Below are 288358 nucleotides of genomic sequence, written 5' to 3'. Positions count from 1 at the left end.
AAAATGCACAGAAGTCCCAAACATTTCTAGCTGTGATGTTGGTCACAAAATATGTGGGCAACTTAAAAGTTATTTCCTTACATTTCTCAGAAATATGAAGAATGAGTCACAGATGTGATTCTTTTGACGTAAGGCTGCATTAAACTGCATGTATAAACCCAAAATGATGTTTTTATTAATTGTTCTATCCTGTTTATTTAAGACAATGTGCAACTGTGATAGCAAGTTAATGTGAAGAGCCACATGTTAGTGTTGGAAAATAATTGATGATAACGACAAATCCTTTGGGAAATCTTTGTTTCAGACTGATGTAATAAGAGACTTTTCCTTTTCCTTAGCACTTCAGTTTCTGAATTGGGTTTGAGGTTCAAATCCGACTCTAGGACTTCTGGGCAAAGGTTAAAGCACTCACAGGGTTCAAAGTAGTTTGTTAATCAGCTGGCAAAGCTTTCCAAAAATCTACGCCATTCCCCAGGGGAGACTCGAGTGTCAGGGTGTGCCAAACAAACTTCTCCTTTCCTCCTTTTCCGGCTACATTTAGTTTAATTGGTTCATAACCTACATATTTTGTGGTTAATATGATCAGGGTAGATTTCCCTTCTCCAGTTGCCTGTGGAGATGTTAAGGGATGACCAGATCACAGTGAATGCAAGAAGATCAACTGAATATGGCACATGTCCCAGGTGAGGACAGCAAACAATTATACCAGCCCTTTATACTTCGTGCATTTAGTCAAACTGATGGTTTATTTAGCTAGCTTCTCATTTCCACTTGATATTTTGTCATCGCTACAGCAGGGAAAGGAAATTCTAATTAATTATAATTACAGAAATGAAAGCTGAAAAATACTAGACATCACAGATTACAGACATGGGACATAAATGATTGATGATGTGGAACCATCTTGGCGGAAACCTTAATTCACCTGTGTCGGGATGCTGTGTAAGGTACCTGCTGAGAACAAAATGGCCCATGTCTGCTTCCACAAAATGGCCAACAAAAAGGATAGCCCAGAATAACATTAAAACACAAGATGGCCGAAAGAAAATGAATGAGACTAACAGTCTGTCCCACCCTTTAAGTAAAGAAAACAATGGTACCTTTGAACAAACCTACTCCAAAGCCAGTAAAGGGGGCCTTGGGCAATAACTATCTGAGGCACTTATGCTAAGAACATGCCTGAGAAAAACGAGCAAATGTTCTCAGCTTAACTAATGAAAGAATTATTATGCCACTAAATGAATAAACACCAGATGCGAGATATAGTAAACTAAACTCCCTAAATAGCTACCAGAGCAACCTGGTAGCTATTCTGTAGTAAACAGTTATTTCTTAGTTACATTGCAATATTAAACAAGAGTTTCTAGTTAGACATTCTACAACATAAATAGAGATAAATATAACCAAAACGTTTATGCCTATGTGTGAAAGTTAATTAGCTTTAGGGAGTACCATCATTTACCCTGGACAAAATAGATTGTTCAGAGCCATTAATCACTCAGTAATAAGAGTAGAAATAGCTATACCTAATTTTAACTAACTTCAGAAAAGAAATCAATATTACAAATCTTATACCAACTAGTTAAAATTAAATGTTTTTTTGTATTTTTACACACATAATTAGAACAGTGGGAAATATAAGAGGAATAACTGAATTTGATAAAGACAGCACATGAGATACAATAAATAACAGAATTCAAGCTGTCCTTATGAGATAAGACAGCTTGAAACAGAGATAAGGGAGTATGGGCAATGACTTTGGAATGCGGATGAATATGATGCATAAAACAATCCCAAAGATTAATGATTGTAATGGCTGGTCAACACCATGAGGTCATGGGACGCTGAGGCTGGTCAGATGGGTATCTATCACTACTTAAGCACGTTACCGGACTGGATATATGGATGAGGAGGGAAGGACTGTAGTTATGTTATGTGTAATCATTGTAATACAGAAATGTATACGAGTTAGAATGTGTCATGGATCTCCTTTCTGAGGCTGGCCTTGGTGGAATGAACCTTTGGCCTTCTCCCTGCATTAACTGGTTTCTGCATGAATAAACTTCCACTTACCTGGATCCTTCCTGCCTCCTAGGTCTTCATTCCCTATCAGGGAGACCACTCCAACAACCTAGAACATTTGTCTGTTGAGACTCAGTCCAGTTTATGTATGGGTTTTAAACTAGTTTGCACCGTGTGACCTGTGCCTGTATATAGTTAACATTTAAATATTGTATCAATGTACTGCTGTCAGCATATTATCTATATGTAGGGTAAGATGAGAGAAAATAAAGTTTCTCAGTCCATTTTTGTCACTCACTACTTTTTGAATTCATTAATGTATATTTCTGAGTATACAATTAAGCAGTAAACAAAACAATATTTTTCCCAAATTATCAAATATTTCTCATAATATTGCTCTCAGGTCCAAGGCTGAGATACCATTTTTTTAATGCTTATGACTGTTAGGAAACGATTTCACAATAATAATGTTGCTATTGATGATAGCTGGTCCCAAACCAGGGTAAGTTTGCTTTCCTCAAACAGGTACAGTTTAATTGTCCATAATATTGAACAGGAAAGAAAACTTTGACAAGCACAACATCAGAGACTGGGGGATTCTGACCAAGGGACATAAAGAATTCAATCCTAATTTTAAACTCTCACATTCAGACCTTACTTTTCCTTTCCCATCAATTTCCTCCATCATGTTCACAGCTAAATTGTAAACATTTGTTTTTAATATCCTGCACCTACTAGACAGTGTGTGTTATGTGCAGACCCTCACTAGCTGGCTAACATGTGGAGAATCCATCCAGAAATATCTTGATGTGGTAACCACTTCTTATAAGCTCAGCACTTTGATGCATGAACCCTAAGCACTGGAATTCCCTTCACTACCACATTTTATACAATTGAAATATTCCTTAAAATGTACCTCCTTGACCAAGATTTTGATAATGTATCCCATATACCTCTTCATGTGGAGGGGTGGCATACCTTGTCTGATAATGCTCCTGTGAAGTGCCTTGGCACATTTTGTTACATTACAGGTGCAACATACAAATTGTTTGCTATTGTTGCTCAGCCAGCCCATGTGTAGATTTGCTGTCCTTTTTCCCACATTAGAAATGCAGCTGAATATCAAAATTAATCCACTGCTTGTAAAACACTTTGGAATGTTCTAAAGTCATGATGTGTATTGTACAATTCATTTACTCCTTCATCTGAGTGGAGTGAAGATTACTCCAATGAAGGTAATTGCATAGATTAACCTTACTTGCTCATCCAGGGAGGTTATTTGGGTGGAACTGAGGAATAAGAAAGGGATGATCACCTTATTGCGATTGTATTATAGACCCTCTAATAGTCAGAAGGAAACTGAGAAACAAACTTGTAAGGAGATCTCAGCTATCTGTAAGAATAATAGGGGGGTTATAGTAGGGGGTTTTAACTCTCCAAACATCGACTGGAACTGCCATAGTGTTAAAGGTTTAGATGGAAAGGAATGTGTTAAGTGCGTACAAGACAATTTTCTGATTCAGTATGTGGATGTAAGGTGCAAAAACTTGAGCTACTCTTGGGAAATAAGGCAGGGTAGGTGACTGAGGTGTCAGTGGGAGAGCACTTTGGGGCCAGCGACCATAATTCTATCAGATTTAAAATAGTGATGGAAAAGGATAGACCAGATCTAAAAGTTGAAGTTCTAAAGTTGAAGTTCTAAATTGGAGAAAGGCTAATTTTGACGGTATTAGGCAAGAACGTTCGAAAGTTGATTGGTAAAGGGATGGCTGGAAAATGGGAATCCTTCAGAAATGAGATAATGAGAACCCAGAGAAAGAATATTCCTGTCAGGGTGAAAGGAACGGCTGGTAGTTATAGGGAATGCTGGATAACTAAAGAAATTGAAAGTTTGGTTAAGAAAAAGAAGGAAGCATATGTCAGGTATAGACAGGATAGATCGAGTGAATCCTTAGAAGAGTATAAAGGCAGTAGGAGTATACTTAACAGGGAAATCAGGAGGGCAAAACGGGGACATGTGATAGCTTTGGCAAATAGAATTAAGGAGAATCCAAAGGGTTTTTACAAATACATTAAGGACAAAAGGGTAACTAGGGAGAGAATAGTGCCCCTCAAAGAATAGCAAGGCGGCCTTTGTGTGGAGCCACAGAAAATGGGGGATCTACTAAATGAGTATTTTTCATCAGTATTTACTGTGGAAAAGGATATGGAAGATATAGACTGTAGGGAAATAGATGGTGACATCTTGCAAAATGTCCATATTACAGAGGAGGAAGTGCTGGATGTCTTGAAACGGTTAAAGGTGGATAAATCCCCAACACCTGATCAGGTGTACCCGAGACCTCTGTGGGAAGTTAGAGAAGTGATTTCTGGGCCTCTTGCTGAGATATTTGTATCATCGATAGTCACAGGTGAGGTGCCGAAAGACTGGAGGTTGGCAAATGTGATGCCACTGTTTAAGAAGGGCTGGTATGGACAAGCCAGGGAACTATAGACCAGTGAGCCTGACATTGGTGGTGGGCAAGTTGTTGGAGGGAATCCTGAGGGACAGGATGTACATGTATTTGATTAGGGATAGTCAGCATGGCTTTGTGCGTGGGAAATCATGTCTCACAAACTTGATTAAGTTTTTTGAAGAAGTAACAAAGAGGATTGATGAGGACAGAGCGGTTGATGTGATCTATATGGACTTCAGTAAGGTGTTCGACAACGTTCCCCACGGGAGACTATTTAGCAAGGTTAGATCTCATGGAATACAGGGGGAACTATCCATTTGGATACAGAACTGGCTCAAAGTTAGAAGACAAAGGTGGTGTTGGAGGGTTGTTTTTCAGACTGGAGGCCTGTGACCAGTAGAGTGGCACAAGGATTGGTGCTGGGTCCTCTACTTTTTGTCATTTACATAAACGATTTGGATGCAAGCATAAGAGGGACAGTTAGTAAGTTTGCAGATGACACCAAAATTGGGGGTGTAGTGGAGAGGGTTACCTCAGATTACAACAGGATCTGGACCAGATGGACCAATGGGCTGAGAAGTGGCAGATGGAGTTTAATTCAGATAAATGCAAGGTGCTGCATTTTGGAAAAGCAAATCTTAGCAGGACTTATACACTTAATGGTAAGGTCCTAGGGAATGTTGCTGAACAAAGAGACCTTGGAGTGCAGGTTCATAGCTCCTTGAAAGTGGAGTCACAGATAGATAGGATAATGAAGAAGGCGTTTGGTATGCTTTCTTTTATTGGTCAGAATATTTAGTACAGGAGTTGGGAGGTCATGTTGTGGCTGTACAGGACATTGGTTAGGCCACTGTTGGAATATTGCATGCAATTCTGGTCTCCTTCCTATCGGACAGATGTTGTGAAACTTGAAAGGGTTCAGAAAAGATTTACGAGGATGTTGCCAGGGTTGGAGGATCTGAGCTACAGAGAGATGCTGAACAGGCTGGGGCTGTTTTCCCTGGAGCGTTGGAGGCTGAGGGGTGACCTTATAGAGGTTTACAAAATTATGAGAGGCATGGATAGGGTAAATGGGCAAAGTTTTTTTGCTGGGGTCGGGGAGTTCAGAACTAGAGGACATAGGTTTATGGTGAGAGGGAAAGTTATAAAAAAGGGGCAACGTTTTCATGCAGAGGGTGGTACGTGTATGGAATGAGCTGCCAGAGGAAGTGCTGGAGGCTGGTACAATTGCAACATTTAAAAGGCATTTGGATGGGTATATGAATAGGAAGAGCTTGGGCAGATATGGGACGGTTGCTGGCAGGTGGGACTAGATTGGGTTGGGATATCTGGTCGGCGTGGACAGGTTGGACTGAAGAGTTTGTCTCCATGCTGTATGTCTCTATGACTCTGTGGCTCCATATGAAACAACCCAACGTCATCAAAGGATCAATGTAATTTTAATTTTCAATTTCCACCACCATTCCTCGCTGAGTGCAAATTGATTATTTTGTGCTTCATTCGAGGTGCCACACTGTCAGTATGCTGAACTCTGGATTGCATGCCTGCGTTGGTTGATGCCACACATATGCTACAGATATTAGTTTGTGAAGCTGACGCAACTAAAGCAGCAACAACATCGTTTCATGCAGAAAATCTGATTTCCATTCCATCATTCTGGATCACATAAACCCTAGGTTAGAAATTCTGAGGCTTTAGCAAACTGCAGTCCAACTTGTGAGCCATTTGGTCAAGTGTTGGAGACTGAAAGCCTTCCTGGCTGTGGTTCAATCTCCTTTTGGCTCTTTTCTTGGAGGCCGATGGTTCTTTTCGTCTATCCTCACACTGTCATTTTTGGGATGCCATTAGTACAAACCTGGTCTTTCTTAATCCTTTAGTTCCATGTACTCTGGTGTGGCCAGCTGCAACTAATCCTAAGTTTCATGAATCATAAATGGAGGACAGAATTAAATAGAGACAATGGGAGTTTCACCTGCTTGCTGGAATACCCTCAAAATTGGCTCTTTACATGAAAGACCATCACATCAACTACCAATCAGGCAACTTAATAGACAGCAGTGGGCCCTTCTTGAGATCAAACATCCCAGGTGCAGAAGGCCCACTCATTATAGCTGCTAGCCAATCAAAGGCCAGCATTTCTTCATTGCTCAGTGGTGGGGAGACGATGGAGGCTGTTGGTAAAGCACTCACCAAAAGTCCAGGATCACTGAAGGACACAGGTGAACGTGCAAGGGGGATCATGGGGTGAGGAATGCAGACAGTATAGTTTGGCAGCAAAGGCAGAACCACTCAATATTGGATCCCTCAATTAGGCACTTATGAACAAGGACTCAAAGACTCCACAAACAGCAATGAGATGGATGTTCAGATATATCACTTTAATGATATTGTTAAAAAACTAAGCTGACCAAGTGAGCAGAAGAACTTCCCTGTGCTTCTTAGAATATTGCCATGGAACCATTTATCCTGAATGTCAGAGGCAAATATAACCTTGGTTTAATGTCTTGTCAAAAAGACAACAGAACTCTGCACAGATGTATCAGGCTAGAGTTTGTGCTCAAATCTCAGTTGAACACTTAGAGTCATAGAAAAAGTTGCCCCTTAGATCCTTTTTAAATCTTTGTCCTCCTACCTTAAACTTCAAGTTTTGGACTCCCCTACCCTGGGGAAAAAAACCTTAACTGTTCGCTGTATCCATGCTCCTTATGACTTTATAACCTTCAATAAGATTATCCTTCATCTTCCAATGCTGAAGGTAAAATAACCCCAGCCTATTCAGCCTCTCCCTGTAGCTCAAGTTTCACAACACCTTTTTTGTAGCAGGAAGACCAGAAATGAACGCAATATTCCAAAGGTGGCCTAAATGAAGTCCTGTATAGCTACAACATGACGTCCCAGCTCATGACCAACTGATTTAGACAGGACAGTGCCACCAGTGAGCTGGCACTGGTGAGAAATTGGACCTTGATATTCTACATGTTTACTTTTTGGGCTTCTCACAGGCCACATCTCTAGCCTGTCACCAGTGGCAACAGGATGAGATCCTAATTGTCTACCTAAAGACTGCCATTGGAAGAGGGACAGGAATGCTGCCCATGGGCCTTCACCATGCACTTTTGTGAGGAAGAAACAAGGTGATGAGGACCCCACCTGACTCCCTCTTCCACCTGATTAATACCACGCCCTGTGGTCACTCTCACTATACTCATATGTGGGCCTCAAATTGTTGTATTTTTTTTCTTTTTTCTTTTTTCTTTTTTTTTCTTTTTTTCGCCTAACTGCGGTAGTGCTTAATTTTTCCCCCAGCACCCATGTTATGTGTATGCAGGTGTGAGACACAGTGAGAGACACAAAGTGCACAAATCTTTATTTAATTTCCACCACCAGGAAGATAGGAAAACACCCGAGTGGCCAGTGACAAGCAGTGCCCTTCACATCAAAGGGCAATGCTGTGTGATCAAACAGTGAAGGGGAGGGCAGGGACTAAATCAAAATAGCGTTGGAGGAGGAAATGATGCACTCCACTCCCTGCGGCACCCACCTCTCCCTGAACAACTCCAGGGTGTTGGTGGACACCACGTGCTCCTTCTCCAAGGACACCCGGGCTCTAACGTAACTGCGGAAGAGGGGCAGGCAGTCAGCCCTCACGACCCCCTCCACGGCCCGCTGCCTGGACCTGTTTATGGCCAGTTTGGCCCTCAAATTGCTGTATTCGCTCAACAAGTCATTTAATTGAGGTTGATTGCCGCATTTAGACAATTGGGTGGAATTTTCCTCACTATCAGCAGTTGTTTGTTGTAGTGTCATTGAATCAGAGATTTGCAGTTTCAAGTCAGTTACCAAGGATTTGAGTGAAAAATCTGAGGGATAGTTCAAAGCAACACTGAGGCATTGTTGCAAATGTCCTCAATTCCTTTATCACCTTTTTTTCTGATGAAACACTTGTGACACTAAATTCAAACTGTACAACTATGTTCATCTTCAGTCTGAATGGTTTCAAAGGAAAGATCAATACAGGCCTATTTTAGTAAATGATGCAATCTACACAATCTTTTTGGAAATAGACTGAAAGTAATTCTCACTTTCTCTGTAATGGGAGTTGTTGATCACAGTGTTTAACAGAGTTTTGTCAGGATAGATTTTGGCAATGGAAGAAATGTGATCAATGTACTTTTGTACGTGACCATATCATTATTAATGACTCTCTTGTATATTCTTGAGGAGTGTGCGCTCTCTTTCCCATGTCGGGCTGCCTGTGGCAGAAAGCTCTCACGTACCAAACAGGGATTATAAAATGATACTGCAGTCACTTCATGGGTTTTTAATCTGGATCGAAGCTGCACACAATTGCAATGCAATGGAGGGTCCTCAATATGACTAGCAGTGTTTGTGGCTGACTTGGTGCACACTCCCTTTCGACTGACATGCTGCCACATGTTTGCTCATAAAGGAATGTTACTTGTGTGCAACCTGTTTACTCCTTGCTTAACATATTCCTGACCACAGATTGGTCAAGCATCCATTCAGTTTATAACAACATTGCATGCAGACACACTCAAACAAGAGTCAAGGAAGGGTATTTAAAGGCACTCCCAGCAAGAAGTCTTCAAACATATCTTGTGGGACGTGACTGATAGGGCTTCTTTAAAATTCGAGGGCTGTGAACGTCACCAGCTGGGCCAGCATTTATCATCCAGCTCTAATTGTTCAGAGGGCTGTTAAGAAGCAACCACATTGCTGTGGGTCTGGAGTCACATGTTGACCAGACCAGATAAGAATGGCAGATTTTCGTTCCCTGAAGAGGATCAGTACATTAGATGGGTTTTATGGCAATTAATAATTGTCTCAATATTAGACTTCTAATTCCAGATTTTTATTGAGTGCAAATTCCACCATCTCCCATGACAGATTTCAAACCTGGGTCACCCAAAACATTACTTGAGTTTCTAGATTACTAGTCTAGTTATAATACCACAAAGGTCATCACCGCTCCTCTTGTTATTTACAACAGATTAAGATTAGGCTACATGGATCTACAATTTCTCATCCAGTGCCAACTCACTTGTGTTACTCTTGTCTCTAAATCTGAAGGTTATGGCAACAAGGTCCTCTACAGAGATTTGACCAAAACATCTAAGCTGATATATCTATGCAGAGCTGCACTGCCTTTTGAATGAGACATTAAAACAAAGTCCCATTTGTTGGCTGCAAAAGATTCCACAGCACTTTACTAAGAAGCACAGGGAGTTGTATCTGCTCCCACAAACAGCACCATTTAGATATATTATTTTAGAGATACAGGTTGAAGGACTAAGTTATGAACCCATGTGAACCCATATCCACAGAACATTAGCCAGGGTTTTGGATTGCTAGTACAGTGACATAACCACAATGTCAACACGTCCCCATTATGTGTAAAAGAGTGAAATGCAATTGTTGTATGGAAAAAATTAGCTCAAATGGCATTTGCTTATCCACTCTTGATAAACATCCATATGAAAGTAAACAGTTTGTTTTTAAAAAGCAAACCATTTGATTAAGCCTGAATTTTACTCTATTTAAGGCAAGTTTGAAATAAAATGAAAAATGTTTGATAATTTTGGAAATTATAAGCTCTGTTATTATGATTTGACATCAATGTATTCTATCAGGCTAGTATCATCTTCCCTCTGTGGAAGGGACAGTCCCACCAGCATACAGTTAAATCAGGTAAACTGATCACAGTGATTTTGAGCTAGCCGGTTGTTCCTTCAGCTCACATGACAAGCCGTGATGTTTCTTCATGTACATAATTTCAGTAAAACTTTGAACAACCACAAGGTGTCACTTCATCTACAAGAGCTGATCCTGAGAAACAGAAGAGTTCAATTCCCCACTGTGTTTCTCCATTGTGAGGTGCAGACACGTTGAATTAGACGCTATCATTTCTACTTTGAACACTTACTCCAGTCCTTTACTGGATACTTTGATTCAAAGTTGCATGATAGCAACAGTTTCATGCCCTTTCACTGTACACATCTCCCTCAGATCTTTCTGAGTTTCCTAATCAGATTACAATGCTTTCCTGTTCTACACGGTATGACCAAAACTACAATTACACTACTACATTTTTTAGCTCACAGATCATTCCTAGAAGAAATATTTCAGGGCTATCACTTATATAGCACCTTTTGCAATCTTAGAACATTCCACAGTGCTTGTGGCTGTGAAGCAGATTTACCGTTCATATCTCAAAGTCCAGCCAACCCAACACTGTATACAAAAGAGACGAGAATGCAAATGTTATGGAATTTGAGTGCTGCAGAAAAGACACATTTGACAAACCTTTTCTTTTTACATTCACCAGAGCATTTGCAAGAATACCAATATGAAGGGGAACAATACTTTAATACTGAATGAAAAGAGAATGCTGATTGGTTCGCTGGATTAAGGCATTGCCATGGAGACTACATCAATTAGATGATGACCACCAGTTAACTACTAACCTCCATTTAAGGCAAGTTGATTCTGACTGATTATGGCATTGCCCTGAGAAATGGACCAGAGAATGGTTGTTGCCTGCAAACAAGATACTGGTGTCTGGGTGTATGTGTGTATGTCTGCACAAGGAGGGGTGTCATCAAAATGGAGGACAGTTAATGATGTGAAATTGTTGAACTCAATGTTGAATCCAAACGGCTGTAAAGTGCCAAAGTGAAACATTTAGTGTTGTTCCTGCAGCTTGCATTGAGCTTTACTGGAACACTATAGCAGGCCCAGGTCAAAAACGTTAGCATGAGAGCACGATGGTGCATTGAAGTGTCAAGCAACTGGAAGATTGTAATCATTCTTGCAGACAAAATAGCAATGTTCCACAAAGTGATCACTGAGTCTGCATTTGGTCTTATCAGTTTAGAGAAGACCATATCATGAGCAGTGAATACAGTAGACTAGATTGAAAGGAGATCAAGTAAATCATTGCTCCACCAAATAAGAGTGTTTGGATTATGGAATTATAGAGTCATAGAGATGTACAGCACTGAAACAGACCCTTCGGTCCAACTCGTCTATGCCAACCAGATATCCCTACCTAATCTAGTCCCATTTGCCACCACTTGACCCATATCCCTCTAAACCCTTCCTATTCATATACCCATCCTTATGCCTTTTAAATGTTGCAATTATGCCAGCCTCCACCACATCCTCTGACAGCTCATTCCATACATGCACCACCCTCTGCGTGAAAAAGTTGCCCCTTAGGTCCCTTTTATATTTTTCCCCTCTCACCTTAAACCGATGCCCTCGAGTTCTGGACTGCCCCACCCCAGGTCTAAGATAAAACCAAGATAAAACCTTGTCTATTTATCGTATCCATGCCCCTCATGATTTTATAAACCTCTATAACATCACCCCTCAGCCTCCAACCTTCCAGGGAAAACAACCACAGTCTATTCAGCTTCTTCCTTTAGCTCCAACCCTGGCAACATCCTTGTAAATCTTTTCTGAACCCTTTTAAGTTTCACAACATCCTTCTGATAGGAAGGAGACCAGAACTGCAGGCAATATTCCAACAGTGGCTTAACCAATGGTTCTGTATAGCCGCAATATGGCCTCTCAACTCCTGTACTCAGTACTCTGACCAATAAAGGAAAGCATACCAAACATCTTCTTCACGATCCTATCTACCTGTGACTCTACTTTGAAGGAGCTATGGACTACCCTAGTCTCCCCTATTACTTAGTACCAAGTTACATTGCATCAAAACTCCATAAGAGTGTAAAAATTGGGAGCAGGAGTAGGCAATTCAGCTTCAAAAGCCTGCTCTCCCATTTAAAATGAGCATGGCTAATCTCATCTTGGCCTCATCTCCATTTTCCTGCCCACTCCCATAACCCTTTGTTGAAGGAATTCTCTGGACTCAGACCTTGAGCTGACAAACTCTATTACATGATATCATGGGGAGCACACCTTTCCTTAGTACGGTCCGGTGATACTCCAAAGTGCTCCAGATTGCCACAGATTTATATTGTGCAAGAGAAGATGAACCGACAGTTGCTCAATCAGACACAGAACCACAAGATAGTCACTACTTGGCCTACGTGAGCATATACCAGGTTGGCCTTGTCTAAGACTGTACATAACAAGCTTATTATTCTCAGACCTTGAGTCAATACACACTCCAGATACTATCTTCACCCATTGGTAAAGTCTACCTGGGTTATGGTTCGCTTAGCAGATGTCTGCAGATAAGCAATTCAGGAGTTATATGGGAAAAACAGAAGTTTTGTGTTTATTACAGAATGTTCCAGCAGGCAAGGGGTCACCCAGGGCAAGGGGCCAAGCCAGGCGAGAGCAATGTCATGACTGACTAAAATGGCTGCAAATGGGGGGATCCAAGATGGCAGCGATACGGAGAGATTGCGATGCAGAGCTCCGCACCACATCATAAGCGGGACAAAATCCTAACCCACCCTACTCGGACCACTGCGATATCCTGGGACTCTGGAAAGGCTGTGGAGTCCCAGGAAACTGTTAGAGAACCTCAGTTTTCGCCATCCAGGGATACTGAAGAAGGGAGCCAGAAGCTGGCCAGCAGCCCAGCCTCCAGGATCCTTGGACCCGACTTCTACCAGGTCCTGTTGCGAGATGCTGGGGAAGCAAATAGAGGAGAAGCTGGCCCTGATCTCTATCATGCTGCAGAAGCATGAACAGCAGCTGGGAGTCCTACAGAAAAGTACGGTTGAGGTAGAACAGAGTGTCACAGTGGTGGAAAGGTAGGATTCCTCCAAGAATAGGATCCAGGTCCTAGAGATAGAGGTCCGTATTTTGCTTGACCAGGCTGATGACCTCAAAACAGGGGCAGGAGAAAAATGTTCTGATCGTTGGTCTGCTGGAATGTAAGGAAGGTGAGCAACTGATGAAATTTATTGAAGACTGGTTGCTGAAATTCCTTAACTTGGAGTCTGGAATGGGAAGCTTGAAGATTGAGAGGAGTCACCCGATCACGGCGCAGAGACCAGGTCCGGACCAACGTCCTCATCCTATCTTGGTGCGGTTTCATCATAATAGAGATAAGGAGAGAATCGTGGAAGCTTCCTGAATCCAGGTGAAGAATCCAAAGGTTGAAAATGTGTTGCTGGTTAAAGCACAGCAGGTCAGGCAGCATCCAAGGAATAGGATGCTGCCTGACCTGCTGTGCTTTAACCAGCAACACATTTTCAACTGTGATCTCCAGCCTCTGCAGACCTCATTTTTTACCCGAAGAATCCAAAGGCCCTAGTTTATATGGGGTCTAAGATCACCTTCTTCCAGGATTTCTCAGTGGCGATGATCCGGAAAAGAAAATCCTATGACAGCCTCAAGAGAAGAGGGAGCTCAGGATACAGTACTCTCTGAGGTAACCGACGGTGCTTCATATCACATTAGATGGATCTGTACATCTCTTTGATGCGTCAGAAAAGGCAAGAGACTTTGTGGACAAATTAACTTAATCTGAACAATTGAGTATGTACAAGTAGTAGTGTTGTTTGGGTATGTCTCAACTTTTCTTTAAAAAATGAGCAAGTCCGGTTGAGCCTTCTTTTCCTATTTTATTATTGGTAATACTTTGGTCTAAACTATGCTCGGGGGTGGCTGGGATGTTTATTTTCAAGTTCTAAGTTAACTTATACCAAAGGATAGCTGGGATACTTCCCTTTTTTTCCAAAATTTCTTTGTTCACATTGTTATTCCATGGTGTATTTTCTTTCTTTCCTGCTTATATTTGTGGTGAGGCACTAGCTAGGAGGAGGGAAAATGGTTGGATATGGCTAGATGCCTACTTACGGGTAGTTTATGCCCTGTTCAGGTAAGTAACCCTGGCTGCTGTATTGGCATCAGGATGGGAAGTTGGGTTTTGGGATGTATAGATGCCCTCTTTTGGCAGAGGGTGAGTTCCCCAATTCAGCGTCATTGGCACTTTATACGTTGGTTTGTCTTTTAGTTATATATAGTCTTTGATAGCTTCGTAGGTTTGTTAACTGTAGTGGTTTTAGTTTATGTAGGTTTTATTTTCGATGAATCTTGTGACATTAAGGCTTGGCGATTTGTAATTCGAGTTCCTCCTCTCTGGAATCTAAATGCTACTGCAGAAGTTTATGGCTAACGACTTGATTAAGTGGTGTACCTGGAACATCAAGGGGAATCACTCACCAATTCAAAGGAAAAAGGTACTCTTGAATCTTTTAAAGGAAAAGGTGGATATTGCTTTATTACAGGAGACACACTTGGATGATAAGAGCATTTGAAGCTACAGCAGAATGGCTTTGATTGGGTTTACTTTTCATCCTTTCATGCCAGAAGTAGAGGAGTGGCTATATTGGTTTCCCATTTAAATCTCCCATTTAAATTACTGGAGTGTGTTAAAGACACATATGGGAGGTTTGTAATTCTCAAACCCTGATAAATGAGGAAGCATATCATATTTTAAATGTTTATTGCCCTCCTGCACATCCCCTCAAATTTCTAGTCGGTGCGCTCTCTAAGTCTCAAGTCTCGGCATATCATTGTAGGGGGAGATTTTAATTGTCTTATGGACCCCACAGTAGACAGGTTGCCCAAAGGCCCCAAATACCTTCTGTACAAACTAAACAGCTAATGGATCTGTGTGTGGAGTTAGGGTTGGTGGTAGCTACAGGCAGGGATTTAATGTTTTTTCTCCAATCTATACAGATGTCTCACCAGGAGTGATTTTTTTCTGACCACTCCGGACCTGGTGGCATCTTGTACAACTGCTAATATTACCATCTCTGATCACGCTCCGGTGTACCTTTGGTTAAGATTAAGGATGCTGTAGTGGGCCCAAGGCACTGGCAAATGAATCCCTTTATCCTTAAGGATAATAAGTTTGTGGAGTACTTCTCTAAGGAATTTCAGGCACTCCTGGACATTAATTCAGGCTCGATTAGTAACCCATCTGTCCTTTGAGTAACTGCCAAAGCCTATGCCAGGGGGTTAGTTATTTCCTACTCTGCCAGTAGGAAGCAGCTGAAGGGTGAGCAACAGCATCTCCTTGAAACGCACTTGAAGGTTTACCATGACAGGCCCTTGTTGACCAAGCTACAGAGGATTACAGCGCTGCTGTCTGCTGTAATCCTGCTGTCTTCACACTGACAGCAAAGAAGGAGCTTACTTTTGCAAAACAAAAGTGGCATGATCACGGTGACAAACCAGACAAGTACCTGGTGTATCTCACCAGGAAAAGGAGTGCCCCTCAAGCCATTATATTGATTAGGGAAGGGGCTGGGAACCTAACATGTGATTCCAAAAAGAGTTCTGCAGCGTTTCAGAGAGTTTACTCTAAATTATACCAATCTGACGGTTGTGAGGAGGGCGGGCCAAGATGGAGTCCTTTTTCAAGAATCTGGAGCTCACGGATGTGACCCCAAACAAGAGTCTTTTCTCAATGTCCCCTTGTCAGAGCAAGAGGTGCAGAAGGCTGTGAAGCAGCTTCAGAGTGGAAAGGCACCCGGTCCTGATGGACTTCCCAGTGAATTTTAGAAGGAATTTATAAGCATATGCTCAACATGTTCAATGACTCGTACAGTCATGATCATCTCCTGCCATCTCTAACTGAGGCCAATGTTTCGCTTATTCTTAAAACAGGGAAGATCCATAAGACCATAAGACATAGGAGTGGTAGTAAGGCCATTCGGCCCATCGCGCCCACTCCACCATTCAATCATGGCTGTTGGGCATTTCAACTCCACTTACCAGTGTTCTCCCCGTAGCCCTTAATTCCTCGAGACAACAAGAATCTATCAATCTCGGCCTTGAAGACATTTAGCGTCCCGGCCTCCACTGCACCCTGTGGCAATGAATTCCACAGACCCACCACCCTCTGGCTGAAGAAATGTCTCCGCATTTCTGTTCTGAATTTACCCCCTCTAATTCTAAGGCTGTGTCCATGCGTTCTAGTCTGCTCACCTAATGGAAACAATTTCCTAGCATCCACCCTTTCCAAGCCATGTATTATTTTGTACGTCTCTATTAAGTCTCCCCTTAATCTTCTAAACTCCTATGAATATAATCCCAGGATCCTCAGCCATTCCTTATATGTTAGACCAACCATTCCAGGGATCATCCGTGTGAATCTCCGCTGGACACGTTCCAGAGCCAGTATGTCCTTCCTGAGGTGTGGGGACCAAAACTGGACACAGTACTCTAAATGGGGCCTAACCAGAGCTTTACAGAGTCTCAGTAGCACATCTGTGCTTTTATATTCCAACCCTCTTGAGATAAGAGACAACATTGCATTCGCTTTCTTAATCACGGACTCAACCTGCATGTTTACCTTTAGAGAATCCTCGACTAGCACTCCCAGATCCCTTTGTACTTTGGCTTTACTAATTTTCTCACCATTTAGAAAGTAATCTATGCTTTTATTCTTTTTGCCAAAGTGCAAGACCTCGCACTTGCTCACATTAAATTCTTTCAGCCATTTCCTGGACCACTCTCCCAAACTGTCTAGATCCTTCTGCAACCTCCCCACTTCCTCAGTACTACCTGCCTGTCCACCTAACTTCGTATCATCGGCAAACTTCGCTAGAATGCCCCCAGTCCCCTCATCCAAATCATTAATATATAATGCGAATAGCTGTGGCCCCAACACCGAACCCTGCGGGACACTGCTCGTCACCGGCTGCCATTCTGAAAAAGAACCTTTTATCCCAACTCTCTGCCTTCTGTTAGACAGCCAATCTTCAATCCATCCCAGCGGCTCACCTTGAACACCATGAGCCCTCACCTTGCTCAGCAGCCTCCCATGTGGCACTTTATCAAAAGCCTTTTGAAAGTCTAGATAGACCACATCCATTGGGTTTCCCTGGTCTAACCTACTTGTCACCTCTTCAAAGAATTCCAACAGGTTTGTCAGGCATGACCTCCCCTTACTAAATCCATGTTGACTTGTTCTAATCAGACTCTGCTCTTCCAAGAATTTAGAAACCTCATCCTTAATGATGGATTCTAGAATTTTACCAACAACCGAGGTTAAGCTAATTGGCCTATAATTTTCCATCTTTTGTCTTGATCCTTTCTTGAACAAGGGGGTTACAAGAGCCATCTTCCAATCATCCGGGACCTTTCCTGACTCCAGTGACACTTGAAAGATCTCAATCAATGCCTCTGCTATTTCCTCAGCCACCTCTCTCAGAACTCTAGGGTGTATCCCATCGGGGCCAGGAGATTTATCAATTTTAAGACTTTTTAACTTTTCTAGCACTATCTCTTTCATAACGGCAACCATACTCAACTCAGCCCCGTGACTCCCTTTAATTGTTGGGATATTACTCATGTCTTCCACTGTGAAAACTGACGCAAAGTACTTGTTAAGTTCCCCTGCTATTTCCTTATCTCCCATCACTAGGCTTCCTGCATCAGTTTGAAGTGGCCCAATGTCTACTTTTGCCTGTCGTTTGTTTCTTATGTACTGAAAGAAACTTTTACTATCATTTCTAATATTACTGGCTAGCCTACCTTCATATTTGATCCTCTCATTTCTTATTACACTCTTTGTTATCCTCTGTTTGTTTTTGTAGCCTTCCCAATCTTCTGATTTCCCACTGTTCTTAGCCACTTTATAGGATCTCTCTTTTTCTTTAATACATTTCCTGACTTCCTTTGTCAGCCATGGCTGCCTAATCCCTCCCCGGATAATCTTTCTTTTCTTGGGGATGAACCTCTGTACAGTGTCCTCAATTATACCCACAAACTCCTGCCATTTTTGCTCTACCGTCTTCCCGGTTAGCCTCTGCTTCCAGTCTATTTTTGTCAGTTCCTCTCTCATGCCCTCATAATTACCTTTATTTAACTGTAACACCATTACATCCGATTTTGCCTTCTCTCTTTCAAACTCCAGACTGAACTCTACCATATTATGATCGCTACTTCCTAAGGGTTCCCTTACTTTAAGATCTTTTATAGAGTCTGGTTCATTGCAAAGCACTAGGTCCAGAATAGCCTGCTCCCTTGTGGGCTCCATGACAAGCTGTTCCAAAAAGCCATCCTGTAAGCATTCCATGAATTCCCTTTCTTTGGATCCACTAGCAACATTATTTACCCAGCCCACCTGCATATTGAAGTCTCCCATGATCAATGTGACCTTGCCTTTCTGACATGCTTTCTCTATTTCCCAGGGGACGATGCTTCTTATAGGTCCATTTCACTCTTAAATGTTGACTTAAAAATCCTCTCTAAGACTCCTGCGTTAAGGCTGGGAACTGTGTTACCTTCTGTTGTTAAAGAGGACCAGACGCGCTTCATAAAGGGCCACAGATCTTCCAATAATGTTAGGAGACTGTTGAATGTAATTCAAGTATGTCAACAACAGTCAATACAGGGATTGGTGATTTCTCCAGATGCAGACGAGGCATTTGGCCGAGTTGTGTGGCCTTTTTTTTAATACTCTAGAGTGATTTGGCTTGGGCGAAGTCTTTATAAGATGGGTAAAGGTTCTCTACAGTGTCCTTCTAGCTGCAGTCATCACGAATGGGGTACGATCAAGCAATTTTAACATTTTTAGGGGCAGCTGACAGGGCTGTCTCCTTTCACCATTGCCTTTTACGTTGATGATTGAACCATTGGCGGAAGCCATTCTTCGGGATCCAGAAGTGGGATCAAAATTGCATAAGATTTTGTTGTATGTGGATGATGTCCTCATTTTCTTTGCTAAATCCAGCAGTTTTGGTGCCTTGTCTAATGTAATGCATCAACTCGTTTGGCACCTTTTCGGGGTACAAGATTAATTTTGAAAAATCAGAGGCTATGCCTATGGGTGGTCTTACAAAGGTACTAGGACTTGAGGGTGAATCTTGATTCCTATTTAAGTGGTCACGGGGGAGGGGGAGGTGTTTATGTATTTGGGTATATTCTTCACTGCAGTTCTTGATTGCTTGTTTAAAGCTAATTTTGTTAAATTATTTGACAAAATCAAACAAGACCTTCAAAGATGGGAGGCGCTTCGGTCTCATGGTTAGGTCGGATAGTTCTTACTAAGGTGAATATTCTCCCCCATCTGTTGTACCTTCTACGAATGCACCCCCTGACGTTTGATAAGCAAACATTCAGGAGACTGAACGGCTGGCTCAGCTCTTTTATTTGGCATCGTAAGTAGCCTTTATTAAATTAGCTAAACTGCGGTTGCCTCACAGACTGGGGGAGTGGATCTCCCGGACATTAAAAACTATCAACTAAACTCACTTTTATCTTATCTGAGTGATTGGGCTTGTGGGGACCCTCTTTCTATATGGTTAGATATTGAAACTTCTCAGGTGGTGTCCCCTTACTAGCTTACTGTTTTTGGACAAAATGAGGACAGTTAAGCAATATTGTCATAACCCATTAGTTATCAATGCTGTTAAAGCATGGAGGGCAATTCAGCAGAGGGAAGGCAACATTGGCAAAACATCTTTTCTTATTCCTATAGTGGGTATGCTCGGTTTTCTACCAGGGATGATGGATTCAGGATTCAAGCATTGGGCATCTAGGGGTGGGTCTTGTATGGGTGATTTATTTGAGGGAGACGCAATGATGTCCTTCGATCAGTTAGTGTGGAAATACGAGCTATCTAGCAGGGACCTCTTTAGTTTCTTTCAAGTTACGGATTTTATTCAAAAATCGACAACACTTTTGACTGATCCCTACAAATCTGTTATAGAGAGGAGAGTGCTCAGCGCTAACAGTGCAGTTCCTGTCAACATTTTATATCATCAACTGAGGGGTGGCTCCTCAGATGAGTTTGATTGGCTTTGCAGGGTGTAGGAGAGAGAGCTAGGCATTGAGGTCTCCTCAGAAGCATGGTTAGATATTTGGGAAAATGCAAGAAAGATATCAGTTTGCAATAGGATCCAGGCTTTAACAGTTGAAGATTCTCCACAGGGTCCACTTGACTCCAGGTCATTTGTCAAAACTTAAACCAGGAGTATCTTCAACATGCCCCAAGTACAAATTTAGTACTAGCACTCTTACCCATTGTCTCTGGTCCTGTGGCAGGTTTCAACCATACTAGAGCGTTGTGGCAGGTGCAATGGATTTTGGCGCAGAAGAACCCAATCTCTTTCCTTCTTGGCCTGCCCAGTGTATTCCTTGTAGATGTGCATTATAAAAAGCTTTTCAACATCCTCACTTTCTGGACAAGAAGAATATGTTATTAGTTTGGGTGTCCAAAAATCCCCCGGGCCTGTTAGGTTGGTGTAAGATCGTTACGGAGCATGTCCCCTTGGATTTTCTTACAAGAATGGTGCACCACAAAACTGAGAATTTCTCTTAAGACATGTGACCCTTTTTGGAATACCTGGACACAGATTTGTCTAATAAGGGCTTTTATGTAGCTTTATACAGTGGCATGGTGGCTCAGTCGGTAGCACTGCTGCCTCACAGCGCCAGGGACCCGGGTTCGATTCCAGCCTCAGGCGACTGTCTGTGTGGAGTTTGCACATTCTCCCCGTGTCTGCGTGGGTTTCCTCCCACAATCCAAAGATGTGCACTTCAGGTGAAGTGGCCATACTAAATTGCCCATAGTGTTAGGTGCATTAGTCAGGCGTAAATGTGGCGAATGGGTCTGGGTGAATTACTCTTCAGAGGGTTAGTGTGGACTTGTTGGGCTGAAGGTCCTGTTTCCACACTGGAGGGAATCTAATCTTACGAGTCCAATATCCAGAAAGGGGGATCTGCAAATGTGTGAATGAATGCTCTCGATATTCGAGAGCCTAAAATAAGTCTTCTCATTTTAGATTCGAGAGTGTGGTGCTGGAAAAGCACAGCAGGTCAGGCAGCATCCAAGGAGCAGGAAAATCGATGTTCCGGGCATAAGCCCTTCATCAGGAATGGTTGTGCCCGAAACATTGATTCTCCTGTTCCTAGGGTGCTGCCTGACCTGCTGTGCTTTTCCAGTGCCAAACCCTCGACTCTGATCTCCAGCGTCTGCAGTTCACACTTCTTTCTTCTCATTTTAGATTGCCCCACAGGAGGAAACATCTGCTCCAAGTTTACTTTGTCAATCCCCTTTAGGTTTTTATACACGCTTGTCCTTTGTGAGACATAGGTTCAACCTACAAATAAATGCACATTGCTACTTACTAAGAATAACTAAAAAACATATTACCGTATGGAGAACTAAAATGGTGCACTAATTGGCTTTTGACTGGAACAGTCTGAAAGATGGAAATTATCTTTCAGGTAGTAGTTGTCTTCTACAACAGGGTGAACATCAGCAGCTCATGGAATTGTGGTACATCTTCTGCTGGAGGCAGTTCCACAATGTTTGTGATATTATCATTGTGATGGGAAGATGAGCAATCAATATTAAAACACATGTGGAAAGGCCAAAGCTACAAAGCCACCAATCGTTCGCTGTGCAGTAAGTTTTATGTAAGTTGTGAAATCCTTTGTCCCGATTCTGACACTGCTACACAACAGGATGACTATGCTTTGTAGACATTGCACACGAAAAATGCACACTTTACAGAATATACTGACTGCAAACAATTCTGTACTCATAAAAGACACCAAATTGTATAACAGATCAGTCTTAGCTACACATAGCTTATAGAAAGTATTACCTTTAAAACTGTTAAATTTACTCTGTAGGAATTACTACCAAATGTAAAAAAATACAAAGCAGAGGAAACTACGAGCAATCACCCTTTGGACAGAATTGTTTTTCTTTGAAGGCACAGGACCCAGAGTTTGGGTAGTTGTGAAGAAAGGAATAATGTTTAACTTTAAACAAATATTTCAGGCTGTTGACTATTTCAGAATTCAAGGTTATTTTACTTCAATCTTTAAGTTTATAGAATTGACTTGTTCCCATTTTTGTCAAGTGAATACTGCATCCTGATTCAAGCTTATTGTTTACCGGTGGCTAAAATGAAGACTCTAGCCAAGACCCTGAATTCGAAAGTTTGAGACCTACATTCAAAACGAAAAGGACTTATGTGTTTATAGAGGGCTTTTCACAATGTTACAAAGAGCTCTACAGTCAATTAAATACCTTTCAACTGTAGTTACTGTTGTAATGTAGCAGCCAATTTTCACACAGTAACCATCCCCCTCCCCTCTAACAGCACTGTGATAATAATCAGATCATCTATTTTTCTGATGTAACTGGAAGATTAAATATTGGCTAGGACACCAGGATAACTCCATTGTTGTTCTTTAAAATAGTGCTTTGAGATTTATTGCAGCCACTTGAGCAGGTGGGCCAGGGTCCCAGTTTAATACCTTCTCTGAAAGACAACGTCTGATAGTACAGCATGCCCTCAGTATGGGACTGGAATACAAGCCTTGACTTTTGTCCTTAAGCCCTAGAGTTCAACTTGAACACATATGTTTGCAATTAGGAGGAGAATGTGTTTCCAACTGAGCTACAATTAATATCTAAACAGCAGTCTCCAACACTGGAAATCTGACAGATTAATTGCTTATCCCTATCATCCATTCACACAGCAGCTTCAAGTAAATGGGAAACCTGAGAGTTAATGGGAGAATCCCAACACTCTGTAACTTGTAGTTCCTCTGGAAATAAGATGCTGGTTCATCTGCCCCTACTTTCTGCTTCCTTTGCCTCATGGTCCACAGAGTACCACTTCACCAGCACGCCATTCTCAAACAAGGTTCAAATGAAATGTGCTTGCTCTATTCTAAACATCTTTCTAATCAATCAACTGATTTTGGGGTGTCTTTCTCATCTCTTGAGCAGGTAGGACTTGAACTTAGGCTTCCTGGCTCACAGCTAGGAACACTAGCACAGCATCACAAGAACCCTGTGAGTTCTATTCCACCTCAAGTGTGTCAATGTGGGACAGCTGACAGCTGTGAAATCAAGAGCAAATTATTATAGATGCTGGAATCTGTACTGAAAACAAAAAATGCTGGAGATCACAGAGGATCAGGCAGCATCCATGGAGAGAAAGCAAGCTAACATTTCAAGTCTAGATGACCCTTCAACAGAGCTGGTCATTGTGACACAAAATGTTAGCTTGCATTCTCTCCAAGGATGTTGCCTGACCTATCGTGATCTCCAGCATTTTGGTTTTCAGCTTTGAAGTCAGCATGGAGAGGCAGTAATACAATTCCAAACGCTGACAGATCCTCACAGTCACAAACCTTTCTCAACAGAGCAGTTGCCATTGCTCCAAACATTCAGATTTAGATAGGACTTTTTAAATTGCTATGATTTGACAATAGAAAACTTTAGAAACACTGCTATGCTTTAATGAAGCAATTTTTTCACTAAGTCACACTGACATGTGGAAACATATTACCAAAAACAGTTTCTAATGAACAGGGATTATTAATACTGGATTTGAACTTTCATTGTGGATTAATACAGCTGTACCATCCATCAGCTCATCAAAAGAAGACTTTCAGACAGACATATTAGTAATCACTAGTTAATATCCTGCAATGGAATCATGTTTTCCTAGCCATGTGATCAAATGATATATGATTTGTTTAAAACAGTAATTTGACTTTACAAGAAAACTTATTTTAGTTTTATTCCTCTTTAATCACAGTAACAAGAAAAATTGATATAATTCAGGTAAGGTTCCCACCCCCCAATTTTCTCATCCTTGGAGACATTTTGAACTGCTTTGCAGCTTGTTGCATGCTGAGGTGATTGTCACTGTGCCTCACCTGTCAACATGCTATACCCAGGAATATCTTCATGTTCAGAGACCACTGGGAGAAAAGTTAAAGTTCAACTTATGGTCCAGGCTGATGTTGGCTGTTTCAAGCAGCAGGTAGTACACCTCACCCAATCCTCCTGAGTCCAGGAGATATATTCAGACAGAGTTCCTGATCCTGCAGATGATCTGTGAGTGTGTGTTTTTGGGTGTGAAGAGCATCAAGCACAGTTGGAGTGATCAATAGATTCATTGGTTTACTGGGAGGCACTGTTTAGCCACCAGTGGCTATTTGAAAAAGGACTACTGGTGCTTGTGGCAAGTCATTAGCTTGATAAGTAGGCATCAAAACAGTGTTAAATCTATGGAGGGTGCTAGAAATCTGCAACTCTCTGCCTGCAAGGGTGATAGATATAGAAAGCCTCAAAACATTTAAGATGTATTTGGGTGTGCACTTGTGATGCCAAGGCAATTAAGACTATGAGCCAAATACTGGAAAATAGAAATAGAATGGTTAGGTTTTTGAAGGCTTTAAAGGAGCTGGTCTTGGATTGGGGTGGACAGAGTTAAAAATCACACAACGCCAGGTTATAGTCCAACAGGTTTGTTTGGAAGCACTAGCTTTCAAAGCGCTGTTCCTTCATCAGTGGTTGTGGAGTATAAGATCATAGGACACAGAATTTATAGCAAAAGGGTTACAGTGTCATCAAGCTTTAATGATATATTAAACAAATTTAGATTAAGTCTTTCACTTTTTAAAATGGTATATGCTAGTTCCAGTCCTTTAATATATAAATGCCAGAACTCCTTGTAAGTTACATTCTCAAAATAGCTTTAGCTTTTCAAACAATAGGAGCCATCTTAGTTCAGACGATGCCTTAAAGGTATAAGGTTAAAGTCTGTGTCCCAATGTTGAGTGAGACTGGTTCTATTTTGAAAGTGAGACTTACAGAACCTTACATGGATTTATGCAGTTTTTGAGCAAAATAAATTGTAATTCTGCAAATACAAATTCACCCCATAAATTTATATGTATGCGTATTCAAGACAGACAGACTGAGTGTATGCATGTGAGTGTGTGTGTGTGGGTGTGAGTACATGTAAAAGAATGTGTATATGTGTGCGTGTAAGCTTGGTCACATATATGTGCAAATGTGATGGGTATAAGCCTGTGAGAGGGTGCGTGCGTGGGTGTGAGTGAGGGGGGCATGTGTGTGCATATGAGAGAGAACTTGTGTATGAGAGAGGGTCTGCATGTGTGTGTGAGAGAGAGTGTGTGTAGTGCAGTGGGGTCACCTATAGTGTGGCATGAACCCAAGGTCCCGGTTAAGGCCATTCCCATGGGTACTGAACTTGGCTATCCACCTCTGCTCGGCCACTTTGCATTGTTGCTTGTCCTGAAGTCGCCTTGGAGGATGATCACCCAAAGGTCCAAGACCAAATATGCTGGACCGCTGAAGTATTTGACCAGTGCCGATTCAATGTGCCTAAGGGCCTTTTACTTTATGACTCCAGAGTTAAGCATGTTTATCTGATTCTTAATGGTGCTAAAACTAATACACAGATATAAGTTAAGCTATTACATTTTGAAATACAATATCTAGAATTCATAAATATTTATAATAGTGAACAATATTAGAGAGCACAAAAATTAATGAAGAGCTGTTTTGCAAGACTGACTCAATCTCATGTACAGCAATCAAGGTAAAGGCTATTATATCAGTGAGAGACTAAATCAACAATAGTATTATCACTGTAACTATCTAAATAATGATTTAGCACACCATCATCAAATTCCAATTGTTTGCTGTGCTTGGTTTGAATTATATATAAATGATAGAAATTGGATAATTAAGATAATGGATTCATGTTTAAAGAGGAACTGATGGCAAAGCTTGTAATGTGATTTATTTTCATTTATTGTGAAACTGCATGTAAGTTGATTTTAAAAAATGGCTGAAATTATATTAATCATCGTGTTGCCATAATGTGAACCATTATTTCACAATCTGAGCCACAAAGAAATGCATCATTCCAGTCTCCGATGGAGTGTGTGGTCAACTGAAAGGAGATCAACCTGTGGTCAGCCCTTAAACTCTTCAGCTCCTGATGCAACAGGAGTGGATGATTACTTCTCCTGCAGTAGTAAATATAATGAACCTGTCATTATTGTTAGCTATTATTCCACTAAAACTGACAACAATGTTTGCAGTGATGTACAGAACAACATAGAAAGCCAGAAGTTGAGTGTGATTCCAGGCTTCCCCAGAGGGTTTGTGGTTGGGGCAATCCTCAAAGTACAATGAAAGGAAACAAATTTAACTGATGAGAACTTCCATTTTTTTTGTTAGACTTGCTGTGAAAACAGCTGGAAAAAAATTTGCATCTTGTTCAATGAGGTATAACTGGGCTTTTAAGTGGTATAGTAACTTTATAATTACTTCTGAATACCCACAGGAATTTAAGAATAAAAGATTAACTGAAGGTAAGGAAGTGTTGGGTACTTGGTATGAGAGTGATGACAAACCATGGATGTGTTGACTGAAGGTCATTGTCAGAAGTTTATTGTAACAAACTGCAAACATGGCCAAATTCAATGTTTTCAAAGTTGGGAGGAAGAAGTAAGTTGAGGAAAGGATAGGAACCATTGTAAGAATCCACAAGGTAAATAATTGGAATGATCGATGGTGGATAAATGTGAAATGTTGTGCTTTAGAAGGAAAATGGATACAATAAGAACTTTCTTTATGTTCTTTAGTTATTGTATCTCTAAGTTCCAGCAATGAGTGTTAAATGAGGGGAGCGTTTCTCTTTTTGTTAGTTGACAGAATAATTAGCATGTAGGAGGAGGCTATACAGGATACCATTCAGTATTGAGGAAAGGTTCATTTTACCTGGAATCTACTATTAATCACAGCTTGTCTAGTGATACTGACTGTGGTGTAACTCTTTCTCATTATAGAAATATTATTTAATGCATTCCCATCACAACGTCACAATTCACAGGAAAACTGAGAAATTTAGGAGAACACCCAATCTTAACCTGCCATCACTGCTAATGCATCAAGCACTTTTGCTGTTGATGTCAGCAATAGTAATTTTAGTTCTTAGTGGTGATCAACATTTGGAATGATCAATGGAACAGTGAAAGTCAAGTCCTTTTTGACTCTTCAACCAAATGTCTCTCTCAAATTCTTCTATTATTTTAACATTGACATTGACCTGTAAACCTAAGCAGTTTTAAGTCAGAGAGACAGGAATTTAAAACAACAAAATGAGCTTTTGTGAATTAACATCATTCCATGCAGAAAGACTGAGGCTGGAATAACAACGATTCAGACAGACTGCAAGGAAAAAATAGAAAGTAGCAGTAAAAGGAATAGAAAATAGCAGAAGGTAAAAGCAAGACTCTCAACTCGGGCACTGAGAGGAAGAAGCAGAAGATGTTCATTCAGTCCAAGTTTTCATTCCAGTCCATGGTCTGAATAGTGTTTCACCTTGGCCATATCTCAACTACTTGGCTTCCCCAGGAGACTACATTTCCATCAAAGATTATTCCTGAGATAAAATGTCTGACTTCTGTTTTTGCTTTTTCCACTTCATTATGCTAATAGTGTTACTAAGCCAGACAGAACTGTGGTATCTGGTTCCTCTACTTATAGTCATCAGGTGATGGTAAACTACAGAATAAAAGGGGCGCATGATTGTTGAACATCCAACTTATGAACGTCTGACTTTCAAACATAAGAGGTATAATTTTAAAGACCCAATATATGAACATTTCTTGTACTTACAAACAGCTGCTTTACATTCTCCAGAATCGTGTTCTGACTTGCTAACAAATTAATTTGCGAATGGATTCAAGAACAGAACCCATTTTCAACCCAGAAACCGCCTGTACATCTTTCAAGAGGTTATAGTTCGACTATTTTTGGGATGTTCTTGGGATTCTGCATGTTACTGGGTGACTGTATCGCAGAAGTTGTAAATGCACATTGCAAATTGCTAGCATTAGAAATTAAGCTCTGATTTAGTTAATAATTTACAAGTGGCTCGAGAAATGAGTTGCAGTCAATCCATATTTGGTAAGATTGATTAAAAAAAATCAGGTGAGTTGTGTTTCAAATACAACTGCAAATCAAATTATATTACATAAACCTCAGTTGTATTTACTATAAGAAAGATTAAATCATTAGGACTGTCTTTGAGAGGCATGAAGTTACAGAGTTGACTTTGCTTTATTTAGTTGTGAGGCAGCAAGAGTTGGGAAGGGACCATTAGGAACTAATTCCTGTAGGATTGAGCTGTTATGAAGAAGGTTAGGAAAGAAATGCAGTGTTTTGTTTTGTCAAAATTCATTCCAAGCAGCACCATGACTCGGGACTCTGTACTCCATGAACCATCCATGGCGAAGCACTCAAAGTTAAACATCAACTGCAGCTGAAGGACCATCAACCCATTGAAAGTTACTCTTTGGTATGTCCAAAAATTGTTGGCATTCCAGTGCAAAAGAGCTGTCCATGCTCACTGTTGCAAACTGACACATTCTACGGTCTGGGGCTACATGCTGAGGCCTACAGCTTGACTTAGCTGTTCGCAAAGTCTCATTGGGAAAGAGCCATAGTCCAAGACCTTTTTGGCATTTAACGTCGAGAATCTGTCCGCTGTACAAAACTTTATTCTCCAGGGAATATTTGACACAGCATGGATGTTGTAGATATAAACTCTCATTGTAAGAGTATTAAAGCATTACAGAGCTGAAAGCAATTGAAATATGCTGCCCTTACAAAATGTCAAATTTGAACTATGTCATGAACTGTCATCATTTTTATGAATAAAGTGATTTGTGATTTGAATTATTTATTGCCGCATATATCCAGAAAAACACAGTGGCAAGTGTTTTGTCACCACATCCAGTGCCATTTTGAGTCGCAAAAAGAATAAAAAGAAATTACTTAAATAGAGATCATTCTCTATGCAAAGGGTCTTCAAACATAGCTCCAGAGCTTTTGCAAGGTCTCTGTGAGGTGTCCCTGGCCTCAAGGACTCCCTGCTCTGGGTGCAGCAACGACAACCTCACCAAGAGTCCATGTTTCAGACATACTGCAGCCAGGAGTCCCCGCTCTGGGCACTAACTCCTCTGTAGTGATATGCAGACACCACCAGAATCCCTGCCCGAGGCACCATCTCCACTGACGACCAAGCACCACCATAGATGACAACCGGTCAAGTCCAAGAGTCCACGCTCCAGGACTCCCGCAGCCAGGACTCCCCACTCCAGCACGACCACCACTGCAGCCGCAGATCCACCGAATCCCTGCTCTTGGACTACCGCAGTCAGAAATACTCATTCTGGGCATCGCCAATGCTGCAGCTGGTGACATGCCAAGCACCGCTGCAGGTGATGACCCGCTGGGTGAAAAAGGAGAGAAAGAGAGAAGTATGTGGCTAGCCTGGAGTGGGTGGGTTCAGGAGTCTGAAAACTATCCGCTGTGCTGATGCCACCAGCGTTGGTTGAAGTGTTTTTGGTGACAGTTTGAATAAAGTGTATTTTTGCGAAAAAATATTAATCTTTTTGAGTGTTCTTACTTAAAGGATGGGCACTGATGAAAGACTTCCTCCGACTTAGTCATTAAATCAAACCGCTTCAGTACTGACTTGACGCATTAATTCAGCTCCCTTCACACCATCTGTTTCCTCAACTTGTTCCAGCTAACACTTGGAGTCTGATCCTATCTTTAAGTAGGCTTCTGGCAAGCGCAAATTGAGAAAATGTGAGATTCCGGCTGTTTCAGCTCCTATAGCTCATTAACATGTTCATTATTCTGGAACTCCCTACCTCACTAAACCAACCTCCAACCCAAGGAACTGCAGCTGTTCAAGAAGGCAACTCGCCATAGCCTTCTCCAGGGAAATTTGGTTTGGGCAATAGATATGCACATCCCATGATTGAATAAAAACAGAATGAAAAACCTGCCCACCGTTGCCCTTGGTTGTGGCAACATGCATACGGAGAATCAGCCCATGGTGCTGGCTACTGCGAAATGGCTGCATTGGAAAAGTTGGGGAGAATTTGGTCGGAATTGAGTACCATCTCAAATTCCAGTTACAGGCACCAACCTGTGCTCCTCAATACTTGCTTCTGGCTGGAATGTAAAACCTGTGTGTCCTGACAATGACCTGAACTCTCTGCATGTAACAGAGGGAAGAAAATTAAACTGGAGGTAGATGGCATTACCTCAAAGCTTAAGGCTTTCTCTGGATATACTCTCCTCCTAATCCCTGCTCTAAGATTTGGCCTGTTGCATCAAGCAGATCCAAGGCTTGATACACATCCGTAAATGCCATTTGTCTTGCAAGCAGAAAGAAAATCTGAGCCACATCCTTAAAAAGCAAAGCAACATAAAAGTTTATTGCACAAAAGGAGACCTTCAGCTCACTGGGTCCGCGTAAGCCCCAGTATCTCACTGCCTTACTCCCATAGATCTGTATCCTTCTCTGACAAACGTAACCACGTTAAGGTCTCAAATTTGATATTGGTATAATGTGGACTGTCTCTTTGTGACCATAAAGCCTTGTAGTTATAAATAAGTGCATCCTAAGGTGTATTAGGCAAATACTACACCCAGTAGCAAATTAGAGTGTATTTTGTGTTACTACAGGAATAACCCTGTAACCAACAGAAAATGACTATCATTCCTGAAGGAATGTCTGTTGTGACAGAAAGGTAAGTCAACAGTTGGCTGAACTTCATTTGTATGTGAGTGTGTGGGCATGGGAATATGTGTGTGTATGTGGCTGAGACTGCAGTTCATGGAATGACACTGACAGAAATACGCTGGATGCAACAGTTCCCTGTTGTAATAAAATGTAAGAGTGCTGGGAAAACCTAATTTAAGAATACATATTTAATGAATGAAGTACAAATCTAAATTAGATATCAGTGAGAAGAATACGAGATTTATTTGGACTAATCCCTTGTGAAGGATACTAGAAATAAGAATGAGTAATTTTCAAAACGGAGGGAAAAACTCCCGATTCTCTAAAGATGAAACTAAGACAGAAAATGAAGGAAATACACAGCAGGTTTGGAAGTATATGTGGAGACAGAAATATTTAGGCAGTGACAGTCGTTAGAACTGTTCTGCTGTGGAAGTTCCACCATTTTCTGTTTTTATCTAAAATTTCCAGCATCCACATATTTTGCTTTCATAGAAAACAACTAATCAGTCAGCCTCTGAAACAGTGGAGAGTGAGGACTGCAGATCAGAGTCGAGAGTGTGGTGCGGGAAAAGCACAGCAGATCAGGCAGCATCCGAGGAGCAGGAGAATTGACATTTCGGGCATAAGTCATTTATCAGGAATGAGGCTTGTGGGCCAAGGGGGTAGCAAGATAAATGGGAGGGGGTGGGGCTAGGGCAATGTAACTAGAAATGTGATAGGTAGATGAAGGTGAGGGTAATAGTGATAGGTTGGAGAGGAGGGTGGAAAAGATAGGTGGGAAAATGGACAGGTAGAACAGGTCATGAGGGCAGTGCCAAGTTAGAACATTGGATCTGGGATAAGGTGGAGGGGAGGGGAAATTAGGAAACTGTTGAAAGCCCACATTGATCCCCTGTGATTGAAGGGTACCAAGGCGGAAGATGAGGCGTTCCTCCTCCAAGCATCGGGTGGTTGAGGTTTGGCGATGGAGGAGGCCCAACACTTGCATGTCCTTGGCAGAGTGGGAGAGGGAGGTGGGGTTGCTTCGTGTGTGTGTCCCAGAGATGTTCTCTGAAGCGCTCTGCGTGTAGGCGTCCTATCTCTCCAATGTAGAGGAGAGCGCATTGGGTGCAACAGTACAGTAAATGACATGTGTGGAAGTTCAGGTAAATCTATAATGAAGACTCCTTTGGGGCCTTGGATGGGGGTGAGGGGGGAGGTGTGGGCACAGGTTTCAGGCAAGTTACAAGTGTGGGTGCAAACTTTGCTTTGCAACAGATTCTGAACCTAGCTGCTATCTCCTCAGATGCTGACTGGCCTTGGGTGTTTCCGCTAATTTTCTGCATTTGTTTGATGGGAACCTAGCCCATCGGAAATAAACTTGTATGAGACCTTTCCTCATTCCTGACTTTTCTTATGATTTCTTCTTTGAAGCTTTTTTTTAATGTGTGAATAAAACATGTGACATGGTGCAAGCAGTGAGGTGCAATGAATAGATCTCAAAGTTTATACACGATCAATAGGGGCTGCTGTGCCATTGCGTGCAGCAATTCAGAGGAGGTGAGGGGAGAGATTTATGGGACCTTATGTTCTCAGCAAAATGAATTTCAGTGTTTTTATTTCCATTCCCAATTGAAAAAAATCATTAATTAAAATCACAAAGGGATCAACTCCAGACACAGCACTGCATGGTCTTAAGTTGCTATTAAACGAATCATCAAACTGTTAGCATATTGATTTATAACATCATCCAGTGCACAAGTCCTGCATTATGTACTGCAAGGTTAGTTGGTGATCAAAATGAAGGGACTAGAATTTGGACTTGTAGTCACTTATAAGGCAGTGCTAAAGAAGCTGAGGACACTCTGTGTAGAATGCATTATGTCTCGAACTGTTGTCTGATGGACCCTTGCCACAGTTCACCTTAGTTAAAAAGTAATCTGTTGGACTTGCTGCCATTATCATCTTTTCTATTAGAAATCTACAGAGCCGACTTGGTCCAATCAGGTTGAGAAAAACCACTTGGTAGTCTGTAAGAAGAGATGTAATTTATACTATTGGTAACAAGTTACATTATTATAATAGGTACTGTTACTATACCAATGAGAGAAATCTTGACATTGTCTTATTCCTTCAACCTCTTTATTACACTCACCATCCAGACTTGGAAATATATCACCATTCCTTCAGAATTGCTGGATTAAATCCTGGAGCTTCCCCCATAATGATGTTGTGAGTCTACCAACAGCAAATAGACTACAGTAGTTCAAAAAGGCAGATCATCACCACTTTCTTAAGGGCAGCTGGGAATGAGCAATAAATGCTAGTTCAGCCAACAATTACAATATTCCATAAATAAGTGAAAAGTTGCATAGCTGTTCCAGCCACTCAAATCCATAGGACAGTCAGACTGAGTGGGTGGGGGGAGGCGTGGAATGATTAGTATGCTCCTTTCCGACTTACTCTCTATACAACACTAACCATCTCCAACATGGCCACATGGCACCACTCATTTAGGGGATTGCTTATGCAGACGCTTTCTGGTGCTGTCATGGCGTCACTCAGCCCACCAGTTGTTTGATGGACCTCCATGGTCCAATTTCAGAAATGGAGAATTACTTCACAAATGGAGGATTCACTTCTCGCTACAAAAGATCATGCATTCAGGTGCAAGAAGGGCCCAGCACTGGTGTTACTTTTAGGGCCATCCATCTAACATGCAGGTAGGTGTAGATGATTCATCTTAACTTAATGTCAGGAAGTAATGTGGAGTGCTTTTGGAGGTGCTGTGATAAGTTGCTGCAGTCGTCAGTGAGTGTGAGTGAGCTCACACAAGAAGCCAGAGACGTTGTGATCTCTCCACACAAAGGTGTAACTGCTATGGTAGTTGTGAGATAGTACCTCTGAGTCTGTCATATCAAAGGGAGATGAAGCAGAGGCTGCCCTGTGCCACCTTGGTGGTGAACTCTTCCAAAATCCTAAACAGTGGAGAAGGCTGTCTAGATGGCCAACCAAAGCATCTAGGACCTCAGCATGTATCTTCAACAGCATTCCATCCCCATCAGAGTGTTGATAACAAATGGGCTTCAGGAGTGCAACAAACCAGAGGTAAACCATCCACCAAACCCCCCTGGCATAATGAACATATTGCAACTGTGATTCCTGTTTCAAGCTGGTAGGAATGATGTTACTACCAGTGGGCAGGGATTAAGGTTAGCAATGGGAAGAGACCAGGTGCCACAACGGATCCACAACATTGATGGCCGATGAGGAAGTACAGATGGGAAGGAAATGTTTGGGGGCTGTCAAAAAGTCTTCAGTTGGGAGGTAAAGACTTTATTAACAGGGGCAGAGAATACAGCAGCACAGAGACTAACTTGAACTTGCACATGATACTTGTTGAAGCTGGAGTATTGTGTACAGTTCGGGGTGCCACATTATAGGAAAGATTGGGCAGAGTGCAGAACCAATTTACAAGAATGGTTGCAGGAATGAGAAACTTTAGTTCTTGGGATAGAATGAAGAAGTTAGGGCAGTTCTTTTTGCAGAGAAGAAGCCTGAAACGAGATTTGATCAAGGTCTTCAAAATCTTGAGCAAGCTGGATAGAGTAGATAGGGAGAAATTGTTCATGCTCATAAAAGAAGAATGAACAAGGTGGCATATATTTAAAGTAATGTGCAAGTGAAAGAAGGGTGAGGTGAGAGAAAACCTTTCCACACAGCGAGGTGTTAAGAGATGGAATGCACTACCTGGAAATGTAATGGAGGCAAGTTCAATTGAGGGATTAAAGAGGATATTGGATGATTACTTGGAAAGAAATGGTGTGCAGGGATATGAGGGAAAGGCAGGAGATTGGCACTAGCAAATACAATTGGTGCGGCCTGACAGAGCAAATGGCCTTCTTTTGTACCATAACAATTCTGCGATTCCAAACCATTTCAGAGTTTTCTTCCATCAGCCAAATGGTTCTGATAGTTCTCATTTCTGAAAGCTGGAATCAAGCTCTCTGCTGTATTCCAGCGCCCGATAGCTTTTGCAATCCTTTCGCAATGTGTTCCTACTTGAACCCAAGCGAGTCACAGTCACCTGAGCAGTTTGTTCACGACCTTCAGGTATAAAAAAAAATTAACTGACATCCCAGATCACTGGCATCCCTTAGCTTCAGACTATCACCACCGACAGAGCTTTGGGAAAAATAGCAAACTGATTTAATATAATTGCAGCCAGGTTTGATTAACCAGTAAAGTGGGGGTTGATTTGCCTTTTTTTTTCTCTTGCAGTAGTTAAAGGGGTGTAACTTGCAGTCTTTAAAAGAGAAAAGGCCTTAAATGCTGAACATGAAACACTGGACAAAAGTATTACTTCTCTTCTTCATTCATGGCACCCTTAATGCTGAAAATGCCAGAGCCACAGGAGAAGGTAAGGGCACAGAGCCACTTTTCCAGTCACGGTGATTTGGGCAATTGCAAATAGTCATGGAGTAACTGCATTGCAAAGTGAATGCCACATAATTGATTCCCTTTGGTGGAGTGTCTGTGAAACGCAACTAGGAAGTTATCAGTGACCATTACAGTTGCTGCATGCATTTTCTAACTGTGTCTGGTATTAGTGGGGGACACAGATAGTGGTTTGGAGTAGCATGATAGCTGAATAATTCCTTATATTCTTTTGCTCATGCAGACCATTGTTTCTGATAATGGGTCTTGAAAGGCATTTTGCCATAAAATATTTAATGGAGTTCCAGCACAATATAAAGGAGACAGTTGGATTCAGTTATATTTGCAATGTGTGTATGAATGTACTGATTGCGTTGTTTAATGGTGCAGAAACAGAATTAATAGTGAGTAATATATAACCAGAGATTTCATTATTATTTCTCCTATTTTCAGAAAACACTTCTGCCTCAATATAAAAATGTTGTCCATCTATGTTATTTCTTTCCCACTCATCAGGGCTTCTGCAAACATGAATACATTATGTCAAGCGAGTGGGCAAAGATCTGGCAAATGGAGTGTAATGTTGATAATGTTAATCATTTTGGCAGAAAAAAATAAAGAAACATATTAGCTAAATTATGAGAGGCTGCAAAGGTCTGGAATGTACCTGTTGACCTAGTGTATGAACTACAGAAGATTAGTATGCAGATACAGCAAATAATCAGGAAAGCTAATAGAATTCCTGTAACAGGAATTGAATGCATGAGTGGTGAGCTCTTGCTTCAGTTACACAGGGCATAGGTCAGACTGCATTTGTAGTACTTTGTATAGTACTGATCACTGTACCTGTAGTGATTGCAACTAGGTCAGCCAGGTGGACCTCATAGAATATGGGTTCTCTGGGGTTGTAATTGGGTCCAATCAGGGACCCTGGCTGATAGATGTAAACAGGAGTGTCAGAGAATTTGTTCACTCTGAGGAAGCCAGACTAGTGTCAAGTGCTATGTATGTGTAAATAAAGGGTGACTTGGTGACAGGATACCTGACCTCTGTGGAGGTATTTCAGTACCTACAGAAGAATATCAATGCATTGGAAACTATTTTAGAGAAGACTTACTAAACATTACTTTAAATGAGCAGATTACCTTATAAGGAAAGGCTACACAGCCTAAGTCTGTATCCTCTGGAGTTTAGAGTCAAAAAATGTGGCACTGGAAAAACACAGCCAGTCAGGCAGCATCCGAGGAGCAGGAGAGTTGACGTTTCGAGCATAAGCTCTTCATCAGGACTGTTCTCCCTTCGAGTTTAGATGAGTGAGAGGCGATTTAATTGAAATGCGTAAAATCATGAGGCGACTTAAGTGGGTGGGTGTCCGAAAGTTGTTTCCTCTTGTGGAATAATCTATCACTGGAATCATAATTTAAAAATAAGGGATCACCCACGTAAAACAGAGATGAGGAAACTTTTTTTCTAGAGAGTGTCGTGTCTTTGAAATTCTCCTCCTCAAAGGGCAGTGAATGCAGAATTTTTAATTGTTTTTAAGGCAGAGGTAAATAGATTCTAATTACCAAGTGGATAATAGTCATTGGAGATATGCAGGAATGTGGAGTTGAGGTTAAAATTAGATCAGCTGTGATTTTATTGAATTGTTGAGAAGGCTGAGTGGCCTACTCTTGTTACTTGTTTGTATGTTCGTGCAAGACTGTTGCTTTGGGTGGTAAAAGGTAACAATATTTTAAGAAGTTTGAAACATAAATGTAGCATCTTACCTACACCAGCCAGGTAACTGAGTGACCAAGGTCAAAGAATAATAAACTCTCACCATAGAACATAGAACAATACAGCGCAGAACAGGCCCTTCGGCCCTCGATGTTGCGCCGACCTGTGAACTATTCTCAGCTCGTCCCCCTACACTATCCCAAAATTATCCATGTGCTTATCTAAGGATTGTTTAAATCTCCCTAATGTGGCTGAGTTGACTACATTAGCAGGTAGGGCATTCCACGCCCGTACCACTCTGCGTAAAGAACCTGCCTCTGACATCTGTCTTAAATCTATCACCCCTCAATTTGTAGTTATGTCTCCTCGTACAAGCTGACGTCATCATCCTAGGAAAAAGACTTTCACAATCTCCCCTATCTAATCCTCTGATCATCTTGTATGTCTCTATCAAAGCCCCCTTAGCCACTTCTTTCCAATGAGAACAGACCTAAGTCTCTCAGCCTTTCCTCATAAGACCTTCCCTCCAGACCAGGCAACATCCTGGTAAATCTCCTCTGCACCTTTTCCAATGCTTCCACATCCTTCCCAAAATATGGGGATCAGAACTGTACACAATACTCCAAGTGTGGCCCATCAGCATTTTGTACAGTTGCAGCATGATAATGCGGATCCAGAATTCAATCCCTCTATGAATGAAACCTAACACACCGTATGCTTTCTTAACAGCACTATCCTCCTGGGTGGTAACTTTCAGGGATCTATGTAATAGGATTGGATTGGATTCAGGGCTGCAATGGCATTGGCGAGTTTAGAATTTCATTGAAGGATTGGGCACAAGCTGAGCAGCAAGAATTAGTCCTAATACAATGGGTCAGGCTGCCTCTGCTCCAATTTGGGGCAGCCATTTTGTTTTTTTGCAGTTCACTACAAATATTCTCACATGGGTTCTCTTAAAACTGCGGCTGGAAGTTAAAGAGCAAATTTAATCCACAGATCACACATTAGTTGGGTGAGTTCACAGACAGTTTGAATTTCCAATGCAGGGAAGCCATCAATTAATTATTTAAACTATTTACATTATACAGAGGACTAACATCACTTCTAAGGAAGACTGTTCCGAAACAGACTAAGTTGGTTATTTACTCAGTACGGAGATTATCTGTGCAATGTTCTATCATTACATATGTATTATATAGCTAATCTTAGTAAGGACAGCAATAACAACTCCATGAGGAATTTTCACAAACAAGGAGCTGACGATCTTTGATTTAACTGTTATTATTGTTGAGTTACTTTGAGCGTTTCTCTTTGCGAGGCCTAGTGGGTTTTCTTGAGCTCTGGACACAAACTCACCTCATTAACTACCTATCCCACCCCTTTCTGCAGATTCTTGCTGAATTCTCCTGCTCGCTATGTTCAGAAGAACCTAGAATAGACTGGTATTGCCTAGTGCCAGTGTTGTTTTGAAGCACTGGCCTTACACCTGGCAAGCTTTGGCAATGGAAAGTTGCTTCTCACTGTCAATATAATTGCACAGCAGCCACAAAATCGCTGTTTAATTACGAGGCCACATAGTTTACCTGCCCTTAGTCGCATCCCATGTTGACACCCTCTCAAAGTCATTACTCTGAGGGATCTAAGATGGCAGCAATCTGAGAAGATCACACTGCAGAGCTTCGCATCGTAGCAGGAGCAGGACTGTCCTTTAACCCACCCAACCCAGGTCATCAGGATTTCTTGGGTTGTTGGAAAGATTGTGGAGCCCCTAGAAACATTTAAAAATTGACTTACCTGTATTTTCAGCTGTCCAGAAATGCCTGAAAAGGGAGGAGGAGCATCTGAGGCCAGGCCTGCAGCTCAGCCTGCAGCAGCCTCGGAGCCGATTACTCTCCAGGACCTGGTGAACCAGCTCTCGAAATCTCACGAGATGTTGGGGAAACAGGTTGAAGAGAAGCTGGCTCCAGTCTCTCTCATACTGCAGAAGCATGAGCAGCAGCTGGGAGACCTGGAGAAGAGGACGGATGAGGTGGAGCACAGGGTCACAGTGGTGGAAGCTGATGCCAGTTCATTCAAGGAAGAGATCCAAGCCCTGAAGATGCAGGTTCGTAATTTGCATGACCAAGTGGATGATCTTGAAAACAGGGGCAGGAGAAAAAACATTCGGATCATCGGTCTACCTGAGGGGAAGGAAGGTGAACGGCCTGCAGAATTTGTTGAAGACTGGCTTCCGAAATTCCTTTACTTGGAGACTGACATGAGAGGATTGAAGATAGAGAGGGCTCACTGGGTCACAGCATGGAGGTCGGGTCTGGGTCAACATCCTCGTCCTTTCCTGGTGCGGTTCCATCATTCCCGGGATAAGGACAGAGTTATGGAGGCTTCCAGATGCCAGGGGAAGAATTCAAAAGCCCTAATTTACGAGGGGTCTAAGATCATGTTTTTTTCAGGACTTTTCAGTGGCGGTGATCCAGAAACGAAAATCGTATGATGGTGTCAAGAGAAGATTGAAGGAGCTTGATATCCAGCAGTGCTTCGGGTCTCCTTAGATGGATCCATGCATCTCTTTGACACATCAGAGAAGGCAAGAGACTTTGTGGACAAATGTATAAATCTTGTTGCTTGGGTATGCATTTATCATTCTGTTAAAGAAATGGAGGAAATTCGGTTGGAGCTTTGTTTTTCGCCTTTTTTTTCCACTATTGATAATAAGTTGGTTTAAACTATGTCTGGCGGTGGTTAAGATGTACATTTTAAATTTCTAGGTTAGGACATACCAAAGGATGGGTGGGGTATTTATTCCCCTTTGTTTTTATAAAAGAATGTTTTTTTATTCATATTGATATTCTATGGGGTGTTTATTCTTTTTAGCTTGTGCTTGTGATGCGGCTCTAGCTGGGAGAAGTAAAGGTGGTTGAGATGGTTAAATGCCTATTTATGGGCAGTTCTGGATGGGTAGTTGCCCCCTCCAGGCAGGGGGTGAGTTCCCCTACTCAGCGCTATTGGCACTTTATATGTTGGTTTGTTTTCTAGTTTTTGTTGTTTTATATTTTTAATAATTTTGTATGTTTATTAAATGTAGTGGTTTTAGTTTATGTAGTTTTTACATTTGGTGGACCATGCAACACTAAGGCTCAGCAATTTGTGGTTTGGGTTCCTCCTCTCTGGAATTTAAATGTAATTGCAGAAGATTATGGCTAGTGATTTGATTAAATGGTGTACCTGGAATATCAAGGGAAGTCACTCACCAATTAAGAGGAAGAAGGTACTTTTGAGTGCTAGAAAGGAGAAGGTGGATATTGCTTTGTTACAGGAGACACATTGGATGACAAAGAGCATCTGAAATTACAGCAGAATGGCTTTGACCAAGTTTATTTTTCATCATATAATACCAAAAGTGGGGGAGTGGCTATGTTGGTAAGGAAAATCTCTCATTTAAATTGTTAGAATGTGTTAAAGACACATACAGGAGGTTTGTAATTGTTAAAGCCTTGATAAATGGAGATTTTAACTGCCTCATGGACCCCATAGTAGACAGGTTGCCTAAAGGTCCCTCGATAACCTCTGCACAAACTAAACAGTAATTGGGTTTGTGTGGGGAATTAGGGTTGGTGGACATCTGGAGGTGTCTCCACCCTACAGGTAGGGATTTCACGTTTTTCTCCAATCTGCACAGATGTCACACGAGGACTGATTTTTTTCTGACCATTGCGGTAATCCTGGATCTGGTGGCATCCTGTACGATTGGTAATATTGCCATCTCTGATCATGCTCCAGTGTACATCATGATTAAAATTAAATACATTACAGTGGATTCAAGGTACTGGCAAATGGACCCCTTTATTCTCATGGACAGCACGTTTGTGGAGTATTTCTCTAGGGAATTTCGGGCATTCCTAGACATCAACATGGGCTCGGTTGGTAGCTCATCTGTTCTCTGAGAAACTGCCAAAGCTTATGCCAGAGGGTTAGTTATTTCATATTCCACATGTAGGAAGCGGCAGAAGGGTGAGCAGCAACGTCTCCTTGAAGCATGGTTGAAGGCAGCCGAGAAGGCCAATTTTGACAGACCCTCACTGGTCAAACTACAGAGGATTACGGCACTGCAGTCTACACTAAATTCCATGCTCACGCAGACGGCAAAGAAGGAGCTGGCTTTTGCAAAGCAAAGGTTATACGAGCATGGTGACAAGCCAGGCAAATACTTAGCATACCTTGCCAGAAAGAGAAGTGCCCCACAAACCATTACAGCGATTAGGGAAGGGTCTGGGAACCTAACATGTGATTCTAAAAAGATTAATGTGGCATTCCAGAGATTCTACTCTAAGTTACATCAGTCTGAGAATTGTGAGGAGGGGCAGGCCAAAATGGAATCATTGTTTAGAGGTCTGAAGCTCCCAGGTGTGACTCCCGAACAACAGTCCTTTCTCAATGCCCCATTATCAGAGCAAGAAGTACAGGAAGCTGTGAGGCAGCTTCAGAATGGAAAGGCGCCCGGTCCTGATGGACTTCCCAGTGAGTTCTATAAGGAATTTATAAGTATACTGTCAGGTCCGATGCTGAATATGTTTAATGATTCACACAGTCATGTTTGTCTCCCATCTCTGAGAGAGGCCAATATTTCACTTATCCTTAAAAAAGGGAAGGATCCGGAAAACTGTGCTTCATACAGGCCCATCTCGCTCTTAAATGTGGACTTTCAGATCCTCTCTCAGGCTCTTGCATTAAGGCTGGAGACTGTATTATCCTCTATTAATAAAGAGGATCGACGGGCGTCATAAAGGGTCGCAGATCATCCAATAACGTTAGGAGGCTGCTTAAGGAAATTCAAGCATGCCAACAGCAGTCAATACAGGGATTGGTGATTTCTTTAGATGCAGAGAAGGCATTTGACCAGGTTGAGTGGCTGTACCTTTTCTATACTCTAGACCGGTTTGGTCTGGGCGAAGTTTTCATAAGATGGGTAAAGGTTCTGTACAGTGTACCTCTTGCTGTGGTCATTACCAACAGGGTACGATCAAGCAATTTTAATATTTTTAGGAGCAGCCGGCAGGGCTGTCCCCTTTCACCATTACTTTTTACGTTGGTGATTGAACCGTTGGCAGAGGCCATTCATGGGGATCTCAATACATCAGCTCCAGAAGTGGGGTTAAAATTACATAAGCTCTCATTGTATGCAGATGATGTTCTAATTTTCTTGACAAATCCAGCAGTCTCTGTGCCTTGCCTGATACAATGCATTCACGTGTTTGGCGCTTTTTCAGGGTACAAGATTAATTTTGCTAAATCAGAGGTTATGCCTATGGGTGGTCTTACGAAAGAGTTGGCTCTTGAGAGTGACGGTAGATTCCCATTTAGGTGGTCACAGGGGGGTTGTGTGTATTTGGGCATATTCATTACTCCAGATCTGGATTGGTGTTCAAAGCCAATTTTACTCAATTATTTGAAAAAATTAAACAAGATCTCCAAAGGTGGGAGGCACTTCCAGTCTCATGGTTGGGTCGGATAGCACTTATTAAGATGAATATTCTCCCTCATTTGCTATACCCTATACGGATGCTCCCCCTGATTTTCAATAAACAATCACTCAGGAGTCTGAACAGTTGGTTCAGCTCCTTTATCTGGCACCGTAAACGGCCCCTCATTAAATTAGCCAAACTGCAGTTGCCTCACAGAGTGGGGGGAGCAGACCTTCCGGACATTAAAAGTTACCAATTAAGCTCGCTCTTGAGCTACGTAAGCAATTGGGTATGTGGGGACCCTCTTTCAATTTGGCTAGATATCGAAGTCTCCCAGGCAAGGTGCCCCCTTACCAGTTTGCTGTTTTTGGACAACGTGAGGATAGTTGGGGAATATTGCCATAACCTAATAGTCATCAATACTGTTAAAGCATGGAGGGCAATTCGGCAGAGGCAAGGTAATATTGGCAAAACATCTTTGTTTACACCTTTAGTGGGTATGCAGAGTTTTCAACCAGGTATGATAGACTCAGGATTTAAACTTTGGGCAGCTAGGGGTATATCTTGCATGGGTGATTTATTTGAGGGAGATGTAATGATGTCCTTCGATCAGTTAGTACGGAAGTACAAGTTACCTATTAGAGACCTCTTTCGTTTTTTTTCAAGTTAGGGATTTTACTCAAAAAAGACCACACATTTGACTGATCCCTACAAATCTGACATAGAAAGAGCTAAGAGTACACTCTCTGTCAGTACTCCATATCACCAGTTGGGGGCTGCCACCTCAGATGAGTCTAATCGACTCTGCAAGATGTGGGAAAGAGAGTTGAAGTTTCTTCAGGGGCATGGAAGGATATTTGGGAGAATGCAAGGAAGATATCAATTTGCAATAGGACCCATGCTTTACAGTTGAAGATTCTCCACAGGGTCCACATAGCCCCAGACCATTTGTCAAAATTTAAACCAGGAGTATCTTCAGCATGTCCCAAGTGCAAGGTCTGTATGGGTACTCTTACCCATTGTCTTTGGTCTTGTGACAGGCTTCAAACATATTGGAGCGCTGTGGTGGGTGCAATGGAGAGGATTTTAGGTGTAAGGGTGGAGAAAGACCCTATTTCTCTCCTTTGGGCCGACCCATTGTATTTCCTGCAGACTCGCATAAGGAAAAATTTTTCAATATTCTTACATTCTGTGCTAGGTTGGATATCAGAAAATCCCCCAGGCCTGACGTGATGGCGGAAGATTGTTATGGAGCATATTCCCCTGGATTTTCTCACAAATATGGTACACCACAAAACTGAGAATTTTTACAAGACATGGCAACCCTTTTTGAAATACCTGGACACAGATTTATCTGCCACACTAACAAGGGCTTTTATGTAGCCATAACGATTGTGTTTCATGAGTCCAATATCCAGGGAGGAGGAACTGTGAATGTATGAGTGTTTTATTTGGCTGGGCTGAGTTATTACTATTTATTTGTTTGTAGTTAGGTATTTATTTAGTTAGTTAAATAGCTAGTTTAGGTTTTTTTAAAATTTTATACTTCTCTATATATGTTTATATGTTCGTATAGGAGGGTGGGTTGGTAAATTTTTTTATTATTTGGATTTAATTTTGTACTATTTTTGTACTGTTTTGGATTGCATTGTTTTGTATTTGTTGCAATATTTAAAAATCTATTTTTTCTTAATAAAAATATATTATTTAAAAAAAAGTCATTACTCTTTCCCTAATGCCTACTGTAGTCCAGCTTTGTATCATTGTGCAGGAAAGCCTTCAAACAAATCCAAAAGCTGTGTTTTAATTAAAAACTCCAAAAGGCAACAGAAAAAAAAACATACAGGAAGTTGTATTTCTCACCCAAAAAACTAGCTGTTTATTGCATTGTTAACCAGCAAAGTTTTTGTTTTGTTTGTTCATGGGAATGTAGGCATCACTGGCTAGAGTCACTGGAGTCACGTGAAGGTATGGATGACAGAATTCCTTCCTTAAAGGGCATTCGCGAACCAGATGGGTTTTTATAACAACTGATATGGTCCATTGATTGATATGCCAATGTCATTTGACATTAGGCCACTGTTTATTCCAGATTTCATTGAATTCAATTTCACCACCTGCCATGGTGAACTTCAAACCCATGATGTCAGAGCATTGGTCTGGAGTTCTGGATTGCTAGCACAGTGACATTACTATTATGGTACCACCTCCCCAAATGTGCATTGTACAATCTGGGACTGTTGGCTGCCCCCAGCACTCATTGCTTGGTGTCAATCAGGTTTTCTCTGGATTGTAGTGTTTGATGCAGCTGAGTTCTGTTATGCTCAAAGGAAGCTTCCTCCTCCCCATTGTGCTCATCTGCCTCTGCAGAAGATTGCTTCTGCTCTTTCAGTTCCTCGGTACCCATTACATCCCCTTGCTGCCTGGTCCAGTTGTGTAGAACATGGCATGCTAGGATGATGTTGCACACTCATCCAGAGTATACTGCAAGACCCCACCAAGCAATGAAACCATATACTCAGGAGGCCGATTGATTGCCTTGTTCGAAGTATGGACAATATTGTATCTGCACTCAGCCTCAGTAAGGGGGTTGTGCAACAGTGTTATCAGCCAGTGTTGCAGTAGGCAGCCCCTATCCTCTAATAACTGCTTTTCAAGGCCTCTGTCCCCTCAAGTGCAAAAGGAGGATGGACGTTTCCTGAGGATTTCTGAATCATGACAGCTGCTGGGATACTGGGTGCAAACCTCCAAAAAAATGGATCCAGTGATCACTAGCAATTGATGGAATGGAATCCCTTCCTCCTGATGAACTTTACTGAGTTGTTGTGATATAGACCTCTCAGTGTGATACGTGCGCAGTTCATGCACCTTGCACTTGAAGAAAACTGGCAATGCTGCCAAATGCTGAGGGTGCTGCACTAATCTCATCAAGAGGGAGCAATATTAATCAGTGCAAGTTGGCACAGATGGCATCAGTTACTGCCTTCTGCATTTGAGTAAGATGAGTGAGAGATTGCACATAGATGCCCCCTGACGAGGAGCCAGTGCAGCAGTCTCTTTCAAAACTCCTGGCAAAGCATGGCCATTCACTCCCATTTGTCTTGATCCAGCACTTGGCACAGTTCAGTCCAGGTGCCCTGGGACATATGGAGCCTGCACTGACACCATGGCTTACTCATCCAAAATAAATGGTTTTGTGGACAAAAGACTCTGGTCCTCCTGTGTCTCTAGCGCAATCAGAGGGGCCTGCAGCTGCAATCTCTTGAATGGCGGCACAGTGGCTCAGTGGTTAGCACTGCTGCCTCACAGTGCCAGGGACCTTAGTTTGACCCCTGCCTCAGGTGAGTGTCTGTATGGAGATGTACAGTTTAGGTAAATTGGTCATGGAAGTTGCCCATAGTGTTAGGTGCATTAGTCAGGGGTAAATGCACGGGGGTGGGTTACTCTTCAGAGGGTCGGTGTCAATTTGTTGGGCCGAATGGCCTGCCTCTACACTGTAGTGAATCTAATCTAATCTTTACAAATGCTTCTAAGCCAAGTAGCTGCTACGCTGGGACTTGCTGACATATCAGTTCTTCCTTCATCTCTCTCCACTTTCTTCACAAGCCACAGTAACAGCAACACCTTCTTTGGTTGGATCCATCTGTCAATGCAATGAACCTGTATAGGGACATAAGAAAAATGTCACTTTCTCTGAGAGTCAGTGTTCACATACCATTACAGATTTTGACTGTACACGCTCGTCCATACAATGAGACATGGAAGTCTCAACAAGAATGGCTATGGATTAAGTGGTCACAGCACTTTGAGGAAGACTCTTCTTTTGCAGAGTGGCAAGCACATAACAGTACCATGGAACTGCGCCATGTATACTGAACATTTCTACTTCCAGCCCCACATCACCCACTTCTCAGAGAGTACTGAGATTTTGTCACTGACTGTGACCACTCTTTGTGGATGAATGACCATGCTCAAGCCCCAGGACAATGCATGGGCTCTGTCCTTGATAATTAAACCAGCTCACCTTGATTGACTGCAGCTCCCCTTGACTCACCTGTTGTGAAGTTGTGTCGATTGGAAGAAAAGATGTTAGAATTTGATGTTTGTAAAATGATAGGGGGAAGAGTGCACTGTCCCTTTAAAAGAGAGCAATTTTTTTCTATGCTTAGCGATTTGAAAATGAATGCCTAAATAGCTGCTGACAGTGCAGATGCACAGAGTGCACCCGAATTAAAACATTTTGGATCAAACAACCAAGCAGCATTTTTACCAAAACAACAAGTGTTTTCAAATTTAGCCAAACAATTTAAACAAAACACTTAGCTACCAACAGTCTATTAAATTTAAATCAACCTAGAACCAATCTGATTTTAATAAATTAATAGGTTGCCAAGAGTATAAAAGATGAGGGCATTTGGAAAATCGGGGAGAGCCAATTGCCATCTGCCAAGAGATAATGTTTATCTCCGAGAAAGCACCATCTAATTGATAAAGGTACCACCGCATGCTTAACTAATATTCCAGACAGCAGAATTCACAGGGAGAACATTCCTGACACAGGATCTAATGCAAGAATTTGAAGGAGGAGTTGTTTCTGAGAGAAAATCAGTGGGCACATCGCACTCTGGAAGACATATCCTCGCTGTAATTTTGAGAACTTAAATTCTAATGTTCTGTCATATAAGTGGATTTGTATTTATTGAAACAGCATAGTATTAGGATTTTGTTTAATTAGGGAATAGTTAGTAGTTAGACGGGAATTGTTCGATTTGCTAGTAGTTCTGTTAATTTGTTCAGTGTTGGAGTTAGATAAATAAATTGTTACTTGTTCATTTATTTAACCACTCCTTTATAACAGATTGCAGGATGAGAGGTCAGTTATACTGCTTTTCACACTTCTTTTAACAAATTATGAGACAAGACAAGTCTCTCTGGGTGTTTCGGTTTTAGCTATCGGCGGATGGGGGTGGGGTTGACCTCCGTTTCATAACGCTCCCCACAGACTTTCAAACTTGGTCCATGTGGTTGAAGCACATGCAGTGTGTTTGGTACACAGATATCTGGCTCAAGCTGTAGGTGTGAGATTGATGTAACACTGTGCCCACATATTAAGCATGTCAAGCATCTGGACTGCTCATTGTTAAGAAAAAAACATGACAAGCTACCTGGCTTTGTGTCTGTGCTAAACAACAAGTCAATACAGCAGTGCTGAAAGATTCTGGCTGAGGTGCAAATGTGGCAAGATAAGAGAAGGATACCTTGAGCATGCCGATAACCCACATCAATAAGATCTTGCCCAAAAAAAATCAATTTTCATGATTGTTGGATGCAAAATAGGGAAATTGTGTTTAATTATATATTAAACATTGTTTAAAAGAGTACATAATTGTAATATTTGTTTACTTTCTCACCTACTGTGTCAATTGGGCAGCTATGTGTAACATATTTATCACAGTATATGTTACAATATTGCACATTTCTCATGCATAGACATATATCCACATACAAATTTTCGAAATAAAATATGTGGATATTTGGTGTCTGTACAACAAACATCATTAAACATTTCTTGTGTGTATTCATATAACTTATTGCAAAAGATTGAGTGACAGGTTTGCCACAGTACCAGCTGTTATATAAGGCTTGCTGGTGCAAGTTGTTTTCGTACAAGTCCTTCAGTTCTTCATAAAAACTCTAGACCAGACTTCTAGGTTACTTTTAAAGTACATTTGTTGACAGCTTGTAAAAGATGATGAGGCCTCATCTTCTAGCTTCACCTTCTAGCCAACCTTCTAGCAGAGTCCTATCACATTATTGCTGAGGTCATAGATACATCACAGAGGCGCATCTATGCATTCATTGTCTCTATATCTCTCTCCCTCAAAGTACTTCCTTAGTTTGAAACAGTAACACTCAAAAAAAATTTCTTAACTTTATTAGCTGAAATATTTTACTAAAACGGTTCCTTTTCTAATCACGCCAGGACAGTGATTATGCTCTGTTTATGTAACTCAAATGGGCTATGTGAATTTTGTTGACTTGAAGATGTCTCATGAAATTATTTATAACTAAAATTAATACAGACAGAACACAATAATCTCCATACACATTCTTATTCTGGATGCTGTAACACTGAGTGACTGTGGCCTTAGTCTATCTGCATCAGCTCTTAAAGGAACACTGCTCTTAAAGCAATAATCAGCACCCCTTTTCCCCAAGGATAAATATCATACCCCAAAAGTGGAAGCATATGAACATAAGAATCTAAAGTTATACAGAGATGTGTTATAAATAGTGCAAAACAGATGTAAGGGTTGTAACATTAGAAGTACAGAAATCTAAGGGACCATGTCTCATTGAGTAATTAGACAAATCTTCCAGACTTCTTATGATACTACCTTTGGGCGAGAGGATTTCACCCCAATCATTCTTGAAGTGCTGTCAGGGTGCTGACAGTTGTCCTGGTGTTCAATCACACCATCATTATCTGAGTATGTTCTTTGGTGTCCACTGTGTATAATTGAAGGCTTCCCATACCTGTCTTCTGCTTCTCTTTAACACTGCTCTTGCCTCTGCTAATAGGTTGGTTCCTATTGCAGGTTGCATGATCCTGTTGTTCGAAGGTAATTAGGTCATGCAGCATTTTCATCCTTCTATGTTTGTTGAGAATTATGTCCTTCATCTTGCAAAATTTGGATTGATGGTGACTTGGCAAGACCATTTTCGCTTGCCTCCAAAACATGTTCTCTGTTGATGATAGTAACTGCACATTCAAATATGTATCCTGAGGATTAGTGAAGCAACATGAAATTTTGTTACACTGTCCTGTACTTCACGATAAGTGATGTAATGGTGCAAACCATTCATTTAGTGAGATTCTTTAATCTGGAGTAAAGTGCTGAGGATATTGCATAATTGATGCCCCATTTAGCGCACAAGTTGCTGTAGGGTCTGCCTGAATTCTGAGGCTATGGTCTAAAATGATATCTTCTCATGCGCCAAGCAGTCTGAATATTGCAATCAATGTAATATATCCACAACAGATGCATTTGAAGAACACTTCACCTACCCGAAAATTGGAGATTTGAAGAAATAATCAAATAAAGTCATTTCCATTTAGAAATAAATGGGACAATTTCTATCCAGAAATCCATTAGGCAGATGCAGCATGGGTTAATGTTTAACTAATTTACTGCAATTCTTTGAGGAGATTAGGAGTGCGGTGAACAACAGGGAAATGACGGATGTGGTGTATCTCGATTTCCAGAAGCCATTTCACAAGGTGCCATACAAAAGGTTGCTGCATACGATAAAGTTGCATGGTATTATTGATAATGTATTAGCATGGAAAGAAGATTTGTTTAACAGAAAGCAGAGTGAGGATAAATGGGTGCTTTTCTGGTTGGTGATCAATGGCTAGTGGTGTGCTTCAGGGCATCAGTGTTGGAACTGCAATTGTTTACAATTTACATAGATGATTTATAGTTGGGGATTAAGTGTAGTATGTCAAAGTTCGCAGGTGAAACTAATGAGTGGCAGTGTGCAAAGGACACTGAAGGTCTGCAGAGGGATAAAGTTAGGTTAAGTGAGTGGGCAAGTATCTGACAGATGGAGCACAATTGAGGTCATCCATTTTAGTAGGACCAACAGCAAACTGGACTATTATTTATATGGAGAAAAATTGTAGCATTTGCAGAGAGACCTGAGTGTCCTTGTGCATGAATCACAAAAAGATGGTTTGCAGGTGTAGTAGGTAATTAATAAGGCAAATGGAATATTGTCCTTCATTGCTAGAGGGATGGTATTTAAAAATAGGGAGGTTATCCTGTAGCTTTGTAGGGTGCTGGTGAGGCCACACCTGGAGTACTATGTACAGATTTGGTCTCCTTATTTGAGAAAGCATGTAATGACACTGGAGGGGGTGCAGAGGTAGTTCACTAGGTTGATTCTGGAATTGAGAGAGTTGGTTTATGAGGAGATTGATTAGACTAGGATTATACTCATTGGAATGAGGGGGATCTTGTAGAAAGATACAAAATTATGAAGGGAATAGATAAGATAGAAGCAAGGAGGTTGTTTCCACTGGCTGGTGAAACTAGAACTTGGGGGCTTAGCTCAAAATAAGAGGAAACAGATTTAGGACTGAGTTGAGGAACTACTTCACCCAAAAGATTGTGAATCTGTGGAATTCCCCAGGCGGTGAAGCAGTTGAGGCTACCTCATTGAATGTTTTTACAGCTGAGATGCATAGACTTCTGAACAGTAAAGGAATTAAGGGTGATAGTGAGCAGGCAAGTAAGTGGAGATGAGTCAATGAAAAGATCAGCCATTAACCTATTGAGTGATGGAGCAGGCTCGAAGGGCCAGATGCCTTATTCCTGCTCCTATTTTGTATTTTCTTATTTATAATCAATACATCAGTGGTGATTTTAGACCAAGGGATTAATGGAATCTCACAAGGGTTAAAGGTTGTCTCTGTTACTGTGGCATGCCTGGCTCATCCACACTAACTTTCTGATGTCTTCATTGATCATTGTCCAATAAATGATATCACATGACAGTCATCTTGCCCACTTGATTCCCACATGCCCTTGCTATAATTATGACACTTTGTCCTGACAGAGAAATTCAGGCAGAAGTACTGAACTTGATTTCCTTTGAGGATGTCACCTCTCAGGATAATGGTCTCATGTCTCGACAAAAGTGAGGACTGCAGATGCTGGGGATCAGAGTCAAGATTAGAGTGGTGTCTAAATGTCAACTCTCCTGCTCCCCTGATGCTGCCTGACCAGCTGTGCTTTTCCAGCACCACACTTCTTTGATTCTGGCTCTCCCAGTATCTGCAGTCCTCACTTCCTCCCATCAGTGTATGCTGAGTTCGGCATCTCAGTGGTAATGAGTAGTCATCTTAGAGGTCTTACCTGATGCTGAGGCTAAGTGCAGGAAACGTTTTGAAGAGGGTATTATTGCGAGTTTGAAATGAATGCATACACACATGGGACGATTTTCCACCTTGCACCAGGGTGTCTGAAAGATGCATGATGCTGAAGGGCACACTGGTACCTAGATGGAAGGAAGTGTCTCATAATCGTCCTGGCCTAGTCCATTTGTGTGTGCAGAGTGTAGTGTGGAAACAAGTATGCCTGAAACATCGACTCTCTTGCTCCTTGGATGTTGCCTGACCTGCTGAGCTTTTCCAGCTCCACACTTTTTGAATGTAATGGATATACCTCAATGTAAAAAGTAATGAAATTCCAACAAGTTAAAAGAGGATGTTTATTATGATTATACAAGTCTCTGTAACCTGCCTGTGATGGCCGTGAATGCACCAGTCACAATAGAATTCTGAATTGTTGTTATCTTTAATATCACAGATTAGACTGCCTAGAATCTCCTCAGGCAAGCAATCTCAGCGAGAGCCAGCTGATATAGTGCTGGACTGACAAGATAGCTTCTCCAGAGCTGTATTCTGACCTGTACGATATCGCTTTTGTGCTCTTCACCCTCAACAGCATCCCTTTTTTTCTTTCATTATGATAGGAAGCACCCTCCAATTATGATAATAGCTTCTGAACTATGAGGCCCTCATGTGTTCTATTGTAACCTCACTTGGCATCACTTGTCCGGCATTATAACCAAAATCATCTGGCTCTCCGGTTCAGCAGCCAATGGTGCCCCTGCTTCAGTTGCTGAGGAAGCGTCATTATTTATGCATTTGAATTGCTAAATATGCATCAAAAACTGGAAAGTGGGATCAGGTTGGGTAGCTCCTAAAAGGCCAATGCAGACAGGATAGGCCAAATACTTTCTTTCAGGCTGTGAATAACTGTAATTCTGTGATTGAGGTCCACAGCAAGAAGTCAGGCCACCTGATACTAGCACCATGGGGGTTTAGGGTGTAGGTTTGCTCGCTGAGCTGTAGGTTTGATATCCAGACGTTTCATTACCTGGCTAGGTAACATCATCAGTGGCGACCTCCAAGTGAAGCGAAGCTGTTGTCTCCTGCTTTCTATTTATATCTTTCTCCTAGATGGGGTTCCTGTGGTTTGTGGTGATGTCATTTCCTGTTCGTTTTCTGAGGAGTGGATAGATGGCATCTAGATCTATGTGTTTGTTTATGGCGTTGTGGTTGGAGTGCCAGGCCTCTAGGAATTCTCTGGCATGTCTTTGCTTAGCCTGTCCCAGGATAGATGTGTTGTCCCAGTCGAATTGGTGGTTTTTTTCCAACTGGGACAACACATCTATCCTGGGACAGGCTAAGCAAAGACATGCCAGACAATTCCTAGAGGCCTGGCACTCCAACCACAACACCATAAACAAACACATAGATCTAGATACCATCTATCAATCCCTCAGAAAATGAACAGGAAATGATATCACCACAAACCCCAGGAACCCCATCCAGGAGAAAGATATAAATAGAAAGCAGGAGACAACAGCTTCGCTTCACTTGGAGGTCGCCACTGATGATGTTACCTAGCCAGGAAATGAAATGCCTGGATATCAAACCTACAGCTCAGCGAGCAAACCTACACCCTAAACCTCAACCTGAGCTACAAACCTTCACAAACCTTGCGAAAACCATAGGTGTTTTTAAAAAAGAACACTTTTCTGGCATTTATACTCTGATTTCTGTTTTTTATATATTTAATCTTGAAATAAAAGCTTTCTCCTTTGTTACTGACTTGGTTGTTAAGTATCACAGCAACTGCTGAAAATGTGTTGCTGGAAAAGCGCAGCAGGTCAGGCAGCATCCAAGGAACAGGAGATTCGACGTTTCGGGCATAAGCCCTTCTTCAGGAATGAGGAAAGTGTGTCCAGCAGGCTAAGATAAAAGGTAGGGAGGAGGGACTTGGGGGAGGGGCGATGGAGATGCGATAGGTGGAAGGAGGTCAAGGTGAGGGTGATAGGCCGGAGTGGGGTGGGGGCGGAGAGGTCAGGAAGAAGATTGCAGGTTAGGGAGGCGGTGCTGAGTTCGAGGGATTCGACTGAGACAAGGTGGGGGGAGGGGAAATGAGGAAACTGGAGAAATCTGAGTTCATCCCTTGTGGTTGGAGGGTTCCCAGGCGGAAGATGAGGTGCTCTTCCTCCAACCGTCATGTTGTTATGGTCTGGCAATGGAGGAGTCCAAGTACCTGCATGTCCTTGGTGGAGTGGGAGGGGGAGTTAAAGTGTTGAGCCACGGGGTGGTTGGGTTGGTTGGTCTGGGTGTCCCAGAGGTGTTCTCTGAAACGTTCCGCAAGAACTCAGATTTCTCCAGTATCCTCATTTCCCCTCCCCCCACCTTGTCTCAGCCAAATCCCTCGAACTCAGCACCGCCTTCCTAACCTGCAATCTTCTTCCTGACCTCTCCGCCCCCACCCCACTCCGGCCTATGACCCTCACCTTGACCTCCTTCCACCTATCGCATCTCCATCGCCCCTTCCCCAAGTCCCTCCTCCCTACCTTTTATCTTAGCCTGCTGGACACACTTTCCTCATTCCTGAAGAAGGGCTTATGCCCAAAACGTCGAATCTCCTGCTCCTTGGATGCTGCCTGACCCCTGCTGCGTTTTTCCAGCAACACATTTTCAGCTCTGATCTCCCGCATCTGCAGACCTCACTTTCTCCTCAAGTATCACAGCAAAACTCAGAAGACTATTGTGAAGATATTCCTTGCATTCATGCAGACAACAAAATAGCCATGATTTCAACCATTGCCTGCTGTTTAGAACCTGCTTTTAAGTGCAGCACATGACACAAGTTGCTCTGAAGTCTCATTACCTGAAGAGAGTAGGTTCTGTGTAGCATGGTGAAAGTGAGGACTGCAGATGCTGGAGATCAGAGTCAAGGTTAGAGTGGTGCTGGAAAAGCACAGCAGGTCAGGCAGCATCCGAGGAGCAGGAAAATCGACGTTTTAGGCAAAAGCCGTTCATCAGGAATGAGGCAGGGAACCTCCAGGGTGGAGACATAAATAGGAGGGGGTGGGGCTGGGGAGAAGGTAGCCAAGAGTACAATAGGTGGATGGAGGTGGGGATGAAGGTGATAGGTCAGAGAGGAGGTTGGAATGGATAGGTGGGAAGGAAGATTGGCAGGTAGGACATGTCATGAGGATGGACCTGAGCTGGCAGGTTGGAACTGGGGTAAGGTGGGGGGGAGGGGAAATGAGGAAACTGGTGAAGTCCACATTGATGCCCTGGGGTTGAAGCGTTCTGGGCGGAAGATGAGGTGTTCTTCCTCCAGGCATCAGGTGGTGAGGGAGCGGTGATGGAGGAGGCCCAGCACCTGCATGTGGAATAAGCTCCATGGACTGGAATATAAATAAGACTAAAATCAAGTTGTGCTGTTTGAATTGTTGACTGGTAGCAAGACAACCATGATTCAGAATATGTGTGTATAGAATAGTTTTGTGCATGCTCAATAACAGCACAGGGTCATGTGGTACGATCATGTTAAACTATTAGAATTCTTCAATGTGGTCACGAAATAAGAACACAAAAAAGAATTTCAAGAGCAGACCAAGCTTCCCAACTCACCATAACATCGGTTTAAGCTTTTAACCATCTTGCTGAAAATATAATCAAAATAACTTTTCATATTCTCTCTGTTATTCACAAGAACTCATCACATATAATATTCTCCATGATTCAGGAACACCTTCTGAGAGTATGGTATTTGAGCAGACTTGTGAAGGAATGATCAATGTGTTAGCTGGAATATATGTCAAACTATTTCTTATTCAACGAATCATTCTTATTAGAAATTCATGTTGACTTATCCCAGCGGTGCTGTGTCCGTTTAAAGTTAAGCATTATCTAGTTTGCAGAATCTAGTCAACATGTAAATGTTAAATTGCCAGCTCCCCCATTGAGGAGCAGGAAAATTAATGTTTCGGGCAGAAGCCCTTCATCAGGATGCTGCCTGACGTGATGTGCTTTTCCAGCACCGCTCTAATCTTGACTCTAATCTCCAGCATCTGCAGTGCCCACTTCTGCCTTTTGCTTTTATCATCTGTCTCTGGAAGTAGAGTAACACTCAGAAACTCGGTACCTCAGACTTAAAACCCATCCTACTTCTCTGAAGTGAAGTATCCTCACTTTAAGAAGAAATTAATAAAGGCAATGGTTGCTAATTGTTCACTTCACTTGCATCTACATGCAACATGAGTCAGGGTCTGACCTATTACCAGGAAAGAGTTTTGCTCCGGCTTATTTCAGAGGTAGCTCTCCCTTTAATATACAGCTTATATTAAAGAAAGAATGACTTGCGTTTACATAGCCCTTTTCATGTACTTTACACCAAGTAAAATACTTCTGAGTGTAATAATCAGTTGTAATGTAGAACAATCAACAATCAATATGTGCACAGCCAAACTCCCGCAAACAATACTCTGAAATGACCAAAGGAAAACATTGGCCACAACTCCAAGAATAACATTTCCGTTCTGCTTCAAAGTGGTGACATTGGATCCTCTACATCCACCTCTGGAGCCAGATGGTTCCTCAGCTAAAAATCTCATCTAAAGGGCAGCATCTACAATGTAGTAACACCCACCTCCTAAAGACCTGAGTTCTTCACTGGAGTTTCAGCCTTGATTGATATACTTAAGCCCTGAATTGGGCCTTGAATCCAAAACCTTGTGATTCAGAAACAAGAATGCTACCAACTGAGCTTCAATAGATTCACATTATGCAAATTTAGTGGCACTGTGAAGCTTAAATTGCGTTGGTTCACTGTGGGGCCTTGTATCATTTACCAAGTCACCAGTTAGGGGCAAAGGGATAACATTCGTCATTGCAGTGATTGAAACCAGGCTGACCTTATTGATTATGAGGCCATTGATTGAGGTTGTTAACGTGGCCAATTCACTAAAGCCCTGGCTGACCAATATAACCAGGAAATTCTCCCCTTCACTGTTTGATCACACAGCATTGCCCTTTGATGTGAAGGGCACTGCTTGTCACAGGCCACTCGGGTGTTCCCTTTCTTCCTGGTGGTGGAAATTAAATAAAGATTTGTGCACTTTGTGTCTCTCACTGTGTCTAAGAAAAAAAAGAAAAAAAAAGAGCAAAAGAAAAAAAATAACCAGGAAATTGGAATCTCTTTAATTGAGGTGACTGACTCTGAGCTGGCTGGCTAGCTAGCTATAGCCATTGTACTGAGCACAAGTAAATAAAGGGTGACTTGGTGACTGGATATCAAGTAGTAAAAAGTGAGGTCTGCAGATGCTGGAGATCAGAGCTGAAAATGTGTTGCTGGTTAAAGCACAGCAGGTCAGGTAGCATCCAAGGAACAGGAAATTCGACGTTTCGGGCCAGAGCCCTGATTCCTGATGAAGGGTTCTGGCCCGAAACGTCGAATTTCCTGTTCCTTGGATGCTGCCTGACCTGCTGTGCTTTAACCAGCAACACATTTTCAGCTCGTGACTGGATATCAGCCTCTGCGCAGTTATTTCATTGGTGATGGGAGAAAACAAGATGTGCCTGAAGAACATTTGCTTACAACAGTCATCTTGGAGTTAGGGGTAAACATTTCTGGCCAATTGCCTTTATTTGGGAAGCTTGACTCATTTGATTTTACCGTCAAAGACTGGGCCCAGTATGTGGAAACAATGCAATATCTTTTCCAGGTAAATGACATTGGGGCTTATGACTGCTTGTGGACCCACAGCATTCTCGGTTGTAAGGAGCTTAATTGTCCCAGAGGCACCAGATACTGAAACCTTCCAAGAATTGATGGAGTTGGTTGAGGAATATTATGACCCCACACCTGCTCTAATTCTGAGAGACTATCAGTTTATTTGGCTGTTAGAGAGCTGGGGGAATCCGTATCGGGATTATTGATGAGGTTGAGACGGCTGGCAGAGGCATATGATTTTGGATTAACACTGAATGAGATACTGAGAGACCATTTAATATGTGGGATGAATGATGTAACCATGCAGAAGCACCTACTGGTTGAAGCCCAACTGGACTTCGAACAGGCTCTACAATTGGCATTGTCATTAGAAAATGCAGCCAGTGGAGCATGGGAACTGCTGTTCATCCCAATGCAAGTGGACTCCCTCACCTCTACAATGAGCTTGTAAAAGACCAGTTGAGTGTAGGCAATCGCACAGCGTCATGCAGGGCATATCCTAAGCTGAGGGACCCTAGGCCAACCCACAGCAGAGCCCTAGAGCAAAGCCGAGCTTTGGTCAAATGGCTAAAATGTTCTTCAGGATCCTGGCTGGCAAGCCATTGCATATGGGGCTGGCACATGGACTCATGAAGCAAAGGAGTCCTACATGGCCTTACTTGAGTAAGAAAACTCATAGGCTGATATCCAGGAGAGTGCACATCCTGGAAAGTCCCGCTACATGTGGGTTGGAAAACTTAAATTGCTTAGTGACATCCAAGTTGGAAACACTTAAAGTTAATGTTTAGTTAAATGGTCACTCAGTTCCCGTGGAGATCAATACCAGTGCAGATGTATCTGTGGTTGCAGAATCTGTCTTTACCAAGATTCGCTTGGGACTTCAACCTTAAGTTTGCACAAGACCGCAGACTGAGAACATACTCTGAGGAACCATTGCAGGTTAAGGGTATGACTTTGGCTCTGGCCTCCTTTGAGAAGCAGTTGGTGTAGCTACCACTGATAAAAGGCTTGGGCCGAAGCCTATTGGGGTGGAATTGGTTGAGAAAGATTCACCTTGATTAGATCGATATTTTTCAATTAGAAAATGGCTGCCTCAGAGAAGTCCTAGTGAAATACCCAGGTGTATTTCAGGAGGTATTTGGGACTATAAAACGAATCAAAGCCATTTTACATGTTGACCAGGAAACAATTCTGTGATGTTGCAATACCCGCCTGGTGCCATTTGACTTGCAGGCAGAAGTAGAGGAAAGCAGGAGGCTGGAGAGTGAAGGAAGCATCAAGTCGATGCAGTTTGTGAAATGGGCAGCATTGATTGTACTAATTGTTAAATCTGACAGCTTGGTTTACCTTTGTGGGGATTTTAAGCAAATGGTAAACTGCTTCTCACAGCTTGATAAATACCCAGTCCCTCACATAGAGGACTTGTATGCAAAGTTGGCAGGGTGGGGCTATCCTTTAAGAAGCTGGAATGAGCCATGCTTACCTACAATTGCGACTGGATGAGAAATCCCGGAAGTACGCTAAAATTAATATCCATAAGGCTTTATACCAATATACCAGACTGCTATTTGGGGTATCATCAGCCTGCACCCTTTTCCATCAGATCAAGGGCTATTACAAGGGCTACTCCAGGTTGCAATTTATCTGGTTGAGATACTAATAATAAGGAAGACCAATAAAGAGCTCTTGGAGAACTTAGACATAGTGCTTAAATGTTTCTCCCAAGCAGGTGCATGCCTTAAAAGGGAAAACTGTGTTCCAGGCACTTCAAGAGACCTACTTGGGTTACAAAGCCAACAAAACTCGGTTACATCCATTGGAAGAGAAAGTGAGGGTAATCAAAGGAGTCCCGGCTCCCAAGTCTCTGCCAGAGCTTTCCTTGGGTTACTGAATTATTACAGAAAGTTCATATATAACCTGGCCTCTATCTTGACACCTTTACACCTGCTATTGAGAAAGGGTCAGCCTTGGAAATGGTCAAAAAGTAACCTTTTGGGAAGTGAAAAAACAGCGATCGTCCACTAAGGTATTGGCTTACTACGTTCCGAAGCGCAAAGCAGTGCTGACATGCGATGCCTCTCCCGACGGTATTGGAGTAGTTTTGGCTCACCGGTGGCCCAATGGAGAGGAACACCCAATAGTGTATGCTTCCCAGACTATGGAGGATGACGAACGCAACTATGCCCAGATAGAGAAGGAAGGTTTGGCAGTCATCTTCGGTGTGAGGAAGTTCCATCAGTACAGTTATGGATGGGAATTTGTCATAGTGACAGATCACAAACCCCTGTTAGAGCTACTGAAGGAAGACAAGGCAGTGTTGCCCATCACTTCCAGTAGAATTCTGCATTGGGCCATTATTGTCAGTGCATACAAGTTTGTTAGAACACAATCCAAGATGCCAAGTGGCTGATGCAGATGCCTCAAGCCACCATCAACTGGCAAATACTCCACTGGTGTTGCCTCCCCTTGAAGTGTCTGTTTTGGTTTTGAACTTCCTGGAAATCCTTCCGGTCACTGCTGACAGTGTCCGACTGTCATGGCAAAACTAAAACACCGGTGGTAATGGGAGTAACAGAAGGGCTATCACAACTCAAGATTGAAACCTTTCTCGACCCAGCGAGATCAGATCACTGTATTATTATGGTATAATACTGTGGGGAGCAAGAGTGATTGTTACGAATAAAGATCACCACCAGATACTGGCTGAATTCCACCAGGGGTTTCCAAGATGAAGATGCTCGCAAAAGGCTATGTCTGGTGGCTGGGATTGGATGCCATTGGTGGGGTAATGCCCAGAGTGCCAACAAAGACAAGGATACCACTAGCGGTGCCCCCACATTCATGGGAATGGCTGGGTAAACCCTGGGCTCAGTTGCATGCTGACTATGCCGATCCTTTCATAGTCCCGGTCACTGTGGACCCCCTTTCAAAGTGGTTGAATGTGCTTAAAATTTGTTTGGCAAATGCAGGGATGACAATTGAGAAGCGAAGGGTATCATTCGCGACACACTGACTTCCAGAAATATTGGTCATGGACAATGGGACATCATTTACCAGCAGGGAATTCAAATATTTCCTGAAGTCAAATGGCATTCAGCACATCCAGACTCATCCATCATTCAATGGTCTAGTGGAAAGAGGGGTCCAAACATTGAAGGCAGGCTTAAAGAAGCAGCCTACAGTGTTCATTGATATCAGACTGTCCAGGCTCCTATTCTATTATAGGGCCACCCCGAAATGCAGCAATAGAGATAGTTGCAGCAGAGTTGTTGATGAGGAGAAGACTCACCACCAACTTATACCTGCTACTTCCAGAGCTGGAGTGGGAGAGTGAAATGGCAGCAGGAACATACCACCACTGAGGGAGAGAGACAATTTCATTCAAGGGATGACGTTTGGTGCTGGAACCATGAAAACGGCCCTGTATGGATATGAGCTGAGGTTGACGTGAGGTCAGGTCCCATCGTTTACAAAGTTTGGGTCGGTGATACAATCCTGAACAAACACGTGAATCACCCGAAAGCTGTCACTTTGCAAATGGGGCAGGAGCAAAACATACCTGGCCCCTCAGAACAGCTAGTAGGCCTCTCGGAAACCATAAGTTCTCCCCCCCCCCCCCCCCCCCCCCCCCCCTCCCACTCCCATCTATGGGAAGCAAACCTGAGGTTGAAATAGCTGCAGACTTGATAACATTACCACGAGAAGAAGAGGAGGAAGCTCTCCCAAGACAATCCGGACGCTCCAGTCTGATCCACATAGCCCATGTCAGTGTCTGAATCAGAGGAACAAGACTTGGGTAAAAACATTGCAGGACAATCTACAAACCAAAGACCAGGCTTACTTCCCCGGACTTAGGCAGGGAGGGAAGGAGTGATTGGAACCTCATTGACTGCAATGTCATTGATTAGCGCAGGTTAACAACCTTAGCGTTGGCTGACCAATATAACCAGAAAAAAAAGCACCACCACTCTTTGGTGGTAGTGTGGGGGTTAAGGAAAAAATATATATAACAGGTTATTGGAATATAAATAAAGATTTTTTAAAATATAACCAGGAGATTAGAATCTCCTCCATTGAGGCAACTGACTCTGAGCTGGCTGGCCACAGCCTGTGTACTATGCACAAGAAAATAAAAGGGGACAGGAAACCAACCTCTGGGCAGTTATTTGAGTCACTAAGAATGTGCAAATTTGAACAGCACACTCAGTAATGTACATTCAAATCTCTTTTAGATATTTTCAGATCATTTTTAGAGTATCCTGCTTGTTTTCCTTTACATTTAAACAGGAGGTTTAATAGCAATATGAAAAAGGCGCTCTGAAAATGAAAGCATCAGAAAGACATGACTGAATTTGTGCTTTGTGTTTGCACGTTCCGTGAAGAGCATTATTCCTTTGCCCCTAACCAGCAACTGGGTAAATGGTCCAAGGTCCCACTCTGAAGCAATACTGATCACCTCGGTGAAATTAGGCTGGCAGAAATACTTTGGATTTAATGGTCAATCTACATTGCTGTGCATTCTGGTCTAAAAAAGTATTATTGAGCTTCTGTCCTCAATAGGTTTTTCACTAATAACTCACCACATTGACAAAACGTCCGTTATGTAAACTGACCAGATCTGGACGTAGTCACGATATTTGTTTTGCTTTAATTTGTTTACTCCAATGATGAACGTGAGTCAGGGTAATTTGATGGGCTGTACACAGACTGCTAAGAGATTTTCCATCATCACTTTATAAAGACAGCGAGAAAATTTCCTGTTTATTCTTCCCTAAAAAGTCATAAATACTACAACATTTTTAACTGATTCACTGAGAGATACACGGAGGAGTTGCCAAAGGCACCTCATCTGATTTTTCTGTCTTCCCTGTGTTAAATAGTGGCATTAAAGCAGAACTAAGCTTTGCACATCAACAATCAGAGATACAATATATCTCTTATTAAACAAGTTCAGGTATTGCGTTGAAAACACAGTCTTGCCTCTGTAGGATATCAAAGGACTCTCAGCAAGTGATTGGAAGGAAAACAGAATGTTGTATCCAGTCAGTTCTGCTAGAATATGGTAGCTCTATTCTTGTGCAATCCTGTGTTTTAAGGAAATCTTGCAGTAGCAGCACCATTTAAACTTATGGGGCCAGAATCACGTTAAAACTAATACATGCTTAAACACTTTAGATTAGATTACTTACAGTGTGGAAACAGGCCCTTCGACCCAACAAGTCCACACCGACCCTCCGAAGAGCAACCCACCCAGACCTATTCCCCTACATTTATCCCTTTACCTAACACTGCAGGCAATTTAGCATGGCCAGTTCACCTGCACATTTTTGGACTGTGGGAGGAAACCAGAGCATCCGGAGGAAACCCGTACAGACACAGGGGGAATGTGCAAACTCCGCACAGACAGTTGCCTGAGGCGGGAATTGAACCCTGGTCTCTGGTGTTGTGATGCAGCAGTGCTACTTTGTCCCCAATTTGTCAGTTAAGTTCTATTGGTTTCAGGTTAATGAAACATGTGTTATAGCAGAATGACCTGTATTGAAAGTTGTTATATATTAAAGTCAGGATATTTTACTCCAATTGTATAGTGAGTTTCTCCCATTTTTCTTTGTAGGTTTTTACTCTTGCACTTAGACATAGAATGCCACACAGTGTATGTTTCATTTATAGTTTTTGCTTCTTTCTCCTTCTATTTTTTCCCTTCTTTGCTTCTCTTTATTTTCTCTTGTTGATGCTCTATTAAAAATTACAGGCTTGAAGCAGCAGAATTCTACCTGTACATGGCATCCCTTTCAAATAAAAGAGTGATGAAATCATGCGGTTTTCTATTGTTAATTTTTTTTATAATATATTTTTATTAAGAAAAAACAGATTTTTCAATATTACAACAAATGCAAAACAATGCAATTCAAAACAGTACAAAAATAGTACAAAACTAAACCCAAATAATAAAAAGAAATTCTCCAACCCACCCTCCTATATGAATGTATAAACATATATAGAGAAATATAAAATTTTTTAAAAAGCCTAAACTAGTTATTTAACTCACTAAATAAATACCTAACAACAAACAAATAAATAGTAATAACTCAGCCCAGCCAAACAAAACACTCATACATTCACAGTTCCTCCTCCCCGGATATTGGACTCATGAAACACAATCGCTATATAAAAGCCCTTGTTAGAGTGGCAGATAAATCTGTGTCCAGGTATTTCAAAAAGGGTTGCCATGTCTTGTAAAAATTCTCAGCTTTATAGTGTACCATATTTGTGAGAAAATCCAAAGGAATATGCTCCATAACAATCTTCCGCCAACCCGACAGGCCTGGGGGGATTTTCTGATATCCAACCTAGCAAGATATTCTTCCTTGCACGGAATGTAAGAATATTGAAAAGTTTTTCCTTATGTGAGTCTGCAGGAAATACAATGGGTAGGCTCAAAGGAGCGAAATAGGGTCCTTCTCCACCCTTACACCTAAAATCCTCTCCATTGCACCCACTACAGTGCTCCAATATGTTTGAAGCCTGTCCCAAGATCAAAGACAATGGGTAAGAGTACCCGTACAGACCTTGCATTTGGGACATGCTGAAGATACCCCTGGTTTAAATTTTGACAAATGGTCTGGGGCTAAGTGAACCCTGTGGAGAATCTTCAACTGTAAAGCATGGGTCCTATTACAAATTAATATCTTCCTTGCATTCTCCCAAATATCCTCCCATGCCTCTGAAGAAACTTCAACACCCAGCTCTCTTTCCCACATCTTGCAGAGTCGATCAGACTCATCTGAGGTGGCACCCCCAAATTGGTGATATGGAGTACTGACAGAGAGTGTACTCTTAGCCCTTAGTACCCCTCTTTCTTTATCAGATTTGTAGGGATCAGTCAAAAGTGTGGTCTTTGTTTGAATAAAATCCCTAACTTGAAAAAAATGAAAGAGGTCTCTATTAGGTAACTCGTACTTCCGTACTAACTGATTGAAGGACATCATTACATCTCCCTCAAATAAATCACCCATGCAAGATATACCCCTAGCTGCCCAATGTTTAAATCCTGAATCTATCATACCTACTCGGCATACCCACTAAAGGTGTAAACAAAGATGTTTTGCCAATATTACCTTCCCTCTGCCGAATTGCCCTCCATGCTTTAACAGTATTGATGACTATTGGGTTATGGCAATATTCCCCAACTATCCTCACCTTGTCCAAAAAAAACAAACTGGTAAAGGGGGCACCTTGCCTGGGAGACTTCGATATCTAGCCATATTGAAAGAGGGTCCCCACAAAGCCAATCACTTATGTAGGTCAAGAGCGAACTCAGTTGGTAATCTTTAATGTCTGGAAGGTCCACTCCCCCCAATCTGTGAGGGAACTGCAGTTTGGCTAATTTAATGAGGGGCCGTTTACGGTGCCAGATAAAGGAGCTGAACCAAACGTTCAGTCTCCTGAGTGTTTGTTTATTGAAAATCAGGGGGAGCATCCGTATACACAAAACCCCCCTGTGACCACCTAAATGGGAATCTACCGTCACTCTCAAGAGCCAACTCTTTTGTAAGACCACCCATAGGCATAGCCTCTGATTTAGCAAAATTAATCTTATACCCTGAAAAAGCGCCAAACGTGTGAATGCATTGTATCAGGCAAGGCACTGAGACGGCTGGATTTGTCAAGAAAATTCGAACATCATCTGCATACAGCGAAATCTTATGTAATTTTGACTCCACTTCTGAAGCTAATATATTGAGATCCCCACGAATGGCCTCTCCAATGGTTCAATCATCAACGTATAAAGTAATGGTGAAAGGGGACAGCACTGCCGGCTGCCCCTAGAAATATTAAAATTGCTTGATCATACCCCGTTGGTAATGACGCCAGTGAGAGTTACACTGTAGAGAACCTTTACCCATCTTATGAAAACTTCGCCCAGACCAAACCGGTCTAGAGTATAGAAAAGGTACAGCCACTCAACTTGGTCAAATGCCTTCTCTGCATCTAAAGAAATCACCAATCCCTGTATTGACTGCTGTTGGCATGCTTGAATTATGTTAAGCAGCCTCCTAACGTTTTTGGATGATCTGCGACCCTTTATGAAGCCCATCTGATCGTCTTTAATAATAGAGGATAATACAGTCTCCAGCCTTAACGCAAGAGCCTTAGAGAGGATTTTAAAGTCTACATTTAAGAGCGAGATGGGCCTGTATGAAGCACAGTCTTCCGGATCCTTCCCTTTTTTAAGGATAAGTGAAATATTGGCTTCTCTCAGAGATGGGAGACAAACATGACTGTATGAATCATTAAACATATTCAGCATCGGACCTGACAGTATACTTCTAAATTCCTTATAGAATTCACTGGGAAGTTCATCAGGACCGGGCGCCTTTCCACTCTGAAGCTGCCTCACAGCTTCCTGTACTTCTTGCTCTGATAATGGGGCATTGAGAAAGGACTGTTGTTGGGGAGTCACGCCCAGGACCTTCAGATCTTTAAAAAAGGATTCCATTTTGGCCTGCCCCTCCTCACAATTCTCAGACTGATATAACTTAGAGTAGAATCTCTGGAACACCACATTAATCTCTTTAGAATCACATGTTAGGTTCCTAGACCTTTCCCTAATCGCTGTAATGGTTTGTGGAGCACTTCTCTTTCTGGCAAGGTATGCTAAGTATTTGCCTGGCTTGTCACCATGCTCGTATAACCTTTGCTTTGCAAAAGCCAGCTCCTTCTTTGCCGTCTGTGTGAGCACGGAATTTAATGTAGACCGCAGTGTCGTAATCCTCTGTAGTTTGACCAGCGAGGGTCTGTCAAAATAGGCCTCCTCGACTGCCTTCAACCGTGCTTCAAGGAGACATTGCTGCTCACCCTTCTGCCGCTTCCTACTTGTGGAATATGAAATAACTAACCCTCTGGCATAGGCTTTGGCAGTTTCCCAGAGAACAGATGAGCTATCAACCGAGCCCATGTTGATGTCTAGGAATGCCCGAAATTCCCTAGAGAAATACTCCACAAATGTGCTGTCCATCAGAATAAAGGGGTCCATTCGCCAGTACCTTGAATCCACTGTAACATCCTTAATTTTAACCATGATGTACACTGGAGTATGATCAGAGATGGCAATATTACCAATCGTACAGGATGCCACCAGATCCAGGGTTACCGCAGGGGTCAGAAAAAAATTAATCAATGTGTGACATCTGTGCGGATTGGAGAAAAATGTGAAATCCCTACCTGTAGGGTGGAGACATCTCCAGATGTCCACCAATCCTACTTCCCCACACAAACCCAATAACTGTTTAGTTTGTGCAGAGGATATCGAGGGACCTTTAGGCAACCTGTCTACTGTGGGGTCCATGAGGCAGTTAAAATCTCCCCCTATAATGATGTGTCGAGACTTGAGACTTATCACTTTAGAAAAAGCATCTACCAAGAATTTAAGAGGATAAGCTGGGGGACAATAAACGTTTAAAATGCCATACTCTTCCCCATTTATCAAGGCTTTAAGAATTACAAACCTCCCGTATGTGTCTTTAACACATTCCAACAATTTAAATGAGAGATTTTTCCTTACCACCATAGCCACTCCCCTACTTCTGGTATTAAATGATGAAAAATAAACTTGGTCAAAGCCATTCTGCTGTAATTTCAGATGCTCCTTGTCATCCAAATGTGTCTCCTGTAACAAAGCAATATCCATCTTCTCCTTTCTAAGACTCAAGAGTACCTTCTTCCTCTTAATTGGTGAGTGACTTCCCTTGATATTCCAGGTACACCATTTAATCAACTCATTAGCCATAATCTTCTGCAATTACATTTAAATTCCAGAGAGGAGGAACCCAAACCACAAATTGCTGAGCCTTAGTGTTGCATGGTCCACCAAATGTAAAAACTACTTAAACTAAAATCACTACATTTAACAAACATACAAAATTATTAAAAATATAAAACAACAAAAACCAGAAAACAAACCAACATATAAAGCGCCAATAGCGCTGACTAGGAGAACTCATCCCCTGCCCGGTGGGGGCAACTACCCATCCCGAACTGCCCATAAATAGGCATTTAACCATCTCAACCACCTTCACTTCTCCCAGCTAGAGCCACATCGCAAGCACAAGGTAAAAAGAATAAACACCTCATAGAATATCAATATGATTAAAAAAACATTCTTTTATTAAAAAGGGGGGGGAATAAATACCCCACCCATCCTTTGGTATGTCCTAACCTAGAAATTTAAAATGTACATCTTAACCACAGCCAGCCAGAGTTTGAACCAAATTATTATCAACAGAGGAAATAAAAGGGGAAAAACAAAGCTCCAACAAGATTTCCTCCATTTCTTTTACAGAATGATAAACGCATACCCAAGCAACAATGTTTATACATACTACAATTGTTTAAATAATGCTAGTTTGACCACAAAGTCTCTTGCCTTCTCCAATGTGTCAAAGAGATGCATGGATCCATCTAAGGTGATCCGAAGCACTGCCGGATATCTCAGGGAGTACTGAATCCCAAGCTCCTTCAACCTTCTCTTGACATCATCATACGATTTTTGTTTCTGGATCACCGCCGCTGAAAAGTCCTGAAAACACGTGATCTTAGACGCCTCATAAATTAGGGCCTTTGGATCCTTCCCCTGGAGTCTGGAAGCCTCCATGACTCTTTCCTTATCCTGGTAATGATGGAACCGCACCAGGAAAGGACGAGGGCATTGACCCAGACCCGACCTCCGTGCTGTGACCCAGTGAGCCCACTCTATCTTCAATCCTCTCATGTCAGTCTCCAAGTCAAGTAATTTCGGAAGCCAATCTTCAACAAATTCCACAGGCTGCTCACTGTCCTTACCCTCAGGCAGACCGATGATCCAAATGGTTTTTCTCCTGCCCCTGTTTTCAAGATCATCCACTTGGTCATGCCAATAACGAACCTGCATCTTCAGGGCTTGGATCTCTTCCTTGAATGAACTGGCACCAGCTTCCACCGCTGTGACCCTGTGCTCCACCTCATCCGTCCTCTTCTCCAGGTCTCCCAGCTGCTGCTCATGCTTCTGCAGCATGAGAGAGACTGGAGCCAGCTTCTCTTCAATCTGTTTCCCCAACATTCCGCGAGATTTCGAGAGCTGGTTCACCAGGTCCTGGAGAGTAATTGGCTCCGAGGCTGCTGCAGGCTGAGCTGCAGGCCTGGCCTCAGATGCTCCTCCTCCCTTTTTAGGCATTTCTGGACAGCTGAAAATACAGGTAAGTCAATTTTTAAATGTTTCTAGGGGCTCCACAATCTTTCCAACAACCCAAGAAATCCTGATGACCTGGGTTGGGTGGGTTAATGGACAGTCCTGCTCCTGCTACGATGCGAAGCTCTGCAGTGTGATCTTCTCAGATCGCCGCCATCTTCGATCCCCCAGAGTAATGACTTTGAGAGGGTGTCAACATGGGATGCGACTAAGGGCAGGTAAACTATGTGGCCTCGTAATTAAACAGCGATTTTGTGGCTGCTGCGCAATTATATTGACAGTGAGAAGCAACTTTCCATTGCCAAAGCTTGCCAGGTGTAAGGCCAGTGCTTCAAAACAACACTGGCACTAGGCAATACCAGTCTATTCTAGGTTCTTCTGAACATAGCGAGCAGGAGAATTCAGCAAGAATCTGCAGAAAGGGGTGGGATAGGTAGTTAATGAGGTGAGTTTGTGCCCAGAGCTCAAGAAAACCCACTAGGCCTCGCAAAGAGAAACGCTCAAAGTAACTCAACAATAATAACAGTTAAATCAAAGATCATCAGCTGCTCATTTGTGAAAATTCCTCAGGGAGTTGTTATTGCTGTCCTTACTAGGATTAGCTATATAATACATACATAATGATAGAACATTGCACAGATAATCTCTGTACTGAGTAAATAACCAACTTAGTCTGTTTCGGAACAGTCTTCATTAGAAGTGATGTTAGTCCTCTGTATAATGTAAATAGTTTAAATAATTAATAGATGGCTTCCCTGCATTGGTAGTTCAAACTGTCTGTGAACTCACCCAACTAATGTGTGATCTGTGGATTAAATTTGCCCTTTAACTTCCAGCCGCAGTTTTAAGAGAACCCATGTGAGAATATTTGTAGTGAACTGCAAAAAAAACAAAATGGCTGCCCCAAATTGGAGTTGAGGCAGCCTGACCCATTGTATTAGGACTAATTCTTGCTGCTCAGCTTGTGCCCAATCCTTCAATGAAATTGTAATCTTGCCAATCCCATTGCAGCCCGCCAAAACCCTATCCCACCGTTTCCTCCTGACTTCTGTTGACAGTTTAGGGCAGTTTGAATTTGTTCAGGTTACGCTGCTCTGGAAGCAAGGCCATGTGATGTTCATTTTTATAAATGACAGACACAGGCATAGGTGGATGAATTAGTAAATTTGCAGATGACACTAAAGTTGTTGGAGTAGTGGACAGTGTGGGAGAATGTTACAGGTTGCAGGGGGACTTGGATAAACCGCAGAAGTGGGCTGAGAGGTGGCAACTGGAGTTCAATGCAGCTAAATGTGAAGTGATGCACTTTGGGAAGAATAACAGGAAGGCAGAGTACTGGGTCAATGGAAAGATTCTTGGTAGCGTGGATGTGCAGAGGGATTTTGGAGTCCATATACAAAGATCCCTGAAAGTTACCACCCAGGTGGATAGTGCTGTTAAGAAGGCATACGGTGTGTTAGGTTTCATTGATAGAGGGATTGAGTTCTGGAGCCGCAATATTGTGCTGCAACTATACAAAACTTGGCCACACTTGGAATATTGTGTACAGTTCTGATTCCCATAATTTGGGAAGGATGTGGAAGCATTGGAAAAGGTGCAGAGGAGATTTACCAGGATATTGTCTGGTCTGGAGGGAAGGTCTTATGAGGAAAGGCTGAGAGACTTAGGTCTGTTCTCATTGGAAAGAAGAGGCTAAGGGGGCTTTGATAGAGACATACAAGATGATCAGAGGATTAGAGAGGGGAGACATTGAAAGTCTTTTTCCTAGGATGATGACGTCAGCTTGTACGAGGAGACATAACTACAAATTGGGGGGTGATAGATTTAAGACAGATGTCAGAGGCAGGTTCTTCACGCAGAGAGTGGTACGGGCGTGGAATGCCCTAGCTGCTAATGTAGTCAGCTCAGCCACATTAGGGAGATTTAAACAATCCTTGGATAAGCACATGAATAATTTTGGGATAGTGTAGGGGGACGAGCTGAGAATAGTTCACAGGTCGGCGCAACATCGAGGGCCGAAGGGCCTGTTCTGCGCTGTATTGTTCTATGTTCTATGGTGAGAGTTTATTATTCTTTGACCTTGGTCACTCAGTTACCTGGCTGGTGTAGGTTAGATGCTGCATTTATGTTTCAAACTTCTTAAAATATTGTTACCTTTTACCACCCAAAGCAACAGTCTTGCACGAACATACAAACAAGTAACAAGAGTAGGCCACTCAGCCTTCTCAACAATTTAATAAAATCACAGCTGATCTAATTTTAACCTCAACTCCACATTCCTGCATATCTCCAATGACTATTATCCACTTGGTAATTAGAATCTATTTACCTCTGCCTTAAAAACAATTAAAAATTCTGCATTCACTGCCCTTTGAGGAAGGGAATTTCAAAGACGCGACACTGTCTAGAAAAAAAGTTTCCTCATCTCTGTTTTACATGGGTGATCCCTTATTTTTAAATTATGATTCCAGTGATAGATTATTCCACAAGAGGAAACAGCCTTCGGACATCCACCCACTTAAGTCGCCTCATGATTTTATACATTTCAATTAAATCGCCTCTCACTCATCTAAACTCGAAGGGAGAACAGTCCTGGTGAAGAGCTTATGCTCGAAACGTCAACTCTCCTGCTCCTCGGATGCTGCCTGACTGGCCGTGTTTTCCCAGTGCCACATGTTTTGACTCTAAACCCCAGAGGATACAGACTTAGGCTGTGTAGCCTTTCCTTATAAGGTAATCTGCTCATTTAAAGTAATGTTTAGTAAGCCTTCTCTAAAATTGTTTCCAATGCATTGATATTCTTCTGTAGGTACTGAAATACCTCCACAGAGGTCAGGTATCCTGTCACCAAGTCACCCTTTATTTACACATACATAACACTTGACACTAGTCTGGCTTCCTCAGAGTGAACAAATTCTCTGACACTCCTGTTTACAACTATCAGCCAGGGTCCCCGATTGGACCCAATTAACAACCCCAGAGAACCCATATTCTATGAGGCCCACCTGGCTGACCTAGTTGCAATCACTACAGGTACAGTGATCAGTACTATACAAAGTACTGCAAATGCAGTCTTCAACAAATTCCACAGGCCGCTCACCTTCCTTACCCTCAGGCAGACCGATGATCCGAATGTTTTTTCTCCTGCCCCTGTTTTCAAGATCATCCACTTGGTCATGCAAATTACAAACCTGCATCTTCAGGGCTTGGATCTCTTCCTTGAATGAACTGGTATCAGCTTCCATCACTGTGACCCTGTGCTCCACCTCATCCGTCCTCTTCTCCAGGTCTCCCAGCTGCTGCTCATGCTTCTGCAGCATGAGAGAGACTGGAGCCAGCTTCTCTCCAATCTGTTTCCCCAACATCTCGCGAGATTTCGAGAGCTGGTTCACCAGGTCCTGGAGAGTAATCGGCTCCGAGGCTGCTGCAGGCTGAGCTGCAGGCCTGGCCTCAGACGCTCCTCCTCCCTTTTCAGGCATTTCTGGACAGCTGAAAATACAGATAAGTCAATTTTTAAATGTTTCTGGGGCTCCACAATCTTTCCAACACCCCAAGAAATCCTGATGACCTGGGTTGGGTGGGTTAAAGGACCGTCCTGCTCCTGCTGCGATGCGAAGCTCTGCAGTGTGATCTTCTCAGATCGCCGCCATCTTAGATCCCCCTCTATTGTTAATTTAATCACTGATTTTGAGAAAGAAAATGATGGAACTTCCAAAATCGAGACACAGATAAGCCTTGGTGTGCAGAAAGTTGTTTTTACTGATGTGAAACTGTATTTTCTTCCAGGGGAAATCTTCAGGTGTAATTTCAGGATTTTATTTTAAAGTCAGATAAGTTGTTTGCCATGCTGTTTTTAAGAGAGCTAGATGGATTACTTAATGTGATTCAGTGCAGGCCATAGCCTTTAGTTTTGACTGTATTTGTAACTTAAGCTTTTTTATTGTTAAATAAAGAATTATTGGAAATTTGAAACCTTACATTTTAATCAGAAGGAGTTGACACTCTTGGTTGTCAATGCCCTACCTACAGCTTTGGATAGACACACAATTTGATGCTGCTAATTGTCCAAACTCAGTTTTCCAGAGTTATTGTCCAGTTTTCTTCAATTAGTTTTCCAAACAACTATCAGGAAGGTGTTAGAGTCTTTTTTTCCAGTTGACCACTGCTGCTCACCAAGATGTGATTTCTTTTCCCCAACAAGGGAAACCTGATGTAACATTGTCTCACATAAGAAACTGGATACAGACATTATGGTATTGAAGAAGTCAGATGTTTATTACAAATAGTTATAATAGAAAAAAAATTGCATTTACAGGCAGCTAAGTGTTGGGGCTCTTGTTAATCTATGAGCTTACAAAAGAAAACATGTTTTTAGTAGCGTGTCATGCTTCAAGTGATCCCAAGCTAAGTGAAGTGCGAGATCTTTTCAGGTCACATGCTGTAACATAGTGATGATATAATGAGCATCTCTCTTAAAGGTATATTGAAATACTGTCCATAAGTATAGCACAGTAGTGAGGAGGCAGTCGGACTGGCTGGTTTTCTCTTGGAAAGATTTAATGGGTTGAATGACTTACATATGTGCTGCACTATTCTATTCTACAGGATCCAAACCACATCATGAAGGTGCTTGATTGAAGCTGTCAAGGGATTTGACATAAATCCCCCACAGACAGGAGAAGCACCATGGCCCATGATTTCTCCCCTTGGTTGCTCATAGCTTCTAGCTTCCTATGTATATTTTGTCTGCTGTCACATGTTTCCACTCTATGCTGGCAGTGGTTGTCTGTTTGATGTTGCCAGTGTGACTCAATTATTGAAAAACATTGCGCTGTGATATGTTTGACAGGAACCAGGCTACTTCTGACTGAAGTGACTCAATGGCAAGCATTGCCCTTGATAGAAAGATCAAATCTTCAACACTTCGGAGTTGATTAAAAAAAAAGTAATATTTGAAATCATTGTCTTTTGCTGCTCCACTTAGCTTCAGTTCTAATATTCCTCACTTTTCAGTTTTTTAATCATTTATTTCCTTAATGGTATTGTTGGATATCGTGTCTTAATTAAGTTGTGAGGCTATTTTTTCACACCATGGGTTTAAATGTCGTAGAATGTTGCAATTTTATACAAATGTTTATAGAAATGAGCTTAAACATCAGCATTTAGCAAAGTGTTAAAATTTTCGACACCCACTCCATAGCTGCGTTGGTCATTCATGGTTTCCACATACAGAACTGTGCAATCTCAACTCTCAAATTGCTTAAACAGATAGAGGGGGAGAGAATGCTCATTGAAGCCTCAAAAGTCTCAGTGAATCTATAAAATGTTGTTTCAATCTATCTGAACCCCCTGCTGCCAGTTCAGGAATGAGCCTTTTTAAGTTGCTGTCACTCACTACCACTTATCTCATTTTCACTTGACTCCGTACCCTGCACACAGCCACTCACGTTACAAAGACTACAGATTCAATCACTTTAAACACTGTAATTTTCAAGCAACATTTCCAACTTTTTTGCAATGTTAACATAATGACACCTAATACCTTTGCATGACACTCATCGCTCTGCCATTTTAACTGAAATGCTCAGTTAAAGTAGTGCAAAACCAAATGTCAACTGAAAGCATAAAATATCTGTGCATTAATATTGCAAAATGTTTTAAAAGCCTGTTTTTAGAATTAGTAATTGGCTATTGAATTAGCTCTGCTGAATCTCCTCTCCAGTCTATGAAATACAATAATGGGCAGTAGAATCCAGTTTTAAACCATATTGAGCAATACATTGTGATCATTTTCTCATTCTGATTGCAAAGAAAGTCCAGTTTCTCTAAGTGACTCTAGTTCTAAAGCACCTCATTATCGGAGAAACATTTTGAGACATCCTCAGGTTGAGAATGACATGGGGTGTAGGCTTAGAGCTGTGCTTCAGAATGGTATCAGTCTGAGTATTAACTATTAATTATTTATAGGAAAAATTCAGACCATATCTATCAGCTATAATCTATCTTTCCTACACCTTATTACACCTCACCCCTAAATCTAAATTAGATTGCACCATGCATACTCAAGCTATGCCCTAAGGCATTTGCTCATCTGAACGAAAATCATCTGACTCTCAGCTGAAATACATCCACTGCACCCCATTTTCAGTTCATGACTCTCCATTATGTATGTGTATATGTATTACTTGGTTATCCCCATAATTCTTCAATTCTTGATTTTAGGCAAGTTAAACCCTAAATTACTAAATGATGTGTTCAGCTTCAATCTGATAGTGTGCCGCAGGTTTAAAAAACCTTGCATGTAAGATCACCGCTGACCTTTTCTTGGCACTGTGTGTGTCTGTGTGTTAGAGGGGCGGGTGTGCGGGGTGCGATGTTATGTTTTATTGAAAGAAAGCTCACCATGCTATGTGCCAATCACATTGCGAAAAGCTGACTATGACCTTCTTGGCCTATCAACGACCTCGATAGCGATGTCCCAGCATGCCATGCAATAGCCAGGGGGTAGTGTTACACCCAAGGCTGGAGGAGTGCGTTGCTGCTCTAGCTCCACGAGTCATCATAGAAAATAAGAACATTTTATCTGGTTACCATGATGAACCATTTAAATACCTTATCTATAGTCTTAAACAAAAAGACCTATCCAACCAGGTTAGTTAATAAACACAATTCTGGGTTTATTTTGTCAAAGCAATTTGCTGAATAAAGATGCAATAATTGGTTAACAATCAATAATATAGATGGATAAATGCTTTTGCTCACAAAACCACACGTAAACACAAGCAGAGGCACTCTTCATGAAAACAGAAGAAAAACATACTTCTCTTCAGAGATTGCCTTTCTGATGAAACTCTTCTACCAATAGGTTATCCTTGAAAGTTAAAGGAAAAAATATTTGAGGTTCTGTATTCTTACTGCTCTGATGATGACATGTTGTCACGTCACCAATTATAGGAAATACAAGCTTGAGATGTTGAGATGAGATAGGGATAATGGGTAAGTACTCAAATTGGCAGGATGTGATCAATGGTGTCCCACTAGGATCTGTGTGACGGCCTCAGTTTTTCACATTATTTATTAACGGCTTGGATAATGGCATAGAAAGTCACATGTCCAAATTTGCTGCTGACGCAAAGTTATGCAGCATTGTAAGTAGTGTAGATGATAGCACAAAATTTCTAGAGGTGTATTGATAGACCAGGTAAATGAGCAAAACTGTAGCAGACAGAGTTCAGCATAAGCAGGAGTTATGTTATCCATTTTGGATCTGAAAAAGATAGCTAAGGGTATGTTCTAGTAAGTGTGAAGCTTATACAGTGGATGTCCAAAGAGACATGGGGATTCAGGTGCATAAAAAATAATCAACTAAGTTAATGGAATGCTGGTCTTTATATCCAGAGGACTAGAGTACAAAGATGCAGAAGTTATACTGCAGTTATATAATATCCTGGTTAGACCTCACTCGGAGTACTGCAAGCAGATCTGGGCACCACACCTTAGGAAGGGTACTTGGACCTTGGAGGGAGTACAACGTAGGTATACAGAATGTTACCTGGAATTCAGTGGTTAAGTTATGAGGAGACATTGTACAAATTAGGCCTGCTTTTCTCTAGAATGCAGGTGGTTGAGGTGATCTGATCAAAGTCTTCAAGCTATTAACAAATAAGGACAGGGTAGATAAAGATAAACTATTTCATTGTTGAGGTTTTGAGCTCTCTTTCACAAATGGAAGTGGGTGCAGGATTAGTTATTAGTTAGATTATTGTTAAGCAAAGGCATTAAGGGATATGGGCCAAAGACAGGTGCATGGAGTTAGGCCACAGATCTACCATGATTTCTTTGAATGATGGAGCACACTCAAGGGGTTGAATGGCCTACTATTGTTCCTTTGTTCTTTCAATCACTCTTTCAAGAGAGCAATAAGTCTGAGGTATCATGTTAATGTACTTAGTCAGTTGTTAGTAAGCCTCTAACTCAATAGGAACATGACTCTCTAAGGAGTCATCACTATGGAAGGTTTGAGCTCTGATGAGCTAACCACTGAGCTCATCTATATAGATATAAAATTGTAATTGATAAACTATAAATACATTGCATTCTTTCAAAATTATCTTTCAACCATATGACTATAACAGGAAGTATTTGCTGGTAATGAGCTATGATGAGTTTCACCTTTTATCAGGTTGACAGTAATTCTTTCTCAATTTTATTTCTGTGAATTGAACTTTAAGATTCACTATGGAGTAATTTATTGAATCTTGCGATCATCCCATGACATGTTTTCTATTTGTCACACTTGGTTATGTGGAAGACCACGGGTCCTGATAGTGCTAGAAAGCAATAAAGTTTGGTTTGTAAAAGTTATTAACAGGCATCCAGCAGGATGCTGTGAGAATTGTAGTTTGTGTGATATTACACAGATTAACGATACTGGATTTAGGTAGAAAATAATCAGACTGAATCTCACTTAAGGCTGAGGGCTTGATTTCACGCATGACTCACTATTTTATTTATCTGGTGTAACAAGCCTTTATGTTATATTAATGACAGATCCTGGTTGGGGGGAGGGAGGGTACTTACATCAGAATCAAACAACTGAGCTCCCCATGTCAGGTGCTGGGATCCAGACCTTAGTGGCAACAGGATTCACGGTTTCTGATTCCGCCCTGATTGATCACACAATATTTCAGTTATCTAAGGTAAACTAACATTCACAGCTCTCGTCTGTAAAGTCAGTAATTAATAACTGTCTAATAAAGTTTGCTTACATTGTTAACATTCCTCTAATGTAAGGGAGGCTTCGAAGCCTCTCCACCAACAGATGTAGGCAGTAGCGTCCCAAACAGTTGGGGAAAGGAATCTACTGCTTTCATCCACTCAGGTCGTCCCTGGTATGCTGGTCTTCACTTTTCTTGGCTCTTAGGACTCTAAGGGCAGAATATTATGATTATTTTTAGCCAAGTGCAAGTTGCATAAAGCATTTTTCACCACGTGGCTACGCAAAATTTCTTGCCTTACAAAATCTCATTAACCATCTGTCCCTATGATGTTCCTCATGGGCAGTTCAATCCCCATCTTACCATGAGCCGTTCCAGGAACAACTTACATCATATGCCTGCTCCTCAGGAGCACCATGGCACTTGGGAAACACAGACGTGCACTGCAGGATGTTCCAGCAACTAGCATTGAAAAGCTACTGCAAAGCCCCTTTGGTCACATGGACCCAGGCTCAGGAAATGGACTAGGATCTATCTCAAGGCTGCTCACTTGCTCTCTTAATACTCACTCACTCAGTGCCCACCTCAATGCTCACAGTATCCATGCCTTGTCTTGCCTTTCTGTTAGCATGTTGGTGCTTCAGTTAGAGTCAGTTGGCCTGCCACATTGATGTGCTGTTTTGGACTGTCACAGAGACAAGCTGCTTGTCACTGGGATCTGTCTGAAATTTTGTGGATAGGTGGGGCGTTGTCTTTATGAATAGTACACCAAGCTGTCAAACTAACAACTGCAGCTCCACGAGTCATCACAGAAAATGATCACAGCTTTCACGAGTCATCACAGCTTTCTGCACGGCAAACATCAAGCACATTTTTTCATCGAAATGGCCCTTTTGGAATTTGGGTGGGGACCAGTCCACTGTTCAATCAAGGGATAGCAGTTTTTGATCAGTGGGCCCCAGTACTGTCAGTCATGGGCACAGTCTGCATACAGTCCAGGGGCTTGGCTACAGTGGATTGTCACCTTGGGCCACGCACAGTTAGAGTATGTGTCAGACTACAGTAAGACAGTCGGCAGCTGTCAGTCTGTAGGGTCACCCCAGCAGACAGGCACATCGTGTACTGTCAGTCAGAGATCTGCAAACAGAGCAGTTGCAGTCTGGTCAGTTATGTCCAGAGCAGCTCATCAAAGTCAATAAGAAGTCTAGGGCAAGTATAGTCCTGGGGTTCTGTTCATCAGTCATTAGGAAGGATGTGGGGGAAATCACTGACTATAAGGAGTAGCAGAGTCAAATCTGGGCTGTGGGGGTTAGTCGGCGCATTGTTAGAGATGGGGACAGGTTTGGCGATGGGGCAAAGCTCTGATATTTTAAACTGGTTGTCTGTATTTTTTTTGCCAGAGTCTGTTGATGGAATATCTGAGTGACTAATCTGAGTACCTATTTCATGGTTACAAAGGCTTGTTTTGTAAATTGAAATCTGGACAGAGTAAGTCATCAATGTCAGAGCAAACAAATGGTAAATGGACCAACAATGCTTAAACAACCACAGGCTCAAAATAGTCCTTGCCATTGGATATAAGGCAGGTACCTTGCATTAAAGTCATCTGTTTTTCAGTCTGGCCTTAGTCACTGGCCTCCACCCAAGTACTCTCATACAGCAAACATTTTCTATTGCCACTTAGTTTACAAAACAAAAACTAGGGTCTGCTGACAGTAATTATTGAGGAGCTGAAATGATGCAGCAGAGATAGTCCCTAACCCACCAATCAAGAAATGGACCTCACTAAACAATGATCAACAAAGTGAATTCCAGTATCAAATGGGTACTCAGTTTAAGAATGGAATCACCCAAGACCTGATTAAAAACCCTATACTATGTCTCGTGGATAGAAGGCAGGAGTCTCACCTGCTCTGGAGGTATGTTTATACATATCTGAACCAGTGAAAATGCTGATCTTTCATCAGAGCAACTGTTTTATGTGCATTGCAGATATATTTCTGATCAACTTGTTCAGAAATGTTATGACACATCTTTGGAGCAGGTGGGACTTGCACCTGGGCTGATAAGAAAGTCCGTCCATACCTGGCATCAATCTAGTGAACCTGCTTTGGACTGCCTCCCAGTGCCATTATATCTTTCTGTAGATAAGGGAACTAAAACTGTTCACGGTACTCTAGGTGTGAAAATTGGGAAGTTTTGTTGTGACTGCAAAGGATATTGGTGAGACCACACCTGGAGTACTCTCTACAGTTTTGGTCCCCAATTTAAGAAAGGATATAATGTAATTGGAGAAGTGAGTCCATTGACTAATTCCTGGGTTGAAGGGATTGACTTGTTAAGAACAGCTAAATAATTTTGATCTTCATACATTAGAGTTTAGAAGAACGAAGGATAATCTTACTGAGACATAGAAAATTCTGAGGGGGCATGACAGGGTAGATGTTGAAAAGATGTTTACACCAGTGGGAGAATTCTTTACTATGTGACAAAGTTGCAAAATAAGGGAACATTTATCTAAATCTGAGACACAAGGGAATGTCTTCTCCCAGAAGATAGTAAATGTCTGGAATTCTTTACCTGAGATAGTTGTTCAGGCTAGATCACTGTAAGTATTTAAAGAAAATGTAGGCTTTTGAAATTTTGAGGAGTTAAGGGCTTTGAGGAGCTGGCATGGAAGAGGAGTTGAGGCTTGGGCAACGGAAGCCAAGTTCTTTAGAAAGGCGGGGGTAGATATGAGGGATCAGTTGGCCCACTCCTGTTCCTATTAGTTTTGTTCTCATCTGTCTCTGATCCTGCCACCGTGGCCATTTAAAAATTGAGCTTGCATTTCTTTGGCCTAATTGGTTAATCTCCAGAAATTCTGAGCATCTAGATTTGCAAATACATCCATTGATATTTGGAGTATGATTGAAACCTTAACACTGAAGTGGGACTAAATGTTTATCCAATGCCTAAGGATGCTGGTAGATGTGTGTCCGTGTCTCATTTGGTAAGGCAATCTCAGTTCTCTCAAGACAACACTTAGCTGAGTCTATTTCTTGTATTTTACAAGAAATATTGTAAATATTGACATCTATTTTACAGATGTCCCAGCTTTTAGATCCCACAAACTGAAACCAGATGTGCCGCCTTAATAATGGGAATAACATCAGAGCATATACCAGTAGAGTAATGTTAATGTTTCTAATCCACATATCTATCTGCTGATCCTGTTTGCTGTTTTCGGGATTTGGGGAATCTCACTTTCCCTTTGAATCAGGATGGTTTCTTTTCTGCCATCACAATGAATTGACTGTGATTGTAAATTCCAGTGATGTGAAAATAGCTATTTACTCAGGAATGCAAGGTTTCAATGTTTCCTGATGATAAAATAAAGGAAGTACAAGAGTCACTTCAACTCCTCTGAAATACAGGAGCATGGTTGACCAGCCAATTAAAATGACTGATTGTGGTGTGACATACAGTGCCATTGTCTTCTCCATCATAATGGACACTGACTCATGTTCCAACAAAAATGTTAAGAGTTATACAGATATTGCAAAATACTTAACTGTGTGAAATCACTCACTGAAGTAACAGCAGATAAAATAAATTAGGGCCAGTGCAAGAGAATTGAGGTCATATTATTTTATCTTCTAGTCTGGGTGGAAGTTGAGGAAATGAAGTGTATGTTCATTAAATCGTAAAAGAAGTGAGAAACACTCAGTGTAAAGCAACAATTTATTTCAGAAAATTGTTAAAACAAATGCCAAAGTATGTTATTATTTGGAACAACTGTTTGGACATTCAGGAGATAGTTTAGTTTAAAGTGAAGGGTGAAGAAAATAGAACAAACTGGATGTGGGTTCAGCTGGGCTGGTATGTACCTGGATTTGACACAAACAGCTAACAGACAATATTTGGACAGTCTTCTCAGTGCAGAAGGGGTCAGAAGGGTCATTCAATTCTGTTTGGCGCTGCCAAACGCAGAAAGGTTTTCAGGTCGTTAAATTATGTGTTCCAGCAGAAAAATCAACAAAATGTTGCAAGATTAGCTGATGTAAGTCAGCTATAAACTTTGGGACAGATAATTGTGTAATTGTGTGTCTTGGGCATAAATTACACATTGAGGCAGCCTGGTAATCAGGCAGTGCTGTGATTATGGTGAGGTGCACCACAGATTTGCTGTGGGCGCTCCCAGAGCTGACCAGCTCCACTTTCTATTCAGATTCTATTTCTAGATATTACTCATTCGTCTGTGTTGGGAAGATGACCAGGACCCTAGAATTATATCAGTTGCTTGCTTCTGTTTTCCAAGAAATGAAATTTAGTGCTTACTGCTCTGCATCTGCTCTATATTTTGTTTCCCTTCCCTACTTATCTAAATGTCTTTTAAATATTGTAATTGTGCCCATATCCACCACTTCCTCTGGAAGTTTATTCCATATGTGAACCACCCTCTGTAAAAACCACCTTGTCCTTCATGTCTTTTCAAATCTTCAAAGTTTGTGAGAAGATTTGTAGCTCGGGTGCTCGTTGTTGTGGTTCTGTTCGCTGAGCTGGGAGTTTTTGTTGCAAATGTTTCGTCCCCTTTCTAGGTGACATCTTCAGTGCTTGGGAGCCTCCTGTGAAGCGCTTCTGTGCTGATTCCTCCGGTATTTATACTGGTTTGAATCTGCCGCTTCCGGTTGTCAGTTGCTGTCCGCTGCAGTGGCCAGTATATAGGGTCTAGGTCAATGTGTCTGTTGATAGAATTTGTGGATGAGTGCCATGCCTCTAGGAATTCCCTGGTTGTTCTCTGTTTGGCCTGCCCTACAATCTCTCTCTCTCCTTTCACCTTAAAATGAGCCCCCAAGTCTTGAAATCTCCTATCCTATGGAAAAGACACCTACCACTAACCCTATCTGTATCCTTGGGATTTTATAAACCTCTGTAAGGTCACCTCTCAACCTCTTACACTTTATGGGAAAAAAAGTCCCAGTCTATCCAGCTTTTCTTTACCCCTCAATCCTTCCATACCCTTTCCAGCTTAATCATATCCTTCCTATAACTGTGAGAAAGTGTATAAGGTATGAGCAGATAGGGAAAGAGTTAAGTTTAGGGTTGCTTGACAAACGTTCAGCTAGCATGACTTTGACCAAAAAAGAACTTGCAGTAAACAATGAGGTGCTGGAGGCAAGGGTAGTGGTTTAACGAGGTGAAAGACATCCACTGTGTAATGCCAGTTAACGTGGTGATGAACATCCATTGTGTAATGCCAGATGGCTTAATCTTTACTATTGATGCTCGCTGATTGTAACAGTCATCCAATCAATACAGATGTTGCCTTACTTGGATGTTGCTCTCTGTAAGAGACTACATAATTCCGTAAGAATCTACTGTTCAAGAGAAGGCCAAGAACTCAGGTCTTTGTGTACATGGGCGATCACTCTCTCTCCAGGGCTCGGAATAAAGATGAAGAAGGTAGAGCCATACTGTGTTTTTCAATGTTTGCTTCAACTGATACGGAAACTGGATGATGACTGGGCAACCAGAACTGAACACAGTAATCCAGAGGAGTCCTCACCAATATCCTCCAGGACTCCTCCTCCCTCTCAATAGAACTGCCAGGGAAGTATCCAAATTATATTTTGCAAATGTAAGTTTTCACTTGGTGCATGTATGGAATAAACTGCCAGACTAAGTGGTGGAGGCTGACACAATTGCAACATTTCAAATGCCTCAAGATGGGTTTAGAGGGTGCTGACATGTGGGACTTGATTGGGTTAGGATATCTGATCTTATGGACAAGTTGGACCAAAGGGTCTGTTTCCCTGAAGTACATCTCTATGACTCTATGACTAGACCAAGCAGCAGTCTGAAATCCATATAGTTCAACTGGCTGGGTGGCTAGTGTACAGTTTAGAATAAAGCCAATAGCTTGAGTTTCATTCCTATTCCCCGCTGAGGTAGACTCGAGAACTGTCTCCTGGCTTTAGGAGTGGAAGGCAATAGCAAACCAAAACTACCAAGAAAATCACTCAAAATGAGGCACCAGTCAAAGACCTGTCTTTGATCAGGGCACTCATACCACACCATGGCAGAGACATAAACAATCTGACTGCAAAAAGTGGCCAAACAGCTAAATAGACTCAAATTTCAGACATTGCTGAGCCTCAGGCCCATTACATTATCCCATTAGAGTCCCCAAGAATTCAGGTTTAGCAGTTTGTTGTGGGATACAGTCTATTGCTGTGTTCATAAAGAATGAACAGTTTGATACCCATTGGTAAATCCATAAAAGTAATCAATGATAAAGGAACATCTTGACCCCTACAACTGGGACAATTCATCACTGATGCATCCAAACATCCACAGATAACAGCCTTTAACATTGTCCTTAAAATTAATGGACTCTTGACATTCTCCTCCACACCTCAAATAAAACTTTTTTCAATTTTTCTGTCCCTTTCTTCACTTTTACCGTCAGTGCTTTGTTTCCGCTGCTGTGTATCATTACATTTATTCATTCATTAGTCTTTACTGTTGAGTCTTTGCAATACCCACCTTCCAACTCCCATGTCATCCTTTGAAATTGTACCTCAATAATTTTCCCTTGTTGCAAAAACCACAGACCACTAACCAGCTTTACAATAAACTCACCAATCACAATGTCACCATTCATAGAACACACGGACATTTTGTCATTTAACAGTTTCTGCAAAATAAACCTTATCTTAATTAATTTTTCAAAGAAATAAATTCTTGGACCAAATGACTGTGTGGTAACAGAGGCATGTTGAGACCCTGTAATTTGTGGAAATATATTTCAGTGAATCAGACCCTCAGGTCTGTGAATTACTCGCTTCTTTATATTCTGGCAAAACCTTTGGGGGTCTGTCATATATCATCAATGCAAACATTATAAAGTCAAGTATTTTGGTATGAGGCTCCCACTATAAGATACATGTTTACTTTCATTCATCTCCTTGAGAGCAGTCAACCAGTTTACATCTCCTTCATTGACATCTTGTGTTTATGTCTCCAGTTTAACCCTCTTTTGAAGTTGAGACTTGATATTTACAATCATGTCTTTAACCTCTTTACTTATTTCCACCTTTCTGTTTTCCCTTTTCCTATTTTACTCCCAAGTTGTCTTTGCAACTCTGTACATCATCCACCTTTGCTTTGTTTCAGACCCAGAACCAGTCCATAATATCACTTCTTGAATTCTCAGAAGCAAGGGAGGCAGTTTTAAACATTAATTAGACCTTTACATTTCTTTCTTTCTAGTTCTCCTCCTGACCAATAAAGTTGCTCCCAAAGAGAACAGTTACTTTATCTTTTCAAGTCAGCAGTAAACTTGCACAATTAAAGCATAAATCAAATGTGTAATAAGTAGCAACAACATAATGCCCTGTTTGGTGGGTTATTATTATTTTCTATTTGTATACCATCCCTCCTCCTCCAGCTCGCTGAGAATGCTAGGCTCATGCATATTCCTTCAGTTAAGTAGATTCCAAGTTCTAAAATTCCATCCTAAACTTTCCTGCCTCTCCATATGTGTCTGCTTTAATACTCTTTTTGAAACATGCTTTGACTGAGCATTTAATCTCCCCTCATAACATCTGCTCTGTCCCAATGTTATATGTTGCATCCAGACATTTTAGTGAAGCACCTTGTAATGTTTCTCTATATTAACATCTCAGCGCCATTGCACGTTGTTGTACATAGTGGGGAAGGGGGTGTTGACTTCTGTACAAAATGAGCACAAAAGAACTGGTGCAGCCATTCTGCACATGAGGCCTGATCTGAATTTGAGTTCAGGATTTACTTTGGTGCTGATGAGCTACAAGGACAATGTGAGTACCTTGATACAGCTCACCCACCCAAATATGGGAAATCCAAAGGCCTTTGACGGCTAGTCCAATAACGAAAGCAGGGACTTGAAGAATCGTGAGTGAACTAATGATAAGATTGCAGGGTGACACTGCTTGTATTTGTCTGAAAAGCTATTTCTGAAGGCAGCAGTATTCAAGTATTGAGAGAGTAAATGACTAAAGATTAAGTAATCTCAAAACTATTTTTGAGTTGGGACTGCACCCATAAGTTTCCTCTCCTTCCACCACCGATGCTCAGTAGCAGCACGGTGTACAATCTACAAGACGCGCTGCAGAAATGCACCAAAAATCCTTCAACAGCACCTTGCAAACCCAATGTCAGGGGCAGCAGATGCATGGCAACACCACTAGCTCCAAACCACTCAACATCCTGACTTGGAAATATATCGCTGTTTCTTCAGTGTCACTGGGTCAAAATCATGGAATTCCCTCCCGAAGGGCATTGTGGGTGAACCCCAGCAGGTGGACTGTAGTGGTTCAAGAAGACAACTCACCACCACCTTCTGAAGGGCAACTCGGGACAGGCAATAAATACTGGCCAGCCAGCAATGTCCACATCAAATAAATGAATTTTAAAATGTACAAGATGTTTAATATCATCCAAATCCTAAACTCAGGTTATTTCATTGGAATCACACACATTTGTTTCTATTTTTAGAAAGCATGGTAGTTGAGTATTTGCCTCTGCAGGAGACTTTTGTCTGCATGTCTGGCATTTGTATGTGCGCCAGACAATATAATTGAGTCCAGTGTGCCAGTACCATTCTCTCTCACAAAGCTACAAACACTAACAAAACATAGGGGGATCCGAGAAATTTATACTGTTATTTGAATTGAGAACCAGGTGGGAATGTGGAAGACAACTTCCAGTAACGATTTAGACACATTTGATTTGTAGGTTTGTGAGTATTACCTTTCACACAGTCATGATGACAAAAAAAAATGGACTGTTAATCTTTCAGATCTCATCAATTTGACTGAAAAAACGTCTTAGACTTTATGGTTGCAAGGGGAGCAACTAAAATTGAACTGGGGCATTTAAAATGTCCAACTAATCAGCTGACTTGATATTAGCCAACCCAACAGGAATGTTTAAAGGAATGTCTAGTGGTTGAGACTAAGCAATACAGTTAGAAGAGGCTATCCAGCAATAATATCTGGATGTCACAACTCATTTCCTAAAACGCATAGCTCATAATGAGATCCTCAGCACATGTGTCTGAAACGTCTTGACATCATCAAACTCCGACTCCATCTATATCGAAGGATTGCAGGGCAACTTTGACAAAATGCATCAAAATGGATTGTGAGCCAATAGTCAGGTTTCCACCCTTTTAAATCTATCTTTGTCTGAGGGAGACATTAACAAATGCCAAGTACTGGATGTTGATCCAGTGACTGCCACTAGCATACCCATCTAAAGCACGTCCTGAGAATACTCACTGCAGCCAATATTTTAAGGAGGCTCTGAGTGCAGTTTTGGACAGTATTTAATATGAAGCTTCTCTCTGAAGAAGTTGGCACAGAAACAGCTACTCAGAGAACTCATCCAGGAACTGATTGTTTTCAAGAACTACAATGTTCGCTATGACTGATAGTAGCCAAGAAACTGTCAATATCAGTATCAGGTTAAAAGCTTGCACGTCAAAAATAAAATTACTCTAAACAGTATATTCTTTTATCTTCCTTTGTACTGAACACCTTTCCTGCTTCCACCTTGTGCATATGTACATGGCATGCCTACCTGTGTGATCTAATAAAGGTTTACAATATATTAATGCAATTTGGGAATTTGGATTTGAGAAGAGAATTAAAGGGTTCTTTTGGGGGTTTAGTGAAGATAATTTTATTTTATTTATTCATGGAGTATAACATCACAGCTGGGCCAGCATTGGTTGCAGAGCCATAGTTGCCCTTGAATGGAGAGCCTTGTTTGATCATTTCAGAGGTCAGTTCAGAGTCACAGTGCTGTTGGTCTGAGTCTCATGTAGGCCAGACCAGGTAAAGATGGAAGTTTTATTCCCTAAAGTATAGTACCACTACACAGTCGCCTCTGCCATAAGAAATTCGTAATTTTTGAGCAGTTCATTTAAACATCATTTCCAAGAAAGCAGGTGGCTTGATCTAAATGACTAATTAAATTACACTAGCAGTTAATTGATGAAATGCTTCCGAAGTTGAACATTTATGATGGACTGAAAGGTAGACTGAGGGAAACAATTGCGTTTCATTTAGGAAGATTAGTTTCACACCTCCAGCAGAGTAAGTTATTTTATGGCAGTCCAAGCTTTCAGAACAGGAAAGATGTCTTAGAATTGTTTTAGTGCTTTCAGTTTCCTTAAAGTTCAGTTAGAAATAAAAAGTGAAGTAGCCGGTATGTATGTATCTCAAAGAGAGAGAGAGTGACAGCAAAAATCACATCTGATAAATGTATAATAAGTCACTGATCTGGAATGTTTGGAAACTTGCCAATGAGGTAAGAAATTAAAAAGTGCATATAGGAGTGATGTTTCACTGGTATCGAAGCTTTGTAAAGTTTATTGCTGGGAAAAAAACAAAGTTGACTTGCATTTTTCTTTTTGCAATTTATTTTAAGATCTCTCTAAATTGTCATAATGTGTGTCTTAGAGCGTATGTGTGTACTCATGTGTATGCATGTGCATCTATCTGTGTATGTTTATGTCTTTATGTCTGCCTCTGTCTCTGTGTGTCCGTGGCTGTTTTTCTGTCCGTGTGTCTATATGTGCTGAAGTGACTCCAGATGTCACTTTATTGATACGTTCCTCAGGTCTGATAGTTAATAAATTTGCTTTCTCGATGTTGTTGATTGATTCTCTGTTGCACATGACAACGGCTGTATTTTTAATTGGAGAAAGGTATTGCCTTAGGCAAGAATGAACTGAAACCTTTGTCGTGACCAATTAAATAGTTTGACCAAAGAGAAACAAATTCATATCTTCTCACTTGGTTGTGCTAATGCTGATAGAATTAAAGACCTTCAGTGGAATATTTCAGTAATATTGCTCCAAAAAATGTCCATTCTATATCATCATTGTTTGATATGAGCTGAAGTCAGTTTAAATGTATTATGAATTAGTGGAACAAGTATATAGTGAAAATATTACAAGCTTAAACATTTGACCTTGGCATGAAGTATACACAAATAAAAAAAAATGTAAAGTAATATTTGACGTTCTCCGTGCTACAATGGCTTTCCACAAGGACAATGTCCAAGGTTATTTTGATGGTCACCATGTCCTGGGTAATTTGACATCTGGATCAAGGACATGGTGTGGTAATAACTTATTTTTAAGCAAAGATTTCAGATGTTTTCGATTAGTTTGATAGCTGTTTGCTTGCATTTCTACAATTGCCATCACCTAAGTGTTTTTGAAAATTATTTGTGTTTGCCTACGCATATGCAATGACTTCACTTATTTAATTGCAAAGTAATTAATCAGAATTTGCCTACAACAAATATTGGATTATCAATCCAAAGATTGATCAGCACCAAGCTTTCGGCACGAACCCAGTGCTATCAGTGAGTTGCTGCGTCAGATCCACTGCATGAACAGATGCCATGAAATTAATTCCCTTGTAACGTCAACACATGACCAGCATCTGGATAGGTGAATCAGTGAGCCACAGAATGAATGGTAACAGACAGAAGGAGGCCGTTCAGCCCATTGTATCTGTCTGGGTCTATGCAAGAGCAATTCAGCAGGCATATCTTCTCCTTGGTCTTGGTAATTTTTTCACTTCAGATAGCTGCCCAATTTCTTTCTGAAGGTCTTGATTGAAGCCGCATCTATTAGACTGTCAGATTTTACATCCCGTACCTGATCAACTTATTGATTTTTTGCATAAAATAGCTTTTCCTCATTGTGAACATTGGCTTTTTTGTCAATCATCTTACGTCATCGCCCTCTGTTTCCAGTTACTCTGCCATCTGCGAGCTGCCATTGTCTGTTGTATGCTGTGGGATTTAGCCTTACAGATGAATCTGTTATGCAGCATTTTATCAAACCTGTTTTAAAACTCTGTATGCAATGTAACAACTGCATTACCCATGTCAAACCTCTCTGTTATTCTATCAAATTGCTTAATCAAGTCATTTAAAAACGTTTTGCCTTTAACATGTTCATGCTGGTTTTCCTTAAATGAAGTACATTTGTCTGAGTGACTGCTAGTTTGCGCTAAAGTGTTGTTTCCCAATCTTCCCCACTATTGATCCTCAAGAGCTTGGTGCTGCTGGGCTTCTCCTTCTCAGGAACAAGGGCTTAACATTTGCAAGCTTCCTTTTGCAAATCTCTCGCAATGACTTTAGCAGCACCTTCTGCCTTGCTAAAGGCAGATGCCAAGAACTCACTTAGCACCTCAGTGTCTTTTAATCGCTTTTAAATCCCAGCATTCCTTTTAAGGCTTGCCTGAAGAAACTTTGGGTTAAATTCGTGAAGCGTTCCATATTTTCATAGGTTTAGAGCGAGAGGAGAAAGATATAAAAGAGACCTAAGAGGCAACATTTTCACCCAGAGGGTGGTATGTGTACAGAATGAGCTGCCAGAGGAAGTGGTGGAGGCTGGTACAATTACAACATTTAAAAGGCATCCGAATGGGTATATGAATAGGAAGGGTTTGGAGGGATATGGGCAGGGTGCTGGCAGATGGGACTATATTGGGGTGGATATCTGGTTAGTATGGACGAGTTAGACTGAGGGTCTGTTTTTGTACTGTACATCTCTATGACTCTAAGACTCTGAATACAAACCTTCCATTTACTATGCTTCTCTCAAACCTTAGGAGAATTTAAAGGGCCACAATGCTTCCTGGGAACTAAATCATTTAAGACATTGTCATTAATATGACCGGAGGTCTGTGTTCAACACCTAATCACAGGTCCTCAGACCAAACTAAATCAAAATTTAGATTTTAAATAGAGGCATTGGAGTATGTTCAAGCCAGAAATCAATGGATGTCTGTACACCAATGGCATCAAGGAAGATAATGATAGCACAGAAAGTGATTTCGATGAAATGGATGAACAGCTATGATGTAAAATGGCAAAACTGGCACAAATGATCCAGGGCCTACTCCTGTTCCAGTGTTCCTATTTTTCAGGAAGGAATATTAATATTTAATTATAAATTCATTTTTAAAGGTATAATGGTAACATTTAAGACAATAAAAAAAAAGTAAGTTTTCTTTTTACATTATTTTTTATTATAGACTGATTTTGGAAAACAAACTATTACAATAACGGACTTGTACTTTTGGTAATAAGTTACTGAAACCCATTGGAAGTTGTGTTGCTTTGAAAGCAGTGGGAGAAGGTATAAGACAAGATGGCACAGCAGCGAGGCATGATTCGGCAGGCAACAGGTTGCTGATCGGTTTATGGAATTGTGACTAGTTGTAGATGCCAAATTTATTTGCCTGATAACAATTCTCTGGCTCCTAGGTAGTTGAATGGTTTGTGCACATGAACAATACAGTAAGAAGCCTTCAGATCTCTGGAAGGGGAATGGCATCTCTCTCACACACACACATTCTCACTCCCCAGTCCCTGAACTGTTTCTCTATCATTCTTTTCTCTTCATACCTAAGACCAATATTCTTTTATTTGTCTATATCTATGTACGTATAAAGGTAGAGTGGGATTAGGAGGAGGCTAGAGTTCTAGCTAATAGAGTTATACGCCAACAGTTCATGATGGTTTATCTGTGGTAAAAGTCCATAAACTAAACAGTTTTGATATGTACCGAAACCTGGTCCACATTTTCTGTTAACCTGAATCTATCAAACAGGTGGGTGGGGCCAATGTATTCTTTCTAATATAGAGTCATATATTAAGGAAACAGACCCTTGAGTCCAACTAGTCCATGCTAAACTTAACCCCAAACTGAACTAGTCCTACCTTGCCTCTTCCTGGCCCATTTCTCTTCAAATCTTTCCTATTCATGTATTTATCTAAGTGTCTTTTAAACATTGTAACTGTGCCCACATATACCACTTCCTCTGGAGGTTCATTACACATGCAAACCACCCTGTCTAAAAACAATGGCCTGTCATTATACTTTGATAATGCTTTTACTGTCTGCAACAACCCCAAGAATGAGATTTTGGAGAAGTTTTGTAGCTCAGGTTGTGGATCAGATTGTAAGTTTGCTCACTGAGCTGCTGGTGGGTTTGTTCTGAGATGTTTCATCACCATGCTAGGTAACATGCAAGATAACGTCGTCAGCAAGCCTCGGTGAAGTGTTGAAGCCTCTGTCCTGTTTGCTATTTCTGTGTCTTGGTTTGTTGTGATAGGTTTTGTGACCATTCTGTTCTGCTGTTCTCTCCACGTGTGGTGTGTTGAGAGGTGGTTTGTATTTGTCATATCATGGTAATAACTATTTCCTAAGACATTAGTGTAGAAAGTACAGTTGCTAGCAGGTGGGGCTCAATCGGATGGTGTTGGTTTCCCATTTTCAGGCTAATTTGAGCATATTGTGCCTGTAGGTGTTTTGAGATTTTGGAAAAGATTTATAGCTCGGGTTGTGGATCAGGTTGTAAGTTTGTTCGCTGAGCTGGTGGATTTGTTCTCAAATGTTAAATCACAATGCTCGGTAACATCATCAGTGAACCTCTGGTGAAGCATTGGTTATCTGTCCCCCTTCCTATTTATGTTGTGGCACCGAGACAAACCAAGTCACATAAATAGCAAGCAGGACAGAACACCAATGCTGCACCAGAGGCTCACTGATGATGTTACCTAGCATTGTGATTTAACATTTGAGAACAAATCCACCAGGTCAGCGAACAAACTTACAGCCTAACTCCAAGAATATTAGGACTTGATTTCCAGCACACTATCCCATTGAGGAATAACAACGGTTGGAGCTCTTGTCTGAGATATATTGAAACTGAGACAACGACAATTTATTTGTGGGATTAGTAAGTAATACAGGTAAGGAAAACGCCAGGTTCTTTCTGACAAATAAAAATAGCCTCGCAAATTGCAAAGAATTTCCTGCAGGTGGCAAAATTGTCCTTGATAGTCTTAAGTGAACTTCCAAAAGCCGGACTGATCAAATTGACAGGTAACCTGGAGGTAGCATTACCTGATAGATCCAGGAAAGAAGAAACAATTTGAGGAACAAAGTGACTAGCACAGCAGTTGGGTTTAATAGAAAATCGGGGGCAGACCAGGATTCTAGGAATTGACTCACCTGAGTCTGGCAGTATTCCGTTATGGTTAGAGCAGCTTGAGCTTGAGGAGAAAATGAAGAAATTAAAATGGCAGAAAAGGTAAAGTAAGGGAGATGGAATTAAAAAGACAGGAAAGGGAAATTAGAAAACTGGAATGAAAAACTAGAGGTAACAGTAACACCAATTTACCCCAGTCAGCTGAAACAATTATCCTTGGTATTAACACCGGGATGTTACAGCTGTGATAAAATGGGGACTACTGATTTGTGAATCTCATCATCTGATTTTAATATCTGGGACGTTCATGAATGAAATAGTTTTAACAAGGAAAATACACTGGCTTAAAATGGCCATGGCAAATAGCTGACCACACAGGTTAGCTGAGCTTTCATGACAATAATATCACAGAATCAAAATTATTTGAACTGAAATTAATTTTTATCAAAAGACATTGAAATAACCTACACAGTCAGATGTGGAAAAATTTCTTATCTCCTATTTTGATTTGTACCTTTCTGAGAAGTTTCATATATCAGAGATGAAAGACCGCAGTATAATTATAAAGCTTGGAAATAATAAACTCCTACAAACCAGCTTATATTTCAGGGAATTGCTTTTGGCAGAGCAGGAGAAAAAACTTTCTAGCCAGCAGAAGGTGCAGGAAGTGCCCTGTTGGCCTTTCAAAAAGACCAAGTGTCTAGTGACAGTATTGATTAAAAGGAATTGCCAGAACACTGAGAACATAAAAGAATAATCATAACATTCAGAACTGCTGATGAACAAAGCCACCAGGTAAACAACTGATATCTCAGGTTAAAATCTTGAACCTCAAGGACATCCTGAGGATTGTAAACTGTATGTTTTACTTATCTTCCGTTTGGATGCTATCTTTTTATCTTTGTATCCAGGCTTGATGTTTGATGCTGCATTTTTGTAGTTTTACCTGCATTAGTAGATAATAAAATTGGCCTTTTTTCACTCAAGAGAAAGCTCTAATTGGGCCCTTGCTGATACACTAGACATTGGGTAACTATATGTTTATTAGAAATGTATAACATGATGCTTAAAATAATATAAAATTTTGTTGTAACCATCCAAAGACATTGTAGAGAAGAGCTAACTCCTCCGTTTAGCTAGTTTGAACAGCTACAGTGGCTCAAATCCAATTGTTCAAAGATTGGAGCTGTCCAAAAACAAACACTTTTGTAATGTTCCACATATTAATGTTGATGTCAATGTTTAGCTCAAGATCTAGTTACTAGCTTTAAGCGTCATGCTTTGAGTAACCCAATCACCCCGAGTTGTAATGTTGCTGAATTTGGGATATTGTAACCTATATTATTCCAGAGTTGAAAGGCATGACTTATGAAGAGAGATTGAGCAATTTAGGCCTATACTCACTTGGGTTTAAAAGAGTGAGAGGAGACCTAATCGAGGTATATTAGATGCTAAAGGAGATTGACAAAGTAGACGTGGAGAGGGTGTTTCCCTCTGTGGGGAAATCTATAATGAAAAGTCATAGCTTTAGGATAAGGATGGCAGATTTAAAACAGATGTGGATGAACTACTTCTCAAAGGATTGTGAATCTGTGGAAATCATTACCTCAGCATGCAATGGGTGGTTGGACAGTGAATGAATTTGAGGAGGAGAGGGACAGAATTTTAATTTGCAATGTGTTAAAGGATTATGGGGAGCAGCCTGGAGGTAGAGTTGAGATGAGATCAGCCATGAACATACTGCCTAGCAGGCTTGACTGGTTTAATTACCTATGCCTGCTCCAAGCTCTACTGCGAGATGAATCTACAATGACCCTGGTGTTGTTTCATTCATAACAGAAAGAACCTTCGTTGACAGAAGAACGACACACGCAGCACCTATCAAATTTTGCTTCTTCATGGGGCACTTGTTTAACAAGGAGACCTGCTGCTTCACCTCTCGTCAGGCTTTGATGTTGGAAAGCTGCAGCTTAAACACTTCCCACCCTTTAGTGATGATTATTCATGGATGGACGGTACTCCTGCTTCTTTTATACATAGCTATGGAATAAAGTTTCTTGATGTCTAGTAATAAGTTTGTCTATGGGCTGTATGAGTCACAGATCAAAGAAGATTGCTTGGTAACAATGAGGTGAAAGTGCAAATTGAAATAAACAGAATTCAGCACAAATTTGGATTAAACTAAAAGCCTTACCCAGAAAGAGCAGGCCCTAGAACGCACAAAGATCTGAAATCTTCACACCAGAAGTGGCCACCAATTTATGTTCTGACCACTAAATAAACATTAACCTATCATTTAAATATTGCTGGAAAAAAGACACATTTTGCCAAAGCTTTCATTTTACACTCCTCAATACAATTTACAAGAAATACTGGACTACCCTAAACAGATAATTTCTCGTTATAGATCATGCAACCTCACAAAAGGGCCAAAGAATTTTGGTCCTGAAAACTACTCAGTCCATGTTACGCTACCCTGGAACAGTAACATATCTCAAAGGTTTTAGCAATTGGGAAGCTAGTTATTCTGTGCCACTAATAGGCCGTAGCAAGGTGAGTATGGTCTGACATTAACAGGATGCTGCAATCAAAGTGCTCTGTCTGTCACAGACACAAAATATGGTATATGAATTTCAGTGCCAGTATGATGCCAGGCATGTAGGCCGTATGTCCCAAAGACAAGCAGATTGTATCAAACAGCAAGCCCCTTTGGCTATTGGCAGTCCCAGAAAAGGTACTCATACCTAACCATACCTTGCTGTCAAAGCCCAAAATACAGTGTCCAATTTTAGTTAACATTCTGTGATTGGACAGCATTTGCTAAACAAATCTGAGTGTGTGAATAATTACCCAACCAGTTTAGAATTGTTAGTCGGGCTCATAATGTGGTGTATTTGCATAGATGTGATTAACAAATATTAGTAAACAGAGCCCTGTTACTTGCAGACATTAAAGGATATGATGCATGGGAACAGAATCACCTCCAGGTTTTTCTTCAAGTCATATACCATCCTGAGTATTCTTGGGTCAATATTCCTAATAGCACTGAGGGCATATCTACGCCCCAAAGAGTGCAGCTGCTCAGGAAGGAAGCTCAGCTCCACTTTCTCAAGGGCAGTTAAAAATAGGGAATAAAGGTTGGTCCAGCCAGCAACACCCATGAACAAATAAAAAAAATCTGCAAACAACAAAGATAAGTTAAGGTTTTGAGCATGTAACATAATTAATGTACCAATTTATGAAGGAAGTTACAAATTTTTCTTTATGTTCTAAATCGTGCAGGTTGACGGAATGTATGAAAATTGGATCTGGAAGATGGCGGCTGCACTGAAAGCCAGACTGAAGGACATTAATGTGATTGTTGTTGATTGGTTGACACTAGCACATCAACATTATCCAGTAGCAGTAAAGAACACACGGATTGTTGGTCGTGAGATTGCAGATTTATTGGACTGGTTGGAGGTAAATCTACAAAACTAAGGTCTTCTAGTAGATTTTGCCACTGAGGTATTAGTTTAAGGAAATACATAACAGCATTTTTGCATGGTTAATCCACTTGTGAGAAACAGAACAAATGGATAGATATTTAATTATTAACAACATCAAAGGATTTGAGGGTGGTGTAGAAATATAGTGCTGAGATAGATAATCAGCCATGATCTAGAATGGCCCACTCTTGCTCCTGTGTCTTATTTTCCTAAATTCAATACATTAAATATTGTCCAACTAAAGACAAACAAAAAGCAGCCACCAATTCCCAGAATGACTTAGATTTTCACAGGCTGGAGAAGGAAAGATTCTCAGTGATATATGCTCAGGCTCAGTCAGGTTATTGAATCCTATTACTGATTATTGTGAACTTTTTCAATTTCATGTTCCTTATCAGTTCAAAGGCACCAATATCACCCTGACTGTAACCAATATCAGCAGGGGCTCTTAAACAATCAATGAAGGATTAAGGGGAGTATTGACTTGCAATGTTAATGAATCTACAGGCCAAGGGGTTTCTCGTGAGATTCAAATATCGAGTCAATACAAATTATTTAAATATATTCACTAATGCAGAGACCAATGAATTGATGAAACAGGCTGATTTATGAGATTTGAAAAATCTCACATACCTTTAAAGAGAAGTGAATGTTTTCTAATGCTCTTGAAGTGTTTGTCTGCCTTGTCCTTCTCAATGATCCTCCTTCTCCAGGCCTTTTCTGAAAAGCCTTTCAATTAATTTCATTTTTCATGCATTTCCTTTAATATTATATTATTATTTTGTGTAAATCCTTTTGCCAATTTCTTTTTGAACCCTATGCTTTGTTTTATTTTATTCCTTTTCTGACTGAAGTGTAACCTCAGCTTTTCCTTATTGTCTTTGGTTCTTTCCATCCTAGTTTTTTTTATTCCTATCACTCCATTTCTCTATTTTTTTCTACATTGTACAAGAGACTGTAACTTTGTTGTTTCCTTTGCTGTTGCTATTGACTAGACCAGAACCCTCCCCCCCCAAAAAAAATATTTTAAAACGGTAACCCAAACACTAACCTATCTTATTTTAAAGGTAGATGTGAAGTGTGTGTTCCACAAATGATGCGACTGGTCAAACTACTCGACATTAAGCAAAATGCAATTTATTTAAACACTATAGTTAAAATACAAACAGAGGTAGGAGGAATTTAGAATAACTTAACTATTGGAAAATCTGACCTAATAACAGATAGAGAACCTATTACTAATTAACTGTTTTATAAACACTCCCATTGGCAAAAAGGTAAATTCAGACACAGCTTTTTACAGGCAGTTCTCCAATCCAGGAAGAAACAACATCGAGAGATTTCAGAGAATGTAGCAGCTAGGAATCCTTTTACTGAAGCTCCAACCCTTCTGGGACCCAAACAGCTTCTGACCATTAACAGCTAAAAATACTAGAAAACCTAATTTGAGAGAACTGGCCAGTCCTCTTCCATTGCGACAACTATTCTTAAAAAAAGGCCTAAAGGCCTCCTCTAATTGTTGACTTAGTTCATCGCCCGTAGTCACTTCGGCACCTTAGACTTTACAATCTCTCTTCCAAAAAACCCGGGACAAAACAACCTTTTTGTAAAGTGACAGCATTGTCATACTGTAAAGTGCTTTGGGATGTCCTCACATTAGGACCATTTCTGACTCATCTCAGCCTGATGCAGGCCTCTCCCATTGTGAAGTGAATTGTGGACAAATGTATACTGCAAGAACAAGAGCCAAAATAAAATATATGAAGCATTAAAGAACCAAACCACAGCAATTGATCTGACAGAGGATTTGACAGACTGAATGCTTAAAACAGGTTTCCTTTTGAGATTAGAATTAGGAAACACAAGTTAAAACAAATCTTCTTGCAGTTAAGATGAAGTTGAGCAGAAATGTCTACTCTCAGAGGGTCATGAGTCTGTGGAACATTTCTCCCCACCCCCAAGTGTGATGGAGGCAGAGTCATTGAATATTTATAAGGTAGTCAAGGGGTCATGAGGTTTGCAGTGAGTTAAAGCTACCACATCAGATCAACCATGGTCTTATTGAAAAGCAGAGCAGAATCAATGATGGAATTAATTCCCAAATTAATGCAAACACATGCCTACATGAACCTTTTCTAAGGGATGTGCTCCCAGTATTGATAAATTTCCTTTGTGAAGGATCAGGTAGGAAAACAAATATCAATGTAGCTGGGCAGTGGGAACAAATCTTTAAAATACCTTGAAAGGACCTCTGCCTTTCTTTCATGACTTGGTTTAAAGTTGTAAGTTATATCATTCCCTTTTTGTTTCAATATTCCAGGACGTCTTGGGGGGAGGGGAAACGGGAGACAGGAAAAGTTATGGCTGTAAGAGCTATTCCTCTATTGAGGAATTTTTCAGTGTTGGAGCTGGTTTTCTCAAATTCTTGGAGCAGTAATTACTGTTTTATAAGCTGCTGCATTGTTTTGGAACTTTGGAGAAAAGAGATCAAAACAATGGTATTTTAAAAAAAGGAGATATGGCACTTTGAAAAAAAGGAGAAAGAGAGAGAAAACAGGGATCATGTGGGAAGTATAAAAAAATGGAGCAGTAAATCAGCACAGCCATCTAACGCAGCAGTGAACCCTCACAGCTGAATGCCTCTGCTATTTAATTTCAAATAGCTCTCAACATTGGAGTTTGTTCTAAGAAAAATAAAGAAACACTAAAATTCACAGCTGACCTTGGAGAAACCTGTATGGGGGAATAGCTTAATGGCTTTTTATATATATATATATATATATATAAAACCTTACTGTTTTGTTTTATAAATCAACAATAGTAAATATGTTTTTTATTAGATGTTTTATTGAGATCTGTCTCTTAATTAAACCTTAAAAATATAAAGCATAGGTTTGAAGTGATCTTGGAGCAGTATTTCTACAGCAGTAAGATTGCTATTGTCTGGGTCTGTATATTGTTAAGATGCAAAGATGATGTTTATTAGAGTGACGTGCTCTTCCTGTAGAATGTGGGAGAGTTTCCATGTTACTGATGATTATGTCTGCGGGAAATGTGTTTGGTTGTGAATCCTATTGGATCACATGGATTGGCTGGAGCAGCAGTTAGAGGCAATGAGGAATTTACAGGAGCTAGGGGTGTGATGGATAGCAATTATAGGAAGGTAGAAAATCTGCAAATACAGTCAGGTGGGTACCTCCAGGGAAGTCGGAGAGGTAGGCAGATAGTGAAGGAGTCTCCCATAGCTATCTCCATTTCAGACAGGTATGCTGTTTTGCAAAATGTAGGGGGTGATGGACTCTTGGGAGAATGTAGCACTGACAGCCAGATTTCTGGTACACAGGCTGACTCTAATGTAACGAGGGGTACATCAAGCTCCAAGCCATCAATTGTGATAGGGGGATCTCTGGTCAGCGACATAGACAGATGTTTCTGCAGCTGACAACGAGACACCAGAATGGCATGTTGCTTCCTGGTGCCAGGATCAAGGATATTGCGGAGAGGGTGCAGAATAGTCTCAAAGGGAAAAATCGACTAGCAAGGGGTCATTGTACACACTGAAACTAATGACATACCAAGAGAAAAAGATGTGGTTCTGAGGAGTGAATAAAGGAAATTAGACTGGAATTTAAAAAGGAGATCTTCAAGGGTAGTAATATCTTGATTACTCCTGGTGCCACTTCCCTGAATGCATTTCTAGAAATATAGTCCCTAAGTACAGCCCTAATATTAACCCTAATCAAAAACACCACATCCCCTTCTCTCTTGCATCCCCTTTCTATCCTTCCTACCGAATCTATAACCTGGAACATTGAGCTGACAATCCTGTCCATCCCTCAGCTACATCTCTGTAATTGCTATGATATCCCAGTCCCATGTTTCCAACCATGCCCTTAGTGCAAGTAGGAATAGGAGGATAGAACAGATGACTGTGTGGCTACAGGGGAGAAAGATTCACATTGTTGGATCATTGAACTATCTTCTGGGGTAAAAGTAAGAATATCCTTCTGCATAAGAAGGACAAATTGCACCTGATTTGGAAGGGGACTATTACACTGTTGGGGAGATTTGCTAGAGCTGTTCAGGAGGATTTAGATCAGTAAGGGGTGGCAGTGGAGACCCAGGGACATAGTAAGGAAAAAGATCAGTCTGAGACTGGTGCAGTTGGAAAAAGAACTGAGTCAATCAGTCAAGGCAGGCTGTACAGGACATTGGTTAGGCCACTATTGAATACTGCATGCAATTCTGGTCTCCCTGCTATATGAAAGATGGTGTGAAATCTGAAAGGGTTCAGAAAAGATTTACAAGGATGTTGCCAGGCTTAGAGGGCTTGAGCTATAGGGAGAGGCTGAATAGACTGGGGCTGTATTCCCTGAAGTGTCTGAGGCTGAGGGGTGGCCTTGTAAAGGTTTATAAAATCATGAGGGATATGGATAAGTTGAATAGCAACGGTCTTTTGCCTGGGGTAGTGGAGTCCAAAACTAGACAGCATAGGTTTAAGGTAAGTGGGGAAAGATTTAAAAGGGACCTAAGGGGCTGTTTTTTTCACACAGAGAGTGGTGCGTGTATGGAATGAGCTGCCAGAGGAAGTGGGGGGGGCTGGTACAATTACAGCATTTAAAAGGCATCTGGACGGGTATACAAATAGGATGGGTTTTGAGGGATATGGGCTAAATGGTGGCAAATGGGACTAGATTTATCCAGGATACCTGGTCAGCATGGTTGAGTTGGATCAAAGAGTATGTTTGCACCCTATTCAGCTCTATGATTATGAGCTATGGGTCAGAGACCAGAAGGATAACTTGCCTGGTTTCCAACACTGTCACATTGCACCAGTTTCTCTGGGGTACACCACAATAGAACCCAACCAAGATAGAAACCACTGACCGATTGATCAGGCTGTAATTAGAACTCAGCAATGAAGATCCATATGTTAGAAAGCCATGTTCCACATTCCATGCGTCATGTCTTGAGGTTCCATTATTATGACATATCCAACATCACCCCAATTGACAGAGTAAACCCTTTGCTCTTCTAGAATTGGGATTAGAATTAGATTTTATTGTCACGTAAAAAGTACACGTGAAAAGTCTACAATGTGGCCTTTCCCAGTACCACCTTAGGTACAAAGGTTCCTAGGGACAAAATATTACATACAAAGTAGGAAAATAAACAAACAAAGTTGAAAGTTAAACATTGCAGGTTCTCTTAGTGTAAAGTTGAAAAGTAAAGAAATTAAGTTGAAAGTTCAACAAACTTTCTAGCCATGCTAAGCTGATGTCCTCCACTCGGGCCTGCTCTCCTGGAGACCTGGGGCTGCCTGCTGTCATCGCTGCCACTGCTGCTGGGTAACCTGGTCACCACATCTTGGGGCTGGTCTCCTTGTTCTGACGTGATCTCCCGTGTGCTGAGTTGACCCTCTTCTGCGCTGATCTCCGCGGTGCTGCATAAACTCACTCTCCACAGAAGGTAAGTAGATTAAAGTAAGAAAACAGTGAAGGAAGAAAAAAAGTAAAAGCAAACGGAACAGATGAGCTCTGGACAAGAGTCCTCGGGCTGTGCTGCTACTCTGCTGCCATCTTGAATGCTGCATTGTATGTTATTTGCATATAAAGCTACGACTCTGTTTTAGTCATTTAAATGCCACAACTTAAATTCCAGTGACAAATGGAATTCTGCACAAGACAATGACAAATTATCCAGCATTATATCCGTTAGATTCTTGAAATGCAAGAGCAAAAAGGGGTTAGGAGGGACGTGGAGTAATTGGATCATCAAGGGTCTTACTGAATGTTGGAGCAGACTTTAGGGGCCAAGGGATCCACTCCTGCTTCTAATTCCTGTGTTTGAATGTATGTTCAAATGTTGGAGAGGGGTTTCCCTTTAAGCACATTCTCCTAAAATGGCTCTGGATATAGTACACAGGCTTTTGTTTTAGGACAATATACAGAAACCCTGTAAATCATGATGGAAGGAAATGTAAAGCTGTAATTAGAGAGTTTGCACATCACAGACATTTTAATAAGAATAGTTACGTCACAAAACTGAAAACAGTTATAAGACAAATGGTTAACTATTACGATGCTGTGCATGAGCCTTTTCTAACTTAAAATGTATGATTTTAAGTATCTTAATGTATTCCATCATTTCTGAAGTCAATACATGCTAACATTCAAAAGTCTGCAGGTGCTGGGAATTTACCCATTATGTGTCCAGCCTATTTTGAAGTTAATTACCTTAATAGGACTAAATATCTGCATAGAACAGGTGGGCAATAGTGAGGTCTGCAAATGCTGGAAATCAGAGTCTAGATTAGAGTGGAGATGGAAAAGCACAGCAGGTCAGGCAGCATCCGAGGAGCAGGAGAATCCATGTTATGGGCAAAAGCCTTTCATCAGGAATGAAGGCAGGGAGCCTCCAGGGTGGAGAGATAAATGGGGCTGGGAGAAGGTAGCAAAGAGTACAATGGGTGGATGGGGTTGGGGATGGAGGTGATAGGTCAGAGGGGAGAGTGGAGGTGGATAGGGGGTGGGAAGGAAGATTAGCAGGTAGGACAGGTCATGAGGATGGTGCTGACTTGGAAGGTTGGAACTGGGGTAAAGTGGGGGGAGGGAAAATGAGGAAACTGGTGAAGTCCAGTTGGGGTTGAAGTGTTTCGAGGCGGAAGATGAGGTGTTTTTCTTCCACGCATCGGGTGGTGAGGGAGCGGCAGTGGAGGAGGCCCAGGACCTCGGCAGAGTGGGAGGGGGAGTTGAAATGTTGGGCCACAGGGCGGTGTGGTTAATTGGTGCGGGTGTCCCGGAGATGTTCCCTAAAGCGCTTGGTGAGAAGGCATCCAGTCTTCCCAATGTAGAGGAGACTGCATCGGGAGCAACAGATACAATAAATGGCATTGGTGGGTGTGCAGGTGAAACTTTGATGGGGTAGAAAAGCAAAACAGATGCCAAGACACATTTCTACCTACTAAACCTTGCAATACATTCTTACTATAAATAGTCAGAGAGATGTACAGCATGGAAACTGACCCTTCGATCCAACTCGCCCAGATATTCTAACTTAATCTAGCCCTATTTGCCAGCACCTGGCCTATATCCCTCAAAATCCTTCCTATTCATATACCCACCCAGATGCCTTTTAAATGCTGTAATAATACCAGCCCCCACCACTTCCTTTGGCAGCTCATTTCATATACGTACCAGTCTCTGCGTGAAAATATTGGCCCTTAGGTCCCTTTTATATCTTTCCCCTCTCACCCCGAACCTATGCCCTCTAGTTCTGTACTCACCCACCCCAGGGAAAAGGCTCATACACCTCATGATTTTGTAAACTTCTATTAGGTCATCCCTCAGCCTCTGACACTCCAGGGAAAACAGCCCCAGCCTATTCAGCCTCTCCGTATGATTCGAATCCTCCAAATCTGGCAACATCTTTGTAAATCTTTTCTGAATCCTTTCAAGTTTCACAACATTCTTCCGATAGGAAGGAGACCAGAATTGCACACAATATTCTGAAAGTGGCCTAACCAATGTCCTGTACAGCCGCAACATGACCTCCCAACTCCTGTACTCCATACTTTGACCAATAAAGGAAAGCATACCAAATGCGTTTTTCACTATCCTATCTATCTGTGACTCCACCTTCAAGGAGTTATGAACCTGCATTACAAGGTCTCTTCGTTCAACCCCACTCCCTAGGACCTTACCATTAAGTGTATAAGTCATGCTAAGAATTGCTTTCCTAAAATGCAGCACCTCCCATTTAACTAAATTAAACTCCATCTGCCAATCCTCAGCCCAATGCCCCATTCCGATCAAGATCCTGTTGTAATCTGAGGTAACCTTCTTATTTCTTGGACAAGTGTATTCAGAAACTACTGTGATTGTACATTTAACATCAATAAATTCCCAGAGTTGGGATAAAACAATAGAACTACAAATATTGCACTGACATTTTCAATATTTTTGTTAAATTGTTCTGTTTCGCTGGAGAAAGTGGTGATCTTGTCGTACCAATCTAAGATAGATGGTTGTGCCACCTTCTGGTACATCCTGGAACTATTACCAACTTAATGAAGTTATCTCCCCAAATCATTCTCATTTTTTTCTATCATACAGAATTCTTGTCCTGTATCACGAAATACAAAAAAATGATTCCAGTATAACGTGTTTCTTGCTTATTGAGCAATTTTCAAATACAGTCAATCAAAAGACAAATGAAATAGCCATTGTAGGACAGCAGTGTGCTAAGAACAGTCAGAGAAAAGAAATGGACGCTAACCAACTGAACCATTAGGACAGCTGTCTGCAGGTTTGGTTCTGAAAGTTTTTGAAGGAGCATTGAAAGCTAGAGTCCAAAGAAATCCAAGTGAAAAGTTAAAAGAGAGCAGATTGAGATGGCAGAGATTTTGTGGCTGATGGTGCAGTGGTGGAAACAGAATGCACTAGAGAACAGAAATAAGAGAACAGAGAGACAGAGAGAGAGCTGGAAAAGGTTACAGGTATAGATGGGAAGTAGTCATGGAGGAATTTCAGAAAGATGACAATTTGGACAAGGAGAGATTGTAGTCAAACGAAGTTTGATGGGACAGGATGTGTACAGCAGAGCTCTGAATAACTTAAAAATTGTTGTGAGTAGGTAGGGAAGTGGAGTTAGGGCCACAGATTGTTAGGAGTCTGTTCAATTACTCACCCAGCTCGAGGAGCCGAAATACTTACTCCTGTTCCTGTTTTAATGGGAGTTATTAAAGGTGCAATTGTGACCTCAACAATGAAGTGTTGGAGCACTAACTGTGGAATTAGAATTGTGGATATAAGATGCGGACACATTGGTGGGGGAATGTAAGCAATGGATCACGTGATTTATAGAGATGCAGAGAATAGGTGATAAAGTGAGGTTAAAGCTAAACTCAGGACAAGAGATGACTCAGATGTTCTGTACCACCTGACTCAGTAACTAGGGGATGAGTATACAGAGTTCTGATGTGTACTGAATTATATAGCTGGCCTCTCAGTAGTTTACTGTAGGATCCACATTTATCATTGTTGGCAGGTAAGCTCTGTGTGTTCCTCAGAGTCTATTGGAAATGGATTCATTGCTGTTTGGTATCTCTTTCGATAAAACTTCCTGAAATTCAATAGGAATTTGGGTCAAATACATGTTATAAATTTCACAGTGAAAAATCTCCCCTTGGAACCGATTAGTCCAGATTGTTCGACTGTCTTTGAATTTCACTTTATATAGACAAGAAAATGAACACTGCATTATTCCAGCACTTTCAAATTCTCTGGAATTTTATCCATTGTTACATAAGAGTACTACAGTGGCAAAAAATCCTCAGCACTGCTGTTACACTGACTGCAAGATTTATTTTATATACTGCACGTGAGTGTAACTTGTACTAAATAAAAATGTTATTGAATAAAATATTTTAATTTTAATGTAAACGTTTTAATCTAATTTGTATATATTTCCAAGATGTATTTATTGAACACAAACTCCTAACATTATATGGTGTGAATTGTATTTATAGACCACCACTCACAACCTCTGGACATCTCAGATTGCTTAACAGCTAATGTACTTGTGAAGTGTAGTCATTGTTATAATGTCAGGAAACATGGCAACCCACTTATGCACTGTTCCCACAAGACCACCAAGATAAAATAGCAGATCATCTGTTTCAGTTAATGGTGTTAATTTTATCATTTGACTATTTCATTTATTTGGATGACAGCAATTATATTATTTGACCTAACACACAATAAACTCACTTCTCAAGTCCCTATCTTTTGGTTCCTGGTGGCAATGCAATCATTAATTTTAATCCTGCAGGAACTTTCCATTTGGCATTTGAAGATTGCCAGTACTCCTAATGTAAGTGTGAATCTTTCACATTCTCAGGAATTCTTTGGCTTTCCAAAAGGAAAGGTGCATCTGATTGGATACAGTCTTGGAGCTCATGTTTCGGGATTTGCTGGAAATTATGTCACTGGGCCAAACAAAATTGGAAGAATAACAGGTAATATCGAAAAAATGGTACAAAGAACATAATAAACTTGGAAATACTATCCAAGATTTCTGTAAAGTTCTCTTAGAATGGAGTACATTCTTAATAATGGCTTAAAGAACAAAATCAAAGTTGACTAGCAAAATATTTGTCTCGTTCTAATTTCTATCGTTTGGTATTGTTGAGGATCAACTTGCTATTTTTATACGATCTCTAGCTCAAAGCAATATGGCTAGAACAAATCAGATAATTGACGGTAATTTAAGTGTGTTCCTTCAGTAAACTTAATAAATAGAGGGCAGCTTATATGTTGACTTCCGATTTTCATGGGATTGTTTGATTCTAAATTAAACATGACAGGATGTGCTCACTGATTAAACATATGTCATCATCTCTTTATAACAACTTATATTTAGCATATAAAAAGTCTCAAGGCAAAGATTTCACTAGAATATTTTAAAATAAGCATGAAACTGATCCACACAGGGACAGATGGCTCAAAGCTTGGTTAAAGAAGTAGTTTTAAAAAGCTTCTTAATAGAGGTAGAGAGACAGATAGGTATTTTAGAGAGAATTCTAGAACTTGGGACCAAGGTATGCCCACCAATGATGGCATAATTATGATTGGAAATGCACAAGAAGCCAGAATGAGAGTGACGATGTCATGGAGTGTTGTAGGGTTGGGAGAGATTACAGACACTGGGAGGCAGAGAGAGCAAGGAGGGACTGTGAATAGGAAGAGAAAATTGTGTCCTTTGCAACAATAGGAATGTTTAAATAGAAGTAAGTCATTCAACTCCTTGAGCCATTTCTGCCTTTTAATCATGGTGGATCTATAACTCAATTCAATTTCCTGGCCCAGTGCCACATCCCTTTGTACACTTAACTGACAAAGGTCAGTTGGCCACGTATTGAAAGCTCCAATATTTCCAGCATCTGTAGTCTTTTGGAGAAAACAATTCCAAATTTCTGCTACAATTTCCTGATATTCTTCTTAAATGGCCTGTAGCTCAAATGTTATCATTTCTCTGTGTCTCCCAGTTGATTTGTTTGAACATTTTAAAGACCTTAATCAGACCATTCTGCAATTTTCTACAGTTTGAGAATACAAATCCATTTTCCATCTCACAGTCTTGGGAAAAGGATGATGAGGATACAAGCCTTCTGATGAGATGAAAAATATCCACTGGGATTAGCAGTAAGCATTGTATCAAATTCATAAACAACCATAAACAGACAAAAGATGAGGACTGCAGATGCTGGAGATCAGAGTTGGAGTGTGGTACTGGAAAAGCACAGCAGGTCAGCCAGCATCTGAGGAGCAGGAGAATCGGCATTTCGGGCAAAAGCCCTTCATCAGAAGAGCTAGTGTACTACCTAAACCTCCTTTGAGGAGCCCATACCAATAGAATAGAGTAAATAACTGAGTTTCTTCCTAATTCCAACCTGACAGTGGTGAATGGGGAATTACACCATCCAGTTAATATGTGTTATTATGGAGAATGGCCTAATATAAAAATGATAGAAAAAGTGCCTTTGTTGGGAAACTGAAATGAGAGTGGAAAGTGCTGGAAACCCTCAGGCCAGTCAGCTAGGACCTGGAAAGTGAAAAGACAGGTTATGATGCTTCAGAGATGTGCAATTCATCAAACTCAGAAATAATTTTATGCATTTGACAGGGCTAGGCAAAGAAAAGGTTCCTTAAATCTAGTTTACGCGCTTAACTAATTGTCAAAGGCAGGTTACCACAGGAACAATGTCCCCTGTGGCCTACTCAACACACAAGACAGACAAATCCGAAATCTATCTGCAGAATCATAGAACATAGGAGGAGTCAATTCAGCCAATTGTGCCTGTGCCAACTCTGAAAGAGCTCTCAAAATACTCTTCATCTCTTTCTTTTATCTCCATTGTGCTGCAATTCCTTTCACTTCAAGTGTTTATCCATGAGAAAGAAATGGTAGTGCATTTGTAATTTCACGGGTCTAGAACTCTTGGAACACCATTTATTGCTCTGGAGGCAGAAGTTCAAATCTCACCACAGTGTGGGTGGAATTTAAATTCCATTTATCTGGAAGAGAACGCTGTTCTCAGTAAGGACCGTGAAACAGATTGTTTTACAACATATAACTAAAGCCCTTTGGGAAAGAAAATCTTGTTTGGCCCAGCTTACTTGTGACCCAGGCAGAAGTGAGGACTGCAGATGCTGGAGGTTAGAGTCAAGATTAGAGTGGTGCTGGAAAAGCACAGCAGGTCTGGCAGCATCCGAGGAGCAGGAACTTCGACGTTTCGGGCAAAAGCCCTTCATCAGGAATTCCTGATGAAGGGCTTTTGCCTGAAACGTCGATGTTCCTGCTCCTTGGATGCTGCCCGACCTACTGTGCTTTTCCAGCACTACTCTAATCTTACTTGTGACCCAGTCCATCCTTCCATGGACTGCAATTGATTCTTAATTGCCCTCTGTAATGGCTTAACCGTTCAGCTCAAGGGCACTTAGGGATGAGTAGCAAATGCAGGCCTTAGCAGCAATGCCCACATCCCATTAGCTTTACCTTTGAATCCCATGACATTTTTTCTTGTCTACATCAAAAAAATATCAAGCTATAGCAATGCAGTCAAAAATAGACATTGACATTGCTGAAACAGACAGCAGTAAATGTTACACACATGTATCAGGACCAGAATCCACTGCTCTGCTGCTATGTAAGCTGCTAGCTAAGACTCATCATCACTGAATACCAATCTATTAGATAATACTGAACCATATGTGCTGCATATTACAACAGTCATGTATCACCGCATGTTGCGACTGAAGTCAATTGCATTGAAAATAAACGTTTCCTTAGCAACTGCACAGTGATCAATGAAGAGGAACCTTAAACTAATTAAAATTCATAGCCATGGGAACAATGGCAGAAGCAATCATTTTGTTTGCTACTAACATCATCTAATATGACTGTGTTATCAAATACACTTCTTAGACCTGTTCTAAGCTTCATTAAATGTTTCTTCTCCATCAATGTCATAAACAGAAAATACTCTGTGAGATAATTGGCTATGCTACTATCCACAAAAAATACACAAATTCAGAATGCACTCCTCTTTCTGCTGTACATTCATTTTGCCACTGCCAAATTGAAGTTATTCACAAACTATGCACTTCTTTACAGTATTATAGGGTTTAATATTTCTGTAAAGCAGTAAATCCCCTTTTCCCCTTTGAATCTTTGCTCTTTCACAATCTCAAATAAAAGGCTAATACATTAAAGCAATGAAGGTTCAAGGTAAAACATAAACATGAGACATTGCAGCCACCCCATTCACAATCTGAAACAATATGATTTACAAATGCTTTCAAATGTCTGTTCTTTTGGCCATTCTGATTCCCTTTCTTGAATGAACATACGGTACTCATGTGAAGTTTGATTAAAATTTAGATTCAATCTTGGATCTGCAATACTCCATATTTCTGGGTACCAGGCTGCTGGGAAGTTTTCAGTCTCAGGATGCCAAGTATACGAATCCATTCAAGAAATTCAAAACCTTTTTACAATGGTGCAGGGATTTCTGATTATTTACCAAAGCAGCATCCTATTGCAGTGCTATTCAATTTATAATCCTATATTGGCTATATATATTATATTTTATTCCTATATGGATTATATAAGGCCATAAGTTGATCTTAAGTATCTAAATATACCTCATATTTCTTCCCTGTTTTACATCTATTTTTCACTTTTTACTGTCTGTTGACTTCCATGTTAACTGGAAATGATACAGCAATGAAATACTAAGGACTGCAGCTTTAGTGTTAGTGTCCATTACTTGCATATTAGTAGTCATGTTAATAAAATCAATCTCTTCCTTTCGGTTTACCATACTTGATTCCTCTTCCAAATTGTAGATAAACAAGTTGATCCTGTGTCTTTCCTGCTTTTCAGTAGGGAATTGTACAAAGCAGGAGATCATGGATGTTATTTCACAATGTTACTGCCTTGTGGAAACTCCTATCAATGTTTCAGAGTGTTAAAACATGATACTTTATAGCAAACATTCCTGAAGTAAGATATATTTCAAACTATCTGACTACATTGCTCTGAGGTTTTTTTCATTATAAACATTTCATTTCGCTTGATACAATATTCTTAAAAGTAGTATGAAGTCTGTGTCAGAAAAGTAATTGCAAGCTGAATAATGTCTCAAAATATTTCATTCATGGTATGGAATCATTGAATCCTTACAGTGCACATAGAGGCCACTCAGTCCATTGAGCCTGCACCAACCCTCCAAAGAGCATCCTACCCTATTCCTATAATCCACTATTCCCCATGGCTAACCCACCTAGCTTGCACATCCCTAGACACTACAGGACAATTCAACATAGCCAGTCTACCTACCCTGCACACCTTTGGACTGTGGAAGGAAACCAGAGCCCCGACATAGACTTTGAACAAATTCCACACAGTCACCAAATGGAAGCCAGGTGCCTGGCACTATGAGGCAGCACTACTGACCACTGTGCTACCATGCTGTCCTTAAATCTGTAGTCAAACATAATGCTGAAAATCAAGTTGAAAATAATTAATTTCCTCTAGAGCCTCTGTACAAGGATTCAGGTTCAAAAGAATTAAGCTGAAATCTTGTCTTACATTTTTGTATAGTACTGAAGGACACTGCACTTTTGCATGTGCTGCATTAATACTGTAACTTGGGTTTGTATACCTTTGATAGAAGGGAAAAGAACCAGGCTTATGCGAACTACTGAATATTTATTGACTTTTTAGATATTTACAGAGACAGATTTTTACAGGAAAAGAAATTGCTGGTGAAACTCAGTAGGCCTGGCAGTATCTGTGGGAAGAAAGCAGAGTTAACATTTTGAGACCAGTGATTCGTCATCAGGGCAACACCAGACACCACCAGGGCATCTTCCCTCAGGTTTCACATGTAGGCACTAAATATTATTTGGAACTACGCAAAGAGAAATGCTAATCTGCCAGGATTTGGTAATGCCCATTTCAGAACAGAAGTTGATGATATGGTAATTTACTTGATCACTGTTTGTCAGTTAAGTCTGTGCACAAATTGCTGCATGCTGCCTCCATTACAGCAGAGATCACAATACTAGAAAAAAAAACTGAATTGTCTACACAGTATTTCGACTCTGTTCATTATTTATTGTTTAGGTCTCGACCCGGCTGGACCACTGTTTGAAGGCATGTCATCAACAGATCGACTGTCTCCTGATGATGCAAATTTTGTTGATGCACTTCACACATTTACAAAAGATCATATGGGATTGAGTGTGGGAATCAAACAGCCTGTAGCCCATTACGATTTCTATCCAAATGGTGGCACCTTTCAACCAGGCTGCCACCTCAAACATGTTTACAACCACATCGCTCAACATGGAATTCAAGGTATATTTTGATCTTTGGATGAAATGTTTATACATATTTCAGTATTATGAGATAAATACATTAACACTAAAAACCGTATTGATGATGATGATATACTTACTGATTCAATTAATGATGATAAAGTCACGTGACAAAGAACAGGAAGGAAGGACAACAAGAAGGAGAATTCTGTACAGTTCTGTAAATCATCGTACAAAGACATTTCTTCGTCTTAGAATAATTTTCAAAAGGCCATAAGATCTTAAGATATAGGAGCAAAATTAGGTCATTCAGCCCATCAGATCTGCTTCACCATTCAATCATGGCTGATACATTTCTCAATGCCAATCTCCTGCTTTCTCCCTGTAACCCTTGATCCTCTTACTGATCAGGAACCTATCTATTTATGTCTTAAATGCACTTAATGACTTGGCCTCCACAGCCTTCTGTTGCAATGAATCCCACAGGTTCACCACCCCCTGGCTGAAGAAATTCTTCCTCAACTGAGCTCTAAAGGGTTGTCTTCCCTTCATTATAAGGCTGTATTTTGGTCTGTCCTACTAGTTTTGTTGATTGATTTATTGTTGTCACATGTGGGCAGCACTGTGGCACAGTGGTTAGCACTGCTGCCTCACAGCGCCAGAGATGCGGGTTCATTTCCCGCCTCAGGCGACTGACTGTGTGGAGTTTGCACGTTCTCCCCGTGTCTGCGTGGGTTTCCTCCCACAGTCCAAAGATGTGCAGGTCAGAAGAATTGCCTGTAGTGTTAGGCAAGAGGTAATGTAGGGGTATGGGTGGGTTGCACTTCGGCGGTTCGGTGTGGACTTGTTGGGCCGAACGGCCTGTTTCCACACTGTAAGTAATCTAATCTAATGTACTGAGATTAAGTGAAGTGTTGTTGTGCAGGCTATACAGGCAGGTCATACCATACAATGTGCAACAGGGTGCAGAATACAGTGTTACAGCCACAGAGAAGATGCAGAGAGAGAGATTAACATAAACTTTTGAGAGGTCCATTCAAAAGTCAGATAACAACAGAGAACCAATTGTTCTTGAGTCTGTTTGTATGTGAATTCAAACTTTATCTTCTACCCAATGGAAGAGGGTGGAAGAGATTATAACTGGGATGGGATTATATTGGTGATTTTCCCAAGGCAGCAGAAAGAGAGATGGAGTCGATGGACGTGTGATGGACTGGGCTGTGTTCACGACTCTGTAGTCCCCTGTGGTGTTGGGAAGAGCATTGCTGTACCACACTGTGATGCATCCAGGTAGGAGGCTTTCAATGGTGCATCCACAAAAGTTAGTAAGAATCCTTGTGGACATGCCAAATTTCCTTTTCATCCTGAGGAAATAGAAACATTATTGTGCTTGCTTGACCATCTCATCAGTGTGGGTGGACTAGGATGGATTGTTGGTGATCATCACTCCCAGGAACTTGACAATTTCAAACACCTCCACCTCAGCACCATTGATGCAGACAGGGGCGAGACCTCCACTCCGCCTCTCGAAGTCAGTGACCAACTCCGTTTTGTTGATGTTGGTGTAGAGACTGTTGTCTTTACACCATGCCATTAACCACTCAGTTTCTTTCCCGTATTCTGTCTCGTCATTATTTGAGATCCGACCTACAATGGTGGCATCATCAACAAACATGCAAATGGAGTTGGGGACAGAAATTGGCCTGACAGTCATGAGTTTATAAGTAGTAGGGGGCTCCAGCCTTGTGGGGCACCAAGTATTGAGGTTTATTGTTGAGGACATGTTGTCACCTATTCCTACTGATTGCAGTCTATGGGCCAGGAAACCAAGGATCCAGTCACAGAAGGGGGAAGCAAGACCTAGGTCTTGGAGTTTGTTTGGAATTATGGTGTTGAAGATGGAACTATAGTCAATAAGTAGAAGCCTGACATAGGTATCCTTGTTATCCAAATATTCCAGAGTGTAGGCTCGGGGAGATGTTGCACTGATGGGCAAACTGAAAAGGATCACAGCAATCTGGGAGGTTGGAATTGATGTGAGCCATAACCTCTCAAAGCAGTTGATAACTATAGAGGTCAGAGCCAACAGGCGGTAGTCATTGAGGCACGCTGCATGATTTTTCTTCGGCGCCAGAATGCTGGTCGTCTTCTTGAGGCAGGTGGGGACTTCAGATCATAGTAAGGAGAGATTAAAGATATGTGTGAATATTCCCACCAGCTTGTCTGCACAGGATCTGAGTGCACAGCTGGGGACCGCCTCTGGGAGATTCACTTTCTGTGGGTTCACTCTCAAGATGGCCCAGCTAGCTGTGGCGGTAAACTGAGGGCATAAGTACATCCGAGGCTGTTGGGACAGATGATATCATTTCATTGCCCTTCTGTTCAAAACAAGCGTAGAATGCAATGAGCTCACTGGGGAGGGATGTATTGTTGCCCACAATTCTATTTGACTTCCCTTTGTAGCCCGTTATGTTTTGGAAACCTTGCCACAAGCAACAGGTGCTTGTATTCTTGGTCTGGGTCTCAAGCTTAGTTTGGAATTGCCTCTTGGCACCTCTGATGGCCTTACAAAGATCATACCTAGATTTCCTGCATGGGTCAGAGTTGTCTGACCTGAATGCCTCAGACCTAGACTTCAATTGGGAGCGGATACTTACTTAGGTTGGCTGCTGAGTTCTTCAATATGGACCAGTGCACTGACTCTGAGCGGTCCCACAGATGCATTCCGTTGCCTCAGACCAAAACTGCGCTATTTTCTGTACTGGGTCCTAATGCTTCAATTTCAGCTGCATCTTCCCCATGTCCACTCTGTCCAGGCCTCCTAGTATTCCGTAAGTTTCAATCTGGTGCCCTGATCCTTCTAAACTGCGTCCAATACAAACCAGAGTCCTTGACTCCTCCTAATCTGACAATGATTGACCAGAGGATGAACAGCTTGTTAATCTCCTCTGGACGCCCTCCTAAGCCATGTATTATTCCTTAGATACGGGGCCTAAATCTGCTCACAATATTCCAAATGTGGTCTGACCAGAACATTATACAGCCTCAGCAATACATTTCTGCTTGTGCATTCTACCCCTCTTGAAATGAACACTAAGATTGCATTTGCCTTCCTACCTACCATCTGAACCAATGTGTTAACCTTAATTGAATTCTGAACTAAAACTTCTACATCACTTTGTGCTTCAGATTTCCGAAGCCTTTTCCCATTGACCTGCCAGAGAAAGTGGTGGATGCAGGTACAGTTACAACATTTAAAAGACTTTGGATAAGCTCATGAATAGGAAAAGTTTTGAGGGATATTTAGCCTCGCACAACCAGTTGGGACTAGTTTAGTTTAAGAACATGATCAGCGTGGACTGGTTGGACTGAAGGATCTGTTTGCAAGCAGTGTGACTCTATGAATTTATTTAGAAAACAGTCTACATCTCTATTCTTTGCATCAAAATGCACACCCTCACACTTTCCCATATTGTATTCTATCTGCCACTTCTGTGACCACTCTCCCAGCCGGTCCAAGTCCTTCTGCAGCCTCCCCACCTCCTCAACACTACCTGTCACTCTACCTACCTTTGGGTCTTCTGCAAGCTTAACAACAGTGCCCTCAGTTCCTTTGTCCAGATCATTAATCTATAACATGAATAATTGAGGTCCCAGCACTGACCCCTGTGGAAATCCACTCATCACCAGTTGACATCTTACAAAAGCCCCCTTTAACCACACTCCCGCCTTTCGGCCAGTTAGCCAATCCTCTATCATGCTAGTGCTTTGTCAATTTAAAATTAAAAGATAACTTGAATGTGATGTATCTCATCAGTGGACAGTCTACATTCCAGCCCGCCAGTTTTATAGGAATGGCTATTCACAGAAATGTCTTGACTCACTTGCCAGTTCCAAGCCCGAATCACTGCATTCAAAGTTGTGGACAAAAAGAACCGTAGTCATTTGTATTGGGAGGCCGGGGGGGTGTTGATGGGCAGCGTGAGGGGGGCAGTGGGGAGGGTGCACTTTTGGATTCTGGGAAGTTGGAAGAAAGGGAACAGGTGGACTATAATTCTGTCTGATTCAGTACACATTCTCCAACATTGAAAAGTCCATGGTGTAGCTATTTTCTCTAGCAGTTGGATACATGAAGGCTGTAGTGAAATATAAATTAAACAATATGCAGTTTATGAATTAGTATTTATCTCCATTACTACATAATCCAGTGTTCAACTAATGGAAAACTTCTTTAGCATACTAAGCTAGACTTCCTCATGTGCATGCGAGGTTTGCACATCTTTTTCATTAATGTTATCCTAACAGTTTGTCGCTAGCATTAAAATACCACCAGTAAATCTGAATTATTTTGCTCAATTTCTAAGCACATGCAGTGAATTAACAAGTTGAATTCAGAATCATAGTGTACTTGTGAGAAGAATCTTAATCTAACATACTAAGAGATTCATTTCTATATTATGTAACTGAGTAATGGTGGATAGTATTTACAGCAATAAATACTATCTCCAGATGGTCAATGATTGCCTTCGTTCCTGTCTTGTATTATGCTGCAAGCAGTTTTACATCACATGCCATCCAGCAATCAAGGGGTGCCAATAATTTTACAGTTGCTGATGTTTTTTTTTTCAAACTTTAAACTAATAGTTGTTGTAGCAACTGTTCATTTCTTTCATGATCCTACAGGTATTACACAAACTGTGAAGTGTGCACATGAGCGATCCGTGCACTTATTCATTGATTCTTTGCTAAATGAAGACAAACAAATTGTTGCATATCAATGCAATGACTTGAGCACGTTTGACAAAGGAGTCTGTTTAAGCTGCAGGAAGAATCGATGCAACACATTAGGTTATAATATGAAAAGGATCCATACACATAGAAGCAAGAAAATGTATTTGAAAACTCGTGCGAACATGCCGTACAAAGGTAATGTATCCAAATATTTCCATTGATATTATTTTTGTTTCAAACCAAGCGATGTTGCTGTTAAGGTGCAATACTAAATACTCAAATGGACCCCTTCCTGCATTTGAATCTCTCTTTTCCACTTAGCTAATCTTAGCTGGCACAGCAGTGGATTGCCAAGGCTGCAGAGATGAGAAGTCAGATCTGGCTCCACTTCAAACTATACTTAGAGACAACAAAGCATAAGTATGCATTATGTGTCAACAAGATTGGAACTAGCTATAATGTTCTATGTTCAAGTAGCCTAACAACGTTTTTAAAGGGAGGGCATATGGACAAGATTTTCGAGGTCAAGTATCCATTCAGTTGTACTCAGCAACAGTTAATATCTTCAGGAGAGGGGAGAATAAAGTTAAAAGTGAAAAGGACTCCAAGATTATTAAAGTACTGTGGTATCTTTTTGAACTATATGTGTTTCATTAGAATAAAACAAATTCCAACTCATTATTTATTTGAATTTTTTTCAGTTTATCATTACCAATTCAAGATTCGCTTCATCAAACACGCAGAGCACAATAAACAAGAACCTTCTCTCAAAGTTTCCTTGGTTGGAACAGAAGATGAAGTTGAAAACATACCAATCAACTTGTGAGTACTATGTTTTCTTCAGGGATCTATAAATAATTTATTTTATTCAATCTGTTTTCCATTTTATTAATTCTATACTGTTAGAGTGTGTAAGGAATTGATCTGATAGTTCAGTACGGTTTCTAAAGACAGAAAAAACATTGAAATTGTGAACAGTAAGGTTCTTTTTGTAAGCATTTTATCGATGTGAATAGATATAAATGAGGGATGGGAATTAAATGCTGGCCTTAGCAGAAACACACTCATCCCAAGAACAAATAAAAATATACTCTAGAGATGCAATTACAAAAAATGTTTTAGCAGTCAACCAGTCTTGTTTGGATAAATATGGTGAGACAAAAACTTATCTGAAAATGATAGAATGGCCTTTTCTTATACAGACTTTGCTTCCTTTTGACTGAAGCTCATGATATAACTTTTGGGTTTGAAGAATCTTGTTAGAAAGGGATTAATTGAATCTTGAACAAAGAAAAGTTTATTTGCCTGTTGTGAATTACTCATACAAGCTGAAACACAGAATCTGTTCACCAGAAAAAAAGCACTCAGTTAAATAATGTAGAAATAAAATTATTGTATTTAAGAAGAGATATGAGGCATCAAGTATTTGGGAGAAAACTAACAAATGTAAATATGTAGTGATGGAGTTTTAAAAATTCTTTTAAAAAGGACTTTCTCAATCAATTAATTCTTTAGTTTAAGGGACAATGTCCTGGGTTGATGAGATAACTTCTATATGTTGCACATAAAATAATAATTGTATTGGGGTTCTAAGTAGACAATGAAATTCTGCCTGTCCAATATTAGGTATCATAAGGACCTCAGTATATTTGTCAGTATTCTGTTTTTAACCTACTTGGTATCAGGACCAAATCTTAAATTGTTGCATATTAAGTGAGAACATGCCTCACATCCTTCCTAAAGTATTAATTTGGATAGTTTGTAAGCATTTATATTAGATTTTAAGTCTTACAATTATTACTTAAAAGATACAAATGTGCATATACAAATTAAATGCTAGTAGATTTTATAATCTCTATTAATGTATTAATATTAATTCAATAAACACATTTCACAAGTTACTATGAATAAACAATCAATGTCTTAGCTACAAAAGAACTGTTGCAATTTATATTGAGACAATGCTTAAAAACCAGGGAACAACGTGACCTATGATCCAAGTATCCATTTCAAGAAAGATCAGCAAGTATTGTATTTTTGATACCATCATAGTCTCCTTCTTCAGTACTATTTATCACTGAAACTTTGTTATTAAAAAGAGAAAGTTATAAGATAACGTATGATAACACTAAAATTCTAATATGCAACACTGTTACTCACATAAACTGAAACACAGAAACTGCCCACTAGATTGCAGTAACATTAACTACAACAAAGCAGAATGATGTGGCAATAGAAATCATCGTGCTGTGCCCAATTTGACATAAAGTACTCAGCCATCACAGTTAATCTAGTTTTACTCTTGGATTATGTGAAGAGAGAGCAGTTTCTGGGAGATTATTGACCTGTCTTAATGATGATTTGAGATAATGAATTAAAATGGTTCAAAATAACAAACAATCACACAGTTCATATTTTGTTTTTTGCTTTTACAGAATATTTCTACCACTTCACCAAATAGTGATGACATTGATGTGATGTTGTGTTTGCCTTTGTTCAAATATAAAGTGCCTTTAGTGGCATCACAAAAACATTTGTGTAAATAAACAGTGTAGATGAACAATGGTAAGGGGGACTTGCACATTTCATTAGTGGCAAACTAAACAATCAATTGCACTTGTTCAGCATCTGGCAAACCACCTGGTTTTGCCATTGCAAACTAATGTCATAGATCAAAATACATCATTGTGATTGCATTTGCTAGATAGTCTGTCTTGCAACGGTAGTAATGGCACGAGTACATTCATTCAAAGCTACTGATAGCAGACAGTTGGATTGAAGAGTACAATATTGCTATTGTATTTCCTCACTGCAAGCCAGTGTTTCATTTTTCTTCCCATGTAGAGCTAACTCATCTCCTCTCAAACATTCTTATTTTTATTCTATTTGTTTTAAGACTAGTTTAAAAAGCAAACGTAGCAGCATATGTTTCAGCAATGCTTGTCAATCTTGGAGCGTTTCATATGTACATTTTGGTCACAATGAGAAAAAGATAAATTGCATTAAAAGTGTAACAGCAAAGAATAACAAGACCAATCCAGAACACAAATGGAATAGACTATGAAGAATAATTAAGGGAGCTCCTGTTTTAGCATGGGTTATTCAATAGCATAGAATCCTGACAGTGTGAAAGCAGACTATTCAGCCCAGTGAATCTGCACTAACCCTCTGAACCACATCCCACCTAGACCCACATCATCTCTAACTCTGCATCTCTCATGGCTAACACACCTAGCCTGGACATCTTGGGTAAAGTAGCATAACCAATCCACCCAACCTGCACATCTTTGGATAGTGGGAGGAAACCAGAGAAAGCAAAGAGAATCCATGCAGGTATGAGGAGAATGTGCAAAGTCCACACAGTCCCCCAGTGATGGAATCCAACCTGGCTCCCTGATACTGTGAGGCAGCAATGCTGGCCACAGAGCCATCTGCTGTTTCTTGCAATCTTCATTGAAATCCAGGCTTGACTTTCAGCTTACTTTTTAATCAACTTTTATTAACAGACCGTACATGGTGGTGAGGCCATTGAGCAGCTTCCAACGTTTTAGCAGGATACTAACACAACACTGAAGTCACAGTTACATCACAGTTTATCCCAGAGCTCATCTACATATTACTTAAACCCTATTTCTCTGACTTTGCTCTACAATCTGGAAAAAGGACAGCTGTGTGGAAGAGCTTCCAGAAGAATATAAAATGTTATTTGGTATGGACATAGTGATTCCACATATTGGGCCAGGATTTACTGTAAAAAGCCAAATTAATGATGTTCACTGCTTTTTATTTACAATTTAGACAGTAGCTTCAGGTGAAGACACATATGTTGATCATCACAAAAATCTGGAAATTGCCAACTGCAATGCTTCACTGTTCTTTAAGCTGCATGAAAAGAACATTTCACAATCAATTTCCCAATTCAAAATTATTGCACAGCACTGAGATCCTACACTGACATTGTATAGATGAAACTCATTACAGAAGTTAGGGTTGCATATTTCACTCTACATACTCTTTTTACATCTGAACTAGTGGCAGATATTCTCCCTGGCACTGAAAATTAGCTTTTATAAGCGTGAGTTCCCATTTCTTCAGCAGGTAATCATTGATGACTTAAAATATGCTTATTTCCTTCTTAATCCAATCTATATTTTGGTTTTTGCACCTCATTTTAATTCATCAATTAAAAAGATACGCAATTCTAACCTGGCTCACCAATGTCCTTTCAGGAAGGAATTCTGCTATCCTTCAGATCCACAGCAATGTGTTTGACTCTTAACTGCTTTTTAGGGATAACCAATAAATGCTGGCCTAGACAGTGATATTTACATCCCACGGGCAAATGAAAAAGATTGCCTGCAGAGAGCATTAGCCACCTCAGTCTCCCATGAGCAAAAACTTGTGCAAGCATTGTCTGTTCAGTTTAACAGGTTGCTCTTGAATGGAACTAAATAAATATGTTTTTGCAAAGAACAATCACATTCCTTTTAAGTAAAACTCAAAATACTAAATTGTACAGAATTCAAGAAATGTTTATTTCAAGGTATTCAACTCTACCCTGTTATCGAGGAATCTTCCAAATATCCATAGAGTGTCCTGAAGTACAGGTCTAACAATGTGATTGAATGGCTGAGCAGCAGAGGGGATTGATGGTCACCCAGTCCCAGAAATGGGGGTCACTCATACTGGAGTCAGCATTTGATGCACTGAGCTCTTTGGGGGAAACTTTCTGCACTTGTAAAAGCTCCAGGGATCTTCTGTTTAAGTACTCTAAGCTATTAACTAAAATAATAGTGACAGTCACAGTACATAGCCCTCTGGATCTCCAATTGAATTCAGGCCCCAATCATGTGCATTATTAATTGCCTTCTGTTATAAGTTACTGTATTGGATTGGTAGCTAATTGAAATAACTAAAGCACCATAGGGTCTATACCTTCCTTATTTATGTAGTAATCAGGCTATTTCTTCACCAAATATCAACTCTCAGATCTTCATCCAGAACTTTGAACATTTCTTCTTAAACTTCTTCATAATAGCATGACGTGACCAAAGGTTTAAAGTCACATTGATTATCCATAATGACATAGGCATGTTGTAGTGATTTCCCCATTACTATTGTCAAACTCATAGCCTATAATTTCTAGAACCTGATTACATTTTAAATAAAGGGACCAGCGGAACAACTGGCTTATTAAAGGCAACCAACTGGGACCTCAACTAGTTAGTGAATAGATGAATCAATGACAAGCATTTGAATCCCAGAATTTCTTCAGGATTCCGAGATAAATGGTATTGGTTTCTGCAGCACTACCAATCTTAGGTGAATTGATCCTAACTAAACAAAACTTTTGCAATTACTTCTAACGAAACTATTTCTAATACTTGAACCATGGTTGTGATAAAAACCATTTGTTCCATGTCCATTAATGAAAAGCCTTGGAGATTGTGACCTTTCAGGATAGGAGGTTCCACCACTATTCTGCCCAATAATAGGGCTACTGTTAGTTGTTGAAAAAGTTATTTTAAAAAAAATCCCAGAGAGCTATTGACTGGTTAGTTAAGTTAAGAATACAAAGATGCCTACAAGCAGGATTTTCTTGGCACAGCTAAGATTGGAGTGGAGAGAAATTCAGAGGTAGCCACCTAGCTGTTTGGAATAAAGCGGAAATGACAGTAATTAGGTGCTTTTGACCAGTTTCAGGAATCCTGGGGAATGGAGTCCGTGGCGTAATTTTAACTACCTGGATGTAAGCAGTAATTGAGATTGAGAGATATTGATTTATGGAAATAAATTCTTTGTAGAATTGGAGATTTAGTGACCCACAATGTCACTAATAAGGGTGAGTTTCTGTGGAATTCCTCCCTAACAGCGCTGTATGTATGGTTCAAGGAGCCAGCTCATCATGATCTCAAGGGCAACTAGCAATGGGCAATAAACACCCAGCAAAGTCCACATCCCATGAAAGAAGAATAATTGACAGGACAAAGGCCACAACGCATTAGACTTATGGAAAGAAATAAAGCTAATTTACTAACAAGGAAAAACTATGTCCCAAAATAAATGGATTATGGATCTACTGAAGTCTACAATAAGCCATAGGTACATTCCTTAAAAGATTGACCTTTGCTTATACCATTTTGCTTTCCTCTTAACAGACTTTGCATTTTCTTCAAACAAGATGCGTATTTGTACTTACACCTGCCCAGTGGAACAGTTTTCTTTAATTTACGTGGAAAACAAGTAAAGCAGATAGAATGAATTGATTGAAATTACATTGGTTTTTGATTATACAGTGTGGTAATTCTGATTTTATTTTAGAGTTGAAAGCATCACTACCAACAAAACATATTCTTTTTTGATTCATACTGATGTTAACATTGGAGATTTGATCATGTTGAAATTCAAGTGGGAAACTTCTGTGCCTTGGATAAATCTTTGGGAAACTGTTCAAGCATATTTTCCATGGAGTCAGAATTATCTGAATTCAGAGCTCGTAATAAAAAAAGTATATGTCAAAGCTGGAGAAACACAGCATAAGTAAGTAATGAAAAAATAGATGCATCTGTTTAGTTGGCATTAAAAATAATCTGATAATCAAATCCATTCTTTCAAATCCTTAAATGTACACAAGTTCAAATTATATTTTTCTGCATAAGGTGCTAAAAAGAAAAGGGACCAACAGAAAACCTTTCTTTCTCAGTTAAAATTGATAACACTGTTTACTCGAGTTATTCCAATGTTTACACAAAAAATATTAAAAATCATTATTTAGATTCTAGGCATTTGTTGACAACTATATACTTTATTGATGTTGGAACACTTTTAATTTGAGGGGCTTATATGGTGATATCATTATTTGTCCAGTATTTTCATTAACTATATTAACAAATTGAACAATATTCTCATTAAACTCTTCAAGAATGTATTCACTCAAATCAGGACAATGATGATTTAAACTTTTATTGCTAGCTGTAACTGTTTCAATGCTTCTTGGTGTTAATTGTTAATTCAGTGGTGCAGCTTTTATCAAGTCTGCAAATCAAAACAAGTTAGAATCTCTTATCACATTGCAACTTTGAGGAAAATGGTCTGTGTGGCTTTGAAAACTTTTTTACAGTTGTGGGTTTTGGAATAAGTGAATATGTAGAATAGGGTTTTATCAAAAAAGATTTACATTATTATATTGGACTACTTGAAGAAAAGTGGAAGTGTGCAAAAAAATGCATTTTACAAATTGTGTCACGTTCTGATCACTTTTAATATTGCTACAAAGGTGGATTAGTACTTAAATTTTATTTTTTTTTAATTTGTGTGTTATGGAATCAAGACGGTAAAATTAACAGTAAATCATTGTAATGGAGTAGCTAAGAACCATTTTATCATGCCCCTTCTCTGTACCAATGATTAAATAGTTCACAAACTATTCAACATTAAGTTGTAATCATGAATGACAAAATTCCATTGCATTACTGCCATTGATTAAGAGGGGGAGAATTAACATTTTTTTTATTTGAAATTTCAGAGTCACCTTCTGTTCTTCAAACTACACCAATACGCAACTTCAACCAGCCCAAGAGAAAAAATTTGTTAGATGTTCAGCTTATAGAAGCAATAGACATCACAGAAGACTGAAGCACAAAATATCAATTTAAGGCAATGTAAAAACCAAGATTTCATCAGTTCACAAAATTCATTTAAAAATCAGAAGTACATTCTGATAGGCAACCTTTATGACTGAAGAAAAATGTAAACATTAACCATAACTTCAATTTTAAAAACTCCAATCTATGCAGATGGGTAGAAAGGTTTTTGTTTGAAAAATCAGTAATTATGATTAGATTACTTAGTGTGGAAACAGGCCCCTTGGCCCAACAAGTCCACATGGACCCTCCAAAGAGCAACCCACCCAGACCCATTCCCCGACATTTACCCCTTCACCTAACACTACACGCAATTTAGCATGGTCAATTCACTTAATCTGCACATCTTTGGACTTGGGAGGAAACCGGAGCACCCAGAGGAAACCCACGCAGACACAGGGAGAATGTGCAAACTCCACACAGACAGTTGCCTGAGGCGGGAAGTGAACCTGGGTCTCTGGCGCTGTGAGGCAGCAGTGCTAACCACTGTGCCACCATGCTGCCCATTTACTTAATGTATAAACAACTTGGTCATGAAATTGCTTACTTAAGAGTGAGGGACAATAGAATTCTCATCAGTCACAAGGAGTTTACACATAAATATACTTCATTCGATTCTAAAATTAATATCATAATATTCATTTACATTGAAAGTTCCTCTTTTGAAACAAAGGCCTGACTTTTGAAAGGAAGTTTAAAGTCTGGTTGAAGATTTGTAGCTCGGGTGTCCGTTGTTGTGGTTCTGTTCGCCGAGCTGGAAGTTTTTGCTGCAAACGTTTCGTTCCCTGGCTAGGGAACATCATCAGTGCCATTGGAGCCTCCTGTGAGGCAAAGCAGCGCTTCACAGGAGGCTCCAATAGCACTGATGATGTTCCCTAGCCAGGGAACGAAATGTTGCAGCAAAAACTTCCAGCTTGGCGAACATTTGAAAGGAAGTGCTTGATATAAAAATTTGATGCCATCATTAGAAAAAGTTACTGAAGGATATAGATATGAGAGCATTAAATTTAATTTGGAATTGTAACAACTTAAAATTCAGCATATCTGGGACCAATAACGTATGCCCATCATCAATACAGACAGCTGAAAATGTGTTGCTGGTTAAAGCACAGCAGGTTAGGCAGCATCCAAGGAACAGGAAATTCGACGTTTCGGGCATAAGCCCTTCATCAGGAATGAGCAGACAATACAGATAACCTATTTAGCATAAGTGTTATAATGAAGACCAAAAATAGTACTGTGGTTAAAAACAGGAAGAGTGATAACGATATATTTCTGCATGTATTCAAGCATACGTATATTTTTCTTTGGATTAAAAAAAAGTAGTTTTCCTTGGGTAAAACACAAAACCTTGTAATAACAAATATGTTAAGAAAGAATATTGTTGCACCTCATCCATCATGCTAAATTTAACCATTAGGACCTAGATATCAAAACATCCAACTAGAACAGACTAATGAGTGCCTTTAACAGTCATAGGATTGAATTGGAGACAGGAGTTGCAAAATTGAAATTTTCTATACGGAAAGATCCTGAAAGACTTAAATGTTATTCAATTAGAATAGAATGAAGTTGTGGTATTATGTTGTATTTTTGGTTACAATGGATAAAATATAATAGAGTAATTATTTGATTAAAAGGGTTCAACAAATTTACAGACACAGATTGTACACGTTCACACCTAAATTTATTTTATTATCCTAAAATGTAGCATGTTAAATATTCCTGTAGAATACAAAATTTCTTGTTCTCAAGCTTTGGTTGGTTATAATAGCATCCAATAAAGGGAACCATGTACAATGAAAAACCCACTGCATTTAATACACATCCAACATAATTTTGTTCAAGGCACCTCAACTAATCTTCCTTTTCTTTCTCACATTGTGACAGTAAGATTGATGGGATCACATTTCAACTACAGTAATAGCTTTGAAGTCTCTGCTGATGTAATGTGACCTGAAAATAACACAATGGCATTAATAACAGATGTAGTGCAGGAAAAAGGGTATGTTGTGCACTGTTGACTTGTTGCATCAAATGAATTAAACTTACATTGAATCATTATTGTGTGCTGTTTTACTTCTCTTTCCTCACCACTTTGTGGAGATGATAATTACTCCATTTTCCAAGAAACCACACTTTTTCTTTTTCCAAGAAAAATAAAGTTAGCTGTCAGGCTCTTCTTATTACCTATCCTTCTTAAAATATGGAATGGTGACAAGTGTGTTAGAATAGTCTTGTCCAGTGTTGATGCTGATCTCTGCACATAAGAAGAACAACTGACAGAGCTTTATCTGGCAATTTTCATGTTTTGAGCATTTTGCAAACTTGTAGCAGCAGTCTCATTGCATGAGTGTTGGTGTCTAAATGTTTCACTTTAACCTAACATTTTCAGTGGAAGGGCAGAGACCTGACCAAAGCTAAAATTTCCAGATAATCATCTTGTATTCCTCGTCTATTCCAGTTTAATACCATCCAAATGCATTTATCACATTTAAAGCTCTTATCTAATTTTTAGATACTGGATGCTGGAAAGGTAGAGAACAGACTGGACAAAACAAAAAGGATCCTTGGTTGGAATAAAACACTTTCATCTGCAGTTATATTGGTTGTCTCCTACATCACATAACAGGAAGTATACTTCATACCAGAGAGTGTATCAGAGTTTTTACTGAAGTAAAAAAAGAACTGCCCCCATTGATGCAATTAAAAAGTGTCAGCACAAAATGTTTTAAAATTGCCAGATATTGGGAAATTCTCCACTGCAAACTGAAAAGCATAGCGCATGTCAGTTTAGTGAAAAATAAAATCCAAAAATAATATTCAGCAAATGCAGTCATAGGAATTTGGGCTGACTGGAGCATTGCTGATACGGAAGTTATTAATGTTTCAGTTTACAACTTTTGACTAAACAATGCCTATACATTCAAATAAATTTTAGACAGAAAATCAGAAGAACTTCAGACAACATACTACACCAGCAGAGACATTTCTGAAATCAGTTCTTAGAAGTTGGAATAACTTCAGACCACAATATTTAAACACAAATGTAAGACACCACTAAAACGATTCAATGTACAACACAGTGAAAAGCCCCAAAATTCAGAATGATGCCTTCCCCAGGACTTGCAGTTAACTTCAATAAATTAACACATTCATTTGGTCGATCAAGTCTATTCTTTATTAATGCATTTCAAGTACTTCAAAAAAAAACTTACATTATCTTTGCACAATACTTCTTGCAACTTTTAGTAAAAATTTCCCAGTGAACAAAATTTACTGTATAAAACACAGTGGGCATTAAAATGTGACAGTAGTATTGTTTTGTCTTCTTTTAGAGGATTCTTCATATCTATCAGAACTAATATTGAAATGTATGGTTCAGTGCATATCTACTGAAGGAGGATTAAAGACTGAAATAAAAAGAACTAGGCAGTTGAGTCCTGCCCATGTCCTACCACAGGATAATACAAGCAAAATGTGACCATATGAAATGTTTAATACTCTAGATTTTTCTTCAATACACTTTATCAAAAGTACGTTCATTGTTTGATATACAAACCCACTTTGAGCCGTACCAGGTAAAATAAAAGAAAATGATTCAAAAAGTAAAAAAAAACCTTTATTTCCAATTGTTCAGATTATTCAGGATTCTGTAGAATCAGACATCAATTGTTGGGTTTCCAATACAAAATTGTCTTCTAAATCATGTACAAAAAGTTGTATTTTGAAAAATGTCCTTGATTACTGTACAAGTTAACTATTTAAAAGAGGAAAATAGATCATGCTATTTTATCATTTTGGCATGTCTGCCAGACATCCAATTTTTTATTTAATATCTCTAAGTAAACACTTTGCTTTTGTTGAATTTATAAGTTGCTGTTCAGCAATTTCAATTATTATTAATAGAAATATCTAAACTCCCCCTAAAGAGCTTAACTCTCTGTAAAAGTGGAGCACCTGCTATTTAGTGGTTGCCCTTATAATTATCAGAATTCACAGATGTATTTAAAAAAAATATAATCCCAAATCTCAAACCTAAATCCCAAAATATAAAAACGATTTGTCACAATTCTTTCACACGTCATAAAGCAAAAACTGAATGTTATTCAGGCATATCTGCACCAATTTCCAGCAAAATTCAGAACACACTAGCTGACTAAGTTTCCTAATAATGAAATCAAATAGTGCCAATTTTACACTAAATCTTAAACGATCATAATTTATTAAACTTAATGAATTACAACTATCACATCCCCAATCCAGAGCATTCAGTCTAGAGCTGTACACCTCAGCAGTTATTCATTGCCGGTATCAGCTGAAAAAAATAGTGGCAATAAAGATTTTAAATTTAAAGCCAAATTTCATGATTTTACCATTTAACTGCTGCTATAAATAGAGAGGTCTTAGATTATTTGCGACTTGCATTATCCTGAGTATGGCAATTAAACAGCAATTTTTTTTCTTAAACAGCAGAAATGCATGTATTACAGCTAAATCCATTATCAGGTTACTTGCATACAACTTTAGAAAGATGTATGAATATGAGTTCAAAGTACAGGCTGAAGTTTGGGAAAAAAAATTTTCATAAGCCAAATAAGTTTCTACATTGTTTTATCATACATAAAAGCTTGAAATTGGCAGCAGTAATAGCATTACTTACAGTCGCATATTTGTGCAAGGCAAAAAGATCACAATGGCCAAGAGTAAGAATAATCTCATATGACTTTATGGTGCCTCATCAAAAAAATCTTTCCAAACATGATTGGATCATTAAGACTGAATTTAAAGGGGCACTGAGGACATTTTAATCTCCATTTTGAACTGGAGACTGCATCCATCACAAGTATTCCAATTCCTTCTAATATTAGAATCTAAAAGCTTTCTATCAGATTTGAGACAAAATGACAGGAACAGGTTTTCTTTGGAACGAAATTTCCTGCTGTAGGCACTAGGAAGATCCAAGGCAAATGCTTCAGTTTAGCGTCTCAAGTGTCCCATCTGATAGTTCTCTCTGGGTCTCTGGCGTGATGGCTGCATTGCCTGTTGCTGCTGTTGCTGTCGTCTTCGTTTTAATGTGCCTGTAAAAATCAAAATTCAGATGTATTCCATACATTGTCATACTCCACACAAGAAATGTATTTTAAGGCTATAGACTAGCTGAACAAATGCTGTAAATATTTTACTCCTCAAATAGTAGGGACCCTGCATTGTCAGAAGTGAGAAAAAAAACAAACTTCAAATTTCATCCAATAAATTTTACATAAAATAATCAGAGCTTTGAAACTTGACAAATTCCCAGATTCCAGATTACTATCGAGTCACCTGAGCATAAAAATGAGGTAATAGCCTTGTGTTTCACTCGAGGTCTGTATTCTTTACATTCTGTTAACATCCTACTAACAAAATACAATGTGTTGGAAATCCAAATATTTAAGTAGGTGCCATTTCACCAAAGAAATGTTACTTAAAACTAAGCAAATTAAGAAATAATATGGTTAATATTTGATCAACTAGCATGAAAGCAAATAACATACGCAATCTGGTGATAAGGAAATGGCCAGCTTGTATAATTCTGGATGTGCATATAGTTCCAATTTGTTTAAGTACTGAAGTATAACACCTTTCACAGAAAACTAATTTTTTTCTTCAAATTATAGGCTAGCTCAGCAAAGAACACAAGAGGTATTGGGTCAGTTAACACCTCCATCACAAGAAATGGAAAGTAAGTGGTTCCAGTTTGTAGGGTTGGCCTGTACCTACTTATACCAAAATTGCCCATGCCAACTACACAAAATGGCCGACAAAAAAAATAAGCAAAACTAAACTGCCTGCTTACATCATGAAACATAAATGATACCTTTGAAAAGGACTAATCCAAGATCAGCATAGGAGCCATAAGAGAAACTGTCTAAGACAGTCTTTGATAAGAGGATGCCTAAAGACAGACAAGTGATTGATGCCAGCCTCATTAAGGAAAGATGACTGTCCCAGAAAATGAATAACACCAGGTGTGAGTGTCAGCATATTAACCAGCCAGATTAACTCCCTTAGCTGTTGTCTTTGCAGCTGCTTAAGTTATTTTGTGTAAATAGTTGTTTCTTTGAGGTTATTCGCAAAATTAAGAAATAGGTTCTATTTGAAGGTTCTTCACATAACCATAGAAGTAGTTTTCAACATAAAAGGATAGATACACATATTTAACCAAAGTACAACACAAGCAGGAGGAAAAAAAACTTAAAACATAGATGTGGAAATCATTTAGTGTCAAGAAATGCCTTCCCTTATGCCCTGAACACAATGAATTGTTCACAGCCCATTAATTACAAAGTGTTAACAGAAGTAGCTGTATAACCTTACACTTTATAATTGAAATCAATATTAAAAATCTCATAGCAAGTAGTTAAACTGAACTCTTGTATTTTTACACGTATAATTAGGACAGTGAGAAATACAACAGGAATAACCGAGTTTGATAAAGACAGCACATGGAATACAATGAATAGTAGAGTTCAAACTATTCTTAGAGAAAAGCATGTCAGAGAGAGATCCAAAGGAGGAGTATATAGCCAGTAACTTTGAAAAGTGAATGAATAGGATGCATAGGAAGATCCCGAGGCCTAAAGATTATAGGTTCTGGTGAATATCAGAAGATAGTGGGAACCAGGGGTTGACCACAGGGATATCTAATTTTAATAACGTGTTTTACAGGATTGGGTGCATGGAATTAAGGGGGAAGGACAGTGACTAAGCTATATTTGATTACTATAATACAAAATGTATACAAATACTGCTTTTTTAAACTGTAAAATCAGAGTGTGTCATTGATCTCTCTTCCAACCTAAGCCAAAGATTAAGTGAATAGTCATGTTTGCATGTTGAGGCCAGATTTGGGGAAGATCCTTTGGCCCTCTCCCTGCATTAATCAGTCTCTGCTTGAATAGAAGTCTGCCACTTGCCTGAATCTTGTTTGCCTCCCGAGTCTGAATCTGTCTCCCCGGTTGGTGGGATACACTTTGACACAGTTGTAAACATTTACACTAATAGCAAGTCTGATTATTGGAAGGAATAGTTCATTGTCTCATGACACAATGCTCACTAAGACTGACACACAGTTAAAATTCTATTTGGTTTTGGTTGAGGAAATACTGCCACAATGCACAACCACCAAAAAATGAACACAATCATCGGCAAGGACTTCATCTGACATTTTCTTAACCAATATATAGATATATCTTTCAATTAAATTAATTACAAATGCATTTGCTTGTGCATTTAAAATACAGTATTTAGCAATTTTAACCATATTCAACCTTTTAAAAATATTCAGAGAATCAGCGTGTGTTTGGAAGCATCTTCACAATTCTTTGATTCAAAGCATCAAAGAGTACAGAAACTACTTCAATGCCAAAATCTAGACAGCAAAGAAGTTATATAATAGTAAACTGGATTCAAGGTCATATGAAATCATCTCAATTTTCACTGATATTTGAATTAATTTGATTTCAGAAAGAAACTTCAGCTCGCTTTCAGCAGTGCCACTGGATTGCTCCCCCAATTGTGTTTGATTTGCTCCTTTTTTAAAGCTTGTGGGGCTAGACCCCACCTTCGTACAGATGCACGGCTTCTGTAGGTTATTTACATCTCAGTACTGAAAGTAGTCATGGAGAAGCTGGTGGGAATCTCATTAAGGAGCAGGAGGATAAACAATGAACAAAGAACAGTGAAAGTTAGCAGTTTAATCAACTTCTCATCACATGCTCTAATACGGGTACATCGTGATTTGTTCAAACTTCCGAATAAGGACTTGAAGTTTAAGAAAAGCTTGAGCTTGAATTCTGAAGATACATAGTTAAATTACAGGTTAAAAAGGTAGACAGTGGTTCAAAAATGAAGGACTGGATTCCAAGTCTGTAACATGAGAACCGGATTGGACATTTTAATTTTAGCTTTACCCACTGTGCCTAGTTATAGGCTAAGGAAACCTGCAGAATCTGGTCCTGAAAAAGTCTGTTTGTTGATATTAAGAAAAGATCTGGCAAAATCAAACAAAACGTCAGTACGGTATTGTTGATAGATGCTGTACATAATCTTCCCTTTTACAATTAACAGGTCTTTACATTATTGATACCAAAAATTGCAGTCTGTTTGCAATTCCCTGCTGTACCAAACAAATCCAAGATTTAACAACCAGAATGAATTAAACTACTAAATCTCTCTTACCTCTACAATTCTCTATCTCCTAACCACCAAGAGAACATACATTCATACATCTTTCATAAAAATTGTTATTTACCTGGAAGTGGTTTGGGAGGTGGCAGTTTAGGGTTACTGCTTGGAGTATGCACACTGCAGATTTTAATAAATCCAGCCATCAACATGATGAGTGCGATTCCCATCAGCAATACAGCCCACCAATGAGCCTGTTTAAAAAAAAATCACAAACAGAACAACCTTAAGGACTGGAGTCACACAAAGCACGTGCTACATTTATTGCAAGACAAGGGATTTTTTACACCACAACACAGCTAGAAACAAGAGAAGATTCAACAAAATTAATCTAACAGGAATAAACACATAAAAGCACCATCAGATCAAAAACAGTCCTAGCTAAGATTTAAAATGACCCTTTGCTTCATTCATTTGTCTCCCTACATTCTTGAACACAATTCTTGGTGACAGCAGGGGGGGTGGGAGAAGGACAGTGCAGAGGGGGAGATGTTGCGGGATTGGGGGGGGGGGGGGCGGTGAAGAGAGAGCAGAGTGAGGAAGGAAGGACAGTGCGGGGGGGAAGAGACGGAGCGGGGAAGGAAGACAGCGGGGGGGGGAAACAGAGCAGGGGCAGAGACGGGGGGGGGGGGGGGGAGAGAGAGAGAGAGAGAGAGAGAGAGAGAGAGAGAGAGAGAGAGAGAGAGAGAGAGAGAGAGAGAGAAAGGGTGGGGGGGGAAAAATGGGGTGGGTGGGGGGGAAAGACTAGGGCCCCTCAAGGATCATATATGTGTAGAATATTAGGAGATAGCTGAGGTACTCTTAATATTTCTCCTGTGTTTACCATAAAGAAAGACATGAAGATGTGGAAACTTGGGGAAGTAATGGTGCTATCTAGGTGACAGTCCATATCACAGTAGAGTTGGTGTTGAATGTATTTGAATGTATGAAGGTGAATAAATCTTCTGGTCCTGACCATATATATCCAAGAACTTTGAAAGAGGCTCAAGAAATTGCAGGGGCCCTACCCGATATTTTTGCATCGCTGAGGTCCTGGAAGACTACAGGGTTGCAAATGTTGTGCCATTATTCAAGAAAGAAAAACCTGGGCACTATAGACCTGTAAACCTAACATCTGTGGTGGGCAAGTTACTTGAGAAGATTGAGCGATATGATATGCATGAATTTGGAAAGACAGGGTTTGATCAGTAGTAGTCAGCATGGTTTTGTGAGTGGGAGATCATGCCTCACAAGTTTGTTCGAGTTCTTTGATGAAGTGACAAGGTTGACGAGGGCAGGACAATAAACACAGTCTTTATGGATTTGACTAAGGCCTTTGCTAAAATTCCATATGGTATGCTGCTCTGGAAGGTTGGATCGCATGGAATCCAAGGTGAGCTGGCAAACTGGATACAAAATTGGCTTGGTGATAGGAAGCAGAGGTAACAGTGGAAGGATGCTTGTCAAACTGGAGGCCTGTGACTAGTGGAATGCCTCAGGAATTGGTCCTGATTCCAATACTGTTTGCTATCTAAATCAATGATTTGGATGAAAACGTACAAGACATGATTAGTAAGTTTGCTAATGACATGAAAATAGGTGGTATCATGGACAGTGATGAAGGTTATGAGAAATTGCAGCAGGACCTCGATCAGCTGGGGAAGTGGGCCGAAAAATGGCAAATGGAGTTTAATATAGATAAGTATGAGGTTTTGCATTTTAGAAAGTCAACTCAATGTAGGAGATTCATGGTGAATGGTAGGGCATTAAGGCATTAGTGGAACAGAGGGATCTTAGAGTTCGAGTTCACAGTTCACTGAGAGTGGAGTCACAGATGGACAGGGCATTGAAGGTGGTTTTTGGTACACAGTCAGGGCACTGAGTATACAAGTTGGGAAGTAATGTTGCATTTCTACATGACATTGATGAGACTGCATTGGCGTATTGTTTTCAGTTTTGGTCATCTTGTTATAGGAAGGATGTTATTAAACTAGGAAATGTGCAGAAGAAATTTACAAGCATGTTGCCTGGACTTAATGGTCTGAGTTATAGGGAGAGGTTGGACAAACTAGGAACTTTTACTTTCGAGTGTAGGAAACTGAGGGAAGACCTTATAGAAGTTTATAAGGCCATGAGAGCCATAGATAGGGTGAATGCACTCAGTCTTTTTCCCAGGTTTGGGGAATCAAGGACTAGAGGGCATCAGTTTGGAGGTTGGAGGTGAAAGAATAAAAGGGAACCTGAGGGGTAACTTTTTTTTTTAAAACATAGATGGAATGAGCTGCCACAGAAATGGTTGAGGCTGGTACATTAACAACATTTAAAAGGTATTCGGACAAATACACGGATAGGAAAGGATTTAAGATATGAGCCAACTGCAGGGAAATAGGGTTAACGTTTACGGACGTTTTGATCAGCTTGGGCCAAAGGTCCTATCTCCATGCTATAGGACTTCATGACTAACAAGAACACATGGAAAACATTAAGCTCGGCTATTAAAATTTATCCATTTTGATCAGTAATTTTTGTGAATAAACTAATGGACCTTTCCCTTACAATTGAGATGATAGCCCAAATTCATTGATAAAATGGTCTCACATTATAGTGTCTCGGTATCATTAACAGCTTCAATTTACTTACCACAATCCATTCAGCAATATTTTCATAAAGCTCTGGATTGAAGATGGCTTTCTTTAACCTGGCCAATGGACCATCTGCATCAACAAGCCTACATCTATTAAAGACATCACAGTAGCCTTTGAAATCATTGCAGGGCGATCCAGGCTGTAGTGTGATGGTAGTAGAGTTGAAGTGTCTATGCCACTTCTCTGACCCAGTACTTGCACACGTTAATGGCTTATCTGCAAACAGACATTGAAACAAAGCTCAGAGAGGTGAAAGCATAACAACTGTCCATTCTGAAATAAATTATTAGGCTCTTTGGTACCACAGGCAGCACAACATCATAACTGATGACAGCAAGTACAATTAATTTACTAATTCAAAAATGTGGGTGTTGTTTTATTGACAATGTGGTGTTGTGCAGAAAGCATTTGAAGTTTTTACATATGAAAGGCCGTCAACTCTGTACAGCCCTCTAGCTATGTGACAAAGTTCAGGATCTGGATAGCAATAATTATACTTCCAGTATTATGCCCATTTACCACGTATATATTAAAAAAAAAGAGGTTTGAACAAAAGCAGTGATATTTGCTCCTACTGCCTCCTCACTACCACAAGATTTGCAGCAATTCAGGGTAGCAGTTCAGCAATTAGGGATGGACAATAAATGCTGGTCTAGCCAACAACATCCATATCTTGAGAATAAATCAAAAATAACTAAAGATTCAGACCATTAGTAGGCCGACCTTCACATGCATTTGACAACTCACGAACTACACATTCCTAATGCGTTGGTCTATATGGACTGGTTGAAAGATTGTAGAGGATATCACAGCTGACATACTCGCATTAAAAGTTTATCAGCAGGGGTCACTGAAGGCAGAGAATGTAAACCGCTGCTTGAGTTAGTTTAAACAAATAACACAAACTAGGAGTTAAACATAGTTTCCTAACGTTTGTATCACTTAAAGCTACACTGTAAAGTAACTTCAGCTACTGGCCTTTGGTGGACCACAAACACAAATCCTAAAAAGAATGAGCTAATAAAGAAAACCATGCACCAGAAATACTAAAGATAAAAGTTGCTATAATCACTAAACAGGGACTATAGAAACTTTTATAGTTAGGAAATAATTGCAAAGTTAACTGCAAACATGGAAAGTAACAATGCTATTTCTTACTAAGCTGTACAAACATGTTTACTCATGAGGAAAACTGCCAGAGGACTTCAGATAGGCAACGCCCAAAGAAAGAAGCCAACAGCATGACAATGCCCTGACTATATTCTGATTATTCATATATCAAAGTCTGTGCTGAGAAGTGTAACAAGCAGAGTGCATAGGGAGGCCCAGAATTACATTACAGTTGACTAGCATGGATTCCAAAGAGGAAGACTAAGAAGACAACAGATGAGAAAACTTTGACAGAATTAGTCATAAGATGAATGTAGTTTTGGACAGGAAATAGTTTTGTCAGATTGACTGGCCAGTATTTATTGCCCATCCTTCAATTAAGCAGCAATTACATTGTTGTGGATCTGAAGTCGCAGATAGGCCAGACCAGACCTTAAGGTGTTAGAGGAGAAGCAGCCCATCAAATCTGTTTGAACATTCAATGAAGTCATAGCTGACATGATAACCCTCAACTCCATTTTCCTCCCCTTACCCCAATAATTCCCACGATTCCTGAAATGATGAAAAATCTGTCTCTCTCAGCCTTATATTCACATAATAATCCAGCCTCAACAGACTGGTAAAGAATTCTATAGATTTATTACCCTCAAGAGAAGAAATTGCTCCTCATCTCAGTCTCAGAATAAGAGTTTGCATGTTTAAAACTATGTCTTCTGGTCCTAGGTTCTCCCATAAGGGAGAAACAATCTTTCCAAATCTACCCTGTCAAGTCCTCTGAGAATTCTGAATGCTTCAGTGAAGTCCCCTGTCATTTGTATGATATTTCAACAACTACGTGCCCAATCAATTCAACCTCTCCTCATAAGATAGGTTGATACCTGGTGTAGTGGGACGATGAATCTTCTCTAGACTGCCTCCAAAACAGAGCTTAGCTAAAGGGACCAAAACTATGCAGTATTTCAGCTCTGACTTGGTTAGTGTCTTGTACTGTTTTAGCAAAACCTCCCTAGTTTTATTCACCATTTTTTGAAAGGCCTTCCCTATTAGCCACTAAACTTGGATGTTAACTTCAGTGATTCATGGATCAGTTACTACAGTCAAGAAACCACACAAAATGACTTCCTCAAAAGGCCAAGGAAAGTAAGCATACCCATAATAATTTTTACCAATTTTTATAGCTGTACCATAGAAATCATCCTATCTAGATGCATTACAGCTTGATATGGCAACTGTTCTGTCCAAGACCACAACACATTAACGCTGTGAACACAGGGAGAAAACAAGGACTGCGGATGCTGGAGATCAGAGTTCAGAATGTGGTGCAGGAAAAGCACAGCAGGTCAGGCAGCATCTGAGGATCAAGAGAATTGACGTTTCGGGCACAAACCCTTCACCTGTCATTGGAAACATAGCCCTGCCCATGATGAAAACCAACCTTCCGTCCATTGACTGTCTACATTTCCCACTGCCTCAGGAAAGCAGCAAACATAATCAAAGATCCCTCCCATCCCAATTATACTCTCTTCTGACCTCCTTGATCGGAAAAAAAATTAAACAAGTTTAAAAACACAACGGATTTAAGAACAGCTTCTTCCCCCACTGTTATGAGACTTATGAACAGACCCCTTATATTACTGTTGATCTTTCTCTGCATCTTCTCTATACGTGTAACACTATATTCTGCATTCAGTACTATTACCTGATGTACTTGTGTAAGGTATGATTGGTCTGGTTAGCAAAACAATACTTTTCACTGTATCTCTGTACATGTGCCAATAATAAATCAAATGTGCTCTTGTTAAGTAGCTAATGTATAGCACCGTAATCCGAAAAGTCCAAATTATATTACATCCAATGTTTCCCTTTCAACTACCCTGCTTATTACCTCCTCAAAAGTTAGTAAATTTGTCAGGCATGATTTTCCTTTAATGAAGCCATGGTGACTTTGCTTGATCATGTTATGCCTTTCTAAATATTCTGCTGTTACATCCTTTAAAGTAGACTTTAACATTTTCTGAATTACAATATTCCCAATATTACCCAATAATCTAACTGGCCTATAGTTATCGATTTTTGTCTCCCTCCCTTTCTAAATAAAGATATTACAGCGGCAGTTTTCCATTCCTCCAGGACTTGTCCAGAATCTGAGGATTCTTAGAAGATTACTGGCATTGCATCTACCATCTCTGTAGCTGCTTCCATTGACATCCTAGAATGCAATCCATCAGGTCCAGGGGATTGTCAGTCTTTAGGCCTATTAGATTTCAGATTACTTTTTCTCTCGTGATAGTTATAGAGTCATAGAGATGTACAGCATGGAAACAGACCCTTTGGTCCAACCTGTCCATGCCAACCAGATATCCCAATCCAATCTAGTCCCACCTGCCAGCTCCTGACCCATATCCCTCCAAACCCTTCCTATGCATATACCCATCCAGATGCCTTTTAAATGTTGCAAGTCTACCAGCCTCCACCACATCCTCTGGCAGCTCATTGCCCCTTAGATCTTTCCCCTCTCACCCTAAACCTATGCCCTCTAGTTCTGGACTCCCTGACCCCAGGGAAAAGACTGTCTATTCATCCTATCCATGCCCCTCAATTTTGTAAACCTCTATAAAATCACCCCTCAGCCTCCGACGCTCCAGGGAAAGCAGCACCAGCCTGTTCAGCCTCTCCCCATAGCTCAAATCCTCCAACCCTGGCAACATCCTTGTAAATCTTTTCTGAACCCTTTCAAGTTTCACAATATCTTTCCGATAGGAAGGAGACCAGAACTGCTTGCAATATTTCAACACTGGCCTAACCAACGTCCTGTACAGCCGCAACATGACCTCCCAACTCCTGTACTCAATACTCTGACCAATAAAGGAAAGCATACCAAACGCCTTCTTCACTATCCCATCAACTCCATTCTCAAGGAGCTATAAACCTGCACTCCAAGGTCTCTTTGTTCAGCAACACTCCCTAGGACCTTACCATGAAGTGTATAAGTCCTGCTAAGATTTGCTTTCCCAAAATACAGCACCTTGCATTTATCTGAATTAAACTCCATCTGCCACTTCTCAACCCATGGGCCCAACTGGTCATGGTACTGTTGTAATCTGATGTAACCCTCTTCGCTGTCCACTACACTTCCAATTTCGATGTCATCTGCAAACTTACTAACTGTACCTCTTATGCTCGCATCCAAATCATTTATGACAAAACGTAGAGGACCCAGCACAGATCCTTGTGGCACTCCACTGGTCAGAAGCCTCCAGTCTGAAAAACAACCCTCCACCACCACCCTCTGCCTTCTACCTTTGAGCCAGTTCTGTATCCAAACGGGCTAGTTCTCCCTGTATTCCATGAGATCGAACCCTTGCTAATCAGTCTTCCATGGGGTACCTTGTTGAACGCCTTACTGAAGTCCATCTAGATCACATCTACTACTGTGCCCTCATCAATCTTCTTAGTTACTTCTTCAAAAAACTCAATCCAGTTTGTGAGACATGATTTCCCACTCACAAAGCCATGTTGACTATCCCTAATCAGTCCTTGCCTTTTTAAATACATGTACATCCTGCCCCTCAGGATCCCCTCTAACAATTTGCCCACTGGTCTATAGTTCCCTGGCTTGTCTTTACCACCCTTCTTAAACAGTGGCACCACATTTGCCAACCTCCAGTCTTCCGGCACCTCACCTGTGACTATCAATGATACAAATATCTCAGCAAGAGGCCCAGCAATTACTTCTCTAGCTTCCCACAGAGTTCTCGGGTACACCTGATTAGGCCCTGGGGATTTATCCAACTTTAACCATTTCAAGCCATCCAGCACTTCCTCCTCTGTAATCTGGACATTTTGCAAGATGTCACCATCTATTTCCCTACAGTTTGTATATTTCTTATCCTTTTCCACAGTAAATACTGATGCAAAATATTCATTTAGTATCTTGTCCATTTTCTGTGGCTCCACACAAAGGCCACCTTCTGATCTTTGAGGGGCCCTATTCTCTCCCTAATTACCCTTTTGTCCTTAATAGAAGTGTAAAAACCCTTTGGATTCTCCTTAATTCTATTTGCCAAAGCTATTTCATGTTCCCTTTTTGCCCTCCTGATTTCCCTCTTAAGTATACTCCTACTTCCTTATATTCTTCTAAGGATTCACTCGATCTATCCTGTCTATACCTGACATAATCTTCCTTCTTTTTCTTAACCAAACCCTCAATTACTTTAGTCATCCAGCATTCTCTATACCTACCAGCCTTCCCTTTCACCCTGACAGGAATATACTTTCTCTAGATTCTTGTTATCTCATTTCTGAAGGCTTCCCATTTTCCAGCGGTCCCTTTACCCGCGAACATCTGCCTCCAATCAGCTTTCGAAAGTTCTTGCCTCATACCGTCAAAATTGGCCTTTCTCCAATTTAGAACTTCAACTTTTAGATCTGGTCTATCCTTTTCCATCACTATTTTAAAACGAATAGAATTATGGTCACTGGCCCCAAAGTGCTCCCCCACTGACACCTCAGTCACCTGCCCTGCCTTATTTCCCAAAAATAGGTCAAGTTTTGCACCTTCTCTAGTAGGGACATCCACATACTGAATCAGAAAAGTGTCTTGTATGCACTTAGGAAATTCCTCTCCATCTAAACTTTTAGCACTATGGCAGTCCCAGTCGATATTTGGAAAGTTAAAATCCCCTACCATAACTACCCTATTATTCTTACAGGTAGCTGAGATCTCCTTACAAGTTTGTTTCTCAATTTCCCTCTGACTACTGGGGGGGTCTATAATACAATCCCAAGAAGGTGATCATCCCTTTCTTATTTCTTAGTTCCACCCAAATAACGTCCCTGGATGTATTTCTGGGAATATCCTCCCTCAGCACAGCTGTAATGCTATCCCTTATGCAATGACAAAAGAAGAACAAGATAGCATTTGGAAAGGACTTATTTTGCAATAAAATCCAGTTATTAAGTAAAATTCTGAATAAATAACAGTGACTTGTGACAAGCTTGATTTGGAGAGTTGTTTTATATGGATCAGACACTTGAAGTTTATGGTAAGTGGAGGTCAACTTGCTAAATATTGTTAAAATGAGAGTTCGAATGAGAATGGAAAGCATTAACGAGACAAAACAGTGATAAACTATGAGGTGCTGTTGAGTGAGCGCAAAAGAAATTCACTGAATGCATTTAAGAACAGATAGATATCTTAAGCCAGGTACATCTTAAGAGGAAGAGGGATGTTATAAGTGATGATTTCAAGGTTATAGAACAAGAGGAAGAAAAATAATATTACTGCTGACTGACATGAAAATTGAACGAATCCCCAGGCAAATGAAAAGACTGGCATAGCATGGAGGAGAAAGAGAGGAAAGACTGCTATGAACCAAGGCTGTGTCTTTAGGTGGATCACACATCATAATGATGACAACACATTTACTGAACATAATGCAACTGCTTGAATCAAATTTGCGCATCATCTGAAAATTGAGGAACTGGTAAATCTTCAAATATAACATGGCACTTACGTTTCTCCATACAGCAAACATGGCACAATTCGGTTTCATTTGTCAGACTTGAACATGTACACTCCATAAGCTTGTACTTCTCACAGATCGAACCAGAACATTGCTTTTTTTTGTATGTTGGGGATGGAGGATGAGGAGGAGGAAGAGGATGAGGAGGAGAAAGGACAATTATTTTTAACTCCAATATTTGTTAACTCCAACAGCAAATTCCTAGCTAGGGAAATAAAACCAACTAGAGGCTGTTGTTTAGATTTTGAGTAAAAGTTGGTTTTAGACGAGATTATTGAAAATTAATTTTATCCATATTGAGTACGAACATTTAGGAATCATTTAATTCAAGAAAAATGTATTTTAACTTATGTAAAGTTACTTCAACAATAAAAAGATTGAAACAAGCAGTTTACTTTTCAATGTTTCCTATAACAGGAACACGAAGTTATAAAATTGATATGATTTACAGATAAAAATCATGAGCTATTAGAAATTAGAATCCCTACAGTGAAGAAACAGGCCCTTCAGCCCAAGTCCACCCTGGCCCATTCCCGTACTGTCCCGTATTTAACCCTGACTAATGCATCTAACCTACACATCCCCTGATCACTGTGGGCAATTTAACATGGCCAACTCACTAACCTGCACATCTTTAGGATTGTGGGAAGAATCCGGAGAAAACCCACACAGACACAGAGAACATGCAAACTCCACACAGACAGCCTGCTGAGGCTGGAATCGAACCCAGATCCCTGCTGCCGTGAGGCAACAGTGCTAACTACTGAGCCACTGTGTGGCCCTATTATGCGGATAGTGCCATTAAATACCTAAGAACATTCTCAAATTCATACCCATTTTAAAAAAAATATAGTATTAAGCATAACAAAACACAATACTCATGTAAAGGAAATTTACCTAATCGTATGCATAAACTAATCTGACCCTGCACACTATGTACCAAAATTAAGTGTTATCTAAAAAAAAATGTTGCAGGTCCAACTGCTCTCAGACATGTTCACAGAAAAGTAGAGTGACATGTACAATATGGACTACTTACTCCTTTAATACACACTTGGGTTCCTCTATTACAGAGGGTAAAATTGTCCTTGGGATCAGATGTTGGGCATACAGCTGTTCCACCACTACATTTCCCTTCCTTTGCACAATCAGAGTCATTACGGCATTTTTCATTGGCGGGCTTGAAAGTACATTGTCTGGTACAGCATGGTCCTTGACTTGGGCTACAACACATGATTGCATTAAAAAAACAAGTTAATTCTAATTTATTTAAAAATAAACAAACACTTATGGCATCTAATATTTATAAACGCTCAAAAATAATTAGCATCACTACACCTACTGCCTAGCTTACAATGCCATTGCAAAACATCTGTGATACCTAACACATGGTAGATGTAAAATTCATTAACAAGGAGTAAAGTATAGGAAATTTTCCCATTTAATATACAACCTTCAAACTAAATTCCACTTCATATAATTTGTATAAGAATATAAAAACAGGCAGAATACTACTGGCTGTTTTGTTATTCGATGGGACTCTTCTGAAGTAATTGCAATAAATCTTTCTTTGGAGTTGCTATGCACCTCCATTTTACTGTTGCTCCACACAAGTTTGGGACATCAGGCTTTAACAAATGTGAAATAACTTCACTTAGGTCATATCGTGTCACCCTTTATTGACATATGTATAGCGGCACGGTGGCACAGTGGTTAGCACTGCTGCCTCACAGCGCCTGAAGACCCGGGTTCAATTCCCGACTCAGGCGACTGACTGTGTGGAGTTTGCACGTTCTCCCGTGTCTGCGTGGGTTTCCTCCGGGTGCTCCGGTTTCCTCCCACAGTCCAAAGATGTGCGGGTCAGGTGAATTGGCCATGCTAAATTGCCCGTAGTGTTAGGTAAGGGGTAATGTAGGGGTATGGGTGGGTTTCGCTTCGGCGGGTCGGTGTGGACTTGTTGGGCCGAAGGGCCTGTTTCCACACTGTAAGTCTAATCTAATCTAATCAAAAGACAATGATCCAGCTAGAGCAGAATCTCTGACACTGCTGTTTATATTGGTTGGAGAGAGCTCCCTGATTGGCTGAGACGAGCAGCCCCCAATCAGGGAACACATTCTGTGAATTTCACCTGGCTGACCTTGTTCTAATCTCTACATTTCTCTCTCTCTAAATTCTAGAATGTAGACCCGTTTCTTTCCCTTCTCTGTAGCTTCTCCTGGGGTATTTTTGCACCAAGTCCGGTTCCTCCAAATCTGCCTCAGATACTGACGGCATGTACTGGATCGTGGCCTGCCTCTCGTACTCATTGTCTCAGTAGAAACTCCTCTGCTTCTGCGGGTGGTAACAGCGTTGAAACTGCGATATCTGCCTTCTTCATCACTTCCTCAAGAGGTTTCCTCAACGTTCAGCCAGGGCGGGGCCACAAGTTCTGATAGACTTTCTGGTTAGAGTCCAGAGTGAATCTTGGTAAAATCTGGTTCTGCAATCACTGAAACGGCCTTGCTGGTATCAGTCTCCATTAGAACCAGGTGACTATTTAAACAGATTTTTATTTTGATTTGTTCTGATTTGGATGCAACTAAGCAATTTAGCTGTGTCAAACCAGATGTTGGTGGACTTTCCAGGGTGTGCACTGTCCAGGATACCGGCCAGGGTTCTCTTACTCAATTCAGGCTGAGTAGGACTCTTTTGCTGTCTCAAGTCCGTGTACCAACAGTGACTATAATGGCCTGTGTAATGAAGTAGGCCAGACCACTCAAAACATTCTTAAGCAGGCAGCCCCAGACCATAACTTTGCAATTTGTTTCAATAAGGGTACAGTGAAAATTACCTGGAGTAAGATAGTTGGGTTGACTACTAGATTTTAACAGACAAAAATTTATTCACAAAGTTACAGAATGAAACACAAAGAACAGAATAAAAAACCCCTACAGAACTCAACCTATCCAGCTAGACTTAATTATGCCATTTTGAATACACACAAGTCCCAATAAGCAAACTCTCTTTAAAACCTAGTATAAATGGAGCACATGCTTACAGGTTGAAGGACAGAAAAGAGAGTGTTTCCACACAGCTCCCTGTTGAACTAGAACTGCTCAGCTCAGATAGCTAGAGAGCTGACTACTCCCTTCCCTTTATACAAGTCAATTCTAAAGCATGACCACTTTGGCCCGAAGGCTCTTCTGTTTACATATACACAAAAGGCCTCTCAAAAACCTTTTCAACTGAGTATCAAACCAGACTCAACAGAGCCCGGCCCAGTTTATTGTCCTGGATTTGTTTGAGGAGTAGGGTCTCCTTGAGCCAAGGAACAGCTTTTAGGAAAAAAAGGGACTAGCTTTATGACACCTGCCAGTCTGGATCCTCAAGAAAACATCAACCATTTGGCCAAGGCTTGGCTTTGTTTTGAGATTTTGCTGTGGGCTGACCTCTGTTCAGGATATGCCCCAAGTGTGGCTATGCAATAGCCTTCACTCAAGTGGTGTTCCCCAAACTCAGTCTGACAGTCCATTTCCATTGTAATACCCTGAAGCTTATTAGCCAGTTGTAATGCCTGTTTGAAGTCCAGTTGGGGTTCTGCTAGCAGGCACTTTTGCACGGACACATCATTAATCCCACGTACTAAACCAGTCTCTTGCATCTCACTTAGAGTTAAACAAAAATCTCATGCCTCTGCCAGTCACCTTAACTGCGTGAAAAAACCTGATCCGATTCCCCTGGTTTGCAAACTGCTGAATAAAACCAATACAGTTTCAGAATTAGACGCAGCTGGGGGTTGTAATATTCCTGAACTAAATCTGTCAACTCTTTTAGTATCTGGTGTCTCAGGAAACATTGCGTTTGTAATAACTGCAGGCCTAAAAGTTGTCAGGATAATTTCTTGTTGCTTTTTCTCCTCCTAATATTTTTTCTCGGCAAAAGACAATGTATTCTTTCTCAGTTTTCGACGACAGGATTGAACAAATTAAGTTTCACAAATAGCGGCACAACGCCAGAAATGTTAATCCCAACTCAGATAACTGTTGCAGTGAATCTCCTCAGGAAAATGTTTTTCTCTCATTGCTACTAAAATAATTCCTCAAACGCAGATGTCCTATCACCCAGTTACTTTTATTTACACTTGCACAGTACAAGACACAGATCTAACTAGCTCCTAGAGAGTGAGCAGAGCCCCTGGCGGAGGTGGGTTCTGCAGATGCTGGAGATTAGAGTCAAGATTAGAGTCGTGCTGGAAGAGCACAGCAGGTCAGGCAGCATACAAGAAACAGGAAAATCGACATTTCGGGCAAAAGTCCATCATCAGGAACCCCTGACACTCTTGTTAAATCTGTCAGCCAGGATTCCCTGATTGGACCAGACCAACCCCAATCAGGGAACTCATTCTGAAGCCCACTTGGCTGATCTCTCTCCAAATCACTACAAACTGTTCACCAAGGAAATAAATTAAGCAAGTCATCTCGATATCGTTTGAGCGGGAAAGCTGCATGTAGATAGTTAAAATGCCGCAGGATAATCAAAATAGGACTTCATAACTAATCAGCCGGCATTTGTGACTGCAATTCTTGCACCATTTTAAATAAAAAGGTCTTAATATAAAACTGTAAAGATAATACTCAAGTATTGAGATTGTCTCCTATCAAACTCAGCACGTTCTCCTTAGCATAACTTCAAATCTACCAACATTGCAGTAAACAAACTTCACATTGTTTCAAATAATGAATGGTAATAAATGTAAGTGAAGATAGCAACTTGTACAGTGATCTGTACTCAGCAACTTGTGATTAATCAAGTTTAACTTTTCATCAAAAACTTAAAACTGTGTCAAATAACTTGTGGTAATTTTTTTGTTGGTTTTGAAATTTCCCAATCCTCTAGCATACTATTAATCGTTCTCACATTGTAAGTTTTTTTCCTTTCTATCTGATGCTATCTTTACTTTCCCTGGTTAATCATGCTTGGCTTATCTCCCCCCTTGAATCCTCCTCCTTCACTGGAATTTGTTCCTGCTGTGATCCAAGTACTTTCTTAAATGTCTTTCTTAAATTTTGTTGCTCAACTGTTGCCAAAGTACAGCTCAGCAAGCTACCCATCATGTCGTCTTCTTACTTTTTATTTCTTACCATCTCCCATATTGATTTGACATCATTCGATTCAAGACCATTTCATGCTGTCCAGTCTATCCCAACCATCCAAACAATGCTCTCTCATTACCTTCTTGTTCCTGCCTTTCCTTTCTAAAACTCAAAACCCCTGGATAATTAGTTCCCAATTCTGGAACCATGGCTATAATATCGTAACCATTAACCTGTATTGTGTGGTTATTGCATCTATTTTGTTTTGAAAGGATAGATTTCCCTCCCCAAAAACATCAACAGACAGTTATGATATGGTCACCATTAGGTTTGCTTGTTATTCCAAGTTTTTATTGAACTCAAATTTTACCATTTAGCACTGCAACACTGGAACCCATGTCCTGAGAACATTAGCCTGGGGTTCTAGATTACTAGGAGAAAGTGAGGACTGCAGATGCTGGAGATCAGAGCTGAAAAATGTGTTGCTGGAAAAGCGCAGCAGGTCAGGCAGCATCCAAGGACCAGGAGAATCGATGTTGAGTATAAGCCCTTCTTCAGGAAGAATGGCTTATTCCCGAAACGTCGATTCTCCTGGTCCTTGGATGCTGCCTGACCTGCTGCGCTTTTCCAGCAACATAGTTTTCAGTTCTAGATTACTAGTGTAGTGATATTACCCCTATGCCACCAAGTTGCTGCACAGGAGGTCATTAAATTAAAATAAGGGCCCAAGGTGTCGGAGGCAAGGTGCAAGCATGGATAGAAGCATGGCTGTCTAGCAAAAAGCAGAGAGTGGAGATAAGACAATCTTTCTCAGGATGGCAGCTGGTGACAAGTGGTGTTCCGCAAGGCTGAGTGTTAGGAGCACAACTTTTCACATTAATGATCTAGATAAAGGAACTCAGGGCATTCTGGCTAAGTTTGCTGACGATGCAAAGATAGAGGGGCAGGTAGTATTGAGGAGGTGGGGAGACTACAGAAGGATTTGGACAGGTTAGGAGAGTTGGCAAAGAAATGGCATTTGAAGTACAGCATAGGAAAGTGTGAGGTCATGTAGTTTGGTAGGAAGAATAAAGGCTTGGACTATTTTTTAAATGGGTAGAGTATTCAGAAATCTGAAGTGTAAAGACACTTGGGAGTTCTATAGCCCAGGATTCTCACCACAAGGTAAACTTGTAGGTTGAGTGAGTTGTTAGGGAGACAAATGCAATGACGACGTTTATTTTAAAAGGACTTGAACGTAAAAGCAGGGATGTACTTCTGAGGCTCTAGACCACATTTGGAGTATTGTGCATAGTTCTGGGCTGTAGTCATCAGAAAGGATGTACTTGCCTGGAGTGTGTTTGGAGGGGATTCACAAGAATGGTCCCAGGAACAAAAAGCTTAACATATGAGGAACGTTGGAGGACTCTGGGTTTATACTCAATGGAGTACTGAAAGATTTGGATTTGGGGTGGGTGGGGGTGGGGGGGGTATGCAAACAATTTCATTCAAACATACAGAATATTGAATGGCCTGGACAGAGTAGATGTGGGGAAGATGTTTCCATTGATCGGAGACTAGGACCCGAAGGCATTGCCTTAGAGTAGAGACCTTTCAGAACAGAGATAAGGAGAAACGTCTTCAGCCAGAGAATGATGAATCTATGGAATTCATTGTCACAGAAGGCTGTGGAGGTCAGGCCATTGAATATATTTAAGACTGAAATAGATAGGTTCTTGAGTATCAAGAGGAACAAGGATGATGGGGAGAAAGCAGGACAATGGAGTTGAGAAACTTTTCAGCCATGACTGAATGGCAGAGCAGACTTTATGGGCTGAATGGCCTAATTTCTGCTCCTATGACTTATGGTCTAATTCCCCAATGTTAAAAGACAATGGAGTAGACTAGAGAGAGACAGACAATTCAGAAGAAATGTGTACATGGGGCAAACAACAAAACCAAGTAGCCAGAGGGGAGGCTAACTCAAAGACCCATGTAATATCCTGGAGACCCAGGTTCAAGTCCTGACATGAAAGGTGATGGAATTTGAATTCAACAAACAATGTGGCATTAAGACTAAAAAAACCTGTAAACTAAACATCCTTTGTATGTGTTGCAGTATTGGTAAAGCTCTAAGTTACTATTTATTTCAACTTCTGCCGTGGGAGAAGCTCAGAACAAGGTCAATTCTATTAACTTCTCTGCTTCCTTCAGCAGTCGAATGCAAATGCTGTTGTTGAAAAGTGAGATACAAAGTAGTGCCAATCTGTGAATTAACCAGTAGCAAGAAAGCAGTATGATCGAGGTTACACCTGTGGTATAACGAGCTATGCCAAACAACTAAATTACTCTTGTATCAGATATATTCATGTCTTTCAGCATTGGATTTAGACCTTATGAGACCTACATCCTAGATTAACCAGGCCTATGAATTTTGCGTTGAACAATATCACAGACAAGCAAATTCTACAATTTTAAGTTGGATTGATCTCTAAGTAACCTTTTTAAACATAATCATTGAAGTGGACATCTATGAGTTGAAAATAGTAACACTCAGGATTTGAAGCTTCATAAGTCACAATGGTTGCAGCAACTTGAAATCCCAGGAGAATTTCTCTAATTGTGGTTGTTTGAGTTGACCAAGTTAGATCAAAAATGAAATCAACTTTAACTGGATGTCTGTTTGGAGCATCTGTCAACTTGAGGCTGATCTTAGTCCAAATAGGCTACAGCAACAGGTTTATTGCTATCAACAATTTAAATTTATGTTTAAATCACAATTGAATGTTCCTCCTCTTTGCTAATTGTTCAGTTTTTAAAAAGAAATGAAGATTTTATACATACAGATCTGTTACAAAGAATAGTTCTGTTATTGCACTTGCCTCAGTGAAAGAAAGCTCCATCCCACTCATACACTGAGCCCTGAAAATAGCACTTAGTTCAATGCAGATGAGATGGATAAAGCAAAAAATAAAACCGCTCAACACAAAGTCTTTGCAGCTTAAATGCTTACCTGCACTGTTTGTTTGGTTTAAGCTTGCATTTCTTCTCTTCTGCCTCATTTGCGTTATAGCAGCATTCATCTCTGCATTGGTCACTGTAACCACAATCACATTCTTCCCCCTCTTCAACTAAACCATTGCCACAAATGGGTTTACCAGATTCTTTAAAAAGAAATTCAAAGTTAGTATCAACATTGAGTGCATAAGTGAACTCTCAACAACTCAGATGCCACTTCTGAACTTACAAATACTAATCCAGAACAGAACAGCAACAACAGGTAACTCATTACCCAGTGCATGAGATGGAAATAGGCATGTTGCAATAGCTGAAATCAGTAAAAAATGTCAAACTCAAATAAAACATATTTTAAAAACTGCAGCTTGTTAGTTGGATCTCTAAAGACAGAACCTGGATAGCACTAATATTTTATTTCTAGTATAGAACTGTACCATGAAAAAGCTTAAAATTATAATTTACTACTTCTGTTCAGTAGTGCTGTTATACTTACCAACAAAACAGTGGTTTCTTTTCTTGTCAAGGACCTGACTGATGTTTTTAATGCTACAGGTAGAGAATTTATTGTTGTTCTGTTTATCACCAGATGTAGCGCGTGCATACATAATATAATTGCCTTTTTCTTTCAGGTCTCCAGACTTGGATTCTCCTGGGGTACATTCAGAGCCAGAATCATGCTGAGGAGATAAATAAAAACAATAGGACGCTGAATTTCATTGACAGCTTTGTTAGCCTTTGTACCTCTGCTCACTGTGATAAATATAACAGATGGGCAAGATCCAACCAAAAAAAAACCACCAACATTTCTCATTCAGATCACACAAAATATTGCAAGTTTAAAAAGCTAACTCAATGTTTAAAAAAACGAAATAAATATCCAAACAAGTCATTTTTCCCACCATTACGTCTTAAATCTTGCACAGCAAAGAATAAATTATCAATTAAACACTTCTATCACACATCCTCATGCAACTTCTTAGTAACTGACAAAAGCTGCGAGTTGGAACCAGATCAGAGGTCCGCACTTCTTTAAATACCTGCATTTTATCAAACAATGTCTTCACAGCAATTTATCCTTTGTAACCAAGAGCTAAAATAGAGGGAGGCATCACCAAGTTGAGAAGATTTTAGCATCACAATGTAAGATTAATGTGCTTTTTGTGGGTCTTTAATCTTTATTACTTCACACATCAACAAATACATTAATCTAAAATATGAAGTTAAAAAATTAGAGGATTTGGGCAGAGTGGAAAAGTGCAATTATACTTTTGCAACATTAAACCAGAACCCCTTCCTACATTTTCTCCTACCTACCTAATAAATCCGATCTGATCAAAAGTTGGTTCATTTTCATATGTTACACTTAATAGGAATTTCCGCATTCCACATCATATAACTAAAATACTATTCCTTTCAAAATTCCAAAAAAGGTTAATAATTTGAAGCATTCTTCTATTTCGGAGGATTTGTTGCTGCAGCTTTCAGATCTCCACTTACTCTTCACAGAATGAGACCTGTGTGCCTTCATCAGAGTTTCATTTTCAGGCTACCATTGCTTTAGCAGTACTGATTGTCACATTTTCTCCCTATTACAATAATTACTGCTTCCTACCTGAACAATTGAACTTCTTTCCTTGCTTTGCAATGCTCCAACTACACAGTTTTTGACCGTGATTTAGTCTTGATCAATATAAACTATTCATTTGATTAGATTACTTACAGTGTGGAAACAGGCCCTTCGGCCCAACAAGTTCACACCGACCCGCCCATACCCCTACATTTACCCCTTACCTAACACTACAGGTAATTTAGCATGGCCAATTCACCTGACCTACACATCTTTTGACTGTGGGAGGAAACCGGAGCATCCGGAGGAAACCCACGCAGACACGGGGAGAACGTGCAAACTCCACACAGTCAGTCGCCTGAGGCGGGAATTGAACCCGGGTCTCTGGCGCTGTGAGGCAGCAGTGCTAACCACTGTGCCACCGTGCTGCCCAAATTTGCATTATACCTTTAACCACATGCAAGTCTTGGAACTGTACTGCAAATGCTACATGCAAATATGACAGAACCAAAGGCTAGGTTGCACATGCACCTAATTTTGTACTCACAAAACAAGCTAGAAGTGGCGTGTTAAAAGCATTTTTTAAAACAAACTTTTGCAGCAACTGATAACAATGACAATTCATATAACTGACCAGAGGATGTGCCAAATCCACAGCAATCTTTTACAAGGAGTCATTCAGCAGGAGAACCATATTTTTAGAAGTAAAACACTGTAGATATTGAGTTAGAATTCTGATGAGAAGTCAGCAACTTGAAATGCCCCTCCCTCTCTCCAGAAGTTCCCTGATTTGCTGAATGTTTCCCAGCAAATTTGTGTTTCTGGAGATCAGATTTCTTGTTTAGTTCTAATAGACGTTAGGCTCAAAGAAACAGCACAGGTTAAAACAGCTGCACTTCAACAGCAGCAGTTTTCTGCAGTACTAACAGGATGATCAAAATCCCTAAACTGGAGAACACTCTAAATTTGAAATTACACACTTAAAATATTTTATGCTAGGAATAGGCTAGACTGTTTTCTCTGAAGCACAGGTTGAGGGGTGACCATATGGAGGTATATAAAATCATGAGGAGTAATGGATAGAGTAAAAAGACAAGGTCTTTTCCCTGGGGTGGGACAGGTTGAGAACTAGCAAGCATAGGTTAAGGGTGAGAAGGGAAAGAATTAAAAGAGACTTAAGGGGCAACTTTTTCACGCAGAGTGTGGTGTGTCTATGGAATAAGGTGCCAGAACAAGTAGTGGAGGCTGGTACAATCACAACATTCAAAAATCATCTGGATGGGTACATGAATAAGATGGGTTTAGAGGAATCTGGGCCAAGTATTGGCAAATGGGACTAGATTACTTTAGGATATCTGGTCAGCATGGACAAGTTGGATCAAAGGGTCTGTTTCTGTTCTGTACATCTCTATGACTAAATATCTAGGAAGTCCACTACAGGTCATTCTGCCATAAACGGGACAGTTTCATTCCTCTGCAACCCCATGTTATAGAAAATTGCACAATGGAAAACCGCTACAGAAAATCATGCTGTAGAAGATCACCAAACCTGTTCAGCAGAACGTTTGTGTTATTCAAATATTGTCCACAATTTGTCAAACACATAATAGCTAATTCGCATTGATGAAATGTATGTTACAACCAGAATGACCTGTAATTTAATTAGTGACTCTAAGATTTCCAAGGGAAATGAGCAGGAGCTAAATTAATTAAAGCAAATTATATTAGTTTGATACTTACTGGAGAACCAAAGTTGTGCCCTACTTCATGAGCAAATGTGATGTGAGAGACTTTAGGAGGAACATGAGAGCCATAGTTTTGAACGGTGATGATTCCAGTATTGAGTGATTTCTTCTTGCCATCAGAATAAAGTTTACTTTTTTCACATATCCCCCCAGAGCTTCCTATAGTCGAGAAACAGAAAATAAATGGATCAGTACTTAAAAATACAAAAATATTTTGAGCTGTATTTCATCAACCAACAGAAACATTGCACGCTTTCATATTGCTCAATTGTGATTCAGTGGAGTGGGGAAAACAATAAATGAGATATTCCATACAAACAAGATTTGAACAATTTTAGAGACTGCATCCACAACTGCAAAAGCTAAAAATGATAAGAATCTGATTACACTTCTTGTTAATGCAACAAAGCTAATAAAGATCAATAAGCAGCTCTTTCATTAACCAGTGACATCAAAAAAATACTAGATTTTTTTCAAAATTAGCAGCCATGATGTTCCTCTTACTAGGGAACCTGCTTATTCTGGAATACAAATGGTATCTAATCCAAATAGTTTTTGTATCATATGGATATACCGCAGCTCTTGAAAGACAAACTGTATTGTGGATAATTTTTTTTAAAAGTTTATATATTTTGTTAGATGTGTTTTCCTGGGTGTATCATGGGGCAATAAATACATAACTTACTTGTTTAAAAAAAACACTCATAATGGTGGTTTTCTACTTCCAAGAGGAGTTTCCTTTTAATTTAGAAAGCTGACTGCTCAGTGGCTTTAAATTTTGTTTTTCAGAGATATTTAACTTGCTTGGTTGTTCTTTGCTATTTCCTGGTATCAATTTCATTGAAGGGATAAGCCTTAACTTCTTTACCCATTTGCACTGTTTCCAGTCTGGGGTGTTCTTTATTGAGATGTTAATTAACAAAAAGTAAAAGCTCCCAAGCCCCCTTCTTGTATGTCAAGAGACTGGAGCCACTGCAGCACCCACTGCTTTCTGGCAGGATAACAGCATCCACACTACGGAACAAAAAGAATGGCTTCAAACAGCCAGAGGGACAACAAAAAAAAGCCGTCTTTTGAAGTATTAAAAAGGACTAGTGAGACCTGGCTAAATTCAGTAGTTTTAAACATGACAGCAATCATATCCTTTCAAGTTGCCACTCACTCACTTAAGCCTTTGTTTATTCTACGCATCCACTGTCAATTTGACTCTGCTACATTTTATCTGGATGGCTCCGATATGTTGCAGTGGGTCAACAGATTCAGAGATAACAAAGCTAAAAAATAATTAGCTGCTTGTAGCAACTAGCGAATTGAATTTTCATTCAGCTAATGCTTCAGAGCAACCAGCATAACCATATTAATCACTGTGCACTTGGTGCAGACTCAATTTCCCACATGACCAATGCTTCATTGGTGGAGAGTCTAAAACTGTAATTACTTTTATAGCACTTTAGTGGAAACTGAATATTTAAACAATTCAGGGGCATCTTCCTCCTGTCAGGAAAACAGGAAGCATGCACAAGAAACTCTACATTTCAGTATTGTTGCTGGCTTGCAAAACATAATGAGAAAACAAGGAATAAATGTCACAAGTCCCATTGCAACTTAAATCTGATCAAATGTACAAAACCATGGAAACAGTTCAACATGAGTAAAGCAAGCAACAATTTAAGTAACATGAATTTACAAGTAATAACAGTTTCACATTTTAATTAGATTTTTTCCACAAATATTGTCTCTAGATTTATTGCTGCGGCTCATGATACCGGATTAGAGTTTTCAATTTAATTCCAAATATGGAGTAACCTCCATTTATTCACATGGGCAGACAAGTTCATTCATATGCAATAAAGCTTCAAAAAAAAACTTTACAACTACACCATACTTCAAAATGACACATTGAGGATCTCTGCAACACATTCTAGAAATATTATGGGTATGAAATGTCAAAGGCATGAGTCATTAAAATCTTCACAAAATAATCGGAGACAAAGCAAGGATCTTTGATATAAACTAATGAATCAGTTAAGCCCAATTCATTGTTCCCCTTGACTGGTTAGAATTTTAACTTTTTTTGAAATGGTGAAACTACTTCCAAAGTTCGTTGCCTGCTTTAAATGCACATGAAAGTACAAGTGAGTTACTTATACTACAGTAAAAGCCCAATCTTCGAAAACTATTTGAACAAGGAAAGTTTTTTAAACAAATAACTTATTTTAACCAAGACTACATCCTATCTAATCATTCTTGAAACTATAATTTCTAATAAATATACCTTGCTTGTACTCATTGTCCAAGTAAGGTCTGTGTTGGAAATAACTAGCAACTTTGGTCATTGTTTCTCAACAAATCACAGGTGGTTGGAAACAGCAAAGTCTGCAAACATTTACCTGCTGGTGCACCAACCCAAGCCAGTCCCAGAACCCCATCATCAAAATCACGATCTGTAAACACGTAGGCTAAGCAATAATTGTCATGATTCTGTTCCGAATTGAGTTCAAGGAATTTCTCCACACCAATGTTGGAAAACCTAAATGGGTTGCTTCTATCTTTTTCATCACTCGTGGTGTTGATCTGAAAGACAGTGTTGTTCATCATCTTAGTTAAGACAGTGGAAAAGAAAGGATTTTTTTCTGGGGAACACACACAATAAGGTAAATGAATAAATGTATTAAATGATTATTTATTTCTCTCAATGCATTGTACACTGACCATAATGAAAATGTTGCTTTTGTCAAACCTTTTGCCCACCCATACTTTGACACACTCTCTCTCTCTCTACAAGGATTTAAAGCGCTTGCTGTTTATTTTATCAAGACTATCTTTGTCACTCATTTCCAAGATAGTTCTTCTTGCATGTGAAACGTTGGGCAGGCATTGATGTGAACAGTGAAAGGAGCATTCCAGGGGAAAAGCAAGCATATTATTTATGCACAATAATTTACTGAATAGTAATTCTGGTGTCAGGCAGTTACTTCTCAAATTCAGCAATTCACTCCAACCTTCAGAATGCCTTGCCATGGTTACAAGCGATAGAATGGGAGCAGGCCAAAATTGAGGATAGAATGAGTGTTGAAACTATCTGCCAGCACACACTCCATAGGTAACACAATGGAGCATTAAAGAAATGCAGCATATTAGACAACATACAAATCCTTTACCAGACTTCAAATGACAGATTCTCAATGATCTCAAGTAGTGAACTTTAGTGGACTCTGAGAACACAAAACAAGTTGAAATGCAAAGAACTCCATACACGGGGAAGTTGGAGGGTTTGGAATACGGGACCGGTAAGTTTTGCAATTTTCTTGTCTAGAAATAATTTAACCTTTAGTAAATGATTTTAGGTTTTAGAAAAATATGCATGCGACAACACAGGAGATGGAGAACCAGAAATATTACTGGATTAATTCTGAAAAAACTTCAGCAAGATGACTAGCATTCGACTAACACTGGTATCTGATGCATACTGTCAAACAGTGATGACCTCCTTTTCAAAATACAAAGAGTTGTCCATCAGCATAGTATGCCCTCGAAACATAAAGCAAACTTTGAATCAGTACTTACACGCACTCTCTTGACCATAAAACTGATATTTCTAATTCCATGAAAATCTGTTGTCTGATAAATTGTATCAATTGCTTTGACATGACTTGAAATCTGTACATGAAACAAAATAAATACATTTAATTATAAATAAATTTGAAGGGAGATAAATTTCAAGCACAAACGCCTTGAAATAGCTTTAAAAAAGATATTTTGTTAAAATTTCTAATGGATAATACTTCTAAAGTGATAAGTAAATTTAGAACAAGCAATTTTTCATTTTTCAACCATCCTTACTCCTCTCTCAATTGCAGTATTAAATCAATTGAAAAAGAGTTTGCTGTGTGTATTAATGTATAATTAATTAAAGGGCTTGTATCTAATTTAAAATAAGCAAACTGGCACATAAGCTCATTTTCAAAAGCTGAGATAACATCTGGCCAGTTATCAACTGCATTCAAACTCAGATCGGATTTACCAGCTAACCAGAAAATAAGTATTTAAATTAACTTTAATAGATTTTAGAGAAACATTCTTCCAAATTGAAGGTGTTTTATTAAATTAACTACCAAACCATCTTGAACCCTTCTGTAGCAATGTAAATTACCATCACAAAGGATACATTTGCAATTAAATTAAATCAACCATGATGATCTTACTATAAGTGACACTAAATATAAAAATAATCCCGCTCCCAAACTATATCATATTGTCAACTCTATCACTGGGGTTCCTATCAAGAAATTATTCCACAAAATAGCAATAAATTAATTGGGGATCAGCTCACTTCAGAAATTATTTGATGTTAAATTCAAAAATAGGTGCTTCAGAGAATTGTAAATTGGGCAAAATCTTTATTAATTATTTTCAACAGAACAAGGGCCTTCATTTGGAAGAGAAACACAAGTAAGGAACTGTTACTTAATGAAGGAGAAAGAATTAAAAGTATCGCAACTTTAATATGTTCAAATGAACTGAACTGTCATTTATGCTTGGCAATTCACAGCAATTTTGAACCATTTCTAAAAATGCTGTCAAAAATCAAATATTTGAACTCCCACGTAAAGTTGAAATCAAGCTTATTTGTCAGCCTCAAATATTCATAAGCAATTCAGCCCAACAAATTCCAAACATGGGATTAAATCTAAAGACGTCTAAAACAGAAGCCATGAAGTGAAGACTTTAATTCAGTTACATGTGCATATGCGCGCACTTTTAATAAATGATTTTACTTTCTATTTCATACCTGCGCTATAACCGCTTCTCTTGAACCATAGTATTTAAAGAACAGGTGATCTGTTTGAATAAAAAGCTGACAAGTGTTCTTCTCCTCTGGAGCTGCACGCCGTTTTCTCAAAATAACTGGTTTGTGATCATACTCATGTTCAAAATCAACAGGTTTCTAAAGCAAAAGACAAGAGTTAAACAAAAAATGAAGTGGATGCTAATATCATTAGAAATGAAATGCCTGCAACTACATTAAAGACAGGAGATAACCAACAATGATCTATAATAATGACTGCAATCTCTCATTGATATCTGCCTCAAAGGAACAGTCAGGTTGTGACGTTTTGACTGGAGATAGAAGAAATACATATTGTATTTCTATGTATTCTATGTCTATGTCTAAGTAGAGGAAAAAACGGTCATCAACCACCAAAATACATGGTTTGAATTTCCAGGAGACTGAGGAAACTTTGTTCTTTAGACTTTAAGATAATTTATTAAGCCATGAGACAGAACCACTTTCAGCAATCTTGCCTGCATTAATTGCATATTGAAGGCGTATGATAAACTCTCAGAAAATGTCTGAGTGCCATCATTTACAGCAAATTCTTATAATTCTTGAAGAAATATACCAAACATTTTATTGTTCTGTTTACTGGCAGTGAGCAGCTCATCTTCTCTTAAATGATTATTTTTAGAAACTATTTTCCTAAAATACATTGGTATAAAACATGATTCTCATCATTTCTACGAGTATATACAAAAATATACAGAGGAAAAACCAAGTAGATTTGATTGCTAACTTTAGAGATCCCAATATCACAATAAAGCACTTGGTCATGCCTCAGAATGGCAGTAGTTTACATTGCTTCCATTTCAAATTTGTATTAAGACTTGAGAAACCGGATGACTTTCAGGTCTTAAAAACATCATATGGAGGAAAAATAAAGATTCAGCTGTTGGATATGGGTATTAATCAATTTTTGCTATTCACCCAGATTCTTTCCCTGCACTGCACACTACTTGCCATCTTAATTCTAAAGTTTAGAAATCTCTGCTGGCTTGAATTGGGCACAGTTTTGTCACTAATGTTTCTTTAATGCTCATTGTTCCATCTCCTTTATCCCTCTGCATTCTACTGCATGAATGGATCAGGTCCACATCTTGTACTTACCCACAATCTCAATCCCTTAATTATTTTTTCCCCCGCAGTTTCCCAGACCTTCTGTGTTTAGTAAATCAAGTCTAACATAATCCAATTGTTTTGATCTTTTCTCCCATTATTTCAACTTTGGCAACATTCTGCATTCTAGTCCTGTCATTTAGCCTAGTGAATCACAGACGGTCAAGCAGTATACCGATAACCCGACTTCCAAAAACTGAAGTCTCCACTTGTTACCAGGTGTCAAGATAACCCAGCAAAAACATCTTGAGATTTAATTTGTATTTCTAAGGGAATCATAAAATCCATTTTGGATTTACTGACATAGTCATCAAAAACAAACCTCACTTTTAACAATGACATTTCTATTTCTTTTGGAGTAACAGGTACTGTCTTTCAAAATTTATGGCTAAGAATCAGTAATAGTGTGTCTACATGCAAGAAATTTCCTACCCAGAGGAGCTGCATCTATATACTAGCTTTCACATTCTCCAGTCTATACCTGTTCAAGTACTTCACACGAAAGAAGTTTATGCAGAGAAACATGGCATGCAATTTGAATGTAGCATGATTCTACAAACAACAATGAGATAAATAGCCACATAAATGTGCTGTAACAATGTTAGCTCAGATACTACATTGCCCCTATATTCTTTGAATATTATTATGTGACCTCATGACTAATGGAGAAGGCAACAATGTTGAATTAAAAGATCAACAAAAAATTAACACCTTGCCATCACAGCAGCACTTGCTGAATACTGGATTCTGAAATGGAAACATTCAGAAATATCTAATTTTAGATATGGTGTGTCCATTGTAGTCAGTATCATTCAGATTAAATGCAATGCTGCATTACAATTAACACTTTAATGTTAGAGATTCAGGCTCCCTCACCTGTGGCGTTGGCTCTTCTACAGCTGACATCTGGTACTTCTTCATTCTTTCAAACACTGAATGGTCAGCACAGCCTCCCTCTGGCCCATATTTGTGAGGGTATTCTAAGAAGGAGAAAAACTATCAAAATTTGCTTTTACAGGATACCACTTTAGCATGAGGAAGTTAGTACAAAGTAAACCTGTTGGCAAGGCCAGAATGTGTGGCCCATCAATAACATGGTCTTTGAGATGATAATGGACGAGCTTTGTTCTTGATTCACTGCAGTTGACGCGGGACATGTAGACACTTATATTTGAGAGTTCCTAGAATTTTGATCCAGGGACACTTAAGGAATGACCAGATTGTTCCAAGTGGTGTGGGGTTTGGAGGGACACTAGCTGATGGTGAGGTTTGCTGCCCTCGTTCTTGGTAGTAGAGAATGCAGGTAAAGGAGTCTTGGGAAGTTATTACATGACATTTTCAGAGGAGCACATGCTGCTGCCAAAACACACTGATGATGAATGAAATGGATGTTTAAGGTGGTAGATAACACAACCTGCTTGTTCTACGTGCTAGCTTGGATAGTGAAGAAATTCATGTATTGTTGGAATACTCTCCATTTGCTGAATGTGTGTAGTTTTATCATCTAGACATACATCTGATAGACAGGTACTAAGTCAGGGAGGGAGTTACTTGGAGAATTTCCAACAACCAACATTGGTTTCACATTCATCACTAGAATGTCAATTCCAAGCTTGTATTTGAATCCAAACTCTACTACCTGTCATGGAGGGATTTGAACTCCGGTCCCCAGATCATCAACAGGGTCTTTGATTAATGTTTGAGCGCTAACACCACTATCCCATGATGTCCCTCTGGGTTTGTGGCACTGCTTAGTTTCTAAGTACGGATAATTCTGGTTGTACTCCAGCCCCTCACTCCTAACTTATCATTGGGAGATTGTGGTGGTAGTGGTGGGGGGAGAGAGAGAAAGAGCAAGAGCAAGAGTAAAAGAGTGAGCGAGAGCATGAACAACAGACAGCATGCAAGGACCTCTTTGTGGGTCTGATAAATGCCTGGTTAAACTGGCCATCAATAGGTCCATGCAGCAGGCCAGAGTATGACGTTTTACCTTACTTCCATGGTTACACCATGCTTGGGTGCTGATGAAGTGGGAGCATGTGGTGGCCAAACGAACAGTAGTAGCCTGTACAAGCAGATTGGCACTATAGGGAGTGGGGTGTATCATTACCCAGGATAATGATATTAGATTTGATTCTGACCAATTTCTACTTCACTTTAAAGTTTCCACTGACTATTCGACTTCTGTTATCGTACCCAACCAGAGGCTGTAAGCCAATTAATGTTTATTCAAAAAGAGTAGACACAGGCTGGAAAGATGCCCAGAGTTGAATGATCCTGGTAGAACAAAACTGGGCAAATGGTGAACGGATTGTTGCTTTGCAATTTTCGCTTAATCACACTGTCAACACTGATCGAGAACAGACTGAGGCAAGTGCAATTGGTCAGACTGGAGTTACATAGAACAATACAACGCAGAACAGGCCCTTGGCCCTCAATGTTGCGCCAACCGGTAAACAATTCTCAGGTCGTCCCCCTACAACATCCCAAAATTATCCAATTGCTTATCTAAGGATTGTTTAAATCTCCCTAATATGGCTGAGTTGACTACATTAGCATGTGGGGCATTCCATGCCATTACCACTCGCTGTGTAAAGAACCTGCCTCTGACATCTGTCTTAAATCTATCACCCCTCAATTTGTAGTTATGCCCCCTCGTACAAGCTGACGTCATCATCCTAGGAAAAAGTCTTTCACTGTCTACCCTACCTGATCCTCTGATCATCTTGTATGTCTCTACCAAATCCCCTCTTACCCCTCTTCTTTCCAATGAGAACAGACCAAAGTCTCTCAGCCTTTCCTCACAAGATCTTCCCCCCCAGACCAGGCAATATCCTGCTAAATCTTCTCTGCAGCTTTTCCAATGCTTCCACATCCTTTTTGTAAAATGGCAACCAGAACTGTACACAATATTCAGTGTGGCCGCACCAGCGTTTTGTAGAGTTGCAGCATGATATTGCAGTTCTGGAACTCAATCCCTCTACCAATGAATCCTAACACACCGCATGCCTTCTTAACAGCACTATCCACCTGGGTGGCAACTTTCAGGGATCTATGCACATGGACTCCAAGATCCCTCTGCACATCCACACTACCAAGAATCTGTCCAATGACCCAGTACTCTGCCTTCCTGTTATTCTTCCCAAAGTGCATCACTTCACATTTAGCTGTGTTGAACTCCATTTGCCATCTCTTAGCCCAATTCTGCAGTTTATCCAAGTCCCCCTGCAACATTCTTCCAAACTGTTCACTACTCCACTGACTTCAGTGTCGCCTGCAAATTTACTAATCCATCCACCTGTGCCTGTGTCTAAGTCATTTATAAAAATGACAAACAGCAGAGGTCCCAAGAGAGATCCTTGTGGCACATCACTAGTAACTGGACTCCAGACTGAATATTTTCCATCAACCATCATTCGCTGCCTTTTTCAGAAAGTCAGTTGCTAATCCAAACTGCTAAACCACCCTCAATTCCATGTCTCTACATTTTCTCCATCAGCCTACTATGTGGAACCTCATCAAAGGCTTTACTGAAGTCCTTGTCTACCACGTCAACTGCCCTACCCTCATCTACATGCTTGGTCACCTTTTAAAAAAACTCAATGAGGTTTGAGAGAAACGACTTGCCCTTGACGAACCATGTTAACTATCTGAAATCAAATTGTTGCTTGCCAGATGATTATAAATCTTCCTCTTATAATCCGTTCCAAAGCCTTTCCTACAGCGGAAGTAAGGCTCACTGGTCTATAATTAGCTGGGTCATCTATGCTAGGGGAAAGTGAGGACTGCAGATGCTGGAGATCAGAGCTGAAAACCGTGTTGCTGAAAAAGCGCAGCAGGTCAGGCAGCATCCAAGGAGCAGGGGAAATCGACGTTCCGGGCATAAGCCTTCCTGAAGAAGGGCTTATGCCAGAAACGTCGATTCTCCTGCTCCTTAGATGTTGCCTGGCCTGCTGTGCTTTTCCAGCAACATATTTTTCAGCTCATCTCTGATGCTCTTCTTGAACAAGGGCACATTTGCAGTCCTCCAGTCCTCAGGTACTAAACCTGTAGACAACATGACTCAAATATGAAAGCCAAAGGCTCTGCTATTTCCTCCCTAGCTTCCCAGAGAATCCTCTGATAAATCCCATCTTGCCCAGGGGACTGGTCGACTTTCAGTCCTCCTAGAGTTGGCAACTCCTGTGCGTAACTAATCTCTATCCTTTCTAGTCTAATATCTCGTATCTCATTCTTCTCCTCTACAATATTTTCCTTTTCCTGAGTGAACACCGATGAGAAGTGTTCATTTAGCACCTGCCTTCTGTGGTAGAAAGTAACTGGGCAATTTTCAACATCGAGGTACATGCCCATGTTGGAACAGCTTTACTGGCGAGTTTACAGCACAAAACTTCAGCCATGCTATCACGTGGTGTCAACCAAGACATTTGGAGTCTTACATTTATGATGGTGGTGACTTCCAGAAGAAGCCAGAAATAGACCATGCAATCAGCACTTTGGAAAGGGACAAATGTAAATATCTCAGGTCTTTTACATGGACATGTCAGGCTTCAGCATATTTCAGTTTAAATGTTTGTGGAACCTCCTCCTAAGGATAGTTATTTAATTGCCCAAAACCAATCACAGCTGGTTATGACAAGACTGCAGTACTTGGATCTGATCTGTTAGTTGTTGTTTTGGTAAGCTAGTTCTACAGCAAGGTATTTTACTGCTTTGCATGCATGTAGTCTTGTAGTTTCACCAGATTAACATCCCATTTTTAGGCAAAACTGGTGTACCAACTCATGTGAATGAGAACATTGTACAACACATCAATTTAGAATGGAAGATTCTTCTCAACAACAAAAAAAGAGTTGAGAGCATTCTCCGCCAGATTTTAAAAAAATACATTTGTCTTCATTGATATTTAAATGACACCTACTGCACAAGTGTCATTTTCAGCAAGCCATTTGAAACCACTGCATTCTGTGATTCAGCAACTACTTTGCTCGGTACTTTCTTGCTGAAGAGAAATTGTAAACAAATATGCTGGAGATCAGTGGGTCAAGGCAGCATCCATGGAGAGACAGCAAGCTAACGTTGATGCTATATGCCTCTTCACCAGAGTTGGAGTGAAGTATGGAGGGGTCAACACTTATGCAATTGTTTGGGGGTGGGGGTTGTTTTGAGAGTGCCCTGAAGAAAGGGTATTGCTACTTCAGATTAAGTGATCGGAATGCGAGAATGGCAGAACAATGGTGTGTCTAACTGCCAGATTGGAAAGAACAGCCAGTCTCACTGGGTGGGAAAGGGGTGGAGGATGTGGTAATAAGCAAAGCTAAAAAGGAAGGAATGTGTTCACAATTTGAAGGCTTTGAACTCTCAATATTGAACCCAGAAGGTAACAAAGTGCCGAATTTGAAGATGAAGTGTTGCTCCTCTAGCTTGCGCTGTGATTTGCTGTAGCACTGCAGCATGCCAAAAGACAGACAAGTTGGCATGCGAGCAGGATGCTGTGCTAAAATGACTGGCTACGAGAAAGTTGGGATCATGCTTGCAGAGGTGCACTGCAAAAGCAGTCAGTCAATCAGTCTGCATTTGTTTTCTCCAATGCAGATAGGCCACATTGGGTGCAGCAAATACAATACACAAGATGGAGATGGTACAAGTGAAATGCTGCTACACCTGGAAAGACTGTTTAGGCTCTCAGATGGTGAGGGGGCAGGTGTTGCACCTTCAGCAGATACACGGAAGGGAGTGTGTGATTGGTCATCAAGGAATGGTCGAGGATGTGTCAGAGGGTACGATCCCTGTGAAATGCAGACAGGAGGAGTGAGGGGTAAAATGTTAAGTTGTGGCTCTCATGCTCATTTGTCTGTCCTGGACATGCTGCAGCTAATCACAACGCAAACTGGAAGAGCAACATATCATCTTCAAACTAGGCACTTTAGAACCTTCTGGGCTCAATATTGAGTTCAACACCTTCAAATTGTGAACGCATTCCTTCCCTTTCTTTTAACTTTGCTTGTTACATTTTCTGTCATCCTCTCCTGACTCCAGTGAGACTGTCTGCTCTTTCCAGTCTTGTGGTTAGATACACTATTGTTCTGCCATTCTTACATTCCGATCACCTAATCTGAACGATGAACATCCTTTCTCCCCTAACTTCCAAGGTAAAAACCTTTGGGTCTGTATGGACATTACTTTTACATGTGAATGCAGAACAAGTAAGTGTTTTGCAATGCTTTTATAGATCATGGTGAGAGTAACAACACGTACAAGACAATGTGTAATAAAAGGAGAGTTTTTTTGAATCAGCATTTTTGGAAACATGAAATACTATGCTGCAGAAAGCAATTACAACAGGAAGCATTGCATCTTTAACACCAAGTGAACAACTTTTTGAAACAGTAGCTAGCAAGAGAAAGTAGGTCAGCCAGGTGGGTTTTGGATTGCATTAACAAAAGATTTTGCACTGACACAGTGAGTTAACTGGCTGACTTCTGTGCCAAAAACCTCAACGGTCCTATAATCCCAGGGTTTGCTATTTTACAAAAAGTAAAATAAAAAAGACAAACACAACATGGGTGCTGGGGGAAAAAAAAGAAAAGAAACAAACAGGAGTGTCAAACTTTCTGTTCAAAAAAAAACAAAATAAAACAAAACAGAGTTATCTATCTAATATGCATTAATGGCTGTGTTAAACCAAAAGGAAACAAAAGTTATAAGACTAAAATATTTGGTTAGGATTTTAATATGTCTAACCTAATACTTGGCAGATCACAACTTCAACAAATTTGAACAGAAGTAATCCTTTCAGAAATATTTAACTTCAAATGAAAGTTTCTTCTCCACTATAACCAACTGCTTTTGCACAAATAGTATACTGATTGAAACCCTTCAAAACCAAAAGGCTGTTTTTTTCATCTAATTATGACACAACATTTCAAAGTTGAATATGGGTGAATCAAAAGTTATAACCAAGTCAATCTTTGGCGCAAACATGTCACTAAGAAGTGCCTTTGCACAAACAAAAGATCCAGTGGAAAGGTTAACAGTCAGATTCAAAACCTTATGGAGGGATCGTTACCCAGGGATGTAGATTTGAGATAAAGAAAAGGACAGATGTTTAGAGAAGATGGGAGGGAAAGATTTATCACCCAGAGGGTGGTGACAATCTGGAACTCACTGCCTGTGAGGGTGGACATGGACGTGGAATAAGTTATTGGACGTGCACTTGCGATGCCAAAGCATACAAGGCCATAACACAAAAAGTCTTTTTAGTGCGATGTAGATTGCGGACTTGATGATACACCTCACGAGGCCAGTAATCCCTTAGGAGTGACTTTTATCAAGGCATTGGCAAACTAATAATGCAGACAACAGTTGTGTTTTGATGTGAAACAGAACAAAATATGAAGTATTAAAATACAATCTGTGGATCAGTGGGATTCCCTCTGGAGGTACTCATCCACACAAGGGATCTCTATGGGGAACATACATACTGAGTATTAAACCTCTGCAGGGAGAAGCAAAAATGAAAATGAGAACAATCTTTAATTTATTGCCTGATGTATCAACTTAACCTTTAGTTGACTGGCTCAAAGTGAAGAAACAGTTTTTCTCCACTGAAGTATAGTGAAATCTCCTTGTTTGATATAGTTATGAAGCCAGGTTTGAAATTAGGTTAAATGTCCTTAGAAAAAGGTTTTAAGATCTGGATACGGGCCCTCTTTTGTTTGTCATTAATATAAATGATTTGGAAGAGAATATCGAGGCATGGTTAGGAAGTTCTTGGACGATACCACAATAGGCAGTGAAGGTTTTCTAAGATTACAAAAGGGATCTTGATCAACTGGGTCAATGGGCTGAAAAGTGGCAGATGGAGTTCAATATGGATAAATGAGGGGTATTAAAGTTTGGTACAACAAACAAAGGTGAGGCTTACACATTTAATATTGGATTTTTAGGTAGTGTGGTAGAACAGAGGGACCTAGGGATTCCGGTATATCATTCTCTAAAAACTGATCACATATAGACATAGCGGTTTAAAAAAAAAGCGTTTGGCATGCTTGCCTTCATTCATGAATCCTTTGAGTACTCGAGTTGGGAAATCATGTTGAGGTTGTCTATGACATTGGTGAGGCCTCTTCTGGAATGTGGTGCCCAGTTAAAGTAAAGATATTATTAAGTTGGACAAGGTTCAGAAGAAATTGACCAGGATGTCGCTGGATATGGAAGGTTCGAATTTTAAAGAAAAGGCTGGGGCTTGTTCCACTGGAATGTAGGAGGTTGAGAGGTGACTTCATAGTTATAAAAACATTGAGGGATACAGACAGGGTTAATGGTAGGTGTCTGTTCCCTAGGATGGGGGATTACAAGACTAATGACGTGAGAGATTTAAAAAAGACATGAAGGGCAATTTTATTTTATATAGAGGGGGTTCATGTACAAAATTAACTTCCTGAGGAAGTGGTGGATGTGGGCACAATTATAACAATGAAAGGGCATTTGGATAAGCACATGAAAAGGAAATGTTATGTACCAGGAGCAGGAAGGTGGGACTAGCTTAGTTTGGGAATATGTTTGGCATGGACTAGGTTGGACCAAAAGGTCTGTTTCAAGGCTATTGATCTCTATGACTGACTTTATGACAAAGCAAAATCATGAAATATTTTTAGCCCCACTACATTTGCACAAACAGGGATCAATAAGATATTGCAAAGCAGTTCTTTCGGTCAGGACATTAACATGACTTTTCTGATGTAATGCACTAGCCTTTACAAAAGCCATTTATAATTTTAGTAAATGCCAGTTTATGCACCTATTCTGTTTTCCAACTTTACTCAGAAGATCAGATAGAATTGTTATAAGAAATGATCAATTTTTACAGAATAAAATAAATCTAATACTAATTTTAAAAATAAATGAACCTCAAATAAAAACGTACAAAAGAACTGTTATAAATGTCTTCCGAATTCCAGAGTCAGAGTGCTGGACAGCATGGAAACAGACCCTTAAGTCCAACTCATTCATGTTGATCAGATATCCTAAATTAATCTGGTCAGATTTGCTAGCATTTGGTCCATATCCCTCTAAGCCTTTGCTATTCATATACCCATCCAGATGCCTTTTAAATGCTGTAATTGTACCAACCTGCACCACTTCCTCTGGCAGCTCATTCCATACACGCACCATCCTCTGCATGAAAGAGTTGCCACTTAGATCCCTTTTAAATTTTTCCCCTCTTAAAACTGGTTCTCAACTCCTCTACCCCAGGGAAAAGCCCTTGGCTATTCACTCTATCCATGCCCTGGAATCACACATTACGTTACTAATGCTGGACTATTGGTAACAGTTCCAAAACCAAACCCATTACAGCTACTGTACAAGATACTGCGTTGAGAACCACCCAAATGCAAAGTTGCTTGCTTGATTGGATTTTGGCAGTTCTCCTCCAATGAAGCACAAATCCACAGATGGCACTTCGTAGTTGCATGACCCAGGAGTACTATTTAAGGCTAATAACATACAAATCACAAGCTGTAATGCCACCTGAAAAACAGGGCTCCTACTCAAAAAGAAACTCAGGCTGTGCTTGTTTTTCATCATAAGCAGTTCTAGCTGGAAATAGATTGAAGAGAGTTTCATTTCTGGTCTGAAAGTGATACATTATCTGCTGCCGGGATTTGCAAATCAACAGCATGCAGTTGAATCAGAAAGCTAATAAAAAGATGACTTTCCTTCTGAATTTCGTGCCTTGAACAGGACTGTTGCTTTAGTCAAAAAAGCATGACCAGGAAAATATATCTGGGGCAAATATTTCTAGTCTGTTTTTTTCAAGCATGGCTCAAAAAACCAAGAACCATCTAATTCGGTTGTTGCATTGAACCTTGAGAGGGCCCATCCATTTAGCCAACTTTTAGTAATGCAATTCATAAATAAATAAATAAATAAATAAAGCGAATGAATGAATAAATAAATAAATTAAATAAATAAAGTTATTTATTTATTTAATGTTTATTGCTCGTAAAAGAGTTTGCTCAAATTTCTTTCTCTTTGCAGGGATTTTAATCTCCAGAAGGGCAGCTTGCCAAAATATTTTTTAAACATAGTTTGCATCAGCCCAAAAAAAAGTTCAAATAAATTGTTTAAACACGTGCAGGCAAATAGCAATTTAAAGGACTTCCACATGGGGATAGGACAACATGAGCCGTTCTAGCTGTGAAAGGATCTGCAGGTTGACTAATAGCTGGTCACATCACATGAAGACCCATGGCAGTAGCGGGCAAACCCGAGCAAATGACATCCTTGAACTGAAGGACAACCAATGTCAAGTTTGCCACAGTATAACGATGCCATCAAACAGTAATACAATCTTGTGTGTTCACCCATTTTCAACTAGTTAGGAGCAGAATATTATATTAGTTGCAGAGCAGCACAAAATATCAAACAGGGTCTTCAAGGAGAAAAGTAGATTTCAACAGAATGAACCATCTATGAAGTTTCAGAATGCGCAAGCAGGTCTAACTTGTTCATGCCGACCAAATATCCCATCCCAATCTAGTCCCACCTGCCAGCACCTGGTCCATATCCCTCCAAACCCTTCCTATTCATATACCCATCCAAATGCCTCTTAAATGTTGCAATTGTACCAGCCTCCACCACTTCCTCTGGCAGTTCATTCCATACACGTATCACCCTCTGCGTGAAAAAGTTGCCCCTTAGGTCTCTCTTATAGTTGCACCAAAGGTCCGTTTCTGTGCTGTACAGCTTTATGACTCTACAATTAATAAATCACCCTTGGACTCTTTGTGCAAGTTATTAATATAGAGGTAAATACCAAGGCCACACCAATGGTTCTAATGGTACTCCACTGGTCACAGCCTGTCAACTTCTAATTACCTGTTTAAGAGAATAAAGTTCACTAAAGTGACTGGAGAAAAAGAATGAGCAAAAATACCAGAGTAATACTTGGGCCTGCTGAGTCACCAGCGCCATACTTACAAGATATAGCTTGACCATAATGCTTAAAATTATTCTCCCAAAAGATGATACCATCACCCATTCTAGTCATATAAAATTCATGTTTCATCAATAATTACCTTAAGAAAATATTTGAAATAGCATTTAATGCAATCACAAGCTTTCACATTAATTGATCTGGAGAGACAATATTGTAATTTGTCTGTGGTCATTCAACATGTCACCATGTGCAACTCTTTTCTAAATAGGAATAACAGTGTAAACGGATGGATAACTGACTCAATAATCCTTAACTGAAGGAACTGTTCTCTGCTGTTTGACTCTACGAGTCTAATGTGATAAAAAGTACACATCCAGTAACACACCCAGTACAAGCAATCACAACCAAGTGTCATCCTTATATGCTTCATAACATAATCAACTAAATAACTGAACAAAATGATAAGCGAAGACACAATTTGATGGGCTTTCTTGGATAGCACTCCACAAAATTCCACTTGCATGCCTTCCTTAAATGGTCAATAGCACAGGAAAACAAATTTTTCACTTGCTTTTACAACAATTTGATATTAGCATAACAAGAACTGCATGTCAAGCTGCTGCACAAATATAAACAAAGCCAGCATGAACCAGTGTCTGGTGCCACAACTTATAATAATACATGTATGAAATGTAAATTTTGTAACTGTTGTATATCTGAACCCACCATTTCTTTTGAGGGAAAGATTTTCAAAAATATACTTTATTCATAAAATATTTTGATGATCTGTACAATTGGTCATGCCATACATATGTAAAACATTCCATTTCTTTGCAGAAAGAAAGAGTCATGATTCATATTTACAGGTCTGTAAGATTACTCTCCACATATTTAGGTGGGGGGTCAGTGGAGCCCCCTAACTGCATCAGCCCCCTGTGCTTAGGCAGGCAGACATTACACGGTAGTCTTTCCCCCACCGCGCCTTGGCGGCAGCTGCCCCAAGCTTCAGCGCATCCCTCAACATGTAGTCCTGGACCTTGGAATGTGCCAGTTTGCAACAGTCAGATCAACAAGTTTCAGACCACCCAGAGAGCATCCTTCACCGAGTTGATGATCCTCCAGGCACAGTTATGTTCGTCTCGCTGTGCATCCAGAGAACAGGCGGTACAGCACGGAGTCCTGTGTCACAGCGCTGCTCGGGACGAACCTCGACAACACCACTGCATTCCTCTCCAGATGACTTCTGCATAAGCACATTCCAGAAGGAGGTGTGTGACAGTCTCGTCCCCCCCGTAGCCGCTTTGAGGGCAGAGTGTGGTGCGGCAGAGTCCGGGCATGCATAAAGGATCTCACAGGCAGAGTCCTTCTCACCACCAGCCAAGACATGTCTTGGTGCTTGTTGGAAAGTTTTGGCGATGAGGCATTCTGCCAAATGGCTTTGACAGTCTGCTCAGGGAACCGCTCGATAGGATCCATCCTCTCCTTTTCCCAGAGGGTCTCAAGGACACTACGTGCTGACCACTTCCTGATGGACTTGTGGTCAAAGGTGTTTTTCTTCATAAATTTCTCCACGAAGGACAGGTGGTACAGAACGGTCCAACTGCTCGGAGCTTTCCGCAGCAGCGAGACCAGGCCCATCCTTCACAACACCGGGGACAGGTAGAACCTCAGTGGCACTTGGTGCAGCTACACACAGAGGTGGCCATGAGGGCGAGGGTGGCATTGGGCGTGTTTTTTCCCCCATTGCCCAGGTCTTTGTGCATTGTCTCTCTTCGGACCCGGTACATCTTTAATCTCCACATGAGGTGGAATTTGGCCCGGGTGACTGCGGTGGCACAGGTTCTGGGGATAGGCCAGACCTGTGCCACATAACAATACTGAGAGTATCTTACACTTAATGACCAGGTTTTTCCCAGCAATGGAGAGTGACCGTTGCTCCCATCTGCCTAGTTTCTGTCTCATTTTCCTGATCTGCTCCTCCCAGGTCTTGGCGCATGCCCAAGCCCCACCGAACCAAATACCCAACACCTTCAGGTGGTCGGTACTGATGGTGAACGGGATAGAGGATTGGTCAGTCCAGTTCCAAAGTGCATGGCCTCGCTCTTGCCTCGGTTGACCTTGGCCCCCGAGGCCCGCTCGAACTGGTCTCAGATGCACATGAGTCTGTGCACAGACAGTGGATCCAAGCAGAAAATGGCGACGTCATCCATGTACAAGGAGGCCTCATATATGTATCCCTCATATACGTATGTGATATCCTGTCAAAGGATTTCTCCAGGTCCGGGCTGATGAGGCAGGTGCCCCCCACCCTATCCTGCATGTAGGTAATCGTATCCCTGAGGAGTGCGATTCTCTAAGCGATCTTCCTGCCCGGTACAGCACAGGTTTGGTCAGGGTGGATCACCAGTCCCAGAGCAGACCTGACCCGGTTGGCGATGACCTTTGACAAGATTTTGTAATCTGTGTTTAACAGTGAGATTGGTCTCCAATGTCTAATTTCTTCCCTCTCCCCCTTCTGCTTGTAGATGAGGGTGATGACGCCTTTCCTCGTGGATTCATTCATGGTACCTGCCATAAGCATACTGACATACACCTCCAGCAGGTCCTAACCAATCAAGCCCCAAAGAACAGAATAGATCTCGACCCGTAAGCCACTGCTTCCGGGAGTTTTGTTCTTTTCGAAGGGCTCGAGGGCCTTGGTTAGCTCATCCAGAGATAGCGGCTGGTCCAGCCTCTCTCGTGTTCCTTCATCTAAGACCTCTGTGATAGAGGACTGGGAGGCCGTGCTGTCAGTTGGCTTCAAGTCATACAGAGTGGCATAGAAGGAAGGATTTGCTGATCCTCATGATGTCAGCCCGAAATGATGTTACCGAGCCATCTTCTTCCTTCAGGCTGCTGAGCACGGAGCTCTCTTTGTGTACCTTCTGGAAGGAGAAACGTGAGCACGTCTTGTCCTGCTCCACCGAGCGGACTCTGGACCAGATGATTATCTTGGAGGTCTCCGAAGCAAAGAATGAGGCTTGCTGGCCCTTCACCTCCTGGAGGTCCTCGGTGACGAGGGAAAGATAGTGGTGTATCCAGCACTCATTGCACAAACCAAAACCCACTTGCAATTTCTCTCCCAAACCATTGACATTGCAGCACTATTTTAGGAACGGTTATTAAATTTCGTTTCAAACCTTGTGCGAAAAAAGAAACTGCTACAAGACTATCTCCACAGGCCCTTTATAATAAGGACACATTTGCAAGAATTTAAACCACAATTCAAGACTATTTATGCAACTACTAGTCACTTGCAAGTACCTAGAAACATTTAACAAAATACTTTATTTGGGCTGGATTGGTTCTCTGCCTGAGCTTGGAATGTCCAACAGGAACCAAAAACTGCATGTTACATTGTTTCGTACATTTCATCATATCAAGCACAGAAATTCACATATCAAAATCCATTAAGTTTGTGAATGCAATTAGTCAGAAACAAAGAATCCTGGCAGCTGTGATAAGACCATGCTCTGAAGCAAAATTCAAATTTCTTGTCAACGTCAGAAAATGTGTCTTATTGTCCGTTTACATTAGGGGACTTAATTCCATAAGAAATCTCTTACAGCCATAACATGGCAGGCAAAATACTTCTTTTCAAATTGCTGAAAGAACATTGAAAACCTGAGGCCTAAACATGATCAGCTATCACATACACATTTAAGAAACTCTTAATAACAGCTTTTATCATTTACCACTGTTCAAATGGAATATTTTAGATACAATATCTATAATCCAAAAAAACCTCAGCTTTAAAAATTAGAAATCAAGTTCATTGTTGCGAGAAAAAAATGGAAATGCAACATAAAATAGTTCTACGTAATACGTGCAGCAACACAACAGTAAACGAGACAACTGAGGAGGAAAAGCTTCTCAGTGCAAAAGGAACTGCAGCATGAAAGAAATCAATAAAATTCGTATCCAGGATATTAGACTGCTAAAGTAGTCACAGACTGAGGTTCCAATTAGGGTAAGCAAAGAATATATTTTTGACACTAATGCCAGATCTGGAAATTGAAGAAATAAGATTCCATTTTATATCCTTTCACAATGTATTATTGTACACAAAATTTATAGAATACAAAGAAAATGGAATTTTTTTTAAAAGAACGTTGAAGACAACAGTTCCTCCTGATAGACCAACAAATAAGGCAATCTACTTCAGGTGATTCTGAAGTGAAAAACAGAGCATAATTAATGAGAGACATTTTGAACATTATATCGGGAAGCCAGATACAACAACCATTAGTGGTGTTTGGAGAAAAACTGCCCACATTATTACATTATAAAGAAAGAAGAGGAATTCATGACAAATTTGCGATCTTAGTAAAATGGTACTAAATTATTTTTCCAGTTATAAACTGGGCACCACACTTCAGTGGTTTTGAATTAAAATCACGTTTATTCACTAAGTCTTGAAACACTAACAGTACCTCCAACAGGTGGCAATTAAGGTGGGTGGGGACCAATTAAAGCAGGATAGCTGAAGAGTTGAATGCACCTTGTTTTTTTGAGGGGTGGGGTGTGCAAAGATAATTTCCTCAAACTGACATACACCACAAGCATTATTTCATATTGATCCCGTTGTCTTCCTTGTTAAGCCTTCATTTTTGTAATGGATCGATTCCAATGGAATAAAATATCTTTGATTCATGACCTATGGGCAATCTGTGGATTCGAAGGACACGTCACATACTTTTTCTCCCACATGCCACCACATCATCTTGCTCTGATGTATCAATGACTATTTTCAAACTACATGATAGATTTTGAATTAGCTTAGCAAGAGGATTAATTGTAAATACAACTACCATAGCAGACCACAATGCAGTAACAAAGCAGTGATCACTCCAAAAATCAAAATAATCACACAGAGGAAAAAAAAAGGGGAAGAAAAAGAAAAAGAATAAACAAAAAAAAAAAAAAAAATCGGTGCCAGCTCACATGCACGCACAGACTGGGCTGGTGATACCAGCTGGCATCACTCCAAGAAAACTGAAAAACATTCAGAAAAGTTGCCCATCATATTAAGCCAATACTTAGCTTGTGATGACCAGGTGAGGGACAGGATGGCTCCTCTATATTCCTACTTTGATTTAACATTAACTTGAATTAGAAATGATGTATTTGCCAATTCCATGAGTGGACCTAACCATTATACTGAAGAATCAATAAGGTAGTTTTTGTATAACAAAACTAATCAAGTTTAAAAAAGCCTATAAAAAGTAAAACTGCATCAACATTCACGTAAGCATACATAAGTTAAATATAAAACACAGGTTCACTGGATGTAGCTGACTATCTAGTCTGGTTAAAGCCTTCCTTATCAAGTTCTCTGTTGGGACAGAGGTGAGTGCGTGAAGCAGAGATGATAGAAAAGGAGCTTCTTCTCAGCTGAAGGCAATCTTCAGCAAAACACATCTTTGGTAAATACGTACAACTTCTCACTGAGGTCAGCAGCTCAAATATCCAGTGTTTATTTCAAAAGGCATATCTCAATCATAAGATCTTAACCAATTTCACTGAAAAAAAATATTACTTCATTGGCTGTCAAGTACTGTGGGACATACAGATGCAGTAAAACGTGTTCTAATTATTTTCTCTCTCTGCTTTTTATTCCAAACAACAGTGCAAAACATATCTGGGTTGAATATTGCCTTGGATGCCAGATTAGTGAAGACATTAGCACAATGAACACCTATCAAAACATATGTAGAATAAAACAATGCTCAGTTGTATAATTTTTTGTGTCTTATACACTGCGTGGGTTTATTTAAGAGTGTCAACATTTGTTGATATGTGGGGATCAATTCTTCTGTACAAAATCTTGACAAGAAACATAATTTGCCAGTCCTGCACATCCATAAGGACATCAAAAGCTACACCAGCAGTTAGGATAAAAACCACAATGTCAGTGGCAAACATACTGCAAATTTTATTCCTTCCAGGCTAGATATGGAAGCATTTGGAACATGCCAGGTTGTCGGCCAGTCTTGCACGAATGAGGTAACGAACATTTGTCATTCAGAATGAAATAAATACTTCATAGTGCAGCAGGTACAAGTTAGCAAGCAGCTTCGTCAAAATTACAGGTTTTGCCAGGTTGCAGCATTCCAGTGATTGTGTATATGCAGTTGAAATGTGGCATTTGCAAAATGGTGACTGGAACAAAAGGGATTCCACTCCCCAAGAACTAATTGTCACACAACAGTTAGACAATAAACCATGCAAGTCAATGCCTCCAACACCAACCATGATGCTTTCATCCTGCGACAGTCCATTCCGATTGTATTTGAGCCATCAAAAAGTTATTTGCCGACCAATAGGACTTGGTAGAAAGCCAGGCCTATTGGATTAGGTAATAAAGTTTAAAGATAAATTTAAAAGTGCAAACAGGAAAATTGTTTTATGCAAAGGGTGCTAAAAACTTCAAATAAATCTACCATGCTAGACAGGAGTGCTAAATACATTAATGACTAAAACGCAATTACTGTGCAGGTCTCTACCTTATGCTCCTATTAAGGAAAGTGAAGTTAAGACTCGCATACTTTATACTTCTAGATTTTCCTCTCCCAATCACAATAGTTTACTTCAGGATGACATATATTCATGCATTCTTTATGAACAACGAAAACAAACAGTCTGATCTTCATTCCAAAAACAAAGAAATGTTCAGTAGTTTCTGTTTGTCATGCAACAGCAACCAGAGAACACTTCCCCCACAACAGAAACACATCTATATATATAGAAACTCAATTCCCCAATTTCCAAAACTCACTAGGCGTGTTGAGTATGATTTTCTTACTCAGTGCAAATGAAGACCAAACATTTTCTTTTTACTATCGACAACATAATCGTATAGTTGCTAGAATGTAGCCTTTGTTTCACAAGTGAATGCTAGCTTATTGTAATGCAAATCATAGGCTGGTTGGTGCAGTGAGATTAATTGCAAATTATGCCTCCAAAATCTGACTGTGGGTGTGTAAAGAAGTCATAAAGAAATGCAAAACTAGCCCAACTTTTTTTTTACACTGGCAAGTGGTACAGTCAGAGTCAATTTTAAAATACGTTATTACAAGGACAGTGATAAACCACATTGAAGGGATGAATTGTGATTTTAAGGTTAAGATTCTAGAAATGAGACACTGATAGTGTAGGCTTTCACTGCACAGTGTCCCTGCTTTGCAGAACCAATACCCAAGATTGTTTACCAGTTATGCAGCTCAAAGTTAATTTAACATGACATTAGATCTATTTCTTTCCTTTATACACTAGGGCCATTGAGCTTCAGGGATTCACACTTAAGTTGCCTAGTACCTAACAAATATTTGCAGTATTCCTACACAAGAGAAATTGAAAAAGCAGGTCTATAATTATTAACATTTCAGTAACTTCTGGACCAAGTTGCTTCGATCGCTTTGTTTAGAATCTTCAATAAAATTCCTAACCTCGACATTCCCAAGTGAGAAGAGAGTCAGAGTCATATAGCACGGAAGCAGACCCTTCGGTTCAACAAGTCCATGCTGAACATGTTCCCCAAACTAAACTAGTCTCGTTTGCATGCTTTTGGCCCATAACCCTCTAATCTTTGCCTATTCATGTACCTGTCCAAATCTGTTGTCAAATGTTGCAACTGCATTTGCATCTGCCACTTCCTCTAACAGTTCCTTCCACATGCAAGCCATCCTCCACATGAAAAAGATTACCCCTCAGGATCCTTCTAAAACTTTCTCCTCTAAGCTTAAAAATAGGCCCTCTGGTTTTGAACTCCGCTACCTTGGGGAAAAGACCTTAGTCATTCATCTTATCTGTATTCCTCTTGATTTTACAAACTTCTATATAGGTCATCCCCTCCACCTCCAATGTTCCAGGGGGAAAAAAAAGCTTCAGCTCATCCTTAAAACTCAAGTCTTCCAGTCCCAAAAACATCTTTGTAAATATTTTTTGAACCTTCTCCACTTTAATAATATCCTTCCGATAGTAGGGTGACCAAAACTGTACACAGTACTCCAGAAGAGGCTTCATTAATGTCTTCTACAACCACATCATGACTTCCTATACTCAATGATCGGAGCAATGAAGGCAAATGTGCCAAATGCCTTCTTAACCATCCTGTCTAATAGTGACAACTCCCAAGGAACTATGTACTTAATCCCTAAATCGCTCTGTTTGACAACAGAACCCCTAGTCTTTGTTTGACAATACCTTCCAGGGCCATACATTAACTACACAAGTCCTGCTCTTGCTCATTTCATCAACATGCAACACCTTGCATTTATCTAAAATGAATTCCATTTGCCGCCACTCAGTCTATTGGCCTAATTAATCAAGATCCCATTGTACTTTTAGATAACCTTCTTCATTGTCTACTGTATCACCAATTTTGATGAGATCCCACCAACATATTAGCCATGCTTCCCAAATTCTCATCATTTACGTAAATGACAAAATGACAGTGGACTCACCAACAACCCTTGCAAGACATGACTGGTCACAGGCCTCCAGTCAGAAAAACAACCTTCCACCAGCCCACTGTCTCATATTGTCAAGCCAACTGGCAAACTCTCCCTGAATCTCATATGATTTAACTTTTCTAATTAGTCGACCATGTAGAACCTTGGAGAAAATGAGGACTGCAGATGCTGGAGCTCAGAGTTGTGTGTGTTGTGCCGGGAAAGCACAGCAGGTCAGGCAGCAACTGAGGAGCAGGAGAATCAATGTTTCGGGCAAAAACCCTTCATCTGGAATGAGGCTTGTGGGTCAGGGAGGGGCTGGGGAAGGTAGCTGAGAAAGCGATAGGTGGGTGAAGGTGAGGGAGGTGGTGATATGTCAGAGGGGCAAGTGATAGATGGGTCTGGAGAGCAGTGCCAAGTTGGAGGCTTGGGACTGGGATAATGTGGAGGGAGGGGAAGTGAGGAAGCTGTTGAAATACACGTTTATCCCGTGTAGTTGCAGGGTCCCGAGGCAGAATGAGGCGTTCCTCCTCCAGGTGTCCGGTGATAACGGTTTGGCTGTGGAGCTGGCCCAGGACCTGCCTGTCCTTGACAGAGTGGGACTTGGAGTTGGAGTTGAAGTGTTCAGGTGTTCCAGAGGTGTTCTCTGAAACGATCCATAAGGTGGCATCCTGTCTCTCCGATGTAGAGAAGATCACACCAGGTGCAACAGATGCAGATGACATTAGTAGAGGTACAGATAAATTTCTGATTGATGTGGAAGGATCCCTTGGGGCCTTGAATGGAGGTGAGGGGTGTGGTGTGGGTGTAGGTTTTGCACTTCCTGCAGTGGCAGGGGAAGGTGCCAGAAGTGGGGGTGCGGACTTGACGAGGGAATCGCAATGGGAATGGTCTTTTCAGAAGGCTGATAGGTTTCGCTCCCCACCCCTATCTCTGGTGGTGGTGGGTCTGTTTGGAGGTGGCGGAAGTGGTGGAGGCTGCTGTGTCGTATGTGGAGGTTGGTGGGGTGGAAGGTGAGGGCCAGTAGGGGTTCTGTCCTTGTTGCGTTGGGAGGGGTGAGGTTCAAGGCTTTACTGAAGTCTATGTAAACAATGTCAACTGCTCTGCCCTCCATCATTTTGGTCATATTCTCAAAATTTCAAGCAAACCTAACATATGCCGCCTCCCTTTTCTTGACCAGAGTCTCAATATCTTTATTCATCCATTGTTCCCTAGTCTGATCAGCATTATCCTTCACTCTTAACAGGAACATAACTGCCTGTGAATTTTCATTATCTCACTTTTGAGAGCCTCCCACTTGCCAGTTGTCCCTTTACTTGCAAATAGTCTACTCCAATCAACTTTTGAAAGTCCGGTCTCACACTATCAAAATTGTCCTTATCGAATTTCGAACTTTAACATTTATGGAAGGCCTACCCTTTTCCGTAACTAATTTAAAACTGATAGAATTCTGATCGCTAGTAAATAGAGGGAGAAGGGTGGGGCTGGGGCAAGGGTAGGTAGGATGGTGGATGCAGGTAGGGGTTTATTGTGATAAGTCAATGGGAAGGGTGGAGCAGATAGGAAAATTTTCTTCACCAGTATGTATTTGTACCTACTAGAGAAGGAGCAAAATTTTAATTTCTCTTGGGAAATAAGGCAGGGCAAGTGACTGAAGGGTTAGTGGGGGAGCACTTTAGATTAGATTAGATTACAGTGTGGAAACAGGCCCTTCGGCCCAACAAGTCCACACCGACCCACCGAAGCGCAACCCACCCATACCCCTGCATTTACCCCTTCACCTAACACTACGGGCAATTCAGCATGGCCAATTCATCTGACCTACACATCTTTAGACTGTGGGAGGAAACCAGAGCACCTGGAGGAAACCCACGCAGACACGGGGAGAATGTGCAAACTCCACACAGTCAGTCGCCTGAGGCGGGAATTGAACCCGGGTCTCTGGCGCTATGACTGTGTGGAGTTTGCACATTCTCGGAAATATCTTCTAATTACAGCAATAACATTTTCCCTAATCAAAAACACCACTCCCCCTCCTCTTACCTCTCTTTACATCCTTGCAAAACATCTAAACTCCAGAACACTGAGCTGCCGATCCTGTACCACCCTCAGCCATGTTTCAATAATATCCACAATATCCCTGTACCATGTTCCCAACCATGCCCAGAGTTTATCTGCCTTACATGCCAAACCACGTGCCTTAGGAAAAAGAAAGCAGTTTAATTCTTCAGAGCAACTTCATTCTCTGACTTGTTCGCCTTCCTTGTCTAAGTAAGTAGTTCTTTTCAACTACTGAACCATCCTCAACTGTCTCTCTATTTACCATACTACTTTGCAACAACCCCTCTCCATCCTAGTTTAAGGCTCCTAAATAATATTAGCAAATCTCCCCACCAGGATATTGACCCTTCTAGAGAGTTCAGGTGAAACCTATCCCTTTTGAACAGATCTCTTCTGCCCCTGAAGAGATAACGAGGATTCAAAAATCTACATCCTTGTCCACTGCACCACCTCCTGAGTCAGCAACTAATCTGCCTCACCTTCCTATTTCTAATTCTATTCTCACAATCATGTGGCTCCAGGAATAATCCAGAGATTACAACCTAGGATGTTCTCTTTTTAATCTCCTTCCTAACTGCCTATACTCATTCTGCAAACCCTCAAAACTTTCTCTAACTAGGTGTACAATAGCCTGTGCCTTCTCGCTCTCCCCTATGACAATATGCTGCAACTACTCAAGACCTGGCACCAATGAGGGAAGACACCATGTTAAATTTTTGCTCACAGCTGCAGGATTGCCTACCTGTGTCACGACTTGAGAATCTCTTGTAATAAAAGTGCTCATTTGAACTAAGCTATATTGAATGAATAAGCGAAACCTCTCAAACTTTATGTATTCGCTGTTCATCTGGTTTACGAAAATTGATTAAGAACCTTTAAAATTACTTCATCTAAACATGCTTTACTTTGAACTTCACTTAGATAACTGACATGTTAAATTTTCTCAATGAGGCTTGTCATGTGTATACATCAGGTTCTCCCATGTACTGGAGATATGGAGGAGCAGACTGACAGACAGCAAAGGCTGAATAGGGAAGTAGGTAGATACAAGCTGATTTAAAAAAAATCTTCAGCAACCACAAAATGTTGGAGAAATGCAGGAAGTCTGGCAGCATCTCAAGAGAAAAAAAAAACAAATTAAAATGTCTTCAGTCCATTATGACAGCTCATAACAGGAACTTGAGCTCCTAAGTGAAGTCACAGCGGACTTGAAACATTAACTTAGTTTCTCGCTCCAAAGATAAGGCCAGACTTGTTGAGTTTCTCTCGCAGTTCTCACTTCATGCTGCCATTCACACGATATTTTAAATGTTAACACCTCCAAGATACGAAACAAAGTAATCTTAGATTTTCTTTTTTGTGTGTACTTTAGACGGAAGACTGAATATCCAAGATATTTCAGAATACCATAAAGAATTAATGTCACAATTCTATCATCATTTATTTTCTCAAAGGACTATATTACAGTCAAGTTTTGCAAATTCAGCATGGCCTTCTCAAAGTCATTTTTTGTAGGCTTATTTCAGTGGTGCAATCGAGCCTTCAATGGTATAGTTTTAGAAAGCAAGCTAATCTTGAGACAAATATTCCATCACTTCTGACAGTACAAAATACAAAAAGGTTTGTTAAGCAAACAACTACAATGACAATATTAATAGGCTGTCAGCATCTAACTTACTAGGAGAACAGGTTTCCCAAAAAAAATCTATTATATACTACTCAGAGCAAACAAAAACTCGAAGACAAAGACAATATTATTATTAAAAAATATTTACTGCAGTTAAAATACCAGGTCATACCAGGATAGCTGCCCAGAATTCTTTTTTCATAACAGGTCACATTTAAATGTGTTAACACAGACCTCTAAACTTCTGTTTTAGAAAAAAGATAGAATGATCCATATATACCTTAAATGCCATTTTGACAAGTACAGAATAAAACCAGCTGCAATCAATGACATTCAATGTTAACCTTACTAGATTCTGAATTGCGATATACAAGTAACAACGAATCATGAAAGTTTATCACACACAATGAGTGAACTGCTAAATACTGATCTTTCAGCAGTCAGTGAAAGACAAAAGCAGATTCAGGGTGTGCTGTATTTAATGTAGCAAATTAATATTTTCAACTATGTTGTTCTATTTAGCTGGCTAATTGATTTATATGATATGAAACTCTAGAAGTACTTCCAGCATATGAGATTCTTTCCTGTAGAATGTTAAAAACAGGAAACAAATGTACTGATCTTGTGTTTAAAAACCATTAAAGTGCACAATTTGGAAATGAATCATCAATAACCGTAATTCATCTTCAACTGTTCAGTGCATTTTAAATATCCTAAGTTAATCTAGTCCCATTTCCCAGTATTTGGCCCACATCCCTCCAAACCCTTCCTGTTCGTATATCCATCCAGATGTTCTTTCAAACGTTATTATTGCACCAGACTCCACCACTTCCTCATTCCATACATGTACACCCATGTGAAAAAGTTGCCCCTGTGGTTCCATTTAAATATTTCCCTTAAGCCTATGCCCTCTGGTTTTTGACTGCACTACCCCAGGCAAAAGACCTAAAACTATTTACCCGAACCCTGCCCCTCAATTTTATAAAACTCTGAGATCCTCTCTCAGCCTCAGACACTCCAGGGAAAACAGCCTCAGCCTAATCAGCCTCTCCCTATAGTTCAAATCCACCAACCCTGGCAGCATCCTTGTAAATCTTTTCTGAACCCTTTCAAGTTTCACATCTTTCCAATAGGAGGGAGACCAGAATTACACGCAATATGCCAACGGTGGCTTAACTAATGTCCTGTAGAACTTCTACATGACCTCCCGACTCCCATACTCAATGAGACCATCATGTAAAAGAAAGCATCTTTCAATGTATTCTTTACTTCAAAGTGTAATCAAAACTGCAATTTCCTTTTCAGAGACAAAGTGAAAAGGAGAAATATTATCAATTTTTTTTTTTAAATACACCTTGACTAACTAATATTTAGCCTCTAAACGCCTAACATTTTCTAAATGCCCCATGCATCTGAGAAACATGCTTCCTAGTAAGGTTAGTGCTTAAGCAATTTATTCGTTGGGTGAGTAAAGCAAGCTTTACAATTCAAGCCCACTACCTCTGACTTGCTGTGGGTCAGTTTATTGCCGGACTTCCGTTGGAAATTAAAATCAGATGGTAACGGGAAGTAAAAGAGGATATTGCTGAGGCATCTTCTGCCAAACATCACACCCAATCCATATCATTTATTTTTCAAAATTAGCTATAAACTTCAAAGTAGCAGAGCAGTGCTCAGCACCAAAGTCTCAGTGAAATCAATAAGACATTGAAAAGTCAGGAGACAAAGGCAAGAGTTTGGCTACCACCGTGCAGAATGACAGTTGGACAACTTTCAATTATCCAACAACCAATGATTGAAAAGACAATGCTCCACAGCAAGTGCTCTCTAACCTTTTGAAGCACAAGATCACTTCTTGAACTGTAACCCAAGACCCATCCCGAAGAAAACACAATAAATGGGTTATTTCTTGTGCTATGTAAATCTAAAATCAAGTATACATACTTATTCATTTTGTCCTCTCCTCACCAAGTCTTAGTGCAGTCACGTGTTGCACTAGTATCTGCCAGCGCTTGAAGGCTAGACTGTATTCCGACATATTCATATAGAAATCAAATGAGGCAGGAAGATACTCGGATTTCATTATCTTCATTTGGGAAAACGCTGTCTCACGGAAATAAGTGCAGGAAGTAAGCTTTCCTTTGAAAAGCACAGGATGAAAAAAATGGCTGTCCTCGGATGTGATTTTCAGCTGAATATAATTGCGCACAGAGTTGATATGCAAATAATTACTATGGCTTTGTAAATCAAACACCTGATGGAATTTGTTAGTCAACACATCAATGTCTACTTGAAGGAATGTATTGAGGGACATGATCCTTTGGTCCATCATATGTAATTGCTCAAAATCCCTGTTTAATTTCCCTGATAATATCCGCAGGTACGCACAGGTGATTGCTGGGTAGAAGTTTTTTTTTGTTTGTTTTGGTTTTTTCCACCCAGACTTAAGAATTGCTGCGCTATTTCCAAAATCAGGAGGACCACAAACCCATTTTCATTGTGGATACATTCAGTGCCCTGATCAGATAAACCAAGTCTCTGTCCTTGCCTGACAGTTCACATACCATTCGCTCAGTTTTGACATAATATCTGACAGGAACCCAATGTCGAGCAAACACGTGTTGTCTGATAACTCAAAGAATGAAGTGTGCAGTGAGCGAAGAAAAAAATGTGACGATTTCAGACATTCTATAAATCTTGCTAGACCTTCATTTGACTTAACCATCTTATATTCTCATGAAGGATTACATCAGAAGTGGTATCAAAGAAGGATTAAAGCAAGCAGCGCTCATTCAAATCGCATTTACAATCTGAAGACCAACTTTCATTACATGAGAAAAGTCCCGAACTTAATCTGCAAGTGCTTGCTAGTAGAACATATAATAACAATTAGCAAAAAGACAGGAAAAGCAGACTATTTCTGTAAAACGCAACATAGCATGCATTTGCATCATTCGTTGTGATAGAAATCAGTTTCATGATTGGAATGCTTTTCCCAAGCACGTTCTTGACGAATTCCTTGAGGATACCCTGACCTCTTGTTCTCCAATAGGAAAAAACTGAGAAGATACTACTTATTTACAATGTCCTTAAGAATAATGTACAGAAAAAAAAAATCAACTGGACTGTATCATGGTTGCGTTCACTGAAGTGCAGCAAGAAGCATTCACAGTCCTTCAGATCCTGCTGTATTTACTTTAAAAACACGACTTCAAAGGTTCCACTTGCCTTGCTACTGTGGAAGCACCAAGTGAAGCACTCAAGATTGCTATTATTTCATCATTGCTCTTAAACGTTTTAAATAAAAAGAGTGAGCAGCCAGCCTTTGCTTGCTTAATTTCTTCGCCAACTGTGAATGATTTGTGTTATGCCAGACGATAAATTTGGATTTATTCTTCAGTGCAGGCCTAACCTTTTATTGTCGGCTTAGAAAAAAAAAATTGTTGAGCTTTCAGAACAGCTTTTAACTCAACTTTCTTGGTCTGAAGCATGCTGTTCAAGGGAAAACGATCTTGAAATTTACTATGTATTGCTATGTGGTGTCACGCCAAATTCCCTTTGGTGACATACAAGGCAAATACTCTTACCAATACAATGACAAACAGGTATATAATTTCCAATTGTGTGTGGAAGTTGCACATTTTTGGTTTCATCTTAGATGATCCAGCTTCATTACTCATCATTATAGCTTCACTTTGCAGTTTGTGAAGTCACTTTGCTGCTGATAATGCTGCAGGTAAGCCCTTTGGATCTGCACCCTGGAATATCCAAAATATTGCAGGTTGCTTTAGAGTGTGGAAACATAGAAGGTCATGTCTGTGGTTGCAATTTTTCTGGAGCCTCCAGTTGCTTTGCTCAGATATCGACCTTGGTACAGCAGACTCTGCCATCCCCTTATCTTTTCCATGTTGTATGGACCCAATAGATAAGCAGCTGAAGAAAATGTCTACAGAGAATGGACAGAAGAGAAGGTTTAGAGTTGAAAATGTGTTGCTGGAAAAGCGCAGCAGGTCAGGCAGCATTCAAGGAGCAGGATAATCGATGTTTCGGGCATGAGCTTCCTGAAGGGCTCCTTGGATGCTGCCTGACCTGCTGTGCTTTTCCAGCAACACATTTTCAACTCTGATCTCCAGCATCTGCAGTCCTCACTTTCTCCTCGAAGAGGTTTAGCCAATCTGTTCTCGCAGAGAATCTGCAAAGACATGATTATGCTCAACAACCTCTTATGTTTATAGTACTGTTAGATATTGACTTCACACATCAGTTCCTAGTATATTTCTTATTCATTTGTTTGCACTGCCATCACACAACTTAGTTTATCTTGCAGTGATAGTCATTCTGAACCAAACTGGAAGAATAGGGTAGCATAGCCTGTGAAGAGTATGCACTTCTCTCTAATCACAGAACTTACACAAGCAGCAGACATGGAGCAACATGACAATCAACGTGCATGCACCAAGGCAACATATCAGGCAGGGAGATCAACTATCAAGGAGATTGGGATCAGTGTGTTGGAGTCCACAGCTCAATCAAGTCATTAAATTCCCCAATTTATCAGTTTTTAAACCCAGGCTGATAGAAAGCATGGACCAGTTTCTGTACTTAAGAATTAATATTTATTTCAAGTAAATGGACTATCTGCAGATAAACAAATACCAACCATAAGCATATAACTTAATGAACTAAAGTCTAATCTGATATATTTGCTCTTCACCCGCACCCTTGCACTATGCTTACACATACAAAGGCAGATACAGACGTGGGTGTTCTTTATGGAGGTAAAAATGAGGGAAAGAAGTACAGAACACACTGTTCAGCAGATCCATATCAAAATGCTACTTACTGGTCTTCTTTCTCTGGAGGAATTCACTGGTTTGCAAGAGACATTGACATTTAAATGACTTATTCATTAAAAGTCACAGTTTACAACAACTGAAGAAGTTCTGGTGACCATACTACCAGAAGGTTGTGAAGGATTTGAAAAAGGGTAGACAAAAGGTTTATGCAGATATTGTCTGGTTTTGGAGAGTATTAACTATGAGGAGAGATTGGACAAGCTTGGTGTGTTTTCATTTGTACATCAGAGGTGCACTAATAGAAGTTTACAAAATTATGAGTTGCATAGATAGAATGGATAGCATGTTTTTTTCCAGGGCAGAAATATCAAAGGGACATATGTGAAGGTAAAAAGGGGAGGTTTAAAAGGAGCTGAAAAGGGCAAGTTTTCCGTTTTTTTTAAGATCACAGCGTATTAAGTTCCTGGTATGTATGATCAGAGGAAGTGGTAGAAGCACAGAGAATAGCAATGTTTTAGAGGCATCTTGACAGATACATAAATAGGCAGGGAATAGAGGATATGGACCATGTAGAGGCAAGAGGTTTTCAGTTTCGAAAGGCATCACATGGTAGCACAGGCTCCATGGGTCGAAAGGACTGTTCCTGGGCTGTACTGTTCTTTGAAAGGTAAACTGTTTTTCTCACAGTTTAAAAATGGCTTTAACTGCAGAGAAAGTTCCTGAGATGGTGGGAGTTTAATGACATCTCAATATCTTGTTCACAGCCTGAAGTGTTCCAACTACCCAAAAACCATAGTTGTTCGTAGACAGAAGGCCTTTGACATTGATAATTGGTCACATCCACAGATTAATTAGCTACTTGTCTCTGGCTGAATCTCCGTTTGTATGCCCTCTTGATTTCCACCTCATCAGCAAACCACACTTGCAACCACAGTTTGATCAAGCAGTTTTGCAAATGGTTAAGTGTCAAGTGCTGAAAATGTGTTGCTGGAAAAGCGCAGCAGGTCAGGCAGCATCCAAGGAGCAGGAGATTTGACGTTTCGGGCGTAAGCCCCTCTTCAGGAAGGTGTCAAGTTACTGGCTTTTGTAAACTACACTGATCCCGCAGCAATCCTTGGTTTTTAAAACAGGTCTTTCCCCACTTCAGTCCGCTTTGAAAAATAGAGAAAAGTAAAAGATGAAGGGCTTATGCTCGAAACGTCGAATTCTCTATTCCTGAGATGCTGCCTAACCTGCTGTGCTTTGACCAGCAACACATTTGCAAAAGTAAAAGACAGTCTTCACAATCTTTTGAAATGACTTGTGACCCCTTAAGCTGCCATAGTTAAGAGAATAAATCCTCAATTTAGACCCTTCGATCTTAACTCCACACACCTTAGGCCCTTTTTAGGCAAATGAGTGAGATTTTTTTTTCTTGACCGTTGCCATTATTTTGTACTGCAAAACAGGTTAAGAAAACAATTATTGTCCTTCAAACAAGTTTTACATAAAATAAGAAAATACTTACTGATATCATCTTCATGGTAGATCACAGAATGAAAAGGTGGCTTTCTGTTTTTAATGTATCGCTCTGCTGGTTCAACATAGAAAGTGCCTTGGTGGGTCTGGACAAACCCTTCAAACCGGCCATCTACAATAGAACCATGACTGAGAGATCCGCGCTCACCTGAAACATGGAAAGGAAAGAGTAACTAAAATTATATTTTGTTTATAACTTTTAAAAAAAAACTTTCAAACGGGGCAAAATCTAGAAAACTAAGGTCACTCAAATCTAATGAGTTACATTTCTTCAGGTAGAATAAGATTTATAAAACAAACTAATCTGCACTTTCCTCCTGAATTTAGCAGTGAAGTTGTTCCTACATTGAACACTTATGGCACACATCACACTAAAAACATTAACATTTCTTACTATTCAGTGCAGCTACCAAAAGATAGTTGACATGACATGGGTAGAATTAATACACCCACTAATAATTAGAGGCTGATATAGTCGAGGAGAGTATTTTTTGCATCTTCAGTTCATTTAAAGTTAATCTAGTGCTTTGACTATGGCTTATTCAATCCACAAAATAAACCTGTGAAGAGAAATCACAAGCACTTACTATTTGCTACTTAGAAAAAATGCTCCTTGATTTTGAATACAACTGCTGAGTGAATAGTTTCAAGCTGAACTCAAACAGTGGGGTGCTAAGTTCACAGTGGAAATTAGATTTTTTTAAAAATCCATCTTTTCAGACTTGTCCTGACAATCATTTGGATCAGGTGGGACTTGAATTCAGCACCATTGGTCCTGAGGTAGGGATACTGCCACTGTACATAATGGAAATTGTTTTTCTTTAAACTAATCTCTTCAGAGAGATTGTGACATACTTCCAGAGCAGGTGGGACTTAAACCAGAGTCTCCTGGTTCAGAGGAAAGAACACTACCACACTAGCTCTCACAATTTCAACTTTTTTTTAAAAATTAGCCTATTTTTCCAATAAACCGGTTCAGAGATGGTATTAACAATTTTGGGGCAGGTGGAACTTGAACCTGGGTCTCCAAGTCCAGGGTGGGGACACAACTGCTGCACAAAAGCGACCTCCACAAAATCTAAACCACTATTAAAAGCACAAGCAGAATCACCTGGTTCCAATTTAAGTAGCAATGGGAAGAACATTCAACACATTTCGTCAAATTGCATTCCAAATAATAGGCTTTGCATGCAAAATATTCAACTGGGAACACAGGTGACTTTTAGGTAGTGGTTAATAGATGTTAAAAAATGGGAGATTTGGTGATGAGGAGAAAAAACTTGAGGTGTGTGCATGAGCACTTCTCAATATGAAAATAAAGAACATTGAATACACAATCATTTAACTGAAGGAAGTAATAATTTGGGATGGTATGGAGAAAAAAAAAATTCTCTGATTCTATTTGTTATTCTGAAGCAAGTGGTTTTTCCCATAGACATTTTCTCTATTTCAAGTGAAATGTCATTGCATCTCTGGCAGTGCTTCTGACTCAGAGAATATGAAGAAGAAACAACATTTTAATTGGTCCAGATTAATAATTCAATATACCATACTGATTGACTGAAACAAACAATTGCATTCACACAACTCAAAATGTTCCTAAGTGCTTCAGAAACATGGGAAAAAGTAAGCAGTCAGCAAAAGATATATTAGGACTTAAAGTTAAAAGCTTCTTTTGAGGAGTGGGGTCACCTTCAAAGAAGGGGCTGTTAAAAAGGTCATGTGGTTTTGTGGGAGGAATTCCACAACATGCGGATAGCCATCAATTCACTGAAATGTGCAAAATGCAAACAGTTGAACAGAAAGTCTTTAAGCAAGAGTAATTAGAATGCAGAAAGGGGGAGGTGAGAGTGTACAAGCTAATTTGAACAAGAGAAGGAGAATTTTAACCAAGCCATTTGGGTAACCAGGAGCCAATATATCTAAGGCAAGTCACAGTCCAATCAGTCCACGCCAATCATGTTCTCAAACTAACTAGCCCCACCTGCCTTTGCTTGGCCCATACTGGGCAAACAGAATTTGACACAGAAGACAAGCAACAGAACTTTTGATAATGTTTTGTGGAGCAGGAGGATAGATAAGAGAACAAAATTGGAGATGTAGTGGACAGCAAAGAGGGTTACTTCAAATTACAACAGGATCTTGCCCAGATGGGCCAATGGGCTGAGAAGTGGCAGATGGAGTTTAATTCAGGTAAATGCAAGGTGCTGCATTTTGGGAAAGCAAATCTTAGCAGGACTTATACACTTAATGGGAAGGTCCTAGGGAGTGTTGCTGAACAAAGAGACCTTGGAGTGCAGGTTCATAGCTCCTCGAAAGTGGAGTCACAGGTAGATAGGATAGTAAAGGCAGCGTTTGATATGCTTTTCTTTATTAGTCAGAGTATTGAACACAGGAGTTGGGAGGTCACGTTGCGGCTGTACAGGACATTGGTTAAGCCACTATTGGAATACTGCATGCAATTCTGGTCTCCTTCCTATTAGAAAGATGTTGTGAAACTTGAAAGGGTTCAGAAAAGATTTACAAGGATGTTGCCAGGGTTGGAGGATTTGAGCGAGAGGGAGAGGCTGAACAGGCTGAGGCTGTTATCTCTGGAGCATCGGAAGCTGAGAGGTGACCTTACAGAGGTTTACAAAAATTATGAGGGGGATGGATAGGGTAAATAGACAAGATCTTTTTCCTGGGGTCAGGGAGTCCAGAACTAGAGGGCATAGGCTTAGGATGAGAGGGGAAAGATATAAAAGAGACCTAAGGGGCAACTTTTTCATGCAGAGGGTGGTACATGTATGGAATGAGCTGCCAGAGGAAGTAGTGATGAAGGCTAGTACAATTGCAACATTTAAGAGGCATTTGGATGGGTATATGAATAGGAAGGGTTTGAAGGGATATGGGCCAGGTGCTGACAGGTGGGACGAGATGGGTTTGGGATACCTGGCCGGCATGGACGGGTTAGACCGAAGAATCTGTTTCCATTCTGTACATCTCTATGATTCTATAACTCAGTGAAAGTTTTAAACGTTAAGTGAGAAAGGTGTAAATATGTTCCAATAATGGATAGGCTGGAGAACAAGTGCACTGAACTGATGTTCAATTCTGGTCTCCATGACATTGGAAAGATGTTAAATTTGAAAGGGTTCTGAAAAGATTTACAATGTTGTCAGGGTTGGAGGGTTTAAGCTATAGGGAGAGGCTAAATAGGCCGGGGTTTTTTGTCCCCCTGTAGCACTGGATGTCGAGGTGACCGTATACGGTGTATAAAATCATGAAAACACAGAACATTACAGCGCAGTACAAGCCCTTCGGCCCTTGATGTTGCACCAACCCGGGAAACCAATCTGAAGCCCATCTAACCTACGCCATTCAATTTTCATCCATTTATTTATCCAATGACTATTTCAATGCCCATAAAAAGTTGGAGAATCTACAACTGTTGCAGGTTGTGCGTTCCATACCCTTACTACTCTCAGCGTAAAGAAACTACCTCAGACATCTGTCCTATATCCATCACCCCACGAATTTAAAGCAACGGCCCCTTGTGCCAGCCATCACCACCTGAGGAAAAAGGCTCTCACTGTCCAACCTCTCTAACCCTCCGATTATCTTATACATCTCAATTAAGCCACCTCTCAACCTTCTTCTCTGTAACGAAAACAGCCTCAAGTCCCTCAGCTTTTCCTCATAAGATGTTCTTTCCATACAGGCAACATCCTAGCAAATCTCCTCTGAACCCTTTCCAAAGCTTCCACATCCTTCCTACAGTGCAGTGACCAGAACTGCACACAATAGTCCAAGTGTGGCTGCACTAGAATTTTGCACAGCTGCAGCATGATCTTGTGGTTCTCAAACTCAATCCCTCTACCAATAAAAACTAACATGCTGTCTGCCTTCTTAACAAACCAATCAACCTGGGTGGCAACTTTCAGGGATTAATGCACAAGGACACAGATCCCGCTGCTCATTTACACTCCCAAGAACCTGATCATAAGCCCAGGACTCTGCATTCCTGTTGCTCTTTCCAAAGTGAATCACCTCACTTTTCTGCACTAAACTCCATTTGTCACCTCTCAGTCCAATACTGCAGCTTATCTATGTCCCTCTGTAACCTTCAAATCTATCCACAACTCCACAGACCTTACTGTCACCCACAAATGTACCCATCCTTCTATGCCCTCATCCAGGTCATTTATAAAAGTGACAAGTGGCCCCAAAGCACATCCTTGTGGTACATCACTAGTAACTGAACTCCAGGATAAACATTTCCCATCAACCACCATCCTGTGCCTTCTTTCAGCGAGCTAAATTTCTGATCCAAACCGCCAAATCACCCTCAATCCCATGCCTCCGTATTTTGTGCAATAGCCTAGTGTGGGGAACCTTACCAAATGCTTTACAAATCCATATTTAGCACATCAACTGCTTTACCCTCATCCACCTGTTTGGTCATCATATAGGGTTTGTAGGGCATGAGCTACCCTTCACAAAACAGTGTTGATTATCCCTCATCAACGTATTCCTTTCTCTACGATTATAAATCCTCTCTTGTAACCTTTTCCAACATGTTACCCACAACCAAAGTAAGGCTCACTGGTCTATAATTACCGGGTCTATAATTAACCATCTTTTGGGGGCAGAGCAAGTGGCTATTTGCTCTCCTCCAGTCTTCCGGCACAATTCCCAGAGACAATAACGACAAAGATCAAAGCCAATGGCTCTGCAATCTCCTCCCTGGTTTCCCAGAGAATCCTTGGATAAATCCCATCCAGCCCAGGGGACTTAGCTACTTTCACACTTTCCAGAATTGCTAACATTTCCTCCTGGTGAACCTCAATCCCGTCTAGTCTAACAGCCTGTATCCCAGTGTTTCCACACTGTAAGTAATCTAATCTAATCTAATCTCCTCGACACCGTCTTTTTCCATTGTCAATACTGATGAAATACATTCACATTTAGCGCTTCTCCCATCTCCTTGGAATTCACACACAAGTTCCCACTACTGATTGGCCCTAATCTTACCTTAGTCATTCTTTTATTCCTGATAGACCGAGAGAAAGCTTTCGGGTTTTCTCTGATCCTATCTGCCAACAAAACTTTTCATGTGCCCTCCTGGCTCTCTCTTTAGGTCTTTGCTGGCTAGCTTGTAGGTCTCAAGTGCCCTAACATGAGCCTTCTTCTTCCTCTTGACAAGAGTTTCAACTTTTTTAGTAAATCATGGCTCCCTTGCTCAACTACTTCCTCCCTGCCTAACAGGCACATGCTGATCAAGGACATACAGTAGCTATTCCTTGAATAAGCTCCACATTTCTATTGTGCCCATCCACTGCAATTTCCTTCCCCAGCCTATGCCTCCTAAATTTTGTCTAATCGCATCATAATTGCCTTTCCCTCAGCTGTAGCTCTTGCCCTCTGGTTTATACTTATCCCTTTTCACCGCTAAAGTAAACATAATTGAATTCTGGTCTCTATCACCGAAATGCTTACCCACCTCCAAATCTAACAGCTGGCCTGGTTCATTATCCAGGACCAAATTCAATGTGGCCTTGCCTTTGTTGGCTTGTCTACATACTGTGTCAGGAAACCCTTCTGCACACATTGGACAAAAACTGACCCATCTAAAGTACTCGAACGACAATATTTCCAGCCAATATTTGGAAAGCTAAAGCCCCCCATAACAACTACCCTGTTACTCTCACTCCTATGCAGAATCATCTTTGCTATCCCCAATGATAGGCATGGTAGGGTGAATAGCCAAGAGGAGGGAATCAAAACTAGACAGCATACATTTAATGTGAGAGGGCAAAGATTTAAAAAGGGACCAGACTGGTGTGTGTGTATGGGAAAGAGTGAGGACTGCAGATGCTGGAGTACCAGAGTTGAAAAATGTGGTGTTGGTAAAACACAGCAGGCCAGTCTGCATCCGAAGAGCAGGAGAATTGATGTTTCGGGCATAAGCCCTTCAGGACTGAGGCTGGTGTACCAAGCAGGCGGAGATAAAAGGTAGGGGCGAGGGAATTTGGGGGAGGGGCGCTGGGAATACGATAGGTGGAAGGAGGTGAGGGTGATAGGCCGGGGTGGGGGCGGAGAGGTCAGGAAGAAGATTACAGGTCAAGAGGGTGGTGCTGAAACAGAGGGTTGGGACTGAGGTAAGGTTGGGGGAGGGGGGGGGGAAAGAGGGGAAATGAGGAAGCTGGAGAAATCTACATTCATCCCGTGTGGTTGGAGGGTTCATAGGCGGAAGATGAGGTGCTCTTCCTCCAGGCGTCGTGTGGCCAGGGTCTGGCGATGGAGGACGCCAAAGGCCTGCATGTCATTGGCGGAGTGGGAGGGGGAGTTAGTGTTCAGCCACAGGGGGTTGGATTGGTTGGTGTGGGTGTCCCAGAAACATTCCGCAAGTAGGCGGCCTGTCTCCCCAATGTAGAGGAGACCACATCGGGTGCAGCAGATACAGTAAATGTGTGTGGAGGTGCAGGTGAAGTTGCGACGGATATAGAAGGATCCATTTGGAACTTGGGGGGAGGTGTGGGCGCAAGTTCTGCACTTCTTGCAGTTGCAGGTAAAGGTGCCGGGAGTGGAGGTTGGGTTGGTGGGGGGTGTGGACACGACGAGGGAGTCATGGAGGGAGTGGTCTCTCCTGAATACTGATAGGCGTGGAGAAGTAAATATATCCCTGGTGGTGGGGTCAGTTTGGAGGTGGCGGAAATGACCGACAATGATACGATGTATCCGGAGGTTGGTGGGGTGGAAGGTGAGGACCAGTGGGGTTCTGTCCTGGTGGTGATTAGAGGGGCGGGGTTCAAGGGCGGAGGTGCAGGAAGTGGAGGAGATGCGGTGGAGAGCGTCGTCGACCACTTCGGAGGAGAAATTGCAGTCTTTGAAGAAGGAGGCCATTTGAGTTGTTCGGTCGTGAAATTGGTCCTCCTGGGAGCAGATGAGGTGGAGGGATTGGGAATATGGAGTTTCGGTAGTGGCATTAGTCCTCCTGCGCCGCAATCCCATTTTCCCAATTCCTCCACCTCCGTCGCAATCCCATATTCCCAATTCCTCTGCCTCACCCCCTCTCCGGCCTATCACCCTCACCTCTTTCCATCTATCGTATTCCCAGCACCCCTCTCCCCTACCTTTTATCTCAGCCCGCTTGGCAAACCAGCCTCATTCCTGAAGAAGGGCTTATGCCCGAAATGTCGATTCTCCTGCTCCTTGGATGCTGCCTGACCTGCTGCACTTTTCCAGCACATTTTTCAACTCTGGTGTGTGTATGGAGCAAGCAGCCAAAGGTAGAGAAGGAGACAGGAACAATTACAACATTTATAGGCAGCTGGATGGATACATGAACAGGAAAGTTTTAGAGGGATATGAGCCAAATATTGTCAAATGGGACTAGGCTAGTTCAGGAATATCTAGTCAGCGCAGACGTGTTGAACTGAAGGGTCTGTTTCAGTGTTGTACAACTCTGACACAATGACTATTGGGTTTAAAAAGAAAACTTTGGCTCGTGCTAAACCAGACTATTTGACTCTCAGACAACTGCATGAAAGGAATGTGGAATCAGCGACTGGAATGAATCTAGACTTTATGGCAAATAGTGGTTCATCCAAGTCTATCATTCTTGTAATGGAAAAAAAACAACAACTAACTTGCATAGAGCAAATTCCTACAAACAGAAATGGAGTCAATTCCAGTTAACTGAGAACCAAAGGTCACATGTTTAAAGACACAGACCATCGGGGTTTAAGGCAAGTTTTGAATTTTCACTAAGGTAACTTTTGAAGTTGGAAGGGGTTAAAGGGCCTAGTTGAACCAGGGAGTGTATGAAAGTTCATTGTTAATCTCAAGACCAAGGCGAGTGAAAACAGCAAGGCAGATAGAAAAGGTCAGCAGTTGGCAGTCAAAAGGAGGGAACAATTCATATGAAGGGAAAGGTTTAATGAGAGCCTGGAACCAGAGTTCGAAATACAAATCCATCCAAATAAATTATTCAAATTTACTACACTGCTTTTTTAAAAAAGCTACCAAAGACATCAATAACCACAAACCTATCAAAATAATTTTAATCAACTCTGTTTAACAATCACTCATGGTAATGAAAACTTTATTTTCAACTGCTTTTTAAAATTATTCATATGATAAAAAGTGCATTGATCTTCAGACAGCACTGTAGCTTCTGCAAGAGATAAATGCTTAAATAACAAAATTGTGAAGTACGAAGTTATGCATAGAGATGTATCAGCAATTGAGTATTTATTAGTTTTTTTTTCCCAATTACTCTTAAATTGACAGCCAATTTTAAAAACTATTTTTCAGGAGTGCTGTTTCAGACTCATCACTTCACGGTTTTGAAATCATGTCAGGACACTTGTATTCACCAAGTAGTTAATGGAACATTTATCAATTTGAAATAATATGAATAATTTAATAATTCATTATACTTGACAAGATATAGTTCACAAGTTAATGCACTTAATGACAAGCTCAGGAAACATTTCTTCTGACTTGGCATTCAGAGGCCATTCATTCTTTCACACTGTCGGCACATTGATACATTTTTAGATTATGATTAGGTTACTTTACAGTGTGGAAACAGGCCCTTCGGCCCAACAAGCCCACACCGACCCTCTGAACAACAACCCACCCAGACCCATTCCCCTACATCTAACACTACGGGCAATCTAGCATAGCTAATTCACCTAACCTGCACATTTTTGGACTCTGGGAGGAAACCAGAGGACCTGGAGGAAACCCACCCAGACACTGGGAGAATGTGCAAACTCCACAGACAGTTGCCTGAGGCAGGAATTGAACCCAGGTCTCTGGTGCTGAGGCAGCAGTGTTAACCACTGTGCGGCCCACAATTATTCATTGTTATTCTTATAAAAATCTGGTCTTCGCATCTTACAATCCAGATTTATGCGATACTGCGCTAGGGTTTCTGAATGAAAGTGTCTGCTGTAGAGTTCCAACAAATGTTTTATCTGCATTATCTAATGGTGGGCATGGCATAACTGACTGTTCTTTGAGGTCCAATGCCTGCTCCAAAAAGAAAACACCAATCAATAAGATTGTTGCTTAAACACCTGTCCGCTCTTAAAAATTCCTCATACCCTGCAGTTCTAAACCCCATTGAACTCATGCTCTGGGGCCATAGTAGTTTTCAAGCTTCAGGTTACAATCACAGTGGGGATACTACTCTAAATAACATTCCCTCTTTTCAACTCACTTATTATTGACTTCAGCTGATGACAGATCCATAGACTGGCTATTTCACTGTGCCACATTCACGAATATCTGGATGTCAAAGTCTACTGAGCCCACTGATTGATATGCTCAGATAATTCAGAGTGATCCGAATATTTGCCCTTCAGAGTTGTTACTGGACAAAAAAGGTGTTGTACTTATTGACACCATGCTGTCTTTGTAAGTTTTCTAATTTGCTTTTTCATAAACATTGTTAAATTTACTAACAACAGGCTTTTTTTTTTAAATTATCGAAACGGTTTGGATTGACAAAGTCATGTAGAAATATCGTCATACATCATGTGACCTGTACCATGAAGAAGACACACAACAGACAGCAATTTTACTGATGTTTCAAAAACTTATTTGGATCAAACTACTGAATGTTGTACTCTGAACATGCTATCAGAAGTGGTCTGTGATTGAGTGAAGAGAAAAATGTGACAAAGAGACACATGAAAGAGTAGGATCTGTGAAAATTGCGATCACCAAATGAAATAAACTAAAAGACAAATACAAAACTGAACACAGACAAAACACCAGAGAGAGAAAATGGCTGTAGTTTAAATCACTGCAATGCCAAAATTAGGAATTAGGAATAAATTTATTTAACAAGCTAGAGAAGTTAAGCGTTACAACACTCCTATCACTGTTGGGAAGCGACTGTTTCAAGATGTATTCCTTGAATCTCAATTCAACAGATCACAAAAATTTTGAAAACATTCGTGACTCCTTGAACGTCAAATGATTTTAACTTATAAACTATAAGCATTCAATATTAGGCCCCAAGTTTAAAATAAAAAATCCAATCATCAATAAATTACCTCATGAACGCCACTTACAGAATCCTGTGAACTTGTCTCATTAAAAGACAATCTAATTAAAGAAAGAAAGATTGTATCAGGTACAAGAGATCCTGTATGAAAGCAAATCTACTGAGAGAAATTGATTTGCAGGCAAGCCACTGACATGGAGAAATGCTGAGGAATTGCAGAACAATTACAGACAAAGGCAGGATGAAAATGCTACAGAGGTCATCAAGTAAAGAAGATGACAGGTCCAAAGTGATAAGTAGTATTCTTACTGCAAAAAACGGAATCGTTTTGCTAGAAGTTTATAGCTAGAAGGAAACACAGGAAGTACAGACAGCCATTAGAATCATATCACATCGGGATTCTGCTGAATCACCCCAAACTATACAATAGATTGTTTCAGTCAAGGAGATCACAAGGCCAACATAAAAGTGTCAGATAGACACTGGTGTAACATAATACAAATCTATTAAGATTGTGATGTTCTAAGTGGCTAAACATGGCAATCCAGAAACGAGGCCCTAAGGAGGTTAAGGCTACACGATGGCACTATATACACGCCATAAGAGCAGATTATTCTAGACTAACATTTTAGATTAGATGCCCTATAGTGTGGAAACAGGCCCTTCAACTCTCCGAAGAGTAACTCACCCAGTCCCATTTCCCTGACTAATGCACCTAACACTATGGGCAATTTAGCATGGCCAATTCACCTAACCTGCACATCTTTGGACTGTGGGAGGAAACCGGAGCACCTGGAGGAAACCCACGCAGACATAAGGAGAATGTGCAAACTCCACACAGATAGACGGCTGAGGCTGGAATCGAACCTGGGACCCTGATGCTGTGAGGCAGCAGTGCTAACCATTGAGCCACTGTGCCGCACACAAATTTTAGCATGAATGAAGCTCATGACAAACAAATGCCACTTATTTCAGTCAAAGCAAGTCTGAAGTGTGGACAAGTAAAGCTTGAAATGCCAGAAGAGAATTGCAACATTTCACAGCACACTAAATCACTGGCTGTGGGATAGTTCCTAGAAGAATAGAAGGATGAGTTTACAGGAACACAGAATGCTGGAGAAAATTTGCATGTCAGATTGGATCTGTGGAGAGAAATAGAGTTAAATGTTTCAAGTATTCTATGGATTTCTTCAAAACAGTTCTCCAAATCTAAGTACATGAAAATGCAAGACCAACTTAGCATTTGCTCAGCAAAGTTGCAGATGCCATCTTAAAAAAGACAAGATAAAACAGCTAGGAGAAAAATGAATTAATGAAGCAATTTCAACAGAATGGATTAGCAAAACAACAGCCATCAAACAACCGGCAAAGTTTAATGATTTGGAGATGCCGTTGTTGGACTGAACTTTGCAAAGTTAAAAAAATCACAACACCGGGTTATAGTCCAACAGGTTTATTTGGAAGCACACTAGCTTTCGGTGCGACACTCCTTCATCAGGTGATTGAAGGAGTGTCGCTCCAAAAGCTAGTGTGCTTCCAAATAAACCTGTTGGACTATAACTTACTGTTGTGTGATTTTTAACCTTGCAAAGTTTAAAGTAGCATTGATTCAAAGGATCTAAATGAAGTCCCATTTAGGACTCCCTATCTCATGTTAAGCATTGAATGAATTTTATCACAACTTGCAAAGGCAAGAGATTTGCTCTACTGGCTAAAATGGGGGCTACAAAATCACAAATGAAATGGTTGTTTAGGGAGCACTTGCTGATAGTGCTTGCTAGGTTTGTTCCACTGAGGCAAGGAAAGGATAATAGAGAGAAGGAATCTTGGGTGACAAGGGATGTTGGCTGAAAAATATGTTACTGTAAAAGCACAGGTCAGGCAGCATCCAAGGAGCAGGAGAATCGACGTTTCGGGAATAAGCCCTTCTTCAGGAATGAGGAAGGTGTGCCAAGCAGGCTAAAATAAAAGGTAGGGAGGGGGGACTTAGGGAAGGGGCGTTGGGAATGCGATAGGCCGAAGGAGGTTAAGGTGAGTGTGATAGGCCGGAGAGGGTGTGGGGCGGAGAGGTTGGGAAGAAGATTGCAGATCAAGAAGACGGTGCTGAGTCCGAGGGTTGAGACTGAGATAAGGTGGGGGGAGGGGAAATAAAAGCTAGAGAAATCTGCATTCATCCCTTGTGGTTGGAGGGTTCCTAGGAGGAAGATGAGGCGCTCTTCGTCCAGGCGTCGTGTTGCCATGGTCTGGCAATGGAGGCGGCCATGGCGGAGTGGGAGTTAAAGTGTTCAGCCAATGGGCGGTTAGGTTGGTTGGTTGGTGCGGGTGTCCCAGAGGTGTTCTCTGTAACGTTCCACAAGTAGGCGGCCTATCTCCCCACTGAAGAGAAGGCCACATCAGGTGCAGCTGATGCAGTAAATTGTGTGTGGATGGAGGTGCAGATGGAACATGTGTGGAGGTGACAAGGGATGTGGAACATGTAGTCAAGGGAAAGAAGGAAGCTCACTTAAGGTTGAGGAGGCAAGGATCAGACAGGGCTCCAGAGGGTAACATGAAAAAGCTTTAGTGGGTAGAATTAAGGAAAACCCTAAGGCATTCTCAACTTGTGAGGAAGAAGCGAATGGGCCAGTGTGAGGGTAGGACTGATCTTGGATAGTGGAAGGAACTTGTGCCTGGAGATGGAGAGGTCCTTAAATGAATACTTAGCTTCAGTATTCACTACTGAGAGGGACCTTGATGTTCATGAGGACAACGTGAAGCAGGCTGATATGCCCAAACAGGTTGACATTGAGGAGAATGTGCTGAAAATTTTGAAAAAGATAAGAATAGATGAGTCCCCTGTGCCAGACAGACAATATCTGAAGTTACTACAGGAAGCGAGCGAAGAGGTCGCTGCACCTTTGGCGGCGATCTTTGCATCCTCACTGTCCACTGGAGTACTGCAGATGATTGGAGGGTGGTAAATGTTATTCCGTTGTTCAAGAAAAGGAATAAGGGTAATTCTGGGAATTACAGACCAAATCAAAATCAGTCTTACATGTGTCACTAGCAAATTACTGGAGAGGATTCTGAGAGACAGGATTTACGATTACTTGGAAAACCATAGTTAGATTAAAGATAGTCAGCATGGCTTTGAGTGTGGCAGGTCACGCCTCAAGCCTTATTAAATTCTTTGAGGATGTGACAAAACACATTGATGAAGGTAGAGCAGTGGATGTGATGTACGTGGATTTCATTAAGGCATTTGACAACATTTCCTGTGATAGGTTCAATCAGAAACTAATGGAGGCACAGAATACAGGGAAATCGGTCTGTCCGGAGACAAAATTGGCTGGCTCCTAGATGGTAGAGGGTGGTAGTAGATGGCAAGTATTCAGTCCGGAGCTCAGTGACCAGGCGCATTCTACAGGGATCTGTTCTGGGACCTCTGCTCTGTGTGAATCTTATACATGACTTGGATCAGGAAGTGGAAGGGTGGGTGAGTAAATTTGCCAATGACATGAAGGTTGATGCTGTGGTGGATAGTGTGGAAGGTTGAATTGGAATCCAGAACACAGGGTTAAAGGCAGGATTCTTAGCAGTGTGGAGGAACAGAAGGATGTTGGAGTTCATGTCAATATATACCTCAAAGTTGCCACCAAGTTGATAGGTTTGTTAAGAAGGTGTATTTTGTGTTGGCTTTCATGAGCAGGGGGATCGAGTTTAAGAGACGCAAGGTTATGCTGCAGCTCTACTGAGCCTTCGTTAGAACACACTTGGAATACAGTGTTCAGTTTTGGTCACTTCATTATAGGAAGGATGCAAAAGCCTGAAAAAGGGAGTGAAAAGGAGAATTAACAGATTGCTGCCTGGACTGGAAAGCATGACTTATGAAGAAAGGTTGAGGAAGCTAGGGTTTTTCTCATTGGAGTGAAGGGTGAGGGGCAACTTGATAGAGGTGTACAAGATGATGAGGCATAGATAGAGTGAATAGTCAGACTTTTTTTTCCCAGGACAATAATGGCCATCACCAGAGGAGCATAATTTTAAGCTGATTGAGGAAGATTTAGGAGAAACGTCAGAGATTGGTTCTTTACACAGAGTGCTAGGTGTATGGAATGAACTGGTGGTGGCAGAGTCAGATACATTACGGACATAAAGTAGGATAAAAGGTTGGCACAGCATTGAGAGCCGAAGGACCTATTCTGTTCAATGCCGTATGTACAAGCGCTGCACTGACTCCTTAGTACCAAGACTCAGTAAGCTAGAATGTTGTCATGATGCAAGACATCCTGAACTGACAATGGATACTATAAAACTCTTCACACTGGCATGAACGGATCAACTTATCATTGTTGTGACGCTGCTGTCACTTTAACAAGGTTGTTTTGTTCTTGGTCCTTTTTAAAAAGCAGGAGATCGTAAAAGGCAGAGGTGCTGAAATGTCGGAAACAGCCAAGTTTAACAATGGCAGGTGAGCAGCCAGCTCTCTCATTTCAGGGTTTTTTTCTAGTTTGGTTTATTGGTAGCAGGGAAGCTGTTGGTTAGAAGCACTCAGAAGTTGCTACAATGTAAAAAAATTTCATGCTTCAGCAGATGATCCTTGGCTGACTTTTCTTGTGAAAACTCTCCTGCCTCTAAAAATGTGTTTGAATTTACCTTTTGCTAAGGTGCGCGTTTACAAGATGTTGCGGGAATTGGAACAGCTCCTTTGTAAAGTTGTGGTATCAAGTCAGTTGATTTTTCAAATAATTAATTTATTCTAAATTCTGTTTTCTTTTGTGTGTTTCAACTGTTGTGTTTAAATAAAATTTGTTTTGTTTAAAGCCAACCGGTTAGATCAGCTGTATCACACCTGAAATATCTACTTTTCTTCTGCCTTTAAAATAAGAAAAGTTAGGGTCTGGGCTATCCTCTTGATATATTTTGAGGGGGGTCTGGCCTAGTCCATAACACTGTGGACTACTATTCTGATGACTGGAGGTGAAATTGCTGACTTTGACAGCTACCATCGAGTTTATTGAATGTCTGAAAGCACACTTCAGCTGTTAGAGCATTCAAACTTTATAAGGAGCAACCACTGGTCCAAAGTGAAAAATTAGGTGCTTTATAACAACTGGTAGGGAAATTTAACAGTTTTTTGAAGAAATTATTAGGAGTGTAGGTGAAAGCTACACTCTGCATTGGATGTTGTCTACAACAAGTTGAGTAAGGCTTCTGACAGAATCTCATATGGAAGACTGGTTAAGAAAATAACAGCCTGTGAGATCAAAGGATAAATCTGGCAAATTGGATCAGTTACAAGAGTCAAAGGGCATCAGCATAAGGTTGTTTTTGTGACTGCAAGCCTGTGTCGAGTGCCTTGTGATTTTGTACATTAATAATCCAGCTGTAAAATGGAAGAGGTTTGATCAGTAAGTTCACAGATGAAAACTACTGGTGGCATAGTACAATTCTGAACACTACAGGATAAATTGGTCAGATGGGCAGAGCAATGGGAAATTCAATTTAATCCAGAGAAGTAACAGGAAATACAGTTTGGGAATACTAATATGGCAAGGGAGAGCACTATGACATGAAGTCCAGAGGATCAAAGCACCCTTGTTGTGTGCCCCAACAGATCTCAGAAGGAAACAGATGGATACAGTGCTTAAGAAAGTTGGATAGCCAGTCAGGCTAAACATAGAAAATAGATGATGAGTGCAGGGATGGTCATTCGAGCCTGCTCCGCCATTCATCATGATCATGGCTGATCATCCAACTCAACAGCCTTTTCCTGCTTTCTCTACATAACCTTTGATCCCATTCACCAAGTACAATATCGAGCTGCTTCTTGAATCCATTTGATGTTTTGACATCAACGAGCTCTTATGGTAATGAATTCCACAAGTCCATTTTTTGGATGAAGAAACGTCTCATCTCCACCCTAAATGGTCCACCTCACATCCTCAGCGAACCCACCACTGGAACATCCACCTTGCAACTATCCTGTCTAGTCCTGTTAAAATTTTATGTGTCTCTATGGCGATTCAACCCAACCTCCCGCCACCCCACTCACTCATCTGAACTACAGCGAAAACACAATTTTGACCTGGTCAATGTCTCTTCATACGTCAATCCTGCCATCTGTGGAATCATCCTGGTAAACCTTCACTGCACTCCCTCGAGAGCAAGAGCATTCTTCCTCAGAAAAGGAGCCCAAAACTGCACACAATATTCTAGGTACAGTCTCACCAAGACTGCGACTGCAACTGCAACTGCAACAACACGTCCCTATTCCTGGACTCGAAACCTTTCACAATAAAGGCCAACATACTATTTGCCTTCTTTACAACCTGCTGCGCCTGCATGCTTACCTTCAGCAACTCGTGCATTAGGACACCCAGGTGCAGCTGCACACTCCCCTCTCCCAATTTACGGTCAGATTGTAATCTGCTTTCTTGTTTTTTGCTTCCAAAGTGAATAACCTCTCACTTATCCAAATTATATTTCATTGGGCATTGACTTCCCCACTCACCCAACATGTCCAGATCATGCTGAAGGACCTCTGCATCCTCTTGACAGTTCATCCTCCCAACCAACTTGTTATCATCTGCAAACTTTAAGGAGTTACATTTTGTTCCCTCAGCCAAATCATGCATATATATTGTGAACAGTTGGGCTCCAAGCACCAATCCCAGTGGCAACCCACTTGTTATTGCCTGCCCCATTTGAAAAGGGCTCATTAATTCCTACTCTTTGCATCCTCTCTGTCAACCAGTTTTCTACGCAACTCAACACACTTCTAACACCATGTGACTTAATTTGCCCAATAATCTTAGTGGAGAAGCACAGGAGGTCAGGCAGTATTCGAGCAGCAGGAGAATCGACGTTTCGGGCATAAGCCCTTCATCAGGGCTTTTCCAGGGCTATACTCGCAACTGTGAGCTCCAGCATCTGCAGCCCTCACTTTCTCCCAATAATCTCTTATGTGGGACTTAGTCAAATGCTTTGCAAGTCCAAATATACACATTGACTGGCTCCCCCTCGTCAACTCTACTAGCTGTATGGGTACAAACATTCAATGATCTCAACAGGACTCCACTTCAGTGACAACTTGGGATGGTTGTCACCTTGATCATAGATGGTGGAAGAAAATCACAAGCACATATGCCGAACTTGGTAAACTGCTTTGGTGCAAGCAGCTGATCAGAAAGTACAAACTCATCTTTAGCACAGTTACAGAAGCCATCAGATCCAGAGGTGCACAGTAACCAAACAACAGAAATAGAAGAACAAGGTACTACAGCAACAAAAACATGGGAACAATATTCCCTGGTGAAAGAACATCACTAAAATGAACATACAACTACAGGCAAGCATATCATTTAGAGACCAGCATAACTTAAGGAATACGTATTCAAAGTTAATGCAGAGATGAAAGCAAATAATTGAGTGCTAAGGCAGGAGAACAGCATTAACTAGGTAATTCAAAAATGTACAAATAACATTTTTGTATTAAAAAAAAGGGATGTTTTAACTGAAATAGAATCACGTAAATTCCCTTCCTGGTCTGCAATCATGTTAATACCACGATAGGCCCACTCTCCAGATAACAATCTTTTGATACTCTAACAAACAGTTCTTTCTGATCAGACTGCTGACAGTACTGCTCACAAGAAATTTTCATTAGCTTGAAAACCTTTTCCCAAGTCAACAGTTTACCCTCTCCATACTCAAAAAAGTTAAATTACTGGTTAAATCTTTCACCCTTGTCAAGTCCACATTTTTGCACCACAGCTGGAAAGTTCCACATTTGCCAGTTATGCTGAGGCAACTCAGCAAAGGTTTCTGACACATGCCTTCCACTGTAAATGTAACAAAGGCAGGAGCATGGAAATACCATAACCCCCAATTCCTCCTCAAAACTACACCATCTCAGCTTGTCATTCTTATACGGTTGCCATGTGAAAACCTTGGAACTTCCTAACTTAAAAAGTATTTTGTGGAAGCAATAGATTTCAGCAGGAAGGATGCAGTTCATTATCATCCTCTCCTGGGTAACTAAGCATAGACTATAAAAGCTGACTTGAATTTATGTATTGAAAAAATTTTTAAAATAAATCTGACAATACAGTGCAGAAAACTGAGCACCAGTGCAGAACCTATGTTAAATTACATATGGATCTTTGAGGTATGAATTAATCCCCCTGCCCGAAATATTAACTGATAAAAGCACACACTTGACCAAACTCTGGTTTAGCTGGTATGTGCATGGTGATTAAAACTTGGATACAGTCAGCAAACAAAATTAGACAAAAAAATACTGATCTTAAAAAAGTGTTTTTAAATTAAATGTCTAGTGTTCTAACATAGTAAATCACCAAGTCAGATTAAACTCGTGACATGAGACTGCTTAAAATGGAATAGCGACAAGTTGTTAAAAATTTGCATCCCAATCTATCTGTATGAAATTCAAAAGGTATAGACACTATCCACTTGACATTATCTATTTTCACATTAATACAGCAGATGCCAATGCCTGCTTTTATACCCTTCATGCAAAGAGATTCTCCCATTGCTGTATTGTGAGGGACTTGTTGAACTTTTATTGGCAGCTTAAATGGCAAAATCTAAATCCTTGTCGAGAATGGTCAAATATTGTCAGTGATCAGGCGCTGGGAATGCAAAAAGGGTCAGCAACTGTTGCCCAACAAGACCAAACTTCTCTTTACTTTCAGCCTTGGACCTTCAGGTAACCATCCTCCACGATGGACTTAGGGACAGACAAAAATACAAAGTGGCTGAGTAGAAGCTGATAGCCAAATTTGGTATACATGGGGATAGCCTCAACCGGGATCTTGGGTTCATGTCACACCACAGATGATCCCACTGCATTACACACACACACTCTCATATGCTCACACATATCCACCGCGCCCACACACAATCCCTCTCACAGACTTTTACCCTATTACACTCTCTCACACACAAACCCCCCCACACAAACACACATGCTCACACTCTGTCTCGTCTGCAAATGTGCACATTTTGTACTTGCAGAATTACATTTTATTTTGCGCAAGAACTGCATAAATCCATGTAAGATTCTTTAATTCCCACTTTAAAACAGAATCAGTGTGAACAATGAGACATAGACAGACTTTAGACTCACACCTAAAAGGTAGTATCTGAGCTGAAATGGCACCCATTGTTAAAGTTTTGTTGAGAATGTAACTTTAAAAAAAGTTCTGAGATTCATCTTGAAAGAACCAAAACTACCATGGTCATTCTTAAACATGAAAAACTTAAACAATCCAGGTTTTTCAATAGATCATTTCTGTGGCATCATACTGTAATCATTTGCTCTAAGTTGTGTTGTATGATCTTATACTCCACAACCACTTGATAAAGGAGCAGCGCTTCGAAAGCTAGTGCTTCCGAATACATCTGTTGGACTATAACCTGGTGTTGTGTGGTTTGTAACTTTCTCTTTACAAAATAAGACAGAAGTAAAATCCTGTGACTGAAGCATTACATGTGATTACAGTACATCATGTGCAGTTGCTCCTTCCAGGTGGTCTTCAAATTGCCCATGTCATCATTTCCTACAAATATCAGACCAATTGTTACACCCATCTAGGAGTGATTTTCTTATTTTTTTTATTTCATTTCCTTCTGTGAAGACAAACTCATCCTGCATTTCATCTCAAGTTGCCAGTCTTCACAGAAAATTGAAGATGTGCCAAATGAACATGGTTGGCAATACTTCAGTCCAAGTCAGGTGGTGCTGGATTGATACCTTAAACCAGAACTTCAGCATATGAAGTATGCATGTACTCTAGTGTAGAACCCAGTGGCACAATACTTGAGGCCAAGCAATGTTTATAGCTGTTTTGATAATCACAAAACGTTCAGGGGTCAACTCTTAGTCAACTATGTCCATGCTGTTAATTGTTTCAATGTCTTCTGCAGACTCACTCATGACTGAAGACTCCAAAATAAGATCAGCAAAGAACTGGCAGTTCAGATACTTAAATGATCAGAGGAACATTTGCAACTGCATCACCTTTGGCTTATCCCTAAGCATGTTAGAGTTTGCAAGTATAACAAAATGTCCAGGCAACCAGTGCGGCATCAACTTCAGAGAGAAGTTGTCTTTAACCAAGACCTACAATATCTACTTTCATGCTTTTATATTTCTCTTTTGAAGAAAGTAAAATCTGGGGCTGAACTATAATGATCTCGATGACATAAAATGGATCTATGCAATGCCACAAGAAAATGTATTTCACTACAAACTTCATCTTTTTACCACACACACGTTAAACTGACTTGTAAAATAGAAACATAACATCAGTTGATTTAAACTCATTGAGAGAACAAAGTTTGCAGCAAGGTAAGATGTCATGTTGAACACTACTAACAATTATTGTTTTACAACTTTGTGTTTTGACAATGGCTTTAAAAGAAACTGTACTCACCTTCAAGCAAGCAACAATTAAAATCTCTCAAGAAATCTAGCAATACGTTGCAGATTAGCTACCAAAGGAGGTTGGTCTTCAAATAACCTTTGCACTGCATAATATACACATTTACGCCAGGTCACAAGTAATAATCTTACCATAGATTTCTCCAGTGTAAATATGAGAGGCATCATAATTCAGCTCTTCACCTGATACTTCTACTTTAAAATCATCTGTGAATATAGAGGTGTCTCGTTTCATTCTCAGGTTGAACTGCCTAAGAAGAAAGCAGCAAATAAGGTAAATTAATCTTCAGAAATCTTCTACAACTAGAAATTTCTGCATTAAATTAAATTTCTTCCATTGTAAACTCATTATTTGCAAAGCACATCAGCACAGTACAGAAAAAGTAGTTTAAACCATGCCAGATTCCTTTTCATTTGTCGCCGAAAAATTTGCTAACTTCATTTTTGTCAACTTTTCCAGTAAAGTTCCACCAGATCCAGGTGGAACATGGAGAAAGTGAGGGCAGCAGATGCTGGAGGGTGGAGTCAAAAAGTGTGGCACTGGAAAAACAGAGCAGGTAAGGCAGCATCCGAAGAACATGAGAGTCGAAGTTTCAGGCATAAGTCCTTCATCAGGAATGAAGATAGGGTTATGCTCAAAACATCGACTCTGCTGTTCCTCGTGTTAGGTTCTTTTACATGCAATTCTTACACCCTTGATGCAACTGCAACACACCAACTTCTGTGAACAGCCAACATTTTATTAAGCACAACACAACCATTCTGGAGGAACCCTCAACACTCTTCGTAATGCTTGCAAAGCCATATCAAGGGATCTCTCTGAATAAAGGACAGTTATTCCTTTATACAAAATCTTTACGTCACAGTCAGTAACACCCAGAAGACAACCAATTCCCTCAAGTCATATGCCACTCAAGACACAATACATTGTTTCTAAAAATGATCAGGTCATTGCTACGTAAATCATCCCTTAATGGCTAAATCTGGTGTGAATCATTAAACTGCAGGGGTTAATCAGATTTCCAACTGCAATGTTATTACTGATTTCTGAATAGAGGATGATAACATAATTCTTTTACTCTGAAAAATTGGGAGATGGCCACACAAATGGCTCTCAATGGCAAGGGATGGGAATGTAAATTCCTTACATTGTACCTCTGAGACAGACAGAGACATGCCACCCTAGCCTCACGACATCCAATTTTCTGCAGGTCCGCAGAGCAAATTATCTCTTTTATATCTCACTTGGACGCTGCCTGACCTGCTGTGCTTTTCAGTGCCACATTTTTTGACCCAGGTGGAATACGAGCAATGTATTGATCAATCTTTAAGACATTTTAGCCAAGTACGTACAAAAGTATTATTTAGAGCAATCAGATTTGAGGTGATCAAAAATGAACATTGATAAAAATACTAACTTTTAAGATCACGTAGGGAGAAATCACCTCAAGTTAAATTCTTCCACAAGTGGAGACTGTTTAATACGGAATGAAAACTGGATTTGTTTTAGTATATTTTAAACGATATACAACAATGACAACTCTCAATGGAGATGAACACACAAGTGACTTGAGAAGCTGCAATACAGCTTTTAAAAGTATTTGGCGAAATGTTACTCCATGGATAGAAAATGGTTAAAAATGTAGCAGTACACAAAAGATACCACTTTGTTTTTCCCCAAAAGGATACTACATTAATACAAATTATTATTAAGTAGTATAACCTGGTTTCAAGAAATTAACCAATTAAATTATAATGATCTATTGTGTAGAAATACCAGTAAAATCTAATAATCATTTGGGGAGGACCAAAATACATTACTGCTTAAGTGCTCTCTTGGAAGCTTTTGGTCTTGCATGTATGAGGACAGGTTGTATGAAAAACCAACGTTCAGAGCAAAAAGAAAATTGTACATCATGAGAGTAGCACTGATGGTTGGCAAGTGGAATTAAGAAAGCTGTAGCCTTACGTGTGACACATCTGCTACAGGATATGGAGTAAAGTGCTTGACCATGAGATTTGGGGGGGGGGGGGGGGGGGGGGGGGGGGGGGGGGTGGATTTGTTCAGGAAAATTAAGAACATCTGTTATCAGTGTCAGTGGATCAGTGTAATTGAGGTGATAACATTTGTTCACTTGTGGAATGGGTGACAGTACTTCTTTTTGACCCAGTTGGCTAGAAATTGTTCAAATTTTGCCGTTGGAGGTTGGATAACTGAATTTCTGGCTTATATTGAAGACTCTTAAAATTCATATGTAATAGGAAAAGAACTTGTAATTTAATAAGCTGAGTGGAATATGCATGTAATAGAACAATCCTGATAAATTTCCATGCATACCATCCCGAGCTGATTTGAATTCACGAAGCTCAGCTACCGAATGTTGATTGTTTGGGAAAGTGAATGTCTCATTACCCTTACAACCGAGGAAAACACAAAGGCTGAAAACTAAAATAGTAAGAAGGTTCAAAGATGTTTATACATTGAGGTGGTGGGGAGGGGGGGTGCAGGCCGGAGAGAGGACGAGAGAGATAGTGAGAGATTTGCATTTTGGGAATCCAAGGAGATTTTTTACAAAAAAAGTCATGTTCTAGGACAATGGTACTGGCATGTTAGCTGATGATGTTCTCTCATGACATTTTACACATAGTTTAGACTATGTCTCTTATGATGTACCTTTAAAGGATAAACTTATCTAGCCAAAGGAATTGGCCATTTGGCCTGGATTTTGATCAGGGTTTCCCGCTTTGATGTGCATATAGTTTAATTAGTCAAGTATACTCAGACCTATCAGTTAGTTCTTCCTCTATAAACATTTGCCATTTTTTTGGTGCTTATCTGATTAGGGACAAGTAGTGTTTCTGAAATCTCAGTACCAATTTCTGTATAAAGACAGCTCGTTTGCAGCAATTAGGGTAGTATCTGGAGACAGCTCTTAAGAGTAAGAGCTGGCGCCTCAATTCTCTTCATGGTTTTAAAACCTGAGCTTATTAGGTATCTAATGTTATAGTGTAACATTGATGCCATTGGTAAACAAAAAAGGTAATAAATTTAAACTGAACTTTATATTCTAGACTACCAAAGAGTACAATGTCTGGGTCAAACCAAGAGGGGCTTACAGGTCAAATCCATTAGGGATTCCCTGAGCCATCTAGAATAGGTACATAGAACATAGAAGGATACAGCGCAGTACAGGCCCTTCGGCCCTCGATGTTGCACCGACCGAGTCCTACCTAACCTATACTAGCCCAATAACTTCCAAATGCCTATCCAATGCCCGCTTAAATGAACATAAAGAAGGAGAGTTCACCACTGATACGGGCAGGGCATTCCATGAACTCACAACCCGCTGTGTGAAGAATCTACCCCTAACATCTGTCCTATACCTACCACCCCTTAATTTAAAGCTATGTCCCCTAGTAACACCTGACTCCATTAGCGGTAAAAGGTTCTTAGTATCTACCCTATCTAAACCCCTAATCATCTTATACACTTCTATCAGATCTCCCCTAAACCTTCTCTTCTCCAATGAGAACAGCCCCAAGTGCCTCAGCCTTTCCTCATAAGATTTTCCTACCATTCCAGGCAACATCCTGGTAAACCTCCTCTGCACTCGTTCTAAAGCTTCCACATCCTTCCTATAGTATGGCGACCAAAACTGCACACAATACTCCAGATGAGGCCTCACCAGAGTCTTATACAACTGCAACATGACCTCAGGACTCCGGAACTCAATTCCTCTGCCAATAAAGCCCAGTACACCATATGCCTTCCTCACAGCACTATTTACCTGGGTGGCAACTTTCAGAGATCTGTGTACATAGACACCAAGATCCCTCTGCTCATCCACACTACCAAGTAGCCTACCATTAGCCCAGTAATCCATCATCTTGTTATTCCTACCAAAGTGAACGACTTCGCACTTAGCTACATTGAATTCCATTTGCCACATTTCCGCCCAGCTCTGCAACTTATCTATATCCCGCTGTAACCTACCACTTCCTTCCTCACTATCCACAACTCCACCGACTTTCGTGTCATCCGCAAACTTGCTTACCCAGCTTTCAAGTCCTTCCTCTAGATCATTTATAAAGATAACAAAAAGCAATGGTCCCAAAACAGATCCTTGTGGTACACCGCTAGTAACTGCGCTCCAAGATGAACATAATCCATCAACTACTACCCTCTGTCTCCTTCCAGCCAGCCAGTTCCTAATCCAAACCTCTAATGTATCCTCAATGCCATACCTCCGAAGTTTTAGCATTAGCCTACCATGGGGAACCTTATCGAACGCCTTACTAAAATCCATATACACAACATCTACTGCTTTACCCTCATCCACTTCCTTAGTCACCTTCTCAAAGAACTCAATAAGGTTTGTGAGGCACGACCTGCCCTTCACAAAACCATGCTGGCTATCCCTGATCACGTTATTCCTACCCAGATGTTCATAAATCTTATCCCTTACCATTCTCTCTAAGACTTTGCCCACCACTGAAGTCAGACTCACTGGCCTATAGTTACTAGGGCTATCCCTACTCCCTTTCTTGAACAATGGGACCACATTCGCTATCTTCCAGTCCTCTGGTACTATTCCCGTTGACAATGACGACATAAGGTACTTCAATGGAATCTGGTACTGGCATTCAAATCAAGCAAGATTGAAGTTAGAAGATGACTAAGTTAACTGACAAACCTTGCTTATATTTAATCCAAACAGGTTGACTCCAATTGGTCAAGGAATTACTTGGAGAAGTGAACTAGAGAACAACTGTCACCTATTCTGAAAAGGAGCGCGTAAGGGATCATTGTTGTAGTTGCAACCTGACTTCCGAGATAAAAGACCAGTGTACAAACTCCACCTGCTCCAGAGGTGTGTAATATCTCAGCAACGGTTTGACTAGAAAAAATATACACAAATGCGCATGTTCTTTCTGTCTGAAAACATTATTATTGTAGGATATATATATCTTTCAGTACATGCAAATGCCTTATACTCCAAGCTATGTTTCCACCTAACAGTGCCGCCACTCCAATGTTCTGTGCACCATGATCAGCATAGGCATGCCAGTCAAGGCATTGACTTCCAAAGCACAAACATCCAGTCAGAAAATTTAGAAGGAATGCTGACGACAACCCGACTATTTTCAATTAGTTATCAGCATAACTTTCAACACATTCTGCATTATTTAATGTTGCACAATTGGGGAATCACATCTAATATTGGACACTAAGTTGAAAGTTTTCTAAGCACAGGCTGACGATACTATCAATACTGAAGCTATTGGAAACAGCTGAGGGCATGCTGATTTATACGATCCACTATTCTTAGAGTTGTGCAGCCGACATACTGAGCATCACACTGGCATTAAAATTCATGCACTGCATTTGTGTGCTATGAGGAATGTCTTCAGGGCTTGATAGCAGCGTTTCATTCGTGGTCCACACCACCTTGCTGCATGGTAACAGCATGAATCAGGTAGCTTCACCTGTTAATCAAACTAGAGTTACCATATCCTCCTCCGATATTTTGATGTAGTCTAGACAGTTGTCAGGACCATAAAGGAGCAGTCTTAAGACCATTGATAAGTTCATGTGACATTGTGAGAAAAGGCTAACAATTATCCAACAGGTGCCTGATTTCAGCATCAAGCTTGTTCGGTGAACACTACAGCTTAGGCGTTATTTAAGAGGTTGCTAATTGGACTGTTCTGACAGTGCACAGACTTGGAGGGATCTCATTTCTTATACTGACCAGTGTAGGGAGGCAGTTGGACATTTTGGAATTTTTCAATTCAATGAGAGTTGTCCATTTCAAAAGGTGAATATGAAGAGCAAGTGGGCAGGATGGTGTAAACTAGAGTGCAGAAAAGTATGTTCCTGGGACTGGAGGTTTTGAGTTTATGGGTTACAGAGGACTGCATCTGCAATAAATGCCGTTGGTTGAGAATCCCATCAGATCGAATGGAACGGTTGGAGAGACAGTTAGAGGCAATGCGAAATTTACAAGAGCAAGGGGATGCAGTGAATGGCAGTCACAGGAAGGGGGAAAAGTTGCAGAGTAAAAAATGAGGTCTGCAGATGCTGGAGATCACAGCTGAAAATGTGTTGCTGGTTAAAGCACAGCAGGTTAGGCAGCATCCAAGGAATAGGAAATTCGACGTTTCGGGCATAAGCCCTTCATCAGGATGGGTGAAAGCCAGGAAAGTTAAGAAAGGTAGGCAAGTAGTCTTTTGTGGCTATTCCCATTTCAAACAAGTATGCTGTTTTAGAAAATGTAGGGCGTGATGGATTCTCAGGGGAACGTAGCACAAAACAGCCAAGTTTCTGGTATTGAGACAGGCTCTAATGCAATGAAGGGTATGTCGGGTTCCAAGAGATCGATTGTGTTAGGGTCCGAGGTACAGACAGATGTTTTTGTGGCCAGCAGCGAAAAATCAGAATGGTGGAACCTAGGGCGATAGTGAGGAAAGTGATCAATCTGAGACTGGTATAGTTGAGAACAAAAGGTGAGTCAAACAGTCAGAGCAGGCAGAGACAAAGCAGAGAACAAGGTAGGACTGGTAAATTAAACTGCATTTACTTCAATGCAAGGGGCCTAACAGGGAAGGCAGGTGAACTCAGGGCATGGTTAGGAACATGGGACTGGGATATCATAGCAATTACAGAAACATGGCTCAGGGATGGACAGGTCAGGACAGCTTAATGTTTCAGAATACAAATGCTACAGTAAGGACAGAAAGGGAGGCAGGAGGGGTGGTGGTGTTTTTGTTAAGAGATAGCATTATAGATGTACTGAGGGAGGACATTCCTGGAAATATCTTCAGGGAGGTTATTTGGGTGGAACTGAGAAATAACAAAGGGATGATCACCTTATTGGGATTGTATTATAGGCCCCCTAACAGTCAGGGGAAAATTGAGAAACAAACTTGTAACGAGATCTCAGCTATCTGTAAGAATAATAGGGTGGGTTACAGTAGGGGATATTAACTTTCCAAACATAGACTGGGACTGCCATAGTATTAAAGGTTTCGATTGACAAGAATTTGTTAAGTGTGTACAAAACATTTTCTCATTCATTATATAGACGTACCTACTAGAGAAGGTACAAAACTTGACCTCCTCTTTGGGTGCAAGGAAAGGCTGATAGGTACAGGGAATGCTGGATGATTAGAAAAATGGAGGGTTTGGTTGAGAAAAAGAGAGCATATGTCAGGTATAGACAGGATAGATCGAGTGAATCCTCAGAAGAGTATAAAGGCAGTAGGAGTATACTTAAGAGAAAAATTAGGAGGGCAAAACAGGGACATGAGATAGCTTTGGCAAATAGGGTTAAGCAGAATCCAAACGGTTTTTACAAATACATTAAAAAGGACAAAAGGGTAACTAGGGAGAAAATAGGGCCCCTCAAAGATCAGCAAGGCAGCCTTTGTGTGGAGCCGCAGAAGATGGGACAGATACTAAATGAGTACTTTGCATCAGTATTTACTGTGAAAAAGGACATGGAAGATATAGATTGTAGGGAAATAGAGGGTGACACCCTGAAAAATGTCCATACTATAGAGGAGGAAGTGTATAAAAAACTGGATAAATCTCAGGTGTACTCTTTGGGAAGCTAGGGAAGTGATTGCTGGGCCTCTTGCTGAGATATTTGTAACATAGCTAGTCACAGGGGAGGTGCCAGAAGACTGGAGGTTGGGAGTGGTGCTACTGTTTAAGAAGGGTAGTAAGGACAAGCCAGGGGACTATAGACCAGTGAGCCTGACCTCGGTGGTGGGCAAGTTGTTGGAGGGAATCCTGAGGGATAGGATGTACATGTATTTGGAAAGGCAAGAACGGATTAGGGATTGTCAACAGGGCTTTGTGCTTGGGAAATCATGTCTCACAAACTTGATTCCGTTTTTCAGAAAAGTAACACAGGATTGATGAGGGCAGAACTGTAGATGTGATCTATATGGACCTCAGTAAGGCGTTTGACAAGGTTCTTCATGGTAGACTGGTTAGCAAGGTTAGATCTCACAGAATACAGGGAGAACTAGCCACTTGGATACAAAAATGGCTCAAAAGGTAGAAGACAGACAGTGGTGGTAGTGATGGAGGGCTGTTTTTCAGACTGGAGGCCTGTGACCAGTGGAGTGCCACAAGGATCATTGCTTGGTCCTCTACTTTTGGTTATTTACAGAAATGATTTGGATGTGAGCATAAGAGATACACTTAGTAAGTTTGCAGATGACACCAAAATTGGAGGTGTAGTGGACAGCGAAGGTTACCTCAGATTACAATGGGATCTTCATCAGATGGACCACTGGGCTGAGAAGTGACAGATGGAGTTTAATTCAGATAAATGAGAGGTACTGCATTTTGGGAAAGCAAATCTTAGCAGGACTTATACACTTAATGATAAGGTTCTAGGGAGCATTTCTGAACAAAGAGACCTTGGAGTGCAGGTTCATAGCTTCTTGAAAGTGGAGTCGCAGGTAGATAGGATAGTGAAGGCGGCGTTTGGTATGCTTTTCTTTATTAGTCAGAGTATTGAGTCCAGGAGTTGGGAGGTCATGTTGCGGACCTGAAAAGCAACTTCTTTATGCAGAGGGTGGTATGTGTATAGAATGAACTGCCAGAAGTATAGTGGTAGGTACAATTATACAACACTTAAATAGAAAAAGTTTAGACGCAGATGGACTAAATGCTGACAAATGTGACTAGGTCAGATTGGGAGGTCTCATCAGCACACATGAATTTGACCAAACCGCATGATGCAAAAGTAAAATACATGGAAGGAAAATCCTACAGCCAGCGGAGGATTTTGAAACATGTGCAGAGAACATGATTACTAATGTTATATAAAGTAAATATTCTTATTTTCATCATGGAAATGTAGCTGCAGATGGATGGACAGTAAAGTAAGTCTTTGCAAAGGAATTAGCATGCCAAAAAGGAGAACATGACTGGCAAAAGTGCTTCTATTTAAAAAAAACTTTCACAAGAGGTTTCGATTACTTTCTTGTACCTTATCCAAAACTCATGTAACATCCCCATTGTTACGCAGACGCTGATGCAAGTGTTTTCTTTGATCTTGCTCACCCAGCAAGTCATTTAGTTACATATAAAGTTTAATGAACAAACTGAGTTCCTAACAGGAATCAGATTTGAGATGCAAAAACGTGCGCTAAAGACTTATGCATATTAATTAGTGTTTTTCAGAATCCATTGATCACATGCTGGTTATCATTGGATCAGCACTGGAATCAAACCAGCATTGGTTAAGACAGGTTTCTAAGACTTAATTTGTGTGATTTGTTAAGGTTAAGACACAGACATTCTGTAGTTGAGCTTAAAAATCAACACCTGCATGCTGGTGCTTGTTTTGGTTACACTACTGTGTTCATGCTAAGTTGCTGGGGCCAGCAAGGACCCAGGGTGCTTGCTATGGCAAAGGACAAACCAAATTATATCCCTTGTGTTTTAGCCACATGCCTTTTAGCGGAGAAAGGAACATCAACAACTAAGGCCAAGGTCCACTTCTAACTCACAAACATCTATCAAATGCATGGTTGGAAATACAGCTCTTGGATCAGGCCTATTAGTCACACGAGGACTTGAATACCCCAAGAGCAGTGACACAGGATTTCCAAGGCGGACAATCATACTTGCAAGTCAATGTTTGTGGGCAAGTGTACACAGTTGTTAAAAACAACTGGATATCTGACTGAATAGAAACCAGACTTTGTGCTAAATGTTAGCTGGGCGATGTTGTGTGGGCTAATGTACAGAAATGTACACAACATTTTCCCACAATTTCCCTGGCAACAATGACCATGTACAAAGTTTTCTGGAAGATCTAAAGCTACACTGCAACTCTGACAGGATTTTCTTGGTCATAGAAAGAACGGCAATTCTAAAGACTTAACATCAGGATTTTCCCTACCAAGGACAACAGGTTATGGGAACTACCATAAAATTGTTTGCACAGAGGAGCAGTTGTGATTACCACACTCCTATAATGCAACTAGGCACGTACTGTGTATCAACAACACACGAGCACGAGAAAATTTCCATCAGCATATATTAAGACTAAATGGGAGGCTGGTGAACAAACAGAAATGTCTTCACTGAAGCTAAATCTATACCAGAGTATTGCCTCGTTTGAATAATCAACTAAAATGCGCTTTACACCATGTCCGGGTAGCTGTAAAACACCTCCATTACCAGGCAGAGTTTTCTCAGCTCTCAAATGACCTGTGTTACAAGGTAGGTTTAAAAAACACATCAAAATATGCTGAAGCCCTCCCTGAAATCTGGGAGCACCGACAGTAATGACCAGGAAGGGTTTGCACAAATATGACAAACTGTCCATGAAAAGGCATCACCTCCAGCATTCTTCATCATATAACCCATTATGAAGTTGAAGACATGTACTGTACCTTTAAGAGAGAGAGTGAACGCTTTTCTGAACTGTGAGATTACAAGCACCTGTGTATATGACTAGCTGGCAGTCTCGGAGTATACTTGAAAATTGAAAGTTTGAAACACTGGCTGTGAAATGGATACCTCCATTTTGGTTGCCATTTTGACAACAAACCAAATTTAACCACTTTAAATTGTGCCCCAGGATACTAAACCCAAGCCAGTTGACATTTGTTGTTTTACCAACATCGAACCAGAGACAATCCAATGCTAGGGATATAAAAATGCGGACATTTTAAAAGTGAGAGAGCAACTGCCATCAAAAGAGACCAAAGAAATTAGGAAACCCTATCAAAAAGATACCTTTTCATATGAAGCATATGCACAGTAAAAGACGATGACACAGGGAGATCGTCAGCCGGAAGAGTGAAGTTACAGAATTGACAGTGGCGGCATGTGTTGAAATTAATTTGATGTAATTTTCATAAATATCTTATTGGAATAGCATATCATTATAAAGTTGGAGTAAGAAGCAGTTAAGATAAAAGGGGTCTTTGAGTTGTTAATTGTTTCATTTTCACTTTTAGAGTGTTATTAAATTGAAGGTGTGTACTATAACTATAAAAAAGTGAATACGATTTTGCACAGGGCTTATAAGCACCTATTATATGACTAGCTAGCAGCTCAGCGTACTGGGAGAATTGAAAATGTAACATTTTTAAGTGTATGCGAGTTGGTTACTGTTTTGACAACAATTCAAATTTAACCAGTTTAAAATTATGTTCCAGGAAACTAAAATCCAATTGACTTTAAACTTAATTGATTTGATGTTGGTCAAAACAATGAGACGATCCGCCGTTGGGCACATAAAAAGGCATTTTCAAAGCCAGACAGATTAACTGCCATCAAGAAAGACTGCCATTCAAAAACTGTCAAAAAGGTACCTTTCTCATATGAAACAACTTCACAGTAAAAGAAAGAGGACGACGCAGGAAGATCTTCAGCTGAATAGACAGACAAACAGAGATGACAACCGCTGTATGGCTTTAAAATTAAATTGATTTAATTTTACTAAGTCTTTTTAAATGGAACAGTATATTGTTCTAGAGTTGGAGGGAGATAATAAGCAGTTAAGAGAAAAAGGGGGATGAGAGTTGGAATAGTTGTGGATTAATTTTCACTTGTGGAGTTAAGGAATAAATTGGCATTTTTAAATTGTGGAATTTGGGAGTTCTTGGTCACTCAAAAGTCTAACAGATTACCATAAGAGGTGAGCTTTTCTGGGTGTTTGGTTTAATTAACAGAAGGGTTCACCGCAGTGTAGTAACAGTACCTCCTGGATGTCCTGCTGTCTCTAACCCAGGATCTAAGGATTCAGAAAAATCGGTTGTTTCATCACATAAACGACCATGATGGAAATTGACAATCTCTTATCATCAAGTTGAGGGACAGCTGCCAAAAATGTACCACTATAGTAACTGTATTAAGTCATTCCAGATTTTCAAATGTGATATCCATTGACATCCCCCCACCCACCCACCCACCCAATGAATTGCATGAATAATCATTAAAGTTAATAGACAATGCAGTTACGGCTCCAGTTCAGAAACAAGTATCAGAGTCATCCTAAATTAGGTAAGCAAATATTTTTGTTTAAAATCCAGCTCTTAAAGAGGATATTTTGAAATCAGATTATTGCTGTCACATCTGTCAATTTGTTGAGAATTGAGACGAATTTATGTTCTTATCCAAAAGACAGAATTCTAAGAGGACTGTAAACTGAGAAATCTTGACTCAAAGTTTCATGTAATAGTTCCAATAAATTTGATGAAAGCAAAGCAGTGGACAATTGTGCTGTCCTAATGAATTTGATTTATTTCAATTTCAAATTGTTTTAAAATTTCAATAGAGCAAGTGTCAAACCCCAATATTTCATCCGAATGGTCTGCTGCTCAAAACCAGAAATGAAAGAACTCCTAAACACCCAAGTAATTTTACCTCATCATATTGTTCTTGGAACAAGTTATTATTGTTATACTCAAATACTAACAATTCAATAAAACTCTAAACAAAAGCATGATTTCAATAAAATATCTAATTTAAAAAGGATTTAACATTCAATCAGATGATTTAAGTCCATAACCCAAGACACAGCAAGTTGACAAATTCTAAATTTGACTATTTTTGCTCTTTTGTTTGAAGTTAAGACCATGTTCCTAATTCTTCATAGTTTCTCTGATCCTTCTAATCAAACATGCAGAGAGAAATATTTAGAATTCTTACAGTTATTGATTCCTACAAACAGGATCAGCATGCTTCAGGCACCAATCTTTCCACAGGCATCAATATTTGCAAAATCACAAACTGTAGATTTTTATTTTTAATCTTTATAACACTACATCAGTGTCAGCTAAGTGTAGAACAGGAGTTAGAAATTAAGAACAGGACAGTTATTTAATTAAGGTAAAAAGGACTTGAAATTTGAAGATGCACAACATAAAACAAGATTAAAAGAATCATTTTTGTGCTATGAAATGTTTAAAACGGACATAATCTTACATCCATCATCCTAGGTACCATCACCTATGACATGGCCTGGCTCAGTTCAAATCAATGCAAATGCTCCACACTCCCTGCTATGTCATGACGAAGTTCTACGTGGTAGACTGGTTAAATCACATGCAATCCAGTGGCCCTAGCCATTTGGATATATAGAAATAGCTCCAGTCGGTTTCACAAGTTTTGCCTCAGCTACTTGACCATAACAACCACCCCATTCCTCTAAACTATTTACATGAAGTTTTTAATCTATTTATCTTTTCCAATTCATACCCAAACAAATCTGTGCAACATTTCTTTTGATTTAACTTCTATCAAGATAGGAAACTCCAAAGGTTTTCTAGATTAATCCAATAACTCAACCTTAACAATAGGGATCAGGCTCTCAATTCGGATCACATTTCTTTTCTATCTCATGTGATTAGCAATCCTCCTTAGATACCCAACTTGCACAATTTCGGATGATGATCTCAAACCACGATTCCGCTCGGGTTTGGTTGGGAACCATTCTTACAGATTGAAAATAATAACTACTAGAAAAATGCTGACTCTCTTTAAAAGACCTTACAAATTCAAAAATTGTGTATATACTGCATAAGGACATTGATTTCATATTACTAACAAGTCAAACTTCCAACAGGAACCTGGTTGAATTTTTTATTAACCAGGGTAATCTTTTAATCAAACATATGCAAACAATATTACAGTCTTGCTTTTGACAATAAAGCAAAACAAAAAGGTTGAGTACAGTGTTCCTAACTCTCAGTTTTAAAATAGCTACAGAAATTGACGAGCCAATCTCAAGTTAAAATATTAAAACTGAAGACAGGCCATTTTTCAGAGTGTTTGGCAAGAACTTTCAAAAGTTAATTGGGAGAGGCTATTCGCAGAAAAGACAGTTGGAAAGTGGAGATAACGAGTGCAGAAGCAATATGCTTCTGTCGGCATGAATGGCAAGGCTGGAAAGTGCAGGGAGTGCTGGACAACTATAGAAATGGAGATCGTGAAGAAATCGAAGGAGGTATATGTCAGGGATGGGCAGCTGGGATTACTCAAGGACCTAGAGAAGTATAAAGGAAGTATACTTAAAAGGGAAATCAGGAAGGCAAAAGGTTGGGGGGATAAAGAGGCATGAGATAGCTTTGGCAAATAGGATTATCTAAATAGGTTCTACAAGTACATTAATGGCAAACAGACTAAAAGTAGGGAGAGAATAGGGCCCCTTAAAGATCAACAAAGTTGTCTATGTGTGGAACCCCTGGACATAGGATAGATCCTAAACAAATATTTTGGGTTGGTTTTTACATTGGATAATGATATGGAAGACTGTCTATTTCTCCAAATTCTCTGTGATAACTTGAGAAAGTGTCCATATTAGAGATGGCACTGCTGGACATCTTAAAATACATAAAAAGGTGGATAAAACCCCAGGACCTGATCAGATCTATCCCACAACTTTGTGGACAGCTAGAGAAGTGATTGCTGGGCCCCTTGCTTAGATGGGTGTGTAGCTCAGCATGATGATAGCTACGGCAAGGCGCTCGAAGACTGGAGGGTGGCTAATTTGGTGCCACTGTTTAATAGAGATGAGAAGGATGAGTTGGGGAAATATAAACCAGTAAGCTTGACATTTGTGATGTGCAACTTTTTGGAAGGAATTCTGAAGGACAAGATTTACATATATTTGGAAAGGCAAGGATGATTAGGTATGGTCAATATGGCTTTGAGCATGGGAAATTGTGCCTGACGAACTTTGAGTTTTTTTGAAGTAGTAATGAAGAGAATTGATGAAGGCAGAGTGGTGGAAATGATCTACGTGGACTTCAGTAAGGTGTTCCACAAGGTTCTGTTGCTAGACTGGTCAACAACGTTAGATCATATGGACCCAGCCATTTGGATACAAAATTGTGCTGAAGATAGAAAGTGGTGGTGGATGGTCTTTTTTCAGACTGGAGGCCTGTGACCAGTGGTGTGCTGCAAAGATCAATGCTGGGTCCACTGCTTTTTGTCACTTAAATAAATGATTGGAGGTGAACACAGGAGGTATAGTCAGTAAATTTGCAGGTGACACCAAAATTAGGGGTGTAGTGGACAGCAAAGAAGAAGATTACCTCAGAGTAGAATGGAGTCAGATGGGCAAATGGACTGAGAAGTGGCAATTAAGTTTAGTTTAGATAAAGGCATTTTGGAAAAGCAAATCAGGTGAGGACATATGCACTCAATGGTAAGGTCCTGGGGAGTGTTGCCGAACAAAGAGACTTTAAGGTGCAGGTTCATCTTCCTTTAAAAGGTGGAGTCGTAATTGGACAAGGTAGTGAAGGTGGCATTTAGTACATTTACCTTTATTGGTCAATGCATGAAAAGATTTAAAAGAGACCAAAGGATCAACTGTTTTCATGCAGATAGTCACTGTGTTTTTGCAATGAACTGATCGAAGTGGTGATGCAGGCTCATACAATTACAACATTTAAAAGATATCTGGATGGGTATAGGACTAGGAAGGGTTCAGAGGGATATGGGCCAAGTGCTCGTAAAAATGGGATTACCACATCTAGTCAAAATGATCAGGTTGGACCAAAGGGTCTGCTTCTGTGCTGGACAACTCTCCAATTCACAAACAGAAAAGACAAACAAGAGGATCAAACTACTCTATTCCTTTGCACACAGATTGCTTTTTTTTTAAAATATAAAAAAAACACACTGTAGAGATTATCTAAGCATGCTAAGTTTATAAACACTGATACAATTCCAAGACCATTCAGTACTGCACTTCTGGCAAGACCCAGCCCAGTGGATTTCCTGGAGACATTGTTTACTTTAATAATTTTATGGGCTTGACGTGACTACAGATGCATCCCTTCTGCTGGAACTGTTGATAAATCTCAAATTATTATTTTTCTCCTGACTTGGTTTCCTTCCAGTGCTATAATATTCCTGACAGCTTTTATGTTAAGTACATGTTCAAAAATTTAACTTGACTTTTTTTTCCCCCACTGACTGTATTCCCAACACTTCAATTTGGGAACAAAAACTTATTCGAAGCTAATTTTGTAGCTTAAAAATCTTTTTCTGAGGAACATGGGTTAGTATATTACTTCCAGCAAAAGACTTCTCAACACTTCAGGGCTTCGCAAATGGTCATCTCAAATGGCCTGCTGGCACAGACTGAATCAAATCTGCAAAGTTCTCTCAAGAAACCTTCTGTACACTTCAAGGAATTCTGGGCTAACTTCATTTTTCTTGGAATTGTGGGTATTTGTAGTTCCTCCCTCAAGAACAAATGATCTCTCTAAGCACACAAACTTACATGTCCAAGCTGGAGCTCCAAGAAACCAAACTCACAGCAAATAAAACCAAAATAATTACATATAAATCTCTTCAATCTTGTTGCAGTACCAATAGTTATAAATCAGCTTTCACAAGTGGAAACCCCAGCCAGTTCCTTCCCTCTCGCACACATAAAACAAACAATTTCATGCAGAGAAACAGAAATGGCTGTAAAATCTCTGCAGGTTTGGCAGCATCTGTGGACAGAAAGCAGAATTAACATTTCACATCCAGTCACCTTTCTTCAGAAACGTCAACTCTGCTGTCTCTCCACAGATGATGCCAGTCCTGCTCAGTTTTTCCAGTAATTTCTAATTGGTTTCAGATTTCCAGCATCCACAGGTCTTTCAGTTTTTGGACAATTGCAATAACACTGCACTGGCAGATGTCAATGAAAATTACTGATTGAAACTCAATGTGACTACGAACCTTCATGGGTCAATCCAAGATGAACAATTTATTCACTGTTTTTGTTTGGGTAATGCTGAGGTTGGGACGATGGCAGAGTAGTAGAGAGGAAAGGAGCAAATAAGGTGAGGGACTCAAAACCAGCAAGTTAACTCAACTGGTCATTTTCCAAATAGTTAAAATTGCCATTTTGAATCAGAGACTTTCTTGTCATTGAAGACAATGATCATTTGCAGCAGGTGCCCTTAACTTCAGCCTCAATTTGACCCATGTTGTTTCCTTTGATGCAGCCCTTATCTTCTGGCATTAGATTTTTGGATTGGGGGAAAAGCTATTTCAAGAAATTTTATTACGATAAGACAAGACTTGGCCAAAGCAGATTGGGAACAGTTACTTGTAGGTAAACCTAAAGCAGAAAGGTTGGAATGGGGAAGAGTACAAATGCAACATGTTCCATTTAGGGTGAAATTTAAGATCAACATCCCCAAACAACGCTTGATATCCACCAATATTCAGACCAGACAATGAGGAAAAGGCAGGCTTTTTAACAGGTACAAAGGGTGCACATCAGAGGCCGTAATGAAGTACTCAGTGTGCATTGGTGACATTTTTAAAAAGAGTGAAGAGGTGGCATGAAAAAACACTGGCAGTTAAGAGGAAGAGGTTAACCAGGGATGCGTGAGCACCCATTCAGGACAAAAGAGCCAAAGGACATGGGCAATGTGTTAAATTAGTACTTCACTTCTATCATCAGTCTGGGAGGAGAAAGATCAGACAGAATTCAGGAAAAGGGACTGTGGTAGTTCTTGAGCACAGTGGCACAGAGAGTGAGAAGATATTGGAGGTTTTGACAGACTTTTTAAAAAAAAAAGTGGACAAACCCCCATGTCCAGTCAAGTTGTATTTGTGGTTGCTGAGGAAGAAAGTTACAGGGGTTCTGACACAAACTTATTAAATTCTGTGGCCACAGGGGAAGATGCCAGAAGATTTGAGGACAGCCAATGTGGCTCCACTTTTCATGAACGGAGGTAGAAATAAACAACAATTTCAGACTAGCCAATCTCTCATCAGGTTCCAGCCACCTGATGAAGGAGTAGTGCTCTGAAAGCTCATACTTCCAAATAAAACTTTTGGACTATAATCTGGTGTTGCGTGACTTTGAGGTGAAAGTGAGGACTGCAGATGCTGGAGATCAGAGCTGAAAATGTGTTGCTGAAAAAGCGCAGCAGGTCAGGCAGCATCCAAGGAGCAGGAGAACTGACGTTTTGGGCATGAGCCCTTCTTCAGGGCTTTTAACTTAGTTTATGTGGATTTCAGCAAAGCCTTTGAAAAGGCCCCACATGGGTAACTAATAGAGCTAAAAGCGTACAGGATTAAGGGCAACTTGACAAGTCGGATCCAAAATTAGCTTCATGGAAGGAGATAAAGGGCGGTGCTGAAAGGCTGTTTGAGTGACTGGAGGCCACTACTCAGTGGAATATCACAAGGATTAGTGCTGGGTCCCTTAATATGTGATATATGTAAACAACAGAAGAGAATGGGAGCGCTACGTTAAGTAAATATGCGGATGGTACAAAGATTGGCCAGTAACAAAAAACGTGTTAGGTTAGAGATTATAGCTTGGACTGGTCAGATGGCAGAACAGCAAATGGAATTCAAGGTTGACCAAAAAAAAAATTGCTTACGCTCTAATAAGCCAATTAGAGTTCACGAAGTCTCTGATCATGCACAAGGAATACTGTGGCTACTATCTGGGTTTTATGGCTCAAATGTACAAGAAAGGAACACCAAAGACAGTAAGACAACTTCAAAATCAACAGAACACGGGACCTGCGCCCAGTGAATCATTGTCACAATCTGATGGATGGACTGCAGAACCACATTTATCAAACTTTTTTTTTTAAGATTAATTTTCTAACTTCAATTCTGTAAAATTTGTGAAAATTTATTTGAAACTTAATGGAGTCTTGTAATTGGTCCAGATTAGTAAAGTTTAGCTCTTTCAAACTCAGTGTACAATTGACGGCTCTTGACTCAGAGTTCAAGTCCAACCTGCTCCAGAGATGTGTCATTCAAAAGATATCTACAACTATAACTGACCTGGGTCTGACAATTAAAAGATGACGTAAACCTGAACAATGGACATGTTAAAATTTGCCATCTGTAGTTATGAGGCAGATTTTAAAAGTTAACCATTTTTAATAATAATTAAAAACCTCAGGAAAACACATCCAATTCATTCAAATGAACATTCCACAGTATGAATAAAAGAACAAAGAAAATTTGTAGTCCAGGAACAGGCCCTTCGGCCCTCCAAGCCAGAGCCAACCCAAAGCCACTGTCGAAACCTGTTGCCCAATTCCTAAGCATCTGTATCCCTCTGCTCCCCACCTATTCATGCATCTATCCAGACCCATCTTAAATGAATCTACCATCCCTATCTCGACTGGCAACGTGTTCCAGACACCTACCACCCTCTGTGTAAAGTACGTGCTGCATATAGCCCCTTTAAACTTTCCATCTCTCACCTTGAATGAGTGACCTCTCGTTATTGAATCCTTCACCCTGGGAAAAAGCTTATCTCTATCCACACAGTGTATACTCTTCATGATTTTGTAGACCTCAAATCAGGTCCTCCCCATAATCTCGTCTTTTTCTAATGAAAACAAACCTAACCTACTCAACCTCTCTTCATAGCTAGCAGCTTCCACACCAGGCAACATCCTTGTAAACCTTCTCTGCACCCTCTCCAAAGCATGATAATGTGGCAACCAGGACTGTACTCGGCCTTCTAAATGCGACCAAAGTAATGTCTCGTACAACTTTAACATAACCTGCCAGCTCTTATACCGAATACCCCGTCTGATGAAAGCAAGCATACCATATGCCTTCTTGACCACTATGTACTTGCGCAGTCACCTTCACGGTACAAATGGACCAACTCCCAACTCTCTCTTCTCACCAACTTTTCCCAAGGCTCTTCCGTTTACAGTATAGTTCGCTCTAGAATTGAATTTCCCAAAATGCATCACCTCACATTTGTCTGGATTGAACTCCATCTGCACTTCTCTGCCTAACTCTCCAGTCTCTGTATTATTTAACAATGCCCTATGCTTTCTGCTACTCCACCAATCTTTATGTCATCTGCAAACTTGATCATACCAACAGTGCCCTCTTCCAGATCATTTATTACAAACAAGGGCCCCAGCACTGATCTCTATGGAACACCACTGGTCACTTTTCTCCATTTCGAGAAACTCCCTTCCAACTACTGCTCTCTGTTTCCTGTTGCTCAACCAGTTCTTTATCCACCTAGCTAGAACTCCCTGCACAACATGTGACTTCACATTCTCCATTAGTTAACTATGGGGAACATTATCAAAAACCTTACTCAAGTCCATGTGTATGACATCTACAGCCCTTCCTACATCTATCAACTTGGCCACTTCCTCAAAAGAACTCTAAGTTCCTAAGGCACGAACTCCCCACACAAAACCATGTTGCCTATCACCGATAAGCCCACTCTTTTCCAAATGTAAATAGATTTTATCCCTCAGTACCTTCTCCATCAACTTTCCCACCACTGACATCAGGCTCACTAGTCTGTACTTACCTGGAATATCCTTACGACCCTTGTACAGGGGGCAACATGAGCAACCCTCCAGTCCTCTGGCAACTAACTGGTGTTTAACGATGCCATAAAAATATCTGTCAGGGCCCCAGCTATTTCCTCTCTCCCCTCCCTCAGCAACCTGGGATAGATCACATCCATTCTGGGGCTGTGTCCACCTTAATAACCTCTAGTCTACCCAACACATCGTCATTAATAATATCAATGTGATCAGGAGTAAATCAAAACCTCTACCTCTAATCTGAACATTCATAATGTCCCTCTCCTCAGTGGGCACTGATGCAAAGAAATCATTCAGAATCTCAACCATTTTCTCTGGTTTCTTCCTTCCTTAACTTTTAGTGGACCTTTCTTTGGTTACCCTCTTGCTTCTTATAAGTGAATAAAAGGCTTTGGGATTCTCCTTAATTCTGCTCGCTAAAGCTATTTCATGACCCTTTTAGTCCATTTGATTCCTCCTTTAAGACTGGTCCTACTCTCCTGATATTCCTCCATGGCCTGTTCTGTTCTTAGCTGCCTGGAGCTTATGTGCACTTCCCTTTTCCTCTTGGATAGTTGTATGCGTTCTCCTGTCATTCACAGTTCACCAATCTTGCCTTTCCTTTGCTTTCAACAACACATGACTATCCTGCATTATTATTAACCTATCTTTGAAAGCCTCCCACCTATCAAACTTGGACTTCCTTTCCAATAGCTGCCAACAATCCACATTTCCCAGTTCTTGCCTAATTTTGATACAATTCGCTGTGGCCCAGTTTAGTACACTTCCCTTAGGACCACTCATCTTTGTCTCCAATTATTCTAAATCTTACAGAATTGTGGTCACTGTTCCCCAAGACATGCCCCACCACAACTTCTACCATCTGACCTGGCCCATTCACAAACACCAGGTCTAATATAGCCCCTTCCCTCAGACTACTGACATATTGCTCTAGAAAACTCTCCTGGATTCTCCTTACAAATTCTGCCCTATCCAGACCTCTGACACCAAGTGAATCCCAATCAATCTTGAGAAAATTAAAATCTCCCACCACCATCCTGTTGCCTCTACATCTTTTCATAATCTGTTTACCTGTTTGTTCTTCTACCTCAGTCACTGTTGGAATGCCTGTAATACAGCCCCAGCAATGTAATTGCACCCTTGTAATTTCTCAGCTGTACCCATAATGCCTCACTACTCAAGCCCTCCATAGTGTCCTCCTTTAGCACAGCCGTGATATCATTCCTGACCAGCAATTCAACACCTCCTCCCTTTTACTTCCCTTCTCATCCCGTCTGAAGTGTCTAGATCCTGGAACATTTAGTTCATGCCCTTCCTTCAACCAAGTCTCTGTGATTGCAATAACGTCATACTCCCAGGCACCAATCTTAGCCCAAAGTTCATCTATCTTACCCACTATATTCCTTGCATTTAAAGTATATGCACTTCAGGCCATCAGTTCTTTTGTGTTCAAATGCTCTCTGCCTACTCTTCCCCTTGGTAATGCTAACTTCATGATTCTTAGAGTCTCCAGTTTCCACCTTGTTGTCTACTTGTCTTCTCGTCTGGTTCCCAGCCCCCTGCCACATTATTTAAACCTTCCCAACAGCAGTAGCAAAAACTCCCACAAGGACATTAGTTCCAGTCTGGTTCAGTTCGAACTTTGGAAAAAAAAAGTCAAAACAACAGCAGTTTTAAAAAGGGAGAAGAACAGACAAAAGAAACAAATGGTAGGTCAGTGCAGGAAAGAGAGAAAGCAACTGACACTGCCTTTGAATTCATGGATCGTTGGACATCGGAGTGCAGCTGGGAAAATTAACTAACAGTGAAATTCACAACTGATCTTGGAGGGGCTGTTGGGTGAAGTTCACAGCACAGAAGGAGATAGGTGTACTGTTGTTTTAAGTGTGACCTACAGAAAGGCTGCAGCAGTGAGTAGTGTGGGTTCTTTCTTGGCTATATATATTTTTGGAGATATGTCTCTTGACTAAACTTAAAATATAATTCATACCCATTAATTTAACCTGGGGCAGTACTTGTAGAGGAATAGGACTGTTATTTTCTGGGTCTGTAGATTGTGAAGGAGCAAAAAAAAAAAAAGGCCTTTAGTAGACTGATATGCGCTTCTTGTCAGATGTGGGAGTTTAAAGAGAGTTTAAGAATTACAGCAGATTATATCTGCCATAAATGCTGTAGGTTGCAAATCTTATCAGATTCAATGGATCGGTTGGAGTGACAGTTAGAAGCATTGAGGAATTTGCAACAATGAACAGTATGTGATGGATGGCAGTTATAGGAAGGGGGAAAGTCTCAGATGCAGTCACAAAGATGGGTTAACTTGAGGAAAAAGGTAAGAGAGAGGTAGGCAGCTAGTGCAGAAGTCTTTTGTGGTTATACCCATTTCAAACAAGTATGCTGTTTTGGAAAATATAGGGGAGGATGCGTTCTTTGGGTAACGTAACACGAATAGCCAAGTTTCTGGTATTGAGACTGGCTCTAATGCAACGAGGGGTACATCAGGTTCCAAGAGATCAACTGTGTTAGGGGATTCTCTAGTCAGAGGTACAGACAGACGTTTGTGGCCAGCAACAAAAAAGCAGAATGGTGTTTTGCTTCCCTGTTGCCAGGATCAAGGATGTCTCAGAGAGGGTGTAGAATGTTCTCATGGGGGAAGAGAGGCCAGCAAGAGGCCACCAACGACATAGGAAAGGAAAAAGGTTGAGTTTCTGAAGGGAAATTAGAGAGAGTAAGGCAGGAATTTAAAAAGGAGGTCCTCAAGAGTAGTAATATCTAGATTACTCCCAGTACTATGAGCTAGTGAGGGCAGGAGTTGGAGGATAGAGCAGATAAATGCATGGCTGAGGAGCTGGAGTATGGGAGAAGAATTCATATTTTTGGACCACTGGAATCTCTTTTGGGGGTAGAAGTGACCTGTACAAGAAGGACGGATTGCATCCAAATTGGATGGGGACTAATATACTGGCAGGGAAAATTTACTGGAGCTGCTGAGGGGGCTTTAAACTACTAAGGTGGGGGGGTGGGGGGCCCAGGGAGAAAAAAAAGTGAGGAAAGAGATCGATCTGAGACTGGTACAGTTGAGAACAGAAGTGAGTCAAACAAACAGTCTGGGCAGGCAGGGACTAGGCAAATTAAACTGCATTTATTTCATTGCAAGGGCCCTAACAGGGAAGGCAGATGAACTCAGGGCATGGTTAGAAACTTGGGACTGGGATATCATAGCAATTACGGAAACATGGCTCAGGGATGGACAGGACTGGCAGCTTAATGTTCCAGGATACAAATGCTACAGGAAGGAAAGAAAAGGGAGGTGGGTGGCATTTTTGCTAAAGGATAGCATTACAGCTGTGCTGAGGGAGGATATTCCTGGAAATACATCCAGGGAAGTTATTTGGGTGGAACTGAGAAATAACCTTCTCAGTTGATCACCTTCTTGGGATTGTATGATGGACCTCCTAATAGTCAAAGGGAAATTGAGTAAAAGAAATTTGTCAGAAGAACTCAGCTATCTGAGAATAATACGTTGATTATGATAGGGGATTTTAACTTTCCAAACAGACTGGGACTGCCATAGCGTTCAGGGTTTACATGGAGAGGAATTTGTTAAGTGTGTACCGAAACATCTTCGGATTCAGTATGTGGATGTATTGACTAGAGAAGGTACAAAACTTGACCTACTCTTGGGAAACAAGGCAGGGCAAGTGACTGAGGGGTCATTGGGTGAGCACTTTAGGGCCAGCAACCATTATTCTATTCATTTTAAAATAGTGATGGAAAAGGATAGACCAGATCTAAAAGTTGAAGTTCTAAACTGGAGGAAGGCCAATTGTGACGGTATTAGGCAAGAACTTTCAAAAGGTGACTGGGAACAGATGTTCGCAGGTAAAAAGTACAGCTTGAAAATGAGAAGCCTTCAGAAATTAGATAACGAGAATCCAAAGAAAGAATATTCCTGTTCGGGTGAAAGGAAAGGCTGGTAGGTATAGGGAATGCTGGATACTAAAGAAATTGAGGGTTTGGTTAAGAAAAAGAAGGAAGCATATGTAAGGTACAGACAGGATAGATCAAGTTAATCCTTAGAAGAGTATAAAGGAAGTAGGAGTATACTTAAGAGGGAAAACTCAGGAGGGCAAACAGGGGACATGAAATAGCTGTAGCAAATAGAATTAAGGAGAATCCAAAGGGTTTTTATAAAAATATTAAAAGGACAAAGGGTAAATAGGGAGAAAATAGGGCCCCTCAAAGATCAGCAAGGAGGCCTTTGTGTGGAGCTGCAGAAAATGGGGGAGATACTAAATGAATATTTTGCATCAGTATTTACTGTGGAAAATGATATGGAAGACATAGACTGTAGGGAAATAGATGGTGACACTTGGCAAAATGTCCACGTTACAGAGGTGGTGGTGTTGGATATCTTGAAACTCAAGGTTGGTTAAATGCCCCAGGACCTAATCAGGTGTACACTAGAACTCTGTGGGAAGCTAGAGAAGTGATTGCTGGGCCTCTTGTGAGATATTTGTATCATCGATAGTCACAGGAGAGGTACCAGAAGACTGGAGGTTGGCAAATGTGGTGCCACTATTTAAGGGTGGTAGGGACAAGCCAGGGAACTATTGGCTAGTGAGCTTGACGTTGGTGATGGGAATCCTGAGGGACAGGATGTACATGTATTTGGAAAAGCGAGGACTGATTAGGGATAGTCAACATGGCTTTGTGTGTGGGAAATCATAACCCACAAACTTGATTAAGTTTATTGAAGAAGGAACAAAGAGGATTGAGGAGGGCAGAGCAATAGATGCGATCTACATGGACTTCAGAGAGGCGTTCAACAAGGATCCCCATGGGAGATTAGCAAGGTTAGATCTCACGGAATACAGGGAGAACTAGCCATTTGGATACAGAACTGGCTCAAAGGTATAAGACAGAGGGTGGTGGTGGAGGGTTGTTTTTCAAACTGGAGGCCTGTGACCAGTGGAGTGCCACAAGGATCAGTGTGGGGTCCTCTACATTTGGTTATTTATATAAATGATTTGGATCTGAGTATAAGAGAAACAGTTAGTAAGTTTGCAGATGACACCAAAATTGGAGGTGTAGTGGACAGCAAAGGTTACCTCAGATTACAACAGGATCTTGTCAGATGGATCAATGGGCTGAGAAGTGGCAGATGGAGTTGAATTCAGATAAATGCGAGGTTCTGCATTTTGGGAAAGCAAATCTTAGCAGGACTTATACACTTAATGGTAAGGTCCTAGGGAGTGTTGCTGAACAAAGAGACCTTGGAGTGCAGGTTAATAGCTCCTTGAAAGTGGAGTCGCAGGTAGATAGGATAGTGAAGGCGGCGTTTGGTATGCTTTCCTTTATTGGTCAGAGTATTGAGTACAGGAGGTCATGTTGCGGCTGTACAGGACATTGGTTAGGCCACTGTTGGAATATTGCATACAATTCTAGTCTCCTTCCTATCAGAAAGTTGTTGTGAAACTTGAAAAGGTTCAGAAAAGATTTACAAGGATGTTGCCAGGGCTGGAGGATTTGAGCCATAGGAGAAGCTGAACAGGCTGGGGTTGTTTTCTCTGGAGCGTCAGAGGCTGAGGGGTGACCTTATACACGTTTACAAAATTATGAGGAGCATGGATAGGGTAAATGGGGTCAGTGAGTCCAGAACTAGAGGGCATAGGTTTAGGGTGAGAGGGGAAAGATATACAAGTGGCCTAAGGGGCAACTTTTTCCACACAGAGTGTGGTACATGTATGGAATGAGCTGCCAGAGGAAGTGGTGGAGGCTGGTACAATTGCAAAACTTAAGAAGCATTTGTATGGGTATATGAATAGGACGGGTTTGAAGGAATATGGGCCAAGTGGTGGCAGGTGGGACTAGATTGGGTTGGGATATCTGGTCGGCATGGACGGGTTGGAACGAAGGGTCTGTTTCCATGCTGTACATCTCGATGACTCTAGGTGTAGATTGTCCAATTTGTAATAGTCACACCTTCCCCAGAACCTGTCCTAATATCCAACAAATCTGAATCCCTCCCTCCCACACCATCCCTCAAGCCATGTGTTCATCCCACCTATTCTTTTATTTCTACACTGGTGAGCACATGGCACTGGTAGTGATCCCAAGATCACTACCTTTGGAGGTCCTCCTTTTTAACTTCTCTCCTAGCTCCCCAAATTTGGTTTTCAGGACTTCATCACATTTTTTTTAAAATTTATATTGTTGGAATATCAAGGGTTTCATATCATTTTATTCCAAATGTGAACTTCATTTTGCGGTATAAAATATATACCAGTCTTGCACTCATCAGGACAATTCGTGAGGAAAACCAATATGTATACTGTATGAGAAGATTGCTGACTGATTGAATGCATTTGCCAGTCACATTTGCAGTGATGCCATCACAGGGAATGCACCAGTAAATGAAAAGTTTTTCTTACATTTTAAACAAGGCAGGTTGACGATTTATTTCTTAAAATTAACCACTGAATTGGTTGTGACCTATTTTGATGATTTGAAACAAGCACATATGAAAAATTCTCCACAGCCTCATACATTGTTCATTTACCAACCAATGAACACTACTCTCAACCAGCTTGACTCGCCCTTAAACTGGATATGTGCAGTTGTCCTCACGAGTGCAAGTTGAGAACTTCGGAAAGATATGAAGTTTTCAGCAATACTCAAGCTCTGCACCACCAAACAAGTCTATATTTTGCCAGTCATTTTTGTATGGATACGTTATATAACAGATACACGTCAAGATTGATGGCAAGGCTTTGAGCTGATCAAAAGGATAAATTTAATTAAAATACTTCAACGCATACAAGGAAACAATACCAATGTTACCAATTTAACTTCAATCAACTCAATCAAAGGCTCCAGTTTTCAATCAGATATGAAAGGTGAGACAAATATACCAAAGAAAACAGAATGACTGCAAGGAGATTAGAAATTGGCCCCAACAGATGATTTCAATTTATTGTAGCAGAAAGAGATGAATAATAACCCTTTTTAAATACAAGGTCAAACTGTAAATAATACCAAATGCCAAATTTTTGATGCACTAGCCAAATAGCAGTTATAAAACTGTGCAACTATTACTACACCTCAAACAAAGTGTGCATGAGGAGGAGGACTGCAACAAAGGCGAGTAAGTGCTAAATGGTTGAACTGTGAAGATGAGAAATATGGTAGCTCCAGAATAGAGAGAAAAAAAATTTTATGGATGTGCGCGCGTGCGTGTGCAGGGGTGGGGAGGGTGGGGATTGCGTGTGTGTGGTGGGTGTGAGAGTATGAGAGTATGACAGAGAGTCCTTTATTAGGGTATTCTGGAGGTACATTATAGAGATGAAGATAAATCTAGAGTTCAGTATATACCAGCAGAACTACACTACTTGAAATTCACACTTCACATGAAAATACTCAAAGTTGACCACTCAAATGAATTTACAACTCCTGAAATAAATGCAAGGGCATTCTGGACAAATAAATGGTAAGCGGAGTTAGAATACTGAAAAGCTGTCTTGAATGAGCTGAATAGTTGATCTATTTTCTTATATTGTTGTTGCTCTGCCACAATTCACCATGGCCTGAGAACGAGCTGACTTCTACTCCCATTTGACTCTTCAGATTAACACAATCTGAAAAAAAAAATGGCCAAACTAGAGTTGACTGTAACTCAGCTTTTTTTTAAGAAAAATTAAGTGAAAATCACAAGATTAAAAAAAAACTCACTCATTCTGTTCACATAAAGGTTTGGTTTTGAAATAAAATTAAGTAGTAGTTCATTAGGTCATTGATTCCAGTTATCCTGGATTAAACTTTATATGGAATGCTAAAAATGACGTAGAAATTGCTGAACTTGTGCTCAACTGTGTGGATGCTATTCGATCATATATTTTGGAACAGGATTGGAACTACTTCAACTATGGCTATAAACAAGCATGATGAAGCAACGTCACGTGTAAATCATAAATTGTACAAGTATTGCTTATTATGTCCAGTGACTTGAAATGACTAAATTTTAGGATCGGAGTCTCCAGCTCTAATTATAAGACACAGGATAATGAAAATTATGTGCAGTTAACTCGTCCTGATTTGATAAAGAACCCTTCCAGATACAATCTTCACAGAATTTATTAAGTTTATCCTAAGTAGAAAAAAAAATTAATAAAAACTGAAGTTTTAAAATCGATGCTCTTTGGGATACCAGTCTGGGCACAAGTATATTGCTGCCGCAGATTTGGATGTTTACAGCATAGTGGTGGCCATTCAGCCCATTGTGTATGCCAATCAACAAAAGGATCTGTCAACACAAATCCCATTTTCTATTTCTGACCCACAGCCCTGGAGGCTAATGTCAATGCAATGCAATATCGAAATACTGCTCTAATATTCTGAAAGTTTTTGACTCGTACATGTTCAGCCAATGACACCCCAACACCAAAATTTCTCCTCAAATTTGCTAGACTCAAATTTTGAATACCTGTCAAATCTCCAATAAAGATTTTATTTTGCTTAGAAGTAAACAATTCCAACCTCTGCAATCTACAAGCCCATCTGAATTGTCTCATGCTTGGAATAATCTGTATTTTCTTAGGGTCTTAAAAATTTCAAACGTCTCCATATTCTTATTAAAATGCGGTGCCCAGAACGGATTGTCGTACTCCAGTTAAGGTTAAAACAGTGTTGATATACTGGAACAAAACTTGCTTACTTCCTTGCTTTTGTATTCTGCACCCTTATTTGAGAAAGCCCGAAATGCTAGATGCTTTATAACTGTGCTCTCAAATGGTCTTGCAATCCTCAATAGTTTTTCATAAATACATCCCTCCCCTGCAGCCATTTTAGATTGTATTGTTTATTTCATATTGTCTGTCTTGTTCCAGTCAAAATGAGTCACTGCCACAACGATTAGGTTGACTATACACAACAATTTGCAATGACCATCCCTCTCGGGACAATGTCCCTTAAAAGAAGCTCATGTCCTGAAATTTTCATACTTTTCTCAAATAAAGCTTCTACATTTGTACCCAGTGCCAGGTGGTAGTTGCTGTGTTGATACATGTAATAGTTCCCTTCAGAGCAGGGAGAGGGACTAACCTGGTTTTACTTGGATGGCAGTTCAGGCAATTAACTCAGAGGCACAATGAGTTACAGTTCCCAGTTTTCGATCAAGTCAGCCATCAAAATTACTGTGGCTTCACAAAGAACAATGAAATGGGAGAGAACGGTTTAAGGGCTCATACTGCCACTTTGCTGGATGGAAGCAGCAACCAGAACTCTATCTCTGCAAGAACAGGCAACATTCCACCTGCATTTAATAGCATCAGCCTTATTTCAGCAAAGCAACAGTTGTCAGCATGGACTGAATCCTGGTTTATGACACAATCCTGGCAATTTTCAGACTAGTTGTGTGGGAAGTGACATAATGAAACCCTGGTATAACGGTTAAGGGGTGACTTGAGCAAAGTTTAAGACTTTGAAGTGAAACAGGGTATAGACAGAGAAACTACTTGTCGTGTTTGTCGAGGAGAGAACTATGACAAGGGGACACATTCTAAGATTTAAAACTATACCTCAGTAAAATTGGCTAACATTCTTCATTTCCACATGTAAGTGAACTCTCTCCTGCAATCAGTATATGATACTGAATCAGTTGCTCATTTTAAACCAACTATTAACAGTGATGTTATCCAAAAGCATTAAAAGGCAGGTTACATGACATTAGTTTGCAGATTAGTCACAAATGGAAGAACAGGTTCAAGTGGCTCAACTGCCTCACCCTGTTCTCAAAGGCTTATCTCAGTGGTGAGGTCAACCAGACTGATTGGAGGAAGTCAGGGCAGTTTAATCATTTGCTCTTTACCTCCTTCAGCAATGAAGTGGAAAAACACTTGATTGGAAAATCCTGACTATCACGAGCTTGTCCCTCTTGTTCAACTTTGACCAAGTCAAAAGAGATTTTGTTTCAAGCAGCTTGAAATCTTCTAGTAAGTTGGTCTAAAGTTTAACATTTGCTGAAATATACATGCATTAAGGCAAGTTTCCAAAAGCTTCCAAGAATGGTTCATACTCAATAACAGATTTACTTTTATAAATAGTCATTAAATTTTTGAGAGATTACAACATGGACATATTACATAATTTGCACTCAGTTTGTAAGAGCCTGGTTCATGGGTCTTAAATTTCCCAGGATATCAACAATCAATTTTTTCAAGCATTACCAGATTCAAGTAATTTGCATTCAGTAACTTGGGAAATAAAATAAGTGAATGGTCTAATATGGAGACTCAGCATTTTGATGACTCAAGTTTGCAAACTACTCAGGAGTGTAATTTAGTAAATTTTAAACCAAAAGCTAAAACGACAAGAAATATTAGATATATTGGTCTATCAGTCCATGAGTGAATCCAAAGAAAGCTCCTTTTCCATTGAAAACTGGTCTGTGGGTGAAATATATTTGACTTTGTTTTATTATAATTTCATAAAAGTTAAGCAAAACATTGCATGGCATTAAAAAATACTTCGAAATATTTTGTTATCCTGAAAAAAACTGTATTAAGTTTGCTGTGGTAATGCAGCATTTACCCAGACTTAGGAAAAACAAACTTGTACTTAAAGTCCCATTGTCAGATTACTCCAGGTTTGGATCAGTACATATTGCTTAATTAACTAGTCTTCAGCTGCATAGCCACACAAGTATTCTTAAAGCCATCGAAGATTTATTACAGAGACTGAGATTTGAGGCATGAAAACAGGATAAAATGGTCATACCTTGACAATGACAACATTCAAAATGGTTTTAGATTTCCTCCGGGTGCTCCGGTTTCCTCCCACAGTCCAAAGATGTGCGGGTCAGGTGAATTGGCCATGCTAAAATTGCCCGTAGTGTTAGGTAAGGGGTAAATATAAGGGTATGGGTATGGGTATGGGTGGGTTGCGCTTCGGCGGGTCGGTGTGGACTTGTTGGGCCGAAGGGCCTGTTTCCACACTGTAAGTAATCTAATCTAAAATTAGATTAGATTACTTACAGTGTGGAAACAGGCCCTTCGGCCCAATAAGTCCACACCGACCCGCCGAAGCGCAACCCACCCATACCCCTACATTTACCCCTTACCTAACACTACGGACAATTTAGCATGGCCAATTCACCTGATCCCGCACATCTTTGGACTGTGGGAGGAAACCGGAGCACCCGGAGGAAACCCACGCAGACACGGGGAGAACGTGCAAACTCCACACAGTCAGTCGCCTGAGTCGGGAATTGAACCCAGGTCTCTGGCGCTGTGAGGCAGCAGTGCTAACCACTGTGCCATCGTGCCGCCAACCACTGTGCCATCGTGCCGTACACTGCTGTAGCATTATTCCACTTCTTCACGGAGTGAAATCCAAGAGCACATCATGGCTTCAATTTTAGTAATAGTCTCATTTGGAAAGGTTTGAAATATCGGTGCTTGAAGAGAAAAAGTGACGTTTTTCATGGTGAAGGATGCAGTTTATCAATCTAATGGTGGATTGCTATGAAATGTGCTGAACATGGTGTCTGTATTCCACCAGCACAAAGTTTCATTCACTGAACCTCAGTGGTCTCACATGACTTACATTGTTTTGATACCACATCACGCTCAATTAAAAACATCAGTATTTGTTTTGTTACAAAACTGGTCATTTCTTGATGTTTTTCAGAAAGGTTCCAAACGACCGATGGTTCCATCAGGTCTGAAGTTTGACTGGTTCATTGGGGTTCTTTTGTTCAAACCTAACAGATAATGCTTCAGGCAGAAAGCTTTCAATAGACAATAGGTGCAGGAGTAGGTAATTCAGCCCTTCGAGCCTGCACCGCCATTCAATATGATCATGGCTGATCATTCCTAATCAGTATCCGCTCCCTGCCTTATCTCCATAACCCTTGATTCCACTATCTTTGAGAGCTCTATAGAACTCTTTCTTAAATGAATCCAGAGACTGGGCCTCCACTGCCCTCTGGGGCAGAGCATTCCACACAGCCACCACTCTCTGGGTGAAGAGGTTTCTCCTCATCTCTGTCCTAAATGGTCTACCCCATATTTTTAAGCTGTGTTCTCTGGTTCGGCACTCACCCATCAGCAGAAACATGTTTCCTGCTGCCATGTTTCCTGTGGCAAGATTCATCTTCAAGATTACCCTATCCAACCTCTAGACATGATACACTATATGCTTGAGGTAGAGTCAATAAGTGGGGTACTGATCAAGTTGGCTGATTTCTCCTGAATGGTATCAAGTCTGGTGCTGTTCAAGTTGCACTCAGCCAGCAAACGTACATCATTCAATTATGCTTTGTGTATGTAGACAGTGGAACGTCAAGTTGAGTTACTTGCCACAGAATTCCCAGCCTCTGAACCCCCTGGCAGGTTACGCATTTGTCAGATTGGCTACCAGTTAGAAGTATCACTGTCCTATGTAGTGCAGCAGTTGATCATTAGTATAGCTGGCTAATTCCTCCAAATACTGCTTCAAAAATAGATAACCTGGAAGCCTACTTACAATATTCTGGATTAGTGGTGCTGGAAGAGCACAGCAGTTCAGGCAGCATCCGAGGAGATTTGACTGCTCCTCGAATGCTATCTGAATTGCTGTGCTCTTCCAGCACCACTAATCCAGAATCTGGTATCCAGCATCTGCAGTCATCGTTTTTGCCTACTTACAATATCTAAGTCATCCTATCTTGTGCAATAAGAGAAACATACTGGGCAAGAGATTAAATGAATAAAACTGTAAAAAAAGAATATTTCTACCTCTTTGTCCAGTTTCAACAAGCAGAGAGCAGAAAGGAAACCAACCTCCAGTCCCAACAACTTAATTATCAGGTTACTACATTGAAGCACAATCAGGCACTTGACCATTTCCTCTAAGTACATTTGAGAAAACTTCAGGGTAGTCTCCCAAATTTGTGGAGGTCTATTATTTGGAATTCTTTTTCAGGATAAGGGCATACTTGCTAAAATCTTCACATCAGATTGAACTGGCACAAAGCAAATTCATGTTCACAATTGCCACCAACAAGAAGTGCAAATTACTATGAACAGATTCAACTCCATCCCTTCAATTCAACTTTGGAAATCAATTATGTAGAACAGAATGTAGCCCATATACAACTCCTATTCTGTTCACACAATTATAAATATTTGTACATTCCAAAAATTTATGAAAAAAAAATTAAGCTTAGTTTGAGAGAAGGCTACAGTAAACCAAATAACTCATTTCCAACTACTGTTAACAATTAAAGCACTATTTGTCTCTTTCCATGAACTTTTAAGTAAATAGCTGTGACAATTTCAACTCATTCTCCATATCAGCTGTTAGACTGAAAATGTTTCTGCAATGTTTCCAAAAGAAAGAATAATCCACAGCAATACAGGGAAAAATAAGCACTCATACCGTCATTACTGATATTATATTTTGAGACAGGGTAAGTTCCTGATCTTTGCTGAAGCAAACTTTATTCAGCTTGAAGTGTACTTCAAGATTTTGCCAAAAAAAGTGACTGACTCCAGAAAGATTATAATACAAACGTCAACTAACACATCAGAGACAGCCTGAAGCACTGAGTCACATTGGAACAAGTGCTGCAGGATGACATACAAAAAGTCACATAAACGGGGTTTGAGGAACAGCGATATAAATTAAGCAGCAGTATCAACTTAAAAGGCAGAGGATTAAGCCTTGATGGAGCCTGAAGGCAAAAAGCCAAATAAATCTCAAAGATTTAAAAACAATTTTTAAAAATCTGTAGTATTAAAATAAACTAAGATGGCAACAGAGGCAGATTGCATTCATGTACAGGTAAACTGTGTATTCTAAATTGGCAGCACTGGAGGCATTATTCCTAGGGAAAAACCTAGGATACAACAGTGCTGAACATATGCATTCCTCAGCTAAGGCGACTGAGAACCAAATAATCCTAGTCATAAAGCATTCAAAAGGCAAAGGGGGTAAGCAAAAGTAGGAATGACAAGAAGCCTTTCCTTATAATTGAATGCAGGTATTCTAAAAGTTGTTGAAATAGCTCAATCAATTTGGTTTATGCTAACTATGAAAAAGTACAACTCAATTATAGGACAAGAGTGCAACAGACTGAGGGGAGAAATACATTGTCAAATTCGAAAAAAATGACACAACCGAGGTATAAAAATGGATTATTTTAATTAACGAAAGATGATGTGTGGCAGACAGAGTAGAAAACAAGTGATTGACAAAAGGTAGATTTGCCAACAAAAGTATACCGCGCCAGTACAGTGAGCCAAATTTGTGTTGAATCATGGCTAAGTGTGCATTACGGATACATATCCAGAGAAAAACATTTGGTCAAATGTACCCAAACTCTTACATTTATAAGCAAGACACTTGACAATAGAGTTCACTCCCATCAATTTCCAGGCCAGAGACTGATGTGCTAAAGTCTTGACTGAGGCACCAGTACAGAACTAACAGCATGCAGTCTTGTAAACTTATTGCTTTTGGTATGAAGTGTTAAACCAAGACCACATTTACATGCACAACCAGATAATTTAAAAATGCCATTGTACTACTTTTAAATGAAGCCATGGAATGATCCACTTATGATCAATATTTATCCTTCAATTAGCATATCTCAAACATAGCTTTGTGAAAACAACTAGCAATCTGTTGGAGCTTGCTTTATGAAAAAATGATTTTGTAATGCTTCTAGATTAACAAGAGGAGAAGTAGATCATGACCAAAAAAAAAAGCACTGTGGCATTCAGAGGTCATGACAGATGCATTGCAAATACATTTTTTCTTGAGCTGTTTCGGCTTAAAATAACAAATGATAAAAGTCAGCTACATCATAGAAGAAATATCCATGTTGCTCTTCAGGAGGACACTGTCATTAATTGGTCCTGGTTGATCAATTTAACTGCAGGGTTCCCACTAAATATTCCATTCGATTCATTAAATCGGCGAAGCATTTCCCAAGCAGAATTGGCATCTTTTTCTGATCAGTTTGACTTTGTGACACAATATTTAGGTGAATACTTGTTCCATCTGGGGAAGACCCCTTTGCCATGAGTAATGGAGACCATGATTTCTAAAATGCTGGCAGGCAAGCCAATGTAATCCACTGAGACAAAGTCATCTGTAAGCCAGCATGTTGGTTTAACTTAGATAAAATGCATAGACAAGCAACCTAGAGCTTTCAGTAACATTCAGTCCCTACAATTGTTGACCTCATCACATGATACATACTAACTATCCATGTTTAGCCAGTGATATGGCTTCACTTTGGGAACTGTCATCTCATGACATGATTGGCTCCAGCTTGAGAATACTTCTGTCATACTGACCAATTGTTATTCTAACTATTTGTCAACTGTGCTTTCCATCTTGAGAAAAGTTTAAAAAAAAACTCAACTTCAATCATCCCGCAGATCTAAAGTTAGGGTTTTAAAAAAAAATCATGGGGTGAGCTTCTCTGACAGTGATCACGGACTAGACTCAAATGACAAGGCCATTTCAATATTCTTGGCATTTATATACATGGGCTGTACCTGCTATGCATGGAGCTATTTGAGCACTTTCAAATACCAGTGTCGTGTGGATCTAATCCCTTGCTTAAAATGACAGCAACATTAATTTTGGGCCACACAATAAGCAGCTTCCAAACTCTACGGACAGCACACAGAAGCAATTTAGCTAATTAATTGAAATAAGGCCGTTTCAATTATAAATAAGTTGACTTTTTCTTTTAAACAAGATTTAAGGATAGAAAATGTATCTGAAATTCAAAAATTCAATTAACCCTATGTTTACATGTTCACCTGCAAATGGTCAACATATAGAACAGGACAGCAGCTCACCACAGCATGCCTTGGTCATTATTGGAAAACATCTAGATTCTGTTTAACTGTTCACTAGATTAGTGCAAGTGAATTCAGAGTTCTAAGGACAAACGTCTAAGAAAAACTGAAGAATCACACGTACGTAATTTCACCACTTGGTTCTACAAGATATCTTAACACCAACCAACAGGAATCTGAATATCTTCAAGAAAAAAATGCACAGATAACGCAGATCGTTAGATAAAATCATGCAATTTAGTGCAAGGAAGTACAATCATGACTTTGATTCGCTCTAGTCTCAGACTTCAAATAAAAAAACGAGATACAATAGGACTTTTAAAAAAAAGAGTATCAACAGAAGTAACGGGGGGAAAGATTCTCTAATGCTTGTTTGACCAACACCATAATAACACGTTTGTGCTGCTCATTATACATAGGTTTCATGTTGTCATAGTCAAGTGGCCAAGAATAATTCTGATATTCTTGAACAAAAAATGTAAGCAAGTACACTTCAAGATAAGGTACTGAAAACTTGGTAAAGGAACTTCACAAGATATAAATTAAAAGGACAAGTGATCAGTTCTGTATTATTAAGCCTTTGTTTTTAAATATTGTTTCTCTTCAATTTCTGAACCAGACATGCAAAATACTAGGAATAGTGTTAGATTAACGTTATGAAATTCCTCTAGGTTAAAACAGAACTAGAAATTTACAAAGATGAGACCAAAAAAACCAGGTGACAAAGATTTATTTTCATATGGATTGCGGATTGCTTGAAATGGTACTCTACATTTTACACTTCAACATTTTTTGCATTCAGGACTTAGATATTCTTTGACAGACCCTTTCAAAAGGCAGGTGATCCCAGTAACAAATTATTACAGGAGGCAGTTGAACACATTTCAAAAACCTTCTAGTGTTCTCAGAAGAAACTGATACTAAAACTGATGTTTGCATTATTAAACATATTTTCACAGTCCTATTTAGTTGTATCAAATTCTGAGGCAACAGCTAAAACTTAATCATGGTCATGGCCAATGTGAACTGAAACCTCAGTGAAACCTTATATTAATATAAAACATTGTGACAACCTCAATTTAGAAATTTCTAAATTTAGAATTTAGGACTTTTGCTAAACTAACATTTAGCAAAAATAATTTTTCTTTCTGTGGTTTATCAAGTGTAAAGATTAGGTTAAGCCTAGGCAATGTTAGTCTCCAATAATGAATATCCCATCATAAGTATTTTGCTGTGCAGCTATTTGTTCAATCTACCTTTGTGGCTAGATTCACTCATTTTCAATGCAGCAATCAGAGAAAACAGAAATCACATCAGATAAGAATCACATCATAAAATGAGCTTGAAATAGGCTTTTTCAAAAAAGAAAGTGTGAAACTCAAGAAACACAATATTCAATTTCACCACCTAAAGCACACAGCAGGGAGAAATCAGTGTCTTTCTGGTTGGCGATCAGAGACTAGTGGTGTGCCTCAGAATTTGGGACCACAATTATTCACAACTTATACAGACAATTCGAAGTTAGGGATCATGTGCACTGTTGCAAATGTGTTGCTGGTCAAAGCACAGCAGGTTAGGCAGCATCTCAGGAATAGAGAATTCGACGTTTCGAGCATAAGCCCTTCATCAGGAATAACTCGAAGATCATGTGCACTGTGCCAAAGTTTGCAGATGTCAAAGATGAGCAGTACAGCAAAATGTGCAAAGGACTGCAAAACTTTGCACAGGGACATGGCTTAACTGAGTGGGCAAATGGACTGCAATGTTAATAAATGTGAAGTCACCTATCTTGGTAGGAGCAACAGTAAAAATTATTTCAATGGTATAAAATTGCAGCATATTACTGTGCACAGGGATCTGGGGGCCCTTTTGCATGAATCACAGTTGCTATTCTGCAGGTGCAATAAGTAATTAAAGCGGCAAATGGAATGTTGTCCTTCACTGCTAAAGGGATCAAGTTCAAAAGCAGGAAGGTTATGTTGCAGCTGTATAAGGTGCTGATGAGGCCACACCTGTGGCGGTGTGTTCAATTTTGGTCTCCTTACTTGAGAAAGTATATGCTGGCATTAGAGGGGATGTAAAGAAGGTTCACTCGGTTGATTCCAGAGTAAAAGGGAGTTAGCTTATGAGGGAGAGACCGAGTAAACTGGGATTATGTTCATTGGAATTCAGAAGATAAAGGGGGAAATCTAATAGAAACATATTAAATTATGAAGGGAATAGATAAAAGGTAAACGTAGAGAGGATGTTTCCACTGGTGAATGAAACTAGGACAAGATTAGGGGCAGGAGATTTCATACCAAATTCAGAAGAGACTTCTTCACCCAGAGGACTGTGAATCTGTGGAATTCCGTGCCCAGTGAAGTCGTTCAGGCTTTCTCATTGAATGCTTTTAAAGGCGAAGATAGATGATTTTTTTTGAACAGTAAAGGAATTAATGGTGATGATAAGAGGGCAATTAAGTGAAGCCAAGGCCACAAAAAGATCAACCATAGTCTTATTAAACAGTGGGATTGGCTTGAAGGGCCAGATGACCTTCTCCTGCTCCTATTTCTTATGTTATATAAATTCCAATGTCTGGCAGGTCTATTTAACCATGAGAATACCTGTGAACACTACAGTTTTTGAAATATGTTCAACAGCCTCTTGTAACAAAATCTTAGGGAATTCATCAATTTCAAGTTTGTGGAGAAAGGATTTTAGTTTTTAACATGTATAGTACATACCTGCCATGTGCATGGAAATCCAAATGAACAAACTGGTCATCATGCAATATCGACCGCTTGGCACGTTGATGTTTCTGATGCAATACATCTGTGTCATACGATAGACCTTCATAATGTCTAATGTATTTATTCAAAGGATTTCCCAACTGCCCTGCAGATCAAACAAACAAAATTAAATATAGCCATGTACTATTGAGGTTAAAAAAAATCACTATGTCTTAAAAGAAGTTTCAAACAACCTAAAGCCCAATATTATATTAATATATCTTATGAAATTCAACAAACCAAAAATTAAAACCAATGCAGTAAGCAAAAATCTGTTCTAAATGTTTTGTGAACATTCCATTCAAGTTGCTCCTCCAAATCGAACATGCAAATTACAGCTTTTCTTGTGTTGTATTTAATTATTTGCAGCACACTTAAATGTGCTCTAAAACACACATAAAAAAGGCAATTTCTACTTCATGTCGAATTGTCTTCCAAGCCAATCCATATCAGATAACGAATACGGCACCTATTTATTTATAAGCATCTGGATCATTACTAATTGCACAAAATTCAAACCTGATGACTTAACTTCACTGTCAAAATGACAATCAATTTGGGCACTTCTCTCCAGGTAGACCAAAAAGTATCAAAATCTATAAAATCTAATTTCCATTTAAGTCTACCCAAGGATGTAAATACTAAACTATTTGCTTGATAAATACTGAACACAATGAAAACAGCATGATTGACAGTATGCATGTAATTGCAGTCCCAACATGACTTACAAAACAAAATATGGTGAGAAACTCTGCGGATCTGGCAGTATCTCTGGAAAGAAAAAAAAAGTTGATGTTTGGATTCTGACAGAACTCCTCTTCAGACCTCATACTGGACGCAAGACATGAACTCTGTTTCTCTCACACCTTCCAGGTTTGTCCAGCATATTCTGTTTTTATTTCAGATCACTCATATCCACATCACATTGCTTTTACCATCAGTACAATATGATCTACTGACTTAGGTCATCAGAATCTGAATCTTGGAACAGGGTGAGACATATTTATATCATATCAATTGACTGCATAGGGAGATGAAATCAATGACAAGCGGAGAGAGGATCTTGCATACATGAGCTCAAACTGTTGTCAGTTTCCCCTCTCTCGGTCGAAGAAAGACACCATATAGTTTTAGGACCTCCATCTTTATTTTGGGCTCTGGAGGGAGAGAGAGAATGATTTGTCCATGTGCACAGAGACAGGAGTGATTGGTCTTCTCTAGAATAGCAGTTTCTTAATGAATTATTTCATAATTTTACAAGGAGGAGCATCCAGATAAGGCAACACACATATGGATCAGGCGACCATTACAATCAGCGAGCATCAACAGTAAAGATTAAGCCATCAGCTGTTATCAATGTTATTAATCTTAACTGGCTTCACATGCCAAATACTTTTCGCCTTGTTAAACTGACCTGACATACTCAATGCTTCCAATATGGTTAAATGCCTTTACATAATGAATGCTTCTCCACCATTACCCTAGTCTCAAACACTCCACTGTTAACTGCAAGTACTTGTCTCATGAGTCCTGCTCAGCTCACTCTTCTTTCACAAAACTCAAAACTTAACTCATACCAGATACACATTATCAAACCAAAACAAGAAAAAACATTGATAACCAGGGAAATATTTTGAAGGTAACATGATTACGAAATCCAATTTATTTTCATATATAATATCTAGCTTCTCCCAATGAATGGGCAACCTTCTGTTGCAATAGATCGAGCTAAGTATAGCCTGCCCCCCTCACCTCCTCAATTTGTTCATCATTATACCCCAAGGCTTCTCATTTTAGCCATTAGTATTTTGAGTTATAATCCCTGCTCCTTAAAATTCAGAAGCCATTGACTACACAGAACCACATGCTTTACTAGCTGCTCAGCTTTGGATCCATTAAGGCTATTCCCAATGGTCAAGAACAGGCAGACATGATCAATAGTTAAGACATTAAAAACAAAATCAATTACTTCTGTGGAGCAAATGATACCCTGACAGAGACAGTACAACATAATTCTGATCAACAACTTGCTTGCTTTTCAATATTAGGCAGTTCGGTCCATCTTGTTGACCTTAAATCTTCATGCCCACAAAGGCAGACTGCTCATATGGTGAAGGAATGTAATCTCTCAATACCACAAGAGACACTTTCAGCCACAAACCAAAGAGAAGGTTCAACAGCATTACAATAAAGACGTAACTAAACCCAAGCTCAGAAGAGGATAAAATCTGATTGAGCTACAAATCTTCAGGTATCCGTTGTTGTGGTTCTGCTCGCCGAGCTGGAAGTTTTTGCTGCAAACGTTTCGTTCCCTGGCTAGGGAACATCATCAGTGCTGTTGGAGCCTCGTGTGAAGCGCTGCTTTGATGTTTCTTCCGGTATTTATATTGGTTTGTTCTTGCCGCTTCCGGGTGTCAGTTTCAGCTGCAGTGATTTGTATGTGGGGTCCAGGTCGATGTGTCTGTTGATGGATGTTCTTGCCGTTTCCGGGTGTCAGTTTCAGCTGTAGTGGTTTGTATATGGTGTCCAGGTCAATGTGTCTGTTGATGGAGTTTGGGGATGAATGCCATGCTTCTAGGAATTCTCTGGCTGGTCCTATGATAGTGGTGTTTTCCCAGTCAAATTCATGTTGCTGGTTGTCTGAGCGTATGGCTACTAGAGATAGCTGGTCGTGTCGTTTTGTGGCTAGCTGATGTTCATGGATGCGGATTGTTAGCTGTCTTCCTGTTTGTCCTATATAGTGTTTTGTGCAGTCCTTGCATGGTATTTTGTAAACTACGTTAGTTTGGCTCATGCTGGGTATTGGGTCCTTTGTTCTAGTGAGTTGTTGTCTGAGCGTGGATGTTGGCTTGTGTGCTGTTATGAGTCCTAAGGGTCGCAGTAGTCTGGCTGTCAGTTCTGAGACGCTCCTGACGTATGGTAGAGTGGCTAGTCCTTTCGGTTGTGGCATGTCCTCGTTCCTCGGTCTATCTCTTAGGCATCTGGTGATAAAGTTGCGTGGGTATCCGTTTTTGGCGAATACCTTGTATAGGTGTTCCTCTTCCTCTTTTCGCAGTTCTGGTGTACTGCAGTGTGTTGTGGCCCTTTTGAATAGTGTCCTGATGCAGCTTCGTTTGTGTGTGTTGGGGTGGTTACTTTCATAGTTTAAGACTTGGTCAGTGTGTGTTGGTTTCCTGTGTACCCTTGTGGTGAATTCTCCGTTGGGTGTTCTCTCTACTAACACGTCTAGGAATGGGAGTTGGCTATCCTTTTTCTCTTCTCGTGTGAATCGGATTCCTGCGAGTGTGGCGTTGATGATTCGGTGTGTTTTTTCTATATCTAAACACAGATATAGAAAAAAAAACACACCGAATCATCAACGCCACACTCGCAGGAATCCGATTCACACGAGAAGAGGAAAAGGATAGCCAACTCCCATTCCTAGACGTGTTAGTAGAGAGAACACCCAACGGAGAATTCACCACAAGGGTACACAGGAAACCAACACATACAGACCAAGTCTTAAACTATGAAAGTAACCACCCCAACACACACAAACGAAGCTGCATCAGGACACTATTCAAAAGGGCCACAACACACTGCAGTACACCAGAACTGCGAAAAGAGGAAGAGGAACATCTATACAAGGTATTCGCCAAAAACAGATACCCACGCAACTTTATCACCAGATGCCTAAGAGATAGACCGAGGAACGAGGACATGCCACAACCGAAAGGACTAGCCACTCTACCATACGTCAGGAGCTTCTCAGAACTGACAGCCAGACTACTGCGACCCTTAGGACTCATAACAGCACACAAGCCAACATCCACGCTCAGACAACAACTCACTAGAACAAAGGACCCAATACTCAGCATGAGCCAAACTAACGTAGTTTACAAGATACCATGCAAGGACTGCACAAAACACTATATAGGACAAACAGGAAGACAGCTAACAATCCGCATCCATGAACATCAGCTAGCCACAAAACGACACGACCAGCTATCTCTAGTAGCCATACGCTCAGACAACCAGCAACATGAATTTGACTGGGAAAACACCACTATCATAGGACAAGCCAGACAGAGAACAGCCAGAGAATTCCTAGAAGCATGGCATTCATCCCCAAACTCCATCAACAGACACATTGACCTGGACACCATATACAAACCACTACAGCTGAAACTGACACCCGGAAGCGGCAAGAACAAACCAATATAAATACCGGAAGAAACATCAAAGCAGCGCTTCACACGAGGCTCCAACAGCACTGATGATGTTCCCTAGCCAGGGAACGAAACGTTTGCAGCAAAAACTTCCAGCTCGGCGAGCAGAACCACAACATCAGAAAAGGATAAAATTTGTTTAAAATTTCAACATAATTTCACAGCATCAGGAATATGTCATATCATGTGCAGTTGCATAGTTTATTTCAACTTTAAGCTAATTTTCCATCAGGGCATTATTAAACCAGTCTTTCAAACGCACACTTCAAAATCCAAACCTTTCAACTATTATTTTAAGAAAAAAAATCAGAAAGAGTTCATTATTCTCTGATCCTGTTCCACAACTAACATGTCCTTTTGCCTCCAACAGAAACATAGACTGCATATTCAATATCAACAGATCTGTGGGGTATTTGTTAGGGAGGCAAACCGCAAGAACTGATTTAGAGTCACATAGTCAGAGACGTACAGGATGGAAACAGTCCCTTCGGTCCAAACTAATATCCCAACCCAATCTAATCCCACTTGCCAGCACACGGCCCTTATCCCTCCAAACCCTTCCTATTCATATAACCATCCAGATGCCTTTTAAATGCTGCAATTGTACCAGCCTCCATCACATCCTCTGACAGCTCATTCCATACATGTATCACCCTCGGCGTGAAGTTGCCCCTTAGGTGTCTTTTAAATCTTTCCCCTCTCACCCTAAACCTATGCCCTCTAGTTCTGGACTCCCCGACCCCAGGGAAAAGACTTTGTCTATTTATCCTACCCATGCCCCTCATGATTTTATAAACCTTTATAAAAAGGTCACCCCTCAGCCTCCGACGCTCCAGGGAAAACAGCCCCAGCCTGTTCAGCCTCTCCCGAAAGCTCAAATCCTCCAACACTGCCAGTATCCTTGTAAATCTTTTCTGAACCCTTTCAAGGTTCACAATATCTTTCCGATAAGGAGACCAGAATTGCATGCAATATGTCAGCGGCCTAACCAATGTCTTGTACAGCCGCAACATGACCTCCCAACTCCTACACTCGATTCACTGACTAATAAAGAAACACATACAAAAACACCTTCTTCACTATCCTATCTATCTCTAATTCCACTTTCAAAAGGAGCTATGAACCTCCGTTCCAAGATCCCTTTGTTGAGTAACACTCCCTCTGACCATGCTGTTAAGTGCATAAGACCTGCTTGGATTTGTTTTCCCAAAATGCAGCACCTCGCATTTATCTGAATTAAATTCCATCTGCCACTCCTCGATCCATTGGCCCATCTGATCAAGATCCCATTGTAATCAGAGGTTACCTTCTTCTATGTCCACTACACCTCCCATTTTAGTGTCCTCTACAAACTTACTAACTGTACCTCCTGCCTTTACATCAAAATCATTTAGATAAAGTGACAAAAAGTAGTGGACCCAGTACTGATCTTTGGGGCACTCCACTGGTCAAAGGCCTCCACTCTGATAAAACAATCCCTCCACCACCACCACCCTCCTATCTTCTATTTCTAAGCCAGTTGTGAATCCAAATGGCTAGCTCTCCCTGTATTCCATGAGATCTAACCAGTCCCCCCATGGGGAACTTTGCTGAACGACTTACTGAGGTCCACATAGATCACATCTACCACTCTGTCCTCATCAATCCTCTTTTGTTACTTCTGCAAAATAAAACTCAATCAAGTTTGTCAGACACTATTTCCCAAGCCCAATCCATGTTGACTATCCCTAATCAGTCCTTGCCTTTCCAAATACATGTACATCTTGTCCCTCGAACAACTTGCCCACCACCGACATCAGGCTCACTTCCTTATTACCCTACTTAAAAAGAGAGTGGCACCACGTCAGTCAACCTCCAGTCTTGTAGCACCTCACCTGCGACTATCAATGGTACAAATCTCTCAGCCAGAAGCCTAGCAATCACCTCTCTAGCTTCCCAGAGTACTGGAGTACACCTAAACAGGTCCTGGGGATATATCCACTTTTATGCGTTGCAAGACATCCAGTACTTCCTCCTCTGTAATATGGACATTTTGCAAGATGTCACCATCTATTTCCCTACATTCCATATCCTTCTCCACAGTAAACATTGATGCAAAATACTTGTTTAGTATCTCCCCCATCTCCTGCGACTCCACACAGGTTGCCTTGCTGATCTTGGAGCAGTCCTATTCTTTTCCTCGGTACCCTTTTGTCCTTAATGTATTTGTAAAAACCCTTAACGCTATTTGCCAAAGCTATCTCATGTCCCCTTTTGTGGCCTCCTGATTTCCTTTTTAAGTATACTCTTACTGTCTTTACAGAACATAAAACAATACAGCACAGAACAGGCCCTTCAACCCTCTGTTGTGCTGACCTGTCAGCTAATCTAAACCCAACACCCCCCCTCCAACACGATCCCAATGTCATCCATATGCTTACACTGTCCCTAATGTGGCTGAGTTAACTACATTGACAGGCAGGACATTCCATGCCCTTACCATTCTCCAAGTAAAGAACCTGTCTCCGACATCTGCCTTAAATCACCCCTCAATTTGCAGCTATGCCCCCTCATACAAGCCAACATCACCATACGAGGAAAAAGACTCACTGTCCACCCTATCTAATCTGATCATCTTGAACATCTCTATTAAATCTCCTCTTAGCCTTCTTCTTTCCAAATGAGAACAGACCCAAGTCCTAAGCCTTTCCTCATAAGACCTTCCCTCCAGACCAGGTAACATCCTGATAAGTCTCCTCTGCACCTTTTCCAATGCTTCCACATCCTGTAATGGGGCAACCAGAACTGTACACAATATTCCAAGTGAGGCCACACTAGCGTTTAGTACAGTTGCAGCATGACATCACTGCTCCGGAACTCAACCCATCTACCAATAAAACCTAACCCACCGTATGCCTTCTTATTAGCCCCATCAACTTGGGTGGCAACTTTCAGGGATCAATGTACACGGACACCCAGATCTCTCTCCACATCCACATTACCAAGGGTCTTTCCATTGACCCAGTATTGTGCCTTCCTGTTATTCTTCTCAAAGTGAATCACCTCACATTTATCTGCCCTGAACTCCATTTGCTACCTCTCAGCTCAATTCTGCAGTTTATCCAAGTCTCCAACATTCTTCCATACCATCCACCACTCCACCGACATTACTGTCATCTGCAAACTTACTAACCCATCCACCTCTGCCTGTGTCCAAAGCATTTATACTCTAAGGATTCATCCAATCTATCTAGTCTGTACTTGACATATGCTTTCTTCTTTTTCTTAACCAAACTTTCAATTTCTTTACCCTAAATCGACCAGCCTTCCCTTTCACCCTGACAGGAATATACTTTCTCTGGATTCTCGTGATCTCATTTCTGAAGGCTTCCCAGCTTCCAGCCGTCCCTTTACTTGCAAACATCTGTCCCCAATCACCTTTTGAAAGTTCTTGCCTAATACTGTCAAAATTGGCCTTTCTCCAATTTAGAACTTCAACTTCTAGATCTGGTCTATCCTTTTCCATCACTATTTTAAATCTAATAGAATTATGGTCGTTGGCCCCAGAGTGCTCCCCCACTGACACCTCAGTCACCTGCCCTGCCTCATTTCCCAAGAATTGGGAAAGTTTTGCACTTGGGCAAAAGGGAGGACTGCAGATGCTGGAAACCAGAGTCCAGATCAGAGTGGCGCTGGAAAAGCACAGCAGGTCAGGTAGCATCTGAGAAGCAGGAAAATCAACGTTTCGGGCAAAAGCCCTTCATCAGGAATAGATAGGAAAAGTTTTGCACCTTCTCTAGTAGGTACATCCACATACTGAATCAGAAAATGTTCTTGCACACACTTAAATTCCTCTCCATCTAAGCCCTTAACACTATGGCAGTCCCAGTCTATGTTTGGAAAGTTAAAATCCCTGACCATAACTATCCTATTATTCTTACAGATAACAGATCTCCATAAAAGTTTGTTTCTCAGTTTCCCTCTGATTATTAGGGGGTCTGTAATACAATCCCACTAAGGTGATCATCCCTTTCTTATTCCTCAGTTCCACCCAAATAACTTCCTGGAATGTAATTCTGAGAATATCCTCCTTCAGTACAGCTGTAATGTTTTCCCTCAGCAAAAACAAGACCAACCCCTTCTGCCTCCCTGCCACAGTTGTATCCTAGAACATGAAGCTATTCGGACCTGTCCATCCCTGAGCCACATTTCTGCTATTGCTATGATATCCCAGTCCAATGTTCCTAAGCATGCCCAGAGTTGATCCAATTTCCTTGTTAGGCCTCTTGCATTGAAGTAAATGCAGTGTAATTTATCAGTCCTACCTTGTTCTCTGCCTGCCCTGTCTGTTTGACTCACTTCTGTTCTCAACTGCGCCAGTCTCAGACTGATCTCTTTCTTCACTGTCGCCTTCCAATTCAGGTGCAATCCATCCTCCTTGTACAGGTTCACTTCTATCCCAGAACAGATTCCAATGATCCAACAACGGGAATCCTTTTCCCATACACTAGCTCCTCAACCGTGCATTCATCTGCACTATCCTCCTATTCCTACCCTCACTAGTTTGTAGAACCTGGAGTAATTGAGATATTACTCCCAGAGGACCTCCTTTTTAAAATTTATGCCTAAATCTGTTATCCCTTCAGAAGCTCATCCTTTTCCCTTCCAATGTCATTGTCCACATTAGAACCAATGACCACCTGCTGGTCCTTCTCCCCTTTGAGAGTTTTCTGCACGCTTGCGGAGATCTCCTTGATCCTGGCACCAAGGAAGCAACACAGAAGCTATTGGCCACAGAAGCATCTGTCTGTGCCTCAGACCAGAGAGCCCCTTAACACAATTGAACTCAATGTACCCCTCATTACATTAAAGCCCGTCTCAATACCAGAAACTTGGCTGCTCGCACTACATTCCCAAGAATTCATCACCCTCTACATTTCCAAAAACAGCCTAATTGTTTGAAATGGGGATAGCTACTGAAGATTTCTGCACAAACTAGTACCTCTACCTTTCGTGGCGGTATCCCAACTATATGACTGTAACTACAACTTTTCTCCCTTCCTATGACTGCCATCCCCCTTGCTCTTGTAAATTCCTCATTGCCTCGAACTGTCTCGCCAACTGGTTGATTCGATATGATAGGATTTGCAACCGATAGCATTTATTACAGATATAATCCCCGAATATGCAAACGCTCCTTAAACTCCCAAATGCACCAAGAGGAGTATATCACGCTACTAAAGGCCATTTTTGCTTCTTTCATTCTACAGACCCAGAAACAGCACCATCTTATTCCTCTACAAAAAAAAATTGCTCCAGGCTAGCTTAATTTTTATGGCTTATATTTTGAAGTTTAATGAAGAGAAATATCTAATAATCAAGAAAGAAGCCACTCTTAACTACTGCAGACTTACTCGCAAAGCCACACTTAAAATACTCACTTATCTGTTTCTGTGCTGTGACCTCGCCTAAACAGGTTCTTTAAGATTAGTTGCAAATTTCAGTTTGTTAATTTTCCCAGAAACACTCCTAAGTCCAACAACACAAATTCAAACAGCAAAAGGCAGCAACTGCGCAGGTTCACTGCTGTGTCATTTAGCAGTGTAGGTTTCTTTCTTCTGCACTGACTGACCACATGCTGCCTTGGTCTGTCCCTCACCCTTTTAAAAGTGCCATTGTTTTGACTTTTTTCTCCTCCAAACTTACAAAATAATGCAACAACATAAAAACAGTAATTGCTGCTCCTGGAATTTGAGGAAATCACCAACACCTAAAAAACCTTAAAAACAAAAAAAAGGAGCAACCTGTCACAGCCAGAAATCTTTACGTCCTCCATCTTGGATTACCCCGAATTCTTGGAGCAAAAATTAAGCACCAAAGACAAAGACAAAGACAAAGACAATCTCATTAGATCAGAAACAAGTATTTTACATACTGCAAAACTATTTAGTTTTATGACTCCAAACTTAACAGCCAAAATGAACAAAAAGATACATACGTCACTTTTTAATGAAACTGGTCATGAAATCAGTCTCCAGCACACTGTCAAACCAGCCCTCTCAACTGCTGGGATTCAGTTCTAGAGAAAGGATAACCACCCTACCTAAAGCAGTGAAGTTGAGCTAAATGGCAGACAAGCCAATATTTTAAAAAAAACAGCAGATTCCAGAACCATAAACTAGCTTTAAGCCAGCTAAACAATGGTAGCATTTTAGCAAAATAATACTTATTTTGCTATTGTCATTGAAAATAGTCGAACTGGAATGTTATACATCTTCACAGCAGTGCAAATGTCAAATACACGATTATCAGAATCAGATAAATTCAGTGAAAGGATTGGTTTCCCACCAGCATTACAATACCAACAGGGAGTTGAAATACATGTACCTACTCTTGCATTTCATGTAAAAATGTTTTAACATGATCAAAGAGTGAGACAGGAAACACTTGAAAATACTGTTAAGTTACTTAACACTTCTAGTAAATGGATTGGGACTGCAGAAATAGGAGAAACAAGCTTCCTTTTATTATTCATTTGTGGGAAGCTAAAGTCATCGGCTAGGCTGGCACATATTATCCATCTCTGAACAACCTCGAGGTGGTGTTGGTGAGCTGCCATCTTGAAACACTGCCACCTTTGCTGTGTCGGGAAACCTATAGGGCTGCTCACAGTAAGTTGCAGAATTTTGACACTACACTGGTTTTAAGTTGGCAGTGGGTCTCATGAAGAATCGGCTAGGCACAAGCGATGAAGGGCTTTTGCCTGAAATGTCGATTTTCCTGCTCCTCGGATGCTGCCCGACCTGCTGTGCCCTTCCAGCACCACTCTAATCTCGACTCAGGAAGAATTGACCAGGGCTATGTTCAAGACTTAGGCTTGCAACAACAAAAAAAAAGGAACAGGAAGATGCAAGTTGTTTTTCTGATGAGTACAGGAAGTGCACATGATATACATCTCCATCCTGTGTTGTTGCTGAGTAAAGGAGGATACGATGTGTCACAGCATCCCACTGAAAATATTTGACCCATGTGCATGTTAATCAAGTCGGGGAAACAAAAGCAGCAGAACCGATTCAAGTCAAAATAATGGAATCATAGCCACACGTTTGTAGAAATGATACAGCAAGTTGTATTCATTTTGATAAAGCACAAACCGCAAGAACTGCAGATGCTGGAAATCAGAAACAAAAACAAAATTTCTGAAAAAAAATATAAAACAGGTGCGGCGACATCTGTGGAAAGAAACCAGAGTAACATTTCAGGTCCAGTGACTCTTCTTCAGAACCCATATTAACAAGGATAAAATATGCACGCTAAAGATGGGGTGGGCGAAGATAATAAATCCAAGGTGGCATTGTAGCTGACAGAGCGAGAGAGAGAGAAACAAAAACAGTCGGGCAAAGCAATGGTGAAGGTAACTGGTGCTGATAATGGGTTTTTTGTGATGGCACCCCACACGATAAGGTTTGTTGTGTGGGCTTTGGGGTGAGGACATGGGAATTGGCACCTGGCCAAATTCATCCTCACATTGAGAGAGGAGAAACAAAAGTTGTCCATTCTTCAGGTTAAAAAGATCCAAGCACAGATCTGCATTGGCTGCTCACCAATATCCATTTCAAACCCATCAACTCAGTTGCCCTGACCATACATCCTCAACTGCTTCCTGGCAAAACTATTCTGCTATCCAATTTCTCAGTCTCTGTCACATTTGTTCTGACGATTCCAGATTCTGCAAGGGAACCCCTGAAATATCCTCCCAGGATCCCCCACTGAGGATCTGAAATCTGAATACAGAGTAAAGTAACTAGCAGTAGTCGGGAACAGCTATTTAATACATGTGCTTACGTAGGCAGTAATAACATGGCTTCTTAAATGCAAATACGACGACAAAATGGCTTATTGACGGCAAATTGACAATTCTGCCTGAAAGCTGCACAAAAAAGGCTTTTAACCCTGCTAAAAGTTGAATGAACCATAACCTGTTTCGCCAAAGATTAGCAGACAATGCTTCCTTTACACCATAGAAATAACTAGACTAGATAAAACATTACTAGCCATCCAAACTGACCTGCAAGTGCAGGTGTAAAAATTTGTATCACGAGATAGGGGTGCGTGGATGTGGAAAGTCAGGTTGGTTCCCAAGAAATACCATTGGGCAAAGCTGCTCTCTGTAAAGCCATTTTATTAAATGACTGGTAATAGTTTGATTGCGCTTTGTAATTATGGCAGTACTTTTCCAAAATAAAAGGGTAAAATAAAATGTCTGTCTTAAGCCATGCGCACAATTTCTCCGAGGAACACAGAAGTGTTTAACCCGTATTATAGTACAACTTGTGCCCAGCCGAGATTTAATGAAGGTGTGAAATCTTACAGAACTACACTTAATTGAGTATGCTTATTGACCCCTCGCACACCCACTCTGGGTCCAGATCTTCACCATCACAGTGGTTGACAAGGCCCTCCATCATGTCCAGCCCTTCTCCCACACTTCAGCCCTCACCCAATCTCTTCCTTCTCTCATCAGTGATTGGGTTCCCCTAGTCCTCCTTTAGTATACCACCAGCACCCACACCCAAAAGGATTATTAGATACCATTTCAGCGACCTCCAACAGGATGCCACATCCAGAGACATATGCCCCTCCCTTTCCTTGTTAGCCTTCTGCAGGAACCATTCCCATTGGACATCTTGGTCCACTTCATTCCCAACATTGCCACACACTACAGCACATTCCCATGCAAATTGCACAAGGAGCAAAACCTGCCGTTGTACTTGATCCCTCCTCACTGAGACACATCTTCCAGGTGAAGCAGCAATTTACTTACACTCTATTCAATCTAGTCCAGTGCTGGCTGCTCAATGTGGTCTCACTCCATTGGAGAGAAGCAGTATTTCAACACTCCATGTTATCCAGTCAACATCTTGGTCTCAGGCTTGCTAGAGTGCTACAGTGAAGCTCAGCGCAAGCTGAAAGAACGGCATTTCATTTACAACATCAGGTCTCTATAGAATTGAATAATTTTAGGGCATGAGCACATTCTCCCAGGTTCTGACTCTCACTCCCATACACCTGACCATGTCATCACAAGGGCTGCTATCACAAACAACCCATTGTCAGTTCCTATTAAAAGCTAATTATTCTCCCAGGCTGACCTTAACCCACTCCTTTGTCTATGCAACTGTTGTTCTCTATCTTGCTGGGCCCCTGCGGGACCTATCATTCACTCCTACTCACTACCCATTATTTAGCATATATACCAACATTTTCAATGCTAAAGATCAGTTCTGGTCACTGGAGCTAGAACATGAACTCGGATTTTCCTCCACAGATGTTGCCAGTACTGCTGAGCTTTTCCTGTGATTTCTGTTTTTGTTACCACTCAGTGAAAGCTGGATGAGGAATATGCACTGGTTGAGGGTGGCGCCAAGGTTCTACTGGAAAATATTGATAAGGTATTCAAAAGAATGGAAAAATTATTACTGCGAAGGCTAGGATGAATGCATGCCATGTGTTGGATGTGTACAAGTGACGCAAAGTGGCAATGAAACAAAAAACAGAAACTCAGGTCTGGCAGCATCTGCGCAAATCAGAGTTAATAGTTCAGGACCAGTGACTCTTCTTCAAAATGCTTGTGATGAACAGCATCCACAGTTCTTTTGGTTTTTTTTGAAGTTGTAATCAAAGGATAGTTGGACTTAGGTGCAGCAGAAAGATTGCTTGAAGGCATGCCTTGATTTGAAATTAACTGCTAGTCCAAGCGGTCCACTATTTGGAAAATGCAAATAGTGGCCAATATGAAACTACTCTGATGGAATAGAGAGGCCTAGGCAATATATCAAAAAGATTGAACCGGTATACCAGCTTCAGGGCCCATTCAATTCACTCGTCGTGTGCACATAAATTACACTTTTCCATTTATTCACCAAAAAGTAATCAGTTTCACAAGTTGCCATAAATCTCAAACGACAGAAAGGACACACCTTATTATTCACTATGAATCACAGTATGCGAGACACGCATCACATTAGAAACAGGACCAGTTTTATTTGCACAAAACCACAGTTGAATCCCTTCTCAAATTCTGTACACAAATGACCTTTTCACTCCAGCTGCCATTCTCATAGTTGAAACAATGCAAGCACAACCTGTCACATTTATACAACTTGGACTTGAAAAGCATAATTCAAGGCAAACACTTTTACACCAGTTATGGAGGAACAATATATAGTCTGTTGAAACTTATTTTCCTCCAACTCCAAAACGACAGACTTGCTGAAAATACATCATTCATGATAAACAATTCCATGGGCGTTATGATTAGATGGAGCAATGTTGATTTATTTGCCCAAAGTTATATTTAAATTTTCTTCCAAGCTGCTTTGTTCATATTGTTTACTATCACATGATTGAAGCTAAAAACCAAAGACGAACATGCCAGTACATGAGCTTATGCATTATCAGAACACAGTACAAGAAATCATGAGCACACCCTCTCCTCCTAGTTTTACTAGCTAAAGCAGTTCCTGCTGCTACACAGGTCTCCCTCTCTTTAATGCTACATGCCTTCGTCAAATATGGGAACTAACAGTATCTACATGCTCAGTTTCAGTTTTCTTCACTGAACTCTGGCAGCATTATGCTGGATGCAAGATTCAAGAACTGTCCAAACCTTTGGAATCATATTCAGATACTGCCAATCAATTCAGCCCACCAGGCATGTTCAGGTTAAAGCAGATATAAACAAAATACCCCTATGAGATCAAGTCGGATGAAAAATCTAATATTTTCCAAATAAATTAGATTAAAACCCCTGAAAGTACTAAACTTCAGCCCATGTTGCATTTAAACCTATTTGACAACTCATGTGCTGGGAGACAGTTTGTGGAGTGCAACCCTTTTGAGATATTCATGAGGATTGCAGGTGAAGTTGACCAACATTTATTGTCCACTTCTATTACCCTGGACTTGGTGCCTTTGTGAACTTTTGGAGTCCTTAAATGTAAGGATATCCACAGTGCTATTACGAACAGTGTTCCAGGATTTTGAATTCTAAAGCTTGCACACTAAAGTCTACAACCACTAGAAAAGAAAATAAAAGCCTTGCCTCAAACAATTAAAAAAGGTTTCAATTCAACTATTTTCATACTTAAAGTAGCATGCAAGGATAAAGACAAACAGATCCGCAGTTTTGAAAATTTTGGCTGATAATTTTTGTCTACTACCTCAGTTGTCAGCAGACCAAAAGAGACAGTTATTGGTCAGTGCTAATCAGGTGGTCACTACCAATTACTTGCTCAAATTACAAGGTAACCAAAAATAAAAGACTACTTAAAAATGTACATAATGTATACATAAATGGATCATTTCTCATTAGTAAGGCATTTTAATGGGGTGCCAGTGGACTGCAGATGACATGAAAAATAGATCGGAAAAGTATGCAGTGAAGGAAACAAGAGAGCACTGACTGATCATAGCCAAGTTGATTAAGGACACAAACAGGTCAGATGGGATAACATGAGAAAAAGTGAAGCTATTTACCTTGGCAGAAAGTACAAGTAAAGTAGACTATTACTTAAATTGAAAATGATTATAACATGCTGATTTGTAAATCATTGCAAATGCTCTCGTACATGAGTAAAAAATGTTAATGTGTAGGTATGGCAGCAGATCAAGACAACTCATGGAATGCTATCATTTACGAGAGTGTGTTGTGCTTAAGTTGTACAAGGCAGTGCTAAGACCATATTTCAAGTACTGGCTGCATGTTTACGCTCTTAATTTCGAAATGTAAATGCTCTAGAACTGGTTGAGAATTGGCTTACCAGATTAGTACTGGCAATAAAGGGGAATGTCCTGTGAGGAAAGGATGGATAGATTGGTCTGTTTCCACTGATGTTTAGAAGAGCAAGAGACAGCTTGCTGTCTGTATACAAGTTCCAGGCGGGAACATGCTGTTTTACAATGAGTATACAATGCAACTCTACCTCAAGGCAGGGTCATAGAATATACATAAAGGAGGAGGGAGACTGATTCCACTGCTTAATAAAAAATCTATGATATCTTTCCCTAACAATCTATGTGAATTGCAAAACCAAAAATGAGCCAGCCACATCTTATTGAATAGCAGAGCAGGTCGGAGGGGCCTACTCCTAATTGCTACATACATAATTAAATTTTTTTAAAAATCAACATGCTTCCATTGAACATTTAACTGAAAATACAAGCAAGGCATATGTACATGTATAAGGTAGGAAGAGAGAACAGGGTCAAGAACAAGACAGTTTTTATTTCCAGGAAGCTTTGCAACACAAGATGAAGCACAAACCCAGGTTTTGGAAAGGAGTGTCAAGGACAAAAGGTGTGGGTTATTCAAGTGAAGTGGCATAACAGATTCTGCAGATTTGTAATAGCTCTTTCACTTTGTTACTAAAAGGTGTATAAAAAGTTGTCAAATGTTTGAGCAGCTAGTCACAATTAGAAGGATGTACCTAAATTAAAGATATCCCCTATGTGACAAAGAAGCCAGGCAAATGGCATTTACAGCACCGGTGATTTATTTTGCATGTTAACAGAGAAAGTTCTCAGGTACACATTTCACTATTCCATCAATTAAATTTCAGAAATGTTCTGGTGAGTGTAAAGCCGATGCGACAAACTTATTAGGATGTCATATTTACTGATCCTAACAATTCATAATACAGCAGGAAATTTTTAATAGAGTTGCATTGAAAATACAAATATCGAACATATGAAATTAAAGACCACAAGGGAAAGATTATGTATACAAGTCCAACACAGAGGGAGAGTGAGACACATAGATACAAAAGTCAACTGTTGAACGCTGAAAGACACATATAGCAAGCAATTTGCCATGACAGCCAAACCTAGAGAGAGTGGGGCTGCAAATTTTCTTAGTGCCAGTACACTGCACTAATGCAGCAAGCAAACAACAGTTCACATATGCAACCCCAACAGAGGAGACAATTAGCAATAAAGCAGGATAAGCATACTGCTGACTAGGCTAACCACATGAACATTTATTCAAGTCTGCAGGAAATCATATTGTGCATGTGTGTACATGAATGATAACTCCATTCCTACAAAGTCTATCCAGGATGTGTACTATTTATTTTAAAGAGTTCAAATATAATGTTGTGCAAATAATTATTTGGGCCTAGATCAACTCTGTTGCTCAGAGCACTGGTGAAAAGGTTGTGAAGATGAAAATTGACTTGATAAAGACTTGAGCGATGAAGATTATAACTCTCATGCTTATATTCAAGAAGGTCTACGTCACCAAATAGTTTTTAAAATATTCAAAATAATGAATCAATAATAGGTTTGAACATAGTATCAGCAAAGTCCATTAAATATTTGACCTATGAACTGCAACTTATCGCAATATTATCCAATTAATGAGCCATATTTAGCAAATTGTATTACTGATTTAAAAATGAATAATGAACACCATTAGAAACCACGTGTTCTTATTACTCAGTTGCATGGATACTTGAACTGCTCAAGTAGTCCATTTAAACTCATTACATGAAAATTCAAACGTGAGAGTTTTACTTCCATGGTTAAACGGTAGATATGCATTTTTTAATTTTTGTGTACACAACAACCCCAAAGAACTTGGGTGAGGATTATTTTCTTGGGTGAACCGAATTCCAGATGATCAAACGTCACATAACATAGTTTAGCTCAGCATCAGGATCTTGCAATCTTGCCGGATAATCAAATGCCAGATAATAGAGTTTCCTCTGTACATACATGTAAAATACTTTCCACTAATTTAGTTCATACCATAAACATTGTATTTCAGTATCTCAGATTTCTGAGAAATAAAATAATTTCTACTTATCTTACAGGGACAATGAAGCTGCATCTAAGGGGCATTAAGAGCTAGTTCTTGGTCACCACATTACAGGAAGGATGTGACTAAACAGAACATCGTCAGGAATATTAAACAAAGATGTGGCCAAGGAGGAATATTTTTAGTTACAAGGAAAAGATACACTGAGAGCTCTCACGAACAAAGATGTAAAACATTCCTGTATTCTGCACTTGATAAATGCTCCACGTTCCCAAAATTCTGTTTTTTTTTATTTTCGACAAGTTGTTGTTTTCTTCTTTGGAAGAGGCAAGTTGAAGGAAGAAGATTTAATGGAAGTGTATAAAAATAAGGGATCTAGCTACAATGGATAGGAAGGACTTATCTTCCACAACTGATGTCAGCAAATATTGAATAGAGATTTAAGCAAATAGCAGAAAGATTGGAGATGGATAGAGTTGAGACTATTTTCACCCCACTGGGAACTCTGCCTGAAAAGGCAGTGGCAGGAAAAGCCTTCTTTATATTTATGAAGTGCTTGGGTGTGCAACGAGGTTCTATTAACTAAGAACAGAAAAACTCTTGCCCAGAGATGTTCAACAGACTGATAAGTCTTGCAGTGCCATTAATCTTCAATTTTTCTTTGTATATTAGTTAGGGCATTTCCCCACTGGAGTTTTCTAACAAAGACAAAATCCGATCTGTACTTTTCTTGACATGTGTTGTTGCCCATTTTGTAACTAATGTTGCTGTTCAGACAGAGGACAGCAATTAGTTGAGTGTATATTTGCACAGGCGAAAGTGAGGACTGCAGATACTGGACATCAGAGTCTAGATTAGGGTGGTGCTGGAAAGGTACAGTAGGTGTATTATCTAACAGGAAGTAAATTTATTGCCTTTGTCACAGACTATACACAGGTATTGGAGAGTGACTATTTCAAAAAGGTAATAGCTGTACTATGATTTTGTTTTAAAAAGACCAGCAAGTTTGAAATACAAAGTGATACGTTTGGGTTAGTTTGTTGATGATTCAACAGAAATATAGCTCACCTGATTATTGTACAGAATCCTAAACATTTGAAATTCAGACTTAATCGTGTGTGCATGGTCATAAACTTAAAAACAGCACAAATAAGTATAACAGAAAGCTCGAACCTTGCAAAGACACTGAAAAGTTTTTTCAAAGTTTTGGGCTCATCTTCAAATCTTCTGAAGCCCAATTTCGTATTCATAAAGGCTTATGACTCTACCCAATAATATGAAGTATGTGTTAATACAAAGAGACTAACACCTGCCATGATAGGTTTTTATTCAAAAGGTTATCATACAACACTGACAGGAAACAGTATAGAAGATTTATCATGACTGAAAATCTTAAATACTATTACAGGGATCAACATTTGCTTTGTTCATAATGCATCAAGTCAAACAGGTAGGAACAAAGCAGAGCACAAGATAGGATTAATAAATTAAACTGCATTTATTTCCAAAGAAAACGCTGAACAGAAAAGTCAAATAAATTCCTGGGCATGGTTGGGAAAAACAGACTGGGATATCATAGCAATTAGAGACGTGTCTCAGGGATGGACAGGATTGGCAGCTTAATGTTCAAGGACATAGATGCTTTAGGAAGGATAGAAATGTGTTTGATTAGGAACGACATTCCTGACAATACACCTGAAAATTTATTTGGATGGAACTCAGAAATAGGAAAGAGATGATCACCGTATTTGGATCTTCCCCCCCTATGTGTTAGGATGGAGAGGAATTTGTTAGGTGCGTACAAGAAAATTTTCTGATTCAGTCTGTGGATGTAACTTCTAGAGAAGGTGCAAGACCAGACCTACCCTTGGGAAATAAGGCAGGGCAAGTGACTGAGGTGTCAGTGGGGGAGCAATTTGGGGCCAGTCACCATAATTCTACTGGCTTCCAAGTTAAAAATCACACCACCAGGTTATAGTCCAACAGGTTTATTGCCAAGTACTAGCTTTCAGAGTGCTGCTCCTTCATCACGTAACTAGTGGGGCAGGATCATAAGATACAGAATTTATAGCAAAAGATCACAGTATCATGCAATTGAAATGGCATATATTTAACAAATCTGGCTTGTTAAGCCTTTGACCTTTTAGAATGGGTTGCAGGTTTCGGTTCAATATAAGGAAAATCCCAAAAAAGAAGTTCTGGGATTTACATATTCATGAAATAAAACCTGCAATCCATTCTAAAAGATGAAAGACTTAACAAGCCAGGTTTGTTCAATATGTCATTTCTATTGCATGATACTGTGATCTTTTGCTATAAATTCTGTATCTTATGATCCTGCCCCACTAGTTACGTGATGAAGGAATAGCGCTCTGAAAGCAAGTACAGGGGAACCTCGAGTATCCAAATGACATGGGCAGAGGGTATTTTGTTCAAATAATTGAATGCCGGAAAACAGTTTAGCCAAGCATTGGGACCTTGCGATCTTGTTTGGATAATCCAAAATTCAGATAATCAAATGCCAGATAACCGAGGTTCCTCTGTACTTCTAAGTAAAAATCAGTTGAACTATAATCTGGTGTTGTGTAATTTTTAACTTTGGCCCACCCAAGTCCAACATTGGCACCTCCACATATTAGAACCAAAACAGCGATGGAAAAAGTACAGACAAACTTTAGAAGTTAAAGTTCTGTACTGGAGGAAGGCCAATTTTGACAGTATTAGACAAGAACTTTGTTAAATTGAATGGGGACAGATGTTGGCAAAAGGGGCAGGTCAAAAGGGAAAGCCTTCAAACAGGAGGTAATGAGAATCCAGAGACAGTACGTTCCTGTTAGGATGAAGGGCAAGGCTGGTAGGTGTAGATAATGCTGGATGGTTAGAGGCTTTGGTCAAGAAAAAGGAAGAATGTGTCAGGTATAGATAGGATGGATCGAGTGAATCCTTAGAGTTTAAAAGGCAATAGGAGTAGACTTAAGAAGGAAATCAGAAGGGGAAAAAAAAAGGGGACATGAGATAGCTTTAGCAAATGATGTTAAGGAGAATCCAAAAGGGATTCTATAAATACGTTAGGGACAAAAGGGTAACTCGGGAGAGAATAGGGCCCCTCAAAGACCAGAAAGATCTCATATGCGTGGAAACTGCAAGAGATGGTTGGGGGTGGGGGGGCGGTGAGAAAGAAAGAGGACAGAGATACTAAATGACTATTTTGCATCAGTGTTAAATGTGGAGAAGGATATGGAAGGAAGGGTGTGGGGAAATAAATTGCATAATCTAGAAAAGTGCCCATGTTACAGTGGTGGTGGAATAGAGATGGTTAAGTCCCAAGAACTCTGTGGGAGGCTAGGGAAGTGATTGCTGAGAGATTTGTATCATTGATAGCGACAGCTGAGATGCCAGAAGACTGGAATTTGGTTAACATGGTACCACTACTTAAGAATGGGAGTACGGAAAAGCCAGGGAACTCTGGGCTGATGAGCCTGAGATCAGTGATGAGCAAGTTGTTCGAAGGAATCCGGAGGGACAGGATTTACATGTATTTGGAAAGGCAAGGGCTGATTCAGGATGGTCAACATGGCTTTGTGCATGAGAAATTGTGTCTTACTAACTTGATTCCGTTTTTTTTAAGTAGTAACAAAGAGCATTGATGACGGTAGAGTGGTGGTGGTGATCGATATGGACTTCAGTTCGGCATTCAAAGAACAAAGAAAATTTACAGCCCAGAAACAGGCCCTTCAGTCCTTCAAGCCTGAGCTGATCCAAATGTACTGTCCAAGTCTGTCTGTCTATTCCTGAGCATCTGTATCCCTCTGTTCCCCACCTACTCATGCATTTGTCCAGTCAGATCTTAAACGAATCTACTGTGCTTGCCTCTATCACCTCTGTTGGCAACGCATTCCAAACACCCACCACCTTCTGTGTGAAGTACTTGCCAAATGTATCCCCGTTAAACTTTCCACTTCTCACCTTGAAAGCATGACCTCTCGTTATTGAATCCTTCACCCTGGGGAAAAAGCTTGTCTCTATCCACCTTGTCTATACCCTTCATGATTTTGTTAACCTCAATCAGGTTCCCCCTCAATCTCCTTTTTTCCTAATCAAAATAAACCTAACCTACTCAACATTTCTTCATAGCTAGCACCTTCCATACCAAGCAATATCCTTGTAAACCTTCTCTGCACCCTCTCCAAAGCGCCCACATCCTTTTGGTAATGTGGCGACCAGAACTGCGCACAGTATTCAAAATGGAGCCAAACCAGTGTCTTGTACAATTTTAACATGACTTGCCAACTCTTCTAATCAACACCCCGTCCAATGATGGCAAGCATACCATATGCCTTCTTGACCACTCTATCCGCCTGTGCAGCAACCTTCAGGGTACAATGGATCTGCACTCCCGGATCTCTCTGCCCATCAACTTATCCCAAGGCCCTTCCATTCATGGTATAATTCGCTCTAGAATTAGTCTTGCTGAAATGCATCACCTCACATTTGTCTGGATTGAAAACCATCTGCCACTTTTCAGCCCAACTCTCCAGTCTATCTATATCCTCCTGTATTCTCTGACAGTCTCTTATGCTTTCTGCTACTCCACCAATCTTGGTGTCAACTGCAAACTTGCTGATCGTACCAGTGCCCTCTTCCAAATCATTTATTTATATTACAAATAACAGTGGCCCCAACACGGACCCCTGTGGAACACCACTTGGCACCTTTCTCCATTTCGAGAAACTCTGTTCAACTACTGCTCTATGTCTCCTGTTGCTCAACCAGTTCTTTATCTACTTAGCTAGAACACCCTGCACACCATGTGACTTCACATTTTCCATTCATTTACCATGGGGAACCTTATCAAACACCTTACTGAAGTCCATGTATAGAACATCTACAGCCCTTCCCTCATCTATCAACTTAGTCACTTCCTCAAAGAACTCTATTAAAGTTGGTAAGGCACGATCTTCCCCGTACAAAATCATGTTGCCTCTCACTGAGAAGCCCATTCTTTTCTAAATATAAAAATAGATCCTATCCCTCAGTACGTTCGCCAGCAACTTTCCCACCAATGACATCAGACTCACTGGTCTGTACTTACCCAGAATATCCCTACTACCTTTCATGTACAGGGGGACAAGATCAGCAACCTTCCAGTCCTCCGGGACCTCACCTGTATTTAAGGATGCCACAAAATATCTGTCAGGACCCCAGCTATTTCCTTTCTCACCTCCCTCAGCAACCAGGGATAGATCCCATCCGGTCCTGGGGATCTGTCCACCTTAACCTCTAGCCTACCCAGCACATCTTCCCTCCTTATGTCAACATGATCCAGAGGAATCAAATTTCTACCTCTAATCTCAACATTCATCATGTCCCTCTCCTCAGTGAACACTGATGCAAAAGTAATCATTCAGAATCTCACCTATTCTCTCAGGTTCAACACACAGCCTTCCTTCCTTATCCTTTAGTGGACCAATCCTTTCTCTAGTTACCTGCTTGCTTCTTATAGAAGAATAAAATGCTTTGGGATTCTCCTTAATTCTGCTCGTTAAAGCTAGTTTACGACCCCTTTTAGCCAGCTTGATTCCTTGTTTAAGACTTGTCCTACTCTTCCCATATTCTTTCAGGGCTAGTTCTGTTCTTAGCTGCCGAGACCTTATGTATGCTTCCCTTTTCCTCTTGGTTAGTCGTACAATTTCTCCTGTCATCCACTGTTCATGAAACTTGCCCTTCCTATCCTTTGCCTTCAATGGGATATGCCTATCCTGCACCATCTTTGAAAGTCTCCCACATCTCAAATATGGACTTGCCTTCAAATAGCTGTGTCCAATCCACATTTCGACAAGGTTCCGATTGGTAGACTGGTTAGCAACGTTATATCACATGGAATACAGGAAGAACTAGCCATTTGGATACAGAATTGGCTTGAATGCAGAAGACAGAGGGTGGCTTTTCAGATTGGAGGCCTGTGACCAGCAGTGTACCATAAGGGTCAGTGCTGAATCTACTGCTTTTGGTCATTTATATAATTGATTTGGATGTGAGCATAAGAAGTACAGTTAGTAAGTTTGCAGATAACACCAAAATTGGTCATGCAGTGGACAGCAAAGATTACCTCTGAGCAGAACACAATGTTGATCAAATAGGCCAATGGGCTGAAGAGTGGCAGATGGAGTTTAATTTAGCTAAATGTGAGGTACTGCATTTTGGAAAGGCAAGTCAGGGCAGGAATTATACAATTAATGGTAAGGTCATGGTGAGTGTTGAAGAGATCTTGGAATGCAGATTCATAGCTCCTTGAAAGGGGAGTCACTGGAGATAGGACAGCCAAGACGATGTTTGTATCTTTGTCTTTATTGATCAATGCATCAAGTATAGGAGTCATGTTACGGAACATTGGTTAGGCCATGATTGGAATGTGCAAGTCTGTTTTCCATGCTTATACAAAAAAAAGTGTTCAGAAAAGGCTGACAAGGATGTTATCAGGGTTGAGGTTGGAGCTATTGGGAGAGGCTGAATAGGCGGAGGCTGTTTCTCGTAGAGCAGAGACTGAGGGGTGACCTTATGGAAGTTTATAAGATCATGAGGGGCATGGATAGGGTCAGTGGACAAGGATTTTCCCCCCAGGATGAGGGAGTTCAAACGAGAGGACACAGGTTTATGATGAGTGGGGAAAAGATTTAAAAGGGACCAAGGGGCAACTTTTTCACGCAGCAAACGATACGAATATGCAATGAGCTGCCAGAGGAAGTGGTGGAGGCTGGTACAATTGCAGAATTTAAAAAGGCATCTGGATGGGTATATGAATACGAAGGGTTTAGAGGGATATGAGCCAAGTGTAGGCAAATGGAACTAGATTTATTTCAGATATCTGGTCAGCATGAACAAGTTGGACTCAAGGGTCTGTTTCTGAGCTATACGACTGAATGCTAGCAGTAGCAACAATCCTAAAATTTAACAAAGAATTGTAGATGCTAGAAATCTGAAAAAAAACTGAAATTGTTGGAGAAACTCAGGTCTGGCAGCACCTGTGGAGACAAACTTTTCAATCTTGAAACTCAGATCACTGAATTCTCTCTGCTAACGATGCAACAATACTTCGCAAGGGAAAAAAGCGGCACATGAAAGAAAAGCTAAAATTATAAAGTTATGCAAGTTAAATGAAAAATACGCAATCACAAAAAGAAACATTCAACCTGTGAGACACCAATATGGATTAGAATGCAGCTCCAAAAAGGTATCAAAGTCACTGCAAAACCATACCCATTTGAAACTGTGAGGAAGCTATTTGACAACAAGGGTGATTCGAACCAAATCAAATGCTATCCTCATGCCAAGGTCAGTGTATGGATATGCACACATGCTCAAATCCTAATCTGATCTCTCCAACAACCCAAGGATAATACACATACAACCAAACCTGTCAAGTGAATGAATCATAATCCTCTGGAATCTGTTTAAAGTTATATTTTCAAGCAATTCTGACGTAACTTTTAAAAAAAAAAGGTACTAACCAATATCTGTGTTGACTATCTATAATGAAACTTGAAAGCATGGCACATGGAGGTTTAAAGCTAAATGAGTACAAGTGAATGAAAATAGGTTGTGTCAGACTTATCTGATATGGCATTATGAAATTCTCCTTTCATGACATGAACAAAAACAATAGATCATGACAAGACTCTCCATTCAGCCTGCCCTGACACTATAACTGATGACATCAAGTTGTTAAGAAACGGTTAAATTTAAGTATCACATCACAATTCCCAAGCAATGTCATAAAATGAAAAACACAAGTTTTCTAGATTTTGAGATTCCCATTTCATGCAACAATGCATCTCATGTAAGCTTAAGGATGCACTTCACCAACTCAGTGTGATACCTTCCTTTTTAACGTGTACATGAAAATGGAGGAATAGGCCATTCAGCACCCAAAAACCCATTTTGCCACTGATTATTACGGCTGATCTGATTATAACCTCAAATCCACATACAGAGGAACCTCGATAATCCAAATTACATGGGTGGTGACTTTGTGTCCATAACTGCACGCTCAGCAAACAGCTTAGCCAAGCTTTGGGACCCTTGCAATCTTGCCTGGATCATCCAAAATTTGGATAATCGAATGCCAAACAAATTGAGATTCCTCTGTACTTGCGATTACGAATAAACTTTCATCCTCACCCTTATCAAGAAGCCATCTCCTGTCCGTGAAAAATATCCCAAGTGCTCTGCTTCTGACCTCAGTTCAGGAAGAAAATCAGGAGACGCCCATTTCAACAGCAATCCTTAATTCTAGGTCTCCCCCAAGAGGGAACATTCCTTCTACAACTATCGTATCAAAGCTCCTCAGAATTTGTGCATTTCAATCAAGTCACCATTCATTCACTCTTCTAAACTCCAGCAGATGCAAGTACAACTGATCGTATGAAAATCTAACCACTCTGTATTCATCTGAGCAACCTTCTTCTGAAATGGTTACAATTCATCTACTTCCATCCATAAAAAGGTGACAATAACTGCGCATGTAGTCTTAGCAGTGCTTGGTGTTACTGAAGCATACCCTGGTTTTTTAGATAATTAATTCCCCTTTCCCCATTCACTTTCCTATTTGTTTGCTTGTACATGTACACTAACCATTTAACATTTATCCACTGGAAGAGAGATCCTTTTGTATCTCAAAGCTCTGAAATTTCTCACCATTGAGATGATTTTTTTTTGTTTTGTTATTCCAGACAAGACTAACAATTTAACATTTTCCCCACATAGTATTCTATTTGCTAGATCTTTGCATCTGGTATTCCCTGTTGGAATTGTAATCCAAGACAGCTTCATATTTAACTCAAAATGAAAATTATAAGCTACAAACATAAGCTTGCAACATCACACACTTCATCCAAATGAACAGAGGCACAAAGTGTACCAAATTAACTAGATGGAGAAGATAGTTACATGTAGGAACACTGACTTCTAAAACCAAGAGTGTGTGTGTGCTGGACAAACCTAGTTCCTTGAATACAGTACATGGAAAATGGGAGAAATGCAGTGGTTGCAGTGTCAATGGTCATTAGGAATGCTTCTAACAAGGTGCTTCTCCAGATACGATTGGAGAAGATCAAGGGATATGGAATTATGGCAAAAAAGAATAATAAAGATAGGCTGAAAGTTAAAAGGGAGAATGCAGAATAGGATTGAAAGACAGTTTTCACAGAATGGATCCAAGAGAATAGCCTTCATGTCTCGGTACTTTGGTCACTTGATAGTGTATTTGTTTTGTTTACAATCTTAAAAGGAATGGTGTCCATATTTGAATAGCACATGAAAAGAGAATGTAGTTAACTTTTCAGAAAGTGAAAAGGAAACAGTAAAAAGTGAGATAATATGGGGAGATGAAGTATAAAATGCAGCAGATGGAATTCAAAGCTCTTGTACAGTGATGCGATTTTGTTAAAAACAAAGTAAATTTATTTTGATTAAAGAAATGTGAGATGAAAAGAGTACCGAGTCAAAAATTAAAAATTAATTGGACGGTGTTGCTGCTGCTGCCGTTTGATTAATAAACAAAAACACCAGCTTTTATTTCAAGAGAAACATCAAAGTTTGAAGGTAAAGCTTGAATAAAACTTATAGTACAGTACGCACTATCAGATTGGATGATACACAAAAAAAAGGGATAGAGTGAATGAACACAATATATAGGACGAAAAAGCATGAAAAATAGTAAGCCATGGATAAACAAAGTTGAGAGATTTTGACAGACAAGAAAGACATTTCTCCACGTAGATAGCTGTAAGTCTGTGAGATTAACTCGAAGGATAAATCCGTTTCCTGATGAAGGGCTTATGCCAGAAATGTCGAATTTCCTATTCCTTGGATGCTGCCTAACCTGCTGTGCTTTAACCAGCAACACATTTTCAACCATAAAGCTTAGTCAACATCCAACATTGCATTGGGTATGTAGGAAGAATGATTGCAGGAAATGATCAGGAAACGTCAGTCTTAACTACCTAAAAGAATAAATGTGAATATCAATTAGCTTAGGCCAAACAGCCTGTGCCACTTCTTTGTTTTTTTGGTACAGTTTGTGCTAAAGTTTAATACCGTCTTCATATTTCCATATTCTCCTAGCACATTTAATTAAGTCTAGTTGAATATCTACACTCCTTTCTTCAGTTTTGTCATTCACATACTGTGGATTCCGAGACCATTATTCACCTTCAAGTATTTTATCCAATAAACTGTATGCTCTACGGCTCAGGCTGCAGTATTCTTGCCTCACTCGACTTCTAGTCGAAGAGATGAAAATACCATCAACTGATCCAGGAGTCAAGCTTCAAGAGACAAATAGAAACAATTCCAATTCTGAGAAACACCTGATTGCCCAGGTGGGAACTACCTCACTTCCCTTCCAAACATCAAAATGTTACTGAGGAACACATGGATGGTCTTAGACCACGGCGTTAGGAAAACAAATGCAAAGCAACCAGATTTGAGATTAACAGCAGCATGCACACAACGAACCCAACACAACCTATTGGCACAGAAACTAACAACTGCTGTGGCAGCATCCTTCAGATGGATATGTTTATGTGCACACATTGCAACCCTTCTGATACATTACATCTGGATCCAAACACCAAAGCAGGTACAAATATCCATGCACCAAATTCTATATAAGCTGTGAGTGAACAAAAATAAAAATAAAAATGAGGACAAAAGGATTTCCAAATTAACAGGTCACTCTTTCGGCATCCAGGAGACATGTACTCATTCACAGAAATTACAATCTAATTGTCTGTGAATACTGACGAGATAAGAAAAACAAACTATTTCTTGTCAAACCAGTTCAATAGCAGTATATTTCAAGATGGGAATTTTATTTAAATTAATGCACAGTATTCAGCCATAATGCTCCAATGTGATTCAGCACACATTCCAGTAATTGTCACGTCAGTACTGTTTCCAATATATAGGATTTCGACCAGCTAGTCAATTTTGCACAATACACAAGTTGTATATTCATGATTTTTTTTTCTTACACTACTCATACCAATACTAGACCTTACTTTAGGGACCAAACAGAACCAAAATGACTATTTGGGCAAATCCAATGCGAGAGACAATTCACCGACATACAAGTGAATGTTTCCTGAATTTAACTTTGGAGGCTTTTAGTATTTATTGTGCTTTCCCAACAGAATCTTGAAATATATTTTATAGGGCTGTAATTCACTTAAGATTCGTTATGCAATAAGCTATCTTTAGAACAAGAAGGTTACCCTGATTAAAAGGAGAAAAAGCTGCTCTCAGAATTACAGAATCAGGGGCAAAATTTCAAAAGTAAACAATTGCCAAACTCCATTTCTTGTTTCCTCCTTGTCCTAATTTGATCTGGTTTCTCTCAAGGCTCAGGTTTCGTGGTTCTGCCCTAAAAATCAACAATTTTATTCATGGAACAACTAATTGGCATTTCAAATAGGCACTTCTACGCAACTGGATTTCACAATAATAAGACTCAGCCACAATGCCACACTCTTATGATTAGTTTGGCTGCACTATCTGCTGAAGGTCAAGTGGGAGATTAGGCATTTCCCACCTAGAAAGGAAATAAGACTAAGGCAAGCAAGCACATGTATCTTGGTTCTCTTAAGTCTGCCTGAAGCTTTTGAACAAAGAGTATATCAAAGATACATCACAGAAAATGACACACTGAACAAACCACCATAAAATGAAAATAAAACCACGTGGCATGTTAGCTAAAAATACAAAATGAAGTCAGATCTTTCTCAATTGGCCTAGTAATGAAAATTTATTCTACTAGGTAGATTCTGTAACATTTCAAACTGTTAACATAACTGTTAAATGCAGCAAAATTGTGACCTCGATTATGGGAGAACAATCTCCAAAATTCAGGACAAGAAGAGAAAACAAGTTTTTTTTAAAAAATATACTCAAAAAAAAAGGTAGTTCAGTGAAAACCATATCATTGGATATCCATAGACACAAAAGAATAGGCATGGCTTTGCTAATACTAGCAACTGGAGACACAGCAAACAAAACCATTTTCTAACAAAGCTCAGTTTTTAACAGTTGCCACACAACTTCTGGGATTTCTGTTGGTAGGACAGCAAACACTATAACCATACTATACCACTGATCTTGAATAGGACTGCTATGGTGACTTCATCTAAAAGGATAGATCGATAAATGTGTGCTATTGCACCTCTTTTTTTAAAAACAAAAGGTCTATTTCAGAATATACAGAATAGATATATTCTAACAAATAACAAAAATACTAAGGAGATGATCCATCATCCCCAACTATGAGCATGAAATATAGTATTAATTTTCAATAAAAAGTATATAATTGTGTTGAGGTAACAGAGCAGAACACTGGACAGTAAAACATAAAAAAAAAGCAAAGAATGACCAAAAATGTAATACATGGAGAGTATAGAGCAATTTAGCCAGAAATTTTAAAAAATATTAAGTAGTCCTAAAATTTAGAGTTAAAGTGAAGAAGGGTCACTCAACCCGAAACATGAACTGGATTTCTCTCCACAGATGCCACCAGAACAGTGAGCTTTACCAGCACTTTTGGTTTTTTTTCCAAACAGAGAGAAATCGGTTCTATAGAAAACAAGACTAATTAATAATGTAAAATGAAGAAATGGCAGATTAACTTTACATCAGCCTTCAAAACAGAGGATACGATGATGTGTCAGCACCCAGTCAGCTTGCAAGGGACCTCAGTGGCTGGAAAGCCACACAATTTGGAGAAAGCCTTTGGTGGCGGCAGCACAGTACTCGGGAAAAATCACAATCAATCAATCAATCAATCATCAGACAAAATGATGCTGGGCAGGATTTGCATCGAGAAAGTTCATCTGGGGATTTTGAAATAAGTGGTGAATGATCTGCTTGATGCATGGTTTCAATTTTCAAAAAGTCCCTTGTTTCAGGGATAGCCCCATTAGATTGGAAAATAATGAATGCAATTCCTTCATTCAGAAAGACAACAAGACAGAAAGGACAAAAGCTCTAGGCCAGTTCACTTAAAAACTGTCATATGGATAATTTCAGAAGCTATTATTAAACAAGTTACAGCAAGGCACTTATGTAAGTTCAAGATGATCAGACACAATCCATATGTTTTTGTGAAAGCAAAATCTTGTTTGACAAATCGATTGAAGTTCTTTGAGGTGGTAACATGCTGTGGATAAAGGGAAATCTGATGGACGTGCTATACTTCAATTTATAACCGAAATTTGATGGGACACCATTGTGTACCAAAATTCCTAAGTAAAATAAAAACTTGGATGCAGGAGGTAGCATATTGCATAGATCGAAGATTGTCTAGCTAACAAAGTGCAGAATGAGGTCCAAAACGTTGTTTTTCAGATTGACAGGATGCAAGGTCGTGGTGTTCCACAGGGATTGGTGCTGGAATCACTCAATTGTTCACAATTTGCGTAAGTAATTTGAAGGGACAGATACAAAGAGAAGCAAGAAAAGTTGTGAAGAGAACAGTATGTGGCTACAAAAAGATTGTATATTAAAAGTTGAACAAGTGGCACTGGGAGGCACAGCCAGCCAGTCAGCATCCAAGGAGCAGGAGAATTGAAGTTTCAGGCATGAGCCATTCATCAGGAATGTGGACACTCCTGATAACGGGCTTATGCCTAAAAACGTCAATTCTCCTGCCCCTCAGATGCTGCCTTACCTGCTGTGCTTTTCCAATGGCACACTTTTTGACTCTGATTGCCAGAATCTGCAATCCTCATTTTCTGTTTTTTCTTCGATGTTTGGGCAAAGATGTGGCAAATGGAGCATAATGTGGGAACACGTGAAAGTGTCCATTATGGTTAGACGAAGAAAATAGTAATTATCTAATGGTAAAAGATTGCAGTGCTCTGAGATACAAAGGAATCAGGGTGCCTTCCCATATGAATCGCAAAAGGTTAATATACAGGTCCAGCCAGTAATTATGAAATTTAGTAGAATCACTTATTGCAAAGGGAACTGAATACAAAAACAGGAAAGTTATGCTTCAGTTATACAAGGTACTAATGAGACCACATCAGTACTGTGCATAGTGGTCACTTTATTTAACAAAGGATGCAAATGCATTGAAAACAATTCAAAAGGTGGTTTACTTGCCTAATACTGGAATGTAAAAAGTGAGGTCTGCAGATGCTGGAGATCAGAGCTGAAAATGTGTTGCTGGTTAAAGCACAGCAGGTTAGGCAGCATCCAAGGAACAGGAAATTCGACATTTCGGGCCAGAGCCCTTCATCAGGAATCTGTTGAAGGAGGGCTCTGGTCCGAAACATCGGATTTCCTGTTCCTTGGATGCTGCCTAACCTGCTGTGCTAATACTGGAATGAGCAGGTTGTGTTATGACCAAAGGTTTGACAGGCTATATTGGGATCTGGAATGTAGCAGAATAAGAGACGACATGATTGAAGCATATAAAATCCTGAAGGGAGTTAACAGTGGATGTGGAGACAATGTTTCCTCTTAGGCAAAAGAAAATCTAGAACTAGAGGTCCTTTTGAAAGCCAAAGGTCACCCATTTCAAACAGATTAGATGAAATATTCATTTGAATTCTTCCAAAGAAAGGCTGTGGAAACAGAGTCCTTAAATACTTTTAAGCACAGGAGGTAGATAGATTATTATTAATCAAGGGTGTGCAAGCATTTTGATGAGGTTACATTCAGATCAGCCACGAGCTTATTGAAGACAGAACTGGCTCAGGCATCAGAATGGCCTTTTCCTACTCCTGAAACAAATGTCATTTGTTTGTATACTAGATGGCACAAACTTAAAGGGACTGGCAAAAAAATAAGTGGCGACATAAACAACCATTTTAAGGACAAGTAGTTAAGACTCAGAATGCACGTCCTCATAACGGAGTAGAGGCAAATCCAAACAAAGCATTCAAGATTGGATTACATACAAACAAAAGAATGTAAGTGACCAGCAGACCAAGTCTGTAGAATGGCATGAGTTAAACAGCTCTTACCGACAGTCAAAATAGACCCAACAGGTCAAATCGCTTCCACTGTGCTCTAACTATTCTGTGACAGGGTTCGCTGCAATGTTCCACTTCACCCTTATGTCCCCATTGCACCCTCCCCAAAAGACTTTCATTCATAGCATGCTTCTCATGACCAGCAGACTTGTCAAATTCTTTGTACCCACTAACTTCCTTTCTGAAGGCTTCTCGTCATTAAAAACTTATAAAACTTGGCAGTCACTTGAGCTTTGTTAATATCTCAGACAAGGTATGATAAAAAAAATTATCTTGTTTGTTATTGTTGATGGAGATAAATATTCTGGTCAGGACAGCAACAACTTCTCTGCTACTGTCCTTCAAAACAGTACCATGGGATCTTTGACATGGCATCCAGCAGCAGGTGGGGGTTTTAACATCTGATCCAAAACTCTGCACCTCATAAATGATACACTCACCAATTCTGTGCTCAAGGGTCAGGCTTGATTTTCAGGCACAAAGCCAGTGGAAAAGGGCTTTCATACTCTCGTATTGCTTTTCCAGTTTTAAAACAGAAGGAACGGTTACTTGTTATATCCCATAGTCAGAAGCTTACTATAGTTTAAACTACAAAATCTTATATATTAATCTAATGGTGCGAGAAACTTAAGCTCAGTTATTATCTTGGCATGCATAATATGGGAAAGCATTGCAGTGTTTTTAACTAGATATAAAAAGGGAATAAGAGACTTCTTCTGCATTGTTAAGTTCACATTATTCTTGTGGAAAGAATAATGAAGCTCCTCGACAAAAAAATCTCAAATAAAATTAGAATAATTCACTATGCTTAGATACCAACTTATTCTAATTTTGCGGGTAGGACAGTAGCAGAATCAAAGACTAATTGAGAACAGAAACACGCAGATTTCTACCAAACACAGATTTCAACTTAGGGAAACTCCAACTATCTTTACATTTAGACAGTTACTTTCAATATTGAAGAGTAATGTTATGATTCCTCTGAAGAATTATTTCCACTGAATGGCATTCATTTTTAACATAACCAATAAACAGGAAATACATTGTGACAAAGACACAAGCTGGAAGTCCATTTGCTGTACAATTACACTCCACCAAACAGCCTGAAGTTATCACAAAAAAATTGAAATCAATATCAAAAAGCTCCAGTGCCTCGATAATTTCACGTCAGATGTCAATTTGGTTGAGACTTGGGCACTTACTCTCCTACCATCTTCTCACAAGGGAAAAGACAGTCAGTGGTACAAGTCAAAAGTACAAAAAAAACTCTACTCTTGAAAAGAATCAGCCCCAAAACAACTGTTGAAAACTCGAAATAATTTATATTGCAACAATTAATATCACACCATCAACACAAGAAATTTGTCATGTTCTCAAAGCACAGAAAACATCAAATTTTAAAACTAACAAACTTCACACATGTTAGCAGCTTCGGGGAGGATAAACATTCATTGTTGAACAAAGTATTTGGCATTTTTGTACTGGGAAAGGTTTTCCCATGTCGATGAGCCCTCAAGGAATTAAACTTCCTCTTATTGTTGGAAAAAAAAAGAGAAAAATGGGTGGAAACAAATAACAGGAAACTTCAGATACAAAAAAAAGAGAATCTCACTTGGAGAGCCCCATACTGTATTCTTGCCCATGTTACAAGATTAATTCATTTACTAAGCCAAAATAGAGAAATTTCAAAAAAATTCTAGCTTAACATTAATCCACTTTCAGTAGGATACTATTTTCATTCCACACGCACTCTGCCTGAAAGCCCGCTGGCTGTTAAAGCTCCATCTTGTGTTATTTTTCTTGGCAGTTTTCATTGGGATGTTTTGCCATTGTCTGACAGGAGACAGGTCCTCAGTCTACCTCTGCTGGAACAGAGTTGCTGATATTACATTGAACCATATTAGCTATGTGGCCAACTTAGCTAACAGGACCTTGTACTGAGCATAACAACTAAAAATGTCAAAATTGTGCCACATAAATGCATTATCAGATTAGAAAAACTCAGTACAATACTTTCTTTCTCCACTATGGAGGAAAACAGAAGCTTCATATTATGAATAGCAACTGTTATCCACAGGTCTTTTGTCAGAAAACCTACACAGAGGAAGATCTCACGATAACTTTAGCCTGTCAAACTGCTTATGTTTATTACAAAAAAAATACAGTGAAAGCAGCGTTTGGTATACTTTCCTTTATTGGTCAGAGCATTAAGTACTGGAATTGCGAGGTCATAATGCAGCTGTACAGGATATTAGTTAGGCTGTCTTTGGAATACTGCATGCAATTCTAGTCTCCCTCCTATTGAAAGGATGCTGTGAAACTTGAAAGGGCTCAAAAACGATTTACAAGGATGCTGCCAGAGTTGGAGGGTTTGAGCTATCGGGAGAGACTGAATAGGGTGGGCTTTTTTTCTTGCAGCGACGGAGGCTGAGGGGTGATCTAAGAGGTCTATAATATCATGACGGGCACAGGTAAAGTAAGTAGATAAAGGTGTTTTCCCTGAAGTGTGGGTCTAGATATAGAGGACATATGTCTTTCCCCTCTTAACCTGAACCTATAAGGGACAATTGCTTCACACAGAGGGAGGTGAGTGTATGGAATGAGCTGCCAGAGGAAGTGGTGGAGGCTGGTACAATTATAGCATTTAAAAAGGCAACTGGATGGGTATACGAAAAGAAAGGGTTTAAGAGGGATATGGGCCAAGTGCTAGCAAATGGGACTACATTAGGTTGGAATATCTGGTCGGCATAGACGAGTTGAACTGAAGGGTCTGTTTCCATGCTGTACATCTATGTATCTTACTGTTTCAGAGCTCATGTCTCCATAACCAAACAAGGCAACAGAAGGGATTCAAAAACAGGGTACTGATGTTCAAAACATTTGAAAAGAATTTGCAACTGAAACATGCGACAATTTCAAACTCCACATCCAAGAGAACAGTTGCAAAATTTAGTTAATATTCCTTAGGTAATTTGATATCACATAGTTGGTACTTTTCATAAGGTATCACGTGAGCAAGACGAATTGATTGGATTAAAGACGACTAAAAAAAACCAAACATTTTCCTCAATCAAGTCTAAAAACTTTCCGATTGTTCAAAAAGTGGATATATTCTATGTGTGCTGTTAACACATGTTATAGTTCCACGGGTGGCTGCAGCTGCCGCCAGAACCTCATCCAAGCAGTAATCCTTCCAGGGTTTTGACAAAAATTGAAGAAAAACAACAACAGTCATTCCACCTTTTGCCCAACATCAACAAAAAAAAGAGGTACAGCGATCCCTGCAGCAATCACTATGTGGAATAAGGAACCATGATGGATCTTTTCAAGAATACTAATACGGTATCCACGGTTACATGGGCTGATATGATTCAATTCACCACTGACTTCGAGAATTGCTGGGTAACTTTATGACTGTGCGTGACAAAGTGTCATGGAACATTGCCAGTCAGATTGATTGGTTTCTGACAGATGAGTAGGCTGCAGAAATTTAGGGCCACTTCAGAGGTTCCTTTGTAAGCCGTACATGTGGGCGACGCATTTTCTCCAGTCTTTTGAAAAGCGATCAGTCTGAAAATTGTTGACCACGTTAAAAATCCGCATCAGAATTGCATGCCAGTGACCATCAAGATCTTCAGTGCCCGAGTCACATCCCCATTAAAACAGTCATTGTTTACAAGGCGAGGCGCTCACCTTACTTCCTGACGCGTTCGTGCCTTGCAAAATGCAAACAGCGCGACAAATGCGAGATCAAAAACAACCCACTGAACAAGAATGGAAAGCATAATGCACATCAAAATCGGGTTTTTCGGCATTCGCTGTTTCACTGAAACTAAGAGAAAGCAGTGGAGGTTTGATGATGTGATACTGGGTGTCGCCTACTTGCTGGAACATGCATAAACCAGAAGAAGGAGATTGCACAATGAACACAAGGAAATGATAATCGGTAAGGGGGAGGGATTTAAAAAAAGGAAAAGATAAAGTTAAAATAAAAAAGTCTATAACAGACACCAAGACAAATGGAAGAACGACAGATTCTCAGTCTTCCGCGATGGCCGAGAGGACTAAGCCAACTGCAGCATGAGCTGGAAGGAAACTCTCATAAACCCAGGGTTTAAGTTAAATAAAACACGACCGGACGAGGCACAGGAGCGGGAGTACGTGTGAAATAAAAATAAAACCAAGGCCCATGCCGGAGAGCGATCGGCGGCGAGGGCCGGTTCCTCTGGACAATGGGAGCCAGGCCTCACGGTCCCGAGTGCACAGCCTCGGACTCTTCTCCAACCCTGGCAGCTCACTGACAACCCCGCCCCGGCAAGGAAACGGAGGCCTCTTACCGCGCAAACTCGACGCCCAGGTCAGCAGCAGCAGCCCGACTCCGAGCAGGAGCATCGTCGGCGCCCGCATCCCGGGCCGCAGCCCCAGGGAAAGCGAAGGGGAATTTAATCTGGAATATTCCGCGGGCGAACCGGTGCCTTCGGCTACGTCCCCGAACCTCCCCCCTTTATTCTCCTCCTCGTCGTCGTCGTCGCCAACTCTTCACGTTATCCGTTCGGGTTTGTTGACTTCGCTCCTTCCTGAGGAGCTGAGGCCGACAGCCGGGTGTGTGGCGGGCACCAGCCGCGCGAGCTGACTAACTGAACGTTCCTGGAAACGCCGCTCCTCGGCCGCCCTCGCGCGCTGCCAAATAAGGAGCCCGCCTCACTCTTAAAGGGGCCGCGTCCTCCGCTCCAACTGCACCAAAACACGCCCGCCCCAGGGAGATAATTTCAACCAACAATCGTGGTTCCATCATTAAAAATCACACAACACCACTAGCTTTCGGAGCGCTGCTCATTCATCAGGTGGCGGTGTGTCCGAAAATGTGCAGGTTAGGTGAATTGGACACGCTAGTGTTAGGTAAGGGGTAAATGTAGGGGAATGGGTATGGGTGGGTGCGCTTCGGCGGGTCGGTGTGGACCTGTTGGGCCAAAGGGCCTGATCTAAAATCTCTTAAATCTGATTAAATAGATTTTAGAGTCACAGAGCATAGAAACAGGCCCTTTGGTCAACCACCTGATGAAGGAGCAGCGCCTCCGAAAGCTAGTGCTTCCAATTAAACCTGTTGGACTATAACCTGGTGTTGTGTGATTTTTAACTTTGTACACCCCAGTCCAACACTGGCATCTCCAAATCTTGGGTCAATAATGACGGTGTGCAGAAGTAGATATTGATAATGGATCTGCTACAACACGCATCTGGAGTGAGTTGGGACTTGAACCCAGGACTTTTCATCTGGGGTGGGAATGGGAACCACCATTGAACCATGAGAGTCCCTTCTTGAGAGCATGATGGTCTACCTCGAAGTCAGACAAGTTATTCATTTGGCTATATGAGTTTAATGTGTGTAGAAGTACCCTCCTCAATCACAGGAGGATGTGTTGGTTAGCTGAATTGGCTGGACAACAGATTTGCAATGCACAGTGGCACCAACAGATTCAATTCCATTATCAGCAAAGGTCATCATGAAGGATTCTGCTTCTCAACCTCCTTCCACTGCCTCCCCATTCAAAGTTCAGGAGGCATGGATGACAGCATGGTCAGGTTCTGTGCTGTATGATTCCATGGCTTGAAGTGTGGTGACCCTCAGGCTAAGATGGCAGCAGTGTGGTTTATTTTAACTTTACTGTCATCCCAGGAATATCTCTTAAATCTGATTAAATGCATTTTAGAGTTACAGGGCACAGAAACAGGCCCTTTGGTCAAACCAGTCCATACTAACCAGATTTTCCAAATTGAACAAGTACTACTTGCCTACACTTGGCTCTACACCTTTCCTATCCATGTACCTTTCTATATGTCTTTTAAATGTTGTAATTGTGCCCATCTCTACCACTTTATTTGGCAGCTCATTCCATATACATACCACCTTCTGTATGAAAAAGTTGCCCCTCGGGTTTCTTTTAAATCTTTCCCTCCTCACCTTAAACCTATGCGCTCTAGTTTTGGACTCCCATACCCTGGAGAAAAGACCTTGGCTATTCATTTTATCTATGCCCCTCATGATTTTATAAACGTCTATAAGGTCATCTCTCAACCTTCTACATTCCAGGGAAAAAAGCCCCAGCCTATCTGGCTTCTTCTTATAAACAAACTTTTCAATCTCAGGGCATCTTCGTAAATCTTTTCTATATCATTTCCAGTTTAATAACGTCTTTCTATTGCAGGCCAACCAAAACTGTACACAGTACTCCAAGTGTGCCTTTATCAATGCCCTGCACAGCTGTAACATGATGTCCCAACTCCTGTACTCAATGGTCTGACCAATGAAGGCAAGCGTACCAAACGCTGCCTTCACCACCCTGTCTACCTGTGACATCAACCTGAATTTGATGAGAAAAGATAACTGTTGCCATTTGGCATCCTTGTCTCTCTTGTAATCTATGCAAAACTAAAAGCTTCAGCAATATTACCTTTCAAAGGTTCTTTTTTAACAGCAACCATTGCTTCTGCAAGCTTCCTGACTGAAACAAGAGTTGTATTTAAAAGCATGCTGAAACTGCACATGTGGGTTATGAAGTCTCTGTCTATAACTAGTGTTTAAAATAAGTGTTTAAAAAGTGTAAGAAAAACACTTACTTGCTCAATTGTATGCAGTATGATTGTGATACCCTCCAAAACAGTTAATTTATAATTACTTCTAAAGAAGGTGTTTGAAGAAATGCATAGTGACTTAATGAGAAAAGTCCAAAATAAAGCTATAGATTCATGAAAATACATAAAAGGTCTGGCAGTATTTCTGGTTCTCCAATGATAGATGATCCCAAATGTGCTGACTGTCTCTAGATTTGGAGGTGCCAGTGTTGGACTGGGTGGACAAGGTTGACAGGTTTACTTGATGAAGAAGTAGCACTTTGAAAGCTAGTGCTTCTAAATAAACCTGTTGGACTATAACCTGGTGTTGTGTGATTTTTAACTTTGACTATTTCTCAAATTTTCTGAATTTATTGAACATGAATGAGAAGAGCTTTGGTAAAGACTCCGATAAAAACTCAGGATTCATTGTTGTTACTTTACTCACCTGTAACTGGGTTTTTTGGTCATTTTCTCAAATGTTCTTGGTGCAAATGACAATGATTATGTTCATAAGTATTTTATGTTGGGAAATTGGATTGAGGTGTTGTGAATGACAATTATGTTGTGTTGCAAAGCTGCTCCCTTTCTCTCTTTTTATGCATTCTTTTCCATCGAAATTTTGTGACACAGAGCACCAATGTGGACCAGCACATAAAAGTGTATGTGATTAACACTTACTGAATCCATAATAATGCGAACTTGCTGCTATTACAGTGAGTAAAACTCATTCAGAAATGTTAGTCAGTCCAACGCTGAGATGCAAACTAGGCTTTAATGTTGCAGAAGAGCTTTTGTGAGTCTTGTAATGTCAAGCTACACACTGTATTGAAGATCTTAAGTAACTCAAGGTAGCCAGATTGCATGTTGAAATCGCAATTAGTCATTGTTGAAAAAAAGGGCTGGACTCACAAACTTTCCATTCATGACAAATTCGTTGTTGTTTGTCAGCAGTCTAAACTGCCAGTGAATTGGTTTTATGCCTTACTGAAATCTCCAATTTTATTTGTAAGTTATTGATATATATTTATATACACTGCCTCCAATCTTGAAATTTCATTGGATTTCAGTATGCTGAGCAATTCCATTGTCAATTTCAATACAGTCATAGTGTTGTGTGATTTTTAACTTTGTGCACCCCAGTCCAACACCGACACCTCCAAGTCATAGAGTTATACAACATGGAAACAGACCTTCAATCTACTCATCCATGCTGACCAGATATCCTAAACTGATCTCATCCCATTTGCCAGAATTTGGTCCATAGCCATGTAGGTGATTCTGAATCATCTACCCATCCAAATGCCTTTAAATGTTGTAATTGTACCCAACTCCGCCACTTCCTCTGGCAGCTCATTCCATACATGCACCACCACCTAAGAGAAAAAAATGCCCCTCCAATCCCTTTTAAATTTTTCCCCTCTCACCTTAAATCTAAGTCCTCTAGTTTTGGATTCCCCTACCCTGGGAACAAGACCATTGGCTATTCAGCCTATCCATGCCCTCATGATTTTATAAAGGGTCACCCTCTATAAGGTCAGCCTTTGGTCTCCAATGCTCCAGGCAAAAAAAAGCCCCAGCCTATCCAACCTCTCCTTATAGCTCAAATCCTCCAATCCTGGCAATATCCTTGGAAATCTTTGCCAAACTATTTCAAGTTTAACAAAATCTTTCTAGCAGCAAACCAGAACTGAACGTAGTATTCTAAACATCATGTATAGCCCCAACATGACATCCCAACTCCTACATTCA

General features: G+C 40.4%; 2 protein-coding genes across 2 annotated transcripts; one reads left to right on the top strand and one right to left on the bottom strand.

Annotated features, from left to right (window-relative positions):
• The first annotated feature begins 87474 nt into the window (after positions 1-87474).
• Positions 87475-123307, top strand: lipca (lipase, hepatic a). The gene is made up of 9 exons (XM_060852865.1): positions 87475-87530; positions 93906-94062; positions 95330-95509; positions 105436-105553; positions 110728-110961; positions 115605-115847; positions 116354-116474; positions 121974-122192; positions 123178-123307. The coding sequence occupies exons 1-9, from the start codon at positions 87475-87477 to the stop codon at positions 123305-123307; spliced, it is 1458 nt and encodes a 485-aa protein (XP_060708848.1).
• A 3146-nt stretch (positions 123308-126453) lies between these two features.
• Positions 126454-284652, bottom strand: adam10a (ADAM metallopeptidase domain 10a). The gene is made up of 16 exons (XM_060853003.1): positions 284332-284652; positions 246918-247068; positions 208142-208260; positions 187549-187707; positions 158997-159100; positions 156957-157112; positions 155732-155824; positions 154555-154738; positions 152160-152323; positions 149346-149529; positions 148848-148998; positions 141823-142006; positions 140775-140877; positions 134144-134364; positions 131592-131718; positions 126454-128376 (listed from the first exon to the last, which is right to left on the bottom strand). The coding sequence occupies exons 1-16, from the start codon at positions 284399-284401 to the stop codon at positions 128276-128278; spliced, it is 2271 nt and encodes a 756-aa protein (XP_060708986.1). The 5' UTR covers positions 284402-284652; the 3' UTR covers positions 126454-128275.
• Positions 284653-288358: the final 3706 nt, after the last annotated feature.

This window comes from Hemiscyllium ocellatum, chromosome 39 (genome assembly GCF_020745735.1).
Source record: "Hemiscyllium ocellatum isolate sHemOce1 chromosome 39, sHemOce1.pat.X.cur, whole genome shotgun sequence".
NCBI classification, from domain to species: Eukaryota; Metazoa; Chordata; class Chondrichthyes; order Orectolobiformes; family Hemiscylliidae; genus Hemiscyllium; species Hemiscyllium ocellatum.
This window is presented reverse-complemented; position numbering and strand designations above follow the sequence as displayed.

What these genes read in the sequence shown, in the direction of transcription:
- adam10a (XM_060853003.1), bottom strand. Translation starts at nt 284,401, where the DNA reads ATGCGGGCGCCGACGATGCTCCTGCTCGGAGTCGGGCTGCTGCTGCTG. An exon ending in TTACACTGGAGAAATCTATG is followed by an intron (nt 187,708 to 208,141) that starts GTAAGATTATTA and finishes TCCATGTTTCAG; the next exon opens with GTGAGCGCGGATCTCTCAGT. An exon ending in TTATGGTCAAGAGAGTGCGT is followed by an intron (nt 154,739 to 155,731) that starts GTAAGTACTGAT and finishes ACTGTCTTTCAG; the next exon opens with ATCAACACCACGAGTGATGA.
- lipca (XM_060852865.1), top strand. Translation starts at nt 87,475, where the DNA reads ATGTGTGTCTTAGAGCGTATGTGTGTACTCATGTGTATGCATGTGCAT. An exon ending in ATGCATGTGCATCTATCTGT is followed by an intron (nt 87,531 to 93,905) that starts GTATGTTTATGT and finishes CTTCGTTGACAG; the next exon opens with AAGAACGACACACGCAGCAC. An exon ending in ATTTATTGGACTGGTTGGAG is followed by an intron (nt 95,510 to 105,435) that starts GTAAATCTACAA and finishes TCACATTCTCAG; the next exon opens with GAATTCTTTGGCTTTCCAAA.